The sequence below is a fragment of the Culex pipiens genome, chromosome 1 (genome assembly GCF_016801865.2).
Source record: "Culex pipiens pallens isolate TS chromosome 1, TS_CPP_V2, whole genome shotgun sequence".
In the NCBI taxonomy this organism is placed as follows: domain Eukaryota; kingdom Metazoa; phylum Arthropoda; class Insecta; order Diptera; family Culicidae; genus Culex; species Culex pipiens.
In genome coordinates, this window is record NC_068937.1 from 77,832,549 (window position 1) to 78,101,750 (window position 269,202).

Here is a 269,202-nt window from a genome sequence, read left to right on the forward strand (position 1 = left end):
CCACAATCCTTGTCCATCACGACCCAATCAAACCGTTCTCCGCTTGACGGGTTCATTCCGCTTCGAATTCCGCTTCGAAAATTGCTTCGAAATTTTCTAAACGGAATCTCCGGTTGGACTCCGTTTCGATTCCGTTTAACCATTTTTGAACAAGGGCGACACCTACTGGTGTACGGTGGAACCTCGGTGACATTTCGCCGCGATTCGCCGAAACGGCTTTGCGATGGTTGTGTGAGTGCAAAGTGTCAAAAACCACGTCACGACGGTGAAGGACGGTTAATTTTGGACTTGTCGCATCAAGTTCGTCCGTTTCTTGCGTAAAACTGGTAAGATTTGTATTTTTAATGATGACAAGAAGATTTAGTCACCGTATTGAAGGCAATGTACTTATTCGTTCACGACAATCGTTTAATTGTTCTTTTGTTTCAGGTTCCCTTTTTATGGTCCTTCACCCAAAATCCTCTTCCCAAGCCGTAGCAGATTCTTCAACGCAAGCCCTCTCCCACTGGGGGCAGCAGAAGCAGCCGGAACTTTTGCTGCTTTTTAGGAGGTAAGTAACTCGTCCGGATCTTATTGTTGGATGTTCCAAATGCCATGATCGAGCCGAAAACAAATGCTCTCTTGATGATTTAAAACCTAACCTAACCAACGACAACTTATTCTTTCAGACTTCGTTGACGAGTTGCCCCAAGTACGCCCCAGTACGACGCCAAGGCCGTCGGCAACCGGCGAAGGAACCTTCAGGAAACTACCTCTAGTTGATTTAGAATCGGCGAGTGTCCGGTTGCTGGCGGCCGCTGCCTATCAAGAAGAAGCGTTGGATCGCCAGCACCACGATAACCAGGCCGTTACTGGGGAACCTGCTGCAGAACGAAAGCGCCAGTTCACAGAAGTCTAGCAGCTGGAGGACCAAAACTTAGCGGATCCAAAGCCGGAAAAGGACCAGCTGCATGATGCAAACCGACTGGAGAAACTCCGCGAACTGACCAGATTTTGCCAGCCAAAAAGGTCAAAGGTCGTGGAGCTGCGGGATCGGTTAACTCGTGGTTGCCCCAATGAGCGAGGTCGAGTGGAGTTCGTGCAGATAACGAATATTTGAGCCGATGTGCGTGACCCGATTCTAAAAAAAGATTCCGCGTGGTGGTTCCGGAATGTTCCCGGAATGGTAGAAAAGATCTGCATTATTTTGGTCACGGTGTACTTTATTTTAAAATCTCTTTATGAAATTAAACATAATTCTAGGGGTTTATTGGGGTTGGGCTTTGTTTTTTTTTTTTGGCTTTGTAAATAAAATGTTTTAAACCTTAGAAAACACTCAGGCATTTTTTCTGGTTGAATACTAATTCAACTAAAACAAAAAAGAAAACCAGAATGAAAAAAGAAGAAGAAGAAACTGTCAAAAGCAACCCGTCCATTCCGTTTCGATTCCGTTTGAATTCCGCTTGAACCGATTTGCGGCGAAAACTCAAACGGTTGTTGCGTTTGAAACGGAATGCGGTTTACAATCTAAAACGAACACTGTTTAGAATTCGAATCGAACTTTTTTCGCTCAAGCGGAAATCTAAACGGAATTCAAACGGAACGAGCTGAGTGGGGAAACGCTTCACCGTTGTTGGATTTGCCGCTCCGATTCTCTGCAGTACCGCAGTGCTGTTGGAGACCCAGTTTCGGATGTGGAACCCGGCTCTAGAGTGAACTTCGGCTACCTCCAGCGCAATCTCTGCCGCCTCCTCTGTCTGCTGTGTCGACGCTATCCAGGTAGTCGTCGACATAATGCTTTGTCCGGATTGCATTTGCTGCCCTTGGGTAATCTACTTCCCAGTTAACTCAATCCGAATTCTGAAACGGAATCTAATTAGAATCGTATACAAATTCCGTTTCAAACGCAACAACCGGTTCCGTGTTCGAACCGGTTGTTGCGTTTGAAACGGAATTTGTATACGATTCTAATTAGATTCCGTTTCAGAATTCGGATTGATTTGACTGGGTTCGTGCTGAGTGGCATTTAGATTTTTAACGTACTGGGAATGCGCGGGTGAACAGCTGGCACCGAAAATGGCAACGTCGGTTACCATTGTTTCCAACGGCTTTTCAGGGGAATCCCGCCAATAGAACAGCTGCCACTATGGTACATTGGGCGGCCAAGTTTCAAAAATGTGACCTTCTCCAAATATTTTTTGGTATATTTTTCTCGAAAGTAAACATTCTAACTAAGAAAAATCCAAATTTTCAAAGCTCTAAGTTTGTTTATTACGGAGATACGCAAGCTGAAAGTCAAAAAATGGATTAAAAATCTAGCGTTTTTCGTAAAAAAGGCTGATTGTTTAATTTTAACATAGCTCAGCCATTTTAAATATTTTATTAGGACAATTATACATCGTTGGAAAGGTAATGAGATAAGATTTTAAACTATTAATAGATAAAATGTTGTTTCCAAACCAAAAACTGAAGTTTTCATCGAATAACTGGAGCATTTTTTTTGACAAAACTTATTGTTTTGTGTTTGTTAATCGAGTACTTTTTTTGCTAACCGATGCTAAACATGAAACTAAGATCACTTGAAAGATTGGATCATAATCTAACATTGCTGAAATTTCCAGCCTGCGATTTTTTGCGTTTTCGGAGATATGCCATTTTGAACATTTACGTTTTATCAAAAATCAATACTTGGTTTCAAGAAGTTCGAAATGACTTTATTGGAATTTTCTGTTGCCTACATTTAAAAATGAGTACCTTAGTCAAAATAAGGTATTCGTACCGAAATTTCTCAAGCGAAACTGGAGAATCTCAGTTTGATACCGAAAAAAGTATTCAGCAAAATATTGACTAAGCATGATGAATTTCTGCGATCAATACATGAAACTGATCCACATTTAAGTTCTATGTTGGTTAGTACAAAACATCATAAAAAGTACCTTTAACATATCCTGAAGCTGTCAGAAACTCTATAATCAAATGAATGTTCATGAACAAGAACATAAGGATTAGTAAGAATATGGTTTATGTTTTATCGTTTTACTTCATAATTTATATTTTGAATAAAATCAATTTTTATGTTATTTGATTTAACAATTAAAATTTTCGAAATTTATGCCCGTAAGGGTGGGGGGGGGTCTCAAGTTATAAGGCATGGACTCACGAAAAGAATCACACAGCAGTGAATAATAAATATTTGACTTAAAATGAATTTATTACGCTTAACAAAATTTTGTTGAAGGGGAGGAGGGAAGGGGGGGGGGGGGTGAAAGAAAGAGGAAGGAGGGGTTGTGTCCTTAAAGTGGGGATGTATTAGCTTATCCATAATTTAATAATATAAACTTGCAATACAATATATACGCAATTCTGTTGCACTTGTTTTTCAACACCATATGAAAAGACTATTTATTATAAACAATCAACTATTGAAAAACATGAAAACTCATAAAAATCGACGTATACATTTCAATACTATACAATTACCCAAATTTGTATGAAAAAACATTTAAAAAGCAAAAAAAGAATTTGGCCGCCTGTTTGTATGGAGATGGCCCATAGTGAGCTGGGCGCTTCGATCTGCTTCGCGTATCCGAACCTGGTGGAACATGGCCTCAATGCACAGTGGTCCGAAACCGAAATCTAGCGTGACAAAATTGATAGCGGCCACACGTTAAGATTTAGAGCTTTGGTGTCTTCGGGACAAATGATCAGGGTCAATAGGGGCATCTTTTGGTATGGTGGACATTAGGGTGGTCCAAATTTTAGGGTGGTTCAGAATTTTTATTTTGGCGGGATGACGAGATAGCGCTTTCTTTTTTAATAATAATAACGTATATTTCATCATTCATTTCGTTCCGCAATTACTTCCCTAATGAACAGAGTTGTTCCTTTAAAGGGTTGTAATCTTAGTTACTGGTAACACATTACTGGTAATTCAATGCAAAAGATAATTATTAATATTACTTCTAATGTAAGCAGTAAGCTTACTTTTGACTTCGCTTAGAGATCGTGCTTGCTTGATTTCATCTGGGAGGGAATTGTAAACGGTTGGACCTGCTACTACAAAGCGTCTTCTTCCTGTTTCCGTTCTAAAATCCGATCTTCTGAGGTGGTGTGCTTGTCGTGTATAGTGCTGATGGATTGCTGTTCTGAATTCAAAGTTGTGGTGTAAGTTTACATTGTTTAGTGTTCTGTACATAATTACTGCAATACGGTGCATAAAGATACCTCTAATTGGTAGTACAGTGTGTTGGCGCATCAGGTACAGTTCACGCGTAGGGTGCAGAAAAGGTAACTTGAAAATAGCTTTTAAACATCTATTCTGTTGGACTTGCAAGTCACTAAGGTGCGTTTTGCTGCATCCTCCCCAGACTGCTACAGCGTATTGGTATCGACTGTGTATGAAAGCTAGATACATTTTTAAGAGGACATGTTGAGGGACTGTTGTTGAGAGTTTCCTTAAAATACCACAAAGAGACGCACATTTAGACACAATTTCTCTTGTTTGGACGTCCCAACATAAACGATTGTCTATGTGGACGCCTAGGTACTTGTAACTAGTCACTTCTTCGATAGTTTGGTTCCGAACGGTTAGGGCTGGATGTGGCGGTAGGACACGTTTAGGATACCTAAAATGCATTAGCTTGGTTTTCCCTAGGTTAAGCGAGAGGAGATTGTTGTCTAGATAATTCATTACAAGTTCCATGTCTTCACGCATGAATTCAGTCACTTGGTTTGGAGACGATCCATAGTACGATATGGCGGTATCGTCGGCAAACAGACGAGGTTTCCCTTTCAGCACAAGATTTGGCAGGTCGTTTACGGAAAGGAGAAACAGAAGAGGTCCTAGGACACTTCCTTGGGGCACCCCACAACGTACAAACTTACTGTTTCCGCGTACTCCTGAGACTGTCACTTGTTGTCGCCGGTCCGATAAATAGCTACGTAGGAGAGCGTTTGGCAAGCCCTGAATGCCGTACACTTCTAACTTCCTCAATAGCATCTCATGGTTGATGGTGTCAAACGCCTTGGAGAGATCCAGGAATATTGTTCCTGCGGACATTTTCTGGTCCAGCTTCTTGGTGATTTCATCCGTCATCTCGAGTACAGCGATTTCCGTTGAAGATCCTTTCCGGAAACCAAATTGGTGGGCGTAGAACCGTTTTGTGGCAACCAGGAAGTTGCTCAGACGTGCGTAGATCAGTTTTTCAAAGACTTTGTTGATCACAGGTAACACGGAGATGGGTCGATAGTTGGTAGGGTCCCTCGGGTTTCCGTTTGTAAATTGGGTGTACTACTGCTTTTTTAAGACAGGGTGGGTATGTTCCTAGGCTAACACATTGGTTGAAACAGTTGCAAATGATGGCAGAGAGAAGATTTCGATGTTTTTTGAGCGCGGAAACCGGAAATCCATCATAACCGGAAGCTTTCTTCGGGTCGAGTTCGTGAATCAGGTTGGAGATTTCAAGTACGCTTGCGGGTCGGAGGAATATGGATATGTTCGAGCGTTTCATGGTGTTGAACCGGTTAATGTTGCCATCCGATGTTAGCTGGCTGGCAAGGTTATCTCCCACCGACACGAAGTAATCGTTGAATAAGTTGGCAACAGTAACAGGATCATGTTCGATGTTCTGGTTCACTTCAAGGGAAGGGGCAGAGTTTGTTCTCGACTTACCACCCATCAGCTCGTTGATACGTCCCCAAAGAAGCTTCGCATTCCCGTTGTTGAACAGCTTTGTGTGGTACTGTTTCTTCGCTCTTTTTTTTGCTTCAGACAGGTTGTAGTTTGCACGTGCTAGAAGTTCACTCAAGTGTTGGTCCTGCCGGTTGCGTTTCCATCTTTTCAAAATGCTGTCTCTGATGTTGCCGAGTTTCCAGATGTCAAAGTTATACCATGGGCAGCAGTCGTTTTTCACCTTAACTTCAACAGTTCTTGTTCTGGAGTTTGCTTGGATCAGCTGGGAGTAGGTACCGGTTATAGATTGTAGACACTCATCAACTGGAAGCGAGTTCTGGTTCAAATTCTCCAGAAACCGTTGAAACTCAGCATCTACCAAAGCATAGTTCACCCAGGTTTTGGTCAAGACTTTACGTTGGTGGTCAGCTTTCAACTTGAAAACAGTTAGCACGTAGCTATGATCACTGAGTTCGCATGGTATGGTGTAGTTAGAAACACGAGTTGAGTCAGCAATACTGCACACCACGTGATCAAGAAGGTTGCTACTAATCGGTCTGGTGATGATCGTGTTGGACACTGTCGCGCTGAAGGCGTTCAGCAACTGGTTGTATCTTCGTACGTTCACATTATGAGGCTGGTTTACGGGTACATTGACATCACCGACTATGAAGCATGGGGACGCAGGATCCGAATTAGCAAGAATTTCCTCTATCGCCGAAAACAATCGCGATGTGTCGTCACTAGGTGGGCGGTACAGACCATGGACGAATACCGAGGACGGGCTTTTGTCAACCTTTATGGAAATGTGGTGAAATCCACCATCAGCGACGTTAGTCCTAGCTTCAAAATTGAGATCGTTCCGTACGAAGATCGCCAAACCACCAGCTGAGGTTTTGCGGCAGGAAAAAGCGCTGTGGTAGCCGGGGATGTTGTAGTACTGCGATCTGCCTTGTTTAATCCACGTTTCTCCTATAACGATGACGTCTATGCTGGCATTCAGGTTGTGCAGGTAAACGCACAGGGAGTCGAGTTTTTCCATTCGGTTGAGTCCTCTAATGTTGATCTGGAGTATTTTGAAGACGGTAGAATCTGGGGGTAGGCGTAGAGACGAGGGGTCATCTACGTTCTCATTTCTAGCATGCTGGATTAGGTTCATTGTAGTGTTCTGGATAGATGACCGCTGACAAGCAATGCTCGCTAGTGTTTGCGACACGATAACGCCAACTTCTGGATGTCTTGGCGTGATTGGATCGGGATTGCCTTTGATCGATCAGTACGCCTCACCATTATTGCGCCATGTCGCCCAGGCCAGATGTAACGCAGCTCTAGTGAGTTTTGTAACTGCTTGAGCTCTTGGAAAATCCTCATTGAGAGTGGTGATAGGTCGTCACGAATTACTACCTTGCCTGTTGTTCCTTTTGGCCCGAGCACACCTTGGAGAGTAGCAACATCCAGTTTCCCAAAGCTTGATTTATGGTCGAGTAGACTTTCCTTGGCCCTTACATGTTTGAATGAGATCCGAATCGGCGGGCAAACCGCGTTTGAGTTTGCAACTCGACAGCATGATACAATGTTTTTTTCTCCATCCTTGTAGCCCAAAATATCGCAGATCTCGAGCACGATAGATTTGGTGTCTTCTTGTGGTGTTCGCGGTATGCCTAACACCATTGCATTGATAGAAAGCTGGGCTCTGTGGTGACTATCGATGTCCTTTTCAGCTTGCTCAACCACATTCGATATAGACTTCGCATTGTCGGCGAGTCTGCTAAGCGATAGCTTTAGAAGGCCGTTCTCTGCACGTAGGCGCTTAATTTCATCACTCAGCGAACCCATCATTTGAACCATTTTGTCAAATTGGTTTGATAGGAATTGTTGGCTAGCTACGATTTCCTTTACACTTTTTGACTCCTCCTTAACTGCTTCCAAGATTTTTGGCAACTCTGCAATCAAATTTGAATCCATGGTACTGGTGCTCGTCCACAGATGGCGCTAGTTGTCCCTGAATCGAAACGGCCGGTAGGTAGTGTGCGAATACAGTGTACACCAGGACAAAGAAGCGACACCACGGCAACACAGACCTACTTACAGCGACGATTCTGTTGATGTGTGATCACAGCGAAGATCTTGCAGACCAGTAGCAGCGGCAGACGAAGAAATTATAGCAGCGGAGGTGATGAGGCGGGTGGAGCAGGGCGGTCCGTCGTAAATAAAAACAAACAGCAAACCAGTCGTCTTTATTCTCGTTCAAAGTGGCAGTTACATCGAGATCTTTTGGTACAGAGTTTGGCGGTTTTATGAGCAAATTTAGGCGCAGGGCGATGTATGCCTTTGTACTTGTATAGTGAATAATTCTCGTGGCGGCCTGAGCGTTTTTTAGTAGCAGATGAGCTGGGAGCAAGAGGAGCGATTCGGCATCAGGAGCGACAGTACTTGGCAAGCAGGCAAGTGTTTGACAGAAGCGGATGTCAATATACACTGCAACACGGGTGGGCGGCCCGGTTTTTATGGCGACTCAAAGTTACTGTGCTCAAGTGCGGAAATTTGATTGCTCAATTCTTCTCACTCAGCATCGATCATCGCTGTTTTTCACTTTGCTTACGTTGGGCGGGGCGAGGGCAGCTAGGTGGCGAAGGTAGCAGCAGTTTCTTGGAGTTTTACAGCATTAATTCGGAAGAAGTTTCAGCGCGTCGTAATGTAAACAAGTTCACTCTCACAGCAGTGTTACCAGCTTTGGTGTCTTCAGAAAAGTTGTAGGGAACACCATTCTGAGCAACTTTGCTGAAGGGCACAAAGCTCTATCTACAAACGGGAAGTTTCTAGAGCCATTTTAGTAATTTAGGTTTGGGTGTTTATGAAAAAATGAGTTTTTTGAATTTATCAACTCAGGCTTATGTCGTAGCGAGTTGGCGTCTTCTAGACATTTGAAGAGCTTATCAAAACACACATTTATCTTCCAAGAGAGCGAAAATCGGACCTTTTAAACGAAAGTTATAGCCAAAATACGACGAAAAAGACGCCATTTTGAAATGTGAATAACTCGAAAAGGTGGTGGAGTTTGACCTCGCTCTTAGAAGCATCTGAAAGTACACATTCTAGAGTATATTTGCTGAAAATATCTGGGAGGTCTTTTTTGTTTAACTCATTTAATCTTAATTTGAAAATGAGCATTTTTAAATCGTTTTTTGCCCATAACTTTTGATAGAATTGGCCAAAATTCGTTTTTCAAGAACGAAAATGTTCATTTTAACAAGCTCTACATTTGTCTAGAAAGGTTCAAAAATGTACAAAATGATCTAGTGGTTGTAAAAGAAGAAACAAGTTTTTACTGAAATATTTCAGGAATCAACAATATAATTAAATTTATTCCTGAAATATTTCAGTAAAAACTTGTTTCTTCTTTTACAACCACTAGATCATTTTGCACATTTTTGAGCCCTTCCAGACAATTGTAGAGCTTGTCAAAATGAACATTTTCGTTCTTGAAAAACGAATTTTGGCCAATTCTATCAAAAGTTATGGGCAAAAAACGATTTAAAAATGCTCATTTTCTAATTAAGATTAAATGAGTTAAACAAAAAAGACCTCCGAGATATTTTCAGCAAATATACTCTAGAATGTGTACTTTCAGATGCTTCTAAGAGCGAGGTCAAACTCCACCACCTTTTCGAGTTATTCACATTTCAAAATGGCGTCTTTTTTGTCGTATTTTGGCTATAACTTTCGTTTAAAAGGTCAGATTTTCGCTCTCTTGGAAGATCAATGTGTGTTTTGATAAGCTTTTCAAATGTCTAGAAGACACCAACTCACTACGACATAAGCCTGAGTTGATAAATTCAAAAAACTCATTTTTTCATAAACACCCAAACCTAAATAACAAAAATGGCTCTAGAAACTTCCCGTTTGAAGATAGAGCTTTGTGCCCTTCAGCAAAGTTGCTCAGAATGGTGTTCCCTACAACTTTTCTGAAGACACCAAAGCGCTATCTCGTCATCCCGCCAAAATAAAAATTCTGAACCACCCTAAAATTTGGACCACCCTAATGTCCACCATACCAAAAGATGTCCCTATTGACCCTGATCATTTGTCCCGAAGACACCAAAGCTCTAAATCTTAACGTGTGGCCGCTATCAATTTTGTCACGCTAGATTTCGGTTTCGGACCACTGTGCAATGTCACCGCCAATCGCAACCTGCCTTTCCCGGAACTTGAAGAGCACGGACAGCAAAGGTGAAAGCAAGTCGGGTCGCTTGAGCAGCATCGAATTAAGCGAAACTCCGTCGACCTTCGCCGCCGCATCCCAAATGAGGCGAACTTTCCCGGGTTTACTCGGGTTGATCACCAGGCCAAGTGGCAGATACCAGGTTCGGCGTGGGTCAAAACGCTGCAGCTCCTCTGGTGTAGCTTTGTGAGCAAAACCCTTGTGCTGAAAATCTGCTATCTGCTTCCGAACGTTGTCGTACAGCACGGGGTCCCTCAGCAAACGTTTTTCTAGACACTTCATCCGTTTTTCAGCCATCGCTCTATTGTCAGGAAACTCGATGTAGTCGTGCCTCCAGAGAAGTCCAGTTTCAAACCGGCCGCTTGCCGTCCGCTTGGTGGTCTCTATTAGCATTTTTATTACTCGTTGCTCGTCGGGACCAACGGCACCAGGTGCAGCTATAACGCCTAGACTTTCAACAGCGAAGAAGCTTCGCACGTACTCGTGGAGTTCGTCGCCGGTCGGGCTTCCGTGGATGTGCATCTGCCGGTGTAGGAAGGGCGCCTCACGCCCCGGGAAAGCTCCGTAAACTGCCCAGCCAAGACGGGTTTTCGTGGCGATTGGTTCGCCTTCTCTGCCTTCACGTAGCTTCAAGGGGGCCATCAGGTGTAAGTTGTTCAGCCCGATTAGTACACCAGGAACCGCGGACATCAGGTTTTGTACAGGAAGACTTCGCAAGTAATCGTACTTGGCCGCCATCGCCTCGAAATTCATCGACTGGTCTGGCAATCCCAATCCTTCGACGGTGTAAACTGCTTTCGCTTTAAGTCGATTTAAGTTGTTGACCCCGGAAATTTCCAGATCTACCAGTTGTGTGTTCGAGATGTTTTTCTTGATGCCACCGGTCCAGTGGATACAGAGAGAGGAATCTTCTACTGCAATTCCCAGCTTGTTCGCAATCGATCTCTCCACAAGGGTCACCGAAGATCCGTCATCCAAGACGGCAAACGTGTCAACCTGCCCCCGCGCTCCGTACAGCGTGACTGGCAAGATTCGGAATAGGGTCGTCGGATTTGGCTGGCGGTGAATCGTGACCGTGGCGTTCGTCGGCTCGGTACGTTGAGGTTCTACCGGTGGGTGATCGTAATGCAGAGGTCGATGGTATCTTTTTTGACAACCGTTCACCCCGCAGGCTTCAGCGTTGCACGGCCAACGGGAGTGCGGAGTCAAACAACGTCGACAAAGCTTTTTCGCTTTAACCACCTTCCAGCGATCATCCAAGCTCAGATCCTTGAATTGTATACAGTCCTTCGCAGAGTGACCTTCGACGCCGCAAGCCGGACACGCCTTATGGGTTTCGATCTTGTTGACAACGTTCAACCGCTCCTTTGGCTGGTCTCTACCTTCACCGTCGCTTGTCTCTTCTTGTTCAGCGTGCGCGTTGACAACTCTCGTGATCGCTGCAGCTGCTGCAGCTCCCGGTCATACCAGTTGTCCGAGGATTCAGGTAGGCTATTGGCGTTGTTCTGCTGCTGATTTAGCATCTCGTTGAACTGGTTGATCAAGTCCTCTTGAAATTCGTCAAAGCGCTTCTGGTGGTTTTGGTTTTCGGCCAGGACACGATCCTTCTCTCTAATCAGCTCCAGACTTTCCTGCTCTGCACGTTGCAGTTGGTGTTTCAGCTTTTGTTCTCGTTCGCGTTGTACACGGAGAAAAAAGAGTTCCCAAAATCGTGAACAACCGTTCATGAAATTCAGAACCACGAACAAAGTGTTCAAATTCCATGGTACGATTTTGAAAAACGTACCATGAAATTTGAACACTTTGTTCGTGGTTCCCAATTGAACGCCCGACGGCCAGTTTCCCAAAACTGCCGCTAGGTGCGCCTTTGTTGTACGCTAAATCCCCCTGGTGTCATTTGCGTAGAACTAAATTTTATAAAATAGATGCCGCCACTATCACGTAAACACTGATCGTGCCAGGTAGTGACTTGAAACTTTAAAAAAAAAATTAAAAATATTAATTTTTCACTCTAATATTCAAACTAACGAAGGCAAAGTTAGTTATTATGTTACTAAAATCAGCTCCGTATATTTACATTACATTATATTAAAAAATATTTGATTCGGGATCAAATTTTGTTATTTTCCGTTTCGTACAGACATGCAATACAGAACGGTAGACCTTGTTTATGTTTTTGTTAACGTTTTTGCGATTCATTTTAAATTTTACTTTTTGTGGTGCAGCTGAACCTGTGTCCCCTCGAGTGCGTTGCAATAAATTCCGGGTTCGCCCTGCAACTAGTTCCGTCCGTTTATGGGCAAAAATTTTCGCGTCGGAAGCCGGAAGAATACCTGGAACTAAGAATGCCGCAAAGGCCGTGAAGTCGGCGTCGGACGGAGACGACCAGGTTCCGGGCTTTTTGGACTACCCGGCGTACATAAGTTCTGCATCGCGCTGGATGACGGAGAAGGCCCTGCCGGAGAATATCCAGCACCGGATGAATGCGTTGAAGCACTTTCAGAAGAAGCACCTCAAGGAGGGCAAGTTCTTCGAGTAGGTTTACGCGTTGGAGTGCAAAATTTAATACCATGAACTGTACCAGCCTCTGGAGGACCAGGAAGCCGGAAGCGGTCATTATCGGGAGCCGAAGTTGGTGATGGGTGAGGTCGAGTGGAAGGAAGAGTCCGAGGACAAGGTTGACGCCGAAGTGATGAAACGCTTCAAGCGGATGGCCTTCAAGTATAAGAATCAGTACTCGAAGATCATCAAGGACGACATTCCGGCGTTCTGGTTGACGGAGTTCTAGTATACTTGGACCGTGGTCGACATGTTCCAGCCGCACGACGTACCGGTTCTGGCCCACTTGACCAATGTGGACGTCATCGAGTTTCACTTTTTGCCCTACTTCCGTAACCGTCCTTACATAACAACACTTTATGCATTGCACCGTCGACCAAGATGATCCGTTCAACTTTGAGGGCCCGGAGATTTTCAAGTGCACTAGCTGCACGACCCAGTGAATCCCGTCTAAAAACGCGCTCAAATAGCGAGGGTCATCCGCACCTGACGAAGATGCTGCCGAACGCCTCGTTCTTCAACCCACTCAGGTGCAGGAGGACGAGAAGAACGTCGAAGACGAGACGCAGATGCTGATTACGTCGGACTTTGAGATTGGACACTTCCTGCGCGTCCGCATCATCCCGAAGGCCACCCTGTACTACAACGACGAGATGATAGACGAGGACGACGACGGCGAGGAGGATGAGGACGAGCGGACCGGAAATACCGCGGCGCCAAGAAAAATGACGGCCAAAATCCGGCCGAGTGCCAGCCAGACAATGAGGTGGATTGAATCGACGGAAAAAAACGCTTCGCTGCTTGTTCCTGTTCCATCGAAACCTTTTGAGATCTAGCCTCGCATTTTTTGGAAACGGCTTATGTACTCACCCACAACATTCAGTCTTCCAGAGAAGATTGCGATAAGATGAAAAAGAACGGGCCTCCGATTCCAACCTGAGTTGGCTAGAAGAAGCAAAAGGCCAAAGGACCGTACCATGTCCGGATCTCCTGGAACCGGTAACATTTTGTTCGCGTTGTTCAATCAAACGTCGGCAACGCAACGATCCAATGCATTTTCGGGAATTTAAAAATATATAGCAAATAACAACAGAATTTAAAAATATATAGCAAATCAGTGAAATAGGATACGAAAATGTCAGAAAAAGCAAAACTGCAAACCAGTAAAATAGCAAAATTACAAAAAAGTTAAATAAGGAAAAAACACAAAATAGCTATTAAATTTAAAAAATAGCAAGATAGCAAAATAGCCAAATAGCAAAATACGAAATTGAAAAAAGATCAAAATACTTACATAAAAAACAGTAAAACAGCCAAATAACATCCAGTAAAATAGCAAAATGGCAATGGCAAAAAAGAAAAAAAAAGCAAACTAGCAAAATAGCACAGTTAAAAAATAGCAGGTAACAAAATACAAAAAAATAGATAAATTTAACAAAAAAAAGGTGCAGGTGGTTATGTTCTACATGACCAATATGACAAAGAACTTTGTACAAAACTCTAAAAGTCATGCTATTTTTATTTATATTTTTTAATTCTTTGCCTATTTATTTAATCCTGAATAATTAATTCTAATTAAATTCATTCAAACAATGGCACCGGTAGAACCTTCCCTCAGGGCCATGACTACTCCGGGTGTGGCAAATCCTGTCAAAATGGCCATTTTCATCACCAGTATAAAAAACCATGAATTTTGATACCCATATTGCCCCAAGTCGAATGGTTAAATAAATGTCCCCCGGTAGAACCTTCCCTCAGGGCCATGGCCACTCCGAGTGTGGCCAATCCTGTCAAAATGGCCATTTTTATCACCAGTATCAAAAACCATGAATTTTGATACCCATATTGCCCCAAGTCGTATGGTTCGATAAATGTCCCCCCGGTAGAACCTTCCCCAAGACACTGGCCACTCCGGGTGTGGCCAATCCTGTCAAAATGGCGATTTTCATCACCAGTATCAAAAACCATGAATTTTGATACCCATATTGCCCCAAGTCGTATGGTTCGATAAATGTCCCCCCGGTAGAACCTTCCCTCAGGGCCATGGCCACTCCGGGTGTGGCCAATCCTGTCAAAATGGCCATTTTCATCACCAGTATAAAAAACCATGAATTTTGATACCCATATTGCCCAAAGTCGTATGGTTCGATAAATGTCCCCTGGTAGAACCTTCCCTCAGGGCCATGGCCACTCCGGGTGTGGCCAATCCTGTCAAAATAACCATTTTCATTACCAGTATCAAAAACCATGAATTTTGATACCCATATTGCCCCAAGTCGAATGGTTCAATAAATGTCCCCCGGTAGAACCTTCCCTCAGGGCCATGGCCACTCCGAGTGTGGCCAATCCTGTCAAAATGGCCATTTTTATCACCAGTATCAAAAACCATGAATTTTGATACCCATATTGCCCCAAGTCGTATGGTTCGATAAATGTCCCCCCGGTAGAACCTTCCCTCAGGGCCATGGCCACTCCGGGTGTGGCCAATCCTGTCAAAATGGCCATTTTCATCACCAGTATAAAAATCATGAATTTTGATACCCATATTGCCCAAAGTCGTATGGTTCGATAAATGTCCCCTGGTAGAACCTTCCCTCAGGGCCATGGCCACTCCGGGTGTGGCCAATCCTGTCAAAATAACCATTTTCATTACCAGTATCAAAAACCATGAATTTTGATACCCATATTGCCCCAAGTCGAATGGTTCAATAAATGTCCCCCGGTAGAACCTTCCCTCAGGGCCATGGCCACTCCGGGTGTGGCCAATCCTGTCAAAATGGCCATTTTTATCACCAGTATCAAAAACCATGAATTTTGATACCCATATTGCCCCAAGTCGTATGGTTCGATAAATGTCCCCCGGTAGAACCTTCCCTCAGGGCCATGGCCACTCCGGGTGTGGCCAATCCTGTCAAAATGGCCATTTTCATCACCAGTATCAAAACCATGAATTTTGATACCCATATTGCCCCAAGTCGTATGGTTCGATAAATGTATCCCCGGTAGAACCTTCCCCAAGACACTGGCCACTCCGGGTGTGGCCAATCCTGTCAAAATGGCGATTTTCATCACCAGTATCAAAAACCATGAATTTTGATACCCATATTGCCCCAAGTCGTATGGTTCGATAAATGTCCCCCGGTAGAACCTTCCCTCAGGGCCATGGCCACTCCGGGTGTGGCCAATCCTGTCAAAATGGCCATTTTTATCACCAGTATCAAAAACCATGAATTTTGATACCCATATTGCCCCAAGTCGTATGGTTCGATAAATGTATCCCCAGTAGAACCTTCCCCAAGACACTGGCCACTCCGGGTGTGGCCAATCCTGTCAAAATGGCGATTTTCATCACCAGTATCAAAAACCATGAATTTTGATACCCATATTGCCCCAAGTCGTATGATTCGATAAATGTCCCCCCGGTAGAACCTTCCCCAAGACACTGGCCACTCCGGGTGTGGCCAATCCTGTCAAAATGGCCATTTTCATCACCAGTATAAAAAACCATGAATTTTGATACCCATATTGCCCAAAGTCGTATGGTTCGATAAATGTCCCCCCGGTAGAACCTTCCCCAAGACACTGGCCACTACGAGTGTGGCCAATCCTGTCAAAATGGCCATTTTCATCACCAGTATAAAAAACCATGAATTTTGATACCCATATTGCCCAAAGTCGTATGGTTCGATAAATGTCTCCCCGGTAGAACCTTCCCCAAGACACTGGCCACTCCGGGTGTGGCCAATCCTGTCAAAATGGCCATTTTCATCACCAGTATCAAAAACCATGAATTTTGATACCCATATTGCCCCAAGTCGTATGGTTCGATAAATGTATCCCCGGTAGAACCTTCCCCAAGACACTGGCCACTCCGGGTGTGGCCAATCCTGTCAAAATGGCGATTTTCATCACCAGTATCAAAAACCATGAATTTTGATACCCATATTGCCCCAAGTCGTATGGTTCGATAAATGTATCCCCGGTAGAACCTTCCCCAAGACACTGGCCACTCCGGGTGTGGCCAATCCTGTCAAAATGGCGATTTTCATCACCAGTATAAAAAACCATGAATTTTGATACCCATATTGCCCAAAGTCGTATGGTTCGATAAATGTATCCCCGGTAGAACCTTCCCCAAGACACTGGCCACTCCGGGTGTGGCCAATCCTGTCAAAATGGCCATTTTCATCACCAGTATAAAAAACCATGAATTTTGATACCCATATTGCCCAAAGTCGTATGGTTCGATAAATGTCCCCCCGGTAGAACCTTCCCCAAGACACTGGCCACTCCGGGTGTGGCCAATCCTGTCAAAATGGCCATTTTCATCACCAGTATCAAAAACCATGAATTTTGATACCCATATTGCCCCAAGTCGTATGGTTCGATAAATGTATCCCCGGTAGAACCTTCCCCAAGACACTGGCCACTCCGGGTGTGGCCAATCCTGTCAAAATGGCCATTTTCATCACCAGTATCAAAAACCATGAATTTTGATACCCATATTGCCCCAAGTCGTATGGTTCGATAAATGTCCCCCCGGTAGAACCTTCCCCAAGACACTGGCCACTCCGGGTGTGGCCAATCCTGTCAAAATGGCCATTTTCATCACCAGTATAAAAAACCATGAATTTTGATACCCATATTGCCCAAAGTCGTATGGTTCGATAAATGTCCCCCCGGTAGAACCTTCCCCAAGACACTGGCCACTCCGGGTGTGGCCAATCCTGTCAAAATGGCCATTTTCATCACCAGTATAAAAAACCATGAATTTTGATACCCATATTGCCCAAAGTCGTATGGTTCGATAAATGTCCCCTGGTAGAACCTTCCCTCAGGGCCATGGCCACTCCGGGTGTGGCCAATCCTGTCAAAATAACCATTTTCATTACCAGTATCAAAAACCATGAATTTTGATACCCATATTGCCCCAAGTCGAATGGTTCAATAAATGTCCCCCGGTAGAACCTTCCCTCAGGGCCATGGCCACTCCGGGTGTGGCCAATCCTGTCAAAATGGCCATTTTTATCACCAGTATCAAAAACCATGAATTTTGATACCCATATTGCCCCAAGTCGTATGGTTCGATAAATGTCCCCCGGTAGAACCTTCCCTCAGGGCCATGGCCACTCCGGGTGTGGCCAATCCTGTCAAAATGGCCATTTTCATCACCAGTATCAAAAACCATGAATTTTGATACCCATATTGCCCCAAGTCGTATGGTTCGATAAATGTATCCCCGGTAGAACCTTCCCCAAGACACTGGCCACTCCGGGTGTGGCCAATCCTGTCAAAATGGCGATTTTCATCACCAGTATCAAAAACCATGAATTTTGACACCCATATTGCCCCAAGTCGTATGGTTCGATAAATGTCCCCCGGTAGAACCTTCCCTCAGGGCCATGGCCACTCCGGGTGTGGCCAATCCTGTCAAAATGGCCATTTTTATCACCAGTATCAAAAACCATGAATTTTGATACCCATATTGCCCCAAGTCGTATGGTTCGATAAATGTCCCCCCGGTAGAACCTTCCCCAAGACACTGGCCACTCCGGGTATGGCTAATCCTGTCAAAATGGCCATTTTCATTACCAGTATCAAAAACCATGAATTTTGATACCCATATTGCCCAAAGTCGTATGGTTCGATAAATGTCCCCCCGGTAGAACCTTCCCTCAGGGCCATGGCCAATCCTGTCAAAATGGCCATTTTCATCACCAGTATAAAAAACCATGAATTTTGATACCCATATTGCCCAAAGTCGTATGGTTCGATAAATGTCCCCTGGTAGAACCTTCCCTCAGGGCCATGGCCACTCCGGGTGTGGCCAATATCCTACCAGTTTGGTCCCAACCCCATTGCCTTGAATGATTCTGGTTTCCGAGTGACCGTTCTATTCCTCCCAAGTTGGTGCACAACCTGTGTCTTTCAATGTGTGTATGTGTGTGTGAGCAATAAAATTACCACCGTCGATCCGTCTCTGACGGATTTTCGGTCAAAACTAACTGTTCAGAGGCTATCTGTTAGCTTATATAGTCCGCATGAAATGTGGCAACATGGTGCAAATTTTGCCTCGTCTCCTGCTTTCTTGGAACTGTCACGCGAGAATGTTGCACCATTGTTGCCACATTTCATGCGGACTATATAAGCTATTTTTATGGAAATTACATTGTCTATGAAAAAATACAACAACCTTTCCAGAGTGACCACATATAAAAGGAAATACTTAACTTTAAATACGAACAATTATTTAAAATTTTCACTTACATTATTTTTGGGAAAAACATGTATTTATTCATAATTTTAAAAAGTGTATCATAATTTTAAGCATGAACAATGTTTTACTGCGGGCGTCAATAATTAGAGTTCACGTGCGGTGATACGACCGCAAGATAATGGTCGCATGACAGCCGCAAGACAACCGCAGAACAAATTTTTGGCTGTTGTCAAAGGTTGCCTGGAGTTTTGAGCTGACTTTTTGGAAAATATTGAAAACAAACCAAGTTGACAGCCAAATCAACCAGAATTTCAGTTCAACTTGCTGATTTTTACACTGCGGTAATAAGGCGGCAATAATCTCCTGTCACTCACAGCGAAGGAGAAACGCAATAAGCAATATTAAAATCGATCAATTTACCCTTTCAATTTACCGATTATTACCACGTTTCAATAAGATTCCGCTTAAAAATTATAAATAAATTGATTAAATACCATCAAATTCAAATTGAGATACAGTGGACTCTCTCGTTGTCGATATTGAAGGGACCGTCGAGAGCAGAAGTTATGAAATTATAGAACAAAACATCAAAGCAATCTATTTGAAAGGACTGAAAGATTTATTGACAGCTGGAGTAATATTGATATCGAGAAGATCGACAACGAGAAAGTCCACTGTATCTCTAAATCGACACCGATAGACACGGAGATATTTTCAGAAAATGTAGTTGAAAGTGTGTACTTTCATGTGCATTGTTCGGTTTTGCACTTACAATTCGTTATAACTCCTCAATAAAGGCTCACAACATTTTGCTGTCTTGGCCAAAGATGTGTAATTTTATGTCATAAACAACTCTTCAGAACATAGTAGGCCGCTAAAATGCTAACATTTTAAGTTATCACAAAAAAGTGCTTTTTTTACCATTTTTGCAAAAATGACGTAGTAGATTAAGAGCTACAAATTTGGCGCCTTTGACAAACTTTCATGAAATTTTCTCCTCTACAACTTTGCGCAATACACCAAAGCCCTACAACGTCATCCAACAGAGTTAGTTTTTGGTTGACACCCTGGAAGGTCGTCACCCTGTATGTCAATAACTTTAAAAGATAGCCCTTATCAAGTACAACAACTCTTCCGAAGACACCATTTGGCTAGGAGGTCAAATAAAGGAGTAATCAATTTATTCAAATGCCCTGAGGGAAGGTTTTACCGGGGGGATATTTATCGAACCATATAAATTGGGGCAATATGGGTATCAAAATTCATGGTTTTTGATACTGGTAATGAAAATGGACATTTTGGCAGGATTGGCCTCAACCGAAGTGGCCATGGCCCTGGGGAAGGTTCTACCGGGGACATTTATCGAACCATACGACTTGGGACGGTACCAAAAACCATGAATTTTGATACCCATATTGTCCTAGTCGTATGGTTCGATAAATGTCCCCCCGGTAGAACCTTCCCTCAGGGCCATGGCCACTCCGGGTGTGGCCAATCCTGTCAAAATGGCCATTTTCATTACCAGTATCAAAAACCATGAATTTTGATACCCATATTGCCCCAAGTCGTATGGTTCGATAAATGTCCCCCCGGTAGAACCTTCCCTCAGGGCCATGGCCACTCCGGGTGTGGCCAATCCTGTCAAAATGGCCATTTTCATCACCAGTATCAAAAACCATGAATTTTGATACCCATATTGCCCCATGTCGTATGGTTCGATAAATGTCCCCCCGGTAGAACCTTCCCTCAAGGCCATGGCCACTCCGGGTGTGGCCAATCCTGTCAAAATGGCGATTTTCATCACCAGTATCAAAAACCATGAATTTTGATACCCATATTGCCCCATGTCGTATGGTTCGATAAATGTCCCCCCGGTAGAACCTTCCCTCAGGGCCATGGCCACTCCGGGTGTGGCCAATCCTATCAAAATGGCCATTTTCATCACCAGTATCAAAAACCAAGAATTTTGATACCCATTAGGGTGGCTTGAAGTTGTATGGGAAAATTTCAAAATGGACTAATTCAATCAGAACAGGCATTTTCCGGACCCATTTGGGCCCCCAAACAATCCCCCAAAATTTGGGAGCGATTGGGTTTGACCCGGCTTTCCGCAAAGCGATTCAAATTTGTATGGAAATTTGTATGGGAAAACCCTCTTTTTTACATTTTAATTTTTATCATTTTCGTTTTTCACTCAATTTAAAAACTAACACCGTAGAAGTATAGTCCTGAATGTCCTCTAAAACTTTCCCGAAGAAAGTATGGTCCTATCTTGCTTCTGGAAAAAGATACAGAGTTTTTAAATGAGGCATTTCAAAATAAGTGCTGAAAATTATATTTCTTGCCAACACTGCCAGTACTTCGGTAGATATTTCGAAATCCTAATTTTTAACGCAATAAGGAAGTAACCTAGCAAAATGGTGTCTTAGGAAAAGTTGTTGTATATGAATGTGGCTTTTATTAGAAATTATTGACATGCAGGGTGACACACCTACAGGGTGTCAACCAAGCCCTAACTTCTACTGGTGACCTTTTAAAGCGTGGTGTCTTAGGAAAAGTTGTTAAGCTACTTATTCCAAGAAATTTTAACATGGTTGGAAGATAGGGTGGCACATCTACAGGGTGTCAACCCATTTCTCGTTTCTATTTAAGACCTTTTTGATCACTGTAAAGTGGTTGCCTTGTGCCTTGTAAGTTAGAAAGTCGTATGGTTCGATAAATGTTCCCCCGGTAGAACCTTCCCCAAGACACTGGCCACTCCGGGTGTGGCCAATCCTGTCAAAATGGCCATTTTCATCACCAGTATAAAAAACCATGAATTTTGACACCCATATTGCCCCAAGTCGTATGGTTCGATAAATGTCCCCCCGGTAGAACCTTCCCTCAGGGCCATGGCCACTCCGGGTGTGGCCAATATCCTACCAGTTTGGTCCCAACCCCATTGCCTTGAATCATTCTGGTTTCCGAGTGACCGTTCTATTCCTCCCAAGTTGGTGCACAACCTGTGTCTTTCAATGTGTGTATGTGTGTGTGAGCAATAAAATTACCACCGTCGATCCGTCTCTGACGGATTTTCGGTCAAAACTAACTGTTCAGAGGCTATCTGTTAGCTTATATAGTCCGCATGAAATGTGGCAACATGGTGCAAATTTTGCCTCGTCTTCTGCTTTCTTGGAACTGTCACGCGAGAATGTTGCACCATTGTTCCCACACTTCATTCGTTGCTGACCCCTTCCGCAGTCAAGGTTACTGTAAGAAAGGTTGGGCTGAAAACGTGTTGGTTTAGTGTTAGTAAGCAAAAAAGTGTCAACATTTGCGATGCTTCAAGTGATGACGTCACAACGTTCTCGTTTCTTATGGATGGTATACGGAATTGAATGAAAATTTGAATAACTTTAAATTAAACGGTGATTTTTGCGATACACTGGGTTAAAAAAATAAAAAGCAGGTACATACAGCTGGTGAAAACATTAAATGAGGATTTTTAATATTACAAAACTGTATATCAATTAATTTTAATTTTGACTGCACTGAGAGTACAACTTCTGTCGCAGAGATTTGGAATACTTATTAGTTTAATTATTTTTACCAAATTTAGAAGACATACGACAGTCCAACATAGTAAACAAAACTTGTTTGAATTGAGGAATAGGTCGGAAAAGCCGTCAATTGGGGCGAATCGGGACAGCACTTAATAGCTTGAAAGCAAAGCCTGGAGTCGGGATCGATCATCGAGCGAGACGGATTTGGTGTAGATGCTTTTTTTCGTTTTGGATTTAACTTCGTCCATCGGGATTCGGCTATGCGGATCAGAGTCCCAATTGCAGATGGACTTGCTCGTGATGAATGAAATCACGCCTTGGCATCCTCGATGTAACCTTTGGGCACGACCTAGATCTACAGCCTCCTCATGTTGGTGATTTTGATGGCTATTTTGTCGCTCAACTTGAGGATCTTGTCCCGTAGTTGATCTTTGAGGGTTTCCTTCTTGCCAAGAATGACGAACTGCAGAGTGGAGGCTTCTCGCACTTGATCTTTAAATCAACCAGCACTTCCTCCTTCTTGAACTTCTTGATCTTGGTGCACAGAATCGAAGGGACGTACTTGATGACTCGATCGCTCACCTCCGATTTGTACTTGGCCAAAAGGAAAACTGCAGCTTGACCTCGTCCGGAATTATGGCCGGCACGCGCACCGGTTTGGCCTTCACGGTCAGGTACTTGGTGCACTCGGTAAGGTCACCCACACAAATGTTGGCCGACTTTTGAATCTCGTACTGGCTACTGCACTTGGGGCAATGCTTCAGCGCTCCAAAGGTCAGAATATCGCAGACGCGCAACCGGCACGCCTCATGTTCCTCCGGCTTGCTCGTTGCTACACTTTCCAGTCGGTCCGGCGTCATCGGTAACAGACGCATCGACTGCAAGACTGCGACATTCGAACGTCAGGCCCATACTTTCCGGTCGGTCGCCCAGCCCAACATGCCCAGCTCGCGGGCCACCTCATCGAACGCTTCGTCCCGTTTGAGCAGAACGGGGTGGTCCGGATGGGACCGGTTCCAGATGACTCCCCGGTCGTAAATCAGTTGGGTGAGCTGCATGTGATTGTTGGCGGGAAGTGGTTCCACTTCTTTGGGGCTGATGCGGATTGGAACCGGTTGCCTGGGCTAGGCTGGTCGGGCATTTTTGATCCACATTTTCTCCAGAAGTAGGAAGAACGGGTCTTGCAGACATTGGTGGTTCGGTTTGATTTCCGCGGTTTGGAGAAGCCTCCGCCGGGCGTTGAAATTGTTTTTGAAGCACTTCCAGTGGCTGGTAGAGTTAAACGTCCGACGCTTCAGAACACCAGCGTTTCCGGTGGAACATGTCGTTCAAGCTGCACCAGTTCTGTTTCTGCGGCCAGTTGAGTCCAAGTACGATCTTCCTGGTACGACTGCCAGTGACTTTCCTGCTTTGCATTCCACCGCACCGGAATTGCTTTGGCCAGCGTAAGCGGATCCACCTCCCAGTTGACTCGGGTTCTTTTCCGTCGCGGAGCACTATCATCATCGCTTCCAACCACCTCCTCCATGCCTTCTTCAACCTCATCCTCATCATTGCTGCCAACAACCTCCTGCTTAATGGTCACCATCTCCTCCACGTCCTCCCACTCGAACCCAACCTCGGCCGGTCCTTGTTGACCCTTCACAAACACCGTCTCCGGCAAGTAACCACTTCCGCCGCAAACATCCTCCTCCTGCTGCGGTTCCAGCAACTTCCGCAGTTGGTGCACGCCGTGCTGAGTCTTGCCGCTTTACGTATTTGGTGCATTCGCGCAATTTGCACACTAAGGGCATCTCCACCGCAAGGACCTAATTGCGTTGCAAAGCTAATTTGGCACCCGCGTCAAGCCCACCGCGGTACTTGTGCGAGAGCTAATTTAGGTTCGAGTTCATCCGTGTTCATCCGAATCTAAACAAAACTCAGGTTAGCTCCGGGATCTATCGGGAGCAAATCGTCTGACGGATGGTTTTTTCAAGCAAAACAATGTAATTGGGCCAATGTGAGTTTGTAAACAAAGAGTTTATCCTGCTCACGTCAGTAAATGTTTACATTAGGAGTGATGATTGATTTTTCGGTTTCAATTCTTCGAGTTTGGAGGTATTTTCCTTCCTGTGCTGCATGTTACGCATGAAAAATTACTTTTGACAATGTGGGGTGATGCAGTTGAGTTTTTTAGGTCAGATTGGGGCTGTGTTTGATAAATTTTGGTCAACGCATTGTCGATCAACGGCCGGACATGCAAGAGACAGTCATTTGTATTGAGTAATAAGCAAAATTCAAGCAAAACATTTTAAATAAGCCAATGCGAATTTGAAAACATGCAATCCTGATCTTAAATTCTAAAATTCTTAAATTTTAAAATTCTTAAATTCCTAAATTCTTCAATAGTTAAATTCTTAAATTCCTTAATTCTGAAATTCCCAAATTTTTAAAGCCTTATTTTTTTTAATTTTCAAATTCCTGATTTGGTATTATTTTTTTAATTTTTGATAGAAATCTAATATTTAAAGATTTTCAGGTTTTTCGTAAATTTGTATTCTCGAATTTCTTAATTTCAGGGTTTTTAGCTTTTGGAATTCGATTTATAATTTCTGATTTTTTTTTAAATTGTTGAGCTCTTGAATCTATAAATACTTCAATATTAAAATTATTATTTAATTCTGCATATTTTTTATTTTGAAATTTCCAAATTGAAGATTTTTAATTATTGAGTTTTTTAGTCAGAAAATAGATATTTGTATGATAATTGTCAACTTTTTTTTCACTCTGGTTTACTTCATTTCGATCCCGTCCGTGTAGATCAATTGGACAGTGCACTGGACTCACAATCCAGAGGTTACTGGTTGGTGGCCGACAGCTATAAAGACAACTTCTTTTTTTACTCCATTTCGACCAAAAAACTATATCTGTCAAGATATCTGTCCTTTTAATTTCAAAATTCTGCATTTTGAGATTCGGTGAGGGTTTTCAATATTATTATATCGAATACAAGATTATTAAAATGTTTGTGATTTTCAGTCGCATTCAAAATGGAAAATTCCAATTCTTCGATTTTTCATCAGAACATATTGCAAACGAGCGCGAAACGCCACTTTTCGTTTTTGTTACTTTTTAAGGCTAGTATGGAGATCGGAAGAAAAGGGGTCAAGAAACAGCTTTACAAACAGCAGAACAAAAGAGAGGGAACGTTTTCTTGGGGCTTTTCTTCACCCTCTCTGGCCTGCTTTCGCTGCCGCTGCTGCCCATTTAAAAAAATTCTTGACCGATTCCTTCCGAAGTGCATACACCGCTTTAGTTGCGTACCGCTTAAGAAAAATCTTTTCGTGGCCCTTTCCCTGACCGTTTCTTGGGCGTGTTTTTATATGGAGTTTTGCGTATCAGCCTTTACGGTAAAACTATCCAAAATATGTTTTAAATGAAATAAAAAAAATAAATAATAAAAAACTCATTCGTAATTTTATCTCACTCCCTACTAACGTGAGCAAGATACACCCTTTGTTTACAAACTCAAATTGTCCCAATTACATATATATTTAAATTTTAATACAATATTTAAAAATGTTCAAATCGGTTATTTTTAAATTTTGAACTTTCATGTTCAAATTTTCTGTGACTGTTTGCTTATATTAAACATAGGTGGCTGATTATTTTTTATTTAAAAATACAAAAAATGATAAATTCCACAATTTTTCAATTAAATAAAGTCGTTTTGAACCAAATTACTCATTTCTTTAATATTCATGAAAATTTTACAATCAAAATAAATGCATCTTCAACCAAAACAAATAAAAATAATTCGACGGTAACATTTCAAAAGGCATCATGTACATTTTGACACTTTCTGGGTTATTGTATATTCTGAAAGTACTTCTAATAAGCTACCTCTCCACCAAAAATGAGCAAAAGTTACTTCAGTCCGTTTAATCATGATTTTAAATAAAGTAACATAAACAAAATCTCTGCCATCAGCTTTCCCTGTTTATATAGCCCTGTCAACCTGTCAAACAAAAGACTACATGAACCTCGTGACGAAAAAAAAGCAACATGAACAAAGCGCCATGTACATTCGGCGAAGAAAAACGAATCATAACAAAGCGCCCCCCTCAATGACAGCAGGGTGATATATTCGTTGGCGATTTCATAAGAAGTTATGTTTGTTTTTCTCAAATAAAATTACGGAAATAATGTTTTATTGAATTTGGATGATCAAGTATCAATAAAAGCAACGTTTTTTATCGTTTGTTATCATTAGATCATCTAATTTTGCTTTTATATTAAAATGGGAATTGAAAATGGATGCTCAACTTTCAAATGCGTTTTTCTCAAAACACATGGTTTGTACATGATGCTTTTTGAAATGTTGGCGTCGAATTCTAAAAATCGCTGAAAAAATTAGCCACCGGTAGCTCGGGGACTTCTCGAACACCTATCTTGGCTACTCGACGGATCCCCGATGAACTTTTTCTTCGCTGAATGAACTCGAAGGCTAATTTAGCTTTAGCATTGCTACCCGCGGTGCGAAAGTTGGGATGCAAACATGTCTGGAGCAAATCGGATGAACTCTTTTAAAAATTTGAAAATGATATTTCATTGATGTAAGCAAACAATTAGGACATATAATGCAATTGGAAGCATGTTCTATCATACTAGAACATAGTTTTATTGATTTTGATCAACAAAACGGCTAAAATTGGAAAATGAATAAATTAGATCCCCGCGGTGGGCTTGATTCAGTAGCCAAATTAGCTCCCAGCGGTGCGGAAACGTGTATTAGCTACGGAGCAAAGCTAAAACTGGGGATCCAACCGATAGGTTTGCCACGCAATTAGATCTCTGCGGTGGAGATGCCCTAAGTGGTCCCCGTTGTTTTCGCGGAATATGTCCCGTAGATTGGTTCGGGCCGAGTCGGAGACGACGGTCAGGCACAGCCGACAACGATGAGTGGGTGATGCTGGATTTGGAGGAAGGATTGAATTAAAACATGCCCTGATAAGATTATCATCTTGAAATTACCTTTAATTACGATTATTGACTATTTTAGTCAGGATGGGACAGGATATCGTAACCGATTCCTCAAAACCAACCCATTATCGCCCGTCTGCCACTGAACATTAAAGAAAAACAAACTTTGTGACGTCACTGGGTTCGTCGGCAACTGTGCACGGAGATAAAAAAAATCGAAAATTAAATTTTCATGCGAAAAGTGTCATTTAATTTTTTTTCGCCGTGTTCGCACCAATACAGCCTTGCAAACACAGCCCAACCTGTCTTAGAGTAACCTTGTTCCGCAGTACCAAGCATGCAACATTTTCGTAACGCGCGACATTTTTCGTTTTTCTGGATTGACACCTCACCAGAATAGAGCCCTTAGGACAAAGTTCTTTGTCAAAAAAACAAGAGAATAGCCAATTTGCAAACCAATAAAATAGCAAAATGGCGAAATAGAAAAATGGCAATAATAAAAGTCAAAGTAGTTATGTCACAGACATAACCGGAATGGCGTAGACTACGTAAAGTTTAGATGTGTGGGTTTGGTGAGAATCAAATCGGGTAGCAAAATGTTTAACTTTCGACACTTTCGAAAAAATGAAATTCTTAGAAATTTTCAATAGGATTAAAAAGATTAATAAATTTTTAGCATTTCTTGGCATGAATCAATACATAATTATTGATTTTGAAGGAAAACGAGAGCAAAAGATGATAAAAGCCATATTTGCCCCCCGCGGTGGGGTGGGCTTGTTTCAGTGGCAAATTTGCTACCCTAGCGGTGGCGATGACGGAGTTTATTCAAGGTGGCAAATTTGATCTCGGTATTCTTAAGCCGGATGCAAATTTTGATTTGCACTCCAGCGTTGCAGATGCCCTGATTGGATGAATTTTTGCAAGAATGCTAAGAGAAGATTGGGGGGAGGACAGAGGGGTTTGGGGCAAGAGCAGCCTCAGAATGCTGTTCATTCCGTCGCCCCCGAAGACCAAAATTTGTTCCTGAAATTTAAATTCAAATTAGCTCGCTGCCTCGTCCCGGGTGTGACGAGGGCAACTCTTTCAACACTTTAGAATTGGATGAGACGTAAATCTTTCAGAAGCGCTCGCCGCGAATGCGACGAGCTAGTTGGATGTCCTGATTGTTTCACAACCAAGGCTTGACCCACGAGAGGCTTTTCGGCGGAAGGCAGCAGGCGCGCGCCTCATCTTGTTGATGCCTCGTCCCGGGTGGGACGAGGGACGGGGAGTGAGGCACCTCCGAACCACAGCAACCACGAAAGATCCAAACGGTCCGGCCATCGAGAGGCAACTGGCTGAAGGTGACGATGAGAAGGCGATGCGCACTTCTTTTCCAGTTCTGGTCCCTCTCTCTCCTGCTGCTGCTGCTCTGGTCTCTCTCCTGCTGCTGCTGCTCTGGGCTGAGCTTTCCTGCTGCTGCTGCTGCCGGTCCGACGTTTGAGACGTGAATGTTGGAATGAAAACTGGCGCACTTTCTTATATATGATTTCGGCCCGCTACTTCCCCTCCTTTTTCGCGACCGACACTCGGTCGCGTTGCTCGGATGATTTTCCCCTCAAAATAGGTACTTGACATTCCCGTCCGTGAGTGGGAAGCGCTCATTTTGCTTGCAAAATCTCTGCATTTTGAAAACATTTTAAAACATTTAATTGTTTCAATAGTTAAACTATTTTGCCAACAATGAAAGTTTTATAGCAAATTGCTGAATAATTTTCGAATCGAATGGTACATAAATCGTGTCGATTCGATTAGAGGGAAGGAAGATATAAGCGTTTGACGGATGACGCAGTAATCCAGGGCCTTCGGCCCGGGTTTTTTGGAATGACACCCCAGTATCTTCGACAAAGACGTAAGTCTACGTCAATACACTGAAACCCCGATGGTTTGACACCAACTGTTGTCATACGAACGGGGTCACTTTTTAGTTTGACACTCTCTTTACACAGAGCTCACATTTACTACCAAACGATTTGTTTGATAGCATATGTGAGTCGTGTATAAAAAGTGACAGTTCGTCACTTTTTGTTTGACTTTGTCAAACCAGCGAGGTACAAACTGAAAAAGTGTCAAACGAAAAAGTGACCAACCACCGGGGGTTGAGTGTAATAGCAAAATGTCAAAATAGCAAAATTAAATAATAGCAAGTAGCAAAATACCAAAATGGAAAAAGGCTAAATTAAAAAAAAAGCAAAATAGCCAAATAGCAAAAAGCAAGGGAGCGTTCTTTCATTAAGTAACGCAGTGGGAGGGGGGTGCCCAGTTAAAAAGCAGCCCAGTTAATACGGAGTTCACACACACTACCAAACGTTTGTTTTGATAGTGTGCGTGAGCGCCGTGTAAAAAGTGACAGTTGACTTTGACCAACCAACGGGGTACAAACTAAAAAAGTGTCAAACGAAAAAGTTACCAACCACCGGGGGTTGAGTGTATATTCATTAACTTCTAAATTCCTAAATTCATTATTTCCATTTTTTATAAAGTCGTAAACTCCTATATTCCTTATTTGTATTACTTCCAAATTTCTCAAATTCTTAAATTATTAAATGCTTAAATCCCTGTATTCTATTATTTTGATTGAAATTATAATTTCTTTAATTTTTAATTGTGGCATCATCATTTTTGAGCTTTAGAATTTTTGAATTTTGAACTTCAGTCCAGACTCAATTTTACGAAGGCCTCGGAAAAATTTCCCTTCGGATAGTCGAATCACAAAAAAAAACATTTATGTTGTTGTTTTGTTTTTGATTGATGCTTTAACGTGAAGAGTTCCATCATTGCTTTGATATTTGTTCAAAAATAAATTTTACGTCGCTTCCAATATTTTCACAAAATTCCTTCAAAAAGTTGTTCAGACTAGTACCCAACTTGCATTGATAATTTTTGGTAACGATTATCCCATTCGTTGTAAGGTTATGAAAATCGTCATTAATCAATGATTGCCAACTAGGACGTCAATGATTGTTCCACAAAATTATATAAATTTTGAAACGCATTTGATTTAGACCATAACATCTTTCAGTGGCTTCAAGAATTCAATACCCGGCACATGCTGATTCCTTTTGGTGCAGAAATTCATTGAATTTAATTTAATACGGAATATTGTATAGTGATGATTAATTTTCTTCGAAAATGATCAACGACTTCACCTTAACACTTGTAACCCCAACGGGGTCAAAAAAGTTGGAAATGCATTTTCACTGGCTCATACAACCCTTGGAAAAAAAAGTTGGAAATGCCTTTTTTATTATAACTTAAAGTAGACGCATCTGTTTTGGATCTACCTTGTTGGAGGTGATTCTTGACATTCTTCCGGATCGAGTGCAACAAGAATAATCCAAATCGGTTGAGTTTTGGCCGAGATATGATTTAGAATTTTTAAATCCAAGATGGCGGCCAAAATGGCGGTGTTGATACTGAAAAATTTAAGGCGAACAAACTTGCACTTTTTCAGTTTGCCTAACTATTTTTTGATTTAAATTCTTGCAAAAAAAATTAAGGGAACAGCATGTAATTCCATCATGACTCTGATGTTGGCATATCAGCACTTTGAAGTTCAATTACAGCTCATAAAAAACGTTTTAACTGATTGCTCGAAAGGATATGTGTAAGCAAATTTATAACAAAAGTTAAAAAAAGAAACAAGTTGTTTAAACAGTAATAATCGGAATTTAGAACAGAATGCTTATTTTTTACCTTATTGTCTTCCTCAGCTCGACGAACGAGATACGGCCGTAAAACGGATTACTTTGAAAATTGCGTATAGGACCTATTTCAAACTAATGATTTTTTTATATAATTGGGTACTGTTCCGGAGTTCCCGAACGACCCCTAGCAGAACGACGCCGTCGCAATCGCAGTGGGTATTCCTACCTTTTCACCGCCGTGTGCAGGAGCACGCTGCCGCCATCATCATTCGAAACCGAGACGCCGCGACGAACGGACGCAGAAGAAAACGAGAAAGTACCGTTAGAATAAAGTTAGTTTGTAGAATTCGCGCGCGTGGTTTTTATTCGTTCCTCTTCCGAATCCGGAAATCTCGGTCCAAGTTCGGGAAGTTTACAGTCCGCTTTTTCACCGCAACATTTGGTCCTTCAGTGCCGAATAGTGATGGACATGCAAGCACTGAAAAGCCGTAGAAACGCCTTGATGGCGCAAGTGAGTGGGGAGCTGTCAGTCGCGGAAAGCCTCAAAACGCGGAAACCGTCCCAAAGTGAGGTTAAGGACCGCCTGACCCAGCTCAACAAGCTTGCCGAGAGTTTTCGCGAGACACAAACTGGAATCGAGGAACTGCAAGTGGACGCAGCGGCCATCGCCTCTGTGTACAGCGTCCGGGAAGAGTTCTTCCACAAGTACTACAAAGCGAAGGACGCCTACGAGGAATTCCTGGATGTGGATTCCGACGGCGATTCAACGGCCAGTCAGCGGACCGTGGCCGGAACGACCGACTGGAAGCAAGCCATGCACCTGCTCATGGAAACGCAGCGGCAGCTGCTGCTGAATCAATCGGCGCAACGAGCAGGACAGGCATCGAATTGTTCACCACACGGCGGTCAGGTGCAGAATGGGTTACCCCAACTGAACGTTCAACTACCAGCCATCAGTGTGCCCAAATTCACCGGAGATCGCAAGAAGTGGACGACGTTCAAGGACCTTTACGTGTCAACCATTAACAACCGCGATGACCTGACGGACACTCTAAAGATGCAGTATCTCTACTCGTATCTGGACGTCGAGCCCAAGCGTCAAGTCGCAAGGTTCTCTATCTCGGAGGCAAACTACAAGCTGGCGTGGGAGGCTTTGACCGATTACTACGACAAGAAACGATTCACCGTCTTCTCGCTGGTTCGTGAATTCATGGATCAACCCTCAATCGCAAGTGCCACCCCTGAAACGTTGAACAAGCTTGTGACGAGCTCGGACGAGATCGTGCAGCAGCTGGATACCCTCGGGGAGGAATTCCAGACCCGCGATCCGTGGTTGATTCACCTGGTGCTCGAGAAGCTGGACAAGGACACTCGAGCTGGCTGGTCGCAGAAGGTCATCGAAAAGGAGAACCCGAAGTTCGACGAGTTGCTGTCTTTCCTGAAGAAGCGATGTGAGGTGCTGGAAACCTGTTCAGCATTCTCGAAGAAAATGGTGCTCGACGGGAAGAAGGAAGCGACGAAACAAGTGATCAGTGACAAAAAGCTGAAAGCGTTGCACACAACTGCAACCAATCAGAAGTGCGCGAAATGTTCGAAAGAGCATAACATGTATCAGTGTGAAGAGTTCAGGAGGCTGAGCGTGCAAGAACGGCGTGAACTAGTGCAGAAGGCTCGCTTGTGCTTTAACTGTTTGCGACCTGCGCACTGCGCCAAATCGTGCACCTCGAAGTCGTCGTGTCACACCCCTGAGTGTAAACAACGACACCACACGCTGCTGTGCACAAGTGCGGCCAGTTCTGAACGAGCAAGTGAGGAAAGTGGAAGCAGTGCTTCAGTGAAAGTGGTTCCTGAGAAGAAAGAAGAAGTGATCGCTTCGCTGATGGCGGAGCTACCGGAGAAGAAGCGGCAGGTTCTACCCCTGTTGCCGACAGCAGTAGTGAAAGTGCGAAAAGTGAGTGGCGGATACGTCCTCGCTAGAGTGCTGATCGATTCTTGCAGTTGAGTCTTTTTACCGGACGGACGCGTTTTTTAATTCGCTCTACACCTTATTTTTATTTACCTTCACTGACCCAGTCCACAAACGTAAACGTAAACATATTTATTTTTTTTGTCGCGCGTCGCGTGTGCACTTATTAACAAACGTAAGCAAAATGCAGTGCTATGTGCCGACGTGCTCTTCACCCTTCGACCAACAATACCTCTGGAACTGTTCGGGCATTTGTAATCGAAAATTTCACGCAGCCTGTATCGGGGTCAAGCGTGGCTCCGAAGACGACTTGCAACTACATGTACTTCCTATATGCAGCCTTTGTCGAAATAACCTACATATGGAAATCGACATTAGAAAAATAATGCAGCATCATTTAGAAGGCAGTCATATGATCTTGACTCACATCAAGACCAATGACAAGACAAACCAAGAAGCCCTTAATGAACTGCATAATAAAATCATAGGCCTGCAGGAAGAAATTAAGAAATCTGCAGAAATCGCAAGTCGAATACTTTCGGCAGTATTAACACAGGCACCGGCAATGGACTTCCCCTTAAACGAAGTCAGAAAAGCATTTGAAGACACCACCTCGGACCAGAATCAAAAACTCGCTGAATCATTCTGCCGTATCCAGGAAATTACGTCATCCCACCGGGATGACATAATTAAAACAATTGCCTCAGCAGAAAAATGCCCCTCGGACATAATTTTAGCAGTCCACGATGAAGTGAGGGCCCTCACTTCATCCATCAATAAACTGCAAGACAATGAAATTGAAGTCCGGCAAAAATCACTGGCAGAAGAATTAAACGAACAAACCGTACTGGAAATCGAATCTGGCTGGCGACTTATCGGCAGCAAAAAAATTTGGAAGCCAGACTGGACCGACTTCGACGCCAGGCAGCGGACTCGCCGTCTTCAGGAAAAGGAAGCCGAAAAAGCACGTCGCCGCAACCGGAAACATCGTCAACAAATTCAGCACCAGCAACAACAACAATCACAACAACACCATCAGCAACGCCGGCAACAGCAACACCTGCAGCAACAACAATCACATCAACATCTTCGTCGGCAACAGCACCAGACCAACTGCAACTCTGACGCAGGCCGAAACCCAAGTACGCCACATTTTAACTTAAAGGACAATCAATTCGACCAGGACAACGCAAGTAGCAGCAACTTTTTTACTCATTCGTCAACCAAATTGTCCGACAAGGAACTTCTAGACCAGGCAAGGGTCGAATTTTCTGGCCAACCTCCAACTACATCGAATTCAAACTTCATCAACTTCCGAAAAGGGGAAACCATCAACCCCTACCGGAAGGAAAAAACGCCAATCGTCCCACCTCTAAACGCCACCACGCCGCAGCCAGCAAAAACGTCATCACAAACTCCTGAAGTAACAGACAGTATGTTCTGTCTGGACCCAATGAAGCCGCCCATAGTACGCCTAACTGAACAGTCTGCAGTCGGCGATGGCCGTTTCCTGCTGGCCAGACTCCGCGAAATTAAAGTCTATGACAATCTCAGACTATACTTGGCGTATCTGAAGGACCAAAAACCGGACGTCTGCATAGACGGACTAACACTAACCAGCATGCATGTCTTTTTTGCATCCAATGGCCTGCCTACTGAACCTGAACATCTTATGAACATCTTCATGGAATACAACTCAACAATTGGAATTTCACCTAAGCAAACCCTCACCGACCTGGAAACCTACAGGAAATATGTAACAACTAAAAGACTTCAATACCTGCAGCATTCGCGCGAAGCCGCCAACAAATTTTACCTGCCGACTACATCGTCGAATTTTTACAAGCATTGACGCCTTCTAACACGGAAGAAGAAATGACACCCTCGCAAGAGGCAGTAAGTACTATTAATAATTTAAGTATGTCTCCAAAAATTTCTTCAACGGAACAACAGAATGCGAATGAAATTCTAATTTATTGTCAGAATTTCAATCGCATGAAAAGCCCAGGCAAAATGAAGGAAATTTCTTTAAACATTCTCTCACATTCTTTCGACATTATTCTTGGAACTGAAACTAACTGGGACGAAAGCGTCCACCCTGAAGAAATTTTTGGAAACAATTATTTTGTATTCCTAGGCAATAGAAACTTAAATCTCAGTCAGAAAAAGTCAGGAGGCGGCGTCCTCTTAGCCATAAATGCCAGACTTAATCCAAAAGAAATTGTAACTGAAAAACATTTTCAATTTGAACAAGTCTGGGCCAAAGCCACTATTGCAGGCCAAGTACACATTTTTGCATCAGTATACTTTCCGCCGGACCATGCAAATAAACAGTCGTATGAACTATTCTTTAAAACAGTAGAAATCATAACATCAAAAATGGAACCGGAAGTAAAACTTCACATTTATGGCGACTTTAATCAAAGCAAAGTCGAATTTATATCTGACCAAGAAAATGAAGCAATTCTTCTCCCAGTCATTGGGGAAAATGAAACTTTGCATTTTCTCTTTGACAATATTGCAAATTATGGACTTTTCCAAATCAATCATGTAAAAAACCAAAGAAATTCATTTTTAGACCTTTTATTCACTAACTGTATTGAAGACTTTCATGTACAAGAATCTGTAACCCCCCTTTGGAAGAATGAAGTCTTCCATACAGCAATTGAATATTCTATTTATGTCCATAAAAACACTTTGCCCATTGACTGGGAATATGAAGAAGTCCTGGAATACAATAAAACAAACTTTGTAGAAGCCAAACGTAAACTACTTGCAATTGACTGGCAAAATTTATTTAATAATGAAGGAAATGTCGACGAATTAGTAGGAAAATTCTATACGGAAATTAACACTATAACATCTGAAACCGTACCTACTAGAAGAAGACGACGTAATAACACAGGCAATAAATACCCAGTGTGGTTCACTCCACAACTAAGAAATTTAAAAAATAGAAAACAAAAAGCCTACAAACTATACAGAAACAATACAAATGACACAAATCTTCTGAATTATCTGAATATTTCCGACCATTTTTTTTCGGCACTCAATTCTGCCAACGAAGAATATAATAGTAAAGTCGAATCTGAAGTCAAATCATGCCCGAAAAATTTCTTTAATTACGTAAAATCCAAATCCAAAAGTAGTAACTTCCCATCGCAAATGCAACTGGACGAAAATGTAGGCAGTAACTCAAAAGAAATTTGCAATCTTTTTTCAAAATTTTTCAAAGAAGTATACACCTCATTTTCCGAAGAAGACCGCGACCGCGACTACTTTTCATATATACCGGAATTTCCAAATGACGTCTCAGTCAATTCTTTGTCAGAAACGGAAGTACGCCAGGCATTGAAGGACTTAGACTCATCAAAAGGACCAGGACCCGACGGAATAGCACCTGCATTCCTAAAGAACCTTGCAGAAGAATTGACATATCCACTGCATCATCTTTTCAACATGTCAATAAATACTGGAAAATTCCCACAAACATGGAAAAAGTCTTTTTTGGTGCCTATTTTCAAGTCAGGCCCAAAATCAGACATACGTAATTATCGCGGAATTGCCCTTTTGTCTTGCATTCCAAAACTTTTCGAATCTATTATAAATGAAAAAATCTTTCAGCAAGTAAAAAACCGCATTACATGTAAACAGAACGGCTTTTTTAAAGGCCGCTCTACTAGCACCAACCTTTTAGAATTTGTAAATTTTACACTGAATGCAATGCATAATCGCAATTTCGTAGAAGCAATTTACACAGACTTTAGTAAGGCATTTGACAGAATCGACATACCATTATTAATCTTCAAACTGCAGAAAATTGGAATTCAACCGAATCTTTTGGAATGGCTTAAGTCATATTTGACTAAGCGCGAACAAATTGTTCGCTTCCAAAATGTACTATCGGAATCAATTCACGTCACCTCTGGGGTTCCGCAAGGATCCCATCTAGGACCTCTTCTTTTCATCTTGTATGTAAACGACATTTCCTTCATTCTTAAAAAAATTAACGTACTTGTATATGCAGACGACATGAAATTGTATATGGAAATAGGAAATGCCAATGACAGTCATGTATTCCAAAACGAAATTAATCTTTTCTACACATGGTGTAGTAAAAGCCTACTCCAATTGAATGTAAAGAAATGTAATTCCATTGCCTTCAGCAGAAAACATGAAACACCAAACATAACAGTATTATTAGGAAACCAACCAGTAGAAAAATGCAAAGTAGTACGTGATCTAGGTGTCATCCTAGACTCACAACTAACTTTTGTAGAACACTATAACACAATAATAAACAAGGCAAAAAGTACATTAGGCTTTATAAAGCGCTTTGCATTCAACTTCCAGGACCCGTATACTATTAAATTACTCTATATAACGTATGTCAGGCCACTCTTGGAATACTGTAGTATCGTCTGGAATCCATACTATGCCGTACACCAAGCACGTATTGAATCTGTCCAAAAACAATTCTTACTGTACGCACTACGTAAACTTAACTGGACTGCATTTCCTCTCCCATCGTATGAAGCACGCTGCATGCTCATAAACATACAATCATTACAAGAACGTCGTAAATTTGCCATGCTCTCTTTCATCAACGACATTATTTCTCAACGCATACAGTCAGCAGCATTATTTTCAGTAATACACAATAGTATTCATGAACCAAGCCGTACTCTTAGACATTCACAACTTTTTAGAATAACTGCATACACGACAAATTATTTAAAAAATTCGCCATTAAATCAAATGATGCGCTTTTATAATGAAAATTCACAGTACATACATTTCGACATGTCTAAACCGGAACTACGAAAAAATCTGTACAATAGAAATAATATCTAGTATGTAAGAAAATTGTAAGTAGTCTACATAAGCTTGACGAATAAACAATAAACACCTCATTCCGGATCGCAAGCATCTCTTGTGACGGAGGAGTGTGTCCGGAAGCTGGAGCTGCCGAGAAGGAACGGGAAACTGGCGGTGAGCGGCCTTGGACAGCAGGAAGTCGGAACAACCCGCGGCGTGGTCACGCTGCAAATTGCTTCCCGGTTCGACGAGGTCGTGGTTATCGCCACGGACGCCTACATTCTTGGAAAGCTGACTTCGACCATTCCGTCGCAGCGCTTCGACGTGGCCAACATGAAACTGTTGCAGAACATTTCGGAGCTGGCCGACCCGGACTACAACCGACCGGGTCCGATCGACATCATTCTTGGATCAGATGTCTTTCTTGCGCTCTTGGAGGGAGGGCAGGTCAAAGACGAAGGCGGCCAAACGGTGGCCCAACGCACGGTCCTAGGGTGGATCGTGGCGGGACGATACGACGACCAAGCCGTCGTACACAGCAACCACACCATCGTCAATCTGCACGCAGAGATGGACCTGAACCGCACCTTGCGGCAATTCTGGGAGCAGGAGGAGAACTTCAAGCCACCACCGCTTACTCCTTCTGAACAGCAGGTCACTGAACACTTCAGTTCGACCCTGCAACGCGACGGAAATGGACGCTTCATCGTCAGATTGCCTTTTGACGATTCGAAGCCAGCGCTCGGCGACTCGCTTGCCGCGGCCACAAAACGCCTGAAGTCGATGGAACGTCGATTCCAGCAACACCCGGAGTTCAAGCAGGACTACACCGCGTTCCTGCGCGAGTATTTGGAGCTCGGCCACATGGAGGAGGTACCAGCCGATCAAGTCGAGAAGGATAGCAGCAAGTGCTATTATCTACCGCACCACGCGGTGATCAAGGCGGACAGCAGCACGACCAAGTTGCGCGTTGTCTTCGACGCGTCCTGCGCCACTTCAACGGGAGTTTCGCTGAACGACCGATTGCGTGCCGGACCGAACAACAACGCGGACCTGTTCTCGGTGGCTTTGCGGTTCCGCTCACACAAGGTGGTGTTCTGTGCAGACGTTGCGAAGATGTACCGCCAGGTACTCGTGCACCCGGACGACCGAGACTACCAACGCATCGTCTTCCGGGAGGAACCAGATCAACCGATCAAGCACTACCGTCTCTGCACAGTGACGTACGGAACGAAGACCGCACCGTACCTGGCAATCGAGTCAATGCGGGCGGCGGCCAAGGCTTACGACGACGTCTACCCACAGGCGGTAGAACGAATCAAACGGGATTTCTACGTAGATGATTTCCTGTCCGGAGCCGACGACACGAACGAAGCGACGTGTCTGAAGCAGCAAGTGGTCGAGATCCTCTCGTCGGCGGGGTTTGAACTCCGCAAGTGGACCTCAAACAACCAAGAACTCCTCCAAGAGCAGCGCACCGACGAGTCCGCTCCAGTCCTGATGAAGTTCTCCGAGCAAGGAGAAGCAGTGAAGGCCCTTGGCATCCAGTGGTTCCCGACGGAGGACGTGTACGGATTCAAGGTCAACCTCCCCGACATTTCGTTCACCTTCACCAAACGCCAGATGATATCGGATTCATCTAAACTGTTCGACCCGTTCGGCTGGTTGGCACCTGTGCTGGTGAAGATCAAGATCCTGTACCAGCAACTCTGGCTGTTCGACGTCAACTGGGACGACTCACTGCCGCCGGCGGTGAAGGCGGAGTGGCAGGAAGTGCGGAGTACTCTGCACCTACTCGAGAACATGCGGATCCCACGATACCTCTCCCCCTTTCGTGGTCGAATCCAATTGCACGGATTTTCGGACGCTTCCGAGCAGGCGTACGCAGCCGTCGTCTACGCCAGGTCGGTAGACGCCAACGGCAACATATCCGTGGTTCTAATTGCAGCCAAATCTCGAGTCGCACCGATCAAGCAAGTGTCGCTGCCAAGACTGGAACTTTGCGGTGCGTGGCTGCTTGCACTGCTGATGGAGCGCATAACGGAAGCTTTGTCGCACCTCGTAATCGAGCACTGGGCCTGGACGGATTCGACCATCGTGCTCAACTGGCTCTCCACTCACCCCCGGAAGTGGAAGACCTACGTGGCGAATCGCACAGCTGCCATCCTGGATTACCTGCCACGCAGCTGCTGGAACCACGTCCTGGGCAAGGAAAACCCTGCTGATCTCGCAACGCGCGGGCTCACACCGGCCGAGCTTCTCGGCAACCCACTGTGGCTCGGATCTGCTCCGTGGATGCAGGTGGATCAAGCACTCTGGAAGCTGCGCCCTGTTCCAGTTGTTGACGACGAAGACCTGTTGGAAACCAGAGTAGTTAAATCGCTGCACCTAGTGGCGATCCCAATCCGAGAAAACTACGATGAGGAGCTGGGGCTGCTGGCGAAGCGGTCCAGTTTCACGCTGATCATCCGGACACTGGCCTGTGTCAATCGTCTCGTCCGCAACTGCCGGACTACCAAGGCCAATCGTCAGAATGGGGAGCTGGCCCCAGCCGAGCCGTTCAACACACGGCGTACGCACCCGAGTTGGAGCTGTTGCGGAAGGGTAAGTCGCTGCCAACCAAACACATCCTTTCCCCGCTCCACCCCTTCCTCGACGAACAAGGCACCATGCGCTTGGGGGGTCGACTGCAGAACTCGGACTTGCCGTACGACGTGAAGCACCCCATGATCCTGCCGCAGAACCATGTGGCAACCGAAATGCTGGTGCGTGAGTTACACCTGCGTAATCTCCACGCCGGACCGGCGCTGCTGACTGCTACCATCTATCAACAATACTGGATCGTTGGATGCCAGACGGTGGTACGCAAGGTGGTCCACGGATGCACGCGGTGCGTCCGTCTCAAGGGAAAAACTGCCAATCAGCTGTTGGGCAATCTACCGCCGGCAAGGGTGCTGGCGACACGACCATTTTCACACGTCGGCGTTGACTACGCCGGACCTGTCAAACTCAAGGCCGCCTGCGTTCGTGGAGTCAAGGTAACCAAGGGGTACATCGCGGTGTTTGTGTGCCTCTCAACCAAGGCAGTACATCTGGAGGTAGCAAGCGATTTGTCCACGAACACCTTCATCAGTGTCCTCAAGCGATTCGTATCCCGGCGCGGATACCCCGTCGAAATCTGGTCGGATAACGGTACCAATTTCGTTGGCGCTGATCGAGTCCTGCAGGAGTTCGTCGAGCAGATCCAGTCCAACGGCAAGGAAGCAGCGCGATTCTTGTCCAACCTGGGCATCAAATGGACCTTCAACCCTCCCTCGGCACCGCACATGGGCGGTATTTGGGAGGCCGCGGTTAAAAGCACCAAGAAGCACCTGGTGGCCGAACTCGGAGACGAAGCCATCACGTTCGAAGACCTGTCAACAATTCTGTGCCAAGTCGAGGCTTGCCTTAACTCGCGGCCACTCTGCGCTCTCTCCAGCAACCCGGACAGTGTTGAGGCCTTGACTCCGGGGCACTTTCTGGTTGGGCAGCCGATGAACCTGGTTCCCGAGCCCAACGTGCAACACCTGCCTGTCGGACGACTGGATCACTGGCAAGCGCTCCAGAGACGCGCTGCTAATATCTGGAACAGATGGAGAGATGAGTATTTGACGAGCCTGCAACCGCGTAACAAGTGGCGCACACCCCAACCCAACATCGAGGTGGACCAGCTGGTCCTCGTGAAGAACGACAACGCTCCGCCGACCCAGTGGGAGCTAGCAAGAGTGAAGGAGGTCCATCCGGACGCAACAGGAGCGGTACGCACGGTGACCCTTCGGCGCGGTTCAACCGTGTACCAACGCCCGATCCACAAGCTGTGCCTACTCCCGAGGAATTGAGGCAGTGGCCTCAAGGTGGGGAGGATGTTCCGGAGTTCCCGAACGACCCCTAGCAGAACGACGCCGTCGCAATCGCAGTGGGTATTCCTACCTTTTCACCGCCGTGTGCAGGAGCACGCTGCCGCCATCATCATTCGAAACCGAGACGCCGCGACGAACGGACGCAGAAGAAAACGAGAAAGTACCGTTAGAATAAAGTTAGTTTGTAGAATTCGCGCGCGTGGTTTTTATTCGTTCCTCTTCCGAATCCGGAAATCTCGGTCCAAGTTCGGGAAGTTTACAGTCCGCTTTTTCACCGCAACAGGTACTTTCCACTCTTCATTTTTTTTTTTTTTAGTTTTATTTCAAAACTCGCCAACTTACTTTTTGTTCGAGAAGATCAGTTCGAAGACCGTCCAACGCGAAGAGAGTTGCTCCAACGTGGCTACAGTTTTCGAGCAGGCCGATCGCGCACGAGCAATGAGCGGCCAAAACTGTTCCGTTCACGCCGATTATAATCCACGGTCGGAGTGGCGACTCGTTCAACGAAAACGAATGGTGAACAATTCCATGTACCACAAAAACGTCCTGCAGTTTTACACCCGTTACGCTTTTTACCCAGCCGTTTTTGAAATACAAATAGGATTCCATTCCTTTTGTAGAATTTTTTGGAAGGCCGGTAAAAGGGTCGGGGTCGTTCACCATAAATTGGAAAATTTCGGAAAAGGTGACATTCAAAGGAATCCACGTGGGCTTTGTGAGTAGAGTAGCTGGGTCAATGCCGTTGCACATTCGAATCTTTTCTTCAAAGCGAGCCTGGGACTCAGGAGCGTCCTGAAAATAGTAAATTTACCATTGGAATGCCATTAATTTCAGCTGTCTTTTAAAAAAAATTGATTAACTAAAAAAGGCCAAATCTAACCATTTTGAATAATTTGAAACGTAGTAACTGAACAAAGACTGCGGAAGAAAACAAGATGAACCAAGCAAACGGTTCGCGTAAAAAGGCAGCTGGAATGTCGAGATGAATCACAAACTTAGACGTCAACTGACACCGCAAAGAAAAAAAAGGAACATTTGCGGCGATGAGCATCGGAACATTTGTAAAGGAACAGTTCGTCGGAGAGCGGTTTGGAAATTACCAGGTTTCGAGCGCGTAACTGATTGAGATTCACACTCGTTTGGGGCGCTCACCTAAGCGACATGAATTTAATTAAAGTCACCAAGATACAAATTCCTACTCCTCCCGAATCCGCTCCGTGTTGAAATAAAAGCAAAACCGATCTGCTCAACTTTCACACGAAGGATGCAAGCAGACTTGCTGTCCATAGCAAATTTCACGTGTCCTTTTGGATTTCCGCCTGAGAACTGATCGCGCAACTTTGACGTGGACTAAACCACCAGCAGATCAACCAAACGGATTAGTTTCTGGGGGATCCTCTGGACCCACTTATGACTAACGTGACCGAGTACAATTTGCAGGTGAAATCCTAATGCTCAAGCAAGCGTCTTCCCATTTTCGACTAAGATTCGGCTACCAACTTTCACACAAAATTTTCGACAGTCGGAATCAGCGAAAGCTCCGTGGAACCGCGAACCGCTACTAGGAGGTTGTTACGGGAAAGATGGCTCGGCAATGGCCCACACCGGTCGTGTTGGAAACCACACGGCGAATTTCCGTGGCTCTGCCGCGCGGAAAAAGTACATCGAGGAGCAGGACAAGAAGAAGAAAGCGCCAGCGTCCCGCCAACCTCCGAAGACTTCGAGCTCGACCGCTGCAGCAGCTAGCGGAGGAGCGGTTCCATCGACTAACCCAGCGTTCCCTCCCGGGTGGGGGAGGTTCGTACGCTAGAGTAGCTGCTTCTGGGAGCGGTTCTCCCCCGGGACAAGATGATGTTACCGGTGATCTCTTGTCACATCTTCCGACGCACAAAGTTTTCTTGCTAAGTGTTCTGTCCAAAATCAGCACCGATCCATGTCTAATCTTTGGCCACCGAGAACTCCTTTGTCCGGCAGCTTGTCGCGGGGAGTCCACACAAGATCGTGCATTTGTTTTGGCCACCGAGAACTCATTTTCTGAAAGAGAATTCCGTCAAACCAACGATAATTCTTACCATTTTTCCGATTTGTGCGATGACGAACTGTATAAACACAATAAAAAACGTGATCCGGGTTAAAAACTGTTCGCAAAAGGAAGCTAAAAGTGGACCGCCGAATTTTTGCAGCACCAGGTTGATTTTTTTTTCATACTGACGTTTCTTTAAAACGGCTTTTTCCAACACGCACACTTTCAAAGATTACACGGTTCACACACACACATTCATAACCGCAGTACCAATACACTGGCGCGTAGATAACTCTATAGAGCTATCTAAGCCCGATCTCACGCACACTAGCTTACCATTTGTTTTTGCTGGCGGGTACAAATTTTAACCTAAAAACCCTTCGTGTACAAACACGCAATACATGCGCACGTAGATAACTCTATTGGATGCGTTTTTGGCCAGAATCCAGCCAATAGAGTTATCTACGTGCGCATGTATTGCGTGTACGTACACGAAAAAAAGTGAGGTTAAATTTTGTACCGGCCAGCAAAACAAATGGTGTGCTAGTGTGTGTGAGATCGGGCTTAGATAGCTCTCATACCCAGTTAACTCAATCCGAATTCTGAAACGGAATCTAATTAGAATCGTATACAAATTCCGTTTCAAACGCAACAACCGGTTCCGTGTTCGAACCGGTTGTTGCGTTTGAAACGGAATTTGTATACGATTCTAATTAGATTCCGTTTCAGAATTCGGGTTGATTTGACTGGGTAGTTCCGGGCTGTTTACACGGCGCGATGGTTCAAGCGTGGTCTTGTGCGAAAATGGTTGGATTCAACGCATGGCTTCACTGAAAGAAAGGCACACAGCAATATCACATGTTTTACACGTGAATCTGCCCCATACGGCTTAACATGTGAATTTCATGTGCAAAGCACTTAAATCAAATCATGGCACGAACCTGTTATTCCAAATGAAAAACAAGTTGATCTGTCGTGAAATCTCACATGAATTTCCAATGCTTGGCTTATAAATATGTGATGAGATTGTAGTGCGATTCAAATGGATTTCCATTGGAATTCATGAGTGTTAAATATTTAGTATTTTCTTTTGGATTGAAATTTAATTATTTAAAAATTGCTTGCATAAATTAATTTATTTTTCAAAATAGTAAAAACACATACAATACATAACATTTTTTCCATTGATTCTGAAGGTCAGTGTTACGCAGCGTCGGAAAGTCTGATTGCGATTCCGTTTCCGCGCTGGATCCGTAGGACTTGAGGGCACTTCCTGGCGGACGTCGGGAAGCACCGCCCGAAATAATTGGTTCTCGTAGTTCTCCATAGCCAGCCGGATGAAACTAGAGCGGATCTTCCGATTCGCCGCATCTGGTGTGGATTCCGAAGCCGAAGCTGGAACTTGATTTCCTGAAAAAAAATTGAAACTTAGTTAGTATCAAATTTTCTGCACCTTCACTTTGTATTCTTTTTTGTACTCACCGAAAACTTATTGAATGCTCAGTTTAAATTTGCAAACAAAGAAAAGAGAAAATTCGTTTACAAAATCAGCCAGAAGCAAATTTTTGACCATCATCGTCCGTGGCCATCTTACTAATGAAGATTTTTCACCATACGCAATTAAAAACCAATGCATTTGAGTCTCACGTGTTTTTCACTTCGCAATCAAAGGAAAAGTCAAATGGGGCAAATCAAAGTGAAATTCATTTCAATCTCACGTGACTTTCTCTTCAAAACCAAAGGACAAGCGGATTGGGGCAAATCTAAGTGAAATTCATTTGAATCTCACGTGAACATCATCCGAATAATGAGTGAATTCTTTTTTGTCAACGATCAGCTGGAGATGAATGATTTAAACATTAATTTGACATGTAAAGCACGTGAGATTCAAATGAAAAGCACGTGAAGTTATCGTGTTGGTTTTTGGAGTGACTCACGTGAAAAAACATTTGATCTTTCTATGTTGGATTTTTTCAGTGTTTCTGATATACAGCCTTGGATTCAACGCTTTTTGGTGTAATTCTGATCTTCAGTGTTTATTACGTACACCCAGTCAAATCAATCCGAATTCTGAAACGGAATCTAATTAGAATCGTACACAAATTCCGTTTCAAACGTAGCAACCGCCCAGTCAAATCAATCCGAATTCTGAAACGGAATCTAATTAGAATCGTATACAAATTCCGTTTCAAACGCAACAACCGGTTCGAACACGGAACCGGTTGTTGCGTTTGAAACGGAATTTGTATACGATTCTAATTAGATTCCGTTTCAGAATTCGGATTGATTTGACTGGGCGGTTTGTATACGATTCTAATTAGATTCAGTTTCAGAATTAGGATTGAGTGATCTGGATTTTGCATGTAAATTATTTGTGTGTTCAAAGCTGATTTTTCCACTATCGCTGTTTTAGCGTGCGAAACAGACAAAGTGAGATCGATAGACTAATCCGCCATTTAAGTAAAAACTCAGTAGCTGGTTGACTCGTGGATGGCTGCCTTTGCAGAAAAAAAGTGATTTTTGGTAAATTGTGAAATAGCACAGAGAAATTAACTGCTGTTATGGACTGTAAATCTAATGGGATTGCGACGCGGAAAGAAGAGGTCGTTCAAGAGAATAGACCCTTCGCATCTGGTTCGCGCCAGGCCCCTGATCCGTACGATCAGTTCCTTGAAAGAGAAGGGTACTACCGGAAGCATGTCGCCAGAGATGGGACCTGTTTGTTCCGATCATTCTCGGAACAAGTATTCGATGTTCAGCTGTACCACGGAAAAGTCCGCAAAGATTGCATTCGCTGGATGCGAATAAACTCTGACGAGTATAAAAAGGTAATAAAACTGCATCACGAAAACAAAATCATTTTGTAGTATAACTATGGATATGCTGTTTGGACGTAAAAATGAAGATGAATTCAGGAGCAACATTTGAAAGGGGCGGTACGACATTGCTCTTACGGCCTTTCATTAGAGACCCTAAATAGGGAGACTGGCCAGACTTTGCTAAATCGAGTATAAATGAGACGAAAGGCCGTAAGAGCAATGTCGTACCGCCCTTTCAAATGTTGCTCCAGCATTTAGTTGGCATTATAGAGCATGATTCCCTAGGTGTACCGAACGTGGTCCGCGAGGTCATGTTTTGTGGCCCGCGGACCTATTTTGAATGATCATGTAAATAAAATGGCCCTTTGGCGCATCTTTAAGTGATTTTATAATTCCTAGAAATTAAGGTTATGCCTATTTTGTGAAACTTTTTAGATTTTGTTGATATAAAACCAGGCCCGTGGTACTGACGTAGCTTGCTGAAGCCGCCACAAAATGTTTGATGGCGCTGTTTCGGGATTATCATTTCAGAGGGTCACAAATCAAAATATATTAAATCTTGTTTTATTTTTGAAAAAAAATCCTGTAGCTGCTCAGAATGATTCTTTTCATTAAAATTAACCAAAAATGCCGCCAACAACAATATATGTCTAGCATCAGGTCTCAGGCAAATCTTCCCAGCAGGTGTCTTATTTAAATCCTCTGAAATATCTTCCACAAATGGAGTACCCGCAGTCGAGCAGTTTTTGACAGTTCGCTCCATAAGACTGGTTGCAACGCGAAGTTTTATAATTGTTTCAAATTGCGAGCAGTTTTAAATTTTTAGAACTGGCGGAAATGAAACTAGAACACGGTGCTCGCAACGCGCTGATCTAAATGTTGTTTCAAAAAAATGCTTTTAATTGTGTGCGTATGATTATCAACACAGCATCATAGTGTGTGTGTGTAAGAATACGTAGATATCTCTATATATCTGATTTTTTTTTTAAACTGAGTTCTATTCCAGTTCCCAATCGTCTCACGTTTGAAACAAACTTGTCGAGCAGTTTTATTACGGTTTCAAAATACTGCTCGAAAAATAAAACTGCAACTCCGCGTTGCGGGTGGTCTGTTTCAGTTCTATTTGAAAAATGAAACAGCTAGAACAAAGTAGAGCCGCGTTGCAACCAGTCTAAGAAATACATTGTAGAAAAACGTAACTTAATCCACCTTTAGGTGGTTGGTGCCTTCCTCTCATTTATAGAGTGATTACAATCCCCTAAAGTGTCCACATGGTTTATAGATCTCCCCTAACGTGATCGCAGCACCTATAAGAGGTCCTAATAAAAATAAGTGACGAGTAAAAAAACAGACTTCCTACAGACTTTTTGTCAAGATTATACAGACACCGCCTTTCAAGAAAATGGCATCCCTCTACAAGGCTTTTTTCGTGGCGATCAGACGGGACCATTTGAGGTTATGTAAATTCAGACCATTTTTTAAACTGCTTGTAATTTTAGATAGGTAAGCCAGATCTTGAAAATTCTTAATCCACAAGAAAGGTCTTCTCATATGCTTTCTAAAAATATATAACATGTGAGGGTTTCATGAAAAAACCACCCTTTTTACCATAATTTTAATTTAATATGAAACAGTTTTTTTAACATAACTTTTTAAATACATGAGAAAACTGCATGAATTTAAATAGCAACTTAGGGGACGTTAAGACGGATCGATTAAAACCATTCCGGCCAAAATCGGTTGAGCCTGTGACAAGATATTCCAGTGACATTGATTTGGTACACATGTCTACATACAGCCAAACACACAGACATTTGCTCAGCTGGCGATTCTGAGTCGATATGTACAAAGGAAGGTAGGTCTAGGAGGTCTAACTAAAAAGTTCGTTTTTCGAGCGATTTTATAGCCTTTCCTCAGTAAGGTGAGGAAGGCAAAAAGCAAAAACTGCTCGAATGGAAATGCTCCATTATAATTTGGCCAATGAACTTACAGATCATCATAATTTTAATTTAAATCTACAATTTGAGGCGGTTAAACAAATATGTGAGCTCAACCATGTTGTTGAGAAACCTCAAGAGCGAGTTCACGAACAGGGCATAGCCCATTGTTAGGGACGTCGTGGAGCTCACCATATAGTTTCGAGGAAGCATGGTACATTTTACCACATTTACGTTTACAAAAATGCATGTTTTTGAGTCAAACAAACCAACTTCTATAGTCTGCGATCAGCAGAGCAGCGAGTCAGACGTGCGTCCCTCCAACATCATATAAGAGCTACAAAGTGCAAAAATGCCTCACGGCAAGAAAAAGAGGCGGTCCTCACCGGCAGGATCGGCAGATTTGAAGAAGCTAAAGAATGCCGAAGCGCTACCTGCAAAGCCAGGCAGTTTGAGCAAGGACGATCAAAATTCGTCTGGAAACCAGTTCGCTACCATAGACTAATAAAAGACTACTCAGTGGGCTCTGAACCATACTCAACCTTTTTATGACCCCTCGGCATGGCCGGTTCACTGTCAAAAATGACGGATCAAAATGTCAGGAACTGGCTCCACTGTCGATTTTCTGACGTTTCTTTTTTGTTTGTTTTTGTTTTGGTTCTTGAATCTTAACAAACACAAACATTCGCACAAGGGAAGGGCCATGAACGTTCGGTTTCACCCCAAGTCACCGATGGAACGTATGTCCATCGGTTCCGGGTTGGTCAGCAGTTGCCGCATCCGGTCATGTAACGTCGACTACCTGACGCACAAGGAATGAAGGCAGCTAGAGTAACCTTTACGTAAGGCATTCTGAACTTTCCGGAAAGCCCGCGATGGCGTTAGAGTGACAACTCCGGGACCGGATCTGGGGCTCCATGTACCGGGATGGCGCACGTGACTTTTCGGTGGAATCGAATCGAGTTTCATCGATCGGTGCCTAGGAAGTATTCAGCCGTCCCAAGAGGCAGACCCTCCTGCAAGGCGTCATCCTATAGGTGGCAAGGTGACCATTTCCTTGAACATGTCAATCATCAAGAAATGATTATTCCATCGTACAATCAGTAGCTCTACATAGTTAATTCCTCCTCCCCCTCCCAATTCTCAGTCAGAAATCGGCGCCGCTGACGTGGACACTTCATGGGAGAAGGGTTGGCAATTGTCCACCCGCCATACAAAAGTGACTCCCCTACTACCTGGAATTCGGTGCTTTTCCAATATACTCTGCGAACACATTGACCAAAAGCTTTATTTAATATATTTTCACAAAATAAGTATTCTTAACCTTTAGTAAGCTGACGACTTGGCGGCGATAGTCACTGCCTGGAAGTTCTCCTCGCGGATGCCGTCCTCCTCGGTGGCGGTGCCGTTTTTGACAAACTTGCCATCTTTGGAGTAGATTCCAGCTCCGATGCAGTAAATCTTGAAGTTTTTTTTATTTATTCTAGCCCAGATCGTTGATCCACTTCTTGGAGTTCTTGGTGAAGGTCTTCTTTTTGCTCTCGTGCCAGCATTGCCGGTAAAAAGCTCGTCTCTTTGTCCAACCAGGCGACCATGGGCAATCCGGACAGCAGCTCTGATGCGTTCAGCTTATTCCGGCACAGCTGCAACTTCCGCCAGGACATGTATTTAAGAAAGTGACCAAATTTAGTGTGCACAGCAACTTTTCAGTTCCTTTTGGGGTCCGCAACTGGCACAACTCCCGGTACCGGTACATGGAACCCCGGGGGAAGGCGGGAGTGCGGTTTAATCGAACGTAATCAAACCGACCTGTGCCGGGGTACGACTCAGCAGTCCCAAGAAGAAAACCCACCTGCAAGGCGTCGCCCGTTTCTTAGATAGGTGGTCAACTAAAGATCTTCAGGTTTGTGGTATGGACACTAAGTGAAATCTTCTTTGACTAAGGAATTTCTATCCAGGTTCACTCACAATAGCTCGAGATTCCCCCACTGGCCGGAAGTCCTCTACGAACACGACCAAAATCCATATATTTTATGTATTTTCACGTCATAAACATCACGCTTCTCCTTGGTGTGGATTCCAGTTGATTGTTGATCTTTGTACGATGGTTGTACTCCTTCTGAACTGCACGGGCCACGTTCAACGCCACACGGAACGGATGCCTGGGACCGATACAAATCGACCTTTCGCAGAACCTTGAGCGTCTTGCGGGGCAGCTTCTTGATGTGTGAACGGTTAATCATCCCCCTGAAGCTCGTTCTGTTTTAAGTACGGTATGCTGATCGGAAGGAACGCGGTCATGAAATGTTGCGTGTTCTTTTCATGACCCCCCCAAGAAAAGTTGACAGTTCGGTACACTGAGCAAAAATCCCACGGCTTATCGAAGTGTTCTACACATGATCTGACCCTGCTGTACAGAGCACTCAAATATCAATCGCAAAACACTTGAATTTTGGGCACCAAAATATACTGTCAATTCAATAGCAAAACACTTGAATTTGACGTGTTGCGTCACATGAAATACTATATGGGTCATTCCACCTGAAGCGGAACACCATTTGAAAATTACCATCTCCGATTCTGCTCAAATTTGGCAGAGCTGTTAAGACTATCAAAACATGCAAAAATCCCGAATTTCATCCAAATCGGACCACCCCCTCCATTTTTGTACCCTCCCAAAAAATCGACTTTTTGGCGATTTTTGAGCGAAACCCCTATCTTTAAACGACGATAACTCAGGAACCACAAATCTTAGAGAGTCGGTCTTAGACTCAATTTTGAAGGAAATTGGACGTAGAATCCATTTCCGCGATCAAAATTTAGATTAAAATATGGTTTCTACCTGTATTGCGCAATTGAAAACTTTAAATGGCCGTATCTCAAAACAGCCCTATTTATTTTTTAAATTTGACCTTACCATCGTATTCCCCGTCCGATTTTACATAAGAATCACTTATCGACAGAAAGGAATATGTTTCGTTCCAGAGATATCGAATTTTAAAGTTTTAAGTATTTGAAATTACCTATAATATCTACACTCGCCGCATCTGCTAGAAGCACTCAGTCGTGCTGATCAATAATAACTACCTGGTGTTCTGTAAGATGAATTTTATACGATTTTGAGATAATCAATACCTTGAACAATCTATTTTTTGTTTAAGGAATATTTATTGGGTAATTTTTAATGCATTCGACGTCGAGTCGTGCTCGTGGTTAGACGTTTTTTCTCTATTGCTCGTCGATAGCGTATTCCAAGCCTTTTATCTCAACCGGAACAATGGAATCGTCCGTTGTGTGATTGCTGCGATCTGCAGAATTCTATTGTGTGCGCGAAGTGAGGTTATACCCGGATACCACGTTTTGTGGAAAGATGGAGAAAAGAGTGCGAGTTAACACGTTGAAGGTTACCTTCAAACGTGGTTCTAAGGAACCTACGGACGCGGAAATGTTCCAGTTTTGCCGGGAACAGCATTTCAAGCCGGAAGAAATCTACTCGGTCCACAAGGACAAGGAGTTGGGAGCCATCATGATCAAGCTCAAAAATGAGAATTTGATGCGTGCGGCCATCCAGGCCCTGCAGCCAGTACTGAACTTCAGCTACTCGGACGGAACAACGACGGAGGTATCAGTTTCGGATGCGGACAACTCTTTCAAGTACGTGCGGGTCTTCAATCTTCCCCCAGAGATTGACGACAAGGAAATCCATCAGGCGTTGTCGCAATACGGCACTGTCCGGCAGCAGGTCCGGGAAAGGTACCATCAAGATACCGGGTTCCCGGTGTTTTCTACAGTTCGCGGACTGTACATGGAGATCAGCAAGGAGATACCACCACAGATCCGGATCCGACACTTCCAAGCCAGAATTTATTATGATGGTCTTGTTAACAAGTGCTTCATTTGCCGGAGCCCCGATCACGTGAAGCAGAACTGTCCCCGACGAGCAGCACCAGTTACCAAGACCCCAGCGCAAGGACGGCTGTACAGCGATGTGGCCGCGGTGAAGTCTCTGCTGCCGGGTTTTTTGAACCGGCCGTTATCGGAAACAGATTCCTGCCAGATGACGCCCCTTGGCAAGCCAGTCGGCGGGAAGCAGTCTCGCCCAGACAAGCCGGAAGTGCCAGTTGAACCAATGGAAGCAGCAATGGAGCAGAGTGAAGGTCTGACATCTCCACCGTCAGCTCTGCAAGTTCAACTCGTGGAGTCGCCCGTCTTTCGTCCTAATTTGGAACCTGTAGGGACACCAGACCAAGGCAAACAACCGGATCAAGAAGGGAAGTGGCAGCTTCAAGGTCGGAAGGGACGTTCAAAGAAGCGACCGGAGTCGTTTTCGCCTGGAGCAGATACTTCGAAGAAGTTGCTGAGGTCGCAGTCACTTCGCTCGCGGAGTAGGAGTCAGCGCCGTCATTCAAGGGAGTTCCGGAGACAAGCGAGCCGCAGGGAGCGCTTTCGACGCCCGATGGACAATCGGACGACCAGATCTTCAAAAAACCACTACCACCACCATCCCCATCCCCTGAACAACAGAAGTAAGTTTAATTTCATCCTAAAATGACCTTCTCGAAGAAAATTGCCACCATTAATCTAAATAGTATTAAGACAGAAGTCAACAAATCACTGCTTAGGGATTTCGTTCAGAACGAAGATCTTGATTTTATATTCCTTCAAGAAGTTTTATTCGAAGATTTTTCATTCCTCGGAGCTTACCGAGCTTTTGTGAACATAAGCGAACATGACAAGGGAACTGCCATTCTTGTGAGAAAGAATCAAGAATTTCGGAACATTATTTATGATCCTAGTGGACGAATTCTGTCCATTGTCTGTGACGATATCAATCTTATCAATGTTTATGCTCACTCCGGGACCAACAAAAAACGCGAACGGGACGACCTGTTCAGGGATGAGATCACGCCGCACGTGATCAAGGGGAACTGCTCACACACTGTCATTGGGGGGGACTTCAACTGTGTCCTTAACAAACGTGACAGTCGGAGCACCTCCGCGAACTTGTGCCAGGGATTGAAAGATTTGACGACCTCGATGCATCTCAAAGATGTGGCGAATGTGCGTAATGGATCGAATGTCGAATTCACGTTCCATCGCGCTGGATCGGCATCACGGCTAGATCGGTTTTACGTTTCGGCTCAGTTTCTGGACAAAGTTGTTGAAATTCGAACGGTTCCGGTTGCCTTCTCGGACCATTCAGCAGTAGTGATGAAGTTTTTGGTTGACCAGTCTGCGCTTTGTCAACGCGGGCGAGGATACTGGAAACTCAACAGCAGTCTTCTCAACAAGGACGATATCTCGTGTAGATACGTCGTCGACTTCTACCAGCTCAAGGATCGTGAGATTTACACCAGAAACAGAAGTACTTGGTGGAACACGGTAGTCAAGCCTAAGACTCAGTTTTTCTTCAAGAATGAGAGCAGGATCTTCAATTGCCGTATCAACTCTGCGAAGAGCGAACTGTATGCCAAGATGTACGACCTTGCGGCGGAAAGGCGAAATGGAGCTGACAACAGGAACCAACTTCAAGAAGTAAAATCGGAGCTGATGAGGATGGAGTTGGATCGTTTGAAGTTCTATGGGTCGAGATTTCCCCAAACTTCGATGCTAGAAGGAGAAAAAATGAGTGTCTTCCATGTTTCTAACCAGATGCACAAGGGTTGCGACGGCAGCCAGTTCCAGTTGCGAGACGGAGATAATTTGATTACGGATTCGAAACGTTTGAAGAAGAAGATCGAGGACTTCTTCACGGGAACTTTTCAGGCGGAAGATTCTGCAAGCTTAGAAAGCTCAGCGGAAGCTCTCAGGGATGTGTCCAACTCTTTGGACTTGCAGCAGCAACAAGAACTCGTAAGGCCGATAGATGAAGCGGAACTCAAGGCTGTGGTCGCTGGTGCGGCCAAAAAGAAGTCACCTGGACCGGACGGAATATCCTACGAGTTTTACTCCGTGTATTTTGAGATGTTAAAGAACGACATGTTGGAACTTTTCAACCGTTATCTGGATGGGTCATTGAAGCCGCCAAAGGAATTCACTGCTGGAATAATCACTCTCATTCCAAAAGTGAACCAAGCAGATAATCTAAACGAATTCAGACCAATATCGATGCTCAACACGGACTATAAGATCTTTACAAAGATTCTGGCGAACCGGCTCCACGCTGTGGTTGGGGATTTGCTGGGTACTGGACAGGTAGCTTGCACGGTCAACCAATCGTGCTCCACCAACTTGATTGATGTGAGAACTATCATCGCCAAGGCTGCGGAATCAAAACGTTTCAAAGGTTTTCTACTGAGTGTGGATCTGGAGAAAGCTTTCGACAAGGTGAATCATGTCTTCCTGTGGAAAGTGTTGGAGAAATTTGGTGTCCCTGAGCGGTTCATCAACTGCATCAAGAACCTGTACGCAAGTGCAACATCACGGATCATCTTTAATGGAATTCTCACATCGGACGTGAAGATCGGAAGCTCTGTACGCCAAGGATGCCCTCTGAGCATGGTGCTGTTTGTGCTGTATATTGAAGGATTGGTGCGGAAATTATCGGCGAACATCCGGGGAGTTTTACTGTCTGGAAAGTTCATCCGGGTGTTGGCGTACGCGGACGACTTGGTGATACTCATCAGGGATGACGCAGAGTTCGATTTGGTGCTCCAAATTATCAACTCCTTCGCTGAAGCATCCTGCATTAGGCTCAACCGGGCCAAATCAGCATTTATTCGAATCAACAACGCGAAAGGTGGTCCACAACAATTCAGGGAGGCAGACGAGATCAAGATCCTCGGAGTTATATTCACCGAAAGGTGGTCCGCAATCGTCAAACGGAATTTTGATAAGCTACTTGGAGACATTCAGTTCCGTTTGTCGAAACATCGGACCCGTAACCTAAATTTGATCGAGCGGACGTGGCTACTAAACGTTTTCGTGCTGTCGAAGTTGTGGTACATTTGTCAAGTGTTCCCACCAGACAATGTGCACATCGCAAAACTCCGGAAGATTGCTGGGCAGTTCATCTGGGGGCCGAGACAGATCTTCAAGACTGAGAGGAAGCAACTTTATCTGGACTACGAGCAAGGAGGGATCAAGCTGGTTGACCCCGAAGCGAAGGCGAAGGCACTTTTCATCAAGACCATTCTGTATGGGACTGGCAACAACCAGGTAGAAGACACTACTTTGCTAAATTTTTCGAAAAAACAAGCGCTGAGCCGAAACACCAGAGAGTGGCTAGAATTAGCAGTATCACTCAAACCGAATCCAATATCAACATCCGTGCAAACTCTATACAGGCACTTCATCAACGAAAATCGGACAACACCCAAGGTGGAGGAACGATTTCCAGCTTTGAATTGGAACCAGCTGTGGGAAAATCTCGGACAAAGCTTCCTGAGTAGTGAGTGCCGCTCTCAGATGTTTTTGCTGTACAACGATCTGGTGATCTCGAAGGAAAAACTGGTCAAGTACAACATAGGACGGCTGCAAGATGATCTGTGTGAGTGGTGTGGAGTCCCGGAGAGCAACGAGCATAAAATCAAGCATTGTGTAAAGACGGAAGAAATCTGGCAGTGGCTTAGAAGAACGTTGACTGATCGTTTGGGGATCTGTGGAGATCCAGAGGATGTACTGACTAGGCAAATTAACGGAAGGAATCAGAAGGAAAAAGCAGGACTGTGGTTGACAAAGTTTGTGATGTCGTACATAGTTAAAAAGTATCCCAAAACCAGTTTGTATTGCGTCCAGAAAGGAATTAGGGACAGTAGATGGAATAATCGCACGTATTTCAATCATTGTTTTGGCAGTGAGCTCAATGTTTGTTAGTCTATTAGGAGAACCCACGGGTGCACCGTGGAGACCCGGGGCCCCCCTGACCACAAGTCACTTCCGAGTGGAACAGGGACCACCCCCCGGGCTCCCATGGCGACCTGGGAAAAGCTGTGGAACAAATGTAAACGATTGTACAAATGTAGAAATAAAAACTATTTAAACCCCAAAAAAAAAAAAAAAAAAAAAAAAAAATGCACCATTTTTCCTAATCTTAGTGTCATTGAACCATATTAAGTAAAATTTGAACTTTTAATATTTATTTGCAAATGCTACAGAGTTTTTACAATACAATTTTCGAAAATTTATCATTATTCTATTATTTTCATATTTTTTCTAATTCCTCATTTCTTCCCACTTTCTCAAATTATTTCTTTTATTTCTTCTTTTATTTGAAACGAGAACAAATGTAGAGCTGGCTGTAGTAGATGAAATAATTCTCATGGGTTCTAGAGCTTTTGTCATGTGCGGTAGCGAAATAGTGCCATTCAGCAAAAACCCCAAATTCTGCCTTAGGGTTTGAAAGATTGATCATATTAAACCGATTTTTATAATGTGTTTCATCAAAAAAATTGATGATTTTTTTTTTCAATTCTGGTACATTTAATTTAAAAAGCAATACCATATACTTCTGATACATGTGGATAGCAGTTGTATCATCTTCCAAGATTTCGAAATGATTGACAAACAAAAAAAAGATTATTGTTCGGACGGTGTCGAAATGAACACAACTGAATAATAACACAACTAGATAAAACATTAGATTAATCGTTGTGATTTTCTTACCTTTTTCCAGTTTTATACTTTCCAGAAATCCTCCTCCTTAATCATGCTTCACGAGAGTTGTATTCATATTAATTCATAATGTTTAACACGATAATGTATCGTACACTTTTTCTTAAGTTACAAGATCAATTACAATTTCCTGCTAGCTCTGCGGGAATTCCATTCTGCCCTGTATTGCGTGTCGTTCTTGCTTTGTACTGTGGGCTAGCACACAAATTCACCGTATACAGCAGTTTCCTACAGTGGTGTACATTACATTTTTGCCTTATTTGCTAATGATTATTTGGGATGAAATCTTAATTCAATAAATAACCAGGTAGCAGTTATTGAACAGCGCTTCTGAGTGCTTCTAGCATATGCGGCGAATGAAGCTAATGTAGGTAATCTCAAAAACTAAAAACTTTAAAATTCGATATCTCGACAGAACGAAACATATTCCTTTCTGTCGATAAGTGATTCTTATGTAAAATCGGACGGGGAATACGATGGTAAGGTCAAATTTAAAAAATAAATAGGGCTGTTTTGAGATACGGCCATTTAAAGTTTTCAATTGCGCAATACAGGTAGAAAACATATTTTAATCTAAATTTTGATCGCGGAAATGGATTCTACGTCCAATTTCCTTCAAAATTGAGTCTAAGACCGACCCTCTAAGATTTGTGGTTCCTGAGTTATCGTCGTTTGGAGATAGGGGTTTCGCTCAAAAATCGCCAAAAAGTCGATTTTTTGGGAGGGTACTAAAATGGAGGGGGTGGTCCGATTTGGATGAAATTCGGGATTTTTGCATGTTTTGATAGTCTCAACAGCTCTGCCAAATTTGAGCAAAATCGGAGATGGTAATTTTCAAATTTGCATTTTTTCTTGCACACTTCAGGTGGAATGACCCATATTATATTTATTGGTTTTAAATAGCTTTTCTTTCTATAATCAATGCATGTTTGCATGTAAAAGAAATGGATTTCGTTTTTTTTAAATAAAGAAGATGTTGCGCAATTAAATTTTTTGGCTGCTTTTATTTTCTAACTTCAAGAACAACTTGGTGTGTAAAAATTTTGTATTTTTTTCATCCGGTTGTCCCGCCACCACCACTGCTTCCTGGGAGGTTCCTCAGCGTCGGCGAGTGAAGCACCGGTGCCGGCGGAGATGGAGGCCACTGGAGAATCTTCTTGTTGATGCGGAATTCTCTTTGGTGGAACCGCGGTGGTTCCATCGACTCAAACTGTGCCTTGACCATCCGAATGACGCATAGCTTGGCCCCTGCATCCGAATCTTGCTTCTCACTGGCACCACTTCCTGGTACAAAAATTCTCTCCCCACTAACCAAATAGTCCGGAAAGGAACTTCATCACAAAAGTTGGCTTCTATCCGGGAATCCGGGAGACCAAGCCCTTCCGCTGGCTATACGGAGCCCGAGCCCGAGGACGCAGTCTTGTGGCGATGCTCATCTTCACGGTCACAAACCGGGCAGGCAATTTACTGGACTGGAACATGACGGCAGCGAACTCACGCGGTCTGCGGAAAACGAACAAACCGGACGGCCAAAACTTTCAAATGAGGAAACAAAGCAAAGTCTCATGAAGCTGTCGCGAACCTGCATTTCAAATCAAAACAAGATCAATTTCAAGTGTTTTCCTCATCACATTGAATAGTTCAACACAGTGGGGCAAATTCATGAGCAAAACACTTGTAATTTTTGAGCCACCCGAATGAAAATAAGGTGTCAAAAAATACCAAAAAGTCAATCGCCAAAACACTTGAATTTAATAATGGATTGGATTGAAATTCAAACACATACAAATTAGATCTAAGATGCGGCTTAATTGAATCATTCAAGTGTTTGGGCACTTGGAAAAAAAGAGTGGCGTATTTTCAGTGTATGAGCGCGATTGACGGTGTGCGCGCTTGAGGTTCTTTCGAGGAAAAAATAAAAAGATTAAAAATATTCAAAACTTAAAATTAAATAGATTAAAAATGTTTATTCAAAAACTTTTAACAACAATTTTAAACAAAATTAAGAAATCAATAAATAAAAGCAAATTTAGAAATTCTTAAATTTTAAAACAAGAAAAACTAAAATTGAAAAAATATGTAATAATGAAATAAGGAAATTAAAAAATTAGGAAATTAGGAAACCAGGGAATTAGGAAATTTGGAAATTATGATATTAGCAAATTAGGAAATTATGAAATTATGAAACAAGGTAATTAAAAAATTAGGAAATTAATATGTAAAAAAATTAGGATGTTAGGAAATTAGAAAATGAGGAAATTAGGAAATTAGGAAGTTAGGAAATTTGGAAATTAGGAAACTAGGAAATAAGGAAGTTAGGAAGTTAGGAAATCAAATTAGAATATTAGGAAGTGAGGAAGATAGGAAATTGGGAAATTAGGATATCAGGAAACTAGGAAATTAGGAAGTTAAGAAGTTAGGAACTTAGGAAGCTAGGAAATTAAAAAAAATAGTAAGTTAGGAAATTAGGAAACTAGGAAATTAGGTGTTTAGGAAGTTAGGAAGTTGAGAAATTATGAAATTAATATGTTAGGAAATTATGAAATTAGGAAAAAAGGAAATTATGAAATAAGGAAAATAGGAAATACAGAAATTGTGAACTTAGGAAAATAATATGTTAGGAAATTAGGAAGTTAGGAAATTAGGAAATTAAATTAGAATATAAGGAAGTGAGGAAGAAATTGAGAAATTAGGATATCAGGAAACTAGGAAATTAGGAAGTTAAGAAGTTAGGAAATTAGGAAGTTAGAAAATTAGGAAATTAGGAATTCTTAAATTCTTAAATTCTTAATTTTTTTAATTTTCTTTATTATTAAATTTTTATTCTAGATTTTTTAATTTTGGAAGAAATAGAGTTTTTGATTATAACAATGATTTCGAGGTTTTCGTAAATTTGTGTTTACGAATTTCTATATTTCCGATTATTAAAACTTTTAGAATTTCGACTTGTACATTCTTTTTGAATTTTAACATTTTTGATCTATTGAATTTATAAAAAACTTGAATATTAAAATTATTATTCAATTCTGCATATTTTTAATTTCGATTTTCCAAATTTCAGATTTTTGTTGAAATTTTCTTTATTATTTAAAAAAAAAATGTTATTTGAAATTTCTGAAATGTTTGTTTTTTTATATTTTTGAATTTGTTGTTTGGTTGGATTTCAAAATTGCAGATTATTATTGTATTTTCAGTAAGAACATAGATATTTGTATGATTATTGTCAAGTTTAATTTCACTCTGATTTACTTCATTTTGGTCCCGCGAGTGTGGATAAATCGGACAGAGCAGGGGACTCATAATCCAGAGGAAGCTGGTTGGTACTAGCAATAAATTGTTGATGACACGATGGCCGACATCTATAAAGACAACTTCTTTTTTTACTCCATTTCGACCAAAAAACTTAATCTGTCCTTTTAGTTTCAATATTCTGCTTTTTGAGATTCGGCGGGAATTTTAAATATTATTTTATCCAATACAAAATTATTAAAACGTTTGTAATTATCAGTCGCATTCAAAAAGGAAAATTACAATTCTTTGATTTTTTCATCAAAACATATTACAAACAAGCACCGCGCGAAGAAACGTCAAACGCAATCTTTCCGTTTCTGTTACTTTTCAGCTGCGTACCGCCACGGGATTGAAACTCGTCTGAAAAACCTGTATCATTTTCTCAATCAAAACTAGAGGTGGGCAAAAAAAGAGCGAGCCGCTCAAAGAGCCGGTTCATTAAAAAGAGCGAACGAACCATGGCTCACAAAAAAAGAACCGCGGTTCTTTTTTAAACTACGGATTTCTGAAAGATGGAATGATTTTTAAATTTGTTATAAATAATTATTGAATTTCGAACAAATTGCATCATAAAATTTGTTTTTGGCATTGAAAATGCAATTCTAAATTGAAAAATAATTGCTTATAAAAATGAATCCCAAAAAAAGCATTGCTGCCAAACACCACTTAAAAGTTTAAAATTCATTTACAGTTTCCTAATTTTCTTTGAAATTCCAAAAGTAAATGATTTTCTAAACAAAATGAAAAACTTTTCTTTATATAACTGATCGTAAATTAAAATGTTATTCGAATACAAATTTGAGCATTTGAAATTGCATAGCTTGTAAAGTAATACCAATAATCTACTAAATAGCTGAGAGATTATGGAATAAAAATAATTCTCTTGCCTGATTAAACTTCAGCGTTTATAGACTTCATCGATTAAATCAAAATTTAGAAAAGAGTTCGCAAAACAGCAAAAACAAAAGCAATTGATTTATAAAAGTCCAATGTGAAATAATTTTAAACAATACTCCATCCTTAAAAATAACCATTTTATCAAAATTTTGAAAAAGAGCGAAAGAGCCGTTCAAAAGAGCGGCTCTTTTTAATGAGCGAACGGAAATGAGCGGCTCCTAAAAAAGAGCGGTTTTGCCCACCTCTAATCAAAACGGTGGCGCCGCGTGGTGGTAGCTGCCCTGTTTATTACACTGTGAAATTATCCGTGGCTAATCCCAGGAACCAAAAGGTGACAACAGAAATGTCCGCCCAAAAGGGGTGCTGCAAAAAACTTTTTATTTTTAAAAAAAAATCTTAACAAATCAGCAACGCATTACAATTTTGATAGTCGAACTACACTTAAAAGTTGGTTTTGTTATTTGTTTCTGCAAAACCGCATAGTTTTTGACAAAAGTGCCAAAAATATTCGTAACTACCTTTTGCCTCTTGGTGGCACTTTGTGTTAGTATGTGTGTGGTCGATATTTGCGGACATGCACGCAGAACACAGAACAGTGAGAACTTGCGAAAATGCCTCACTTTCTTCTGATACAAGTCGCCATATTGAAATTGCTTGAAGATTCATACCCGTGGTACCGCTTAAGAAAAAACTTTTCGTGACCCTTTCCTTGACCTTTCTTGGGCGTTTTTTTGTATGGAGTTTTGCGTTCCTTCCCATCTGCGAATCAGCCTTTAACACGAACACGCCACCGGCACGGGCTGTTCGAGGTGTTCTTTAACCCAGTTGACCTTGCCCGATTGAATCTGCTGAAAAAAGTAATTCAATTTAGATTTATTATAAGAATCAGAACCAAATCCAACTTACGACTCACTCCGCTGCTGCAACTGCGTCTCCAATCTTTCGATGCTGTCCATCTGGGGTACATCCGTTCCTTCACCTTCAGCACGAGATGCTTCGGTTTGGGTGCCTAACGATTCTTGCAGCTGTCGGCTGATGCGACGGACCTGCTCGTACTCGTCTTTGATTCCTCGATAAACGATAAATACGGTGCCGGATTGGAACATCTGTTTTCTCCTTCTCCGCCAACTTGCTCAATGCTAATCCGCCGGCTTAGTTTTTCCAGGGACACATGCGAAGGCGAAGGCGAACGACGGCTCTAGAAATAAGGGACCCAACTGAAGACTGGTTACTGCAAAATACTTACAGCAAATTAATTTAATTGAGTAAAACTTACAATTTCCAGCATTTTCTAATATTTATGACAAAATACACCGGCCAACTGAGGTGCGGAATAAAAACAAAAACAAAATTTGCGCGCGCACACAAGCACAAAGGAGAATTGAAAAAACGCAGTGCTGCCAAGCAAATCTTCTAGACGGGGGGCAAGCCGATGCGGTACATCGGGGTTCACACGGTTCACAGCTCAGAAGTCATACTTTTTTGAAAAATTTGTTCGGAGTGTTTAGTCTTTAATTAGTCTATGGTTCGACGGCGGATAACGGGGAGAAGCGTGGGAAAAGCGGAAGGTCGCGGCACGGTCGCTACCGTGGATTGGAAGTGACCACGAGGATCGTAACTTTGACGTGCTGGATGAAACGGACGAGGCGGTTGAGGCGGTTTTTGAGGAATATCCGTTCGATCTTCGGTTGGTCTTGTCGGACGGGAGTTCGCTGTGGCTGTGTTCAGTGCAAGCTGCGAGATTGTCGCGTGAAGCTGAAGATTGATGCGAAGGGAATGTTGGCCACCTTCGGGGGATCAATCGACAAGCACAACCACATGAACGAGCTGGACAAGCTGATGGAGTGTCCGGAGGGGAAAGGGGTGGTTTAGTTTGACGGTAAGAAATTGACCACGCGTTGAGGCTACTCGGCATTCGGGATGGTTCGCTGGGGCAATTCGTACGAATCAGCGGACGACGTCGCGAGTTGCGATTGAAAAGAGGGCCGATCAAGAAGGTTACGTGAGTAACGGGACTCAAACGTCCAAGTCTAAATGTTAGGACGGAGCGGAGGATGGAGTTTAAGCGAAGGTGAGGGCCAATAATGTGGATATTTACAAAATCCTCCAGCAGAAGGATCCCGCGCGCATCTTTAAGGTGCTTCGGCACATGGTCAGACAAATGACAAATTCGGCAAATAAAAACCGTATGCAACGCAACGCGTTGTCTCATAATTATTGTTTTTTTTATCATATTTAACAATACCAAAAAAATTAAGCTGAAACCACAAATAAAAAGAAAATCCAAGAAACTTCAATGTTCGTCTCTCATTGAACTCCAGGTGACCAAATTAAGCCAAACATGCATATGCAACAGCTAGATGCGTCTGCAGCGTAGATGCGTGCAGGAAGTAATCGCCGGCGACTTTTCCTTGGCTAGTGCAAACGCGTCCCGGACGAGCTTGGCACTGTATCCGATGAACATCTGCACCAGTTGCGGGCCGGCCAGGTTCAGGAAGGTCGACTTTGTTTGCGCCACACAGGTACCAGCCGAAAGCGTGCCACGTGCAGCTCTCCCTTCGGCGGATGAATTCCCAGGATCTTGGATATGTCCTTGTGCGTCATCGGCAGCACAACGGCCTCAATTAGTTTCTGGATTTGCTTGTCCAACCCGCCAAAGTCCGATTAGTGCTCGGTGGGCCGTTCGTCCACCTCCATCGCCTTGACGCGCGCGTCGTACTCGGCCGAAAGTGTTTCCAGGATGAGGTACGACGTACGAGTCCTTGTTCACTCTCATCGTCCGGCTTGAGCTTCTCCGGAACAACCAGGCAACGAGCAAAAAGTACGTCTGTCGTGTCGTCCGTCGTGTCGTAGTCTTAATCACGGGGCGCTTGCCCTTCCGTTGGTAGTCCAACACCACCACCGCACGGTCGTCTTCCGTCTCCTGCGGGTCCATGTTCAGCAGCTCGATCGGTTTCTACTGATCTTGGTATCCCGTCCCGATAACTCCTCGGGCGTGCCTTGCAATCCAAAAAATGTGGCCGGAGAACAGCAAAATCAAGGGATTTTTTTTTGTTTGTATACAATCAGCAGTGCGTGCGTTTGCGATGACAGCTGTAAAAACACTGAAATAAAATTCATAGAGGAATCGTGTATACACGTGAATATGGATGCACATACGGATCAACTTATGGAATATATGCAATATATTTGGAGTGACCACCTCGTGGTTCAGATAATAAGAGTAATTTTAATTTTAGTTTGCAAACACAGATGAAACCGGAGGTAGCAATTGAAAAGGTGCAAACCTTACGCTACCAGATTAAATAAATAAATAAATAAATAATTAAATAAATAAATAAACAAATAAATAAATAAATCAAATGGAATAAAAATTAAAAGTAAATTTTAATCCACACTTCAATCCTGGCTAAGCTGTCGATCGTTCCGGTTTATCGATTCTTCTCGGGCGGCAAAATCACACCACATAAAACGAATGTTTGTGTTTGTTAAGATTCAAGAACCAAAACAAAAACAAACAAAAAAGAAACGTCAGAAAATCGACAGTGGAGCCAGTTCCTGACATTTTGATCTGTCATTTTTGACAGTGAACCGGCCATGCCGAGGGGTCATAAAAAGGTTGAGTCATGGTTCAGAGCCAACTGAGTAGTCTTTTATTAGTCTATGATCGAACGTGCAGTGAACAAAGTTGTTTTTTTTCCGATCGATCGTGTGAGTGTACGAATAAAAACCAAAAAACAAATTTCCACCCATCTTTCGCTGAATCCACATGAGTAAATATTTAAATGCTGACCGTCGAAGTTCTGAACATTTTGTTTCTTCCATTAAGGTTTGATCATGTCTGAGCATGACAAATCTCCAGTTTGGCAGCATTTTGTTCGCGTGAAGGATGAGCAGGGAAAAACAATTGCAGGAAAATGCAACTATTGCAGCAAGTCGCAGGCGATGTCGTCAGGCACGACAGGGAATCTAAAGCACCACCTCAAGAATCAACACCCGAGCGTTCCGTTTGAGCGGGAAGTATCGTTGGCGAAGCACAAGATCGACGTGAGGAATAATGAATCCCAAAGTGAAGCTCCGTCAGTTTCTTCCCAGCTTCCTGCCGCTGCTGTTTCCCAGCGGTCATTGACACATTATTTTGTCAAGTCGTTGACTGCCCAGGGAAGTAAACCTTTAGACAACCAACTTCTACGAATGATTTGTAAGGAATACCAACCGTTTTCGCTGGTTGAGGATCCGGAATTCCAAAAATTTGTTGCGCTCTTGAACCCGTCATACAATCTCCCTAGCCGTAAAACGCTCATCAACCGCCTCCTGCCAGCTGTTTACAACGAAGTTTTGGAAACTGTAAAAGTCCAAGTCGGTCAAGCAAAATCTATCTGTCTAACGTGTGATGGCTGGACTAGCAATACGAACGTTAACGTTAGCTACTACGCGCTGACTGCGCACTTCTTCGACGAACACACTGAGCTGAAATCAGTCCTCCTCGAGTGTTCAGAGTTCCCGGAGCGTCATACAGCGGAAAACATCGCCGCGTGGATTTGGTTCCGTGTTGGCCAGCTTTTCGATCAAAGGTATAGTTGATGCAATCGTTGCGGACAACGCTCCCAACATCAAATTGGCTGCAAAACTTTTGAATATCCCATCCCTTTCGTGCTTCGCACACACGCTCAACCTTGTAGTCCAACACGCGATTGCGAAATCGATCAAAAATCTGGTTGACGCAGCCAAATGCGTAGTTCAGCTGTTCAAAAAAAGCAGCCACGCTCTGAGCAAACTGCATGAAATGCAGCGTAATTTGAATATGGAGGACGATTCGCTTTCGAAAACCGCAGTGCTGGCAAGGATCATGCTTGAAGCTGTTCACCTGCAAACCAAAACTCCGAATTTGCCAGAAAGCATCCGAAAATTGTGCGAGCAGCTGATCGGAGGATTACAAAAACGGTTTTCTACGCTGGAGACAAATGTGAAAAAATGACAAATCGATCTTTCTCGATCCTCGGTTCAAGAAAGAAGGGTTTGGTGATCAGAACAACTATGTTGCGACCTACAACGGCGTGATTGCTAAGGTAAAGTACATAGAAAAAATGTGCCTATTTAATAACTTTATTATAGCTTTCAGCATCTACCTGCCCAGATGTGACGATGCCAGGATCAACGCCCGCTGATCCACTGGAAGAACCGAGTACTTCGTTGTGGAGCGGATTTGATGCATCTATCCGGAAGCAACGGTCGCTTGATCCAGCAACGGCTTTGCTGACAAATACCTTAGTGAGCCGCATCTTGCACGAAAAGGTGACCCGGGCAAATGGTGGAACGACAGGAAACATTTCTATCCAAATTTGTACAAGCTGGCACTGAGTCGTTTGAACATCCCAGCAACATCAGTACCGTGCGAGAGAATCAAGGTATTTTTTCAAGAATGAGCGGATGAGCCGTTCAAATGAACCGCTGATTTAAATGAGCGGCTTTGCCCACCTCTATTTAAAACTAACTTATAAACTGTCTAAAGATCGGAGAAATACACTCTTGTTTGCCAAACTTGTGTCCCTAATGAAATGGAAGGCACGAAAAACTTTTCTTAACAACGAGTGTTCAACTTGTAAAATATGAACGTTTAATTAATGTGTATTGTTTTTGGAAGCAGCAAGACAGGTTTAAAAACTAGGATTCAAGTTACTATTAGACAGTTTAGTTGAGGTTGTTGATTCAAGTATGTTAGTTTTCCTGAAATGAATAATTGGACATAAATGATTAGTAAAATTGGTCAAAGTGTACTATTTAATTGGCAGACCTCCTTCTAGTTGTAATGTACGACAAGACTACTGACGGCAGCGACAGAACGGGGCCCAGAAAAAAAGGCTTCAAGATTCATGTTCCCTAAACATATGAAAGACAATAGCTTGAAGGTCCTTTAAAAAAAATGTTTTTAGCTTCTGAAAATGACCATTTTTGCGTAGACGGGTCTGACCGGTTCACCGGTCAGCTAGTTCGTGTAGGTGAAGATTTTGCCTTTGCAAACATGGCTGACGACCTGCTGCATGATCTCTCCGACGCGCAGAATCAACTCGCCGCAAATCTTTGTTTATCCTTGTAACGGACGGGAATTGGATAGGGGATTCTGGGGTACAACTTCCACTTATGCGCATGGCCGGAAGGCCGTGGAAGTGCTGGGATGCGTCTACTGATGTCCGACCCAGCCGTGAGACTTCAGGGCAGGTCATACCAAGGCGACTCATCAACGAGTCACCGTCAGACCCCAACAACAAGAATCTTCGAGCTCGACAGACTAAAACGAAACGACCACGCACTAAAACTAATCGCGTACCAAACGAAAAAGTCGCATAAAAGTGTGTAATTTGTGTGTAAAACTACATGTAAGGGCCGAGCTCCTGTGGTCTAATGGTTACAGGTTTCGCTTTATAAGTGGAAGGTCGTGGTTTCAAACCCACATGGCTTGGCTAATCCTTTCCACTGTACTCTTCACATGTAGAAGGACCAAACTGTTCTTTGTATATTTGCGTCTGCAGAGTTCCACGGCCCGATCGCAAGAATGTGCTTTGAAAGGGACGAGTTTTCAGAAACCAGAGTTTAAAGTGGGGGACTGGGTATAAGTAAAACGTAAATGTGCACTTCGGTTCTAGCGTTACATTTGGACAGTACTGAGTGGAAAAGGCCAAAGAGGAAAGAAAAAACATTCAAACCTCTTCGGCGGCAGAGTTATGGCTTTGGATCGCTCGACACACTTGCTCAACAATAGTGTATGTGCGTGTCCCATTTGCCTAATAACAGATGAAGCCTTTGTGATTCTAAAAATAGAATCGCAAGTCCGCAATAGATCTAATTACTGGTCGCAGTGGATAGTGGCATCGAACAGAAAAAAAGGGTAATTGTTTAGACCTACACGCAAAACAACCAATGAGAATTCTTTGAACATCGGTATCGAAATTTTGAGCATCGAATGGTTATAAACGATCATGCTCATTCGATGCTCAAAGCGCGTTGACCATCCGATGTTCATCTTGCTTTGAATGGAATTTGACAGTTCATTTGATAGTGTGCGTGTCGCCACGCACAGCTTTTTGCTGTTTTCTCTATTCAACACTGGCGGCGCCACCGTGCATTGCCGCTTCTGGGCAGTACCGCTTTTCGCCACTAGATGGCTCTATTCAATGTTTTTGTCGCTAGATGGCTCTGTTCGATCAGTTTTTTACATAAAAATTGTTTGAGAGAATATTAATCAAAACATACATTTGTATTGCTGAAACTTAAAAAATAAACTAAAACAAACTATTTTCATTGAAAACATTGCATTAATTTAGTTAAATTTTCATATTAAAGCAATAAAAATATCTGTTCTGATTAATATTCCCTACAAAAGGAAATAAGTATTTACACGCAAAACCACCAATGCGAATTTTCTGACCATTGGTACAAAATTCTTGAACATTGGATGGCCATAAACGATCATGCGCATTCGATGTTCAGAGCGCGTTGACCTGGGAGGGAGAAGCGAAGAGGACTTCTTATTCTTATTCATTTTCTTGTTGTTGTTTTTGTTTTTTGTGCAAGATAATTTCTCTTCCCATATAAATTCCCAGTCAGTCGTCATCTGCCTTTCTTGACAATTCAAATTTTCTTGCAGCACATTTCAAAACAGTGCTCAAGATCGTGCATGACTCATGTGATGCAACTTTCTCTGCCAATTTTTTTTTTATTCATAACATATTTTTTTAGGTCCTCTTCCGTGCTGAGACCAGGTTAGGACCGGGAATTATGAAAGTTACATAAAAAATAATGATAATATTTTTTCAAACAAATGACAGCAACATGAAACCGATCTGAGTGGGTATTGCTGAGTTTCAACTGGATGCTGAACTCGTTGAAGATCCTCCTCAGCTCAGCCGAACTGTAGAGTACCGCCTTGCCTTGTCCCTTCGTGACTCCACAGGCGTGGGGGAGGGAGTTAGTATTTTCTTTGCTGCTTCCTGCTTGTCGAGAGCGATCCTTCTGTTTTTAATCCGGAACCGCGCCCGACAGCGGAGGAACTGCCGAACTTTGTTTTCCATCTTTTCAATTCTGGTTGCAATAAAATGCAAAACCCGAGCTGTGGAAAAAGTTAAGTGAATTCGCTGTGACGTGATCATTCTTCCGAGATGCCGGTTTTGCAGAGTGATTTTTTTTTTTAAACGGTGGCTTACGAAAACGGTTCCGCTTCCTATCTATCCGTGTTAACCTCCAGCTCGCCGTTTTTCCCCTCTTTGTTCGCATTTTCGCCCAGAGAATTTGCGTCACTTCCCTCAAAGCTTTGGTTCTACTGAAGGAACGATTTATATATTTTAACACATTGACTACTACTACTACCAACTTAATAAGTCTTAGTTTAAGCACATGTATGTATGACATAACATTGTTTGATTTATGGTCATAAGGAAATATATCTTATGAAAACATATTTTAAACTGAATTTTAATAAAAATTAGCAAAAAACAAATAAACGTTTATTACATATTTTTGGCCTCTTTTGCATTTAATGAACGGTCTACGTCCAAAAATACATTTACAAATTAAAATACTTTTTTTAATTTATTTTCCTTCGAATACAATACTGCTCAAACCTCGGCTCAAACCAAATAAGAACAGTAACAAAAAATGAAGGCGGCTCTCACTGACAGTTCGCAAGTGGATGACACTGACAACTAGGTGTATTCTTCTCCGCCCGACTCGGCGTTGACCATCCGATGTTCAAAATGCTTTTTGGCAATTTGACAGCTCGTTTCAATGTATGCGTGCCATCGCACGCAAATTTTGCGATGTTTCCCCTATTCACCACTGGCGGCACCACTGTTCGTTGCAGCATACAGATTAGTTCCGCTTTCTGCCACCAGCTGGATTTATTCGATACCCCAGGACGCAAACCAAATGTCATCAGAGAATATTTATCAAAACAGACCATTTCTGTTGCCGTCAAACCAAAATTCAAACTAAATCAATCGAAATTAACATAAAATCACGATCGAATTAGTTTATTTTTTGGTTTAACAGAACAAATGGGCTGTTTCGATAAATATTTCTCCTAGGAGAGAAAATAAGTTATCGAAATAACACACAGCACCTTTTTTTTATTAGTTATAAATTAATACATCAATTTTCTTTTAATTTTATAAAAAGTTACTCCCTGGGCTTTGTCATAATGAGTGTCATAGGTTTGATGCTTGTTTGGCAAAGAGTATGATTTGATTCGATGTGGAATTAAAATCGAAGTGTTCAGTATATTGCTGAAGCTTCCATTTTTACACATGGACACCACTTCTTGCTGCGAGAACCCACTTTGGCGCAGTCTCAGGGCTTAATCGATGGCCGGTAAGCTGTCATCGAGACAAGGAGGTTCTCCGATAGTGGAAATATCACATTTGTACAATGAACCGCTACATATGTGATTTTTCCCTATCTTAATGTGGGTGTCAGGTTAGGATGCGGGATTTTAAAAAAATAGTAGTAGTGTAGAATTTAGGATTTTAACTATAAATATCAACTTTTTATACTTTGCCTTTAGTTATTTAGGGACAAAATTAGTAACAGTGAATTTAGTAATTCTATCAGAATTTGTGATTTTCATTCAAGTAGCATATAAACCATTCTGATTTGTCAAAATTTCCATAGAGTCTCGATCAATCAATAGTGAAATGATATCGGACTAAGTTCGTTGATCTGTTGAACTAACGGTTGTCGGATTATGATTGTATCGACCATTGTTGCGAATTATTAAAATGTCGGGGATTTGAGATAGAATAGGTTACTTTAAATCTTGTATTCAATTCAAGTTAGGTAGTTATCCGCAAGTGAATATTTGGACTTAAATGAATAATTGAACATGTTGGACTTATGAATAACACACAACTGTGCATTTATTCTAGAGTCAGATCCATACAGCGTCAGTGTTTATTTGGTCGAAGTGTACTAATTCATTGGCAGATCTGATTCTAGTTGTAATGTACGACAAGACTACTGACGGACGTGACAGGACGAGGGCCCAGTTTAGAGGTGTCGACATCAACGATGTGCGGCTGGATCACCCTCCCAAAAAAAAAAATATAAAAAGTTACTCACCTTTTTAAAATGTATCTCAGTTGTTTGGTCATCTTTACGACACCACGAGTCACGAGCCTGTTGACGGCAATTTCAGATCACGCAGGATCAGTTTGCGCTTAAAGTCGATCAAGTTTCCTGCGATTTTCCTTTCCTTGAGCTGGTGATTCCCTCGAGGACCCTAGCAGGAAGAGTCCGATTTTCGGGACGAACTGGGAGATGCGGATGGTTCGGGTGAGGTCGGCCGGGTGGCCAATGTAGATGACGTCCGGTTTGCGGTCGCGCCGGATTTGCATGATGGTGGTGAAGTTGTTGATCATGGGTTTGAAGCAGTGCCTCTCGGGGCAGGTTGGCTGTTGGTGGCGATAGGCGAACGAGTTTTCGATCACCTTCCGGAAGTTGAGACACATGTGCTGGGGCAGGGCGACGTCCTCCGCGTTTATGTTTTCCATGTACTCGTAGCAGTTGGAGGCTTTGATTTCCGCGTTGCAGCACTCGATGAGGCCGTCGATTTCGTGGGAGATTGGGACTGATTCGTCGTTGAGATGTACGAAATCTGGGGAGATGCAGTGCGAGGGTTGGGAGTGGAGCGATTCGAGCAGGCAGTACCAGGAGCCCTCGTTCCGGATGTCGCAGCTGTTGATCGAAGTGATGTCCTTGTTCGAGGCCTCGAGTTCCGAGGAGGGGTGATCCGTCTTTGATGCCGGTGACCATGATGGCGTCGTTGACACGGTAAACTGCTGATAGCATGGCTGGTGTGGCCATGAAGAGTAGATATGCACACGCCGCTAGCCGCTAGTCATTAATGTTTAATCGGGGAAAAAACGTTTAATCTTACCAAGAATATGCCCCGAGGATGCAGCTCGTGATTGTGAACACATCAAGATTGTATTTAGTTTTTGCACAGCACGCAGTGGTATAGCTCGGCACGCCTCAATCTGGTGCATTCAACTCGATGGTAATCTGCAACTCGGTTTAATTTCGTTCTCCAAAATCCGATGGAAGGAATCCGGCCGGGCCCGTTTGCCATCGGCTGTTGAAGTTACGTCGTCGCGATCCGCGCTCGGGACGAGGGGTTGCGCGAGCGGTGATCCCGACAGCTGAGCGGATCAAAAAGACTTTCGCCACACGGAGGTTTGAGACTTAATGTTCATCCGGCCGTGGAGGGTCAACTGCTTGGGCAAATCAGCATTACTCGGGACTGGCAGGAGTTACCTTCGTCGCGATTTAAGGGAAAACGAAGCGCTCGTCAAAGTGCTTTTCAAACAGCACCTCTTGCAGGTTGACCATGTTGCTGTTGTAATCGCACACTTTGTGCAAGTTTGGCGACACCTGGCCGGGGCGATCCACGATCGCTTCGCACATTCGAATGCCGCTTGCGGCCTTGATGTCGTTCAACACCTCCGCACCAACTCGTAGCTCGGGTTGCCGTTCATGGCGCAACATGGCGACTGATTTTGTTATCCGTGCAGGTGGAACAGGTTCGCCGGCGCAAAATTGGCCTGTTGATAATAAAGAAGTTATTTTTCAATTTACACTCATTAAACTTGGGCACATACACTTGTTCGTCAGAGCGGTAATCTTCCGGGACGTGTTTGCATCGGTTCTGGTGCTTCCGGCCGGTAATGTGCGTCAACAACACTTCCGACAGGTTGACCATCATAACCAAGTGTACGTGAAGTGATCATCCGTGTTAGGCAACCCGCGGCTTAAAAATCCACCCCTCCGGCTGCGGAAATAGAACAAAGAAAGCAATTTTGCTTCAAAAGATTACAGTTGGGTTGAGACAACAATTTTTAATTTCACCTAAAATACCACTTGACTAGTTCGTTCTTGTACTCCAGAATAATGTGGCCAGATGACCTACCCGGAACCTGCTTGCCAGTTCCGCTCAGATTATAAATCTTCTTCACCCGTAACTATTGTTGACAGCCAGCACTTTAACTCTCGCAACTTGGCACACGGCACATCCATACACATGGAGAACAGGAACCACTTTTCGCTTAGCAAAGCGGCGATAGTTCCGGTGATCCCGCGGAACTTCGTAAATCTCGACCGACCGATGCGAGAAGGAAAAATAACAACGCGGAAAATGTGAAACGTCAAGCTGGTTCAACAAGAAGAGTAGGCTATTTTAAAAAGGGTGAAGAAGAGTTTTTTCGCTTGGCAGTGGCGGAACGCAAAAATAACGCATACTAAGACTGTCTGCAGCGCGAAGTTTTATAACTGTTTCAAATTGCGAGCAGTTTTAAATTTTTAGAACTGGCGGAAATGAAACTAGAACAAGGTGCTCGCAACGCGCTGATCTAAATGTTGTTTCAAAAAAAGTGCTTTTAATTGTGTGCGTATGATTATCAACACAGCATCATAGTGTGTGCGTAAGAATACGTGGATATCTTTATATATCTGATTTTTTTTTTTTAAACTGAGTTCTATTCCAGTTTCAAATCGTCTCACGTTTGAAACAAACTCGTCGAGCAGTTTTATTCCGGTTTCAAAATACTGCTCGAATAATAAAACTGCAACTCCGCGTTGCGGGTGGTCTGTTTCAGTTCTGTTTGAAAAATGAAACAGCTACACGGAAAGGGGATCGATCGCCAAACCAGCGACCGAATTTTGCTGGGTTGGTTTGCTGATATTTTTAGGTCGGTAACTGGTCACTCGCTGGAAAAAAAACAACATTTGTTCAAAACTGTGATTGAGCGGGATACACTGAAGGTTAATTGAAAAAAAAAAAAAAAAAAAAAAATAATAAAAAATGGAATTTCATTTCATTTTGCCACACCACAAACATTGAATTCCCACCGAATCTGCCATCACTGGTCGCCACTGTCATCTTGCTGTCATCCGTCGTCTCGCCGCTCGCGGGCCGCGTAAACGTCAAACGTCGTCGTCGTCGTCGTCGTAATTTCGTAGCATTGCTCCATCTCATCGCTAATTGTTTTTCTTTTTGGTGCGCGCACCCGCGATTCCCTGTTTGTTTTTCCGTTTTTAATCCGTGGCCACGCCACCAAAGGTGAGTTTAGCCGGGGTCCGGTGGCAGTTTCCTCGCGGGGCTATGGTTTTAATGTGGAATTTCTCTTCTAGCTGCCGTGTGGTGTTGTGGGTTGGCGTTCGAAGTGCCAAAAGGTTGTGCGTTGCGGAGGAGGACGGAGTGGCCATTTGGCGGCGGTTTGTAAACAAAGCGGTTGGGCGCAATTTGTCCGCGCTGGTTGGGATTCGGGCCCGCTGCAGTTGTCACAATGACGGATTCCTTCTTCGGGTTCGACACGCATCTTCCGGTGGAGGATGACGGAGGCGGGGGAATTGGGGGCGGTCCGGACGATTCGGAGGAGGAGTACGATGCGCTGAACGATGAGACGTTTGGGCAGGCACGGGAGGGGGACTGGGAGGAGCTGCACGAGGATATGGTCCGGTTGGATCAGCGGGAGGGTGGGGATGGCGATTCGGGGCCGGATTCGGACTTGGATATGAACTTTTCCAGCGTTCGGATTGACAACTTGGAGCTGGACGATGATAACGAGTCGGAGGCGAGGTTGCAGCTGGATCCGAGCGTGTGGACGATGCCGAGCAATCCAGAGACGCCGCGGCCGCAGTTGCCACATCCGGCGATGCAGCAGCACCATCCGCAGAGTTCGTTGATGGCGGCGATGCAGCACCAGCAGCACCATCAGAGGATAGGCGGGGGACCAGGTAAGGGTGGGGAGATTTTGTGAGAAGGGAGTTTGTTATCATTTGGCTTGTTTTAGGTGGCCCCTTTGTCGGTCTTCCGCCCAACTTCCCGCTGCCGAATCCGGCTCAGATGCGCATCTGTTCGGTGGAGGAGATCGAGCAGAACATGATCAAGCAGCAGGCGCAGCACTCGATGCCGCCGGAGGTTCCCCAGCAGCTGCCGCCGTTTCATCTTCCGGGCATGGGACTGCCTCGTCCGCCGCCCGGATTTCCCGGCATGATGAATCACCAGCCGCCGTTGTCGATTCCGGTGAACTTTCCGCCGCCGTTGAACATGGTTCCCCCGTTGCCACCGTTGCACCTGCTCCAGACGAACGTTCCGCCGCCGTTTCCGATGAATGTGCCGCCGTCGAATTTCCGAATTTCAACCAACGGCTGGTTCAGGAGATTCAGCAAAACCATCCGATGCTGAACCAGCACCGTCAACACCAGCAACAGGGTCAGAATCGCTACCAGCAGCAGCACAATAATCGGCAGAATTACCGCCAGAACCAGCAGCAGATGCAGCATCACCGTGGCAAGCTGAACCGGTCGGGCGAGTACGACGAGTACGCGAACCTGATGAGCGAACGGGACAAGCAGTGGCTGCTGGCCTTTGTACTTAACGCCCAATACCCACCTGATGCCAAACCCATGTGGACGTTCATCCATAAGCATGCGTATGGCCTGGTTTTTGACAACGATACAAAATACGCCTGCGTTATTTTATTTATTTTTATTTATATTTATCTAAACCTCCCGCTAAGTAATTTCTATCGTATTGTATTTATTGTGAAGATTGTGAATTATTTATTTATTTTTAATGTGTAAATTTATGCTTTGACTGAATATATTGTCCTATAATTTGATCTATTGATTGAGTTTTTATTTAATAAGTAAAGAAAGTTAAGCAATAACTTTACTTAAAGTTCTCAAGGTTCAATATATGTAATAAGATTTTTTTGTAGTTTAAATCATTTTTTAAACGTAGACGGAATAAATGCTCCTAATGAGTTCAATTTCTTTGATTTATTTAAATCACCATTGAATGATTGATCAAATTCTCCGCCTGGTTCTGCCAGAATCCTGTTAGAAGGGTAGAACATTTCTTCTAGAATGCTGTTAGAATATACAGCTCTGTAAAAATTCTGCAAGAATCCTACAAGAACTTCGTTACTGGGTAACTGCACACCAAATATTTGCACATTGAAAATGATACCTTCTATCCCCCGCTCGCCAAACCGGTTTGTGTCTCGACTGAGTGCTTTCGACCACTTTAGAACAGTTTCAAACTACCCGCTGAGAAAATCTGTGCACTTTGTTTGATAAATTTTTACAACTTTCACAATTGTTGCAAAATCTATGCAAAAATATTTTAACACCATTAGAGAAGCGTTGTTTTTTTAAGTAACGCAAAAAAAATGGAAAAATTGTAAAAAATGTTGAATGAAGCGTGCGACCCCCCTCCCGTTACGTAATAAAATAACGCTCCATAGGCGTGTTGAAGTTTCTGCTCGATTCAAAAATCAACTCAATTTTGAGTGGGCATCATTCGAGCAGTTGATCTCTCTGTAATGGTACCCAATTTTGATTAGAAGCTGCGTGTTGTCGATCTGTCACAGAAAGCGTTTTCACAATTGTCAATTAAGCTAGGAAATTCTAATCGAACTATAATTTTTTGCTAATTTTTTTCTCAAACAAAATCCGATATTATGTGCCAATGTGTCGGAAGGAAACCCAACACGCAAGGTAAAAGATTTAACATCGTTTCTATAGAATATACAAATGCAACGATTTTTTTACAGCCCAAGCGCAGGTCGAGCTGGAGGTTCAACGAGATCATCGACAAAGGCTTCTAGATAAAATTCCAGCGCAGACACTGCCCACAACCAAAGTGATTCACGGGGGTCAATCATTCAGTGTGACCGTCGCGGGATTAGCAGGCCATGCTGCCATGAATCAACGTTAGTCAAAACCCCGCCATTCATTGCAGCAGAAAGTGGTAAAGTTTTAATCTACTAGGAAAATTTAATTAACACCTAAACTACCATGCAAGCGAAAAAAGGCGAAGTCCAACTTCAATCAGCTGTATCTCGGCTCCCTGTGGACGGATGTTCAAAATTCAAGAAGCAAAAGATGCGGACAGATCTCTAGATTATTTTGCTTTTTGGAAAGTCAAAAACAGAGGCACTTACCCTAAGTTATTCCCAAAACCAACCAGGCAACTTTTTTTCAGCCCTCTATTTTCTAGTTGGTTTGCATGTTGGATCGAATGTTGAATGACAATCTGTTTAAAAATTTTATCATAATGCAAGATACAGTACAATTATAATATCCAATACCATATTGGACCGATCTGGCCACATTGGGACCGGTTCCAGGTTCTCCGGTGGAACCCGGAATATCCCCAATTCTAGAGTATTTTCAGAAATTTATTAGAGTGGCAAAATGGGTATCAAATTTCAGCATTTTCAAAATCAGGCTCATTGATGACGCTGAAAACCATTTTGGACATATCTGGCCACTTTCGGACCGGTTCCAGGTTCTCCGGTGGAACCCGGAATATCCAAACTACGGAGTATTTTCAAGAAATTTATTAGAGTGGCAAAATGGGTATCAAATTTCAGCATTTTCAAAATCAGGCTCATTGAAGACACTAAAAACCATTTTGGACATATCTGGTCACTTTGGGACCGGTTCCAGATTCTCCGGTGGAACCCGGAATATCCCAACTACGGAGTATTTTCAAGAAATTTATTAGAGTGGCAATATGGGTACCAAATTTCAGCATTTTCAAAATCAAGCTCATTGATGACTTTGAAAACATTTTTGGACATATCTGGTCCCTTTGGGACCGGTTCCAGGTTCTCCGGTGGAACCCGGAATATCCCAACTACGGAGTATTTTCAAGAAATTTATTAGAGTGGCAATATGGGTATCAAAATTCAGCATTTTCAATATAAAACTCATTGATAACGCTAAAAACCATTTTTGGGTACATCTGGCCATTTTGGAACCGGTTCCAGGTTCTCCGGTAAACCCGGAATATCCCAACTACGGAGTATTTTCAAGAAATTTATTAGAGTGACAATATGGGTATCAAAATTCAGCATTTTCATAATCAAGCTAATTGATGACGCTAAAATTCATTTTGGACATATCTGGCCACTTTGGGACCGGTTCCAGATTCTCCGGTGGAACCCGGAACATCCCCAATTCTAGAGTATTTTCAAGAATTTTATTGGATTGGCAATATGGGTATCAAAATTCAGCATATTCATAATCAAGCTCATTGATGACGCTAAAAACCATTTTGGACATATCTGGCCACTTTGGGACCGGTTCCAGATTCTCCGGTGGAACCCGGAATATCCCCAATTCAGGAGTATTTTCAAGAATTTTATTGGATTGGCAATATGGGTATCAAAATTCAGCATATTCATAATCAAGCTCATTGATGTCGCTAAAAACCATTTTGGACATATCTGGCCACTTTGGGACCGGTTCCAGATTCTCCGGTGGAACCCGGAATATCCAAACTACGGAGTATTTTCAAGAAATTTATTAGAGTGGCAACATGGGTACCAAATTTCAGCATTTTCAAAATCAAGCTCATTGATGACTTTGAAAACATTTTTGGACATATCTGGTCCCTTTGGGACCGGTTCCAGGTTCTCCGGTGGAACCCGGAATATCCCCAATTCAGGAGTATTTTCAAGAATTTTATTGGATTGGCAATATGGGTATCAAAATTCAGCATATTCATAATCAAGCTCATTGATGACGCTAAAAACCATTTTGGACATATCTGGCCACTTTGGGACCGGTTCCAGATTCTCCGGTGGAACCCGGAATATCCCAACTACGGAGTATTTTCAAGAAATTTATTAGAGTGGCAATATGGGTACCAAATTTCAGCATTTTCAAAATCAAGCTCATTGATGACTTTGAAAACATTTTTGGACATATCTGGTCCCTTTGGGACCGGTTCCAGGTTCTCCGGTGGAACCCGGAATATCCCCAATTCAGGAGTATTTTCAAGAATTTTATTGGATTGGAAATATGGGTATCAAAATTCAGCATATTCATAATCAAGCTCATTGATGACGCTAAAAACCATTTTGGACATATCTGGCCACTTTGGGACCGGTTCCAGGTTCTCCGGTGGAACCCGGAATATCCCAACTACGGAGTATTTTCAAAAAATTATTAGAGTGGCAAAATGGGTACCAAATTTCAGTATTTTCAAAATCAAGCTCATTGATGACGCTAAAAACCATTTTGGACATATCTGGCCACTTTGGGACCGGTTCCAGGTTCTCCGGTGGAACCAGGAATATCCCAACTACGGAGTATTTTCAAGAAATTTATTAGAGTGGCAATATGGGTATCAAAATTCAGCATTTTCAATATAAAACTCATTGATAACGCTAAAAACCATTTTTGGGTACATCTGGCCATTTTGGAACCGGTTCCAGGTTCTCCGGTAAACCCGGAATATCTCAACTACGGTGTATTTTCAAGAAATTTATTAGAGTGACAATATGGGTATCAAAATTCAGCATTTTCATAATCAAGCTAATTGATGACGCTAAAATTCATTTTGGACATATCTGGCCACTTTGGGACCGGTTCCAGATTCTCCGGTGGAACCCGGAATATCCCCAATTCTAGAGTATTTTCAGAAATTTATTAGAGTGGCAATATGGGTATCAAATTTCAGCATTTTCAAAATCAAGCTCATTGATGACGCTAAAAACCATTTTGGACATATCTGGCCACTTTGGGACCGGTTCCAGGTTCTCCGGTGGAACCCGGAATATCCCAACTACGGAGTATTTTCAAGAAATTTATTAGAGTGGCAATATGGGTATCAAATTTCAGCATTTTCAAAATCAGGCTCATCGATGACGCTGAAAATCATTTTGGACATATCTGGCCACTTCGGGACCGGTTCCAGGTTCTCCGGTGGAACCCGGAATATCCCAACTACGGAGTATTTTCAAGAAATTTATTAGAGTGGCAATATGGGTATCAAAATTCAGCATTTTCAAAATCAAGCTCATTGATGACGCTAAAAACCATTTTGGACATATCTGGCCACCTTGGGACCGGTTCTTGGTTCTCCGGTGGAACCAGGAATATCCCAATTACGGAGTATTTTCAAGAAATTTATTTGAGTGGCAATATGGGTATCTAATTTCAGCATTTTCAAAATCAAGCTCATTGATGACGCAAAAAACCATTTTTGGGTACATCTGGCCATTTTGGAACCGGTTCCAGGTTCTCCGGTAAACCCGGAATATCCCAACTACGGAGTATTTTCAAGAAATTTATTAGAGTGGCAAAATGGGTATCAAATTTCAGCATTTTCAAAATCAGGCTCATTGATGACGCTTGTACAGTTCTTACCGCGGACCAGCTGGGGAGGACGCAAGCGGACGACGTCGTTCGGATCGGCGGAGACGTTCGTTTTCCGGCACACGCACGTGCTCACGGTGAAGACGGTCTTCGGGGGGTTTTCAACCCCAGTTTCACCCTTTTCGGGCCAAAAAAAATCCAACACACGCGGCGTTTACGATAAACTACACTTTATTGCGCAAAACACGTTTTATTGGGGCAAACCACTAATTATATTTGGTGTCGAACGACACTGATCGAGGATCGCGTAGATGTTCTTGCGCGCGTGGTCGGTACACTTCTAAAGCTGCTCTGATATTCTCGCGCTATCACGGGTCAAGCTAAAGGTAGTGTGCGTGGCAACTGACCGATCGCTATCGATCGTGCCTTTTATCAGTGGGGGTTGAATACAATACAAGTGATCGCGATAGAAAGAGGAACGTGATCCACAGATCAGGGGTTCTAAACCTAACTAATACCTTAAGCCTAAACATGCCGGCCGCCTTGAAAGGCCATGCTTTTCAAACCTAAACCTATACACAAATTTCATACGGCACTGTTATCATTTTGTTTTGGTTTCTAGTATCTAAGTGTGAGTGTTTTATAAAAAGATTTGTTTGTTATCACTGTGCGAGCTCTACACAATGCCTAAGGCTTTTCTTCTTTTGTTCTTTTGCACCGATCTTGAGGCAAGGCCTGCTGCGATGCAACCCACCAAGGTTGTTACGAGTGCTGCGACTGCTACAGTACTGCGACGGTACTTCTACGGTTGATTTTGCTTGCTGAACTGGTTCTAGGTGTTGTTGGTGTCTTCTACGATGCTCTGCTACGCTCGAGTGCACTGGCCGATGCACTGGAGTTCTACGACGATGCACACGCCAGCAGCGCTGGGTGCCAGATGGTGTCGATGGTGACGATTGCTGCGGATGAGAAAACCCGCTTTTTATCACGAAATTAACAAAATGGAAACAACTTGCCTGGAGCGGAGGCCGTGGAGGCCTCCGCAGCCGCCTCCAGCACCGTTGACGACGACTGGTACGCCGCTGATGTGCTGTCCAAAGGTTCTACTGCGCTGATGCTGCGATGACCGTGGACGTTCGGGTGATCAATCCTTCCGTTTGTCGGTCGAGTACAGAATCAGCTGGCCAAGCAACGCGTCCGCTGCCGGGCTGAGTGTTCTGGGTTGTCTTGCTGCTTGATTTTGAGGCGATTTAGGGCTTATCATTTGCGTTTGTTACCATGCACCGAAACCAGAGATAAAACATGCTTGACGATACGAGACTAGGGCAACCATAACCAATTCGATTGATGTGGAAAGCTTGGACTTGGGGTTGAGCGAGTTTATTCAAAATTGGTTATCCGTATCATGGGCGTGATCGGGTTGGACATCAAAAAGGTTGCAAATTGTGTGGGTGAACCCTACATAGGGTGACCGATAAGGTAGCGCCGGCTGTCATGACTTGCGCTCCGCACAGCCACAACTAGTGGGAATTACCACTCCGACACGCTTGTACCCAACGAAACGTGGCCGATAAGGTAGCGCCGACCGTCATGACTTGCGCGCCGCACAGTCACGTTCGTGGGATTTACCACTTCTAGTTCTCGTCAGCTGCTTCGTCGATGTTGTCCTGAATCGGGAGGACACAAATCTTGGAGATGCTTCTGTCGAATTTGCCATCCTGGGTGCGGACGGTTACTACTCGAATGTTGTCGTCCGAGCCCTTGTAGACTGCTACTACGCGTGCTAACTTCCACTTGAGCGGGGGCAGATTGTCCTCCTTGAGTAGGACCATGGTTCCGATCTTGATGTTGTCTCGCTGTTTCGTCCATCTGGTTCTGTTCTGCAGGTTCGACAGGTACTCAGTCTTCCACTTTCTCCAAATCTGCTGTACGAACGCTTGAGTTCTCTGCCACAGCGCTAGACGATTCTCTGGGATCTCTTGAAGATCGGGCTCTGGAACAGCAGCGAGCGGCCGTCCAGTCAAAAAGTGTCCGGGCGTTAAAGCGTCGAAATCGTCCGGATCGTTACTCAGCGGAGTTAACGGACGCGAGTTGAGAATTGCTGCTATTTGCTGGACTACAGTGTGCAACTCGTCGTACGTCAACGTTCTGCTGCCTATCGTCTTGCGGAAATGTACCTTGAATGATTTTACTGCCGCCTCCCACAACCCACCAAAGTTGGGGGAGCGGGGCGGTATGAACTTGAATTCTATACCATCTTCCTCTGCGGTGCGTACTATCGTGTGCTGTGCAAGCTGATCGAGCAACTGTTGAAGTAGCTTCTGCAGTTCTCGATTTGCTCCTACGAAGTTGGTAGCGTTGTCACACATGACAAGCTGCGGTTTTCCTCGGATGGCCACGAAACGCTTGAACGCGGCCAGGAACGCCTGGGTTGATAAATCTGCTACTACTTCCATGTGAACCGCCTTCGTGACCAAACAGACAAAAATTGCCACAAAGCACTTGACCGGTACACTGCGCCGAATTGGGTATCGGATGTAGAACGGTCCGCAAAAGTCTACTCCGACCTTCTGAAAAGCTGCTGCAGGACAGACGCGTACCGACGGCAAGTCAGCCATGAGCTGCTCGTGCACACGTGGCTTGGTCTTGAAGCAGTCTACGCACCGATGGATCGTCTGGCGGGCCAGACTTCGAACGTTTGTTGGCCAATACTTCCCTCGGACTGCGGCGATCAGCAGCTGCTGACCGGCGTGATACAGCATCCAATGGTAGTACGACATCACGATCTTGGTGAATGGGTGCTGATGATGCAGGATGATCGGGTGCTTGCGACTCTCAGGAACTGGTGCATTCGTCAGCCGGCCGCCGACGCGCATTACTCCGTCTATCAGCCGAGGGTTGAGCGCAAGCAGCTTCGACGAGGGTTGAATCGGCTTCTGCTTGGTCAAATCCGCTACTTCTTCGGGAAAACTTTCTGTTTGGGCCACCCGAATCAAAAACGTCAATGCTTCTCGTAGCTCCACGTGCGACAATTCTCCAGTTCTCCGGCAATTTCGATTTGTACGTCTGGCGTTATGCGCAAAGCGACGAACCCACGCGACTAGACGGATGAGCTCGTGGTAGTTGGAACGCAGAGAAAAGAGTTCGTTCGGTGGACGAGCTCGAGCGGGCAACGAAACTGTAGATCTCTCCTCCTTCAAAGCGAGCTCTGACTCTGGTGCGCGGTTGCCGAGCTTTGGCCACTGTTCTTGTTCCAAAAGTAAATATTGCAGACGACCGTACCATTCTGGCTTGTACAGCAACTCGGCCGGGGTACAACCACGTGAAATAATATCAGCGGGATTGTCTACTCCGGCGATGTGAGACCACACGCCGTCTACGGTGACGTGTTGGATCTCCGAGACTCTGTTAGCGACAAACGGTTTCCAGCGGGATGGAAGTGAAGCTAACCAACAGAGCACTATCATCGAATCCGTCCAGAAAAATGCTTGAATCTCCTGCTGAATGCTACGACGGACCAGGTCATAGAGATGACAGAGCAGTAGTGCTGCTGATAGTTCGAGTAGAGTGATGTCACGCTTCTTCTTCTTTCGAGCTAGGTCTTCAAGAGGCACAACTCTGGACTTCGACGTGATCAAGTGCAGCGTGATCAGTCCGTCGACCTGAACTGCTCGCAGGTACAGACAAGCTCCGTAAGCTTGTTGTGAAGCATCACAGAAACCGTGAAACTGTACGCTTGCCAAGCATCCACTAAAACCAATCCAACGGGGAATACGGAGTGTATCCAGCGCCATCAGATTCCGACGATATTCCAACCAGTAGTTTCGATGGTCCTCTGCCAGGGTTTGATCCCAACCGTACTTCTCCTGCCAAAGCTTCTGGATGAATATTTTAGCCTGCACGACAACAGGTCCGATGAGTCCAACTGGATCAAAAATGCTCGCGGTGTCCGAGAGAACCACCTTCTTGGTGATTGGCGATTCCAATTTCCACTTCGGTGCCTTGAATCGGAAGCTGTCCGTGCCGGGCTCCCAAATCAATCCTAGAGTTTTGACGAACGACGAAGATGAATCCAACTCCAAGATGTTCCGTTCATCCCTAAGCTCTGGCGGAATGGTTTCCAAAATCTCTGAACTGTTCGAAGTCCACTTTCGTAGGGTAAAACCCACCGTGTCCAGAAGATCCACAAGTTCCTCGACGAGTGCTATTCCGTTGTCGATGGTTGCTGCTCCCGACAGAAGATCATCAACATAAAAATCTCTCCCAACGACTTTCGCCGCCAAGGGATGGCTTTCTTGTCCGATTACGGATAGCTGCTGGAGACATTTGGTGGCTAAGTAAGGCGCCGACGCAGTGCCATAGGTTACTGTGGTCAACTGGTAGGCCTTGGCTGGATCGCTAGGGTTGTCACGCCACCAAATCCGTTGAAGAGGTTGATCTGCTTCGTCCATCCGCACCATACGATACATTTTTGCTACATCCGCAACCAGCGCGTACTTCCAGCAACGGAACCGTAGAATGATCGGCAACAGATCGTCCTGGACGACTGGTCCAACCATCAGTCCGTCGTTCAGAGAAACACCCGTAGTTGTGCGACAAGAGGCGTCAAAGACGACTCTGAGTTTTGTTGTTGTGCTCTCCGGTCTTAATACGGCGTGGTGAGGTAAAAAGTACGTGCGCTGAGCAGTATCATCCTCTGGAACTTCCACCATGTGTCCCATGGCTAGATATTCCTGAATGAACTCGGTGTACAGTGTTTTCAGCGTGCTGTTCACTGCGAACCGACGTTCCATGCCTTCCAACCGTTTCAGGGCGATGTCCTTGGAGTCTCCTAATCGTTCCATCACGTAATCCTTCTTCGGCAGCTGAACTACAAATCTGCCTTCTGCATCTCGAACTGTTGTTTTCGCAAAAATCTCCTCGCACATCGACTCCTCTACGGAGTGTGCGCTCCGGGTGTTGCAAGACTCCAAATCCCAAAATCTGCTGACTAGCTCTCGTAGGTCGACGTTGTGACAGGAATACGCAAGAGTTTTCGGAATGTTGCTGTAGCTGCTGGGAATCCTGCCGGAAACTACCCAACCTAGCACGGTATGCTGAAGTGTGGGTCCTTCGTCTGAGAGCTTCAATCTTCCATCTGCCAGTAGATCGTAGTAGAACTCTGCGCCTAAGATGATGTCAATCGGACCAGGCTTGTAAAACTCGGGGTCCGCGAGCATGACATCATCAGGAATGTTCAGCTGTTGCACGTTAATCTTCTCAGTTGGAAGTCTAGACGTGAGCTTCGGCAACACGTGCAGCTGAATGTTCTCCGAGTACGGCGAGATACGCAGAGATCGCGGAAATACTGTTGCTTCTACCACCTTCGTTGACTGCACCACCGAACCTCCGATGCCTGCGACAGACAGGCAGCTGGCAGCTTCGACCAGCTTCAACTTTTGGGCAAGGTTCGTCGTGATGAAACAGTATTCCGAGCAAGAGTCCAGCAGGGCTCTCGCGTACTGAGTGTTTCCGTAGCGATCAGTAAGACGCACTACGGCCGTTGAGAGCAGAACTTGGCGGTATGGTTCTTCGGTTGTAGTCGATAATGCAATTGCGTTCGAGGGGGAGGGGCGACCTGTGGTGTTAGGTGGTTGTGTTTGCGAATTTGTGCTTGACATGGAAAGTGATTGTGATGGTCGGTTGTTCTGAGTGGGTTGGTTGTGTTGGGTTTGGCCAGTTGGCTGTGTCTGTGTGTTGTTCTGTGTTCGATTCTGTGAGGGTGGGACGGAGGAACCGTTATGCTGCACCGCTGATGCTGCTCCACCATTCGTTGATCCGATGTGCAGCATAGTATGATGCTTCTGCCTACAATGCCTGCAGCTCCCACTTGTACAGTTCCGAATCAGATGCAACGGCGACAAACAGTTTAAGCACAGCCCGTTTCGCTTGACTGCTTCGTAACGTTCTTGAACAGTCATTTGCTGAAACTTCTGGCACCTAAACGCTGAATGTGGATACTCCTTACAGAACGGACACCTACGCTGTTGTTGTTGATGTTGTTGCTTCGACTGCACAAACGCGTGACCTGTTGTAAACTTCTGCTTCTTCACCTCAGGATTGTTGGATTTGACCGCCTGGAGAATCGAGCACTGGCATCTTAAGAACTCGACCAAATCCGTGTACTTGGGCACCTCTTTGGACTTGTGATGGTTTTCCCAGTGACGGATAGTGGCAGGATCTAATCTGGAACACATCATGTGCACCAGAACGGTACTCCACTGTGCAGTGTTCTCCCCGATTTTGTCCAGCATTTGAAGGTTTCGGTCAAACTCGCTGATGAGGTGATTCAACGCATTGTAACTCTCCTTTTTCATCGGTTCTAGCGCAACCAACGCGTCAAGATGAGCCTTCACGATGAGCTTTTTGTGCTCGTATTTTTTCTGCAGCAAATCCCACGCAATAGAGTAGTTTTCGGAGGACATCTTGACCGTCTCAATCTCCAGCAATGCCTTGTCGAACAGCGAAGAACGAAGATAGCTAAATTTGTCCATTTCTGTGAGCTGATCGTTGTTGTGAATCAAACTCAGGAACATATCTCGAAACGTGACCCATTCGCAAAGTTCACCTCCGAAGCTGGGCAGCTTAATTTCCGGTAGCTTCACGTGAGACAGTGCGTTGGTGTGCTGCTGTACGGGGACGTTCTGCTGAGTTTCGGCCACTTTTGACTCCACTGGCTTCGGCAGCAGAGCTTTTAGGGAAGACTTCAAGTTACAGTACATGTCTTCAACCTCCTTGGATATGTGCGCATTCTCAGCATTACGTTCGTCAGTGCGTACAGACAGGCGAGCCTTCTTTTCCTCCGGAGTCTCCTTCACAGCCACCACTTCCTCTTCATCAGTCTCCTCAAGAATCAGCTCAATTTTCCTTCGCACAACGTAAAATTTCTTCATCGCTGCATCCAACATCTCGATCCTAGTCACAAGTTCACCAGCATGCACTTCCGGTTTGTAGTTCGTCTTGAACTGGCTTACGGACTCGAGAGTGTTCCGCAGCTGCTGTTCTTGCTTCCTCAAATCTCTAAGCTCACTCATTTTGCACACTTTTCGTCTGGTACATAAAATAACAAATTGTGTTCTGACTAGACACTGAACATTTAGCACAAAGCCAAAGAAAACTTCACTGTAGTCTACGAAATAACAAGTTGTGTTTTTATTGGCACTTTAAGCACTGATTGATTGATTTTTAAGTCCACTTTTCTGCTACACTTTCTACCGCAAATCTCCGACTGGAACGCTCCGACCGGAAACAGCACGACCGGAACACGACCACGATTCTACTCAACGTCCCACGATTGACAGAGTGACAGAACAACAGATAATCAGACTGTAGCGAAGGGGAACCGACCCAGCGAACATCAAGCCAAAAATTGCCAGCAGAACCCAAGACCATCAATTTGGAGAACCCAACTCAAGGACTAGTAGCTTTCCAAGAAATGTGCAAGCAAACGGAGTTTCAATTGAAGTTGTCGTTTATTATTCGCAAAATTGTACACGATCCACTTTTTAAACCATCAAATTCTCCAACGTACGTCTCATGCTCGACGTGCCACAGGTCGCATGCAAAACCTCCCTACACCAAAACCAACCAAAGTTCATGCTCTTAATCTAGTCCTGTTTCTGCCAAACTGCTACTCCCACGCTGATCTCGTTTCTCCTCCACACCAGCTTCGAGCCGGCGTCAGCGACGCGGCGATCGACGCGGCGATCGATGATTTCCACTGGAACGCGTGGCCGCCAACAGCAATGGCGGTTTCCTCGCGGCGCGGCCTTGCCGCCGCGTATTCTTCTTCAGCACACTTTTTTCGCGCACCCTATTGTTAACACTCGCACTTTTGTCCCGTTCGCGGGTCACTTTTGTCCGATGCGAGCCTATTGTTCGCGACGCGCTTCTCCCGCGGCGTCACTCCTGTCCAGCGGTCTTTGGTCCCCGGATGCCCTTCGACATCCGGTTCGAAGGACCAGAAAATGTACAGTTCTTACCGCGGACCAGCTGGGGAGGACGCAAGCGGACGACGTCGTTCGGATCGGCGGAGACGTTCGTTTTCCGGCACACGCACGTGCTCACGGTGAAGACGGTCTTCGGGGGGTTTTCAACCCCAGTTTCACCCTTTTCGGGCCAAAAAAATCCAACACACGCGGCGTTTACGATAAACTACACTTTATTGCGCAAAACACGTTTTATTGGGGCAAACCACTAATTATATTTGGTGTCGAACGACACTGATCGAGGATCGCGTAGATGTTCTTGCGCGCGTGGTCGGTACACTTCTAAAGCTGCTCTGATATTCTCGCGCTATCACGGGTCAAGCTAAAGGTAGTGTGCGTGGCAACTGACCGATCGCTATCGATCGTGCCTTTTATCAGTGGGGGTTGAATACAATACAAGTGATCGCGATAGAAAGAGGAACGTGATCCACAGATCAGGGGTTCTAAACCTAACTAATACCTTAAGCCTAAACAACGCTAGAAACCATTTTGGACATATCTGGCCACTTTGGGACCGGTTCCAGGTTCTCCGGTAAACCCAGAATATCCCCAATTCCAGAGTATATTCAAGAATTTTATTGGATTGGCAATATGGGTATCAAAATTCAGCATTTTCAAAATCAAGCTCATTGATGACGCTAAAAACCATTTTGGACATATCTGGCCACTTTGGGACCGGTTCCAGGTTCTCCGGTGGAACCCGGAATATCCCAACTACGGAGTATTTTCAAAAAATTATTAGAGTGGCAAAATGGGTACCAAATTTCAGTATTTTCAAAATCAAGCTCATTGATGACGCTAAAAACCATTTTGGACATATCTGGCCACTTTGGGACCGGTTCCAGGTTCTCCGGTGGAACCCGGAATATCCCCAATTCCAGAGTATTTTCAAGAATTTTATTGGATTGGCAATATGGGTATCAAAATTCAGCATTTTCAAAATCAAGCTCATTGATGACTATGAAAACATTTTTGGACATATCTGGTCCCTTTGGGACCGGTTCCAGGTTCTCCGGTGGAACCCGGAGTATCCCAACTACGGAGTATTTTCAAGAAATTTATTAGAGTGGCAATATGGGTATCAAAATTCAGCATTTTCAAAATCATGCTTATTGATGACGCTAAAACCCATTTTGGACATATTCGGCCACTTTGGGACCGGTTCCAGGTTCTCCGGTGGAACCCGGAATATCCCCAATTCAGGAGTATTTTCAAGAATTTTATTGGATTGGCAATATGGGTATCAAAATTCAGCATATTCATAATCAAGCTCATTGATGACGCTAAAACCAATTTTGGACATATCTGGCCATTTTCGGACCGGTACCAGGTTCTCCGCTGGAACCCGGAATATCCTCAATTACAGTGCATTTTCAAGATGCATTGGATTGGCAATATGGGTATCAAAATTCAGCATTTTCAAAATCAAGCTCATTGATGACTTTGAAAACATTTATGGACATATCTGGTCCCTTTGAGACCGGTTCCAGGTTCTCCGGTGGAACCCGGAGTATCCCAACTACGGAGTATTTTCAAGAAATTTATTAGAGTGGCAATATGGGTATCAAAATTCAGCATTTTCAAAATCAAGCTCATTGATGACGCTAAAACCAATTTTGGACATATCTGGCCACTTTGGGAGGATTCCAATTCAGGAGTATTTTCAAGAATTTTATTAGAGTTGCAATATGGGTATCAAAATTCAGCATTTTCAAAATCAAGCTCATTGATGACTTTGAAAACATTTTTGGACATATCTGGTCCCTTTGGGACCGGTTCCAGTTTCTCCGGTGGAACCCGGAGTATCCCAACTACGGAGTATTTTCAAGAAATTATTAGAGTGGCAATATGGGTATCAAAATTCAGCATTTTCAAAATCAAGCTTATTGATGACGCTAAAACCCATTTTGGACATATTCGGCCACTTTGGGACCGGTTCCAGGTTCTCCGGTGGAACCCGGAATATCCCCAATTCAGGAGTATTTTCAAGAATTTTATTGGATTGGCAATATGGGTATCAAAATTCAGCATATTCATAATCAAGCTCATTGATGACGCTAAAACCAATTTTGGACATATCTGGCCATTTTGGGACCGGTTCCAGGTTCTCCGCTGGAACCCGGAATATCCCCAAATACAGTGCATTTTCAAGAATTTTATTGGATTGGCAATATGGGTATCAAAATTCAGCATTTTCAAAATCAAGCTCATTGATGACTTTGAAAACATTTATGGACATATCTGGTCCCTTTGGAACCGGTTCCAGGTTCTCCGGTGGAACCCGGGGTATCCCAACTACGGAGTATTTTCAAGAAATTTATTAGAGTGGCAATATGGGTATCAAAATTCAGCATTTTCAAAATCAAGCTCATTGATGACGCTAAAACCAATTTTGGACATATCTGGCCACTTTGGGACCGGTTCCAGGTTCTCCGGTGGAACCCGGAATATCCTCAATTCAGGAGTATTTTCAAGAATTTTATTAGAGTGGCAATATGGGTATCAAAATTCAGCATTTTCAAAATCAAGCTAATTGATGACTTTGAAAACATTTTTGGACATATCTGGTCCCTTTGGGACCGGTTCCAGGTTCTCCGGTGGAACCCGGAGTATCCCAACTACGGAGTATTTTCAAGAAATTTATTAGAGTGGCAATATGGGTATCAAAATTCAGCATTTTCAAAATCAAGCTCATTGATGACTTTGAAAACATTTTTGGACATATCTGGTCCCTTTGGGACCGGTTCCAGGTTCTCCGGTGGAACCCGGAATATCCCCAATTCAGAAGTATTTTCAAGAATTTTATTGGATTGGCAATATGGGTATCAAAATTCAGCATATTCATAATCAAGCTCATTGATGACGCTAAAACCAATTTTGGACATATCTGGCCACTTTGGGACCGGTTCCAGGTTCTCCGGTGGAACCCGGAATATCCCCAATTCCAGAGTATTTTCAAGAATTTTATTGGATTGGCAATATGGGTATCAAAATTCAGCATTTTCAAAATCAAGCTCATTGATGACGCTAAAAACCATTTTGGACATATCTGGCCACTTTGTGACCGGTTCCAGGTTCTCCGGTAAACCCAGAATATCCCCAATTCCAGAGTATATTCAAGAATTTTATGGGATTGGCAATATGGGTATCAAAATTCAGCATTTTCAAAATCAAGCTCATTGATGACGCTAAAAACCATTTTGGACATATCCAGTGGCGTACTAAGGGGGGGGGCGGTGGGGGCGGCCCGCCCCGGGTGTCACCCATCTTGGGGTGACACCCGAGCTGATGGGGACGAAGAAAAAAATATAATTTACCTAAAATTATGTTCATAAAAAAATCATGAAGTATGTAACTAATATATATCATCTTTCTTAAACAAAACATAAAAGTTAAATTTTCTGAAACATTGAATTTAAATGGGGGTGTTTACATAGTAATAATGAAGTTAAGTATTCACCGTTAGTAAAAGTGCTTGTTTATATTACACATATCCTGAAGACTTCAAAAATTTAATATTCAGGGGTGACACCCGATCATCAAATAAAGGAATTTTTATAAAGATACTAATATATAAGGGGTGTCACCCCTATATTATTAATGTACAACCTTATAAAAAGAGTTAAATGGAAAATGTTTTCTTGTAAAAATGTTCTTGTAACAAACCACTCTTGAGTTTGAATTTTTTTATATTTTCTCGGAATGTATGTTTATTTTCGTTTTCTTCGGCAAAGTTCCAATTAAAAAAAATTAAAAAAAAACACTTCAAATTGAAAAAATTAAAAAAAACAACTGTTTGCTATCAAAACTGGATGTTCATAAAAGGGTGCAGAAAACGGCAGATTATTTTAATGACAATCAACGTATTTCTTTTAGGATGGTCAAAGTATAACCTGCCAGTAGATACAGTTTTAACCGCAGATCCTTTTGAAAATGTGTTTATCATTTCGAACAATATTTGATTATATTTATTGTTCTTAAGCTTTTTTCTAGAAATTGGTTGTGCTGTTTTAAGATTTGGAATTGATTTTCAGAATTTAAATTATCAAAATAATTGATAACCTGAAATGAACTTTCAGATACTGATGATTTATTTGGGCAAAAATAGTTTGATGTTATTCTCAATTATTTTTAAACAATTATTTGCTGATGTATTTTAATATATATTTTTTTCAATGGTTATCATAGACACTGTAAAAATTTCATGATTCTCGATAACAGTTGAAACAATATTTTTTCGAAATATCTAAGTTTCCTTTGAAAAAGTTCTAAATCAGTGGTTCTAAGCTAGCTGAACCTCGCGGATCATTTTGGAAATTTACCGTAGTATCGCGGGCTACATGTGAAACTCAAATAAAAATTACTAAAACTTTACATTTTGCACAACCTTTGATATGATTTTTAAATGTACCGTCATCAGGGGTGACATTGGGTCTGGGGGGTGAGATTGGGTCATACAAAAATGCAGAAATTTGTATGACCCAATCTCACCCCCCAGACCCAATGTCACCCCTGATGACGGTAATTGTTTTTTTTACATTTTAATATTGAACAAGATTTGCCTTTTCATAACTTTCCTTCTAAAAATGTCCTGTGTAAAAAATAATTGTTGTTCAATTCGATACTTTAATTCTATTAAGTTTTACCAAATTTAAGATTTTTGGAATGTAATCTATTTTTCAGTTTTACAAATATGTTTGTACATAAATCTTTTTTGTAATGAAACATTTTATTTACTACTCTTTTCAAATATTTAAAAAAAATTTAAATGAATATAGAAACATACATTTTTATAACAAAATCTATAAAAACAAATTTAATCAAAAATAACATCAGAGAAACTTATTTATTACCACAATGCAAATTATGATGTTTTTCGAAATTCAGTGTTTAATTGTATAAAAAGATCCAAATATTTTTTTTTTATTTTTACGATCTGACTTGAAGAAAACAAACGCTTTTTCAATAAATAAATATACCAGCTTAATCTTTACTAGGCAATAATGAGAGATACAAAACGATCTTAACATTACCATTGTTTTCTTTTTCATTAAATTGACAGAGAATGTTGTTTTATGTTGAAAAATCTTAAAAAATGTATTTGATTTGATTCTTTACTTTTTTGTACAAAATTTTATCATTTCATAATTATTAATAAAAGATAAAAAAGATAAGGAACAAACATATGAATCATACGAAATATAATTGTATCATAATTTTTTTGTTATTTTTTTTTTATTATTATTCGGGTAGTAGAACTTAACTTAAAAATGAATTGGTTCAAAATTCATATTTCATTCTTTCTAAACCCGATATTTCTATGCAATGTTAGGTCAAACAAATATTAAAAAAATGCATCAATTGAGGTCGATTTTTTTGGACCACTTGGCATCATCTGCAAAATTCCAGAACCATGCCTGACTCAGTTTATTATCAACTCCATCTTAAAATTTTATGTTATTTTAGAATACATTTTATTGATATAATATTTTTAACTGACTGTAAATGGATACCGATTTTTTGCTATTAATTTTGTTCTAAATTTTAATTAAGACAATTTGCATTTAAAAACAATTTTCACAAGTTAGTACCACTCTAAGTGTCAATAATTATTTTGATGAGCAATTTTACGAAAATTTCAAACAGGTACGAAAAATCCGAATACGTTTCCTAAACAACATTTATTAGGATTATGACTTTTTATGTTAATAATGATTCAAATGTGTATGTCTTACTTGTTAGATAGTATTGATTCCAGATAGATACAAATGATTCGAGATATTATTTGCAAAATATAGATTAAAAAAATATCGCCATTTGTCAGGTAATTTTAAATTTGTTTATTGTTTTATTATTTTTGTTTCAATGAAATTGTTTATCAAACTTTCCCTCGACCGAGCCATGTTTTAAATTGCCACGTTTATTTTTTTTTTAAATTGTCAGGCAGATCCGAAGGGGTTTACAGAATTATGATTCTAAAATAAATAAAATTTACTTTTTGAATAAAGTAAGAAACTATGTTTCAACCAAGGAAATTTAAGTTTGGCATTATTTTCCATTCACTTATATTTTTTAATTATTAACGTTTAATAAATCTTTTTGGAAAATGTTATAGTGCTTTTTTAATACTTTCCGAATCCTCATAAAATATTTCAGGTATTAAAATGTAATTGTAGTTTCTCATGTTTTCATTAGATTTACTATTTTTTTTTTACTATTTTTGTTTATAAAAGCAAACTTATTCATCATTTTCCTAAAAAACTTCATGAGAAGAATTCTAAATGGGCCGAATTCCGCAACAATCTTAAGACCAGCCCGATATTTGTTGGTTCGCCTTTGCAATTCTCTATATAATTTTAGCAACTGACCATACAAAAATGGTAAGTAGAGTAAAACTCGGCAAGAGTGCACATCAACCTTTTCAAACCCTATTATAATTCAAATAAACAATAAAAAGCATCCATGCCAAAAACGTTGGATATTTGAATAAATATCTTAAATTATGATCAATTAAAAAATATGAATTAACGAATCATTAAACAACTTGTCACAAAAACCATTTTGACATTTTTTAGGGTCATATGCAATTTAGTTGAAAAACAGCATCGTAAATCAAAAAAGGTTAAGAAATCGACAACTACATTAAAATACAGATTGCGCAATCTTGACTCACATTGTTGCCTTGCTTCTAGAATATATGAAAATCCCTGTGTTGGGATTCGTTTTTTTTTGTTTTAGATTATAGTTAATTTTAGATAATCAAAAACACAACTTTCGATTTTATAAAAGATATAGTCAAAAAATGTCATGGCAGTATGATACAAAATGTGATTTTATAAAAATATTAGGATGTTCTTATAACAATTCCAAAAGCGTTTTTTTTTGTTTTTATTTTCAAAATAATTATACGTACTTACAAGTAAACTTAACTATTGTAATTTTTTTAGAAATGAACTAAAAGACATTATTTTAAAGAAAGGGCCAATGGATTTTTTTGAAAATAGTCCCAATATGTACATTTTTGTTGATTTGAAAAGATATGAAATTCTGTCATTTAAGATGTTGGAAATTTTAAAATTCAAAATAACGGAGGTAGGGCATTGGGTATCAAAATTAATCAACGTTTTTTCATATTTTTTCAAATTCCTCTAATTTTTCAATAGACGTTTTTTGTCAATGTTTTTTGTTAGCAATGTCTCAGCTATTATTAAATAAATAAAATCAATTAAGTTGTTTGACATGCGTTGAGTATTCCAGTGTTAAAATAAAGCTTTAAATTGTAAAATTTGTTTAACAAGTTAAAAAGTTTAATTATATTCTATTAAGCTTGTAAAAAACACAAATTAGTTAAATTTTTCAATTATCATTGAATATTATTTTTATTTCTACCAATTATTTTGAGTAAAATATTTTATTGGCTTTAAATATGAAAATATTTATTTGTTCATTTGAAAATCAGTCTTTTATAATGATAAAGTTACAAATACAAAGATGCGTGAAAATCCATTCAATACCTGAGGAGAGCAATAAAAAAAAATTGACTCCATTCTTCTCCAGTGTTTTTATGTCAAGGCAATATTGATATATTGACAAATATTGAAAGGTAGATTCTTCAGTCTTAAGACAAAATAAAAAATGTTTTCTGTAAGATATTTATTGAAAAATCAGTGATATTCTTTCAACATTCTGTTCTTGAATTTAAATTCAAAATAATAGTTTCTTAAAAAAAAAAACAGTTTGATAAAAAACTTAAAGTGAATTATTTTTTTTTCAATGCATCTTCAAAAGTTTTTTTCAATTATTTCATAAAATAAAAAAAGTATTCCAAAAAGATTCAAAACTCGGAAATGTCTTTAAATGTTAATCGAGATGTTTGTTTTGTTTTAAATTGTGAAAATATTTTTGATGTATGATTTCCCATCAATCAATCAAAAAATCAGAATACAAAAAAAGTGCAGTTAACACTGAAACAAAATTTTCCTCGAATATTCCTTAAACATCAATAATGTAATTCATTCATATTTTTAATTTTGAAAAATATGCTTTTTAAAAAGCGAAACTATTTTTCTAAACTTTCCTCACTAATACTTATATTTTTTCTGGCTCTCGGAAAGATTATAAAATCAACACTTTTCAAAGAAAATTCGAGGAAAAATGTCTCAAGTATTTGGATTCAGTGTTTTTTTATTTTGATTTTTTGATTGATGGGAAACCATGCATCAACAATATTGGCACAATAAAAAAAACACATTTTGATTAACATTTAAAGACATTACCGAGTTCTGAATCTTTCTGGAATCAATTTTAATTTATAAAATAATCAAAAACAAACTTTTGAATATGTATTTAAAAAAAATAAAGCCATTTCAAGATTTTTTGAACAAACTTTTAATAAAAAAATTAAATAATCAAATATGTTTAATACAAAAAAAAAGAAAATTGTTGAAATACAGATAAAATTCATAGATAATTAAAAAATTAATCCTTTTTGTGTTTTTTCCGGTTTTATTTTTTGAAAGCTTAATAGTTAATTATAGAGAATTTTTATTTGATTAACAAATTTTACAATTTAAAGTTTCTTTTTTTCTTTTTTGATTTGTAAGAATGTCTAAATGATCCTAGAAATTTGCAATACTCGATTCAATTTTCGCAATTTGAGCGTTTAAAAAAATCGCCCAAACTTCCACGGGACCAACATTTCAATTGAAAAAACCCTAAGTCAAAAAATGTCTCTTTTGATCTGCAGTTCTTAGATTCCTTTAAAGTGTCTTATCGTAAAAAAGTAACGGAAAATTTAAGTTTCAAAATATACTAACCTAAACCAGTTAAAATATTTTGCTTAGCTATAATTTATTCTAATTCTTTTTTAGCTTGAACTGACGATTGTTTTAGCTTCAAAATATTTTGGAAAATATGGAACAGAAGGTTTTTAAAATACGGCTATACATTATGTTTATTAAATCAAATCAGTTTGCCTAATTAAATTTGTTGCCTTTGGAAAAAAGGTTATAAAGCTTGAACAAATGTCATGTCTTAAAATTATTTGTTTTTATTTCGTTGTTTATCAAATGTTTAAAAAATATGTATTTTACGATTATCAGTTTAATCTTATCATAATTTCTAGGGAATACTTATACCGCGCAATTTTGTTTTCCTTATAAATGTTTGAATTTAAATCAGCATTCAACATTTACGAGTTCTTCAATCTCGTATCGAACAATTTTCTGAAAATAAATTCACCATTGAAAAAGCATAACGATTAACTTAAAATTTTATGCGATTCAAATATTTTATTGAGCGTATACAAATTTTCAATCTTTCAAAATTTTAAGGAAAGTGATTTTGATTTTAATGAAAAGAATGTTCTGTGCAAACACTATCAAAACGATAAAAATAATGTATTGTGTATTTGATGACACAACATATTTTTTTTAATATTTTTCATTTAAAAAAATCTGTCATTTATAAGGAAAATCGCCGAGCTGTATGATATCTTTTTTATTTAACTAGTTCACTGATATAATTATTTCGATAATTATATTGCGTGTATTTGCATATGAGAAAAAAATCAAATTGTTAACATTTTTTGAATAAGTCGTTGCTTTAATATAAGAAGTATAATTTTCATTAATTAAACATTTGTTCTTTTTTTATATTGCAAGATTTTTGCTCATTGCAGAGTATTATTTCTTTTCTATAGAATTCCAGTTTGTAAGAAGAATTTCATGTGACATAAGTTTGGTGGGATTAAACCTAGAAAGGGTGGTGTGAGAAGGGGGGGGGGGGGGGTGAGGGGTGACACCGGGCAGCCCGCCCCGGGTGACACCCGGCCTTAGTACGCCTCTGGACATATCTGGCCACTTTGTGACCGGTTCCAGGTTCTCCGGTAAACCCAGAATATCCCCAATTCCAGAGTATATTCAAGAATTTTATGGGATTGGCAATATGGGTATCAAAATTCAGCATTTTCAAAATCAAGCTCATTGATGACGCTAAAAACCATTTTGGACGTATCTGGCCACTTTGGGACCGGTTCCAGGTTCTCCGGTGGAACCCGGAATATCCCCAATTCCAGAGTATTTTCAAGAATTTTATTGGATAGGCAATATGGGTATCAAAATTCAGCATTTTCAAAATCAAGCTCATTGATGACTTTGAAAACATTTTTGGACATATCTTGTCCCTTTGGGACCGGTTCCAGGTTCTCCGGTGGAACCCGGAGTATCCCAACTACGGAGTATTTTCAAGAAATTTATTAGAGTGGCAATATGGGTATCAAAATTCAGCATTTTCAAAATCAAGCTTATTGATGACGCTTAAACCCATTTTGGACATATTCGGCCACTTTGGGACCGGTTCCAGGTTCTCCGGTGGAACCCGGAATATCCCCAATTCAGGAGTATTTTCAAGAATTTTATTGGATTGGCAATATGGGTATCAAAATTCAGCATATTCATAATCAAGCTCATTGATGACGCTAAAACCAATTTTGGACATATCTGGCCATTTTGGGACCGGTTCCAGGTTCTCCGCTGGAACCCGGAATATCCCCAATTACAGTGCATTTTCAAGAATTTTATTGGATTGGCAATATGGGTATCAAAATTCAGCATTTTCAAAATCAAGCTCATTGATGACTTTGAAAACATTTATGGACATATCTGGTCCCTTTGGGACCGGTTCCAGGTTCTCCGGTGGAACCCGGAGTATCCCAACTACGGAGTATTTTCAAGAAATTTATTAGAGTGGCAATATGGGTATCAAAATTCAGCATTTTCAAAATCAAGCTCATTGATGACGCTAAAACCAATTTTTCGATTCGAGCTGTCACCGTCGACGTGTAAACATCGTCGTCAAATCCTAGCTCTCGCGAAAAGTTAATTTATTGGTGCTCCCGGTGTGTTAACCAGCACCCTGGGGAAACGAAAGCAGCCCAAGCCGCCGCCGCTGCCTGGCGAAGGCGATTCCGGCCGGGACAGTGCATCGCAGATCCTGCAGCGGGTGGACTACAAGAAGGCCCGCAAACAGCAGAAGGAAAAAGTGATGACGCCGCCATCTTCGAGACGCCACCGAAGAAATTCGACCGGCGGTATCTCATCGATTTCGGACCAGCTGAACGAACATCGGCCACTGACCCAACCCGGGGGGTCCTCCGGGGGATTCCCGACGGCGAATCAGTTCGAGATGCTGGACTTCGACATCTCCGGCGACGAGCAGGAGGATGTCAACAATGGCGGCGGTGGTGATATTTTGCCCGCTGGTGATGGTGCTGCTAGTGGTAATGCCACCGGTAAAGTTTTGAAAAATGTGCCTCCCGCGCCCGCCAAGGTGAGATGTCCGCCAATCTTCGTCCACGGTTCCAGTGTCCCAGCGCTTAACCGACTGATGTCAACAACCCAGCTGGGCGCCGACGATTACCACCTGCGGGTAAACAAAGGGTACATCCAGATCAGGGTGTCGACTAAATCCCACTTTACTTCTGTGGTGAGTATTTTGAAGCAGGCAAATGTCCAGTTCTACACCCACGGGACCAGTGACGAAACCCCGGTGAAAATCGTCCTTTCCGGATTACCAGTGTTTCCGGTAGAAGACGTCAGGCGGGAACTCGAAGATGTGTTTCTTCGTCCCACAAGTGTACGCCAGTTGGGGAAATCGAAGCACGGCGATTACGCGCTGTACCTGCTGCAGTTTGAGAAGGGAACCGTGAAACTTCAGGAGCTGCAACAAATCAAGGCGCTGTTCAACGTGATCGTCCATTGGAGGCACTACTCCAAGAAGAAGTCGGACGTCGTCCAGTGTTTCCGGTGCCAGCAATACGGCCACGGGATGAGAAACTGCCATCTGGAGGCCAAGTGCGTGAAGTGTGGTGAGCGCCACCAGACGACCGCATGCGCACTCCCCGCGCGTGCCGACGTTGTGGTCAACGACGACCGTTCGCAAATCCGTTGTGCTAACTGCAACCAAAACCACACAGCGAACTACAAGGGTTGCCCCACCCGCCTCAAGTACCTGCAGGACTTGAAGGCCAAGAAGAAGACGAGTCCCGCCGGCAGAAGCAACCTTCCGAAGGTGTCTGCAGTTCCTGCGCCTGTTCCCAGGCCACCGGGTGGTGACTTGAGCCAGCTGCTCGGCAGCATCGCGAATCCTGGGCTCTCGTATTCGCAAGCCGTGCAGGGCCAGCCCGAGTCGTCAACCTTGTTCACCGTCGAGGAGTTCATGTGCCTAGCCAGTGAACTCTTCACTAGGCTTTCGAAGTGCCAATCGAAGGCCATGCAATTCCTCGCCCTCAGCGAACTCATCATCAAATTTGTTTATAATGGCCAACCTTAGCTCGCTGAAGGTGATGAATTGGAACTGCCGTTCCATCCGCAACAAGGTTGTGGAATTTTTCCACTTCCTCGAAGCTCACGAAATCGACATCGCTGCAATCACGGAGACCTGGCTGCAGCTCAACAACTCGGTGTACCACGAAAACTACACCATTGTTCGCGCGGACCATAACTCGCCGGATGCTGCTCGAGGGGGAGGAGTGGCACTTCTGGTGCGAAACGGCATCAACTTCTCCAAGCTGGAAACCTCGACCCGTGCAATCGAGTCTGTTGGGATCACAGTCAAGACGGACCCGGCACCAGTTAACATCTTTGCCGTCTACTACCCCGGTTCTCCTCGCAGGGCAACGCTCAGCCAGCTCCGACGCGATATCCGCCAGCTCAGCAGTATCGATGGGCCATTCTTCCTGGTGGGTGACCTGAACGCGCGACATAGGATGTGGAACTGTGCCAGGGCCAAAAAAGCAGGGCAAATCCTGCACCAAGAGTACGAGTCCAAGGACATCTACATCCACGCTCCGGATACTCCCACCCGCTGCCCCGCTGGACGAGGGAGGCCTTCCACGTTGGACCTGGTCATCTCAAACAACCAGGTGCCGATGTCGAAGCCGATAACGCACGTTGAACTGTCGTCGGACCATCTGCCGGTCACCTTTACGATCGACGTTGATGTTCCAGTCGCCCCGGCTGGAAGACTCGTCCGATGCTTCGACAGAGCGAACTGGAGCACTTTTGCTCGCTCGATCGAGCGGGAGGTCGACCTCAACGCTAGCTGGATCAACACTCTAGATCGCTCGGAGAAAATCGACGACGCCATCGACAAGTTCACAGCCATCATCAAAGCAGCTGAGGAAGCCGCTATCCCTTCGCGTAGGATCCTACCTCAGAAGAAGGACATCCCCGACGAGCTGAAGCTGCTAATCCGACTGAGGAACGTGCGGCGTAGACAGTTCATCCGAAGACGGGACCCGCTCATCGGAGCGGTGGTGACCCACTTGAACAACGTCATCAGCACCAAAAGCGCCGAGCACCGCTACAAAAATTTCGGCTCCTTGTTAAGGACGCTGGACAACGGCAGCAACAAGTTCTGGAAGCTTACCCGCAACCTCCGGAACACGGTCAAGTACAGCCCCCCGCTGAACGTCAACGGAGACCTCATAGCGAGCCCTTCAGCAAAAGCCGAAGCGCTCGCAAGTGCGTTCGCCGCTGCCCACAACAATGAGCGACCAGGTGATCCCGAAACATCGGCCGCTGTGGAGAACGCGCTTGGCCACATCCGAGCGACAACTCCTCCCGTGCCTCCAGCCGCCCTTGTCAAGCCGAAAGAGGTCAAGGCGATCATCCGCACGCTCAAAAACCGGAAGTCTCCAGGGCAAGACGGAATCCGGAATACGTGCCTCAAGCAGCTGCCAAGAAAAGGGTTGGTCGTCCTGATCAAAATCTTCAACGCTTGCCTGGCCTTGGGCTACTTTCCGGCTCGTTGGAAGCACGCAAACGTGATCGCCATCCCAAAGGCGAACAAGGACATAACCAATTCAGGTAACTACCGCCCGATCAGCCTTTTGAGCAGCCTGAGCAAACTCCTGGAACGGGTGATCCTCGCCCGGATAAACCGTCACCTGGAGACGGAGCAACTCATCCCACACGAGCAGTTCGGCTTCAAGACGGGGCATTCAACGGTGCACCAACTCGCCCGTATCTCGGAGATGGTGAAGCGCGGCTTCCTGGCGGGGAAATCGACCGGCATGATCCTTCTCGACGTCGAAAAGGCCTACGACTCCGTGTGGCAGGACGCCGTGGTCTACAAGCTCTTCCGCTCGAACCTCCAGCCGTTCCTGGTCAAGATCGTCGAGTCGTTCCTGACGAATCGGTCGTTTACAGTGACGGTGAATGGCGAGCGTTCCTCCGTCCACAACATCCCCTTCGGCGTGCCCCAAGGATCAGTGCTGAGCCCGACTCTCTACAACATCCTCACCTCCGACGTGCCGATGATCGATGGAGTGTCGTACGCATTCTTTGCGGATGACACTGCATACTTGGCATCGGATAAGGACCCGAAGATCGTCGTCACCCACCTACAAGCGGCACAGAACAACCTCGAGTAGTTTCAGCGGAAGTGGCGCATCAAGCTGAACGCTGGGAAAACCCAGTCCATCTTCTTCACCAGGAGGCGTGCTGCTCGGCACCTTCCCCGCAGATCGATCAGCGTCAATGGCCAGCCTGCGACGTGGGACGACGAGGTCAGGTACCTGGGTGTGGTGCACGACAAGAAGCTGAAGTACGACAAGCACGTGAACAACATCATCGAGAAGGTGGATCGTTCCACCAAGGCGCTCTACTCCCTGCTGAATCGGCGGTCGAAGCTGAGCATCAAGAACAAGTCGCTCGTGGTCAAGTGCATCATCCGTCCAATGCTGACCTACGCTGCTGCGGTCTGGGGCAACTGCGCCAAATCGCACCGTAAGCGACTCCAGGTGAAGCAGAACAAGCTGCTCAAGATGGTGCACAACTTGGACCCGTGGTACCCGACCGACGATCTACACGAGCTGGCCGGCGTCGACACCATCGACGCAAGCATCGAAAAAGCAACGAGAACCTTCAGGACTTCCTGTGGGATGTCAACGAATCCGCTCATCGAAGCACTCCTCCGTCAAAAACTGTGATATTAGTCTTAAGCCAAACATAGATCTAGGGTTTTTTTTCTCAAAATTTATTTTCCCTAAAAGAGCATGCAGCTAGCAACATCTAAACTTAGAAACATGTACCCTCCCTGTAAAGGCTAATGAATTGATCTCAGTTGAAAGGTTCTCCAAATCTCTGAATTGCAAATGTAACATCCTGGAGCAGAACTGTTAAATTCTAATAAACACCTATTGAATTGAATAAAACCAATTTTGGACATATCTGGCCACTTTGAGACCGGTTCCAGGTTCTCCGGTGGAACCCGGAATATCCCCAATTCAGGAGTATTTTCAAGAATTTTATTAGAGTGGCAATATGGGTATCAAAATTCAGCATTTTCAAAATCAAGCTCATTGATGACTTAGAAAACATTTTTGGACATATCTGGTCCCTTTGGGACCGGTTCCAGGTTCTCCGGTGGGACCCGGAGTATCCCAACTACGGAGTATTTTCAAGAAATATATTAGAGTGGCAATATGGGTATCAAAATTCAGCATTTTCATAATCAAGCTCATTGATGACGCTAAAACCAATTTTGGCCATATCTGGCCACTTTGGGACCGGTTCCAGGTTCTCCGGTGGAACCCGGAATATCCCCAATTCAGGAGTATTTTCAAGAATTTTATTGGATTGGCAATATGGGTATCAAAATTCAGCATATTCATAATCAAGCTTATTGATGACGCTAAAACCAATTTTGGACATATCTGGCCATTTTGGGACCGGTTCCAGGTTCTCCGGTGGAACCCGGAATATCCCCAATTACAGTTCATTTTCAAGAATTTTATAGGAGTGGAAATACGGGTAACAAAATTTAGCATTTTCAAATAATTCCAAAAAATTATTCGAGTGTCAACAAAAAACTTTATTTTGAAAATGCAGAATTTTGAAACCCATATTGCCATTCAATAAAAATCTAGGAAAAGCTCCGTAATTGGGGTTGTTCCGGGTTCCCCGGAGAACCTGGAACCGGTCCCAAAATGGCCAGATATGTCCAAAATAGTTTTTAGCGTTATCAATGACCTTGATTTTAATCAATGAGCTTGATTTAAAATTGATTTTAATCAATGAGCTTGATTTAAAATTGCTGAATTTTGATACCCATATTGCCAATCCAATAAAATTCTTGAAAATACTCTGGAGTTGGGGATATTCCGGGTTTCACCGGAGAACCTGGAACCGGTCCTGAAGTTGCCAGATATGTCCAAAATGATTTTCAGCGTCATCAAAGCTTCAAAGCTCAAAGCTTGATTTTGAAAATGCTGAATTTTGTTACCCATATTGCCACTCTAATAAATTTCTTGAAAATACTCCGTAGTTGGGATATTCCGGGTTCCACCGGAGAACCTGGAACCGGTCCCAAAGTGGCCAGATATGTCCAAAATGGTTTTTAGCGTCATCAGTGAGCCTGATTTTGAAAATGCTGAATTTTGATACCCATATTGCCAATCCAATAAAATTCATGAAAATACTCTGTAGTTGGGATATTCCGGGTTCCAGCGGAGAACCTGGAACCGGTCCCAAAATGGCCAGATATGTCCAAAATGGTTTTTATCGTCATCAATGAGCTTGATTTTGAAAATGCTGAATTTTGATACCCATATTGCCAATCCAATAAAATTCATGAAAATACTCTAGAATTGGGGATATTCCGGGTTCCACCGGAGAACCTGGAACCGGTCCCAAAATGGCCAGATATGTCCAAAATGGGTTTTATCGTCATCAATGAGCTTGATTTGAAAATGCTGAAATTTGGTACCCATATTGCCACTCAAATAAATTTCTTGAAAATACTCCGTAGTTGGGATATTCCGGGTTCCACCGAAGAACCTGGAACCGGTCCCAAAATGGCCAGATATGTCCAAAATGGTTTTTAGCGTCATCAATAAGATTGATTTTGAAAATGCTGAATTTTGATACCCATATTGCCACTCCAATAAAATTCATGAAAATACTTTAGAATTGGGGATATTCCGGGTTCCACCGGAGAACCTGGAACCGGTCCCAAAGTGGCCAGATATGTCCAAAATGGTTTCTAGCGTCATCAATGAGCTTGATTTTGAAAATGCTGAAATTTGATACCCATTTTGCCACTCTAATAAATTTCTTGAAAATACTCCGTAGTTGGGATATTCCGGGTTAACCGGAGAACCTGGAACCGGTTCCAAAATGGCCAGATGTACCCAAAAATGGTTTTTAGCGTCATCAATGAGCTTGATTTTGAAAATGCTGAAATTTGATACCCATATTGCCACTCAAATAAATTTCTTGAAAATACTCCGTAGTTGGGATATTCCTGGTTCCACCGGAGAACCTGGAACCGGTCCCAAAGTGGCCAGATATGTCCAAAATGGTTTTTAGCGTCATCAATGAGCTTGATTTTGAAAATGCTGAATTTTGATACCCATATTGCCACTCTAATAAATTTCTTGAAAATACTCCGTAGTTGGGATATTCCGGGTTCCACCGGAGAACCTGGACCGGTCCCAAAGTGGCCAGATATGTCCAAAATTGTTTTCAGCGTCATCAATGAGCCTGATTTTGAAAATGCTGAAATTTGATACCCATTTTGCCACTCTAATAAATTTCTTGAAAATACTCCGTAGTTGGGATATTCCGGGTTTACCGGAGAACCTGGAACCGGTTCCAAAATGGCCAGATGTACCCAAAAATGGTTTTTAGCGTCATCAATGAGCTTGATTTTGAAAATGCTGAAATTTGATACCCATATTGCCACTCAAATAAATTTCTTGAAAATACTCCGTAGTTGGGATATTCCTGGTTCCACCGGAGAACCTGGAACCGGTCCCAAAGTGGCCAGATATGTCCAAAATGGTTTTTAGCGTCATCAATGAGCTTGATTTTGAAAATGCTGAATTTTGATACCCATATTGCCACTCTAATAAATTTCTTGAAAATACTCCGTAGTTGGGATATTCCGGGTTCCACCGGAGAACCTGGAACCGGTCCCAAAGTGGCCAGATATGTCCAAAATGGTTTTCAGCGTCATCAATGAGCCTGATTTTGAAAATGCTGAAATTTGATACCCATTTTGCCACTCTAATAAATTTCTTGAAAATACTCCGTAGTTGGGATATTCCGGGTTCCACCGGAGAACCTGGAACCGGTCCCAAAGTGGCCAGATATGTCCAAAATTGGTTTTAGCGTCATCAATGAGCTTGATTTTGAAAATGCTGAAATTTGATACCCATATTGCCACTCTAATAAAGTCAATAGAATATATACTCAATATAAGTCAATAGAATATTAGGATGGTCAATTATAACAAAGTTATAAAAGCCTGGAATCTATTCAAACATTCAAAAAATTTGCTGGACTACCAAAAGACGTACCAAGAATAGCGGAAAAGCATGCTACACCAGCAAAAAATCTTGATGAAAAAAACCAGCTTTGCAGGCAGCAACGGTTTTTTAAAATAGTTTTCAAATTACTAGTTAAAACGAAAAATTAGCTGGATGTACCGAGAAACGTGGCAAGATCAAAAAAGAAACGAGCTAAATCAGCCAAAGTTGCAGTTGCAGTAGTTGCAGTTGAGTCTTTTTACCGGACGGACGCGTTTTTTAATTCGCTCTACACCTTATTTTTATTTACCTTCACTGACCCAGTCCACAAACGTAAACGTAAACATATTTATTTTTTTTTTTGTCGCGCGTCGCGTGTGCACTTATTAACAAACGTAAGCAAAATGCAGTGCTATGTGCCGACGTGCTCTTCACCCTTCGACCAACAATACCTCTGGAACTGTTCGGGCATTTGTAATCGACAATTTCACGCAGCCTGTATTGGGGTCAAGCTTGGCTCCGAAGACGACTTGCAAGTTGCAACTACATGTACTTCCTATATGCAGCCTTTGTCGAAATAACCTACATATGGAAATCGACATTAGAAAAATAATGCAGCATCATTTAGAAGGCAGACTCACATCAAGACCAATGACAAGACAAACCAAGAAGCCCTTAATGAACTGCATAATAAAATCATAGGCCTGCAGGAAGAAATTAAAAAATCTGCAGAAATCGCAAGTCGAATACCTTCGGCAGTATTAACACAGGCACCGGCAATGGACTTCCCCTTAAACGAAGTCAGAAAAGCATTTGAAGACACCACCTCGGACCAGAATCAAAAACTCGCTGAATCATTCTGCCGTATCCAGGAAATTACGTCATCCCACCGGGATGACATAATTAAAACAATTGCCTCAGCAGAAAAATGCCCCTCGGACATAATTTTAGCAGTCCACGAGTGAGGGCTCTCACTTCATCCATCAATAAACTGCAAGACAATGAAATTGAAGTCCGGCAAAAATCACTGGCAGAAGAATTAAACGAACAAACCGTACTGGAAATCGAATCTGGCTGGCGACTTATCGGCAGCAAAAAAATTTGGAAGCCAGACTGGACCGACTTCGACGCCAGGCAGCGGACTCGCCGTCTTCAGGAAAAGGAAGCCGAAAAAGCACGTCGCCGCAACCGAAAACATCGTCAACAAATTCAGCACCAGCAACAACAACAATCACAACAACATCATCAGCAACGCCGGCAACAGCAACACCTGCAGCAACAACAATCACATCAACATCTTCGTCGGCAACAGCACCAGACCAACTGCAACTCTGACGCAGGCCGAAACCCAAGTACGCCACATTTTAACTTAAAGGACAATCAATTCGACCAGGACAACGCAAGTAGCAGCAACTTTTTCACTCATTCGTCAACCAAATTGTCCGACAAGGAACTTCTAGACCAGGCAAGGGTCGAATTTTCTGGCCAACCTCCAACTACATCGAATTCAAACTTCATCAACTTTCGAAAAGGGGAAACCATCAACCCCTACCGGAAGGAAAAAACGCCAATCGTCCCACCTCTAAACGCCACCACGCCGCAGCCAGCAAAAACGTCATCACAAACTCCTGAAGTAACAGACAGTATGTTCTGTCTGGACCCAATGAAGCCGCCCATAGTACGCCTAACTGAACAGTCTGCAGTCGGCGATGGCCGTTTCCTGCTGGCCAGACTCCGCGAAATTAAAGTCTATGACAATCTCAGACTATACTTGGCGTATCTGAAGGACCAAAAACCGGACGTCTGCATAGACGGACTAACACTAACCAGCATGCATGTCTTTTTTGCATCCAATGGCCTGCCTACTGAACCTGAACATCTTATGAACATCTTCATGGAATACAACTCAACAATTGGAATTTCACCTAAGCAAACCCTCACCGACCTGGAAACCTACAGGAAATATGTAACAACTAGAAGACTTCAATACCTGCAGCATTCGCGCGAAGCCGCCAACAAATTTTACCTGCCGACTACATCGTCGAATTTTTACAAGCACTGACGCCTTCTAACACGGAAGAAGAAATGACACCCTCGCAAGAGGCAGTAAGTACTATTAATAATTTAAGTATGTCTCCAAAAATTTCTTCAACGGAACAACAGAATGCGAATGAAATTCTAATTTATTGTCAGAATTTCAATCGCATGAAAAGCCCAGGCAAAATGAAGGAAATTTCTTTAAACATTCTCTCACATTCTTTCGACATTATTCTTGGAACTGAAACTAACTGGGACGAAAGCGTCCACCCTGAAGAAATTTTTGGAAACAATTATTTTGTATTCCTAGGCAATAGAAATTTAAATCTCAGTCAGAAAAAGTCAGGAGGCGGCGTCCTCTTAGCCATAAATGCCAGACTTAATCCAAAAGAAATTGTAACTGAAAAACATTTTCAATTTGAACAAGTCTGGGCCAAAGCCACTATTGCAGGCCAAGTACACATTTTTGCATCAGTATACTTTCCGCCGGACCATGCAAATAAACAGTCGTATGAACTATTCTTTAAAACAGTAGAAATCATAACATCAAAAATGGAACCGGAAGTAAAACTTCACATTTATGGCGACTTTAATCAAAGCAAAGTCGAATTTATATCTGACCAAGAAAATGAAGCAATTCTTCTCCCAGTCATTGGGGAAAATGAAACTTTGCATTTTCTCTTTGACAATATTGCAAATTATGGACTTTTCCAAATCAATCATGTAAAAAACCAAAGAAATTCATTTTTAGACCTTTTATTCACTAACTGTATTGAAGACTTTCATGTACAAGAATCTGTAACCCCCCTTTGGAAGAATGAAGTCTTCCATACAGCAATTGAATATTCTATTTATGTCCATAAAAACACTTTGCCCATTGACTGGGAATATGAAGAAGTCCTGGAATACAATAAAACAAACTTTGTAGAAGCCAAACGTAAACTACTTGCAATTGACTGGCAAAATTTATTTAATAATGAAGGAAATGTCGACGAATTAGTAGGAAAATTCTATACGGAAATTAACACTATAACATCTGAAACCGTACCTACTAGAAGAAGACGACGTAATAACACAGGCAATAAATACCCAGTGTGGTTCACTCCACAACTAAGAAATTTAAAAAATAGAAAACAAAAAGCCTACAAACTATACAGAAACAATACAAATGACACAAATCTTCTGAATTATCTGAATATTTCCGACCATTTTTTTTCGGCACTCAATTCTGCCAACGAAGAATATAATAGTAAAGTCGAATCTGAAGTCAAATCATGCCCGAAAAATTTCTTTAATTACGTAAAATCCAAATCCAAAAGTAGTAACTTCCCATCGCAAATGCAACTGGACGAAAATGTAGGCAGTAACTCAAAAGAAATTTGCAATCTTTTTTCAAAAATTTTCAAAGAAGTATACACCTCATTTTCCGAAGAAGACCGCGACCGCGACTACTTTTCATATATACCGGAATTTCCAAATGACGTCTCAGTCAATTCTTTGTCAGAAACGGAAGTACGCCAGGCATTGAAGGACTTAGACTCATCAAAAGGACCAGGACCCGACGGAATAGCACCTGCATTCCTAAAGAACCTTGCAGAAGAATTGACATATCCACTGCATCATCTTTTCAACATGTCAATAAATACTGGAAAATTCCCACAAACATGGAAAAAGTCTTTTTTGGTGCCTATTTTCAAGTCAGGCCCAAAATCAGACATACGTAATTATCGCGGTATTGCCCTTTTGTCTTGCATTCCAAAACTTTTCGAATCTATTATAAATGAAAAAATCTTTCAGCAAGTAAAAAACCGCATCACATGTAAACAGAACGGCTTTTTTAAAGGCCGCTCTACTAGCACCAACCTTTTAGAATTTGTAAATTTTACACTGAATGCAATACATAATCGCAATTTCGTAGAAGCAATTTACACAGACTTTAGTAAGGCATTTGACAGAATCGACATACCATTATTAATCTTCAAACTGCAGAAAATTGGAATTCAACCGAATCTTTTGGAATGGCTTAAGTCATATTTGACTAAGCGCGAACAAATTGTTCGCTTCCAAAATGTACTATCGGAATCAATTCACGTCACCTCTGGGGTTCCGCAAGGATCCCATCTAGGACCTCTTCTTTTTATCTTGTATGTAAACGACATTTCCTTCATTCTTAAAAAAATTAACGTACTTGTATATGCAGACGACATGAAATTGTATATGGAAATAGGAAATGTCAATGACAGTCATGTATTCCAAAACGAAATTAATCTTTTCTACACATGGTGTAGTAAAAGCCTACTCCAATTGAATGTAAAGAAATGTAATTCCATTGCCTTCAGCAAAAAACATTAAACACCAAACATAACAGTATTATTAGGAAACCAACCAGTAGAAAAATGCAAAGTAGTACGTGATCTAGGTGTCATCCTAGACTCACAACTAACTTTTGTAGAACACTATAACACAATAATAAACAAGGCAAAAAGTACATTAGGCTTTATAAAGCGCTTTGCATTCAACTTCCAGGACCCGTATACTATTAAATTACTCTATATAACGTATGTCAGGCCACTCTTGGAATACTGTAGTATCGTCTGGAATCCATACTATGCCGTACACCAAGCACGTATTGAATCTGTCCAAAAACAATTCTTACTGTACGCACTACGTAAACTTAACTGGACTGCATTTCCTCTCCCATCGTATGAAGCACGCTGCATGCTCATAAACATACAATCATTACAAGAACGTCGTAAATTTGCCATGCTCTCTTTCATCAACGACATTATTTCTCAACGCATACAGTCAGCAGCATTATTTTCAGTAATACGCAATAGTATTCATGAACCAAGCCGTACTCTTAGACATTCACAACTTTTTAGAATAACTGCATACACGACAAATTATTTAAAAAATTCGCCATTAAATCAAATGATGCGCTTTTATAATGAAAATTCACAGTACATACATTTCGACATGTCTAAACCGGAACTACGAAAAAATCTGTACAATAGAAATAATATCTAGTATGTAAGAAAATTGTAAGTAGTCTACATAAGCTTGACGAATAAACAATAAAAAAAAAAAAAAATCAAAACAAAAGGCTGGGTGAATAATGCGAACTTTACAGGCAGCAACGGAAGCTTTTGAAAATAAAACTTGTAGAAATAGCAGAAAAAGTAGCTATTCTAACCAAAACACCCACCAAGAATAGTGGCAAAGTTAGCTAAACTAGCTAAAAAGATTTGTTAAAATATCTGGATTCGCAGCCATCAATGAAAAAATTTGAAAATTATTCCTAAAAAACCAGTTGAAATAGCCTAAAACTCGCTGGGCTAACCATAAAGCTTACTAGAATACCTTAAAATCCTGCTAAAATAGCTAACAGACTTTCTGAAAACATACAGCTTTTGAGACTGACAGCATTTTACCAGCTTGCAAATTAGTACAATTTGTTAATATTTTAGCTAGATTTACTATTTTTTGGAGCTGTCAGATCCAGGAATTTTTTTTAGGATTTCTAACTAAAAAAATGGTGGTTGAAAAAACAACCAATTTTTTAGGATTTTTAACCAAATTTTAGTATGATTCACGATAAACCTTCTTTCCGTGTAGGACATATTAAAAAAAAAACTCTAGAATTTTTCAGCAAAAAAAACCTAAAAATATGGCATCTTCGGGAAAGTTGTTCTACATTTAATGAAGGTCCTAGATCTGAGAACTGAAACAGGTAAAATACTGAAACAGTTGCTTTTCTCCATACATTTTGATGATTTTTCCCATATAAACTTCAAGCGATTAGAGAGAGGAGTTCCCGTGGTCAGATTGAGCTCTACACAGCTAAAAAGGTAGTAATCCAGCTGCGTGTAAAAGGCCTGGGTGTAAAATAAATATTGCATTATTTTATGCAAATTTATGTGATTTTACACTCTGAAATATGTAGCCCATCAGTATGAGAAACCTACTTGACCGAAATGTCAAGCTCATATATGCGTTTATCCTTTCAGATTTTCATCGGTCTGATGGCCGAGTGGGCTAAGGCGCCAGTCCTTACTGTTGGTGCTGGGTTTAAATCCCGTCGGTTGCAACTTTTTTTTGTGTGTTGCAAAAATTGTACATGCAGTGTGTAATATTAAGTGTTTATTTTGACGAAGGTGATGTGCATGCTTTTGCATGCGATTTTACCATCGGATTTTTTGCTGTGTAATTTGAAATTTAGCCTAGTGATGGGTCAATCTTTGATTTCAGGGGTAGCCCGGATTTGGACCACCCTAATGCACATACTCTTTATTTTCTCTTTTTGCAGAGAATGACTGGAGACTTCGATGACTACTTGACTGAGATGAGCAAGTCACGTACCTACGGATCCTTTGTTGAGCTCCATGCACTTGCGCATGCTTATCGGTAAGATTTACTTTTACTAGATAGTTTAGTCGTTAGAAAGAGTTAGCATTTCTTTGTGACAATATGTCTATATTGTCTATTCCTGTACTCGTAGAATTCAGCAAATCTGCACGAAATCAGCAGCAGAGTGTTCCCGTACTTTTCTGCAACAAAAGTTACATACCTCTCAAGCAGAACTATTGCAGCTTTGTTAATGCTTTATAATGCTAATAGAGCAATTCCAGCTCAAATCAGGATTTTTTCTGGTACTTTTGTACCCGACCCTCTCCGATTTCAATGAAACTTTTTAGACATGTTATCCTAGGTCTATGTAAGCCATTTTTGTGTATATGGAGCCAGTTGCACTCGGAAACGACATTTGAGAAGGGCGTAAAGGGTTTTAAATATTTTTGTATTTTGTAAATTAAATTTTGTTGTATCTCTAAGCCGTTACATCGTATCAAAAAGTGGTCAAAGACAAACTTGTAGGAAATCAGACGGGCTTTTTGAAAAAAATACACTGAAAGAAAAATTCTATAATATTTCTCAATTTTTATGTTTAAAATTTAAATTTTAAGGTGATGTCACGATTTTTTTCGTTCAAAATTTTTGTGATAATTGCCTAAAATGTGACAAATAGACTCACAAAAAATGCAGGATGGTATGTCTTCCCTGAAAAAAATACAAAAATCATTTACTAAAACTGTTTTTCAAGTGGTCTTCTGCCGTTCCACGCATAATTGCCCCATGTCAGTTTTGGACGATTTTGACTTTATGACATTTTAAAGTTTAGTCTGATGTGTACTTTAAGATAAACACATAAAATCTGGTACTTTGTTCGGAAACTCATTAAAAACAACACCAAGTCTGTTTGTCCCATCGTTGAACTTCTACGCAAAATTGTACCACCAAGTATTTTCTTACTTGGAATCATTAGTTTTACTTAGCATTATGTCTTGTTTACCTGTTGTATAGTAAGAGAATCACAAATAAGGATGATAAACTGCCAACTGGGGCGATTAGGGACACATACACACAAAAAATATTTCCGAATGTTACATCATTTATGGTGTAACACTTTTGCACGTCATTAATCATTTAAATTTAAATGGAATTTGATGTAAATTTGCAACAAATTATACGTAAAAACATGATTTTACGTGTGATTAAATCGTTTACGTCGAATCTCAAGCTAAAATGAACTGAGTTTACATGTAATTCATTTTTTACGTGTCGAGTAAATTCACATATTTTATTGTTTTATATGAGGGAAAAGCCCGTTTGAGTGGAACGCCTACCGATGGGTCCTTCTCAAATAGGCACAAAACCTCTTACTTTTTTATTATCAACAGATTTTACAATCCAAATGACATAGAGGATATATACAATCAAACTTAAGCTAACAAACTAAACTAGCACAATGTAAAAAATAAATCAATAAATAAATAAAACTAACTAAAAATAAACCGGTCTAAACCTTTGTCAAAACACATATGCTTCCCTGAGAAAATTAAAAATATCGTGCTTCAGACGGGGACGAAACAAATGGAAATCGAAAAAGGGGTAACAACGTTCAAAAACCCTGCACATACTAGAGAAACAGGTTCATTGAAGGCATAATTTGTAACTCCAGGTATAACGAGAAAAGAGTGTGAGCGAAGCACCCGGCGTCTAATGTTGACGTTCAGTTCACTCGTAAGAAAAGGGCAGTTGATGTTTGATCGAAAAAGGTCAGCAACAAAAAAGGCTTTAACAGCTTCTCTACGAACACTCAAAGGATCAAGGTGGAGCATAGAGCAACGAGTTTCGTAATTTGGACACTCACCAAGATATCTTAAAGCAGGCCTGCCCAACGTCCGGCCTGCGGGCCGGATCCGGCCCCTGAAGCCATTTCATCCGGCCCGCGACTGCTTTTCTAAATAATTCTATGACCGGCCCTTAGGGCTGTTCATGAAGTATTAAATAAATAAAATTATTGTCTGAATGAAAAAAAATAAGCTTTAGATCAAATTTTAACATATTATAAGAACATTCTACATGTTTGAATTAAATTCTTATATTTTTATATTGATTTTTTTTAACTGAAAAAATGAGCAGGAAAACAAAATTATCAATTTTGTAAAATTGTGAAATTTATGAAAAAACTTGGATTGTTGTCTTAAAATTTACAAAAAGAGACTAAATGTTATTTCTTTCAGTTTTAACTGTGTTTACTTCAAATTGAAGTTTTTTATTCTATTTTCTTTTTTTAAATAAATAAGTATTTTTCCTGAACAACTTTTTATTAATAAGGTTTTTTTTTTAAAAAAAAGCTTAAAAAATCAAATTATTCATACTGGAAAAATAGATCGCTGCAAATATTTTTAAAATGTATTAAAAACTTCAAAAAATTGTCATTGGATGTTTTTTTTTAATAAAAAAAATATATCTTGGTATTTAATTGCAATCGTCAAAAACAATATCTATACAATTTTAAACAAACAAAAATTAAAATAAGTCAAATAAAAACATTGTTTAATGTTATCTTTGTTTTTCATTCTTAAATTCAAGATATATGAATCATATTTTGAACACTAGTTCTTTTATTTATTTACTTTAGAAGAACCCAAATCAAATCAAACCATCCACATTAACGACCCCCGGGTCTTTTGTGGTCTCTATTGCAAGTTTCTGCTAGAACCTAGGAGTCCGAAGGCTTGAATGGGGAGAGCACCCAAACCTCTTTCTACTCCAAGGAACCTTCCACCCCAGTGTTTGAACTGACGACCTTTGGATTGCGAGTCCAACCGCCGCCAGCGATTCCACCGGAGTAGGCTTGGTTTGGTGTGTTGTTTGTACTTATGGCATGGAGACGACTCCTACACCTGGAATGACTTAACGGCCTAACAACCAAGGCCGGGACCGACATTTTACTTCCTCATCCGATGGAAGGTTGGAGCAGATGGGAATCGAACCCAGAATCATCCGCTTACAAAGCGGACAGCGTAACCATTCGGCCACGCACTGCTCAACACCCAATCATAAGAAAATTGAAAAAAATACTTACTTTCAACATTTATCAAATATTAGTTCCGGCCTGCCACTGCCTCAGAAAAATCAGATCTGGCCCGCAGGGCCAAAAGGTTGGGCACCCCTGTCTTAAAGCAAATCTTGTAAATTTACGTTGAATCGCTTCGATTCGTCCAATGTCATTATGATAATATGGAGCCCACACAACTGAACCGTACACTAGGGTGGAGCGAACTAAGGCAAGATAGAGAATTTTTAGGCAATTGACGTCGCGAAAATATTTGGTCATTCTAAAAATCATTCCTAGCTAGCCTTCTAGCACAAATAGGAAATGTGATTTTTAAAAGAAAGCTTCGAATCCAACAACACGCCTAAATCCTTTACAAAAGAGTCACGAGTAAGTGGGTTACCAAGAATTTTGTAACTGAAAAACGTTGGGCAGCGTTTACGGGTGAATGTAATTGTCGAACATTTAGAAGGATTGAGAACCATCTGATTCAAGCGGCACCAGTCAGCAAATAAATCAACCTGAGCTTGCAAATTTTCCATATCAGTAGGCCTCTTAATTATAGCGACGAAAACGAAGTTGACTTTATAGCTGTCGGCCACCATTGCTAGTACCAACCACTAGTGTCTTCCTTTTATCTACAAGGACTTCGCCGCCCTGGGCTCCTAAGTGTATGAAAGTATGGCACGGAGCGACGGCGCCGAATACCCATATTTACACAAAGAATTTTTAGAGCGCCCGCCGCGGGATTCGAACCGGCGACCTCTGGATTGTGAGTCCAGTGCGCGGTCCGATTGATCCACACGGGCGGGACACAATTTCTTAATTATAGCATACAATTTAAAATCGTCAGCGTAGCATAGTTTAGAACAGCGAAGCAGGAAATTGACATCATTGATATACAACAGGAAAAGAAACGGCCCTAAATGGCTTCCCTGTGGAACACCCGAGGTAACAGAAAATGGTGAAGACAAGTTATCGGAGATTTTAACCAACATAGTTCTTCCGGTCAGGTAGGAGTTAACCCACGTAAGCAAAGAACCGTGTAGGCCAACACGCCGAAGTTTCGCAATTGCTATACGGTGGTTAATTTTGTCAAATGCCGCAGAGAGGTCAGTATAGATGGCGTCGACTTGATAGCCATCGCTAATCGCACGTTGGATCTTGGAAATGTAAGTGACAAGATTCGTATTGGTGGCACGTTTAGGGAAAAACCCGTGTTGGTCATCGGAGACGACGTGCGATAAGTTGTGGCGAAGAAACTCCAAAACAATTACTTAAAACAACTTGGAGACTGCACAGAGGGCGGCAATACCGCGATAGTTTTTAACGTCTTGCTTGCAACCCTTTTTAAACACTGGGAACACATATGACTCCTTCCAGTTATTGGGGAAAACTCCAAGAGAAAGTGATAAATTAAAGATTCGAAGGAGTGGCTCCGAGAGGCTATTTGCACACTTTTTGATAACGATTGCGGGAACTCCGTCAGGTCCGGGGGACGTGGAATTTTTCAATTTCGAACACGCTGCATTAAAGTCCTCCCGAGAGACTTGAAGGTCGGAGCAGACAAGACCGGAATCAGGAACCGAGTCAGCTGCCGCAGCAACATCAGGGTCGATTAGGTTGTTGTCAGCAAAAGCGCTCGAAAATTGAACACGGAAGGCATCACAAATCTCATATGAGGTTGAGACTTCCACCCCGTCACGGATCATAGTTGACGGAAGACCAGACTCCTTTCGTTGCTCATTTACGAACTTCCAGAAGCCTTTAGGATTTTGTTAGAGGCGGTTCTGAACACGAGATTGGTGAGCGAGGAACAGTGACTTATTCAACCGCCTGTAGTCGTTGCTGATCTGATTCAAATTTAAGCGATTGACACTAATAGGGCACTTGGAAAACTTTTTCAAGGCAGCTCTCTTGGAGGATTTCAGCTTTTTGAGGGCTGGGGTAGACCATTCGGGAGTGGCAGGGGGAATGTGGGTCTTTTTAGGAACAAATTGGTCGACTGCGTACAGAACCACATGGGATAGCTTCAACGCTGCAGAGTGCACATCGCTGCTGGAGATGGTAGCGTCCCAGTTAATGGTGTTGAAAAAGATGTTCATGCGTTGGAAATCAGCATTCTTGTAGTCGTAGTAGGTTTTTGCATTGACATCGGAAAATTCAAGCGGCTGACAATCATCGATGCACAGGTGTAATGGGGGATGATATCTGACTTCCTTGACGAGAGGTTCTGGGGCTCTGCAGATTTTGGACCTTCCCACCATATCGCTGCTGATGAGACATAGGTCGAGGATCGAGTTGTTCTCGTTTGTAACACCGTTAATTTGAAGAAGGTCTGCCATGTGTTGTTCATCCAATAACCGAGCTGCTAGGGGGGCTACGGTGGAGTTGTTGCTATCAACGAAAAAATGTCCACTTAAGGCAGGAGACCATCGGAGCTGACTCTGGTTAAAGTCACCCAAGCTTGTCGTCGCGTTCACTGGAACGGGTTGAAAACCACTGAGAGGCGGGGCAGTACCGGGTGCTTCGGCCGGACATATACCGGTAGTCAAATTACCTGGCCGGATGAATTGTGGTGCCAGGGAAGTCACGTTCTGCAAGACAGAGTAGTATCGTCCGGCGACTGGTGGATTTTGTCCATGGCGGTTGAAGCTGGTCGTCGTGTTTACTGGAACGGGTTGAGAACCACTGAGAGGCGGGGCAGTGCTGGGTGCTCCGGCCGGACATATACCGGTTGTCAAATTACCTGGCTGGATGAAATGCGGTGCCGGGGAAGTCACGTTCTGCAAGGCTGAGTGGTATCGTCCGGCGACTGGTGGATTTTGTCCAAGGTGGTAGTAGCTGGTTGTCGAGTTAACTGGCTGGATGAATTGCGATACTGGGAAATTCGCGTTCTGCACAGCAGGTCCTATGGAACTGGTGGTCATAGCAACACGGTTTGCTCTGGCGTGGCGTGGCGTGGCGACAGACCTAAACACGCCGGGTTGGTCTGAGATGTTTGCTGTAACAGTTTGGATTTCTGATGAGGGGGCGGCAGTAACTGAGGCTTCGGCCGGACATACACCCGAAATAGTGTTACCTGACCGAAAAACAAAAAATGCACGAGGCTCGGCACGGCTCTGTTTGGCGTGGACTGTCCCACGGAGGTGGAAACCGTTGCGGTGTTGGATGAGCAGCAGGGTCCGAAAACATCAGGATGGCTCGAGAAGTTAACTGGAACTTGTTGGAAATCTATTGGTGGGGCAGCAGTACCTGCGGCTTCGGCCGGACATATACCCGAATAAGCATTACCTGAGTGAAATTCAGCTCGGCTGTGCGTGTGCTGTCCCACGGGGATGGCACAGGTTGCGGAGACGGATGAAACGCGGGGTTGGACAATATTGTGTTGGCTCGGAGGGTTGGCAATGAGGAGTTGTTCAGTCACGTTGGGCTGAGCCGGTTGGCCAAGACCAGGAAGATCAACGGCAGGCTGCTGGTCATTCGGAAGGCCTGTTGAAGTATCCATGGCAGTCTCGTAGTCAGCTGTTGGCTCGATGGAAGGTTCAGCAACGTCGACAGAAAGCGCAGGTTGTACAATGAAGGGTGGTGTCACAGGAGTTCGCTGGATTATGTTGCCGTCGTCGTCGAACAGGACATAGTACTGGCTGGATTGAAAATCACTTGATGGTGGTGCAGTATCGCGTCCTGCCTCGGCCGGACATATGTAATGTAGTTACCTGAGGAAACTGTAGATGGTGCAACCACAGGTTCGATGGCTTGAGCAGGAAGATTCGGCTGCTCGGGAGGCTCAACGTGCGGTGTTGTGGCGCTTGCAGGAACGGCCACATAAGCCAAAGTTGGAGTAGGAAGATCGGCCAGGTCGTCAGCGGCAGGAGAAGGGCTTTGTTGAAGGTTCCTGACACGTTTCGATGGGCCTTCGGGAACAGCGGCATCGACGTCGGCGTCGTCATCAACGCTGTCCTCGCTGAGTTTACGTTTCCCGTTCGCATCAGCAGCAGAATCGGTGGCCATGTCAGCATTCGAACGAAGGGAGAGATCCAAAGCGGTTGTGTCACGATGATCACCATAGCAAGCTCTGAGAGTTGCGTTCGATAAGGAGTTCACCTTGGCGAGGCTTCGAATCATGTTGAAGCAGGTTTCAATTTTTGACTCGAGGTTGGTTTCCACCCTTCTCAGGAGAATCCGAGACGCCTCAACTGATTCGTTGATGTAGCCAACCTTGCGATGCAGTCGAAACAGCGAATTGTTTTTACAGTTCTCGCAGAACCAAAACATTCCTGGGTTGTGCAGATGAACCGCCGGCAGTCATCCCGATGCACTTCCAGTGAAAACTCTTATCGCAGCCGCCGTAGCACTGAATGAGTTTGTTGTTGTGTCTGACGCCAGGGTTGCTACAGACATCGGCAGCACAGAGCTGTGGACGCGTCATGGTTTGTCTGTAATGCCAAGCCTGAGGCTGGCAGCCAAACGTTAGACGTGGTAAGCGAGAGGCGACGATGCACGAGCGAGTCAGGAGATGAAAATTGCAGGAAAATTAACTTAATCTTATTTAACTATAGAGTCACTAACTAGTGTAAACTTCACTTCGCCGAAATGGACGATGACGCGAATAGTACGATCGATCACGTCGCGTGTAGTAAATCACGGCGAAAAACTTGGTAATTATCATCAAAGTGGGAGCAAAACTGACACGATGTAAACAACAGTTATTTTTTTCTGTGTAGGGCTAATACGAACCCACGCACAGTGTGACAAAAATCAAAAAATGAAAGTTAAATTTCAGTAGTGTTAGTATTTTTCTATTTTTTCTCATACCTTCAAAAACACTTTCACAAATTTTGAGCAAGATTGGATGGAATTTGAATTTTTGGCGGCTTTGAGAGTGCAGACATTTTTGTTATTTCTAGTAGCTGGAACTTCAAAACTCGCAAAAAATATTTTTTCTTAAAACTTGCATAACTCAGCCAATTTTAAACCATTTGATTCTTTTGGCTGCATTCGAAAGGTATTTAAAAGTCGTTAATTCTACTGTTCTTGGAATTTTAATTGACCCCTCCCTCCTTTTAAGCTATTCAAACGAAAGAAAGCATTAACTATTTTCAAGATTTTTTCGAATTTCAACTCTTCAGGAACAATTTTGAACGGGTGTGACCAAAGTCTCGTATGCAGTTTCTGTCGTGAAATTTAATGTACTTTCAGACAGTGTATAGCAAATTTTGCTCATACTTGCTGGAAAGATCAAAATTTGCATGTTTCTAAAAAAAGTCAAAGTGGATCTACTCTACTCTATTCACGAATCGGATCAAAAAGTCAGATATGGCAATCGCCTTATGATCTTTCTTCATATTCAAGAATTCAACAAATGTACTAAAATAATACTGGATTTTAGATTTATTACCAAGAACCCCCCCCCCTCCTCCCCCCCTCTCCATCGTCTTTTTTATGACTTGGTTAAATATTCCTCTTGTAATGACTGAAAACTTCAACATGTGCTTGTGTGCTATCTTGTGACCCGTCTGCTGAAAAAGATGGGAGGTGTCACAAGATAGCACACAAGCTACGATGTGTATCTGCGTGGAGAATTATTGGAACAAAGTGATGCGGGCAGTGATAAACATAGTTAATGAGCAATTGCAAACATTTCAATGAATACCGTCATCAGGGTGACATTGGGTCTGGTGGGTGAGATACAGTCATACAAAATTGCTAAAATTTGTATGACCCAATCTCACCCCCTAGACCTAATGTCACACCTGATGACGGTTCATACTTTTTTTTGGTACGATAGCTTTTCTTGTGGGAAACCTAACCATGCAAGATTTTTTTTTCAACTGTTCCAAAAAGTCTTCCTAAGAGCAGTTTTACCTTACCTATTTTTATGTGTAGCTTAGTACATAAAAAGCAGAGCAGACGTTGGCTCTAGTCTATAAATTAGGATGTATCATAAATAACTTTAATTAATAACTCTACTGCAAAAAAGTTAATGATTTATTAATGTTGTAGGCACAAAAATGGCTTACATAGACCTAGGATAACATGTCTAGAAAGTTTCATTGAAATCGGAGAGGGTCGGGTACAAAAGTACCAGAAAAAATCCTGATTTGAGCTGGAATTGCTCAATAATAATAATGTTAATGCTTGGTATTTTCTATTGGCAGCCGAAACGTTCTTCTTTTTGAGCCATACAATCTTGGCTCGTGGTTTGTGAACGAGGAGGCTTATCAGGAGACTGTGATGGTCTTTTTCTCACCGGACAAGCATTTCGACTCAATTTTTCCAACCTCATTCATCCAACAGGCAGCGTATTGTCAAGGTAAGCACAAAACTGAAGAAGTTTTACTCCCAGCTATTGCGCTGGTTCAAGACACAACGCTTAAAACGTTAGTCTGCATCTAGTTTTAATACATGTTTTTGAAATGGGACTATATTACTATATAACAGCATTAGTAAGTTGTCTACCGTTTTTTACGTTGTGCGGACTCGTCACGCTAGTCGTCAACCCGGAACGTGTTAGTGAGTCGGTTCATGTGCCCTGGTTCCTGTTTGATACTATTACATTTTGCTCCATCGTGTGCTTCCCGCATCAAAACATCACTATCGGCAGTGTCTAGTTACACAAATGTTATTGTTGCACTTTTTGCTATGGCTTCTACTTGCGACTACTGCGCCAAGCAGGTGAAGGATAATGAACCGTTCATCAAGTGTGTGGGCTTTTGAGAAAAAAATCACCTCTTCTTATCCCGTAGCTTGTGATACTTTTCATTTCTAATTAATTTACAATTTTGTTTAAGCTCTGGTGTACGAGATCCTGTACGTGGAAGTCTTCAAACTACCAGATGTGATGTACTCTGTTGAGCGAATGTTGCATGACCCGGATGGACAGGCGCTAAGCGCTGGTAAAGCATGGGATAAAACGGATCATACACTTGTGGATCGTGTTGTTTCGCCGGAGGGACGACAGTTTGTGTTCGATATTGCAGGTAGTGTTTCCCGAGCCTTTTCTTTTAAGTACACGGTGTATTTTTTAGAACAAACTAATGATAAAAAATTGTTATGTCTGATATTTGGCACCGTGATAGAAGGACTCTTTCCCGACATTTTACGGGGTATACCGAAATATTTCGTCGGGGGTCTAAACCAACTTTTTTTTAAGGTTATTTTTCGATTATATTGTGACGACTGGAATTGCGAATGTTCCCACTGTACATTCGGCGCTGGACTCGAACTCGACCCGAGTGCCGAGCCTCGACTGTCGTTGACAGCGCGTCATTGTTTACTGTGTGTTGTCATGTGGTTGAAATAAATGTTATTAACTTGATTGATAGAAGACTAACCACACGCGTTTTATTATACTGACGAAGTTTACCTGTAACATAGAATAGGTATAGGTAGAATTACCACTCGTTGCTTGCCCTATATAATCGCTTGGCGACACTGCCGACAGCGCCATCATCAGGCCAAACGGGGAACTAAAAAGTCTGCAAACTAAATGAGGTGCGCATTTTTTGGCACGCTGTCATTTGCAGTGACAGATAGCGGGCGCGTTTTGATTTGACATTTCTCGGGTTATTTTTCAAAAGGTCCTTAGCGCCAGTTGTTAACAAAGCGGTTTTTTTTATCGGTTCTCAATCAATTTACGAATAATCAAAATCAAAAATGCTTTGAATTATTCATCTGCACGTCCTTTAAATGCTGTTTACTGAAAAAATAAATAAAAGTTCATTTGTTTTAATTGCGGAAGCTGAGTGCTTCGGAGATTCAGAGCCGGAAGAGCTTATCGGGAGTTCGGAAGGAAAGGGGTCAAGAAACAGCATTACGAACAGCAGAACAAAGGAGAGCGAGCGATTTCTTGGAGCATTTCTTCCCCCTTCTGGCTTGCTCTCGCCGCCGCTGCTGCCCATTTGATTTTTTTCTTGACCGGTTCCTTCCGAAGTGCATATACAGCTAAAAGCTTTTCAATTTTTTGTTTTCGTTGGGGAAAACCTCCGCTCGGTGGCTATCCCTAAACACGTGGCATTTCCCCTTTTTGTCATCGGTTCTTTTCGGTCGTTCCCCAGAAACGCACCACAGCTAATAATTTGACAGTTGGAGAACATAAAAGCTTTCCTGTTGCCAAATGTGTGTGCCGGCGAAAAAATCGTTCCTGTAGCTGAATTTGTGTGCTGGCGAAAGACCGATCCAAAGAACTTCGTAAGTTCTTGCAAACAGAAAAAAAGCTCTTGCAATTTTGAACCACCGGAACTTACGAAACGCTAAAGTTTGCATTTGCAAACATTTGCAAGAAATTTGAAAAATAATATTCAATGCCCACCTAACTACGATCATCTTGTATCTTGAATGCGCAGGGTAGGTTAGTTCCCCGTTTCGCCACCATCTCAATTAGGCAGCACTGTTTTGTCTCCCGGTTAGATGAATGAGTGGCAATTCTACCTATACCTATTCTATGCCTGTAATCAGTGTTAATTAGTGTGATAATCATTACACCCCACGACCGAGTTTCGGCTAACCTCAGGTGGTCTGTGGGGTCGTAAAAGTGGCGACGAGACGGTGACTTTTGGCAAAGTTGATTTTTTTGCCAATTTCGTCGTTCTCCGGGTTTTGCGCGTGGCGCGGCGAAAAACACGGATTTTATTTTCAAAAAATCATATCTCGGAATCCTGTTAATGAACTCCTCTCATTTTTTAGTATGTTATGTAAAAATGTCCGGGGAATGCGATAAAAATATTTCCAGACATAGGCTCTTTGGTCCAGACACCGCCAAAACGGCATTTTAAAGTTTCATACGCCCTTTTCATATGTTAGGCTAGATTTTTTAAACTTCTTACTATTTTTCTTTGAAAGGCCAACTTATCACCTTTCATTTGCGTATAAGACAATTGAAATCGGTTAAAATGGCGTATATATATATATATATATATATATATATATATATATATATATATATATATATATATATATATATATATATATATACAGCAATTCCATTTGAAAAGAGCCTAAACCGAAAAAAAAGTTCTCCGATCGGGCTCAAAATTTTTCTGGGGGTTCCTTGGCCAAAATAATTAGACCCGTATTTTTTTTTTTGGCCATTAGGGTGACCTACATCGTGCTAGGGTGGTTCAAAAAATGGCAATTTTCGTCATTTTTCGCAAAAACCACTTTTTTCGAAAAATCATATCTCCGCGCAATTTCATCCGATTTTAGCTGTCCTAGACGCAAAAGAAAGGTGATGAGTTTGGCTATTTGGGAAAAATAGTAAGAAGTTCCAAAAATCTAGCTTAACTATTGAAAAAGTCGTATGAAAACTTAAAATGGCGTTTTGCCCGTGTCTGGACCAAAGAGCCTATGTCTGAAAATATTTTTATCGGATTCCTCGAAAAATTTCACATAAAATATCAAAAAATTGGCGATGTCGAACCGTACGTTTCAGAGATATGATTTTTTGAAAATAAAAACTGAGTTTTTCGACGCGCCACGCGCAAAAACAGGAAAATGACGAAATCGGCAAAAAATCAACTTTTTTTACTAAAACTGCGATAACTTTAAAATTTCAGCGATGACCTATAGATGTTATGGTACCAAAAGTTGCGTCTTTCAATTACAAAAATTTTGATACCCAAACATCTATAGGTCGCAACAGGCTTTGACAGGTTGCGATCGTATTTTGATTTTTGTCTGCCTTCACACTAGATTTTAGAATGTGTGTCATAATTTCATGCATAAACAATGTATTTTTAATAAAAAATTCATCAATTTACCCTTCAATTTACCGATTATTTATAAATTGATTAAAAACCGTCAAATTTAAGTTTAGATATCTGAATATCTGTCGGGACCGTGGTGTAGGGGTAAGCGTGGTTGCCTCTCACCCAATCGGCTTGGGTTCGATCCCAGACGGTCCCGGTGGCATTTTTCGAGACGAGATTTGTCTGATCACGCCTTCCGTCGGACGGGAAGTATATGTTGGCCCCGGACTAACCTAAAAATGGTTAGGTCGTTAGCTCAGTCCAGGTGTAGGAGTCGTCTCCCTGGGTCCTGTCTCGGTGGAGTCGCTGGTAGGCAGTTGGACTAACAATCCAAAGGTCGTCAGTTCGAATCCCGGGGTGGATGGAAGCTACGGTGTAAAAAGAGGTTTGCAATTGCCTCAACAATCAAGCCTTCGAACACCTAGTTTCGAGTAGGAATCTCGCAATCGAGAATGCCAAGGCAATGCTGTAGAGCGAATAATTTGATTTGATTTTGATATCTGAAAATAGACACAGATAGACGCGGAGATTTTTTTAGGAAATGTAGTTGAAAGTGAGTACTTTCAGGTACATTGTTCGGTTTTGCGCAAAAATGGGCCATTTTGAAAACATAGAAACTCAAAATCACATATCACTTAAAAACGGTTATAACTCCTCAATAAAGGCTCAAAACATTTTGCTGTCTCCGGCAAAGATGTGTAATTTTATGTCATAAACAACTCTTCAGAACATAGTAGGCCGCTAAAATGCTAGCATTATGAGTTATCACCAAAAAACCATTTTTGCAAAAAATGCGTATATCTCGAGTAGATTAAGGGGTTACATACACGTAGAAAATCAAAAATTTCATTTTTCAGAAAATTTAATGAATCCACTTAAAAGATGATTTTCAATCACTCCTGAATGTTTCATGAAGATATTTCATGATTAAACTGAGTAAGAGACGATTTACGTTCAAAATTTTGCCATGCGCAAAGCGAACTGTCGAACTTTGTGAGCGTTTTTCTCTGAACACCGAGTTGATTTACGGGTGCCACGATATCTCGAGATGGGATGGACCAAATTGGCTGAAATTTGGGGTGAAGACTCCCAAGACATATTCCGTGTGCATGACGAAGCCCGATTTTGAAATTTTGATTTTAAAAAAAATACAAAAATCTAAAACTGGCGATTTTTTCATGAAATTTTTTTTTTCAAACAAACTTTTTGAAAATCGGGCTGCGTCATGCACACAGGACCGGTTTAACGAGGCCTCACCAAAATTTTGAGCCGATTGGGTCAAAGCAGTGTGGAGATATGGCACTCGTTTTTTGAAACTGCTAACTTAGAATGACTATGTCTCGGATATGATACAACCAAATATCTTCAAATTTATTTTGATAATAGTTGAAAATATGTATTTTAATGCCCTTAAACATACTTAAAAAAAACTTCAAGTGTGTGCCCAAACCATCCTCTTACATTTTTGTCGATTTACATGTTTGTAACCCCTTAAGAGCTATGAATTTGACGCCTTCGAAAAACTTTCATGAAATTTTCTCCTCTACAACTTTGGGAAAACACCAAAGCCCTACAACGTCATCCAACAATGTTAGTTCTTGGTTGACACCCTAGAAGGTTACCTGGAAGGACCCTGTATGTCAATAACTTCAAAAGATAGCCCTTATCAAGTATAACAACTCTTCCTAAGACACCAATTAGTTAGGACGTTAAATAAAGGAGTTATCAATTTATTCCACTTAATTTTGCCATTTCGAACACTGTGGACTGAGCTAACGAACTAACCTTTTTAGATTTACATTTACTTCCCGTCCGACGGAAGGCGTGATCAGGCAAATCTCGTCTCGAAAAATGGGACCGTCTGGGATCGAACCCAGGCCGACTGTGTGAGAGGCAATCACGCTTACCCCTACACCACGGTTCCTGGCAAAGTCCATAATGTGAAAGGAAATTAAATTAAGAAATTTTGGAGAAAGGCACTATTCATTTCAGGAAATTGGGCATATCTCTGCTTATATTGAACCAAAACTGAGAATTTTTTATGGGACTTTGTTCAGAAAACTGTTTTTTACAATGTGATTGATTCTAAAATGTTTTAAAATGTAAGGGTGTTATTTGGCAGAGAATTGAAAAAATATTTTTCGGAGCCGATTGGGATATATACAGCTTATTGAATAAATAATCTATGTTTTGCATTGTTTAATGCTCAAATTTGTATCCGGGCAATGTGTTGATGTAATTTCATGACAAATTGTTCAATGAAAAGATTTACTTTCGGTCGTATCGGGGTTCCAAGCTTGTATTTGTCAAATATAGTTGGTTCGAGTCCCCAAGGCATATTCTTAAGAAATTTGAGTGATATGAACATGAATGCACCAATTTTCTATGATTTTTTTTTTTGAACAAGTATCCCATAAAATCTATAAATAATTTTCAAAAAAAAAGTTGCTCTGGACTCCCCAACGAAATATTTCGGTATACCCCGCAAAATGTCGGGGAAGAGCACTTCTTTCACGGTGCCAAAGATCAGACATACCGAATTTTATATCTTTCAGGTTTCGAAAAAATACACCGTGAAGTATCGACGAAGATGTTTTTTTTTAATTACAGACAATACCGAGTGTGTCCTGGACAACTACCTTTTGTGTCATTTCCACAACAAGGATAATTTTGACACCATCGTTGACACGTACCGCAATAAGAGAAGTGAAAATGATTTGAAAGAAACACACAACGTTAAAACTAACGGCACTAAGGGATCTTTGACACGAGACTTGATCAACCCAATGCTTTGCGACAAGAAAATATCATGCGTTCGCCAGTTACTCAAGGAGGGCATCACTCCCTTTCCCTACAAAGTCGCAAAAGCTCTTGATCCTAACATTTACCGGAACATCGAGTTTGATTCATGGAGTGATGTGCGACGTGAACTAAAATACCGGAATTGGTATTTTGATCAAAACTGCCTGCAGGTATGTCGTTTTGAATCAATGATAAAGCTACCGTCATCAGGGATGATATTGGGTCTGGGGGTGAGATGCTAAAATTTGTATGACCCAATTTAACCCCCCAGACTCAATAACACCCCTGATGACGGTACATAATCGTTTATTGAACAGGTTGGTGCCAAATGCTTGGTACGATTGACTGATTCGGATGAATGTATACGATACGGATACATTCAAGAAATGCGTCCCGACAGAGGACCGTGTACTGTGTATGTTGAAGATTTCGCCGAGTGTCGAACAGTACCCTATGACAGACTTCAGCCGCTGCCGCTCGATCAAACGCGTTCTTTTGCTATTCCGTACAAATTTCGAAGATCTACCGCCGTTCAGCACCTTAAGATAACGTGTCACAACCGTAAGTAAAACAAAAACAGTATACAGTCTAGACTAGATTGTCCGCAGCCTCGATTACCCTGATTTTTTTTTATATTTATTCTCACTTTCAACATTCAATTCGAGATCAGATTTGGGTCTTTGCATTCCTCACCTCACTGAAGAAAGGCTATACAACAGGGGTGACCAAAGTATGGCCCGTGGATCTAATTTGAATGATCATGTCAAATGGACCTTTGACCAGTGTGTAGTGATTTTATACTTTTTCAAAATGAAGGTTTATTTTAAATATGTTAATGCCAATATTGTTTTCTCTTAACATAAAACTAATGATTTTTCCATTTTTTGACCCTCATTTTACGATAGCATTTTATTATTTTTGCAAAAATCTTTCGAATTAAAATAATTTTACACTTTTCAATGTAAGCGAAACTCGGTGAAACTAGTAAATACCTTCAAAATTTTCATGAAGCAATTTTGTAAAAATGTTAGTATTTAATATTTATTTAAAAATAATGCTGAACCTCTTTATAAATTGAGCGAGCTTCTAACTTACTTTACACTAAAAACCTGCGCCCTCGTTATTCAAACTCATGACAGTTGGTCCGGATGGAATTCGACCGTCACTTGTCAAATCCTGTGCTAGTTTGCTCGCCATTCCAGTAAAGAGGATCTTCAACGAGTCGCTCCGGCAGGGCGTTTTCCCTGCGATGTGGAAGGTTGCGTCGATCACTCTGATTCACTATGGGCAGGAAGCACAAAGAAAGTCGAGAACTATCGCCCGATATCGATTCTTAACTGCCTATAGCCAAAGTGCTGGAGAAGGTAGTGTACGAAAGGCATACAGATGCAGTAGTAAGTCCGATCATTTCGGTTGACCAGCATGGACTCATGCGAAAATGATCGACAACAACCAACCTCCTTGCTTTTGTACACCCAAGCCCTCGAGGCCGGCGAACAGGAAGACGCTACTACATCGACTTAGAGAAGGCGTTCGATAAGGTACCTCATGCACTTTCCGTTCGGAAGCTTCGCAAGCTTGTTCTCCACGACTGGATTACTGAATGGCTTCGTTCGTAACTGACGAATCGGAAGGCCTTTGTCAACCTTCGAGTCGCTCATTCCAGCGGTCATGGAAAAAATTGAGAAGTGCACCTCCCCCTCCGAGTGTTGCAAATCAACTTCGTACGCAGTAGCTTCCGGACAAAGTGAGGTTTCCGAGCGTGAGAAGGACAGCGTCGTCGTGCAGAAGCCTCGTGTCAAACGGCATACGATCTCCGGAACCGGGGAAGTGAACCTTCAGGACCTCTCAGTAACCAGCATAACGTTAGAACCAAGGCCCCAACCACGGGATTGAAACTCGTCTGAAAAACCTGTATCATTTTCTCAATCAAAACGGTGGCGCCGCGTGGTGGTAGCTGCCCTGTTTATTACACTGTGAAATTATCGGTGGCTAATCCAAGGAACCAAAAGGTGACAACAGAAATGTCCGCCCAAAAGGGGTGCTGCAAAAAACTTTTTATTTAAAAAAAAAATCTTAACAAATCAGCAACGCATTACAATTTTGATAGTCGAACTACACTTAAAAGTTGGTTTTGTTATTTGTTTCTGCAAAACCGCATAGTTTTTGACAAAAGTGCCAAAAATATTCGTAACTACCTTTTGCCTCTTGGTGGCACTTTGTGTTAGTATGTGTGTGGTCGATATTTGCGGACATGCACGCAGAACACAGAACAGTGAGAACTTGCGAAAATGCCTCACTTTCTTCTGATACAAGTCGCCATATTGAAATTGCTTGAAGATTCATACCCGTGCCCCAACGGTTCTGGTTGTACCTTACCGGACTGAATCCAAAAATCAACACCAACGACGTCAAGTTGATCGTGGAACGTTGCCTTGGAACAAGCATGGATCTTGATCCTAAGCTCCTGGTCCCGAAGGATACCGACTGCTCGCGTTACAAATTCGTTTCGTATCGAATCGGCTTGGATCCCAAACTCCGAGATAAGGCCCTTGATGGAAACAATTGGGCAAGAAACCTCGTTGTCAGAGAGTTCGAGTTTTTTTTGACACGGATTCAAAAAAACGATCAACGCCACGTGTCTCTCCAGCAGAATAGTGGTGGATCGAGACCTCGGCTACGCATCACCTCTACAAAGTTCACGCTACATATTCCAGTCGACCATGGGGCGCATAAGCATTTTGGGAACCCCCAATCCTACCGACCTTAGCCCAACCGCTGTTGAAGTAGATCCTCGTCGCCCGGGCTCACAGGTCCGTAGTGAGCCTGCTACCACAGGCAAGTACTCGCTTCTTCGAACTCTCCCATCGCTTCAAAGATCTCCAATTTTCAGTCTCGACAACACTCGCGATACTTCCTCGAAAATCCCGCTTACCAGCGCAGGCGCTGCTGTGCCTGTACCCAGTTTGTCGCCGGTTCAGTCAACTCGTCTGCCGTGTGAGAGCACATCACCAGGACGCGCCATAGAAAGCCCTATTGGAGCCTCTTGCCCGCCCGACACTGCAACCTCTTCGCCAATCTACCACTTTGGAACATTTTCTGCTCGCTGCTGCCATCAGAGTCGTCCTGGTGCAGGTGTCGGCGCCGAGGCAGATGTCTCCCAAATGGCACACCTTGGTACGTACATGTCTTGCTCTGAACATCTGCCCTCGCCAAACAATCATCCGCATTCCAGCGCTGGCTTCGTTTCACCTGAACGAGCACATCAACATCTCGCAATGGAGTTTCAAGCGGCAGCTGCTCATCTTGCAGTTTCAACCACACCGGGGCGCGTGTACCTAAGCACTATGGGAGATCCTGGACCTCCTGCCACAGTCGAGCCACCGTGTCATCGTCGTCTCTTCAGCCGCCCTGGTTCTGTTTGCAGTGAAGGAAATGGGGTCTCCCAGACCGCCAGCTCAGGCAAGTACACGTCTAACGAAAGCGCAGTGTTATCGGGCTCAGATCTCTCCTTGGATTACAGCAACTTTCCTGATGCTGCTGCTGTAGTTCGAACCGAACCGGCGGAGCGCCGCTTCCTGACAGTATACTACCAGAACGTGAGAGGTCTCAGAACAAAAACCAACGAAACATTTCTGGCGCTCTGTCGCTGCGACTACGACGTTATCGTTTTCACCGAAACATGGCTCACGGAGGCGATCAAAGATGCCGAGTTAACAAAAAACTACAAACTGTTTCGATGTGACCGCAACCCAGAAAGCAGTTCTCTACTTCGAGGAGGAGGGGTCATTATCGCAGCTAAAGCTAAGCTCGGGTGTAAAGCTGTCGAGCTACTTAACTGCGAAAGCTTGGAACAGACCGTAATTCGCCTGATCCTGCCACTGCAAACGTTGTTCATCAGACCCGTTAGCGATCCCGCCACCTACGCCACCCACGCCGTCGCCGTGCAGCAAGTCATCGACCTTTCCAAGGAATCGGACTCTGTCTTAGTTGTTGGCGATTACAACCTCCCGAATCTAATCTGGTACCATGATGACGATAAGGACAGCCTCTTTCCTGCACAGCTAAAAAAGTAGTAATCCAGCTGCGTGTAAGAGGCCTTTGTGTAAAATAAACTTTGCATTATTAAATGAAATTCTGTGTAAACCCTGAAATATGTAGCCCATCAGTATGGGAAACCTACTTAAAAGAAATGTCAAGCTCATATATGCGTTTATCCTTACAGCTTTTCATCGGTCTGATGGCCGAGTGGGCTAAGGCGCCAGTCCTTACTGTTGGTGCTGGGTTTGAATCCCGTCGGTTGCAACTTTTTTTTGTGTTTGCAAAAATTGTACATGCAGTGTGTAATATTAAGTGTTTATTTTGATGAAGATGATGTGCATGCTTTTGCATGCGATTTTACCATCGGATTTTTTGCTGTGTGTAAACGCTTCCTCAGAGCAGGAAGTCACGCTAGTTAAGTCGATGTTGCCGCTGGGTTTAACACAGGTAAACGACTTGCCCAACGCGTTTGGTAAGCTGCTGGATCTGGTATTTGTCAGTGACAACGTATCGGTCGAGTTGTTCGAGCCTCCATGCCCTCTCTTGAAAGTTGATCAGCACCACAACCCGCTTGTTATGCAGCTGGAGTACAGAACTGCGTTGAACGACAACATTGTTGAACCCGATGCTGTCTTTGACTTCAAAAGGTGTGATTACACGACTTTGAACGAGAGAATCCTTGCTGTCGATTGGCTGACCTTTCTGGATGCTCCCTGTGTCAATTCTGTGTTTCTATCAACTAAAACAGCGTGGGACAAAGTCGTCGCGCGTAACATCGAAGAAGAGTACCTGAATCTTTAACAGGAGAGCTTCCAGAAATACATCAATGATCTGCAAAGTACCGTGAAGAGCAACCCGTCAAAATGTTGGACCTATGTGAACACAAAAAAGCAGACTGAACAAACTCCACTGGACGTGTCCTACCGTGATGTCAACAGTTCGTCGCCTGAAGAGTCAGCCAGTTTTTTTGCTGATTTCTTCAAATCTGTATATAACACAAACTCTACGGTGTACCCGGACTGCCACCTGGAGGGGGCTCCTTCCTTTAACATCTCAATCCCTCGCCCAACCCTTGCAGATGATGACATCCTCAAAGTTTTTTCGAGCGTCAATCCTAGCAAAGGTCCTGGTCCCGATGGTCTCCCACCGGTTTTCGTGAAAAGCTGTGCAAACTCGCTTGTTGTGCCGGTCTCGGTGATCTTCAAAAAATCGCTGGAACATGCAATCTTCCCCGACATCTGGAAACTTGCGTCGATTAGTCCAATCCATAAATCCGGTAACTTAAGCAAGGTCAAAAACTACCGGCATATTTATATCCTAAGTTGTTTAGCAAAAGTGCTAGAAAAGGTCGTTTACGACAGGCTGTTCCCAGCAGTGCGACGGATTATCTCGGCAAACCAACACGGGTTCATGCGGAACCGGTCAACTACCACGAACCTTCTTTCCTTCGTCTCACCTACCATCAACGTGTTGGAGAGTGGAGGCCAGGTGGATGCAGTGTATATCGACTTCGAGAAGGCGTTCGACAAGGTTCCGCTGACCATCAAGAAGCTGGAAAAACTGGGCCTCCCGGACTGGATCGTCGCTTGGCTTCACTCCTATTTAACGAGCAAGAAGACTTTCGTTAATCTCCGGGTAACTCGTTCCGATATATTCGATATTCCTTCTGGCGTCCCGCAAGGCAGCCACCTGAGGCCGCTCATTTTCATACTGTTTGTGAATGAGCTCAACACTTTGACGGGTTCAAGTACGCTTATGTACGCCGACGATCTTAAACTCTACCGAACTGTCAAATCTGACGTCGACTGCCTCGCTCTACAAGCAGATGTGGACACCTTGCTGCACTGGTGCGACCGGAACGGGATGACTGCGCACGCAAAGAATTGTAAGGTTTTGTCATTCAGCCGTTCGAGTGTGTTTTTTTCTTTTTTTTTTTTTTTACAAGGTCGGAATCTGCTACCAGACACCTGAGAATTAATTTCTCAGGTAGTGTGGGGTTGAGAAAAACGAATTTCCCGACCCACTAAACCAGTCCTTGAACGCCATGCCCTTTTCCCCCCGGGACCACCTTTCGGTATAACTTCGGGGGGAGGCGTTGCATTTTCTGCACTAGTCTACTTACAGGATCCATGCCGGGTACTAGAACCATTTCCTGTTCCACATACATATGAGTCCATGCGAGGGTTTAACCGCGCCCAAGAATCGCGTTGCTTTTGATCGGCTAGTCATATGCCCTCTCCTTGGACCATCGAGACGTGTACCGATTTGGTAGAGCCAACCGTCATAACGTGCTCTCCTTCACAGCCACACTCGTGGGTTCTCGACTCCTGTGACCATCGAGACGTGTACCGATTTGGTAGAGCCGACCATCATAACGTGCTCTCCTTCACAGCCACACTCGTGGGTTTGCGACTAGGCTCCTAGTCGTTCCTCCTCTGATCGTCTCTCCATTTCCGCTGGAGAGCCGAAGTGATCTGCGTCACTGCTCCGACGACCGCATTCCACTTGGCAATGTCGCTGCACATTCTTTGCACCACATTTTCCGGGCTGGTGTCTGCTCCGATAATTGCCAGCATTTCGCTTCGCGCTGTCTCGAAGCGAGGGCAGGCGAACACCACGTGCTCCGGTGTTTCCTCGCACTCGTCGCAATCCGGACAGAGAGGAGACTCTGAATGTCCGAACCTGTGCAGGTACTTCCTGAAGCAGCCATGGCCCGACAGGAACTGTGTGAGGTGGAAGGTGACCTCTCCGTGCCTTCTGTTCACCCACGTGGATACGGACGGGATAAGCCGATGCGTCCATCTGCCTTTCTCCGTGGTGTCCCACTCACGTTGCCATCTTGCCAGCGATTCGGCTCTCGCAGCTTCCCGGATACCTCTCGTGCCTCTTCGGGTGTAGCGCACGGTGTCCTCCTCCAGTGTGATGCCGATGGGGATCATTCCGGCTATGACGCCAACTGCTTCCGACGAGATGGTCCTGTATGCGCTTGCAACCCGCATGGCCATCAGTCTCTGCGTTCTGTCGAGCAGCGCTCGATTTCGCTTCGTCCCCAGCGCCGTCCACCATACCGAGGTCCGCCGTACCTAAGTATGGACGTCGCGACACTTGCCAAGAGACGGCGCCTACTGCTCCTGGGTCCAGCGTTGTTCGGCATCATCCTTGACAGTGCCATGATCGCCTTAGCCGCCTTCTCGCAGGCGTAATCGACGTGACTGTTGAAGTTCAGCCGGTCATCCACCATCACCCCGAGGTACTTGAGCGCTCTCTTCGAGTGCACTACGTGTTCCCCAACTTGTATCTGGGCCTGCTGCACCTTCTTGTGGTTACTAACCAGAACCATCTCCGTCTTGTGGTGAGCGATCCGCAGCTTCACCTCGAGCATCCAGTTCTCGATCATTGCAATGGCCTCCGTAGCCAGAATTTCGACCTCCTCGACATTTTCGCCGGTTACCGTCAGCACTATGTCGTCTGCAAAGCCAACGATCTCCACGCCGTTGGGTAGCCCCAGTGTCAACACTCCGTCATACATTCCGTTCCACAGTGCTGAACCCAGAATAGAACCCTGTGGAACTCCCGCGGTAACAACAACGGTTTTTTGTCCATCGGCAGTGACCAGCACGCGGTTCTCGAAGTAGCTCTTCAAGATCATGCACAAATAGTCAGGCACCTTCATTTTGTGCAGCGCTGCTGCTATGGCCGCCCAGCTCGCACTGTTGAACGCGTTCTTGACGTCAATCGTGACTATTGCGCAGCAGCGGTTCCCCCTGCGTTTTTTCCTCCGCGCTTCGTCGGCTTTCTCGACCACTTTCCGGATGGCGTCCACCGTGGATCTCCCTTTACGGAAGCCGAACTGCCTCGCTGCTAAGCCATGCTCGCTCTCCGTGTACTTGGTCAGCCGGTTAAGGATGATCCGTTCCAGAAGCTTTCCAAGGGTGTCCAGCAAACATATAGGCCTATACGATGATGGGTCCCACGGTGGTTTGCCTGGCTTCGGCAGCAACATGAGTTTTTGAACCTTCCACGGATCGGGGAAGTGTCCTTCGTCCAGGCATTTCTGCAGGACTGTTCGAAACCTGTCCGGGAATGCTTGAACCGCCGATTTCAGGGCGAAATTCGGGATTCCATCCGGGCCGGGTGCTATCTTCACCTTCAATCTTTTCGCTACTGCCACAAGTTCTTCGTTGGTGATCAGATGACCTTCGGCGTTACTACCCCCTTCCTCGTTGTACGGTGTAGGAGGCCAGGTCGTTGGATCATGTCTTGGGAAGAGCCCTTCCACAATGACCTTCAGCTTGTCGGGACACGTTTCAGCCACCATCGATGGGCCTCTGATCTTCGCCATCGCGACACGATATGCGCTCCCCCAAGGGTTCGCATCAGCGTCTTGGCATAACTCCTTGAAGCAGTTTGTCTTGCTGCATTTGATCGCTTTCTTGAGCGCGGCCTTTGCAGACCGATACTCCTCTCTGCACTCCTCTCTAGTCGCGGGCTACAGAACGTAACGTCGATAATGGACTCACGACCGTCTTTGCGGAAGGTACTGCTGGTTCCGCGATTCGCCAGCCTAACGTCTAGCTTTGCCAGAGCTTCCATTAGGCTATGCCCCCTAGCATTGGTGCATCTGCTACCCCACTCGACCGCCCACGCGTTGAAGTCACCTCCGATAACGATCGGGCTTCGTCCGATCAGTTCGTCGGTCAGACAATCCAGCATCTGCTGAAACTGCTCCAAGGTCCATCTTGGGGGAGCATAGCAGCTACAGAAGAAGGTTCCGTTCACTTTGGCGATCACGAACCCTTCAAACGCCCTCGAGACCACTTCCTGTATGGGGTACCGCCCCATTACGTATATCGCCGCCATTCTACCTGTATCCGCGGCCCAGTTTCCGTTGTCGTGTGGAACTCGGTACGGTTCTGCAATAATTGCCACGTCACACCCCGTCTCCGCGGTCGACTGCCACAGCAGTTGCTGTGCAGTGTCGCAGTGATTGAGGTTCACCTGGGACACCTCCATTACTTTTTGCTCGAGGCCAGCTTCTTGTAGACCGGGCAATTAAAGCCACCCGTCGCATGGCTATTGCCATCGCCTTCTTTACAGAGCACGCACTTCGGCTTATTTTTGCAGTCTCTTGCCATGTGGCCTTCTCTACCACATCTTCTGCAACTGTTGGTTCGATCGGGACCATCGCAATTTCTCGCCTGGTGGCCGAAACCCATACAGCGGAAACACCTCGTCATCTGCTGGGTCACTCGAGGAACAGGCTTCAGTGAGCACACTGACCATCCTACTTTGACCCTGCCTACTTCCAAGAGCTTGGACGCCGCAGGCGTCGATAGCCGAATCGACGCAATCTGCGAGCCACCGTAGGCTTTCCTCAACCGGATTGCCATCGGTGTCGTACGGTCTTCCAGAAGAACAATCAGCGCATCCTCTAGCTCTTCCTCCGTCGTGATCTCGTCCAGGTTTCTGCACTCGAGCGTTGTCTCCGGCGATAGCGCCCTTACCTTCGATTCATAGCCTACGGCCTTCTCGACAAGGGACTTGAAAGCTGAGCTCTTGACCGCGGGGTCTTTCTTCAGCTCAAAAAGCATCGCTCCGGTTTGAGTGCGTCTGGTCTTAACCACGCTCTCGCCTAGCTCCTTGAGTTCCGGATCGGTTCGTACTTTCCGGAGGAGGTCTGCGTACGACGTACCTTCCTTCACTTCGACTACCAATGCCTCGCCTTTGTTGCGCTCCCTGCGTAGCCTGGGTTTTTTCTTCCGCTTCTTCTCCTTGACCTTTTCCCATCCCTTCTCCTTCCCTGGGTCTGGTTCTGGCTTTTTCGCTGGGTCCGGACTGTCTCCATTCTCCTGCTTCTGCTTCTTTGCATCCTCCTCCTCTCCAGGCGTTTCCCTGTCCCTTTTAGAGCCTGGGCCGGGCGGCGATTTCGGTTCTTTCTCCCGTAGCGCTTCCTCCTCCAGTTTTGCGTTCAGCGTTTCTTCGGCTCTTTCAGCTCTGAGCTTCAGTGAATTTCGCGTCACCACCAGCGAGCTGTTTTCGCGCTCTGCGGCATTCATGGCTGCCTTGACTCCATTCACCATCTGCTTGATTCTGGTGTGGACGTTGTTTTTGTCCTTGATGAAATCAAAGAGTTCGTTGACCCTCCTCCTGACCTCCTGCAACGCGGTCCTTCCGAGCAGGACTCCATCCTGAGGGGTACTGCCGGCGAAGTTCAGTACGGATGACTTGGGAGTCTCCTCTCCAATTACTCCTATCTGCTGACTCGAAGCAGCCGCCTGGTTCAACACTGGGGATCTCAACACCTTCCCGCTTCCACGGAACGCGCTCGCCACTCCGCTTGCTGTGTCGCCGCCGTTTGACTCGCCTCCTACCATTTCGACGTTTGCGTCCTCTTCTACCTCCGTGTTTTCCGATGCTTGGGGCGCATCGGGGCCCTTTTGTTGGTTTGTTTCACTTGTCTTCATTTTGAATCCCACGAGTCGCTAGGGAAATACGGTCCGCTGCGCCAGTGCCCTGCCGTGACGCAGTAAGGGCAAATTACGTGTGGGGTGCGCCCCTGTGCCCCACAGGCTCCGTTATCGACTGGGAATTTGTTGAACCCCCCCCAGCCGTGCATCCCTCGACACGGGTCGTGTCACATCTTGGATTCGGGGTTTGGTGAGGTTTTGGGCTAAAACACTTATAGCGGCGTTCGATCGCTTGACAGAGGTGTTTACGGACCCATGTGGTTTTTTTTTTTTCGAAGAAATTAAACAGAGCCCTTGTTCAATTCCGCCACGTCCTAGACATCTTCCCGCTGCTGGTCCGGGGGCGATGCAATGAATGTATGCAATCGCCGACAGCTATCCGCCTACTGCAACCCGCCCGGTAGCTGGCAGCTAAGCTCCGCAGGGACCCTCACCAGTCCCCACGGTTCACGGGTTCGAGTGTGTGTTTGTGTGTGTTTTTTTTTTTTTTTTTTTTTTTTACAAGTGCAGCGACCTCAAATTTAAATCATTAAATTTGTCCATTTTTCGATCCTCACCACAGTTCTGACCATGCGCGCTTACGCAAGCATAAATAATTTTACCCGTCGACTCGCGTTGCGCGACAAATAATTAAGCTTATGTACAGGTGTGGATCATGAGTCACCCTCACCTGAAAAGCCCTTTATTAAATTTCGCCAATTGTTAGGCAATCAAAAAAATGGTTAAGCTTTCAATTATGAATGTGCGATGTTATTACACAGGGGAAATTGAGGGTGTGGCTTAACCAAATTCATTGGCATGTTTGTTCAATGAAGAATTCGACCTTCTCATTATTGACTTACATTTTGAGAATGTTTGAGGAACATAATTTTGATATTCCAATAACATAATTTAAAGTTTCACGACAACGGTTCGAACCCATGACTTCCGGTTTTGAGGTGTACTCACTACACCATACGGAAAGTCATGAAGAATTGCAGAGGTCTGCATAATTTAATTCATGAGGTTCATCGATGCTTCTCATCGAAACGGACCACTTTTAGTAGAACAAAATTTAGTAGAGTTTTCGGGGACTGACTATAAAAACCCCAAAATTCTTGAGAAGGGCAGTTAGTTCCAGTTAGTTCCAGTTAGTTCCAGTTAGTTCCAGTTAGTTCCAGTTAGTTCCAGTCAGTTCCAGCCAGTTCAAGCCCAGTCCAGTTCCAGTTCCAGAAGACGCCCCAGACCAGCCAGACCCGCCAGCAGCCACCAGTAGCAGAGGCCCCAGTCCAGCCGGACTTAGCGGTGGAGGCCGCAGTCCGCCGGGACTTAGCCGCCGTGAAGAGTCCGTCGGGACTTAGCCGCCGTGAAGAGTCCGCCGGGACTTAGCCGCCGTGAAGAGTCCGTCGGGACTTAGCCGCCGTGAAGAGTCCACCCGGGACTTAGCCGCAGTGAAGAGTCCACCCGGGACTTAGCCGCAGTGAAGAGTCCACCCGGGACTTAGCCGCAGTGAAGAGTCCACCCGGGACTTAGGAGTTCGGGGTCTGGCATGGCTCGGCGAAGAGGTCTGGAGGACAAGTCTGGCTTCAACGTAGAGAATTGGCTCGACGAAGGTTTTAATGAAATTAGCGACGAAAAGTTGAGTGATGTGATCGTGCGCGTAAAAGTTGAGAGTGTTACCGCAAAAAAATGTAATCTTCAAAAAGTGTAATATACAAATAAGTGAAGTTTACTGATCTGTTTTGACTCTACAAGAAAATATCACAAAAATCCTGAAAGCCTAAACCGCTCGGGCCGTTCACAAGGTCGGAATCTGCTATCAGACACCTGAGAATTCATTTCTCAGGTAGTGTGGGGTTGGGAAAACAAAAAGAGTTTTCCCGACCCACTAAACCAGTCCTTGAACGCCGTGCCCTTTCCCCCCCGGGACCACCTTTCGATAACTTCGGGGGGAGGCGTTGCATTTTCTGCACTAGTCTACTTACAGGATCCATGCCGGGTACTAGAACCATTTCCTGTTCTACATGCATATGAGTCCAGGCGAGGGTTTAACCGCGCCCAAGAATCGCGTTGCTTTTGATCGGCTAGTCATATGCAGCCCTCTCCTTGGACCATCGAGACGTGTACCGATTTGGTAGAGCCAACCGTCATAACGTGCTCTCCTTCACAGCCACACTCGTGGGTTCTCGACTCCTGTCACCATCGAGACGTGTACCGATTTGGTAGAGCCGACCATCATAACGTGCTCTCCTTCACAGCCACACTCGTGGGTTTTCGACTAGGCTTCTAGTCGTTCCTCCTCTGGTCGTCTCTCCATCTCCGCTGGAGAGCCGAAGTGATCTGCGTCACCGCTCCGACGACCGCATTCCACTTGGCGATGTCGCTGCACATTCTTCGCACCACATTATCCGGGTTGGTGTCTGCTCCGATAATGGCCAGCATTTCGCTTCGCGCTGCCTCGAAGCGAGGGCAGCTGAACACCACGTGCTCCGGTGTTTCCTCGCAATCGACGCAGTCCGGACAGAGAGGAGACTCTGCATGTCCGAACCTGTGCAGGTACTTCCTGAAGCAGCCATGGCCCGACAGGAACTGTGTGAGGTGGAAGGTGACCTCTCCATGCCTTCTGCTCACCCACTTGGATACGGACGGGATAAGCCGATGCGTCCATCTGCCTTTCTCCGTGGTGTCCCACTCACGTTGCCATCTTACCAGCGATTCGGCTTTCGCAGCTTCCCGGATACCTCTCGTGCCTCTCCGGGTGTAGCGCACGGTGTCCTCCTCCAGTGTGATGCCGATGGGGATCATTCCGGCTATGACGCCAACTGCTTCCGGCGAAATGGTCCTGTACGCGCTTGCAACCCGCATGGCCATCAGTCTCTGCGTTCTGTCGAGCAGCGCTCGATTTCGCTTCGTCCCCAGCGCCGTCCACCATACCGGTCCGCCGTACCTAAGTATGGACGTCGCGACACTTGCCAAGAGGCGGCGCCTACTGCTCCTGGGTCCAGCGTTGTTCGGCATCATCCTCGACAGTGCCATGATCGCCTTAGCCGCCTTCTCGCAGGCGTAATCGACGTGGCTGTTGAAGTTCAGCCGGTCATCCACCATCAACCCTAGGTACTTGAGCGCTCTCTTCGAGTGCACGACGTGTTCTCCAACGTGTATCTGGGCCTGCTGCACCTTCTTGTGGTTACTAACCAGTATCATCTCCGTCTTGTGGTGAGCGATCCGCAGCTTCACCTCGAGCATCCAGTTCTCGATCATTGCGATTGCCTCCATAGCCAGCACTTCGACCTCCTCGACATTTTCGCCGGTTACCGTCAGCACTATGTCGTCTGCAAAGCCAACGATCTCCACGCCGTTGGGTAGCCCCAGTGACAACACTCCGTCATACATTCCGTTCCACAGTGCTGAACCCAGAATAGAACCCTGTGGAACTCCCGCGGTAACAACAACTGTTTTTTGTCCATCGGCAGTGTCGTAGACCAGCACGCGGTTCTCGAAGTAGCTCTTCAAGATCATGCACAAATAGTCAGGCACCTTCATTTTGTGTAGCGCTGCTGCTATGGCCGCCCAGCTCGCACTGTTGAACGCGTTCTTGACGTCAATCGTGACTATTGCGCAGCAACGGTTCCCCCTGCGTTTTTTCCTCCGCGCTTCGTCGGCTTTCTCGACCACTTTCCGGATGGCGTCCACCATGGATCTCCCTTTACGGAAGCCGAACTGCCTCGCTGCTAAGCCATGCTCGCTCTCCGTGTACTTGGTCAGCCGGCTAAGGATGATCCCTTCCAGAAGCTTTCCGAGAGTGTCCAGCAAACATATAGGCCTATACGATGATGGGTCCCCCGGTGGTTTGCCTGGCTTTGGCAGCAACACGAGCTTTTGAACCTTTCACGGGTCGGGGAAGTGTCCTTCGTCCAGGCATTTCTACAGGACTGTTCGAAACCTGTCCGGGAATGCTTGAACCGCCGATTTCAGGGCGAAATTCGGGATTCCATCCGGGCCGGGTGCTATCTTCACCTTCAATCTCTTCGCTACTGCCACAAGTTCTTCGTTGGTGATCAGATGTCCTTCGGCGTTACTACCCCCTTCGTCGTTGTACGGTGTACACAGAAAAAAATATGTGAATTTACTCGACACGGAAAAAATGAATCACATGTAAACTCAGTTGATGTAAACTTGAGATTCGACGTAAACGGTTGAATCACACGTAAAATCATGTTTTTACGTATAATTTGTTGCAAATTTACATCAAATTGCATTTAAATTTAAATGTTTAATGACGTGCAAAAGTGTTACATCATAAATGATGTAACATTCGGAAATATATTTTTGTGTGTAGGAGGCCATGTCGTTGGGTCATGTCTTGGGAAGAGCCCTTCCACAATGACCTTCAGCTTGTCGGGACACGTTTCAGCCACCATCGATGGGCCTCTGATCTTCGCCATCGCGACACGATATGCGCTCCCCCAAGGGTTTGCATCAGCGTCTTGGCATAACTCCTTGAAGCAGTTTGTCTTGCTGCATTTGATCGCTTTCTTGAGCGCGGCCTTTGCAGACCGGTACTCCTCTCTGCACTCCTCTCTAGTTGCTTCGGATCTTGCTCTCTGGACTCGTCTTCTGGCGCTGAGGCAACTTGCCCGAAGGGTACCGAGTTCTTCATTCCACCGGTAGGCTGGACGACGACAGTTCCTTGGCTCCAGTCTCCGCGGCATGGTTGTGTCGCATGCTGTCGCCAGTTGTGCTGTTAGCACGTCGGCACTCAAGTCTTGGGGACCATCACACCAATGGAGCGCTTCCACGAAGAGACCCTCGTCGAAGTACTGCAGCTTCCATTTCCTTCCGTAGGACCGGCTGCTCCTATCTGGTACAGGGGCTCGTCTCCCGATGCTGTACCGGATCGCTTGGTGATCGCTATGGGTATAGTCCTCACTCACCCTCCAGTTCATGTCGGCCGCCAGTCGCGGGCTACAGAACGTAACGTCGATAATGGACTCACGACCGTCTTTGCGGAAGGTACTGCTGGTTCCGCGATTCGCCAGCCTAACGTCTAGCTTTGCCAGAGCTTCCATTAGGCATTGGTGCATCTGCTACCCCACTCGACCGCTCACGCGTTGAAGTCACCTCCGATAACGATCGGGCTTCGTCCGATCAGTTCATCGGTCAGACTATCCAGCATTTTCGCATTCGCATTCGCATTCGCATTGAGATGGTGATCTTAGCGGGTTGCAGACTGGATTTCGTCATGTATATGTGATGATTGTCCAGCCCAGGTTGCTTAGATATTGATTAAAGGGAATTAAAACCAATTCTACCAGAACAGGACAGGCAGCACCATGAAAGCCATCCATTGCCGGCCGCTCCCATGTCCACCATTCACCGGGAAGGAAAAAGGATGCGGAGCACGGGAAATGTTGATGCTTGACTTACTTAGAAAAAGGTAGCGAAACCGCAGGCTCTTTTTCCCAGCCCTATTGTGGAACTCGACCAAATTGACCGTTTGACCAAATTTGATCGAATTTAAACAACAAGGTTGCGTAAGTGTCGCGGGGAGTTGGTAATTGTGATGGGTAAAGGTCTGGGATTCGCCCTAAGCAAGCGATACGACCATTGGCATAAGTGAGATTAATGGATAAACTTTTATTCTCAAGGCAAGCAATCGGTTGCTGCTGTTGAGACATTTCCCGTTTAGTGAATGTGCGGAATTAATATTTTAACGATTGAAGGTTTATTCTAAAGCAACTAAATGCTGCTGTCGAATTAGTTTTTATTTAGTTTGTAAGTATTTTTGAATGTTTAATCCCGACGCGAATAATTTTTTATGATCCAATATTAGACAGCCGGCTGTGGAAATAAAGGATCTTATGAATAAATTAATTCTGTTGACAAAGTCATAACGACAATTACAATTCCCGTTCAAGATGACTAAAAAAGGAAATAGAAAAATCTCAATTGCGAAACCTACAGAATCTGATCTTTACACAATTCTTGAATAGAACATGAACGTTTTAAAGAAAAGTTAAGCTAATAATCCAACAGGAGATATTCCTGCAAACGTGCGTTTCATGTGTATCCTGATTCATATTGAAGAATTTTGCCGGTGCTAGAAAACAGCATATTTTGTAATTGTATCACGCAAGCAATCACACACACACACACACACACACACACACACACACACACACACACACACACACACACACACACACACACACACACACACACACACACACACACACACACACACACACACACACACACACACACACACACGGGAGGATGTCTAGGACGTGGCGGAATTGAACAAGGGCTCTGTTTAATTTCTTCGAAAAAAACCACATGGGTCCGTAAACACCTCTGTCAAGCGATCGAACGCCGCTATAAGTGTTTTAGCCCAAAACCTCACCAAACCCCGAATCCAAGATGTGACGCGACCCGTGTCGAGGGATGCATGGCTGGGGGGGTTCAACAAATTCCCAGTCGATAACGGAGCCTGTGGGGCACAGGGGCGAACCCCACACGTAATTTGCCCTTACTGCGTCACGGCAGGGCACTGGCGCAGCGGACCGTATTTCCCTAGCGACTCGTGGGATTCAAAATGAAGACAAGTGAAACAAACCAACAAAAGGGTCCCGATGCGCCCCAAGCATCGGAAAACACGGAGGTAGAAGAGGACGCAAACGTCGAAATGGCAGGAGGCGAGTCAAACGGCGGCGACACAGCAGGCGGGGTGGCGAGCGCGTTCCGTGGAAGCGGGAAGGTGTTGAGATCCCCAGTGTTGAACCAGGCGGCTGCTTCGAGTCAGCAGATAGGAGTAATTGGAGAGGAGACTCCCAAGTCATCCTTGTTGAACTTCGCCGGCAGTACCCCTCAGGACGGAGTCCTGCTCGGAAGGACCGCGTTGCAGGAGGTCAGAAGGAGGGTTAACGAACTCTTTGATTTCATCAAGGACAAAAACAACGTCCACACCAGAATCAAGCAGATGGTGAATGGAGTCAAGGCAGCCATGAATGCCGCAGAGCGCGAAAACAGCTCGCTGGTGGTGACGCGGAATTCACTGAAGCTCAGAGCTGAAAGAGCCGAAGAAACGCTGAACGCAAAACTGGAGGAGGAAGCGCTACGGGAGAAAGAACCGAAAACGCCGCCCGGCCCAGGCTCTAAAAGGGACAGGGAAACGCCTGGAGAGGAGGAGGACGCAAAGAAGCAGAAGCAGGGGAATGGAGACAGTCCGGACCCAGCGAAGGAGCCAGAACCAGACCCAGGGAAGGAGAAATGGGAGAAGGTCAAGAAAAAGAAGCGGAAGAAAAAAGGGAAGCAGAACGAGGACACCCAAAACCCCAAGTTTCGCAGGGAGCGTAACAAAGGCGAGGCTTTGGTGGTCGAGGTGAAGGAAGGTGTTTCGTACGCAGACCTCCTCCGGAAAGTACGAACCGATCCGGAACTCAAGGAGCTTGGCGAGAACGTGGTTAAAACCAGGCGCACACAGACCGGAGCGATGCTTTTTGAGCTGAAGAATGACCCCGCGGTCAAGAGCTCAGCTTTTAAGTCCCTCGTCGAGAAAGCCGTAGGCTACGAGTCGAAGGTAAGGGCGCTATCGCCGGAGACAACGATTGAGTGCAGGAACCTGGACGAGATCACGACGGAGGAAGAGCTAGAAGATGCGCTGATCGTTCTTCTGGATGACCGCACGACACCGATGGCAATCCGGTTGAGGAAAGCCTACGGCGGCACGCAAATTGCGTCGGTCCGACTATCGACGCCTTCGGCGTCTAAGCTGCTGGAAGCCGGCAAGGTCAAAGTAGGGTGGTCGGTGTGCCCACTGAGGCCTGTTCCTCGAGTGACCCAGCAGATGACGAGGTGTTTCCGCTGTATGGGTTTCGGCCACCAGGCGAGAAATTGCGACGGTCCCGATCGAACCAACAGTTGCAGAAGATGTGGTAGAGAAGGCCACATGGCAAGAGACTGCAAAAATAAGCCGAAGTGCGTGCTCTGTAAAGAAGGCGATGGCAATAGCCATGCGACGGGTGGCTTTAATTGCCCGGTGTACAAGAAGCTGGCCTCGGGCAAAAAGTAGTGGAGGTGTCCCAGGTGAACCTCAATCACTGCGACACTGCACAGCAACTGCTGTGGCAGTCGACCGCGGAGACGGGGTGTGACGTGGCAATTATTGCAGAACCGTACCGAGTTCCTCACGACAACGGAAACTGGGCCGCGGATACAGCAAGAATGGCGGCGATACACGTGATGGGGCGGTACCCCATACAGGAAGTGGTCTCGAGGGCGTTTGAAGGATTCGTGATCGCCAAAGTAAACGGAACCTTCTTCTGTAGCTGCTATGCTCCCCCAAGATGGACCTTGGAGCAGTTTCAGCAGATGCTGGATAGTCTGACCGATGAACTGATCGGACGAAGCCCGATCGTTATCGGAGGTGACTTCAACGCGTGGTCGGTCGAGTGGGGTAGCAGATGCACCAATGCTAGGGGGTATAGCCTAATGGAAGCTCTGGCAAAGCTAGACGTTAGGCTGGCGAATCGCGGAACCAGCAGTACCTTCCGCAAAGACGGTCGTGAGTCCATTATCGACGTTACGTTCTGTAGCCCGCGACTGGCGGCCGACATGAACTGGAGGGTGAGTGAGGACTATACCCATAGCGATCACCAAGCGATCCGGTACAGCATCGGGAGACGAGCCCCTGTACCAGATAGGAGCAGCCGGTCCTACGGAAGGAAATGGAAGCTGCAGTACTTCGACGAGGGTCTCTTCGTGGAAGCGCTCCATTGGTGTGATGGTCCCCAAGACTTGAGTGCCGACGTGCTAACAGCACAACTGGTGACAGCATGCGACACAACCATGCCGCGGAGACTGGAGCCAAGGAACTGTCGTCGTCCAGCTTACTGGTGGAATGAAGAACTCGGTACCCTTCGGGCAAGTTGCCTCAGCGCCAGAAGACGAGTCCAGAGAGCAAGATCCGAAGCAACTAGAGAGGAGTGCAGAGAGGAGTACCGGTCTGCAAAGGCCGCGCTCAAGAAAGCGATCAAATGCAGCAAGACAAACTGCTTCAAGGAGTTATGCCAAGACGCTGATGCGAACCCTTGGGGGAGCGCATATCGTGTCGCGATGGCGAAGATCAGAGGCCCATCGATGGTGGCTGAAACGTGTCCCGACAAGCTGAAGGTCATTGTGGAAGGGCTCTTCCCAAGACATGACCCAACGACATGGCCTCCTACACCGTACAACGACGAAGGGGGTAGTAACGCCGAAGGTCATCTGATCACCAACGAAGAACTTGTGGCAGTAGCGAAGAGATTGAAGGTGAAGAAAGCTCCCGGCCCGGATGGAATCCCGAATTTCGCCCTGAAATCGGCGGTTCAAGCATTCCCGGATAGGTTTCGAACAGTCCTGCAGAAATGCCTGGACGAAGGACACTTCCCCGACCCGTGGAAGGTTCAAAAGCTCGTGTTGCTGCCGAAGCCAGGCAAACCACCGGGGGACCCATCATCGTATAGGCCTATATGTTTGCTGGACACCCTCGGAAAGCTTCTGGAACGGATCATCCTTAACCGGCTGACCAAGTACACGGAGAGCGAGCATGGCTTAGCAGCGAGGCAGTTCGGCTTCCGTAAAGGGAGATCCACGGTGGACGCCATCCGGAAAGTGGTCGAGAAAGCCGACGAAGCGCGGAGGAAAAAACGCAGGGGGAACCGTTGCTGCGCAATAGTCACGATTGACGTCAAGAACGCGTTCAACAGTGCGAGCTGGGCGGCCATAGCAGCAGCGCTGCACAAAATGAAGGTGCCTGACTATTTGTGCAGGATCTTAAAGAGCTACTTCGAGAACCGCGTGCTGGTCTACGACACTGCCGATGGACAAAAAACCGTTGTTGTTACCGCGGGAGTTCCGCAGGGATCCATTCTGGGTTCAGCACTGTGGAACGGAATGTATGACGGAGTGTTGACACTGGGGCTACCCAACGGCGTAGAGATTGTTGGCTTTGCAGACGACATAGTGCTGACGGTAACCGGCGAAAATGTCGAGGAGGTCGAAGTGCTGGCTATGGAGGCAATCGCAATGATCGAGAACTGGATGCTCGAGGTGAAGCTGCGGATCGCTCACCAAAAGACGGAGATGGTTCTGGTTAGTAACCACAAGAAGGTGCAGCAGGCCCAGATACAAGTTGGGGAACACGTAGTGCACTCGAAGAGAGCGCTCAAGTACCTCGGGGTGATGGTGGATGACCGGCTGAACTTCAACAGCCACGTCGATTACGCCTGCGAGAGGGCGGCTAAGGCGATCATGGCACTGTCGAGGATTATGCCGAACAACGCTGGACCCAGGAGCAGTAGGCGCCGCCTCTTGGCAAGTGTCGCGACGTCCATACTTAGGTACGGCGGACCGGTATGGTGGACGGCGCTGGGGACGAAGCGAAATCGAGCGCTGCTCGACAGAACGCAGAGACTGATGGCCATGCGGGTTGCAAGCGCGTACAGGACCATTTCGTCGGAAGCGGTTGGCGTTATAGCCGGAATGATCCCCATCGGCATCACACTGGAGGAGGACACCGTGCGCTACACCCGGAGAGGCACGAGAGGTATCCGGGAAGCTGCGAAAGCCGAATCGCTGGCAAGGTGGCAACGTGAGTGGGACACCACGGAGAAAGGCAGATGGACGCATCGGCTTATCCCGTCCGTATCCACGTGGGTGAGCAGAAGGCATGGAGAGGTCACCTTCCACCTCACACAGTTCCTGTCGGGCCATGGCTGCTTCAGGAAGTACCTGCACAGGTTCGGACATGCAGAGTCTCCGCTCTGTCCGGACTGCGTCGATTGCGAGGAAACACCGGAGCACGTGGTGTTCAGCTGCCCTCGCTTCGAGGCAGCGCGAAGCGAAATGCTGGCCATTATCGGAGCAGACACCAGCCCGGATAATGTGGTGCGAAGAATGTGCAGCGACATCGCCAAGTGGAATGCGGTCGTCGGAGCGGTGACGCAGATCACTTCGGCTCTCCAGCGGAAATGGAGAGACGACCAGAGGAGGAACGACTAGAAGCCTAGTCGAAAACCCACGAGTGTGGCTGTGAAGGAGAGCACGTTATGATGGTCGGCTCTACCAAATCGGTACACGTCTCGATGGTCACAGGAGTTGAGAACCCACGAGTGTGGCTGTGAAGGAGAGCACGTTATGACGGTTGGCTCTACCAAATCGGTACACGTCTCGATGGTCCAAGGAGAGGGCTGCATATGACTAACCGATCAAAAGCAACGCGATTCTTGGGCGCGGTTAAACCCTCGCATGGACTCATATGTATGTAGAACAGGAAATGGTTCTAGCACCCGGCATGGATCCTGTAAGTAGACTAGTGCAGAAAATGCAACGCCTCCCCCCGAAGTTATACCGAAAGGTGGTCCCGGGGGGAAAAGGGCACGGCGTTCAAGGACTGGTTTAGTGGGTCGGGAAAACTCTTTTGGTTTTCCCAACCCCACACTACCTGAGAAATGAATTCTCAGGTGTCTGATAGCAGATTCCGACCTTGTAAAAAAAAAAAAAAAAAAAAAAAAAAAACACACACACACACACACACACACACACACACACACACACACACACACACACACACACACACACACACACACACACACACACCCACACACACACACACACACACACACACACACACACACACACACACACACACACACACACACACACACACACACACACACACACACACACACACACACACACACACACACACACACACACACACACACACACACACACACACACCACACACACACACACACACACACACACACACACACACACACACACACACACACACACACACACACACACACACACACACACACACACACACACACACACACACACACACACACACACACACACACATACACACATACACACATACACACATACACACATACACACATACACACATACACACATACACACATACACACATACACACATACACACATACACACATACACACATACACACATACACACATACACACATACACACATACACACATACACACATACACACATACACACATACACACATACACACATACACACATACACACACACACACACACACACACACACACACACACACCAGACATTAACACGGAACAAACTTACCGGAGTCATCCTTCATTGACTGATTTATCAAATCCACAAGAGCAGCTGCATTTTTTTTCCTTTGCACAGATGTCCAAACAAGTGATTTGGCGCCACCGGTATCGTTCTCGAAAAATGCGCGCGAAAAGTTTCTTTTGCATTAAATTTCTTTTTTTGTTTACTTTTTCTCATTGCAACCTTGTACAAACATAACAGTTCGAATGTACAGATATTCAAAAACACTAGCTGGCATCCCTGACCTAAAAGCTCTCCCGTTACGCACGACGACCCTTTTGACGTTTCTCGTCGAGGAACAGCAGAAAACGAAATCGCACAAAAGCTCCCCGGTACCTCCCGAATGAAAACAAAAACAAATTAAACCGCGTTGGACTGTTCACGCAAAATTCGATTTTTTTTTCCTTCATTAAACCACGATATTTGTTGAAAAATCACTCTATTCCACTACTATACGTAGTTATACAGGTTTTAGAACACAATTTAACTAAAATAAGGCACAATTAACAAGTCAAAAAACATAAAACAACGGAGCGCGAGCAAAAGTGAACTTCCACACCTGACAGTTGGTTGCCAATCCTCCATCGGTCAGACTATCCAGCATCTGCTGAAACTGCTCCAAGGTCCATCTTGGGGGAGCATAGCAGCTACAGAAGAAGGTTCCGTTTACTTTGGCGATCACGAATCCTTCAAACGCCCTCGAGACCACTTCCTGTATGGGGTACCGCCCCATCACGTGTATCGCCGCCATTCTTGCTGTATCCGCGGCCCAGTTTCCGTTGTCGTGTGGAACTCGGTACGGTTCTGCAATAATTGCCACGTCACACCCCGTCTCCGCGGTCGACTGCCACAGCAGTTGCTGTGCAGTGTCGCAGTGATTGAGGTTCACCTGGGACACCTCCATTACTTTTTGCCCGAGGCCAGCTTCTTGTACACCGGGCAATTAAAGCCACCCGTCGCATGGCTATTGCCATCGCCTTCTTTACAGAGCACGCACTTCGGCTTATTTTTGCAGTCTCTTGCCATGTGGCCTTCTCTACCACATCTTCTGCAACTGTTGGTTCGATCGGGACCATCGCAATTTCTCGCCTGGTGGCCGAAACCCATACAGCGGAAACACCTCGTCATCTGCTGGGTCACTCGAGGAACAGGCCTCAGTGGGCACACCGACCACCCTACTTTGACCTTGCCGGCTTCCAGCAGCTTAGACGCCGAAGGCGTCGATAGTCGGATCGACGCAATTTGCGTGCCGCCGTAGGCTTTCCTCAACCGGATTGCCATCGGTGTCGTGCGGTCATCCAGAAGAACGATCAGCGCATCTTCTAGCTCTTCCTCCGTCGTGATCTCGTCCAGGTTCCTGCACTCAATCGTTGTCTCCGGCGATAGCGCCCTTACCTTCGACTCGTAGCCTACGGCTTTCTCGACGAGGGACTTAAAAGCTGAGCTCTTGACCGCGGGGTCATTCTTCAGCTCAAAAAGCATCGCTCCGGTCTGTGTGCGCCTGGTTTTAACCACGTTCTCGCCAAGCTCCTTGAGTTCCGGATCGGTTCGTACTTTCCGGAGGAGGTCTGCGTACGAAACACCTTCCTTCACCTCGACCACCAAAGCCTCGCCTTTGTTACGCTCCCTGCGAAACTTGGGTTTTTGGGTGTCCTCGTTCTGCTTCCCTTTTTTCTTCCGCTTCTTTTTCTTGACCTTCTCCCATTCCTCCTTCCCTGGGTCTGGTTCTGGCTCCTTCGCTGGGTCCGGACTGTCTCCATTCCCCTGCTTCTGCTTCTTTGCGTCCTCCTCCTCTCCAGGCGTTTCCCTGTCCCTTTTAGAGCCTGGGCCGGGCGGCGTTTTCGGTTCTTTCTCCCGTAGCGCTTCCTCCTCCAGTTTTGCGTTCAGCGTTTCTTCGGCTCTTTCAGCTCTGAGCTTCAGTGAATTCCGCGTCACCACCAGCGAGCTGTTTTCGCGCTCTGCGGCATTCATGGCTGCCTTGACTCCATTCACCATCTGCTTGATTCTGGTGTGGACGTTGTTTTTGTCCTTGATGAAATCAAAGAGTTCGTTAACCCTCCTTCTGACCTCCTGCAACGCGGTCCTTCCGAGCAGGACTCCGTCCTGAGGGGTACTGCCGGCGAAGTTCAACAAGGATGACTTGGGTGTCTCCTCTCCAATTACTCCTATCTGCTGACTCGAAGCAGCCGCCTGGTTCAACACTGGGGATCTCAACACCTTCCCGCTTCCACGGAACGCGCTCGCCACTCCGCCTGCTGTGTCGCCGCCGTTTGACTCGCCTCCTGCCATTTCGACGTTTGCGTCCTCTTCTACCTCCGTGTTTTCCGATGCTTGGGGCGCATCGGGACCCTTTTGTTGGTTTGTTTCACTTGTCTTCATTTTGAATCCCACGAGTCGCTAGGGAAATACGGTCCGCTGCGCCAGTGCCCTGCCGTGACGCAGTAAGGGCAAATTACGTGTGGGGTGCGCCCCTGTGCCCCACAGGCTCCGTTATCGACTGGGAATTTGTTGAACCCCCCAGCCATGCATCCCTCGACACGGGTCGCGTCACATCTTGGATTCGGGGTTTGGTGAGGTTTTGGGCTAAAACACTTATAGCGGCGTTCGATCGCTTGACAGAGGTGTTTACGGACCCATGTGGTTTTTTTTCGAAGAAATTAAACAGAGCCCTTGTTCAATTCCGCCACGTCCTAGACATCCTCCCGCTGCTGGTCCGGGGGCGATGCAATGAATGTATGCAATCGCCGACAGCTATCCGCCTACTGCAACCCGCCCGGTAGCTGGCAGCTAAGCTCCGCAGGGACCCTCGCCTGTCCCCACGGTTCACGGGTGTGTGTGCGTGTTTTTTTTTTTTTTTTACAAGGTCGGAATCTGCTACCAGACACCTGAGAATTAATTTCTCAGGTAGTGTGGGGTTGGGAAACAATGAATCTCCCGACCCACTAAACCAGTCCTTGAACGCCGTGCCCTTTTCCTCCCGGGACCACCTTTCGGTATAACTTCGGGGGGGAGGCGTTGCATTTTCTGCACTAGTCTACTTACAGGATCCATGCCGGGTACTAGAACCATTTCCTGTTCTACATACATATGAGTCCATGCGAGGGTTTAACCGCGCCCAAGAATCGCGTTGCTTTTGATCGGCTAGTCATATGCAGCCCTCTCCTTGGACCAGTGTACAGATTTGGTAGAGCCAACCGTCATAACGTGCTCTCCTTCACAGCCACACTCGTGGGTTCTCGACTCCTGTGACCATCGAGACGTGTACCGATTTGGTAGAGCCGACCATCATAACGTGCTCTCCTTCACAGCCACACTCGTGGGTTTTCGACTAGGCTCCTAGTCGTTCCTCCTCTGATCGTCTCTCCATTTCCGCTGGAGAGCCGAAGTGATCTGCGTCACCGCTCCGACGACCGCAGTCCACTTGGCGATGTCGCTGCACATTCTTCGCACCACATTATCCGGGCTGGTGTCTGCTCCGATAATGGCCAGCATTTCGCTTCGCGCTGCCTCGCCGCCTTCTCGCAGACGTAATCGACGTGACTTTTGAATTTCAGCCGGTCATCCACCATCACCCCGAGGTACTTGAGCGCTCTCTTCGAGTGCACTACGTGTTCCCCAACGTGTATCTGGGCCTGCTGCACCTTTTTGTGGTTACTAACCAGAACCATCTCGGTCTTGTGGTGAGCGATCCGCAGCTTCACCTCGAGCATCCAGTTCTCGATCATTGCGATTGCCTCCATAGCACTTCGACCTCCTCGACATTTTCGCCGGTTACCGTCAGCACTATGTCGTCTGCAAAGCCAACAATCTCTACGCCGTTGGGTAGCCCCAGTGTCAACACTCCGTCATACATTCCGTTCCACAGTGCTGAACCCAGAATGGATCCCTGCGGAACTCCCGCGGTAACAACAACGGTTTTTTGTCCATCGAGAAAGCCGTAGGCTACGAGTCGAAGGTGAGGGCGCTATCGCCGGAGACAACGATCGAGTGCAGGAACCTGGACGAGATCACGACCGAGGAAGAGCTAGAAGATGCGCTGATCGTTCTTCTGGATGACCGTACGACACCGATGGCAATCCGGTTGAGGAAAGCCTACAGCGGCACGCAAATTGCGTCGATCCGACTATCGACGCCTTCGGCGTCTAAGCTGCTGGAAGCCGGCAAGGTCAAAGTAGGGTGGTGTGCCCACTGAGGCCTGTTCCTCGAGTGACCCAGCAGATGACGAGGTGTTTCCGCTGTATGGGTTTCGGCCACCAGGCGAGAAATTGCGACGGTCCCGATCGAACCAACAGTTGCAGAAGGTGTGGTAGAGAGAAGGCCACATGGCAAGAGACTGCAAAAATAAGCCGAAGTGCATGCTCTGTAAAGAAGGAGATGGCAATAGTCACACGACGGGTGGCTTTAATTGCCCGGTCTATCAGAAGCTGGCCTCGGGCAAAAAGTAATGGAGGTGTCCCAGGTGAACCTCAATCACTGCGACACTGCACAGCAACTGCTGTGGCAGTCGACCGCGGAGACGGGGTGTGACGTAGCAATTATTGCAGAACCGTACCGAGTTCCCCACGACAATGGAAACTGGATCGCGGATACAGCAAGAATGGCGGCGATACACGTGATGGGGCGGTACCCCATACAGGAAGTGGTCTCGTGAGCATTTGAAGGATTCGTGATCGCCAAAGTAAACGGAACCTTCTTCTGTAGCTGCTATGCTCCCCCAAGATGGACCTTGGAGCAGTTTTAGCAGATGCTGGATAGTCTGACCGACGAACTGATCGGACGAAGCCCTGGCAAAGCTGGACGTTAGGCTGGCGAATCGCGGAACCAGCAGTACCTTCCGCAAAGACGGTCGTGAGTCCATTATCGACGTTACGTTCTGTAGTGAAGACTATACCCATAGTGATCACCAAGCGGTACAGCATCGGGAGACGAGCCCCTGTACCAGATAGGAGCAGCCAGTCCTACGGAAGGAAATGGAAGCTGCAATACTTCGACGAGGGTCTCTTCGTGGAAGCGCTCCATTGGTATGATGGTCCCCAAGACTTGAGTGCCGACGTGCTAACAGCACAACTAGTGACAGCATGCGACACAACCATGCCGCGGAGACTGGAGCCAAGGAACTGTCGTCGTCCAGCCTACTGGTGGAATGAAGAACTCGGTACCCTTCGGGCAAGTTGCCTCAGCGCCAGAAGACGAGTCCAGAGAGCAAGATCCGAAGCAACTAGAGAGGAGTGCAGAGAGGAGTACCGGTCTGCAAAGGCCGCGCTCAAGAAAGCGATCAAATGCAGCAAGACAAACTGCTTCAAGGAGTTATGCCAAGACGCTGATGCAAACCCTTGGGGGAGCGCATATCGTGTCGCGATGGCGAAGATCAGAGGCCCATCGATGGTGGCTGAAACGTGTCCCGACAAGCTGAAGGTCATTGTGGAAGGGCTCTTCCCAAGACATGATCCAACGACCTGGCCTCCTACACCGTACAACGACGAAGGGGGTAGCAACGCCGAAGGTCATCTGATCACCAACGAAGAACTTGTGGCAGTAGCGAAGAGATTGAAGGTGAAGAAAGCTCCCGGCCCGGATGGAATCCCGAATTTCGCCCTGAAATCGGCGGTTCAAGCATTCCCGGACAGGTTTCGAACAGTCCTGCAGAAATGCCTGGACGAAGGACACTTCCCCGACCCGTGGAAGGTTCAAAAGCTCGTGTTGCTGCCGAAGCCAGGCAAACCACCGGGGGACCCATCATCGTATAGGCCTATATGTTTGCTGGACACCCTCGGAAAGCTTCTGGAACGGATCATCCTTAACCGGCTGACCAAGTACACGGAGAGCGAGCATGGCTTAGCAGCGAGGCAGTTCGGCTTCCGTAAAGGGAGATCCACGGTGGACGCCATCCGGAAAGTGGTCGAGAAAGCCGACGAAGCGCGGAGGAAAAAACGCAGAGGGAACCGTTGCTGCGCAATAGTCACGATTGACGTCAAGAACGCGTTCAACAGTGCGAGCTGGGCGGCCATAGCAGCAGCGCTGCACAAAATGAAGGTGCCTGACTATTTGTGCATGATCTTGAAGAGCTACTTCGAGAACCGCGTGCTGGTCTACGACACTGCCGATGGACAAAAAACCGTTGTTGTTACCGCGGGAGTTCCGCAGGGATCCATTCTGGGTTCAGCACTGTGGAACGGAATGTATGACGGAGTGTTGACACTGGGGCTACCCAACGGCGTAGAGATTGTTGGCTTTGCAGACGACATAGTGCTGACGGTAACCGGCGAAAACGTCGCGGAGGTCGAAGTGCTGGCTATGGAGGCAATCGCCATGATCGAGAACTGGATGCTCGAGGTGAAGCTGCGGATCGCTCACCACAAGACGGAGATGATACTGGTTAGTAACCACAAAAAGGTGCAGCAGGCCCAGATACACGTTGGGGAACACGTAGTGCACTCGAAGAGAGCGCTCAAGTACCTCGGGGTGATGGTGGATGACCGGCTGAACTTCAACAGCCACGTCGATTACGCCTGCGAGAAGGCGGCGAAGGCGATCATGGCACTGTCGAGGATGATGCCGAACAACGCTGGACCCAGAAGCAGTAGGCGCCGTCTCTTGGCAAGTGTCGCGACGTCCATACTTAGGTACGGCGGACCGGTATGGTGGACGGCGCTGGGGACGAAGCGAAATCGAGCGCTGCTCGACAGAACGCAGAGACTGATGGCCATGCGGGTTGCAAGCGCGTACAGGACCATCTCGTCGGAAGCGGTTGGCGTTATAGCCGGAATGATCCCCATCGGCATCACACTGGAGGAGGACACCGTGCGATACACCCGAAGAGGCACGAGAGGTATCCGGGAAGCTGCGAAAGCCGAATCGCTGGCAAGGTGGCAACGTGAGTGGGACACTACGGAGAAAGGCAGATGGACGCATCGGCTTATCCCGTCCGTATCCGCGTGGGTGAACAGAAGGCACGGAGAGGTCACCTTCCACCTCACACAGTTCCTGTCGGGCCATGGCTGCTTCAGGAAGTACCTGCACAGGTTCGGACATGCAGAGTCTCCTCTCTGTCCGGACTGCGTCGATTGCGAGGAAACACCGGAGCACGTGGTGTTCGGCTGCCCTCGCTTCGAGGCAGCGCGAAGCGAAATGCTGGCCATTATCGGAGCAGACACCAGCCCGGATAATGTGGTGCGAAGAATGTGCAGCGACATCGCCAAGTGGACTGCGGTCGTCGGAGCGGTGACGCAGATCACTTCGGCTCTCCAGCGGAAATGGAGAGACGATCAGAGGAGGAACGACTAGGAGCCTAGTCGAAAACCCACGAGTGTGGCTGTGAAGGAGAGCACGTTATGATGGTCGGCTCTACCAAATCGGTACACGTCTCGATGGTCACAGGAGTCGAGAACCCACGAGTGTGGCTGTGAAGGAGAGCACGTTATGACGGTTGGCTCTACCAAATCGGTACACGTCTCGATGGTCCAAGGAGAGGGCTGCATATGACTAGCCGATCAAAAGCAACGCGATTCTTGGGCGCGGTTAAACCCTCGTATGGACTCATATGTATGTTGAACAGAAAATGGTTCTAGTACCCGCCATGGATCCTGTAAGTTGATAGTAATTAACTATTCTGGGGTTAAATATAAGTGACGAGCACATGAGCACGAGCCTTAGGGGGATTGCTCCATAGGGCGGCACACGTATCTACCCGGAGATTTCTCATACAAAGACAAACATTTCATACTCACGTGAACCACACTAATTTTCAACCAAAGACTAATATTTAGGATTTTAAATAAATAGGACAAACACAGCTTGATTGAGACCACATTTTAACTTTTTATTTAGATTTTAAGACTTTCAATAATTTTAAGAATTTTTAGGGGTAATAAATTAAGGGAAAGACGGGGGGATTTGTTTTAATGTGTATTTGTGTACGTTACTTGCATGCATGCGTTTTATCGTTGGGATCCTGATGCTCTGTGGCCGGCTTGTTGCGTCGCTGACTTGGCTGCTGCTGCTGGTCGGGTTCCGGAACAGGAGGGAACGAACGGCGGGTCTTGTTGGACCGCCGAGAGGGCGTCTTCTTCTTGGCTTCGCCCCAGAGGGCCACGTGGTTGTGTCGGCGCGGCCTCAGAAGGAGACCGCCAAAGAACGTGATCGCGGACCCTATTTGTAGCGGAGGGTCGAGTTCGCGGGTCCGGAGGGTGGTGCACGCGCGAAAGGGAGGAAGTGGTCAATCCGAGCGAGGTACCACGAGGGAGTCTTTGACTCGGGGACTGGCCAACAGATTTTTCGTCGTACCACTCGGCACTCCACACCGCGGTGTTTCGTGCGACCAGTCCCGACCATTTCATTTCACTGCAGTTTAGTTCTTGCACCACGCTCGCTCGGATTTGTACGAAAGCGACCGGAGGGACCTAACTCGGTTAGGAATTTTTAACGTGTTGTGGTGTCCTTCTAACCGTCCGTGGTGCCGTCACTCTCCGATCCGTACTACTTTAGGCTTATTGGTTTTAATTTGTTTGTGGCACTTCACTGTTTCGTAACCAATTTTTAACGTGTAATTTTAATTAGGATTTTTCAATTACACTCGCGAATTTTCTTCCCGTGTCGTGTGGTGACGGACGATCAAGCGGGGCGATCAGTGGTCTTCACCACTCTGGACCGAAAAAGCAAAAGAGGCCGACACCATCGTCTGCGCCCGTATTTATGCGCCGCCTAGCTGTTCCCTCCAGAACTGTTTCCTGTTTTGCCACAGGGATCGGTGACAGCTCGATGACACTGACGTACGGGGTGATGATGGTGTTCGCAGGGGTGGGCACCTCAGTCTGCTCCACTCGGAAGGAAGTCCAAGGCCGGAACGGAAGGTAATTTTTCAAGTGCCCCCGGAACAAGCTCCGGAGGTCCAACCTGAAGAAGCAGCTCAACTGACAACCGCCAGTTGCCACAACGTGACGCCAACCCAACAAGTGCTGCTTCTCACGGCTGTGGTGGACATAATGGACAGAAACAACAAGGCCCACCCCTGCAGAGTTTTATTGGACAGTGCGTCACAAGCCAACCTGATCTCGAAGTCCATGGTGGAGTCGCTGGGCTTGAAGCAGTTTCCGTCCAACGTCACCGTGGCAGGCATCGACAACCTCGAAAACCCACGCTTCAACTGGCAGCGTGGTCCAACTACGTTCGAGGTACTCCAGCTTCAGCGCCAACGTCAAGTGCTTGGTTTTTTTTTGTTTTGGGATAGGACGAAAAATCTGCAAACAGACGCCCGGGTAAGTACCCGGGTATGTGAGGTTGGGTAAAAATTAACCCGACTCACTAAAAAACGCCCTATATCACGGTAAGCCTTTATACCTCCCCGGAACCGTCTTTCGACATTACTTCAGGGAGGGGCAGCGCCCAATGGCGCACTCGTGATCAGAGTATCAGGAAGCCACCGCGGCCCCTTAGCTCTGTCCTTGCGCACGCTGCTCCGTACGCCACTTTTGCTGCAGTTTGAGCATAATCTGTGTTATGGCTCTGGATGCAGCGCTCCATGCGTCTTTGCTAAGACACATTCGATCCACCAAGTTGTCTGGCGATGTGTCAGACCCACACGCTAGCAACAAGGTGTTCCTACTATCCTGGAACCGTGGGCAGACAAATACCACGTGTTCCACCGTCTCAACCGTGTCCGTACAGCTCGGGCAATTGGGTGAGGTTGCGTGCCCGAATCTGTGTAGATACTGTCTGAAGCACCCGTGTCCAGATAAGACTTGGGTTAGGTAGAAGTTAATTTCTCCGTGCTTCCTGAGTACCCACCTCTCGAGGTTGGGTATCATGCGATGTGTCCATCGCCCCTTGGCCGAGTCATCCCAGCTTCTTTGCCATTGAGCCATGGTGACAACCCTGGCTGTAGCGCGGGCTCCTCCGACCCCTCTTTGCTCGTAAAAGCGCGTGTCCTCTTAGACCAGTAGTCCAATTGGGATCATGTTCCCTAAGACGCAGGCCTCATCTGCTGATGTGGTGCGGTACGCACTGCATACCCTAAGGCATATCAGCCTGTAAACGCTCGTAACCTTCTGAAGGTTATGCTTGGCGTTTAGGGCGTCGCCCCATGCTGGTGCACCATATCGAAGTATGGCAGTGACCACGCTCGCTAACAAGCGCCTCTTGCTACTTTTGACCGCCGAGCTGTTCCCCATCATGCGAGACAGGGATGCTACCGCTGTCACAGCTTTCTCGCAGACAAATTTAACGTGGTTATTGTAGCTCAACTTGTCGTCCACCTGAATACCCAGGTAACGGAGTGACCTTTTGGAGTCAATGGTGCAGTTGCCTGCCCTGACATGGATGCACCTTACGGACTTGAAGTTGTTCACGGCTACAACTTCAGTCTTTTGATGCGCTAGCTCCAGATGGAGCAAGCCCATCCAGTCTTCGATTCTCCTTATTGCTTCGGCTGCCTGTACTTCGACGTGGAGCTGGGTCTCGCCAAGAACCATCAGGACGATGTCGTCGGCAAAACCAACTATACTAACGCCTGTCGGTAGCTCAAGAGTCAGCACGCCGTCGTACATACCATTCCACAGTCCGGACCGATCAAGGAGCCACGGCGGGGGGCCGTGATGATCAGTTCGCACGGACCCTCGTCCGTCTCGTAGAGAAGGACTCGGTTTTCGAAGTAGCTTTTAAGCAGCTTGCACAGGTAGTCTGGGACACGAAATCTGTGGAGGGATCTCGCGATGGCGTCCCAACTAGCACTGTTGAAAGCGTTCTTGACATCTAGAGTGATGATGGCACAATAGCGCATCCCTCGACGCTTCGGTTCGATGGCTATCTTGGCTGTTTCTAGGACTGCTTTGATAGCATCGACCGTGGACCGCCCTTGTCTGAAGCCGTATTGACTATCAGACAAACCTCGCTCAAGGTAGATCGTTAATCTGTTAAGAATAACTTTCTCGAGCAGTTTGCCAGCGGTGTCTATGAGACAGATGGGTCTATAGCGGATGGGTCGCCGGGAGGCTTCCCTGGTTTGGGCAACAGGACGAGCCTTTGTCGCTTCCACCTGTCCGGAAAGATTCCAGTGTCCATGCATCTTTGCAGAGCCGACCTGAACATGTCTGGGTTTTCCTCTATCGCCAGTTTAAGGACCTGGTTGGGTATCCCGTCGGGGCCCGGTGCCTTGTTCGCTTTGAGGGCTGCTGTGGCTTTGATCAATTCCTCGTTCGTGATCCTGGATTTGTCCGCCGTCAGCCCCATATCGCGATAGGGGGTCGTTGGCCAGGGCGTAACCTCGTGTTGAGGAAACAGACCCCGGATGATCCGAGACATCATTTCTGGGGAACGATCAATGGCAGCCGCGCCACTCTTTAGCTTAGCCATTACAATCCTATAGGCATTACCCCAAGGTGCATTGTTGGCTTCCTGGCAGAGGTTGTCGAAACAGTCCCTCTTGCTCTGCTTGATTGCCTTGCCTAGGTTGGCTTTGGCGATCTTGTAGATCACGGGCATGGCTTCTTTCTGCTCGGCTCGAGCTCGTTGGAACTTCCGTCTGGCCCTCAGACAAGCTGAGCGGATGTTCGCAATGTCGACGCTCCACCAGTATACTGGGGTGCGCGCGTTTCTTGGTTTGACTTGCCTCGGCATTGCTGCGTCACAGGCACGTACAAGTACAGCCATTAGCCCGTCGCAGTCGAGGTCTAGAGTGTCGCTTTCTCTTCTTAGCGCTTCGACAAAGACCTCCTTGCAGAGGGTCGAAGTCTTCCATCGGCGCTCTTGGCGAGTTGCCGTCCGTGCAAGTCCGCGGACCACGCAGCTGATCCGATATGTAATCGCTTGGTGCACGCCATGGCGGAAGGCAATTATTATTGAAATTGAATGTACCTAAAATGTTTTCTCGTGGAAAGGTAGCTAAGGGGGTCCCTTTTCGATATCTGTGACCTAGAAAATATTTCACCTACACTCAAAATCAGAAGTACCCTTCAAAAAGGGTTTTATCTACCCTTTATCTGTCATCCCAAAGAAAAAACCCTTTTTGAGGGTTACTTCCACCCTTTTTTTCAAGTTCACCCGTCGTCACCCTTTTGCAAAGGGTTACTACCGGTAAACTTGAAAAAAGGATGGAAGTAACCCTCAAAAAGGGTTTTTTTTCTTTGGGATGACAGATAAAGGGTAGATAAAATCCTTTTTGAAGGGTACTTTTGATTTTGAGTGTAGGGATTTTCGATTTTTTGTCATTTTCAGTTTTTTAACTGTATAAATGGAGGCGCACGGTACTTTTGGTTACTTTGCGGTTGCACAGCACCCTCCTAATCCTTTTAATTGCAATGGATACTGATCAAAGGGGTCGTCCATGAAATATTTCACAATATTTAAGGCCCCACCCACCCTTACAACCCCCTCCCCCCCCGTCATCCCCCTTATTTATTTAACAAAGACAATAACATTATTTTTAGTATGAGGCGTCATCCATCAAGTATGTACCCTAATCTTGTTTTTTTTGTACATTTTTATATATTTTATAATTCTGAGATCAATTTAACAGCTTATCATTTTTATAGGATATGTTTTTAATTTTTGTTATTGTTGAAATCACGATTGATGATTCAAGTAAGTAAGTAATGATTTAAGTTTATAATATCTATCATTAACAACTCTGTTTCTTAATGCCTTGTATCATGTTTGATTTATGAGTTACGTTTATTAAACATCGAATTACTTTATGTAAATATTTTACAACCGTGGTGTAGGGCTAAGCGTGGTTGCCTCTCACCCAGTCGGCCTGGGTTCGATCCCAGATGGTCCCGGTGGCATATTTCGAGACGAGATTTGTCTGATCACGCCTTCCGTCGGACGGGGAAGTAAATGTTGGTCCCGGTATAACCTAAAGGTTATGTCGTTAGCTCAGTCCAGGTGTAGAAGTCGTCTCCCTGGGTCCTGTCTCGGTGGAATCGCTTGTAGGCAGTTGGACTCACAATCTAAAGGTCGTCAGTTCGAATCCCGGAGTGGATGGAAGCTAAGGTGTAAAAAGAGGTTTGCAATTGCCTTAACAATTAAGCCTTCGGGCACCTAGTTTTGAGTAGGAATCTCGCAATCGACAACGTCAAGGCAATGCTGTAGAGCGAACAATTTTATTTATTTAGGCCTGATTTTTCAAATGTTTTATATAAATAATGCACTTGTTGTACCTTATCCAGTAAAAACACAATGAACTTATTTTGCAGTATGCCGAGAATCGCACTACCTAACACTCGTCAGCCAAATCAACCGTAAATTTTGTTTCTTTTTCTGCTAATCGGTTGTGCTGAATTTAGTCGAGCTAGGTATGTGCAACTAACTGTGTAAGGATACCAAGGGTACTGGAAATAGAAAAAAAAATGAAAATTCAGGCTTAAAATATCTACAAAAAAGTTGCCCGTGGGAGTCGCTCAACCTGCATTCCTGTCACACATGAGGTCTGCACAGCTGATTCCACGTAGATTTTTCCCGCCAGTAATGACATGAAACGCTGACAAACGGAATATGTGCCAAAATCATAAGTGGGTTTTAACATATGAAGGGTAATCATCGTGAACTGGAACTGCCGGTCGTTAGCCCGGGTAAAGTGGAAACGTTGAGATGATTGTTGTCCTCTGCTCTCATCTCGCAAAAAACCATACAGAGAACCACGTCCCATTCAACCGGCTCCGTGGCTTAATGGTTACGGTTTCTGTCTCCCAAGCAGAAGGTAAAGGGATAAAATCCCGGTCGGTACCTTTGAAATTTGGAATCAGGAATTTGAATATGAATAAAAACTAAAATGAATCAGGTGGGATTCGAACTCACACCTTTGGATTGGTGGTGGTCTGGGACGCTAAGCAGTCAGCCATCAGAAGGTTTACACTCTAGCAGTGAATTGATCCGTAGTGTTGAAACATGTTATCTCTTCTTCTCATATTATTAAATACGCGCTGATCCCTGATTTGCCTGAGAATGGAAGTCTAAATATAGATCGAGTTTCCTTCAGATGCTTGCTTCTATGTTTAGGCGGGGCCAAACAATGCCCAGCGACCTCGGAATTGGACCGCAAGGAGCTCTGTCATTCTGAAACGGGTCGTTGGAAGCAGCGCGAGGGCTATCACCACCTAATACCCGGGACTGAGATAAGCTGTATCAGCATTCGGCATGTACACAGACTGATACAAATTATACTTTCCCATAATTTCGCTACCGGTTAGCGGGTATTGGATTGGACCACACACACACACACAGACACACACACAAAATATCTACAAAAAAGTTATTTGTTGTTTGATAAGCTTAACTCATAAATCAAACATGATACAAGGCATTGATTGAACTCAGAACTAAAAAAAGTAAAAATGTAAAAAAAAACAAATTACATAACGTGCCGGACTTTTCAAGGGGGGGGGGGGTGACAATGTGTGGCATAGGGGGGAGGGGGTTATTTTTTGCTGATTTTAGTGTGCTATACTTTATGGACGCCTCATACTAAAAATAATGTTATTATCTTTGTTAAATAAATAAGGGGGATGACGGGGGGGGGGGGGGGGGGTTTAAGGGTGGGTGGGGCCTTAAATATTGTCAAATATTTCATGGACGACCTCTTTGATCAGGCAAATTAAAAGCATTTGGGAGGTGCTGTGCAACCGCAAATTAACCAAAAGTATCGTGCGCCTCCATTTATACAGTTAAAAAACTGAAAATGACAAAAAATCGAAAGGTCATCGAAATAGGTCACAGATATAATTGCCTTCCGCCATGGCGTGGGTGGTCACTGTTGGTGAAGCCCTCGTCCACCGTCCAGTCCATGCCTGCTATTAGGCTAGGGCTACAGAAGGTGACGTCGATGATCGACGAGACTCCATTCCTGCGAAACGTGGTCGTGGTCCCCACGTTGGCTAAGTCCACATTAAGTCTTGCGAAAGCTTCGAGTAGGTCCTGACCTCTGCGGGTAGTCTCACGACTCCCCCACTGTGTGGACCACGCATTGAAGTCTCCAGCTACCACTACAGGGTTTCTGCCTGTGAGTGCGTCTGTGAGCCTATCCAGCATTCTATCGAATCTGTCTATAGGCCACCTTGGTGGGGCATAGCAGCTGCAGTAATAGACCCCGTTGACCTTAGCGATCACGAAGCCCTCCTCTGCGGCTACTAGCTCCTGGATTGGGAACTGTCCCGATACCCATATTGCCGCAGCTTTGGCTGAGTCACTCAGCCAACTCCTATTCTCCACTGGAACCCGGTAGGGTTCTGACAGAAGTGCTATGTCACACTTCTTCTCTACCACGGTCTGAAAGAGCAGTTGCTGTGCCGTTTCGCAGTGATTTAGATTTATCTGTATCACTTGCACGGTCGCAGCTTTTCCATCGCACTCCTGAAGCTAGGACAGTTATAGCTTCCGGTAGCATGGCTACTCCCGTCCCCTAAGCAAATTAGACACTTGGCTTTGTCCCTAAAGTCTTTCGACTGATGGCCTTCGGCTCCACAGCGTCTGCACAGTTTGCTGCGGTCGGGACCCTTGCATGCCCACGACTTATGGCCGTATTCAAGGCATCTGAAGCAGACGGTTGGACGTTCGACCACTGACACTGGGCATATTGACCAGTTAACCTTGATCTTGCCTACCTTGAGCACCATGGCTGCGATCTGCGCTGGTAGCTTAAGGGTTGCCGTTTGCGTGCCTTGACTGTACTTCCTTAGTTGGACGGGGGCAAGTTGGAGGTGGTCGTGTACATGCGGCAACCGCCTGGGTACGTGCAAGCCGGATCCGAGAAGAAGGCTGAAACGCAGCATCTACTGCTTGAAGCAGGCGGCTAGAGTCTGGAACAAAACGCTGACGGGGATGCTGAACCAGATCGGACTCAAGCAGTGCAAATCCGATACGTACCTGTACCGAAAATCGTGCGGTGGGTGGCGGGTGGCTATTCCTGCTAATTTACGTGGATGACCTGTTTCTGGTTGCCACGCAAGCGAAGGAGAACGACCAGATTGAAAGTGCTCTCGAGAAGCGGTTCAAAATCACGAGGCTAGGTGACATCAGACGCTTCCTGGAAATTCGTGTGCGCCGAAACAGCGATGGCTTCTTGGTGATATCCCAGCATGCCTTCGTCGAAAGACTGAAACCACATTTCGGACTGGAGCACGCGAAAGGATCGAGGTACCAAATGGACCCGGGTACTTCAAGGTCACCACGGACAACCCAAAGATGGAGAGCAACGGGGACTACCACAAACTGATCGGATGCTTGCTCTATCTTGCCCCGACATTGCAGCGACCGTTGGGATCCTGAGCCGGAAAGTCAGCAGCCCGATATAAACCGATTGGGCAGAAGCCAAACGCATCGTAAGTGGATTAGTGCTGGGAAGCAGCAGCAAGGAGTTTCAGCTGACAGTCTACTGCGACACGGACTGGGTGGGAGACAGCAGCGACCGGAAATCCTGCAGCGGTTTCCTGTTTCGTCTAGGAGGAGCGACGGTAGCATGGGTGAGCCGCAAGCAAACCTGTGGCGCCATGTCTACCATGGAGGCCGAATACGTTGCGCTCTCCGAGGCTGTCCGAGAAGCGGTTTGGATGCGGCGTTTGCTGACCGAGCTCAACGAGACGCCTAAGCTGCCAGCCATCATCTACGAAGACAACAGGAGTTGTCTGGACTTCGCCGTAATGGACCAGCAGAAGAAACGGTCAAAACACATTGACACTCGATACCATTACACCAAGCACTACTGTTCATCGGGCGAGATCGAGCTGCAGATCTGTCCGTCGGAGTCCATGGATGCGGATATCTTGACCAAACCCCTTGGGTCCAACAGGAGGAGTGTTGACCTTTTCGAGATGTTACGTCCGTAACGTCGTTCGCGAATGCATCCTTGCAACAGTGACAGTAGTCACTTCCAACTTTCATTCGTGCGAGAGACACACAAGAATAAAACACGTTTAACAAGTAGCTCGCGTTCTTTTACTTTGTCCGGATATTCTGTTCGCCGGGTAGTTTGGTCCACTGAAGAAACGACCGAGAAGGAGATAGGAGGAGACGAGTAGCGGCGAGACAAGGTCTAATTCGCGAGGAGGAGTGTTGACCTTTTCGAGATGTTACGCCCGTAACGTCGTTCGCGAATGCATCCTTGCAGCAGTGACAGTAGTCACTTCCGACTTTCATTCGTGCGAGCGACACACAAGAATTAAACACGTTTAACAAGTAGGTCGCTTTCTTTTATTTTGTCCGGATATTCCGTTGTCCGCCGGGTAGTTTGGTCCTGGTTTGGTCTACTGCGCTGTAACCTGCCCATAGATGCTAGGCGTCAATCAACCTAAGGCATACTCCAGGATGCCCTCGACAGACTGGCTGCGCTAGGGTTAGATTAGATTAGCACGTGTTTCTTTGTTTTGACGTTTTCCCAAACGTTTCTCTCCAACTCTCTGGCATTACTGTAAATGACTAGAACGTTTGAAAGTCACCAAAACGTTGAAGAGCCCACGTAGTAGTATTAGTGAAGAGCCCACGATAAACAAAGTTGGGAGTATAATAATATTGGTGTTGGCTATTTGTTTACACCAAATCATCAAGAAACATCACTTTTTGTGTGTGCAAATCTGTTACGGAAAAAAGGGAGAACTGTTGCTTCCGATTGACCGGAAAGAGTTGCCGGGTAATACTGGACCGGGGACTGGCCCACTCCCGTTGTTGATCATCCCGAACGACCCAGTGACGAAACATCCAGTGATCATGGAGGAGCTGGTATTTCCGAGTATCCTTCAATAGCCTTCTCCGCGGACTGGCCCACTCCCGCTATCGACTCGCCCAGGGAATTTAGGGAATCGCGTGCTTTGTAGAATCCGACCTTTTTGACCCATCGCGAAGTGGTTCGAACAAAATTTGTTTAATCTAAACTTTGTCAAAACCTGTATTAACAAAACTGTCTTCATCGCCACTGCGCGAGGCATTTGTCCATAGTCGCCGGCGGACAGGGTCCTTCGGGAACTTGTTTTTGGAAATCCGTACTATGTCGTTATTTTTTCATGGAAATCGTTTCAACAATATGAAGTAATGCATTTTTTACCACGCTATTTGTTTATTTTCAAATTTTGACAGCAAATGCGTTCGTTATCTTCTTTGTTGTCTTAATGCTGGCGTCGAACATTTAGGTTTCATAAACATGGCCGTCTTGACAGAGGCCTGTTTCTCTTCTATTTTCTACCGTTTCCTTCTTAAAACGCATGCGAGCAAAATGGTGATCTGCCCGTTATTTAGGTTTGAGTCATAGCTAAGTCATAACGCCATCCAAGAGCATCGTAAAAATGTCGATGCTCGTGCTTACGTTGTCGTTGCATGATCCATGAAAATTCAGCCTAATGCGCAAACAAACTGTATTTTTGTTTGCGAAGCGTTTTTGGTTTGTGTCTTGTCTAGTTTGTTTGTTTGTGATAATGTAATGGCAGCTTTAGATCTCCAATGTGTTTGGCTCATGACTGATTTTCCCTATCCAGTATAAGCGGTGTATGCACATCGAAAGGAACCGACCAAGAAAAATTTCAAATGGGCAGCAGCGGCAGCGAAAGCAAGCCAGAGAGGGTGAAGAAAAGCCCCAGAAAACGCTTCCTCTTCTTTGTTCTGCTGTTCATAAAGCTGTTTCTTGACCCCTTTCCTTCCGATCTCCATACTAGCCTATAAACGCAAATTGGGTACTAAAGCCCTGGGAGGGAGAAGCGAAGAGGACTTCTTATTCTTATTCATTTTCTTGTTGTTGTTTTTGTTTTTTGTGCAAGATAATTTCTCTTCCCATATAAATTCCCAGTCAGTCGTCATCTGCCTTTCTTGACAATTCAAATTTTCTTGCAGCACATTTCAAAACAGTGCTCAAGATCGTGCATGACTCATGTGATGCAACTTTCTCTGGCAATTTTTTTTTTATTCATAACATATTTTTTTAGGTCCTCTTCCGTGCTGAGACCAGGTTAGGACCGGGAATCATGAAAGTTACATAAAAAATAATGATAATATTTTTTCAAACAAATGACAGCAACATGAAACCGATCTGAGTGGGTCTTGCTGAGTTTCAACTGGATGCTGAACTCGTTGAAGATCCTCCTCAGCTCAGCCGAACTGTAGAGTACCGCCTTGCCTTGTCCCTTCGTGACACCACAGGCGTGGGGGAGGGAGTTAGTATTTTCTTTGCTGCTTCCTGCTTGTCGAGAGCGATCCTTCTGTTTTTAATCCGGAACCGCGCCCGACAGCGGAGGAACTGCCGAACTTTGTTTTCCATCTTTTCAATTCTGGTTGCAATAAAATGCAAAACCCGAGCTGTGGAGGAAGTTAAGTGAATTCGCTGTGACGTGATCATTCTTCCGAGATGCCGGTTTTGAAGAGTGATTTTTTTTGAAAAACGGTGGCTTACGAAAACGGTTCCGCTTCCTATCTATCCGTGTTAACCTCCAGCTCGCCGTTTTTCCCCTCTTTGTTCGCATTTTCGCCCAGAGAATTTGCGTCACTTCCCTCAAAGCTTTGGTTCTACTGAAGGAACGATTTATATATTTTAACACATTGACTACTACTACTACCAACTTAATAAGTCTTAGTTTAAGCACATGTATGTATGACATAACATTGTTTGATTTATGGTCATAAGGAAATATATCTCATGTAAACATATTTTAAACTGAATTTTAATTAAAATTAGCAAAAAACAAATAAACGTTTATTACATATTTTTGGCCTCTTTTGCATTTAATGAACGGTCTACGTCCAAAAATACATTTACAAATTAAAATACTTTTTTTAATTTATTCTCCTTCAAATACAATACTGCTCAAACCAAATAAGAACAGTAACAAAAAATGAAGGCTCACTCACTGACAGTTCGCAAGTGGATGACACTGACAACTAGGTGTATTTATCTCCGCCCGACTCAGCTAAAGCCCTATGTCATTTTTTATGTGCAACGGTAAAAAAACACCGGGAACCGTGGTGTAGGGGTAAGATCGGTTGCCTCTCACCCAGTCGGCCTGGGTTCGATCCCAGAAGGTCCCGGTGGCATTTTTCGAGACGAGATTTGTCTGATCACGCCTTCCGTCGGACGGGAAGTGAATGTTGGCCCCGGACTAACCTAATGGTTAGGTCGTTAGTTCAATCCAGGTGTAGGAGTCGTCTCCCTGGGTCCTGTCTCGGTGGAGTCGCTGGTAGGCAGTTGGACTAACAATCCGTCGTCAGTTCGTCAGTTCGAATCCCGGGGTGGATGGAAGCTAAAGTGTAAAAAGAGATTTGCAATTGCCTGAACAATCAAGCCTTCGAACACCTAGTTTCGAGTAGGAATCTCACAATCGAGAACGCCAAGGCAAAGCTGTAGAGCGAATAATTAGATTTTTTTTTGGTAAAAAACACGATTAACCCACCGGAGGTCGCGTACGTGTACTTTGTACACAGTTTGTAAGGGCACTTGTAAGAAAAGCGAAAACACGCGACTTCCCGAAGGTTAAACTTTCGGAAGTCGCGTCAAAAAAAAAATACTCAAGCAGTCGCGTCGTGTACTTCGTACACATTTCAGAAATTTCAAAGTAATTCGAAAACTACTGTCCTTAGAACCAAACAATGTTCTACAAAGTTGTGGGTAGGTCTTATAGAATGTGACCAGACCAACTTCCAGATTGTCCCAGTGACCCCGGATATGTTCCGGAGGAGGGACAATTCCGGAATTGTGGTCCTCCGGGTATGATGGGTTTTTAACTTTAAGATTTTCAAAGATAAACAAGAATATTGAAATTTTGAGGTCCACGAGTGATCTGATCACCCTCCAGATTGTGCCGATGGCCCCCAGGGATGTTCCGGAGGAGAGACAATTCCGGAATTGTGGTCCACCGGACATGATGGGTATCAAACTTCAAGATTTTCAAAGATAAAGAAGACTATTGACATTTTTTTTTGTTTTATTATAGAGACTTTACACCATTGTGCATTCATCTCTTCAAGGTGAAAGAGGAAAGATTACAGAGTTTAAAAACACTTGTCTGGCTATATATCAATAATTACTACCATGCCTTTTTTCTAACGATTTCTGTCTATGTTTCAAATATTTAGCGGAATATTTAGAGAGTAAATTATCAAGTTATCTCTCTTCGTTTTGTTGTTAATTCGTCATCCGTGTCCAAATATGCCTGTAAGCGCTTCCGGGTTTTGCGAATGTGCTTAGAAAGCACGGTCTCGAATCCATCATTGTCGTCTTCGTCAATTTCACTTGTTTCCATTGCATTTTGTTCTGGTTTACTGTTGTTGCTTTTACTGCTGCTTGGCTCAGGTTCAATCGGTTGTGTACTGCTTTTTTGGTTCACCTTTTTACTCGAATCCGCACATTTTTTGTTCTTTGCTTTGAGTTTGCAAAGCGATTTTTTGCCTATAATCGTCACTGCTGCAGCAGAGAAATTCTCTACGAAATCGGTCTTTTTTCTTCAATTTTAATATTTGTATTTTTTAATCCGACTGAAACTTTTTTGGTGCCTTCGGTATGCCCAAAGAAGCCATTTTGCATCATTAGTTTGTCCATATAATTTTCCATACAAATTTGGCAGCTGTCCATACAAAAATGATGTATGAAAATTCAAAAATCTGTATCTTTTGAAGGAATTTTTTGATCGATTTGGTGTCTTCGGCAAAGTTGTAGGTATGGATACGGACTACACTGGAAAAAAATAATACACGGTAAAAAAAATTTGGTGATTTTTTTATTCAACTTTTTAACACTAAAACTTGATTTGCAAAAAAACACTATTTTTAATTTTTTTTATTTTTTGATATGTTTTAGAGGACATAAAATGCCAACTTTTCAGAAATTTCCAGGTTGTGCAGAAAATCATTGACCGAGTTATGAATTTTTTAATAAATACTGATTTTTTCAAAAAATCGAAATTTTGGTCGCAAAAATTTTTCAACTCCATTTTTCGATGTAAAATTGAATTTGCAATCAAAAAGTACTTTAGTGAAATTTTGATAAAGTGCACCGTTTTCAAGTTATAGCCATTTTTATGTAACTTTTTTCAAAAAAGTCGCAGTTTTTCATTTTTTTAAATTAGTGCCCATGTTTGCCCACCTTTGAAAAAAATATTTTTGAAAAGCTGAGAAAATTCTCTATATTTTGCTTCATCGGACTTTGTTGATACGACCTTTAGTTGCTGAGTTATTGCAATGCAAAAGTTTAAAAACAGGAAAATTGATGTTTTCTAAGTCTCACCCAAACAGCCCACCATTTTTCAATGTCGATATCTCAGCAACTAATGGTCCGATTTTCAATGTTAAAATATGAAACATTTGTGAAATTTTCCGATCTTTTCGAAAACAATATTTTCAAAATTTTCAAATCAAGACTAACATTTTAAAAAGGCCAAACATTGAATATTACGCCCTTTTAAAATGTTAGTCTTGATTTCAAAATTTTGAAAATATTGTTTTCGAAAAGATCGGAAAATTTCACAAATGTTTCATATTTTAACATTGAAAATCGGACCATTAGTTGCTGAGATATCGACATTGAAAAATGGTGGGCTGTTTGGGTGAGACTTAGAAAACATCAATTTTCCTGTTTTTAAACTTTTGCATTGCAATATCTCAGCAACTAAAGGTCGTATCAACAAAGTCCGATGAAGCAAAATATAGAGAATTTTCTCAGCTTTTCAAAAATATTTTTTTCAAAAGTGGACAAGCATGTGCATTAATTTAAAAAAATGAAAAACTGCGACTTTTTTGAAAAAAGTTACATAAAAATGGCTATAACTTGAAAACGGTGCACTTTATCAAAATTTCACTAAAGTACTTTTTGATTGCAAATTCAATTTTACATCGAAAAATGAAGTTGAAAATTTTTTGCGACCAAAATTTCGATTTTTTGAAAAAATCAGTATTGATTAAAAAATTCATAACTCGGTCAATGATTTTTTGCACAACCTGGAAATTTCTGAAAAGTTGGCATTTAATGTCCTCTAAAACATATCAAAAAATGAAAAAAATTAAAAATAGTGTTTTTTTGCAAATCAAGTTTTAGTGTTAAAAAGTTAAATAAAAAAATCACCAAATTTTTTTTACCGTGTATTATTTTTTTCCAGTGTAGTCCGTATACATACCTACAACTTTGCCGAAGACACCAAATCGATCAAAAAATTCCTTCAAAAGATACAGATTTTTGAATTTTCATACATCATTTTTGTATGGACAGCTGCCAAATTTGTATGGAAAATTATATGGACAAACTAATGATGCAAAATGGCTTCTTTGGGCATACCGAAGGCACCAAAAAAGTTTCAGTCGGATTAAAAAATACAAAAAAAATCGAATGACCGAAATCCTAGAGAACTGCTCAGCAGCATTGTTTATAGTGATTGATTTCGGCGTTGGCTGTTTCAGCAACATCCGCAGGGTCCGAACTCCATTTGGGATCCCTGGGAAGAAGTTAATCCAGCGGTCGTTGGTGATGGTCAAAATTTCGCCGTATTTACTCATCACTTTGACTACGTCATCATTGTTTATGCCTAGAGGTAGGTCAAGCACACGAACTGCCGTAGCGTTGTTGTCCAGGTAAATCGGGATTTTGCAACCCTGATATACCAGAGGTTTGTCGATGATGGACGAGGCCATTGCTGAGTCGGCGAACTGCAACACGGCTATTCTTCTTCTATTGCATAATTGCAATGCTCGCAAGTTTTTTTGAAGGTCTGCAAGAAATTTTTTTACAAGCTTTGGGCTTGGTTGGTTTTGGAGTTGACAAAAATCCAGAACCACACTGTTTTTGTCTACGGTGCACATTTTAAAAAAGCGGCGACGCGCACACAAACTGCGGACTGGCGTTGAGAATGCGACTTGTTGTGTCGGCTGTTACTTTGCAACTGATTGACATTTTGAGGACCATGAGTGACCTGACCACCCTCCCGATTGTTCCGGTGACCCCCGGGGATGTTCCGGAGGAGGGACAATTCCGGAATTGTGGTCCTCTGGGCATGATGGGTTTTAAACTTTAAGATTTTCAAAGATAAACAAGAATATTTACATTTTGCGGTCCATGAGCGACCTGACCACCCTCCAGATTGTCCCGGGGATGTTCCGGAGGAGGGAAAATTCCGGAATCGCAGAGATGACTCGTAATTGGATTGAGTTTGAGCACTGAGTGTTCGAACAACAACACAATTCTAAATCGACAGGGGAGGAAGAAGCGTGGGGACACACCACCATACGCTCCGAGATTTGGTTGTATTCGTTGGGAGCACCATGCTAAGAAGGTTTGATACTCCTGGACCCTCTGGGATGGGACATTGTATTTCCACGAATGTCCTGGACACTATTTACCGTGGTTATAGTGCCACAACTCGCTCTCTGTAACAGTATTTCTAATTCCAGTTCATGCTCACCAAGTCGTCATGGCCTAGTGGTTAGCATTTTTGCTTACCAATCCAAAGGACGGAGGATCGAACCCCGCCTCGAGCGCCTTTGATTTTTCGTTCATATTCATCATTTCTAATTCAAGTGTTCTTAACTTTCTCGTTGGGAGCAGATGGGAATCGAACCCAGAACCATTCTAATCTAATCTAATCTAATCTAATCAGACCCTAGCGCAGCCAATCTTTCGAAGGGATCCTGGAGAGTGCCTTAGGTAAGATGACGCCTAGCACTCTTCTTGTCATTTATTAACATTTGTAGTGCGCCATTGCATCGAAATGCATTGAAACATCACAAGCGTTAAAGCGGCCAGGCCTACTGCGTAAAGCCGTATCGCAGAGATGACTCGTAATTGGGTTGAGTTTGAACACTGAGTGTTCGAACAACAACACAATTCTGAATCGACAGGGGAGGAAGAAGCGTGGGGACACACCACCATACGCTCCGAGATTTTGGTTGTATTCGTTGGGAGCACCATGCTAAGAAGGTTTGGTACTCCGGGACCCTCTGGGATAAAGTAAGTAAATCTTTCCCAGTTCCTGAGGGGAACACCCTTGAAGAGTATCGGGGCCGGCATTTACAAAGCGGATTCAGTGGCAGTTTCATTCTCAACTTAATGTTAACATGTTAAGGTTAATGTTAACATTCCATAGGTCGCCTCCCTAAGGTGTCGTGATAAGGTCCAGTTTGTGACGATACACTACCTTCCCTTTACTAAGCAATCGATTCCAATAGGGAAAAGATCACCAGTTGTGTTGGTCCGAGCCGGGATTTGAACCCCGATCTACCGCTTACGAGGCGGAAGCGTTACCACTGGGCTACGTGGCTCGGTCACCCTCTGGGATGGGACATTGTATTTCCACGAATGCCCTGGACACTATTTGCCGTGGTTATAGCGCCACAACTCGCTCTCTGTAACAGTATTCCTAATTCCAGTCCACGCTCACCAAGTCGTCATGGCCTAGTGGTTAGCATTTTTGCTTACCAATCCAAAGGACGGGGGATCGAACCCCGCCTCGAGCGACTTTGATTTTTCGTTCATATTCATCATTTCAAATTTATGTGTTCTTAACTTTCTCGTTGGGAGCAGATGGGAATCGAATCCAGAACCATTCGCTTACAAAGCGAACACCGTAACCAGTCAGCCACGGCCGCTCCTAAAAAATCTTAACAGAACGAGGATTGAACCATCAACTTCTGGGTTGCTGATCCGACACGCTACCACCGCGCCATGAACGCTTGATATCAAGTGTTCTTAACTTTCTCGTTGGGAGCAGATGGGAATCGAACCCAGAACCATTCGCTTACAAAGCGAACACCGTAACCAGTCAGCCACGGCCACTCCTCTGTATCAAACTTCGAGATTTTCAAAGATAAACAAAAACATTAACATTTAGAATCCGTTGGTGAATTGACCAACCACCGGATAGTTCCGGAAACACTCCCCCCCCCTTCCTTCCTTCCTCCCTCCCTCCCTCCCTCCCTCCCTCTCTCCCTCCCACCTTCCCTTTTGAACAATTTTCCATATAGAAATAATCTGCGTGCAATCGCCATCCATTGTTTAAAAAATCTTCAATGAAATAGAAGTGCCTCCAACTAAAAGCAATTCAATGTCCAATTTTTCCGGGTTTTGAATTTTCCGGGAAACGGGAAAAATATTTTTGAAATCCCGGGAATTCCCGGGATCCTAGGAAATTTTTAAAACAGTAATTGAATCTATATTTTCAAATATTTTCATGTTTTTCAAGCTTAAAAGCATAGAATTAGCACAATACTATTCATTGGTGATAATCTACACTTCAATCTAAACACGAATAGCAGTTTTTAAATAGCTTGAAAGATTATTTTTTTGTTCTTTGTTGTGCTTTGGTTTCTAATCTAATGTGATTTAAATTAAATAAGTCTCTTATAAATACATTTTTGGTAATACCGTGGCAATACTCGGAACATGGCCAATCGAAAGAACCCGGACGATCCACAAAAGTTAGAAAAAACGCGAAAAATTAAACAAAAAACACGGACGCCAAGCAGAACGATCTGTTCCCGATGCCGGCCACGAACGAACTCCATTTCATAATTTTATAATTGCATAATTTCATAATTGCATAATTTCATAATTTCATAATTTCATAATTTCATAATTTCATAATTTCATAATTTCATAATTTCATAATTTCATAATTTCATAATTTCATAATTTCATAATTTCATAATTTCATAATTTCATAATTTCATAATTTCATAATTTCATAATTTCATAATTTCATAATTTCATAATTTCATAATTTCATAATTTCATAATTTCATAATTTCATAATTTCATAATTTCATAATTTCATAATTTCATAATTTCATAATTTCATAATTTCATAATTTCATAATTTCATAATTTCATAATTTCATAATTTCATAATTTCATAATTTCATAATTTCATAATTTCATAATTTCATAATTTCATAATTTCATAATTTCATAATTTCATTTTCATAGTTTCATAGTTTCATAGTTTCATAGTTTCATAGTTTCATAGTTTCATAGTTTCATAGTTTCATAGTTTCATAGTTTCATAGTTTCATAGTTTCATAGTTTCATAGTTTCATAGTTTCATAGTTTCATAGTTTCATAGTTTCATAGTTTCATAGTTTCATAGTTTCATAGTTTCATAGTTTCATAGTTTCATAGTTTCATAGTTTCATAGTTTCATAGTTTCATAGTTTCATAGTTTCATAGTTTCATAGTTTCATAGTTTCATAGTTTCATAGTTTCATAGTTTTCATAGTTTCATAGTTTCATAGTTTCATAGTTTCATAGTTTCATAGTTTCATAGTTTCATAGTTTCATAGTTTCATAGTTTCATAGTTTCATAGTTTCATAGTTTCATAGTTTCATAGTTTCATAGTTTCATAGTTTCATAGTTTCATAGTTTCATAGTTTCATAGTTTCATAGTTTCATAGTTTCATAGTTTCATAGTTTCATAGTTTCATAGTTTCATAGTTTCATAGTTTCATAGTTTCATAGTTTCATAGTTTCATAGTTTCATAGTTTCATAGTTTCATAGTTTCATAGTTTCATAGTTTCATAGTTTCATAGTTTCATAGTTTCATAGTTTCATAGTTTCATAGTTTCATAGTTTCATAGTTTCATAGTTTCATAGTTTCATAGTTTCATAGTTTCATAGTTCAGTTTCATAGTTTCATAGTTTCATAGTTTCATAGTTTCATAGTTTCATAGTTTCATAGTTTCATAGTTTCATAGTTTCATAGTTTCATAGTTTCATAGTTTCATAGTTTCATAGTTTCATAGTTTCATAGTTTCATAGTTTCATAGTTTCATAGTTTCATAGTTTCATAGTTTCATAGTTTCATAGTTTCATAGTTTCATAGTTTCATAGTTTCATAGTTTCATAGTTTCATAGTTTCATAGTTTCATAGTTTCATAGTTTCATAGTTTCATAGTTTCATAGTTTCATAGTTTCATAGTTTCATAGTTTCATAGTTTCATAGTTTCATAGTTTCATAGTTTCATAGTTTCATAGTTTCATAGTTTCATAGTTTCATAGTTTCATAGTTTCATAGTTTCATAGTTTCATAGTTTCATAGTTTCATAGTTTCATAGTTTCATAGTTTCATAGTTTCATAGTTTCATAGTTTCATAGTTTCATAGTTTCATAGTTTCATAGTTTCATAGTTTCATAGTTTCATAGTTTCATAGTTTCATAGTTTCATAGTTTCATAGTTTCATAGTTTCATAGTTTCATAGTTTCATAGTTTCATAGTTTCATAGTTTCATAGTTTCATAGTTTCATAGTTTCATAGTTTCATAGTTTCATAGTTTCATAGTTTCATAGTTTCATAGTTTCATAGTTTCATAGTTTCATAGTTTCATAGTTTCATAGTTTCATAGTTTCATAGTTTCATAGTTTCATAGTTTCATAGTTTCATAGTTTCATAGTTTCATAGTTTCATAGTTTCATAGTTTCATAGTTTCATAGTTTCATAGTTTCATAGTTTCATAGTTTCATAGTTTCATAGTTTCATAGTTTCATAGTTTCATAGTTTCATAGTTTCATAGTTTCATAGTTTCATAGTTTCATAGTTTCATAGTTTCATAGTTTCATAGTTTCATAGTTTCATAGTTTCATAGTTTCATAGTTTCATAGTTTCATAGTTTCATAGTTTCATAGTTTCATAGTTTCATAGTTTCATAGTTTCATAGTTTCATAGTTTCATAGTTTCATAGTTTCATAGTTTCATAGTTTCATAGTTTCATAGTTTCATAGTTTCATAGTTTCATAGTTTCATAGTTTCATAGTTTCATAGTTTCATAGTTTCATAGTTTCATAGTTTCATAGTTTCATAGTTTCATAGTTTCATAGTTTCATAGTTTCATAGTTTCATAGTTTCATAGTTTCATAGTTTCATAGTTTCATAGTTTCATAGTTTTATAGTTTTATAGTTTTATAGTTTCATAGTTTCATCATTTCATCATTTCTTAAAAAAATGCGAACATTTCTTGACCGCTTTCCTACCGATCTGCATAATTAGCTTTACACTGAAAATTGCGAATTGCGAATTTACAACATTTATTCAACAGCATACCCGGAAAAGCTGTTCGGTAAAATTGAGAAACAAAATAATATTTAGGGCAAGTGAAAGTCATGAGAAATGAATTCAGCGGAAATAATTTGGGGATATGAAAATTCGGGAAATTATAATTCAAATAAACGTCAATTATCGGCATGTGTCAATTCGGGGAAATGGCATTCAGGGAAGTGGCCGATTAGGGGAAGAGGCATTCGGGGATGTGAGCTACACAGTAAAAAAAATCATGGTAAAATTTCATCTAAAACGGAGTACATCTTTTATGTCAGAAAAAAGCTTAAATTTTACCTCTAATAATGTGTAAATTTACATCTGGCAGACGCTAGGAAAAAATATCTGTAATCCTAAAAAAATATCAAACCGGCGATAGTTATATCTAGCTTACTAAGTCCGCGCCCCAACCCGCACGGCCAACTCGACGCTGTGAAAACTGGACGATCAAAGCCAATGTACCTCTATGTATCGTATATGCAGTAAATACAGTATACAATGTACGGAGCACATAGAGCTACATTGGCTTTGATCGTCCAGTTTTCACAGCGGCGAGTTGGCCGTGCGGGTTGGGGCGCGGACTTAGTAAGCTAGATATAACTATCGCCGGTTTGATATTTTTTTAGGATTACAGATGGGTCATTCCATCTCAACTGTGCACGAAAAAGAGCAAATTTGAAAATTATCCTCTCCGATCCTGCTCAAATTTGGCAGGGCTGTTGATACTATCGAAACATGCAAGAATCCCGAATTTCATCCAAATCGGACCACCCCCTCTATTTTTGTACCTCCCCAAAAAATCGACTTTTTGGCGATTTTTGTGTGAAACCCCTATTTTCAAACGGCGATAGCTCAGGAACCACAAATCTTAGAAGGTCAGTCTTAGACTCAATTTTGAAGGAAATTAGACGTAGAATCCATTTCTGAGATCAAAATTTTGATTAATTTATTTTTTCTACCTGTATTGCGCAATTGAAAACTTTCTCAAAACACCCCATCTTATTTTTTTTATTTGACCTCACCATCGTGTTCCCCGGCCAATTTTACATAAGAATCACTTATCGACAGAAAGGAATATGTTTCGTTCCAGATATATCGAATTTTAAAGTTTTTAGTATTTGAGATTACCTACATTAGCTTCATTCGCCGCATCTGCTAGAAGCACTCAGAAGCGCTATTCAATAATTACTACCTGATGTTGTGGAAAATGATTAATTATTTTTTTATTTTTATAAGGCTGGTACAAATATTTTTAAAAGTTTTTGTCACCCCCCCCTTCAAAATTGGCCCGAAAAATCAGGGGGCAAAAAAAATATTTTTACAATAAACTTCAAAATTTCAATGAAAATTTAAGTGCAACCAGCTGAAATCAAATTAAAATACATTCTCCTGCGTTTAAAATCATTTTTAGCATATTTGGGATTATTAAAAAATCTTAACATTTTTTGAAAATTTTCGATGCAAAATCTTTTTTTTCGATACAATTTTTGTTTTTGTCAGATCTTAGATTTTTTGAAAACTAATGATTGCAAAACAACTGAACTAGTGTAAAATGCATTTTAAAACGCTTTTTTCATTTAAATGTGAAGACTATGGCTTGTTATTTAAATTTTTATATTTTTTTATTTTTTTGCCCCCCCCCCCTTGACCTCGGCCAGGGCCGAGGGACAAAAACTTTTTTAAATATTTGCATCGGCCTAATTTCACGCAATTTTCAAATAGCTAATACAGTGGACTCTCTGGCTGTCGATCTTCTCGATATCAATATTGCTCCAGCTGTCAATAAATTTTTCAGTCCCTTCAAATAGATTGCTTTGATTTTTCGTTCTATAATTTGATAACTCCCGCTCTCGACGGTCCCTTCAATATCGATAACGAGAGAGTCCACTGTACCTTAATCATTTTTTTGTTCAAGGAATATTTATTGGGTTATTTTGAATGTACCGTTTTTTACGAGTTGCTAACCGTTTTAGAGTATCCCGAGGCCATGACTAGGGCCTTTGTCATGAGCGGTAGCAAATAGTGCCATTCAGCAAAAACCCCAAAATCTGCTTGATGGTTCAAAAGATGGATCATATTAAATCGATTTTTATATTGTGAGCCAGCTCCATTTACTCAATGGATGATTTTGGTCAAGGTACATTTAGTAGCCGTATTGTGTTCCAAGAATCCGAAATGATAGAAGAAAAAAAATACATTATTGTTCGGACGGTGTCTAAATCGTCGCTACTAAATTTTGGGAACTAGCTGAACTTTGTGATTTTCTTATATTTTTCAGTTTTATACCTTCCAGAAATCCTTTTCCTACTCCTTGTGATCGTTCTTCATGAGAATACAACGTATCAACAAATTTTATTCATTTTAATTCATATTTTTTACTCAATAATGTATCGTGCACTTATTGTTCAGAGTTACTTACAAGATCAATAGCATTTTTCTGCTCGCTGCATCCGAATCCAATTCTGCCCTGTACTGTGTGTCGTTATTGCTCTATCCTGTGGGTTAGCATAGAAATTCATCTCATTTTGTTTAAGCGGATAAACATTTGCGATTTAAGGTGAAGCCTTTGATCATTTTCGAAGAAAATTGATCATCACTCTAAAATGTTCTGTACTAAATCCAATTTAACGAATTTCTGCACCAAATGTAATCAGCATGTGCCGGTTGTTGCCTTCTCAAAGCCACTGAAAGAATTGTTGGTCTAAATCAAACGTGTTTCAAAATTTTTATAATTTTGTGGTACAATCATTGACATCCTAGTTGGCAATCATTGATCAATGACGATTTCCATAACTTTGCAATTATTGGGATAATCGTTACCAAAAGGAATCAGCTTGTGTAGGGCACTATTCTAAACAACTTGTAAAAAGAATGTTGTCAAAATATTATTAGCGACGCAATATATCCAGAACGAAAAATCATGGCAATGATGGAAGTCTTCACGTTAACGCCTACAGTGTTATACAGTTTATTTTGCCCAATTTGCTAAAGATTATTTAATATGATATCTTATTCCAATAAATGACCAGGTAGCAGTTATTGAACAGCGCTCATGAGTGCTTCTAGCAGATGCGGCGAATGAAGCTAATGTAGGTAATCTCAAATACTAAAAACTTCAAAATTCGATATCTCTGGAACGAAACATATTCCTTTCTGTCGATAAGTGATTCTTATGTAAAATTGGCCGAGGAACACGATGGTGAGGTCAAATAAAAAAAATAAGATGGGGTGTTTTGAGATACGGCCGTTCAAAGTTTTCAATTGAGCAATACAGGTAGAAAAAATAAATTAATCAAAATTTTGATCTCAGAAATGGATTCTACGTCCAATTTCCTTCAAAATTGAGCCTAAGACCGACCTCTAAGATTTGTGGTTCCTGAGCTATCGCCGTTTGAAAATATTGGTTTCACACAAAAATCGCCAAAAAGTCGATTTTTTGGGGAGGTACAAAAATGGAGGGGGTGGTCCGATTTGGATGAAATTCGGGATTCTTGCATGTTTCGATAGTATCAACAGCCCTGCCAAATTTGAGCAGGATCGGAGAGGGTAATTTTCAAATGCTGTTCCGCTTCAGCTGGAATGACCCAGATGTTTTTTCCTAGCGTCTGCCAGATGTAGATTTACACATTATTAGAGGTAAAATTAAAGCTTTTTTCTGACATAAAAGATGTACTCCGTTTTAGATGAAATTTTACCATGATTTTTTTTACTGTGTACTAGGGGAAATGATATTCGAGGAAATGGCATTCGGGGATGTGGCTGATTAGGGCAAGTGGTATTCGGGGATGTAGCCAATTAGGGGAAATGATTTTCGAGGAAATAGAATTCGGGGAGCTAGACCACCTTTCCTTAGTTAGGTAAGGAAGGCAATACATTGTTCGGATTTATCATGCGGCACATAGGTAATAGGTAAAAAATAAGACATTTCACGCTGCCCAAAATTTCTTCTTGATTCGATTTTCGTGATTCGATTTTTCTAGATAAAAGCTCTCCGAGGGCTTGGGATAATCCAGTCAGGACTGGACTCTACAATAAACCCCTCGTTTTGCACTTCTAATTTTGTGCCAAACTCACCGGAACAACTTTTTGTTTGTACGCTCACTCCTTGCCACTTATCTATTTATAATTAAATCCAGATTCAAGGAAGAAAATGCTGAAAGCGATGGACGCCGGAGCCTGCAACGTGAAGTCACCCGACAACGAAATGTACCAGTTCTACACACCGTATTACGATTCATTCAAACCATATTGTTACACGTTCAAAAACTTCACCAGCATGAATCACTTTCAACCAGGAAACATGGAGATGATGGTGATGCCGTTCACCACTGGTGGGTTAGGAGGAAAGTCAAAGTTAAATCAGGGCAAAGGTGAGCCTGGTGATGGAAATGACAGGTCCGCAGGCAACAACGATCACCAAACGGATGTGGAAACTACTTATTCATCGTCAGGCGTTTACGACATGTCTGCATCTTCAAGCATGTCGTACAATCAACCATACTGTTACACGTATGCAGAGCCGGTATGAACGTAGATTCTTTTTTCTATCTCATTCTTACGTATTTGTTTTGTTTTCAGTTTCCGTACGATCCAACTGCTCCATCAGCTTATTGTGCTCTTCCCTACTCTGCACAGCAGTTCGCATTTGCTCCACACGGAACGTTCCCAGGATCGTTTTATGGAGCACCTTACCCCATGACAACACCAATCGGCGGTAAATATGAGACCTTCCATTAATATGTACCAACAATGCTGTGCAGCATAAACAAAAACTACAAACACGCTCATTTTCTTCATTTTAGATATCGGGAATCGAACAGGTGGTGATGAAATTCCCAATTTCCAAGCCGTCGCTAGCGCCGCTCCTAACGGAAGTGATTTGCCCCGTATGTTGTTGAAGCACTTATTTGCACATATCTGCAAAAACACTAACTTTCGATTTTGCGATTTTTCCCCAGTTCACGACCTCGTTACCTTGCGTTACTTCTACAATCTGGGCGTTGAGTATTTTCGGAACAATCAGTTCCGCCTGGAGCCTCCAGCCGTTGTACCGCCAACTCGTAATACCGCTGACGTCAGTAGCGCCATGGACGATGGGAACGAAATCAGGGACCTTGCCAATGAGTTTAAACATGGCATGAACTTCTCTGCGCCAAATGCAAGTGATGCTCAAAACAAGCAGAGAGGTTCTTACAAGACTGACATCCATCAGAGCACTAAGCGCAAATACGGAACGAAAACCCCGAAGAAACTAACGCCTAACCGAAACAGGGTTGCCACTCCAGATGCGAGTGGCCCTGCGGTTGCTTCAGTTCCTTGCCTAGATGTTGGACAATCGGCTCCTGCTGATCATCTTGCCACTGATGTTTCGCAAGCCACCTACAATAATAATCCGGTAAATTCTAAAATTAGTTGTTTGCTTTTTATGCACCAGAACTTTATAAGCGAAGGCAAAATACCATACATAAATTTTGACAATTTTGGCTTTCAATTACAGCTTTTAGGGCATCTCCACCGAAGGGACCTAATTGCGTTGCAAAGCTTATTTGGCACCCGCGTCAAGCCCACCGCGGTACTTGTGCGAGAACTAATTTAGCTTCGAGTTCATCCGTGTTCATCCGAATCTGAACAAAACTCAGGTTTGCCCCGGGATCTAACGGGAGCAAATCATCTGACGGATGGTTTTTTTCAAGCAAAACAATGTAATTGGGTCAATGTGAGTTTGTAATTGTCAGTAAATGTTTACATTAGGAAAGATGCTTGATTTTTCGATTTCAATTCTTCGAGTTTGGAGATATTTTCCCTCCTGTGCTGCAAGTTTACGCATGAAAAATGACTTTCGGCAATCTGGGGTGTTAGTTTGTTTATGTCGCGTTGGGGCAGTGTTTGATTAATTCTAGATAACTTTTTCAAAACAACCAATGTCCCATGGGTTTCCTATGTACATAGGACCTTTTGAAAAAGTAAGCGAGAATTTGTCGCATTGTCGATCTTCTGCCGGACATTTGAAAAGGTCTTTTGTATTGCGTAAAAAGCAAAATTCAAGCAAAACATTTTGAATGAACCAATGTGGATTTGAAAACAAGCAAGCTATCCTACACATTCTAAATGTAAACCTTCGCTAACGTGAGCAGGATCGACTGTGTGTTTGCAAATCCAAATTTACCCAATGACATTGTTTTGCTTAAATTATAATTAAAGATGGGATTCAATACAGCACACAGAATTAAAAACGTTGCACAGAATTTTGATAAACAATCGCAAAAAAACAAAACCAAACCACATTCTTCAGTTAAATGCGTTAGTGTCAACTAAACAAACAACAATGTTTATCTCCCTTTACGGCCAGCTATTGCGTTATCGTTTGAGTTTTATTAGAAGGTTACCTGTTGTCTCTGAATTTGCAAAACAGTTCCAACTGTCAAAGTCAAAGTGAAATAAATAGCATTTTCCCGAGATTAAAAATGTGCCATGAGAATATTGGTCGGCTTCAAATAAAAAATTATCCAAACGCTATTTATGAAATGTTGATTTTTTACATTCAAGTCAAACAGTCACTCAAATTTCATATCAAGATATTGAATAGTAAATCAGAAAGGACTTAAAATGATAATGATAATGTTTGATGCAAGGTCTTCCGTAGGTCTACACCCGAATATGCGACGTGGACCTGCATGAATCTTCAGCTGCTGCCGGAAGGGTGTATTCTGAAATTACCGAATTACCGATAATGTTTGATTTTTTTTAATGAATTATTAAAAATATTTTTTGCATATAACTTTTTTTTTTACACAAGGCCGTTGCCAATACTTTTCAAAGTTTATGTGGCGTCGCGGTGTTCATCAAGCATTCATAGCATGCTAAGGAAAATGTGATGCTTTTCTGGGGAAAACGGTTGGTTCCGAAAACCCCGGATGTATTGCCGTTGAGCTCGATGGGGGTTGAACGAATCGACCTGGTCTCTTAGGGAAAGCTGTTCTCCAGACAATTCCGCTCATTTCTGGCCATCCTAGAAGTTTCTACATGTTTTCCCCAGGCCTGTAGGAGCGAATGAACGAAAATTCAAAATTTCCCATAGCAAATCCCATGTAAAGTTGAACACGCTTGAGACAAGCCAGTTTTCAACCAAATGAGCTGAAATTTGGCGTGAGAGTCTCTGTGGGTATGCCCTAAAAGAGGAACCACATCAGAACTTGATCTGAGAACTTTTCAAAATCCGTACCCACCCTAATGTCCATGAACATTTTCACAAAAAAAGTATTTCATAAAGCGATTTGATTAATTGTTATTTTAAAAACCGGAGTGATTTTGATAGTGATTACGTCAAATTCACTTTTGGTACGGTTACTTCGAATGTCTAATTTGAAAAATTCTTAATATAGAGAAGAATAAATAAAAATACAAATTTACTATAAAACTTGTGGTACTGTAAACCGGGGTGACTTTGATAGGATTTCAATTTGTTTTTGGAATATTTTCCAACAGGAAAGGTTTTTCTCAAGATTATTATTTCTAAAACATGTACTGGGGTACGCCACACCAAGTCCATGCACTATTTTGGAAAAAAGTTTTTTCAATTGTGTTTAGAAAAATAGTTACGTTAAAAATTCTTAATTCATATTTAAGATGTTCAAACTTTATTTGTACACCCAATTGAGAGTCGAGAGAATCGTTCTCTCAAAATTTATTGAGGGCTCAGCGCCAAAATCGAGAGAATAATGCCATCAACTCACACCACCATAACATTCATTAATTGAAACAAAAATCTCCAACAAGTGTCATACATCGACATCTGACCACTCTTTTCACTAAGTTGTGGTGGCCGAGGCAGTTAAGTCATTTCAAAGGTCTCTGGTTCGATTCCCGTAGTCGACACTTTTGGTTTTTTGTTTTGATGGATGAACTTTTTTTTTGCAAATGAACCTCGATAGAATTATTCTTTCGCCAATCTCGAGCTGTGTTCTCTGTGTCCGTGAATGGTGCCACTATTCTCTAAACTCGAGGCCATTATTCTCTCGGACAAGCACTGCCCAGTATAACGTTTAGTCTGTTAGATAAGGAAAAGTTGTACCGCCCTAGTGCAAACAGAACAAAAATTGTTAGAAATCTCAATCAGAAGCAACACACCCCCCGTTCGCAAGCAGATGCCTCTAACGCTCGCTTGCAATTTCTTGCCATCGCGCACCAACACAAACGTGCGCTACCACTTCCGCTCGGACACACAAAAGTCAGTCCGCGACAGCTCTCGTCGGGTTCGGTCGTGCACGTCTACGACCTGCGCGTTTGCGACGTTCGACAACGCGTGTGCGGGCAAGTTTGGTGCGGTGAACGATTCGCTCGTGCTGGCCGTCGTCTTGGCCGAGAAGGCCGTCCGGAGAACAGCGCCATCGAAAAAGGAAAGAGACGTGTCGGCACGATTCCTTGGCCACCCCCCAGCGAACAAATCGAGCGCAGGAACGCCACACCTTGGCCTGGACAAACGCGTCGGTGTTAAGGATCGGATTGTCGCACGCAGAAGACCGACAGCAACAAACGAAAGGTAATGTGGGACCAAGCTTTACCGAGTCGATCTCAAACGCCAATCTCCCCTAGATCACCACTCGCCAACTGCCACACGGAGGCAACGAACGGAGGGACGAATTCCACCGAACAGCACCAAAGCGCACTTCAAGGTAATTGCGCGAAAGGTAGTCCAAAAAGAATTTTCTTGACTCTTTTGTTCCCTGCTGCAGAATCCACCTCCCCGACAGCGGCTGTCGTAGGAAGAAGAACACGACGCAAGAGGAAGTCCCCACAGTAGCACGTCGGCAAGACAAAGGCCCCAAATAGGGTGAGTTAGGGTGTCAAGGTGCCTTTTTGGATGGGCGAATAACATTGTGCTTCATTCAGGGTTTTTGTCTGGGGCGAATTCGCTTCTGCGGATGATCGCCGGAATCGGCGCCTGAGCAGATCTCTGTCGACGCGACGGATTGCTGCCGGAAGGAGTTGGAGGTGACGGTGCCCAGCAGGGCTTCAACTGGCGGGCGCACGAAGGAGCGCGGAATTCGGTACTGCCCAGCAGGGCTTCAACTGGCGGGCGCACGAAGGAGCTCGGAATCCGGTACTGCCCAGCAGGGCTTCAACTGGTTGGCGCACGAAGGACATCGGAGTCCGGCACTCGTCGAGCGGTGTGTTGAGCGAGCTGCATTTGAAGAACCGCGCACGCGCGGCAGTGGCAGGGTTGGCATGCGAGGGGCGGTAAGAAGAACAAGCGGCGCCGCTAAGAAGAAAACGCGCAGGTATCGTGCACCTAGTTTTTAAGAAGAGAAAACCACGACAGTTCAGAGTTAAGGCGAATTTGTAGGGGACCACGAAGGTCGGTGTCGTTATGTAGTATTAATACAAATATGAAGAGCAAAATCTTTGTTTTTGTTGGGCTTTTTGAGCTTGCCGGAAGAAAAATTGTTACAAATGGCGCCCAACTAAATTCGAACCAAAATTATGCTGTAGTTTTGAGGTTTTGAGATTTTTGTAAGCCCGTCGTGGTGAGTTTTTTTCTGATACCGTACCGATTCATGTTGTAGATATTTGTAAACCATTTGTGGCAAAAAATTAAGTTTGTTTTGAAAGTTCTTGTTGTTTGGGATATTTTTGCTTTTGAAGACCTTTTGAGAGTTCAGCGAAGATGATGGAGGTTAATCCCATTGATCTGAGCAATGAAGAACTCAACTTTGAGTTAGAGCTTCGTGGTGTAGCAGGCCTTGGGCCGATGACGCACAGAATTAAGTGTACGACACTAGAGAAAGTTATGCAAGATGATTTGAAGTCGGGGAGAATTTACGCATCCTCGTCTCACGTGGTGGATGGTTCGTCGGAGATCAAAATCTGTCAATCGCGGATCAATCGGTTGTTGCCCCAAATTATCACCGGAATAGAACGGAACAATATCGCTTTCCTCGAGCCAATCGTGTCGCGCTTGAACCATTACTACAATCGGCTCACCCTGGTTTCGCCGCCGTCCGCGGACATGCGAGAAGAGTGGACAGGAGTGCGAGACACGATAACGCGTACGAAACGGCAAGTCTTCCGAATTCTTTACCCAGCCAACCAGTCAACAAATCAGTACAGTGTCAGTTCGGTTTCAAACTCCACAGCGCCGGCGCACAACAGCACAGCTGTCAGCAGCGGTAGCGCTCAGCAAAACAATCAGCTATCGCTAGCAGGTGCAGTTGGGGGAGATTCGTCGGGTATGGAGAGAGGAAGTTCTGCAAGCGCGCGAGGAGCATCAACCGGAGCCATCCCGAAAAGGACATCGAACCAAAGCGTAAATGATCTACTACTCCTGTCGGGTCAAGCTTCGGCGCAAGCCAGCAACGCAGCAGCACAAGCACATGGAGGACAAGGCTTACCGGTCGATCCAAGACCGCATTCGCTAGGTCGAGGACGAGGACAGCCAATTTTCAACCCGAATCATCCTCAGCGCAACCCTCAACCACGACCACCGAACCTAGGACGAGACATCACTCCACCGCCACGGCCGGGAAACGACGACGCAGAATACAACGAACTGAGGGATCGGGTACTGTGTGACCTGCTTCGCCGCGAACGTCAACCAGCCGAAGGTGCGCGAGTTCCGAAGGCAATCCACAACTGGCCATTCAAGTTCCGTGGCACGAAAGATTCGACCAACCTGAACACGTTCCTGGATCGAGTTGAATCATTCGCTTTTTCGGAAGGAGTCAATAACGCGATGCTGCTGCGGGCGATCAAACATCTGCTGCAGGACGATGCTCTGGATTGGTACAGTCGTGCGCTCAACGAAGGAGAATTGGACACCTGGGAGAACTTCAAGCTGATGATCCGCCAAGAGTATCTGTCGAGCCACTACGGCCAGCTGTTGCGTGAAGAAGCGTCGTCGAGATACCAAGGAGCAAACGAAAAGTTCCAAAAGTACTACCGGGACATCTCTGCGCTTTTTCGCTTCGTGCAACCGCCGATGTCGCAGGAGGACAAGTTTTTCATACTGAAAAAGAACATGAATCCAGAGTACGCAACCATCCTAGCGTCGGCAAGGCCGCAGACAATCCAAGACATGGTCGAAGTTTGTAACGCCTACGACGACACGCGCACGCTTCTCACGCACCAGCGTCGAACGCCAATCCCGCACAGCTCGCTTCTCGAGCCGAATCTGGCCACACCCAGCGGTTCGCAGCGCTCACAAGCAAACAACGCAGGATGGCAGAGGTTTGGCGGCAGGGTCAACGCAATCGACAGTCGGGAAGAGAACCAGGACAGGCGAGGGAGATACGACGCAACAAGCGCGGACCAGCGGGACAACCTGGACGAGGACGATTGGACGGAACAGATAGAACAACTGACGCAGCAGATTTGCGCGATCCGTACACAGTTTCAGAAACGCAGCAACGAACAGTACAGAAGAGGAGGAAACTATGCGGGACAGCGTTGGCAATCCCATCAACAACAACCGGTAGCAGAAGAACAGCAGCCAATGGGGGCAAGAAACAACCATCAGCAAAGCGAGTCCGCGCAACCGCGAGTCAACCAGCGTAGTCCAGAACAAGTAGCGACAAGACCAAGTGCGGAACAAAGACAAGGCACGTTGTTGTGTTGGAATTGCGACGAAGAGGGACACCGTTTCACCGATTGTGACAAGGCACAAGCCGTTTTCTTCTGTTACAGATGTGGCCGCAAAGGATACACGCTCAGAAACTGTCCGGAGTGCTACGCCGAGCAGGGAAACGGTCAAGCGGGGAGCCAGTAGCAGAGGGTTCAACCTCCTCGCGCCAATTCTACAATCCCTCGAATTATCCCGAACTCCAACACATCAACTCGATCATCATCAACACCGGAAGCGACAACCGTCCCCACGCGACGATCAACATATTGGGCAAAGAGATCACCGGTCTGCTGGACAGCGGAGCGAACTGTTCGCTTCTCGGAGGAGCTTGGGTGGACATCGTAGACGAACTGCAGCTGAAGAGAGGAACACTCAAGGGCGGCATCCAAACAGCGGACGGAACGAACCACGAGATCGAGGAGTTTGCGAACCTACCAATAGCGTACAACGGAAGACACGAAACGATTCCAGTTCTGCTGATCCCTTCGCTACCAAACTCGTTGATTCTCGGCATGAACTTTTGGGAAGCCTTCGGAGTCAAAGCAATCTGCTGTTCGATCACGACAAAACCGATCGAAACCGAACCGGATCCGGAACCCATGCGAGAACTCAACAAGCAGGAACAGTGGCAGCTGGACAAGGCGATCGCGAAGTTTCCGTGTAGCCGGGAAGGCATGATCGGACGCACTACAAAGTACGTGCACCGGATTGACATTGGAGAGGCGAAACCGAAGAAGCAGAGGGTCTACGTTATGTCGAAGTACGTGCTGGATGAGGTCAACAAGGAGGTCGACCGGATGCTCGCGCTGGACGTGATCGAAGAAGCAATGTTCAGTCCCTGGAACAACCCGCTGGTGGCGGTGAAGAAGAAAACGGGCCAGTATAGAGTGTGTCTGGACGCGCGCTACCTGAACTCGATCATGCAGAACGAAGGGCACCCGATTCCGCAGATCGCCAACATCATCAACAACCTGGGCGGCTGCAGGTACATCTCGTCGATCGACTTGAAGGACGCATTCTGGCAGTTGCCGCTGGAAAAGGAGTCAAGACCAATGACAGCGTTCACTGTACCGGGACGTGGCCACTTTCAGTTCAAGGTTGTACCGTTTGGGTTGTGCACAGCGAGCCAAGCCTTGGCGCGCTTGATGACGCATCTGTTCGCCGATCTCGAGCCGCACGTCTTCCACTACCTAGACGACGTGATCATCTGTTCCAGGAACTTTGACAAACACCTTAGGCTGCTGAACATCGTTGCCGAACGACTGAGGGACGCAAACCTTACGATATCTCCGGACAAGTCGAAATTCTGCCGCAGCGAGATGAAGTACTTGGGGTACGTCCTGAACGAAAACGGTTGGAAGGTCGACGAAGGCAAAGTAGCGTGCATTGTGAAGTTTCCGAGACCGGAGAACAGAAAGGACGTCCAACGTTTCTTAGGTCTTTGCGGTTGGTATCGTCGTTTTATCGCCAACTTCTCGCGCATCGCAGTGCCGCTCACCGAGCTGACGAAAGCGAAAGTTAAGTTCAAGTGGACTCCGGCCGCCGAGGACGCGTTCGTGAAGCTGAAGTCGTTGCTAGTGTCTGCGCCCGTTCTGGCCATGCCGGACTACTCGAAGCCGTTCAACATAGCGTGTGACGCAAGCGACACGGCCATTGGTGCTGTACTCGCGCAAGAGATCGACGGAGAGGAACACCCGATTGCGTACTTCTCGCAGAAGCTGTCCACTTCGGAGCGCAACTACTCGGTGACAGAAAGGGAATGCTTAGCGGTCATCAGGGCGATAGAACACTTTCGTGGCTACGTAGAAGGAGTGAGATTCACAGTGTACTGCGACCACTCGGCTCTGACGTACTTGCGATCGATCAAGAACCCCACCGCGCTGATGTGCAGATGGATTTTGCGGCTAAACGCGTTTGACTTCAAGATCGAGTACCGAAAAGGATCGTGCAACGTCGTCCCCGACGCGCTCTCAAGGATTGTTGCGTCGCTGGTGTTTGCGGTGAAGGCGATGGACGATAGCTGGTACAAGCGAATGAGGCAGAGCGTGGAAAAACAGCCGGACAAGTTTCCGGACTTCAAAGTTGCGAACGGCGAGCTGTACAAGAACTGTCGCTGCAAGGATGAATTGGGAAATACGGTGCACAAATGGAAGAAAGCGGTTCCGTTGGGCGAAAGAGCAGACGTGATCAGCAAGTTCCACGATTCGGTGACCGGTGCGCACTTGGGATTCCAGAAAACGTGGCAAAAGCTGCAGAACTTCTACTACTGGCCAAAGATGCAGCAAGACGTTGGTCGTTACGTTCGCTCCTGTGCGGTCTGTAAGGCCAGCAAAGCGCCAAACACCAAGATAATGCCGACGATGGGAAAGCTCAAGCCAGCGCGCGTGCCCTGGGAACTCATCTCGATCGATTTTGTGGGTCCACTGCCGAGGTCGAAAGACGGGAACACGGTTCTGCTCGTGATTGTAGACTGGGTAACGAAGTACGTGATCGCGCACCCCATGCGAAGCGCTGACACGTGCAAGATGGTGGCGTTTTTGGAGAAAGAAGTCTTTTTGCGTTATTCCAGGCCAAGGATCGTGCTCAGCGACAACGGAAAGCAGTTTGTGTCAGCAGCGTTCAAATCGCTTCTCGCACGGCACAAGATCGAGCACATGACCACCGCATTCTACTGCCCGATGGTCAACAACGCCGAGCGCGTCAACAGAGTGCTGGTCACCTGCATCCGAGCACTGCTCGACGAGGATCACCGTTCCTGGGACGAGAACTTGCCGTCGATTGTTGCGGCGATCAACAGCGCGAAGCACGAAGCCACCGGGGTAAGCCCGCACTTTGCGAATTTCGGAAGGGACCTGATTCTGCATACCGATCTGTACAAACAGCAAGATCTGAACGCGCCGGACGATCCAAAGCTCGCACAGGACTTGCGACTGTCGAAGCTCAAGCGAATCCACGAGTTCGTCATCCAGAAGATCAAGAACAACCACGAGAAGTCCAAGCAGCGATACAACCTGCGCACTCGAGCCGTGTCGTTCAAAGTGGGAGAACTTGTTTGGCGGAAGCTGTTCTCGTTGTCGTCTAAAGCAGATCACGTCAACCAGAAGCTCAACCCGAAGTACGTTCCGGCGATCGTGAAGGTGGTACTCGGCCACAACCTGTACGAGCTGGAGGACATCTCGAGTGGCAAACGAGGGCGCTACCACGCCAAGGACCTGAAGTCCGACTGATTCTAGATCCCAAAGCTATGTCTGCAACCAAAAGGTTGCTAACCAGATCGACAAGAACAACAAACACGCAAAGCGGTAAACATGTCATCTGAGGGACAAGGAGGAGAAAGGTCATCAAGCTGTTTTGCAGCGGTATGACCCAGCCAGCTATGTAGCCTTCATACCACGCGAGGAGGACCAGACCAAACAACACACGGTGCGAAGCACAGCGCAAGCAACCGGGATGGCGAGGAAACAGTAGGAGAGTCCGGAACGTTGAAGCGCGCCGAGGACAACAGTAGCAGTACTGGCTTACCGTGTAGTGCAGTGCCGACGAAGACAAGCCTCGTGCAGAGGTTCTGGACGCAGCACGCACTGACCGCAGGAGGGCAGCAACTGGAGCAGTTTCGACGCAGGACAGCCGCTGGAGAACTGACAACCCGGGAACGCTGACGCTGGAGGAAACCGGACAAGAAACCACAACAACCACCGAGCACAAGCGCTTCTTGGGCCCTGAGCGCAAGCGTCGGCGAGAAAACCCCGATTCAGATCAGAAATCTTGCTATGAGCGTGCCAGCTCCAAACTTCTCAAAACACCTTCGGGTAAAACACTTTCTCTTGCCTGGACCGGCACAATCGTCCAGTGTTGTCACGATTCAGCTCACTCTCAGGTCTTCGGTCGTTGAGGCATCACCATGACACTACCATCAAAAGCAACGCGAATCTAGGGCGCGGACGTCCAGTCGGGAAACCGCTGGATTTAACCCTTAGCCGGACTCATGGTGATAGGAGACGGGGAAATCCTCTCAAACCTCCGGGAATCGACCACTCTCTCACGACTATGTCGACTTTGTCGTTTGAGAGCTTCTAGAGTGCTAATCGTTCTCTCCACCGATTTTGACACCTAGATACTAAGCAATTTATCCCTAATCCTTTCGTTAGTTATTATTCAATGTTAGATGTAGAGCTTGCAGTTAATTTTCAGATTATTAGCTGTAAAGATCATTGAATGTTGCCATTTGGGGGCACGCCAGAAGGATGCAACAAGAACTGCGCTGGAGGCGCTCTGGGCCAGGTCAACGTTGGCCAGCTGATCGTTTTCTGTGTGGCCGTGCAGCCACAGCTTCGAGTTTGTTTATGTTCAGATTTGATTGATCATGATTTGGAGAGCAAGGCGGGCTCTCGCACTGAAGTTTTTGTTAGTTTGTTTGTGATGTAACTCACACCGATCAGAATTGGCCTCCAGCACGCTTCGAAGGAAGTGAAGTTTGAAAATTTTCCGTGTGGCACTTCCATACCACACGGAAAATTTTTGCCCAAATGGTAGGACTGTATAACGTTTAGTCTGTTAGATAAGGAAAAGTTGTACCGCCCTAGTGCAAACAGAACAAAAATTGTTAGAAATCTCAATCAGAAGCAACACACCCCCCGTTCGCAAGCAGATGCCTCTAACGCTCGCTTGCAATTTCTTGCCATCGCGCACCAACACAAACGTGCGCTACCACTTCCGCTCGGACACACAAAAGTCAGTCCGCGACAGCTCTCGTCGGGTTCGGTCGTGCACGTCTACGACCTGCGCGTTTGCGACGTTCGACAACGCGTGTGCGGGCAAGTTTGGTGCGGTGAACGATTCGCTCGTGCTGGCCGTCGTCTTGGCCGAGAAGGCCGTCCGGAGAACAGCGCCATCGAAAAAGGAAAGAGACGTGTCGGCACGATTCCTTGGCCACCCCCCAGCGAACAAATCGAGCGCAGGAACGCCACACCTTGGCCTGGACAAACGCGTCGGTGTTAAGGATCGGATTGTCGCACGCAGAAGACCGACAGCAACAAACGAAAGGTAATGTGGGACCAAGCTTTACCGAGTCGATCTCAAACGCCAATCTCCCCTAGATCACCACTCGCCAACTGCCACACGGAGGCAACGAACGGAGGGACGAATTCCACCGAACAGCACCAAAGCGCACTTCAAGGTAATTGCGCGAAAGGTAGTCCAAAAAGAATTTTCTTGACTCTTTTGTTCCCTGCTGCAGAATCCACCTCCCCGACAGCGGCTGTCGTAGGAAGAAGAACACGACGCAAGAGGAAGTCCCCACAGTAGCACGTCGGCAAGACAAAGGCCCCAAATAGGGTGAGTTAGGGTGTCAAGGTGCCTTTTTGGATGGGCGAATAACATTGTGCTTCATTCAGGGTTTTTGTCTGGGGCGAATTCGCTTCTGCGGATGATCGCCGGAATCGGCGCCTGAGCAGATCTCTGTCGACGCGACGGATTGCTGCCGGAAGGAGTTGGAGGTGACGGTGCCCAGCAGGGCTTCAACTGGCGGGCGCACGAAGGAGCGCGGAATTCGGTACTGCCCAGCAGGGCTTCAACTGGCGGGCGCACGAAGGAGCTCGGAATCCGGTACTGCCCAGCAGGGCTTCAACTGGTTGGCGCACGAAGGACATCGGAGTCCGGCACTCGTCGAGCGGTGTGTTGAGCGAGCTGCATTTGAAGAACCGCGCACGCGCGGCAGTGGCAGGGTTGGCATGCGAGGGGCGGTAAGAAGAACAAGCGGCGCCGCTAAGAAGAAAACGCGCAGGTATCGTGCACCTAGTTTTTAAGAAGAGAAAACCACGACAGTTCAGAGTTAAGGCGAATTTGTAGGGGACCACGAAGGTCGGTGTCGTTATGTAGTATTAATACAAATATGAAGAGCAAAATCTTTGTTTTTGTTGGGCTTTTTGAGCTTGCCGGAAGAAAAATTGTTACACCAGTTATGGTGTACGTTAAATGTACCATCACTAAAGTAGCTGATAAAGTTTTAAGAAAAAAAAAATCCATGTTTATATTTAGTTAACTAAGTTTATAAGCTTTTTAACGAAATACATATAAATTTTAGGTAAAATTTAGGTAAAAAGTCGGAATTTTGCCAGAAATTTGTTAAAACTAGTTTTGGGGAGTTGGCAGCCCTGCAATCGTGAGCAGAGGCTGGCGGTGTGCGGTCCGCGGAATTTGAATTGTTTAGTCGGTAGTTTTTATAGTAAATCGAGTGAAAAGTAGTAAAAAGATTAAACAATGTGTAGATTTCATGTGCAAAGTGAAGATTTCCTGCAATTTTGGGAATTTGGACAGTTTTTTCGATTTTGTTTTCTACGCCGCTTGGTCAAGGGTTTGACAGTTCATCGCGGCGGCTTCGCTCTTGCAGTAGTATTAGTGTGATGTGGGCTACAGATTGTCAAGTCACTTGACTTGACAATCTGTAATGTGGGCTAGCTCGTTCTAAGGGTGGTATTCAACTAGTTAAAAAATCAAATAGTGCGAAAGAAATAAAAGCAGTTTGCCAAGGAATATTTTCGGAAGTGTCATCAAGCAGCGCTCAAGCGGCCTAAATAAAGGACAACTCCCGGGTGCTTAGGACTACCAAAATTCAGAAACTTGGTGAGATCTATCCAAACTGAAATTTTCACATTTTGCCTACTTTTAAACCAGGGTTGCGAATGAGCGAGCGAGCAAAAATCCGTGCTCGCTCATTCATGAGCATGAGGACTTGTCAGGTAGCTCGTGCTCGCTCATGCTCATCGCATGCGCTCGCGCTCAATGAGCGCTCATCACCAAAGTAGGTAGATTTTTAGTATTGTTGATGAATCACGCATAGGCCAATTGGATTGCCAATTTTGAAGCTCATTTCAATTTCCTGAGATAATTTCATGACGAAAAAGAGGCATGTACTCATCTAATATTGTCAGCCTAGTATTTTTTTCAGAGTTTTATAATTAAAAATACTAGTTTTTATTAAATACCCGATCAATGAAAAATTGCTGATTTGCATTCAAGACACAATAACTTAGAATTCCAGACACACTTTTGAGCTTATCATTTTAACTTTCATAAATAGACTAAACTTTCAAGGAACTGCATTTTTAGGTCTTAAATAAGCTGTTAACAGAAGACAATTATTTTTTTGTATTAAAACATAATTTTACTTGTGGCCAGACTCATTTCTCATTTATTTATTTATTTGAAATAGACTCCTTTAAATAATATAGTTTATTGAAATTCATCTAAGACACAGAATTGACATTTATTATGCTAAATTATTTACAAATAATTGATTAAACAAGATGAGTTGCCCAGACTTCAAAACATTCACGATTAAAAAATTACGTAATTTATTACCAAGAAAACATATTTGTGTTCCTTAAAAGATACTTTTCAGCTTTATTAAACAGTTCACTTTCACGTGTCACTCTATTATCAACTTTTTTTTATTAATCGAATTATTTCTACACAGTAAAAAAAGTGTACATTTGGATGGTGAAATTTTGTAAGGTTGAATATTACCTCTGAATGTTACAATTAAACCTCGATTTAGACTGAAAAAGTTGCATTACACCAGAAAAGTTGTAAAATTACACATTTTCAGAAGTAAAATTACGCATTTTTCTAACATAAAAGACGTACTTCCCAGTTGTAATATTTCTATGGTTTTTTACTGTGTACAGATCTTAATGTAACACCTTAACCCCTTAATTCTGACTCCAAAATAAGTTTCAAAACAAAAAATATGACAAATAACTTCATCCAATATTATTAAGATTATCCTATTCAAGCCTCCATTTAAAAAAAAAACAACCTCGAAGCTCTGCTGAAAAAAAAGTTATTGTCGTTTACCCGTTACAGGTAAAAAAATGTCGCTCATTTTGCTCAATGAGCAAAAATGAGCGCGAGCGCGAGCAATGAGCATTTTCGCTCATAAAATAAATGAGCAAACACGAGCACGAGCAAACGTGAGCTAGCTCGCGTCGCGCTCCTCCTCACGAATGAGCGAAAAATGCTCGCTCATGAGCGGATGAGCGCTCAAAATCGCAACACTGTTTTAAACAATCATTAAATACTCGCTGATCCCTGTTTTGCCTGATGGGATTGGAAGTTTAAAGATAGGTCGAGGACCCGTCTGGTTCTTGTACTATGTTTAGGCGGGGCCAGACAATGCCCAATGACCTCGGAATTGGGCCGCTAGGATCACTACCATTCTGAAATGGGTCATTGGAAGCAGCGCGAGGGCTGTCACCACCTAATACCCGGGAGCCCGGGACTGAGATAAGCTGTATCAGCTCAACCCAAGTCTGATACAAACTATACTTTCCCATAATTTCGCTGCCGGCCAGCGGGTATTGGATTGGACCACACTCACACACACACTCACACAAACACACTCACACACACACACACACACACAGACACACACACACACACACACACACACACACACACACACACACACACACACACACACACACACACACACACACACACACACACACACACACACACACACACACACACACACACACACACACACACACACACACACACACACACACACACACACACACACACACACACACCCACACACACACACACACACACACACACACACACACACACACACACACACACACACACACACACACACACACACACACACACACACACACACACACACACAAACCCCGAATCCAAGATGTGACGCGACCCGTGTCGAGGGATGCATGGCTGGGGGGGTTCAACAAATTCCCAGTCGATAACGGAGCCTGTGGGGCACAGGAGCGCACCCCACACGTAATTTGCCCTTACTGCGTCACGGCAGGGCACTGGCGCAGCGGACCGTATTTCCCTAGCGACTCGTGGGATTCAAAATGAAGACAAGTGAAACAAACCAACAAAAGGGTCCCGATGCGCCCCAAGCATCGGAAAACACGGAGGTAGAAGAGGACGCAAACGTCGAAATGGCAGGAGGCGAGTCAAACGGCGGCGACACAGCAGGCGAGCGTGGCGAGAGTGGCGAGCGCGTTCCGTGGAAGCGAGAAGGTGTTGAGATCCCCAGTGTTGAACCAGGCGGCTGCTTCGAGTCAGCAGATAGGAGTAATTTGAGAGGAGACTTCCAAGTCATCCTTGTTGAACTTCGCCGGCAGTACCCCTCAGGACGGATTCCTGCTCGGAAGGACCGCGTTGCAGGAGGTCAGAAGGAGGGTCAACGAACTCTTTGATTTCATCAAGGACAAAAACAACGTCCACACCAGAATCAAGCAGATGGTGAATGGAGTCAAGGCAGCCATGAATGCCGCAGAGCGCGAAAACAGCTCGCTGGTGGTGACGCGGAATTCACTGAAGCTCAGAGCTGAAAGAGCCGAAGAAACGCTGAATGCAAAACTGGAGGAGGAAGCGCTACGGGAGAAAGAACCGAAAACGCCGCCCGGCCCAAGCACAAAAAGGGACAGGGAAACGCCTGGAGAGGAGGAGGACGCAAAGAAGCAGAAGCAGGGGAATGGAGACAGTCCGGACCCAGCGAAGGAGCCAGAACCAGACCCAGGGAAGGAGGAGGAATGGGAGAAGGTCAAGAAAAAGAGGCGGAAGAAAAAAGGGAAGCAGAACGAGGACACCCAAAAACCCAAGTTTCGCAGGGAGCGTAACAAAGGCGAGGCTTTGGTGGTCGAGGTGAAGGAAGGTGTTTCGTACGCAGACCTCCTCCGGAAAGTACGAACCGATCCGGAACTCAAGGAGCTTGGCGAGAATGTGGTTAAAACCAGGCGCACACAGACCGGAGCGATGCTTTTTGAGCTGAAGAATGATCCCGCGGTCAAGAGCTCAGCTTTTAAGTCCCTCGTCGAGAAAGCCGTAGGCTACGAGTCGAAGGTAAGGGCGCTTTCGCCGGAGACAACGATTGAGTGCAAGAACCTGGACGAGATCACGACAGAGGAAGAGCTGGAAGATGCGCTGATCGTTCTTCTGGATGACCGTACGACACCGATGGCAATCCGGTTGAGGAAAGCCTACGGCGGCACGCAAATTGCGTCGATCCGACTATCGACGCCTTCGGCGTCTAAGCTGCTGGAAGTCGGCAAGGTCAAAGTAGGGTGGTCGGTGTGCCCACTGAGGCCTGTTCTTCGAGTGACCCAGCAGATGACGAGGTGTTTCCGCTGTATGGGTTTCGGCCACCAGGCGAGAAATTGCGACGGTCCCGATCGAACCAACAGTTGCAGAAGATGTAGTAGAGAAGGCCACATGGCAAGAGACTGCAAAAATAAGCCGAAGTGCGTGCTCTGTAAAGAAGGCGATGGCAATAGCCATGCGACGGGTGGCTTTAATTGCCCGGTGTACAAGAAGCTGGCCTCGGGCAAAAAGTAATGGAGGTGTCCCAGGTGAACCTCAATCACTGCGACACTGCACAGCAACTGCTGTGGCAGTCGACCGCGGAGACGGGGTGTGACGTAGCAATTATTGCAGAACCGTACCGAGTTCCACACGACAACGGAAACTGGGCCGCGGATACAGCAAGAATGGCGGCGATACACGTGATGCGACGGTACCCCATACAGGAAGTGGTCTCGAGGGCGTTTGAAGGATTCGTGATCGCCAAAGTAAACGGAACCTTCTTCTGTAGCTGCTATGCTCCCCCAAGATCGACCTTGGAGCAGTTTCAGCAGATGCTGGATAGTCTGACCGATGAACTGATCGGACGAAGCCCGATCGTTATCGGAGGTGACTTCAACGCGTGGGCGGTCGAGTGGGGTAGCAGATGCACCAATGCTAGGGGGCATAGCCTAATGGAAGCTCTGGCAAAGCTAGACGTTAGGCTGGCGAATCGCGGAACCAGCAGTACCTTCCGCAAAGACGGTCGTGAGTCCATTATTGACGTTACGTTCTGTAGCCCGCGACTGGCGGCCGACATGAACTGGAAGGTGAGTGAGGACTATACCCATAGCGATCACCAAGCGATCCGGTACAGCATCGGGAGACGAGCCCCTGTACCAGATAGGAGCAGCCGGTCCTACGGAAGGAAATGGAAGCTGCAGTACTTCGACGAGGGTCTCTTCGTGGAAGCGCTCCATTGGTGTGATGGTCCCCAAGACTTGAGTGCCGACGTGCTAACAGCACAACTGGTGACAGCATGCGACACAACCATGCCGCGGAGACTGGAGCCAAGGAACTGTCGTCGTCCAGCTTACTGGTGGAATGAAGAACTCGGTACCCTTCGGGCAAGTTGCCTCAGCGCCAGAAGACGAGTCCAGAAGCAAGATCCGAAGCAACTAGAGAGGAGCGCAGAGAGGAGTACCGGTCTGCAAAGGCCGCGCTCAAGAAAGCGATCAAATGCAGCAAGACAAACTGCTTCAAGGAGTTATGCCAAGACGCTGATGCAAACCCTTGGGGGAGCGCATATCGTGTCGCGATGGCGAAGATCAGATGCCCATCGATGGTGGCTGAAACGTGTCCCGACAAGCTGAAGGTCATTGTGGAAGGGCTCTTCCCAAGACATGACCCAACGACATGGCCTCCCACACCGTACAACGACGAAGGGGGTAGCAACGCCGAAGGTCATCTGATCACCAACGAAGAACTTGTGGCAGTAGCGAAGAGATTGAAGGTGAAGAAAGCTCCCGGCCCGGATGGAATCCCGAATTTCGCCCTGAAATCGGCGGTTCAAGCATTCCCGGACAGGTTTCGAACAGTCCTGCAGAAATGCCTGGACGAAGGACACTTCCCCGACCCGTGGAAGGTTCAAAAGCTCATGTTGCTGCCAAAGCCAGGCAAACCACCGGGGGACCCATCATCGTATAGGCCTATATGTTTGCTGGACACCCTCGGAAAGCTTCTGGAACGGATCATCCTTAGCCGGCTGACCAAGTACACGGAGAGCGAGCATGCACAGAAAAAAATATGTAAATTTACACAGCACGTAATTACTGTTTCTTATGTAAACTCACTCAATGTAATGTTGAAATATGATGTAAAGAGTAAAAAGTCATGGAAATTACTCCAATGTAAATCTAAATCTAATGTAAATCATGAATCTAATGGAAACGCTGAGCATGGAAACTCAAATCTGATGGATTTCTACCCGTGTTCGGCTTCCTGTAAATTCCTATTCAATGTAAATCATATATCCGATGTATTTCTGCCAAACGTTGACTTCAAAACTACCCGAACTAAAAATAGTTATATTTGGTTCTCTTTCTATCGCTCTCATACTTCGCTGGCCCACTGCCTGAGCCTCGACCTGAACAAGTTGATGCTTTTGCCGCTCGTTTATAAAATGCGAAGATGGCTCAGTCGGCAGCGGGTAGCAGCAGTAACACCGAACATCCTACCCGTCGTCCGTTCGATTCCAGTCTAGCGTTATTCCACTTGGCCGTCGACGAGAAAGCGTCCCCTACCTGTGAAACAACTTTTTAAAATCGGAATTTCCTTTTGCTGCCCGCTTCAATAATTTTAAAATAGAACATAGGCCACACCCTTTTCCTACTGCAATCCAAGTCGAGCTTCTCATTCCCATTGACTAATTAGATTTAGTTGATTTGAACTAATGTAAATTCCAAAAGTAATGTAAATGCCAAAACTAATGTAAATTTTCAAAACTAATGTAAATTTCCAATGAATCTAATATAAATTTCCGATGAACCTAATGTAAATATACATCATTTATCATGATACCTTTTGGTACATGATAAATAATGTAAATTCACAGGAATATTTTTTTCTGTGTGGCTTAGCAGCGAGGCAGTTCGGCTTCCGTAAAGGGAGATCCACGGTGGACGCCATCCGGAAAGTGGTCGAGAAAGCCGACGAAGCGCGGAGGAAAAAACGCAGGGGGAACCGCTGCTGCGCAATAGTCACGATTGACGTCAAGAACGCGTTCAACAGTGCGAGCTGGGCGGCCATAGCAGCAGCGCTGCACAAAATGAAGGTGCCTGACTATTTGTGCATGATCTTGAAGAGCTACTTCGAGAACCGCGTGCTGGTCTACGACACTGCCGATGGACAAAAAACCGTTGTTGTTACCGCGGGAGTTCCGCAGGGATCCATTCTGGATTCTGGGCACTGTGGAACGGAATGTATGACGGAGTGTTGACACTGGGGCTACCCAACGGCGTAGAGATTGTTGGCTTTGCAGACGACATAGTGCTGACGGTAACCGGCGAAAATGTCGAGGAGGTCGAAGTGCTGGCTATGGAGGCAATCGCAATGATCGAGAACTGGATGCTCGAGGTGAAGCTGCGGATCGCTCACCACAAGACGGAGATGATACTGGTTAGTAACCACAAAAAGGTGCAGCAGGCCCAGATACACGTTGGAGAACACGTCGTGCACTCGAAGAGAGCGCTCAAGTACCTCGGGGTGATGGTGGATGACCGGCTGAACTTCAACAGCCACGTCGATTACGCCTGCGAGAAGGCGGCTAAGGCGATCATGACACTGTCGAGGATTATGCCAAACAACGCTGGACCCAGGAGCAGTAGGCGCCGTCTCTTGGCAAGTGTCGCGACGTCCATACTTAGGTACGGCGGACCGGTATGGTAGACGGCGCTGGGGACGAAGCGAAATCGAGCGCTGCTCGACAGAACGCAGAGACTCATGGCCATGCGGGTTGCAAGCGCGTACAGGACCATTTCGTCGGAAGCAGTTGGCGTCATAGCCGGAATGATCCCCATCGGCATCACACTGGAGGAGGACACCGTGCGCTACACCCGGAGAGGCACGAGAGGTATCCGGGAAGCTGCGAAAGCCGAATCGCTGGTAAGGTGGCAACGTGAGTGGGACACCACGGAGAAAGGCAGATGGACGCATCGGCTTATTCCGTCCGTATTCATGTGGGTGGATGAACGTCGCTGAATGAACTCGAATGCTAATTTAGCTTTAGCTTTGCTACCCGTGGTGCGAAATTTGGGGTGCAAACATGTCGGAAGCAAATTGGATGAACTCTTTTAAAATTTTGAAAATGATATTTTATTGATATACGCGATCAATTTGGACATATAATGCAATTAGAAGCATGTTCTATCATGCTAGAATATAGTTTCATTGAATTTGATCAACAAAACGGCTAGAATATGAAAATGAATAAATTAGATCCCCGCGGTGGGCTTGATTCAGTAGCCAAATTAGCTCCCAGCGGTGCGGAAACGTGCATTAGGTACGGAGCAAAGCTAAAACTGAGGGTCCAACCGATAGGTTTGCCACGCAATTAGATCTCTGCGGTGGAGATGCCCTTAATACCCGTTTTCAACTACAATCCAGACTCGATTATCCGAAGGCCTCGGGAATTTTTTACTTCGGATAATCGCATCACGATTTTTTTTGTCTAATTTTTGATTGTCGAGCTTAAGTATGACCCCTATACTACGCAAAAGTGATGAAATATTTAAAAAATGGTTTTTTAATTTAAATTGCAATTAACTATTCAAATTAGAGTAAAATGGGGTTGCAGAACTCGGATTTGATGTTAAAAACAAGAAAAAGAAAAAAAAACGAAAAGATTTTTTTCGTGATTCTATCATCCGAACTCCGAAACTTCCGATAATCGAGGCTTCGAATAATCGAGTCTGGACTGTATAATTATGTAGCGAGTTTTTTTTACCGTTTTACAGGTCGTATCGAGGTGCTCCGATTTGTATAAAACTTTCAGCGTTTGTTTGTCTATACATGAGATGAACTCATGCCAAATTTAATTTTTGCGTCTGTTGATGTATCGAATGTTAATGAAAATATCAACAACACAGCTAAAAAAGTAGTAATCTAGCTGCGTGTAAAATAAATATTGCATTATTTTATGCAATTTTATGTAATTTTACACCCTAAAATATGTAGCCCATCAGTATGGGAAACCTACTTGACCGAAATGTCAAGCCCATATTTGCGTTTATCCTTACAGCTTTTCATCGATCTGATGGCCGAGTGGGCTAAAGCGCCAGTCCTTACTGTTGGTGCTGGATTTGAATCCCGTCGGTTGCAACTTTTTTTGGTGTATGCAAAAATTGTACATGCAGTGTGAGCGGCCGTGGCTGACTGGTTACGGTGTTCGCTTTGTAAGCGAATGGTCCTGGGTTCGATTCCCATCTGCTCCCAACGAGAAAGTATAGGAAATATTAATCTTTAAACTCTGAACATGAACGAAAAATCAAAGTCGCTCGATTCGGGGTTCGATCCCCCGTCCTTTGGATTGGTAAACAAAAATGCTAACCACTAGGCCATCACGGCTTGGTGAGCTATGACTGGAATTAGGAATACTGTTACTATCAACTATATACGCGCTGGATTCTGTCCATTTGACAAGGGTTCGGAAGTTCAAAATAACGTTTGAATCCGATTGGCCCAAACGTTCTTCAGGGCGGGGCTTGTCGACAAAGCTGAAGTACCTCGCGCTCGGCTAGCCAGCGTACAAATGGGTCACCGAAGCTCGGCAGAGCTAACACCTTCCAAATGCCTATGCGAGTTATTTGCATGTATAGATTGTAGATCTAAAAATAAATGGAAACAACTCAATTTGTAAGAAGTGGCCGCGTGGTCCCGTTTGGTTGGTTGCACACACACACACATGCAAAAATTGTACATGCAGTGTGTAATATTAAGTGTTTATTTTGACGAAAGTGATGTGCATGTGCAGCCGGGACCGTGGTGTAGGGGTAAGCGTGATTGCCTCTCACTCAGTCGGCCTGGGTTCGATCCCAGACGGTCCCGATGGCATTTTTAGAGACGAGATTTGTCTGATCACGCCTTCCGTCGGACGGGAAGTAAATGTTGGCCCCGGAATAACCTAAAAAGGTTAGGTCGTTAGCTCAGTCCAGGTGTAGGAGTCGTCTCCCTGGGTCCTGCATCGGTGGAGTCGCTGGTAGGCAGTTGGACTAACAATCCAAAGGTCGTCAGTTCGAATCCCGGGATGGATCGAAGCTTAGGTGTAAAAAGAGGTTTGCAATTGCCTCAACAATCAAGCCTTCGGACACCTAGTTTCGAGTAGGAATCTCACAATCGAGAACTCCAAGGCAATGCTGTAGAGCGAATAATTTGATTTTTTTTTTATGTGCATGCCTTTGAATGCGATTTTACCATCGGATGTTTTGCTGTGAATCTTTGATCAGATCGACTGGAATTATTTTTTCAGGATTGACAATTCAGATATCTTAGTAGATTTTTAATCAAGATCGAAGTAATCAATGCAATCGGTGATCGTTAACTTTAAATTTTCCGTTCAACAAAACTTCATTCCACATTTAACTTTTCCCACAACCAGTCGTGTTTTTTCTCGTTCTCTCTAGAAGTTATGGGCACAGGTGTGGATGGAAAGTGTCTAAGCTTCTAGAAGATTAAAAATTTTCGCAAGAAGTTTCCTCAAAAATTTTGAACAAGAAATTCACGCAAGCAGTTTCCCTCAAGAACCGTTTTTCAAGAATGGCGCATGCTACGGGACCATCTCTGGTCGTCGAACGATTGCTCGGCAGGGAGAATTGGTGCACGTGGATATTTGGTATGCAGACCTACTTGGAAACGGAGGAGCTATGGGAAGCTGTGGAACCGAACCTGAAGGATGACGGTACGCCTGAAGCAATTCCGAAGGCGATGGACCGTAAAGCTCGAGGAGATCATTCTTGGCTTCGATCCTTCGTTGTACGTCCATGTCCAGGGGACAACAACGGCCAAAGACGCTTGGGACAAGCAGGAGCAGACCTACGAAGAAAACGGATTGACGCGTCGCTGTGGTCTCCTGCACAAGCTGATGACAACGAACTTGGCCAACTCCGTACCCATGGAGGCGTACTGTTAAATCTGGTAGAGCATCACCGGCTGCTCTTGAGGAAAGGAAAGCCCAGAGATCATGTTTTGTGTTTGTTTCCCTTTTATTTTCCTCTTTCCTGCTATATCTTAGCCCTATTCATCTCCTACTCTTCTTTTCCTTTGAGTCACTCTACTCACTGTTCTTCTTCGTTTTCTTCGGGCCCATGATCCTCTGCTCCAATCGTTCCAAGCTACACCGCACCGACGAATCTCGCCACGGCCCGACACGTCGGGTTCGAGTCAGCCACCACCTTCGCACTGGGTTTGTCAGCACTGGGCCAGATCTCGCATACACCTTCCTGACGATCCGCTCGACGTGTCCGGTTGCGTACGCCCGATGTCGGGCTTGACGTCGGTCGCGTTCTCTGCCGGGTCGAGCTCCTCGGGTGTCGTTCCACCAAGATACGCTCCTTGTCGACCTCCCCGACGCGCGTGGAGCCGAATGTCGAGCTTCTGTCGACCGGGTGGCTCTTACGGGGCAGTTCGCAGCATTCCAGCAATCCAAAACAACGCCCCCGTAGGAATCGGCAATGATTACCGTAGCAGGGGGGGGGGGGATAAATGAAGATTGGCCGGTTTCTTACCCCAGTGGTGATCCGGGGGCGTTTTCTTAAACTTGTTGGCCGCTTGCGTCCGTCGCAAGTCCCGTCCGGCGTGTAGAAGCTCTCCCTTCTGTGGTGCCGTTCCGGCACTCCAATCAACCGAGAAGATCGGCTGGCGAGGGTTTCGACGGTGGCCGCTCCAACGGCCAAGGAACCGTTCCGGCCCGTGGTGCAGACGAGCACCAGCCGCGGCACGACGCGCACTTTCCTCTTCTTGGCGGCCAACTGGCCGAGCCCGTGACGACGCAACTTCACGTGGAACGATTTTGACGTTTCTTCCTTCTCTCTTCGCGTGACACTTCTACCGAGTCGTCGTTGACAGGCGTGCGAGTAGTCGAGTGAGGGGTGTTTTCCAGCAGTTTTGTTTTGTTTCGCACAGTGGGATTGATGATAATCTTAATTTACTAAAATCTTTCACAAAATTTATCCAAAAAGCATACAAAATAACTACTAACGTTACACATTCCCGCAACAAAATCAGAGCTTTTTGTGAGCTTCACAGAAACTCACAAAAAGCTCTCAGCCTTCTCTTCCTCTCGCGCCTCGTGCAAAAAGAAACAAATCAGAGGTGCTAGCAAACCTCAAACTTAAAACCAAACTGATAACCGTGAGCCTTTTTGCTCACCAGATCAAAATTTCCAACCTTACCCTAACTAAACATAACTAAACGACAGCGTTCCTGTCAGAAAACGATTTGAACGCCAACTTATTGGCAAAATATTTTGCACGAGCCGAATCCTACCCAAACTGATCGATTTTGCGCTTGACATACAGTAAGATTCACCTTAGTTTAAATCCAAAACTAATCGATCTAACACTTAACATCTACAATATTTACAAAAAATTACTGGTTACTTTTACGTTGGGCGCCAATGTTGAATCAGGTAGAGCTTCACCGGCTGCTCTTGAGGAAAGGAAAGCCCAGAGATCATGTTTTGTGTTTGTTTCCCTTTTATTTTCCTCTTTCCTGCTATATCTTAGCCCTATTCATCTCCTACTCTTCTTTTCCTTTGAGTCACTCTACTCACTGTTCTTCTTCGTTTTCTTCGGGCCCATGATCCTCTGCTCCAGTCGTTCCAAACTACACCGCACCTTGTCCGACGAATCTCGCCACGGCCCGACACGTCGGGTTCGAGTCAGCCACCACCTTCGCACTGGGTTTGTCAGCACTGGGCCAGATCTCGCATACACCTTCCTGACGATCCGCTCGACGTGTCCGGTTGCGTACGCCCGATGTCGGGCTTGACGTCGGTCGCGTTCTCTGCCGGGTCGAGCTCCTCGGGTGTCGTTCCACCAAGATACGCTCCTCGTCGACCTCCCCGACGCGCGTGGAGCCGAATGTCGAGCTTCTGTCGACCGGGTGGCTCTTACGGGGCAGTTCGCAGCATTCCAGCAATCCAAAACAACGCCCTGTAGGAATCGGCAATGATTACCGTAGAGGGGGGGGATAAATGAAGATTGGCCGGTTTCTTACCCCAGTGGTGATCCGGGGGCGTTTTCTTAAACTTGTTGGCCGCTTGCGTCCGTCGCAAGTCCCGTCCGGCGTGTAGAAGCTCTCCCTTCTGTGGTGCCGTTCCGGCACTCCAATCAACCGAGAAGATCGGCTGGCGACGGATTCGACGGTGGCCGCTCCAACGGCCAAGGAACCGTTCCGGCCCGTGGTGCAGACGAGCACCAGCCGCGGCACGACGCGCACTTTCCTCTTCTTGGCGGCCAACTGGCCGAGCCCGTGACGACGCAACTTCACGTGGAACGATTTTGACGTTTCTTCCTTCTCTCTTTGCGTGACACTTCTACCGAGTCGTCGTTGACAGGCGTGCGAGTAGTCGAGTGAGGGGTGTTTTCCAGCAGTTTTGTTTTGTTTCGCACAGTGGGATTGATGATAATCTTAATTTACTAAAATCTTTCACAAAATTTATCCAAAAAACATACAAATTAACTACTAACGTTACAGTACGTGACGAGAATGGTTGCTACCGCAAACCAACTCGGTATAGTGTCGGATTCCCGATTTCGGAAGAATGGGTTGGAATGCTACTGCTTGCTGGCCTGCCTCAAAGCTACGAGCCGATGGTGATGGCGCTACAATACTCTGGATCGAAGATTACGGGCGACCTGATCAAGACCAAGTTGCTGCAGGAAGATCACGAGCCGACCAGCGTTTGCGGTGAAGGGCAAGTCGAGTTACAAGCAGGAGAACATTGGTTAGCCACAGTCCAAGGGTCCAAAGTGCCATTCCTGTCACAAGTTTGGACACATCGCGCGGGATTGTCCCGCCAAGTCGTCGTCGAAACCGCCGGAGAGAAAAAATGGTAGCAAGCCAGGTCGTGCCTTTGGTGCTGTGCTGACGATGATGGACGAGATGAAGAGTGAGGATTGGTTCTTCGATTCCGGAGCTACTTGCCATCTCACCCGGACGAAGTCGTTGCTGCGTGACGCTCATCAAGCAGATGGGAAGATGTTCGCCGCAAACAAAGGCGAAATGCAAGTCGTCGCGGAGGGCACTGCCGTGCTACATCCGACCTGTGGAGAAGAGATTGACGTCAATGGAGTGCAGCTGATTCCAGAACTGGTAGTCAATGTACTGTCGGTTGGTAAAATCGTCGATAGAGGCCACATCGTTGTTTTCGGCCAGAATGGCTGTGAAGTGCTCGACCTCGAGGGCACGTGCATCGCGACTGGAAGTCGCTCGAACGATCTATTCAAGCTGGAAAAGGACGTACCCAAGGTCCTGGTGCGTCAGCCGACAACCGTTGAGCTGTGGCACAAGCGTACCGGTCATTTGTCAATCAAGAACTTGACCAGATTGCGCAACGGCATGGTGACTGGAGTCCAATTCGTGGAGGCTGATAGTGCTGCTGCATCGGTGGAGTCGATACATAACTTTCATTGACGATCGGACGAGGAAGATGTTTATCTACTTCCTGCGTCACAAATCCGAAGAAGAGGTGACTCGCTGCTTCAAGGACTTTCATGGCAAAGAGGCAGACAGGACACCAGCTGAAGGTTTTGCGTACGGACAATGGGACGGAGTACAAAAACAAGGGATTCGAGAATCTCCTGAGTCAGCTGGGGATTCGCCACCAGACCACCGTCGGCCCCTGGAAAGATGTCATACGATTACCCAGTAGAAACAGATCACGTTCTAAGAGGTCACCTCTCACCACGGTGGTTTGGTTCCGTTGGCAGATCGGTGATGCGTTCTCACGGTATGAGATAGATCGGGGTTCAATTCCCCGGCGGAATACAGTGCACATTTTTTTTGCTAATTATCTTCTTTATTCAATGTTTATCACTTTCCAATGTTTCTCACCTTGAGACATGTGTTGCTCTAATCTAAAATAATATAAAGCATTAATTTCACCGCACTTTATAACCTGTGACTTTGTGTTGATACAATCGTCCACTTTTGCTTATAATAAATTAAAAGTTGTTTTAAAGTGTTGTGTACGTTTTGTGTTTGGTTTAAATCGTTTTGCAAGCGTGACTCACAGACAGAATATCCTGAGGTAGCGTTCTTATATTGCGTAACGCAAACATTGTGATATTTGACCCCCCTTTCGTTACAAATCTTAACAGATAAGCGATACCTCCTAGTCCTACCCCCCCTGTAACGCGTAACACAAGGTCTTTTTGCAAATTTTTATGGGTGCACATATGAAAATTTTGCGTTACTTAACATAATTTTTCATCATACCCCCCCTCCCCAAATTTTCGTAACATTTCGTAACAGACGCTGACACCCCTCCGCCCCTAACTGCGTCACGTAATAAAAGAACGCTCCCTAATTAGTTGTCCGTTTTCTCGTTTTGGTGTGCTTAGATCAGTTCTATTCTTTTTGTTAGAGGTATTGCAGAATGGAATCAACTGCCGCCTAATCTAGTTCTTTCTTTTCGTCGATTACCAATTGTTTCTAATCACATTTCATTCTACGTCACGGCGTGAACAGATAAGATGTATGTCTTAAGTTCGGAATAAATATAAACAAACAAACAAATATGAGCTCGCTCTTTATATAGTTTATAAGTTAGTTTTACGGCAGTGCGTGGCCGAATGGTTACGCTGTCCGCTTTGTAAGCGGATGATTCTGGGTTCGATTCCCATCTGCTGCAACCTTCCATCGGATGAGGAAGTAAAATGTCGGTCCCGGCCTTGGTTATTAGGCCGCTAAGTCATTCCAGGTGTAGGAGTCGTCTCCATGCCATAAGTACAAACAACACACCAAACCAAGCCTACTCCGGTGGAATCGCTGGCGGCGGTTGGACTCGCAATCCAAAGGTCGTCAGTTCAAACACTGGGGTGGAAGGTTCCTTGGAGTAGAAAGAGGTTTGGGTGCTCTCCCCATTCAAGCCTTCGGCCTCCTAGGTTCGAGCAGAAACTTGCAATAGAGACCACAAAAGACCCGGGGGTCGTTAATGTGGATGGTTTGATTTTTTTTTTTTTGATTGAAGTTAGTTTTAAGGTATCCCTTTTCCCTGTTTTAAATGTAGGACCTCCTACATTTGAAATCACTGAATAGCGAAAGCTACAATATTTCATGAATAAATGAAAGTTGCTAGTATTTAAAATTGAGGTGAAAAGTCATCGATTGTGATTGGACACTCAATAATATATTTTAACTGAATGAATGTACATGGAAAAGAAAATGTGTATAAATACAAATTAAAAAAAAAAAAACAAATGTGAGCCCTCTACATGTGGTAAAACGGACATTGAATTTTGAGGTCCAAAAAACATTTTTTTTATTGCTCACATTTTTGTAATACTTCATCAATTTCAACTCTTCTAGTTGCACAGGACCCGTGTTGTGGGGGTAAGCGTGGTTGCCTCTCACCCAGTCGGCCTGGGTTTGATCCCAAAAGGTCCCGGTAGCATTTTTAGAGACAAGATTTGTTTGATCATGCCTTCCGTCGGACAGGGAAGGAAATGTTGGCCCCGGTCTAACCTAGAGGTTAGGTCGTTGCCTCAATTCAGGTGTAGGAGTCGTCTCCCTAGGTCCTGTCTCGGTGGAGTCGCTGGTAGGCAGTTGGATTCACAATCCAAAGGTCGTCAGTTCGAATCCCGGGGTGGATGAAAGTTTAGGTGTAAAAATAGGTTTGCAATTGCCTCATCAATCAAGCCTTCGGACACCAAGTTTTGAGTAGGAATCTCGCAAACGAGAACGCTAAGGCAATGCTGTAGAGCGAATAATTTGATTTTTTAGTTGCATTCGAAAGGTCTTTTGAAGCAGGCCAAGGATTGATACCTAAGAGCATGCAATGGCACTGACCTTGTTGCGTGCTGTTCGGTTGACATCCAAGTAAGGAACATCTTGGAAGGAGCGCAACTAACTACATCCGTAGTTCTGTTAGACCATTCGAATTATCTTGATCAGAACTGTACAGCTCTGGTTCCTTGAAAGTGTCCTATTTTTTTTTAATTAAATATACTTTATTGAATTTTTCTTATAATAATTAGATTTGATTTACATAATAAGTGGTCAGCTGTGGCTCTTCAGCTTTAGTTTGCATTTCGTGATTTAAACACGGTTCATTTTCATAACTTTAAAAGCATATGATTTATCATTTTTGTAACACTAGGTACAATGAGGAAAAAAAATGTTAAGAAAACAAAACCTAACCTAAAACTAACTTAAACTTACAATACACTAAACCAATCCTTGAATCAAGGGGTATTCAGAAATAGCACATTTTTCCCTGAATTTCAAACATTTCTCTTGAATATTCTGATCCAACATTTTTACTTCTGCTAATTCATGAACCTCACTTGATCTTGTCAAGCCAACATTCGTGGGTTTTATAGAAAACCTAGATGTCTGGGTATAAAAAGATTGGAAATTTTATGCCCTTTCCGATGCCACATAGGTTGACTTGTGAATCATGGACCGGTTCGGATGCCGGCGGATTTTCCGACGACGTAATTCCGGGTTGGTACGAAATTCGAAAGAAAATCTATTCTATCGTTACAAAGACCCCCAAAGCGGTGTTATACCCACTCCAAAATGTTTATTTAGCAATTCTATGGTAATATATTGATATTTAGTTAAATTAAAAGTTTGCAAAGTTAAGTTTAGATAAGTTTTATATAGAATTTCCAGAAAAACTTTTATATAAACTTTTATACTAAGTAGTTAGTAAACTTTATATTCAATCTAAATTATTTTTTTAATCAGTCAAGGATGCCAATTTGGAGTTGGGAGACTGGATTTATGATGATTTGTCAACAACTAACTTTATTTATGTAAATTTTTCGAAAGGTGTACACATTTTTTTTGCACCTTTTTTGTTTTTTTTTTTTTTGTAATAGTATTTGTTATATAACTTTTCATATGAATTATCTTTTCATGAGCTTTTTTGTAACAGAATGTGTGGCATGAGTTTCTGAACAAAACGTAGTACTAGGTTTCTGTAAAATTTTAAATTGTTTAGATGTTTCATCACAAAATGTGCATAGTGCCCAAGGGGTGTAGGGTAGACAATGAGACACGGGGAACAATGATAAAATGGCTCTCACAAGCAGGGTAGGCAATGGGCAAAAAACCATCGCGAAGCCCTCATTTGATTTATTACCTTCCAGTAACAGAATTCACTATAATGATGTATGAAGCAATTGTAGATTTTGTACAAACGAACAATTTTGTATAACATTGTTTTGTTCTAAAGTGAATGCTGTTGACACTAGAGCGTAAACAATGTCTAAAAATGCCACCATCGGCGTCCCTCACTCGCGATGGTGAGGGGATTTTTGTTTACGCTCTAATGTCAACAGCATTCAGTTTAGAACAAAACAATGTTCTACAAAGTTGTTCATTAGTAATATATCTACGAGTGCTCCATACATGATTTTAGTAAATTCTTTAACTGGAAGGAAATAAATTAAAAAAGCTTTTTGGAGGCCCATCGGCAAATACCTTCCCTGCTCACAAGACGTAGTTTCAACCAATCAGGCTCATATTTGGGGGAAAGGTGTGTCTACTAGATACACGTCTGCCATAATAGTGGCTTTGGTTATGGACGCTCCCTTGTAAAGTTATTCATACATGTTTGATTCTGGGGTGTAAAAGTAAATTATGACTACAAATTACATTTTCACTCATAGACTGCCATTAACACAAAAACTAATATTTCTCCGAATTTCTTTCGTCATTTCACAGGGCATTAGTTGGGCTACAATGTCCTTTCATTAGGTTTGGCCAAAATTTAAAATATACCCAGAATCCAGGGCTGTCTCATTGTTCCCCACTCCTTTCAGCCCATGGGTAACAATGAGACACTTTGATTTTCCTTCATTAAGCTTTTCAAAATCTATGGAAATCTTTCAAAACATGAATTGGAAGTGAATTTTGGCATATTTAGTGAGTTTGAACTTCATTTAACCAAAAATATAAAGTTATTTGGTAAAATATATGGATTTTACAAAATTTAAATACTTTTTAGTATAACTGTTGTTATTTGAAGTTTCATGTTGACAAAATTGCTTGAAAATGTTCAAAGCAAGTCATCTGCAATGGAACAATACAAAACATGATATTTTACTAGAAAACTATTGATTTTCATAGAGTGTCTCATTGTTCCCCAGCTGTCTCATTGTTCCTGCCAAGTGCGTCTACAATGAGACAGTTGAATAACTCTGGCTGTAGAGGTAGGATCGATCTCATATTTTGGTCAGTGTTAGAACACATTAAAAGAAAGAAAATGCAACAAAAAGCTCTTTAAAACATGCTAATGGTAAAAATACAAAAATCGTTGAAGTGTAAAAACCAAAAGTGTCTCATTGATGACTACCCTACCCTAAATACTTTTTTCACATACTGTAAATATCTGGTTATTTTACCTTTGGGTCATTCCATCTGAAGCGGAACAGCATTTGAAAATTACCCTCTCCGATCCTGCTCAGATTTAGCAGGGCTGTTGATACTATCAAAACATGCAAGAATCCCGAATTTCATCCAAATCGGACCACCCCCTCCATTTTTGTACCTCCCCAAAAAATCGACTTTTTGGCGATTTTTGAGTGAAACCCCTGTTTTCAAACGGCGATAGCTCAGAAACCACAAAACTTAGAAGGTCGGTCTTAGACTCAATTTTGAAGGAAATTGGACGTAGAATCCATTTCCGTGATCAAAATCTGGATTAAAATAATTTTTCTATCTGTATTGCGCAAATGAAAGCTTAAAATTGCCATATCTCAAAACAGCCTTATTTATTTTTTAGATTTGACCTCACCATCGTATTCCCCGTCCAATTTTACATAAGAATCACTTATCGACAGAAAGGAATATGTTTCGTTCCAGAGATATCGAATTTTAAAGTTTTAAGTATTTGAGATTACCTAAATGACCGATTCTTATTTTCAATTTGATTTTTAATATGAAAAAAATCATTTTTATTATGATACAATAATTGCAATGTGCTTTAAATGCGTTTTCTTACCTTAAAAGCCAAGAATATTGACTAAATGTGGTCTGCAAGCCATTGAACGGGAGAGGAGTTTTTTCATAAATCTGCTCCTTTCGTTGTCCCGTCACGAAAAGAAATGGCTGCAAAAACTCAAATTTCAACCAATTCGCTCAGTTCAAGGAGCAAAAGATTCGTTTTTTAATTTGTGATAATGTGAAGAAGAGCAAAAGTTTTTAAACATCAAACTGGCAAAACTGTAGTGATTTTTGTAGTGTGCCTTTTAAAAGTCCAGTTTTACGATGTTGTCCCGTCACGCTTCATTTTTATTTCAGGGGAAGCACAGGTACTATATAGTTCATTCTGCATGATATTTCTTTGTAAGAAAATCAATTATCTTTCCAAATATGTAATTACATTGGGGGGTTTCTTCTTTTATTTTGCCACTACAGCCAAAACGCTGAAAAAACATGATTTTTTTTTGAAAAGGAGCCGAAAAATCGGTCAAATTAGCTACACTCGCCGCATATGCTAGAAGCACTCAGTCGTGCTGATCAATAATTACTACCTGGTGTTCTGTAAGATGAATTATTTTTATAATTTTATACGATTTTGAGATAATCAATACTTGAACAATTTATTTTTTGTTTAAGGAATATTTATTAGGTAATGCATTCAATGCACTGTTTTTCCTGATCTCAGTGTCATTGAAGAATATTAGATAAAATTGGAACTTTTAATATTTATTTGCAAATGCTACAACGTTTTTACAACACAATTAAAAAAAAATACATTATCTATTGTTTTCATATTTTCCCAATTCCTCATTTCTTCCCACTTTATCAAATTATTTCTTTTATTTGAAGCAAGAACAAATGTAGAGCTGGATGTAGTACATGAAATAATTGTAACTCATGGGTTCTAGAGCTTTTGCCATGTGCGGTAGCAAATTAGTGCCATTCAGCAATAAACCTCAAAATCTGCCTTACGGTTTGAAAAATTGAGCATGATCATATTGAACCGATTTTTATATTGTGAGCCAGTTTCATCTGAATAATTGATGATTTTTTTCAATTCTGGTACATTTATTTTCAAAAAACAAAACCATATACTTCTGATACATGAGGACAGAAGCTGACGATACAGCTTTCCAAGATTTCGAAATGATTGACAAACAAAATAAAGATTATTGTTCGGACGGTGTCGAAATCAACACAACTGAGTAATAACACAACTAGATAATAAATCAGATTAATCTTTGTGATTTTCTTACATTTTTCAGTTATATACTTTCCAGAAATCCTCTTGCATAATCATGCCTCACGAGAGTTTTATTCATGTTAATTAATAATTTTTAACACGATAATGTATCGTACACTTTTACTTAAGTGTTACTTGCAAGATCAATGTGAATTTCCTGCTAGCTCAGCGGGAATTCCATTCTGCCCTGTATTGCGTGTCGTTCTTGCTCTGTCTCTGTCCTGAGGGCTAATTTGCTAATGATTATTTGGGATGAAATCTTATTTCAATAAATAGCCAGGTAGCAGTTATTGATCAGCGCGCCCGAGTGCTTCTAGCATATGCGGCGAGTGTAGCTAATTTAGGTAATCTCAAATACTTAAAACTTCAAAATTCGATATCTCTGGAACGAAACATATTCCTTTCTGTCGATAAGTGATTCTTATGTAAAATTGGACAGGGAATACGATGGTGAGGTCAAATTTAAAAAATAAATAGGGCTGTTTTGAGATTCGGCCATTTAAAGTTTTCAATTGCACAATACAGGTAGAAAAAATATTTTAATCCAGATTTTGATCACGTAAATGGATTCTACGTCCAATTTCCTTTAAAATTGAGTCTAAGACCCACTCTCTAAGTGTTGTATTTCGTGAGAGATTGATTTTATTGCTTCTTGTTTGTTCGAGTGTCAGATGTAGAATGTTGTATGAATGCTTGAATGATTGATGGTTGCTTCGATTGCTTGAATGGGTTGCTTCGTTAGTCCAGGGTGTGCAACACTAAGATTTGTGGTTCCTGAGTTATCGTCGTTTGAAGATAGGGGTTTCGCTCAAAAATTGCCAAAAAGTCGATTTTGTGGGAGGGTACAAAAATGGAGGGGGTGGTCCGATTTAGATGAAATTCGGGATTTTTGCATGTTTTGATAGTCTCAACAGCTCTGCCAAATTTGAGCAGAATCGGAGATGGTAATTTTCAAATTTGCTTTTCTTCTTGCACACTTCAGGTGGAATGACCCCTTTATAAATAACGGCAGTGTCATCACCCATAAGTGACAACACACCATTACCAGGAAGAGTAGGCAAATCAGATGTAAAAATATGGTATAGAAGTGGGCCAAGAATACTTCCTTGGGGAACCCCAGCATCAATGTTGAATAAGCCAGAAGCCATCCCATTCAGAAAAACCCTGAACGATCTCTCCGATAGATAGTGCTGGATAATTTTGATAAGATACATTGGAAAACCATACAAATACAGTTTATGTATCAAACCATCATGCCAAACATTGTCAAAAGCCTTCTCAACATCCAACAAAGCCATAGCAGTTGATTTAGACTCAAGCTTGTTCTGCTTTATGATTTTGGTTACTCTTGTAAGCTGATGAGCAGTATTATGTCCCTTACGGAAGCCAAACTGCTTGTTCAAAATTATGTTGTTAGCATTGGTAAACCCCAAAAGCCTCGAATAGATGACCTTCTCAAAGAGTTTGGACGGACTACTCTAAATACTAATGGGACGATGACTTGTTGGCGATGTTGGATCTTTTTGAGGCTTCAAATTGGTATGACTATGCCCAGCTTCCAATTGGTTGGGAAGTAACCAAGTTGCAAACATTTATTGAAAATATTGGCTAGATGTTGAAAGAACTGATCACTCTGTTTTTTCAACACTATGTTTCTTTACGACTGGTCATGGAAGTGCCAAGATTATGAGAACTAACAAAATGAAGCCCAAGTGCATTTGCCTTTTCCTCGGATGTAATCAAAGGAGAATCCTCAACAATAAGAGGAGGAATAGGCTTTGGTTTGTTTTTAAGAAATTTTGAAAGTTTCCAAAATGCCCTGGGCCTTGTAAAGTCAAGGGGCATGATTTGATCCTAGTGCATTAGTTAAAATTTGGGTATACATTCTTTTTTATAAGCACTATGGACACCACTTCATGCTACGAGAACTCGCTTTGTCGCAGCCCCAGGGCTTAAGCGTTGACCGATAAGCTGTCTTCGTGAACTAGGTAGTTCTCCGATAGTGAAAATATCACAATTGCACAAGACACCGCTGCTTCTGTGACTTTTTCACTATCACAATGTGGGATTTAGGTGGGACTTTAGGATAGTACAATTGATTTGTTGTTTAGCATTAGCATTTAAAATAAATCTGTATGCTTTCCAAATCTATTTGATAAATTTAGTTGCAATTGTTAAGTTAGAGTACCCGAGCATGGGTAAATAACAAGGGAAATGCGTAATAATACCTTTCTCTGGTATCAATACCAAATTTTGGTATTCCTGGACCCTTAAAAATTTGTCTTAAGGATTATGCAAGAGCAAAATGTGGTATCATACCAATTTAAGGTATTGTTTTGATATTGCAAAATTGCCGAATTTGTCAATGGTCGAACACCACATTTTGGTATTATTTTGGTATTACAGTATTTTATCAAATTCCTCTGAAACTATGGTAAAATTTTGACCAATTTTGACAAAATAATTAATTTTGCGCTAAAATGATGTCTCAAAGCGAATGCTTTCATTGAAAACCGTAAATTTCAAACTTGATTTTAAACATTTTTGATATACCTCCTACAGAAATGACTTAAAATTGTGGAAAATTTTCTAAGTCAGGATGGCACATTTTGGTATTATTTTGGTACCGTCATCAGGGGTGACATTGGGTCTGGGGGGTGAGATTGGGTCATACAAATTTAAGCATTTTTGTATGACCCAATTTCACCCCCCAGACCCAATGTCACCCCTGATGACGGTATTAAAGTGTTTTATCAAATTCCTCTGAAACTATGGGAAAATTTTGACCAATTTTGACAAAATAATTAATTTTGCGCTAAAACGAGGTCTCAAAGCGAATGCTTTCATTGAAAACCGGAAATTTCAAACTTGATTTTAAACATTTTTGATATACCCCCTACAGAAATGACTTGAAATTGTGGAAAATGTTCTAAGTCAGGATGGCACATTTTGGTATTATTTTGGTATTAAGGTGTTATATCAATTTCCTCTGAAACTATGGGAAAATTTTGACCAATTTTGACAAAATAATTAATTTTGCTCTAAAATGATGTCTCAAAGCGAATGCTTTCATTGAAAACCGGAAATTTCAAACTTGATTTTAAACATTTTTGATATACCCCCTACAGAAATGACTTGAAATTGTGGAAAATTTTCTAAGTCAGGATGCCACATTTTGGTATTATTTTGGTATTGAAAGGTTCCATCAATTTTCTCTGAAACTATGGATTTTTTTTTTAAATTTTTGGCGAGATAATTAATTTTGCGCTAAAATGACTTGAAACCCAAAAATGTTATAGCTGATTTAAATTTTTTTTTGTGATATACCCACTAATATTGTTTTCAAAAACGTTGAAATTTCTCTAAGTTGGGATAACCAAATACTTTGAAAAACGAGTCAATCAACAGATTATTGAATTTTGGTGAATTTCAATCCAGTTTCATTTTAATAATACTTATTTTTCAATCTTGTTATTTTTCAGAAGCTTCAAGAACTTCAAGTACAGCCGTTCATCAATGACAAATGCATTCGGTGTGGTGAAGAATATCACTAAAAACAACATGGAATCATCAGGTGAGTAGATTTGGGTGTTGCATAAGGATCATTTACGTTTTTTTCACTAACTGCAACTGCTGCACTAAAAATGGTATGAAAATAGCAAATTTTGGTATTACTTGTGCAAATACCAGCGACCAAAATGTGATCTTGGTTGCCCAGTAATAGATGGTAAAATACCATGAAATCATACCAAAATCATGTTTGTGGAAGACCACAGGAATACCAAAATATGATTTTCCAAGGGCGCGGGAATACCTAAAATTAAAACCATGACAATACCAAGTTTTGGTATTCAAGCAATGTTCAAAAATCCAGAAGACCTCAACTTGGTATTGAAATGATTTTATTTTGTGGTATTATTTTACCTTTGGAATAACATGGTTTGGTATTGTTGTGCCCTTCCACATACAAGCTTTTGGTATGATTTCATGGTATTTTACCATCTATTACTGGGCAACCAAGGGCACATTTTGGTCGCTGTTATTTGCCCAAGTAATACCAAAATTTGGTATTCCCGTGTTATTTACCCCTGCTCGGGTAATGCTGTCATTAAACTTTGATTGATGTAGAATACTAGGCATTCTTTTATGTCAAATTGTCCATAGAGTCTCGATCAATCAATATGTAATGATATCGGACAAAATTCGTTGATCTGTTGAACTAACGGTTTTCGGATTGGTTGTATCGACCATTGTTGCGAATCGAGGAACTACGGATCTTTTGACGTAAATAGTCATTTCTTTTTTAAATCGCGATTTCTATCCTATTTGTATATCAATTCACAATTTCTATTGTTTTTTGATAGAAGTAGTTTTACATCAGTTAAAGGAACGTTTAGTTTTGAACATTAAGTTTAGAGGATTTTAGATTAAAATTTAGATTTTCAATCCAAAGTAGTTAGCAAATGAATATTTGGACTTAAATGAATAATTGAATAAGTTGGACTTATGAATAACACACAACTGTGCACTTATTCTAGAGTCAGATCCATACAGCGTCAGTGTTTATTTGGTCGAAGTGTACTAATTCATTGGCAGATCTGATTCTAGTTGTAATGTACGACAAGACTACTGACGGACGTGACAGGACGAGGGCCCAGTTTAGAGGTTTCAACATCAACGATGTGCGGCTAGACCACCCTCCCAAAAAAAAAAAAGAAATTTTGAAAGTTTCCAAAATGGTTTTGAATAATTCCCAAGCTGGCTTACATGTTTTGAAAATTCTTGATTTCTGATATTGTCAAGTCGGTCTTGTATGATTTTGTTCAAATTGTTTACTGAAATCTTTTTGTCATAGTCCCCAGTCCGTTGATATTGTCTCCTATAAACATTCCTATGTCTAATCAAGTGTTTAGTATCTACGTCGATATCAGTTACCTTAAAATTAACAGGAACCTCCCGAACGTTGGCAGCCTCTGCTTGGTTGATAACCTGCTGGATCACCTCCAGCGAACGATCAATATCAGCAGAAGTTTCAGGGAGTTGATCATAGTCGATGTTGCTGTCGACCACTTGCTGAAACTGCTGCCAGTCAACGTTGTGGTAATCTTTCCGGGTTGGTTGCCGCTGCGGAGTAACGGAAGCTCTAACCTCCACAACCACCGGATAGTGATCAGAATTCAACTCTTCAAACACCTCAGGATGAGCCACGTTCTCAGCAATATTGGTGATGAAGAAGTCGATGATTGAGTGATTCCCAGACCGGGCCACCTTCGTTGGTCGATCTAGACTCACAACGTTTTAGTATCCGTTTTGCAGATCGTTGTGCAGAATCACTCCGTTCCGATTTCTCCTGCTGTTGCCCCAAACTTCATGCTTCGCGTTGAGGCCACCAGCGATGATGTACTTTGCGCTCCGCCTGGTCAGCTTCTGGACATCGCTCTTCAGTTTTGCTGCTGAACCATCTCTGGCATTCACCTGACGTGGGCAGTATGCAGCAATGAAGAGTACCAACGGCCTCGATAATGTCCAGCTTGGAGTGTGGCAGCCGGCGTGGCTTGAGATCACGATGAACAGCGACAAGCACACCTCCTCCTCCAGAGGTGGTCCTATCGAGCTGCGTCGCGATCTTGTAGTTTTGGAGATAAACTTTTTCACCGGGCTTCAGATGAGTCTCCGTGATAGCAGCAACGTCAATCTCCTTCTCGCGAAGAAAATCCACCAGCTCTAAATTCTTCCTCCTAATGGAGCAAGCGTTTCAATTCAGCAGCTTGAGGAACCTACGATGATGAACGAGGTCAGCACTTCAATCTGCTGGGTCTTGGTTTTGCATCCACGCAGTGCAGCGGACATCTGTTTGGAAATATTGAGGAGTTCGGTTGAGGTGTAAAGATCATTACCATTTTCCTCAACTGTTGGTTCTTGGGTTTGTCTTGGCTTCTGGCTGAAGCCCGGCGGCGTTTGATTCATCTCTGCTCTCTTCCTGGGATCCAACGGCAACGGTGCCAAGTTCGGGACCTGACGTCGCGGTTGAAGAGGTGGAAAATTTTGCTCCACCAGGGCTGGAGGAGTTCCACGACGCTGAGGCTGATTCTTCGTCGATGCTTGCTGCCGAATTTCAACGAACTCAGCTCTCTTGGGGCATTTTCGATCGGTTGACGAATGATCACCGTTGCAGTTGAGGCACTTTACCAGCGAATCTTGGATGCACTGGGATGTGATGTGAGCATCGGTACCACATTTAGCGCATCGACGCTTTAGGTGACAGTTCTACCTCCGTGCCCGAAGCCCAGGCAGTTGAAGCATTGTGTGACGTCACGATGCACTGGTCGGTATCGCTCCCACGACACGATAATGTTGAATACCGCTCGGATTGCCTTCAGCTCAGGAAGCGTCGTCGATCCCTTAGCCAAATGCAGCAGGTAGAGATGATCTGGCATGTCTTACAGACCTCTGACGACGATTTTTTTTTTAATTTATATTTATTTAGTTTTTCTTTTCCATGTACATTCATTCAGTTAAAATATTATTGAGTGTCCAATCACAATTGATGACTTTTCACCTCAATTTTAAATACTAGCAACTTTCATTTATTCATGAAATATTGTAGCTTTCGCTATTCAGTGATTTCAAATGTAGGAGGTCCTACATGTACAAAAGGGAAAAGGGATATCTTAAAACTAACTTATAAACTATATAAAGAGCGGATCAATGCAGCTGAAGACTGCAATGATTTTTGTCGAAATGCATCAATTATCTTATTGGACATAACATCCAAAGTGTCAACTTCGGCTAATTGATGAAGTTCACTGGTGCTGAACCAGGGAGGAAGTTTCAGAATCATTTTCAGAATTTTGTTCTGAATCCTCTGAAGTTTTTTCTTCCTGGTTAAGCAACAGCTTGTCCAGATCGGCACAGCATAAAGCATGGCAGGTCTGAAAATTTGTTTATAAATTAACAGTTTATTCTTGAGACAAAGTCTAGAATTCCTGTTTATAAGTGGATACAAACATTTAATATATTTGTTACACTTAACTTGGATACTTTCAATGTGATCCTTGTAAGTAAGGTTTTTGTCAAAAGCAAGTCCAAGATATTTCACTTGATCCTCCCACTTTAAATTTACCTCATTCATCTTTATAATGTGATGACTTTTTGGTTTAAGAAAATCAGCCCTTGGTTTGTGAGGGAAAATAATAAGTTGAGTTTTTGCAGCATTTGGAGTAATTTTCCATTCTTTCAAATAAGAATTGAAAATATCCAAGCTTTTTTGTAATCTTCTTGTGATGACACGAAGGCTTCTACCTTTGGCGGAGATGCTTGTATCATCAGCAAAAAGTGATTTCTGACATCCTGGTGGCAAATCAGGCAAGTCAGAAGTAAAAATATTGTATAAAATTGCTTTCTTGAGGGACGCCAGCACGTACAGGTAGTTGATCAGATTTGCTGTTCTGATAACATACCTGCAGAGTACGATCCGTCAAATAATTTTGAATAATTTTCACGATATAAATCGGAAAATTAAACCTTTTTAATTTCGCAATCAAACCTTTATGCCAAAAACTGTCAAATGCTTTTTCTATGTCTAGAAGAGCAGCGCCAGTAGAATAGCCCTCAGATTTGTTGCTTCGAATCAAATTTGAAACTCTCAACAACTGATGAGTAGTTGAATGCCCAAGGCGAAATCCAAACTGCTCATCAGCGAAAATTGAATTTTCATTAATGTGCGTCATCATTCTATTAAGAATTATTCTTTCGAATAATTTACTAATAGATGAAAGCAAACTAATGGGCCGATAGCTTGAGGCTTCAGCAGGATTTTTATCCGGTTTCAAAATCGGAATTACTTTGGCATTTTTCCAACTACTGGGAAAATATGCCAAATCAAAACATTTGTTGCAAATTTTGACCAATCTACTTAAAGTTGCTTCAGGTAATTTTTTAATTAAAATGTAAAAAATGCCATCCTCACCAGGGGCTTTCATATTTTTAATTTTTTTGATAATAGATTTTATTTCATTCAGATCCGTATTAAAAACTTCATCTGATGAAAATTCTTGTTCAACAATATTCTGAAATTCTATTGAAATTTGATCTTCAATAGGACTCAAAACATTTAAGTTGAAATTATGAGCACTCTCAAACTGCTGAGCAAGTTTTTGAGCTTTTTCTCCATTAGTTAATAGAATATTATCACCATCTTTTAAAGAAGGGATTGGTTTTTGAGGTTTTGAGGAATAAGGTTTAATTTGTTCGACATCTCTTGCGAACTTTTCATTTGGTCAATAACCTTTGGTCAATAACCTTTTGCAAATCTTTTTGAATTCGCTTCAGTGCAGGATCACGAGAACGTTGATACTGTCTTCGGCGAACATTTTTCAGACGAATCAGAAGCTGAAGATCGTCATCAATAATGGGAGAATCAAATTAAATAAAGACCAGAAGTGCAATCTCTGAATAGAATTTTACCATTGGAATTTACTTTTGAATTATTCCAAGATTGATGTTTGGCATTAAAATCACCGATGATCAAAAATCGAGATCTATGCCGAGTAAGTTTATTCAAATCCCCTTTGAAATAATTTTTATTTTCCCCAGTGCATTGGAATGGTAAATATGCAGCTGCAATCATAATTTTCCCAAAAGAAGTTTCAAGTTCAATGCCCAAACTTTCAATAACTTTTAATTTAAAGTCACGTAAAGTGCTATAAGTCATACTACGGTGGATAACTATTGCAACTCCACCGCCATTTCGATTCATTCTGTTATTGGTTATAACTTTATAATCTGGATCACTTTTCAAATAAGTGCCAGTTTTTAAAAATGTTTCGGTTATAACAGCAACATGCACGTTATGAACTCGTAAAAAGTTGAAAAATTCATTTTCTTTCGCTTTTAAAGAGCGAGCATTAAAATTCATAATATTGATGGAATTACTTAGATCCATGATTAAACTTCAGGGTAAGAACAACATCATTCGCAAATTTTAATCCAATCTGGATAGCTTCCATCATGGATGTAGCATTACTCATTGTTTGAATCAAACCAAACAGTGAGTTTTGCAAAAAAGTCATTTTTTCAAACGTAACATCGCCGAGATCAGAAGATCCCAAAGCGTTGCCAGCAGAAAAATTTTCAAATGAAATTTGAGGTACCTGCCCAATTTGAAGATTGGTAGAGGATTTAAAATTCGTGGATGAACCCGAACCCGAAACGACGTTGGCATAAGAAATGCCATTGCTGTTACCTAACTTTTCCACGGTAGGGGTATTTCTAGCATTGTTCGAGTGAGACAGCACGAACGTTTGATTTAAAGATGCAGGTACAACCTGACTTTGAGAAAATTTCGGTTTGGATTTCGGCTGATGCTTAGCACGAGAATCCAAAACCTTTTTTCTGATGGGGCAATCCCAGAAATTTGATTTGTGATTTCCATCACAATTTGCACATTTAAATTGGGTGACTTCTTTCACGGGACAATTGTCCTTGTCGTGAGAAGAATCCCCGCAAACCATGCATTTTGGAACCATGGCGCAATGATCAGTACCGTGACCGAATGCCTGGCAACGCCGACACTGGGTCAGATTCTGGCCATTACCGCCATGTTTCTTAAAATGCTCCCACTTTACCCGTACATGGAACAAAAACTGTACTTTGTCCAAAAGTTTCAAATTGTTGATTTCATTTCTGTTGAAATGAATCAGATAAAATTGTGAAGTCAAACCAAAGCGAGAAATATTCCCGTTTGATTTTTTCTGCATTGGTATTACTTGGGATGGGGCAAAGCCAAGCAACACCTTAAGTTCGTTTTTGATCTCATCCACCGACAAGTCGTTGGAGAGACCTTTCAGGACCGCCTTGAATGGACGAGCATTCTTGGTCTCATATGTGTAGAAATTGTGTTTGTGGTTTTTCAAATAACCAACAAAAGTTTGGTGATCTTGTAAAGATTCCGTCAACAAGCGACATTCTCCTCTTCGACCAAGCTGGAACGAAACCTTCAAATTGCAAGTTTCCTTGCAATTCTTCAGTTGCGTTCGAAAGCTGGCCAAATCGGAGACGGAAGTCACTACATTTGGCGGAGCCTTTACTCGTTTCTCGACGGCAGAAGGCTCAGTACGAGGAGAAGGATCCTTGTCAACAGTTTCGGATAAAACACCGAAACTGTTTGCCAATGGAATTGGAGGATTGACCTCACTTTCAGAATCAGAATCAGACCTCGGATGAGGCTGTTTTCTTTTTCTGTTTCCGTTAGCCGGCTTAGCGTTCAAACGCTTCACCGACGTAACGACCAAATCTTCAGAAGATTTGCGTTTACCTTTGTTTTGACGCATTTTGCAAGCAAAGTTCTCTTAAAAAGATGGCTTCGTTTGTAAAATACAACAAAATTTCAGGTGGGGTTAGTCTTGAAAAGACTGTTTAGAATTTGGGAAAATAACTCAGGTAGTCTTTTAAAAGACTGTGAATTTTTTTGAAATAACTCTGAGCTTAGGTAGTAAAAAATACCGCAGCTCTAGTGTCCGTTCACCACGAAGGTTCGCAAGACACTGTTCTGACGACGATTTTGTACGGCTTATCCATGACGACATCATGGGTAAAGTACTCCGCCTCGTTTTCGGTCAAGTAATCCTTGACCAGTTGATAGTGCTGCCTGGATTGCACCAGCACCTTAAATCCATCCTGACACAGACGAATGTTGCCTTGGACTTTCCCAGACTTGATAAGTTCAACCATCAACCGAAAGTCGATCGTTGCTGCTGATTGCCGCACATAAAAAGGAGGCAGTTTCTCCTTTCGCTGTTTCACTTCATTCTCCTTTGCTTCCGCTACCTGGCCCTCGTCAGACAGTCTAGCGAACTTTTTGTTCTTCAAAAGCTTCCATCGGTACAGTACCGTCGCTCTTTTTCGTCTTTTTGCTGTTCGATGTCACTTCCAAAAGTACCTTTCTTTTGGAAATCCCCGGTTTTTGACCATCAGTTGCATTCAGAATTCACACATTTTTTTGACTGACGAGCAAGATGTTACGAGTAGCGCGGAGTAAACAAACTTCAATAGTGATGTAACTCAAACTTACCGTTCCCGAAATCCCACCCGCGAAAACCGAAGTACCCGTACGCAACCCGTGTGTGTTATCCGTGATATTCGTCGTCATCTGGACCAATTAAAACAAATAGAAATTTGCCCCGCTGAGCTGGATCCACCACCGCCATCGCAAACAAGCCGTCACGCACACTTTTGCTGTTTTCGTAGTGCATACTGCTGCACGATGGCCACGAACACAACTACTGTCGACGACAAAAACAACAACAAGCAATTCCTGCAGTCGTCGTATGTCCAGGGCTGTCAATCGTCAATCGATGGAATAATTTGGGAAAATTCGATGACGTTGGATATTGCTGTGAGGATGCTGATGATGCAGTTCACCGAGATGAAGTTGATGCTTGAGACTTTTCGCAACGACTTCAACCGTAAAATCGACACAATCAAATCGGAGCTTCAAGGCAAGGTGAGCGTTCTTCAAAGCGACATCACGACACTGGAAACAGAATACGAAGGCAAGTTTGTCAACCAGGATGCTACGTTGGGCCAAATAAACCATCGTGTTAATCACCTCTACCTGAACATGGGTGCATTGGAGAATCAGAAGGAGTTGATCATCTCAGGCGTGCCATTCGTGAGTGACGAAGACCCGGACGCACTTTTTGTGATGATCTGTCGCCAGCTGGAATGCAGCGAAGGTGAAGAACTGCTGTCGAGTACCAGACGAATTTACGTGAACGGATTGAAGAACGGGGACATTAGCCTTCTACTCATGGAATTCGCTCTAAAAACTACACGCGACCGGTTCTACAGTACATACCTGCGTAGGCGGGACCTTAAGCTGCGACATCTCGGCATGCCGTCGGATCGACGTGTGTTTATCAACGAGAACCTGAACGCTGGCGCTCGTGAGGTGAAAAAGGCGGCCCTCCTGCTGAAAAAAGTGGATAAGCTGACATCCGTTTTCACCAAAGGAGGAATAGTCTACGTAAAGCGCAGGGTTGGTTACCTACCGATCGCTGTTCAGTCTGTGAAAGATCTGGATGACGTGTAACCGTAGTCAAAGCGTCACTTTTGAAGTTATGTTTATGTTTTATTGTGAAACTTGTAAAATTGTCTTTTTGAAATTAGCCCTTTGAAGCTGCTTCTCTAAAACACCCCCCCCAACCCCTTCACACACACACACACACACACACACACACACACACACACACACACACACACACACACACACACACACACACACACACACACACACACACACACACACACACACACACACACACACCCACACACACACACACACACACACACACACACACACACACACACACACACACACACACACACACACACACACACACACACACACACCCACACACACACACACACACACACACACACACACACACACACACACACACACACACACACACACACACACACACACACACACACACACACACACACACACACACACACACACACACACACACACACACACACACACACACACACACACACACACACACACACACACACACACACACACACACACACACACACACACACACACTCACACACACACACACACACACACACACACACACACACACACACACACACACACACACACACCCACACACACACACACACACACACACACACACACACACACACACACACACACACACACACACACACACACACACACACACACACACACACACACACACACACACACACACACACACACACACACACAATGCCTGTCCCGCACAACACTAACATGACTGCCTCAAGGAATAACCGCAGCATCGGCGTCCAAGGATACTCCGTCGTGCGTAACGATAGGGGTTACAAGCGAGGCGCTGGTTTCGCCGTTTACTACAGGGATATTATGTCGTGCACCAAGATCTTCAACACCGAACTAACCCCCGAGTCCGCCGATAAAATCTAGTGTCTAGCCTTAGAATTTCGTCTGAACGGATTCAAAGTTCTGCTGGTAGTCGTCTACAACCCTCCTGACAATAACTGTGCATCTTTTCTCGAGGAAAAGCTGACTAGTCTCACTTTGCGCTACGAGTCCGTCTTTCTGGTTGGCGATTTTAACACGGACTTGCTTCAAGCGAGCAATAAGCGTACGCAGCTCCTCTCAGCATTCGAAAGTTTTTCACTCGTTCCTTACGGCTGCGAACCGACGTATTACCACGATACCGGATGCTCCCAACTGGATCTGTTAGTGACCAACGACAGTGACAAAATCCTACGTTTCGATCAAGTCGACTTTCCGGGATTGTCGCAGCATGACCTGATCTACGTATCTCTGGACATAGACGCTATGCAACCTGTCACGGTGAACACCTATCGTGACTACGTGCATTTTGATGCTGATGCCCTGAAGTTCGCAACGGTCAGTATTCCATGGAGAAACTTCTACGCAATCTTGGACCCAAACCACTCTTTGGAGTTCTTCACGGAGCAACTCAAAATAGTGCACGACACCTGTTTTCCGCTTCAGACGAGCTCTCGGCGCAATGCACCGAATAGATGGTTTACAGCTGATGTTCAACGAGCAATTCTAGAACGAGACCTGGCGTACAAGGATTGGCGAACTGCTGCGTCAGACGTAAAGCACCTGAAGCGACGTACGTACAAAACGCTGCGAAATCGTGCGAACTCAGTCAATGAACGGGCGAAAAAGACGTTTCTCGGTGGTTACCTGGACGCAAATATCCCATCAAATCTGCTCTGGACTCGCGTGAAGAATCTTGGAGTTGGAAAAGACAAATCATCTCAACCTTGTGACCACGATCCGGATGAAGTCAATCGTATGTTTCTTTCGAGCTTCACACCAGCTGAAACTAGAAACGATCAACACGGAAGAATTCTTCCATCTCAATACAATTTCTCGTTCCGCAACGTTCACTACTGGGAGGTCGTTTACGCCATCTGTGAAGTGAAGTCGAACGCCGTAGGGATCGACCGGTTGCCAATCAGGTTTCTGAAAATCGTGCTGCCACTAGTAATCCAACAAATAACCCACATGTTTAACCTGTTCATCAATACCTTTCCTAACCTTTGGAAGCATGCTAAGGTTCTGCCCCTAAAGAAGAAATCGAACTCGAACGACGTGACGAACTTGCGGCCGATCAGCAACCTTTACTCGTTGTCCAAAGCATTTGAGAAGCTTCTCGATCAGCAAATGGCGAACTACATCGACAACAACCATCTTCTTACAGAAAATCAAGCAGGTTTCCGGAAGGGCCAAAGCGTCAAAACTGCAGCGCTCCGCGTCCATGACGATTTGGCGTCCACAATCGACAAGCGTGGTGTTGGCGTACTGGTCCTGTTGGATTTCTCAAAAGCTTTCGATACCATCCCCCACAACAAACTACTGGACAAGCTGGAAACCGAATTCAACTTCTCTTCGACTGCCTTGAACCTAATGAACTCCTACCTTCGAAGACGGAAGCAGACAGTGTTCTGTGAAAATCGCTGCTCAGATTGTGCTGAGCCAACATCGGGCGTTCCACAAGGATCAATAATCGGTCCTCGATTGTTCTGTTGTCACATCAACGATCTACCGAACGTCCTCAAACACTGTTTTCAATCCAATTGTACGCAGATGATGTCCAGCTCTACACAGAAAAAAAAATCATGGTAATATTACATCTGGGAAGGGGTACATCTTTTATGTCAGAAAAAATGTGTAATTTTACCTCTGAAAATGTGTATTTTTACCACTTTTCTGGTGTAATGTCACTTTTTCAGTCTTAATTGAGGTAAAATTACATCATAAAAGAGGTAATATTCAACCTTCCAAAATTAAAGCTTCCAAATTTACACAATTTTTTTCTGTGTACATCCGTGATGTTGCTCCATGCGCGCTTAATTTGATCAGAATGGTAAATCAGAACCTCTAGAATGTTGCCGATTGGTCGAACCGAAATCGTTTGCTCGTAAATCCCGCTAAAAGCAAGGCCCTTTTCATTCAAACCTTAGAGCTGCCCCGGTTCCTGATTTGCGCATCGAAATGAACGGTGAGCAAATTCAATGGACGGAGCGTGCAAGCAATCTAGGATTCATCTTTCAAAGCGACCTGCAGTGGGACGGTCTTGTGTCACAGCAGTGAGGCAAAATCTATGCTGGCCTTCGCACACTCTACAGCTGCACACCGACTGCACCCTTGGCGACAAAACTGAAGCTGTTCAAAGCCCTTGTCCTGCCTCACTTTCTGTTCGCCGACGTTTTCTTTGTCCGTCTTTCGTCGAGCCTGTTCAACCGACTACGCGTGGCCCTGAACTGCTGCGTACGCTACGTTTACGAATTACGGAGGCGTGACCACGTGAGCCACCTTCAAAAGAACCTCGTTGGATGTCCGATGCTAAACCTATTCGCTTACCGATCCTGTCTGTTTTTGAGAAATCTTTTGTCGTCCCAAACACCACCAGCACTCTACCAGAAACTCATCCTTTCACGAAGCCAACGTCTACGGAACCTGGTCGTACCAGCGAATCGGACAGCAGGATACGCATGCACTATGTTCGTCAGAGGAGTAGTGCATTGGAACGCACTCCCTCCCGCAGTCAAAAACAGTTTATCCGATGCAACTTTCAAGAGAGGCTGCAAAGAGCATTGGAACGAAGTGTAACCACTGTCGCGCCCGGAGGTCCCGGGGCCCCCCTAACCACAAGTCAAAGGAAGAGTGGAATAGGGACAACCCTCCGGCTCCTCCGGGGTGCCTGGTCAACACGACACGCTAACCGACGATACGCCAACCGACGAAACACCAACAGGAGAATCCACTGAGGTTCAGGAGACCCGGGGCCCCCCTAACCACAAGTCAAAGGAAGAGTGGAATAGGGACAACCCCCCGGGCTCCTGATGCCCCCTGGAAGAGGTCGCACAAGGGGCAAACCCCCATCCCCTCGGATAAAGCCTGGACTTAACCGCACGACAATGCTACACCACCAGCAACAAACGACCAACAAACGACGACTACCGGAAGGACGATTTAAACCTGCGAAAATTTATTAAAAGTGACTCTAGTTTTTTTTTAAATTTTAGTGCTTCAAATTATTAATATTAAATTTAGGTTATCAAATTATTGTATGCACGTCGATCTACACCGGAAGTAGCAATTTTAAAAGGAGCAATCCTTACGAAAAATCAAATCAAATTATTCGCTCTACAGCATTACCTTGGCGTTCTCGATTGCGAGATTCCTACTCGAAACTAGGTGTTCGAAGGCTTGATTGTTGAGGCAATTGCAAACCTCTTTTTACACCTTAGCTTCCATCCACCCCGGGATTCGAACTGACGACCTTTGGATTGTGAGTCCAACTGCCTACCAGCGACTCCACCGAGACAGGACCCAGGGAGACGACTCCAACACCTGGACTGAGCTAACGACCTAACCATTTTGGTTAGTCCGGGGCCAACATTTACTTCCCGTCCGACGGAAGGCGTGATCAGACAAATCTCGTCTCGAAAAATGCTAATCCTTACGCTACCAGATAAAATAAACAAACAAACAGTTGAGGCCTCAACCTTCCTTTTGGAAATCCCCACTTTTTTGCCTGCTTGAGCCGTAGGTAGGGCGATATTGCCGGCGTTTTGCGCCGAGACGCGACGCTTCATGTTGAATAAGACAACCTTCTCCAACGAATGCTCGATAAACAATGCAAGTGTTCTATTTTCTTACCTCCACGTTGGCTTGGTTTTCATGATGACCTAGCTGGTGACCCGTGGAAACGGCTCGTAAACCTTTGACCACCGCGGGTCAGAATCGAGACGGCTGAAAGAAAGGGGCGCAACAATGTTGGAACGGAAGTAATTTGTGATTGTAGACGGTATTGTTTTGATTCGCAGTATGTTGAGTCAACTGCTGTGGATGTACCTGAACATCGCAGAACGGGGGTTCTCTTCTTTTCATTTTAGCTACCACCTATCTGCTGTTTATTTTGTTTCATTGATTTTCTAACACGGCTTCTGTTTATTATCCCTCATTTAATTCAAATTTTAATTATTTGATTTATCTCTCAACGCTTTTCCACTCTATTTTACCAATTAATGCTGCTGTAACTAACTGTCTGCTTTCCCTTAATTTGGCAGCGGTGTCAATTTTGTTCATGATGTGCCTTTTCTTTATTTATCTATTTGAATAATTTTCATCTGTACTATATACAGTCATCCCACATATTCGAAACACCCACAAATTCGGAACACTTTTATGGTAATTTGTCAACAGGATGCAAAATGCAACTTTTCTGTCGACCCTGCTATTTTTAGGAACTTTATTTGGACTTTCTCTTGCTATTTCACTAGTAAAAGTAGAGCAATTCTCTACCAAAACCGGAAATGGATTTTATTTGTATTTTTTGATTTGGCTCAAACTTTGTGGGGGCCTTCCCTATGACCAAATATGCTATTTTGTGTCATTGGTTCACCCATACAAGTCTCCATACAATTTTGGGGCAGAAGTCCATACAAAAATGGTATGTAAATATTCAAACAGCTATAACTTTTGAGTAAATTTTCTGATAAATTTGGTGTCTTCAGCAAAATTGTAGGTATTGTTGAGGACTTTTGAGAAAAAAATAGGTACACGGAAAAAAAATTTGCAGATTTTTTTATCAACTTTTTTTCACTTCAGTGAATTTCCCCCTCAATTTCCCAAAATACGTATTTTTTGATTTTCGAGATTTTTTTATATGTTTTAGGGGACAAAAATCCGCAACTTTTGAGCCATATAGAAACATGGTCAAAAAATCTGCCGCCAAGTTATGAATTTTTGAAAAAAATAGTGATTTTTGGAAAAAATCGAAGTTTCATGCAAAAACAAGTTTGACATTATTTTTCAACGCAAATTTGAATTTGCAATCGAAAAGTACTTTACAGATTTTTTGATAAAGGGCTCCGATTTCAAGATATAGCCACCGACAATTTGATTTTAGCGAAATATTTGCAGTTTTTCAATTTTAAAAAATAGTGAAAATTTGCTATAAAATTGTCTAAGAGACATTGAAGATTGGACCTCTGGTTGCTGAGATACAGCGGCTTAAAGAAAAAGAAACACGAAAATTGAAGTTTTCTAAGTCTCACCCAAACAGCCCACCATTTTCTAATGACGATATCTCAGCAACTAATGGTCCGATTTTCAATGTTAATACATGAAACATTCGCGAAATTTTCCGATCTTTTCGAAAAAAATATTTTCAAAATTTTTAAATCAAGACTAACATTTTTAAAGGGCCAAACATTGAATATTACGCCCATTTAAAATGCTAGTCTTAATTCTTAAAATCGAAAGGGTCGGAAAATTTCACGAATGTTTCATGTATTAACATTGAAAATCGGACCATTAGTTGCTGAGATATCGTCGTTAGAAAATTGTGTGTTTTTTTTCTTAAAGTGGCTCTATCTCAGCAACCCGAGGTCCAATCTTCAATGTCTTTTAGACAATTTTATAGCAAATTTTCTGAACTTTTCAAAAAAAATTTTTTTAGAAATGGTCACTCATGGTCACTATTTTAAAAAATTGAAAAACTGCGAATATTTCGCTAAAATCAAACTTTCGGTGGCTATATCTTGAAAACGGAGCCCTTTATCAGAAAATCTGTAAAGTACTTTTCGATTGCAAATTCAATTTTGCATTAAAAAATAATGTCAAACTTGTTTTTGCATGAAACTTCGATTTTTTCCAAAAATCACTATTTTTTCAAAAAATCATAACTCGGCGGCAGATTTTTTGACCATGTTTCTCTATGGCTCAAAAGTTGCGGATTTTTGTCCCCTAAAACATATAAAAAATCTCGAAAATCAAAAAAATACGTATTTTGGGAAATTGAGTTTTAGTGAAAAAAAAGTTGATAAAAAAATCTGCAAATTTTTTTTCCGTGTACCTATTTTTTTCTCAAAAGTCCTCAACAATACCTACAATTTTGCTGAAGACACCAAATTGATCAGAAAATTTACTCAAAAGTTATAGCTGTTTGAATATTTACATACCATTTTTGTATGGACAGCTGCCAAAATTGTATGGAGACTTGCATGGGTGAACCAATGACACAAAACAGCTTATTTGGTCATAGGGAAGGCCCCCACAAAGTTTGAGCCAAATCAAAAAATACAAAAAATAAAAATGGTCGTAAATACGTAAATATAAATACGAGTCAAATCAAAAAGCTGTCAAAGAAAAACTTATGGGAAATTGGACGAGCTTTCCGGTAAAAATATTTACGAGACTGAAAAATCAAGTCTGTCATATAGAAATTGTCAAAAACCATAAAAAACCCGTTTTTTCAACATTTTTATTTTTAAAACCGCTGTATCTTCCCAAGGATTGGACATAGGACAATGGTCAATATGGAGACTTTTATGTAAAATTGTCTGGGGAATCGAATGCCACTACTGGTTTTTAAAAATTTTGACGTTTAGACCACTTTTCAAAAAAACTGTTTTAGTAAATGATTTTTGTATTTTTTTTAGGAGAGACATACCATCCTGCATTTTTCGTCAGTCTTTTGGTAACATTTTTGGCTATTCCCTCAAAAATTTTGAACGAAAAAAAATCGTGACATCACCTTTAAATTCAAGTTTTAGACTTAAAAATCAAAAAATCTCATAGATGTGGCGTGTATTTTTGTTTCAGTGTATTTTTTTCAGAAAGCCCGTCCAATTTCCTACAACTTTGTCTTTGACCACCTTTTGATACGACGCAACGGTTTCGAGATACAGTAATTTTTAAATTACAAAATACAAAAATATTTAAATACCTTACGCTCTTCTCAAATGTTGTTTTCGAGTACTATTGGTTCCATATACACAAAAATGGCTTATATAGGCCTAGGATAACATGTCTACAAAGTTTCATTGAAATCGGAGAGGGTCGGGTACAAAAGTACCAGAAAAATTTCTGATTTCTAGATTAAATTTTCAAAACAACCTATCCCTCATGGGTTTCCTATGCAGATAGGACCTTTTGAAAATTTAATCGAGATTTGAGCTGGAATTGCTCTAAGAATGAATAAAAATATGTTTAAACAATTTTTCGAATCAGAAGTGAAACGGATATTCGCCTACTTGATACAGCATTTGTCGTATTTATCACAGGGTAAACAAACGCTGAAAGTTTCACTCAAATCGGAGTACCGATATGAACTCTAGAACAAGCCGAGCAAAATCTACAAAAACTGCCTCTTAATAGGAAATTAGCAAGCAGGTTACTTTAGAATGTTTTGCAAAACAAGTTTCAAGAAAGCTTAACATTCGAGAATTGTTCCTTCTGAATAGGCTAGCAGGTAATTTTTTTTTTCTATTGTGCAATTTTAGACATACCCTTACGCCCACGTACCGGTGATGCCACCGGTTCGAGTACCGTATTACGCTGTCGATTCCTCTCATTATATGATTCCACCCTACGGACACAGCTTCATGGCGCCGTCCGATGTCATGCTTATCCATGAAAATGCACAACCTCCTGCATTGAACCCTCTGGAAGCGCAATACCCACCGATGGTATTTGCATCGCCGCCTGTGGGAACGGTAATTGTCCTAAACTCATATTGTCGACGTATAAAATAATTTGCATTGCTTTCGTTTTATAGGGTTTTGCGATTATGGGATATCCTCAACCACCGACACACTTGAGCCTATTCGCCAACGGGAACAACCATGCTGATAATGACTGCAGCGATGCCGCACAATGATGCTAATCAGCGATCAATAAAAACCCACGTTGTTTGAAACATTTGCAGAATATTGCAAATATTTTATCGATTCTTTATCTCTTTTATATGAAAATCAGTGCCGGAAACTGTTTTGTAGTACTTACTTACTTACTTAAGACTCACTAACTCATTAAAATGAAATATGTTTTACATAAAAAAAAAACCTCAAATGCATTTATTTTCAATATTCGTAGAGAAATCACGCGCTCTTTCTTCCCCAGCTTTCGGTAGCGCTCGCGTCGTGGAACTTGAGGCGGTCGTGGGTCAGATTTCTCTCGCGAACGAGAAGAACAGCATGAATTTGGTTCCAATGACTTTAGAAGATCCATGACCAGTATTGAAACTACCAGCTACACAGAAAAAAATGTAATTTTACCCGACACTGAAATCATGTTTTGTACGTAAACATGCTCAACTTCCATTTGAAATGAAATGTAAAACGTTGTATCGCATTTAAAGTACCTTCATGTATAATGAGATTCAACGTAATGCATAAATCTTATTTAAACAAAAAAATAGTTCCATCAAATCGTAAATTTGAAAAGTTGAAAGGCATGTAATTGTATTTGTAATGTAAAATTTACTAAATGTAAAGTTAAAAAGCATTTATATTTAAATAAAAAGTTTGGTTTACGAAATGACAGCTCAAGCAGAAGACAAAAGCAAATCAGATCAATGTTGTGATGTTTGGTGCGCATTGTAGTGGGAGTGTTTTCCAATCAAGATTTCGATTTGGCTACAATATTACCGTTGATATCTGCATTAAATTCCCGGATTCAAATTGATATTGACAGTGAGGCAAAGGAATAAGTTAGTTTCGGCAAATGTTCAGAAAACCGTAAACGGTAAGTCCTAAAAAAAGAGTGAACCTAACAAAACAATGGAAAGGGCCGTTGTTGGTTTGTAAACAAAGAGTGTATCCTTTTCACGCTAGAGGAAGTTTACATCTGGCAGGAAAGGGATACATTATTTGTTTACCAACTCAAAACGGCCATTTGGAACATTAACTAAACATCAACTTGCAGTGTCCCGCCGGTGGCGCTCAACGCCACCAAGATTTGCTGGTCCAGGCAAGTTCCACGTCAACGGCCGCGTCGAATTCTAAACTCTTATTGGATCGAACTCTTCCACTCCCACAGCACAGATTGAAAAGTGTGGCTCTCGAAGTTTTCCGGCAGTACAGAAACCAGCTGGAAAGATTCCTGCACGCTGGAACTGGTTTTACAAGCAAACCGGGACTTACACTTACAGAAGTACCGATGCGGACACGCTTGCTTCTGGCGCGGCAAGATTCGGTACGACTAAGGGCATCTCCACCGCAGGGACCTAATTGCGTTGCAAAGCTAATTTGGCACCCGCGTCAAGCCCACCGCGGTACTTGTGCGAGAGCTAATTTAGGTTCGAGTTCATCCGTGTTGATCCGAATCTAAACAAAACTCAGGTTAGCTCCGGGATCTACCGGGAGCAAATCGTCTGACGGATGGTTTTTTCAAGCAAAACAATGTAATTAGGCCAATGTGAGTTTGTAGACAAAGAGTTTATCCTGCTCACGTCAGTAAATGTTTACATTAGGAGTGATGATTGATTTTTCTATTTCAATTCTTCGAGTTTGGAGATATTTTCCCTCCTGTGCTGCAAGTTTACGCATGAAAAATGACTTTTGGCCACCTTTTGGCAATCTGGGGTGATGCAGTTTAGTTTTCGAGGTCAGATTGGGGCTGTGTTTGATTAATTTTGGTCAACGCATTGTCGATCAACTGCTGGACATGCAAGAGTCATTTGTATTGAATAAAACACAAAATTCAAGCAAAACATTTTAAATAAGCCAATACGGATTCGAAAACATGCAATCCTGATCTTAAATTGTTAAATTGTTAAATTGTTAAATTGTTAAATTGTTAAATTGTTAAATTGTTAAATTGTTAAATTGTTAAATTGTTAAATTGTTAAATTGTTAAATTGTTAAATTGTTAAATTGTTAAATTGTTAAATTGTTAAATTGTTAAATTGTTAAATTGTTAAATTGTTAAATTGTTAAATTGTTAAATTGTTAAATTGTTAAATTGTTAAATTGTTAAATTGTTAAATTGTTAAATTGTTAAATTGTTAAATTGTTAAATTGTTAAATTGTTAAATTGTTAAATTGTTAAATTGTTAAATTGTTAAATTGTTAAATTGTTAAATTGTTAAATTGTTAAATTGTTAAATTGTTAAATTGTTAAATTGTTAAATTGTTGAATTGTGAAATTGTTAAATTGTTAAATTGTTAAATTGTTAAATTGTTAAATTGTTAAATTGTTAAATTGTTAAATTGTTAAATTGTTAAATTGTTAAATTGTTAAATTGTTAAATTGTTAAATTGCTAAATTGTTAAATTGTTAAATTGTTAAATTGTTAAATTGTTAAATTGTTAAATTGTTAGATTGTTAAATTTTTAAATTGTTAAATTGTTAAATTGATAAATTGTTAAATTGTTAAATTGTTAAATTGTTAAATTGTTAAATTGTTAAATTGTTAAATTGTTAAATTGTTAAATTGTTAAATTGTTAAATTGTTAAATTGTTAAATTGTTAAATTGTTAAATTGTTAAATTGTTAAATTGTTAAATTGGTCGATTTGATCGAGTTCCACAATAAGGTTGGGAAAAAGAGCCTGCGGTTTCGCTACCTTTTTCTAAGTAAATTCAACATCAACACTTCCCGTGCTCCTAATCCTTATTCCTCTCCCGGTGAATGGTGGAGATGGGAGCGGCCGGCAATGGATGGCTCTCATGGTGCTACCTGTCTTGTTCTGGTAGAATTGGTTTTAATTCCCTCTAATCAATTTCTAAGCAACCTGGGCTGGACAATTATCACACATACATGACGAAATCCAGTCTGCAACCCGCTAAGATCACCATCTCCATGCGCCCAGTCACGACGTTCTAGCAGGATTCTAGCAGAGTTCTTACAGAGCTGGATATTCTTATAGAATTCTAGCAGAAATGTTCTACCGTTCTAGCAGGATTCTGACAGAACCAGCTCTGCTAGAATATTTCGTGACTGGGCGAATGCGAATGCGAATTGTTAAATTGTTAAATTGTTAAATTGTTAAATTCTTAAATTCTTAAATTCTTAAATTCTTAAATTCTTAAATTCTTAAATTCTTAAATTCTTAAATTCTTAAATTCTTAAATTCTTAAATTCTTAAATTCTTAAATTCTTAAATTCTTAAATTCTTAAATTCTTAAATTCTTAAATTCTTAAATTCTTAAATTCTTAAATTCTTAAATTCTTAAATTCTTAAATTCTTAAATTCTTAAATTCTTAAATTCTTAAATTCTTAAATTCTTAAATTCTTAAATTCTTAAATTCTTAAATTCTTAAATTCTTAAATTCTTAAATTCTTAAATTCTTAAATTCTTAAATTCTTAAATTCTTAAATTCTTAAATTCTTAAATTCTTAAATTCTTAAATTCTTAAATTCTTAAATTCTTAAATTCTTAAATTCTTAAATTCTTAAATTCTTAAATTCTTAAATTCTTAAATTCTTAAATTCTTAAATTCTTAAATTCTTAAATTCTTAAATTCTTAAATTCTTAAATTCTTAAATTCTTAAATTCTTAAATTCTTAAATTCTTAAATTCTTAAATTCTTAAATTCTTAAATTCTTAAATTCTTAAATTCTTAAATTCTTAAATTCTTAAATTCTTAAATTCTTAAATTCTTAAATTCTTAAATTCTTAAATTCTTAAATTCTTAAATTCTTAAATTCTTAAATTCTTAAATTCTTAAATTCTTAAATTCTTAAATTCTTAAATTCTTAAATTCTTAAATTCTTAAATTCTTAAATTCTTAAATTCTTAAATTCTTAAATTCTTAAATTCTTAAATTCTTAAATTCTTAAATTCTTAAATTCTTAAATTCTTAATTCTTAAATTCTTAAATTCTTAAATTCTTAAATTCTTAAATTCTTAAATTCTTAAATTCTTAAATTCTTAAATTCTTAAATTCTTAAATTCTTAAATTCTTAAATTCTTAAATTCTTAAATTCTTAAATTCTTAAATTCTTAAATTCTTAAATTCTTAAATTCTTAAATTCTTAAATTCTTAAATTCTTAAATTCTTAAATTCTTAAATTCTTAAATTCTTAAATTCTTAAATTCTTAAATTCTTAAATTCTTAAATTCTTAAATTCTTAAATTCTTAAATTCTTAAATTCTTAAATTCTTAAATTCTTAAATTCTTAAATTCTTAAATTCTTAAATTCTTAAATTCTTAAATTCTTAAATTCTTAAATTCTTAAATTCTTAAATTCTTAAATTCTTAAATTCTTAAATTCTTAAATTCTTAAATTCTTAAATTCTTAAATTCTTAAATTCTTAAATTCTTAAATTCTTAAATTCTTAAATTCTTAAATTCTTAAATTCTTAAATTCTTAAATTCTTAAATTCTTAAATTCTTAAATTCTTAAATTCTTAAATTCTTAAATTCTTAAATTCTTAAATTCTTAAATTCTTAAATTCTTAAATTCTTAAATTCTTAAATTCTTAAATTCTTAAATTCTTAAATTCTTAAATTCTTAAATTCTTAAATTCTTAAATTCTTAAATTCTTAAATTCTTAAATTCTTAAATTCTTAAATTCTTAAATTCTTAAATTCTTAAATTCTTAAATTCTTAAATTCTTAAATTCTTAAATTCTTAAATTCTTAAATTCTTAAATTCTTAAATTCTTAAATTCTTAAATTCTTAAATTCTTAAATTCTTAAATTCTTAAATTCTTAAATTCTTAAATTCTTAAATTCTTAAATTCTTAAATTCTTAAATTCTTAAATTCTTAAATTCTTAAATTCTTAAATTCTTAAATTCTTAAATTCTTAAATTCTTAAATTCTTAAATTCTTAAATTCTTAAATTCTTAAATTCTTAAATTCTTAAATTCTTAAATTCTTAAATTCTTAAATTCTTAAATTCTTAAATTCTTAAATTCTTAAATTCTTAAATTCTTAAATTCTTAAATTCTTAAATTCTTAAATTCTTAAATTCTTAAATTCTTAAATTCTTAAATTCTTAAATTCTTAAATTCTTAAATTCTTAAATTCTTAAATTCTTAAATTCTTAAATTCTTAAATTCTTAAATTCTTAAATTCTTAAATTCTTAAATTCTTAAATTCTTAAATTCTTAAATTCTTAAATTCTTAAATTCTTAAATTCTTAAATTCTTAAATTCTTAAATTCTTAAATTCTTAAATTCTTAAATTCTTAAATTCTTAAATTCTTAAATTCTTAAATTCTTAAATTCTTAAATTCTTAAATTCTTAAATTCTTAAATTCTTAAATTCTTAAATTCTTAAATTCTTAAATTCTTAAATTCTTAAATTCTTAAATTCTTAAATTCTTAAATTCTTAAATTCTTAAATTCTTAAATTCTTAAATTCTTAAATTCTTAAATTCTTAAATTCTTAAATTCTTAAATTCTTAAATTCTTAAATTCTTAAATTCTTAAATTCTTAAATTCTTAAATTCTTAAATTCTTAAATTCTTAAATTCTTAAATTCTTAAATTCTTAAATTCTTAAATTCTTAAATTCTTAAATTCTTAAATTCTTAAATTCTTAAATTCTTAAATTCTTAAATTCTTAAATTCTTAAATTCTTAAATTCTTAAATTCTTAAATTCTTAAATTCTTAAATTCTTAAATTCTTAAATTCTTAAATTCTTAAATTCTTAAATTCTTAAATTCTTAAATTCTTAAATTCTTAAATTCTTAAATTCTTAAATTCTTAAATTCTTAAATTCTTAAATTCTTAAATTCTTAAATTCTTAAATTCTTAAATTCTTAAATTCTTAAATTCTTAAATTCTTAAATTCTTAAATTCTTAAATTCTTAAATTCTTAAATTCTTAAATTCTTAAATTCTTAAATTCTTAAATTCTTAAATTCTTAAATTCTTAAATTCTTAAATTCTTAAATTCTTAAATTCTTAAATTCTTAAATTCTTAAATTCTTAAATTCTTAAATTCTTAAATTCTTAAATTCTTAAATTCTTAAATTCTTAAATTCTTAAATTCTTAAATTCTTAAATTCTTAAATTCTTAAATTCTTAAATTCTTAAATTCTTAAATTCTTAAATTCTTAAATTCTTAAATTCTTAAATTCTTAAATTCTTAAATTCTTAAATTCTTAAATTCTTAAATTCTTAAATTCTTAAATTCTTAAATTCTTAAATTCTTAAATTCTTAAATTCTTAAATTCTTAAATTCTTAAATTCTTAAATTCTTAAATTCTTAAATTCTTAAATTCTTAAATTCTTAAATTCTTAAATTCTTAAATTCTTAAATTCTTAAATTCTTAAATTCTTAAATTCTTAAATTCTTAAATTCTTAAATTCTTAAATTCTTAAATTCTTAAATTCTTAAATTCTTAAATTCTTAAATTCTTAAATTCTTAAATTCTTAAATTCTTAAATTCTTAAATTCTTAAATTCTTAAATTCTTAAATTCTTAAATTCTTAAATTCTTAAATTCTTAAATTCTTAAATTCTTAAATTCTTAAATTCTTAAATTCTTAAATTCTTAAATTCTTAAATTCTTAAATTCTTAAATTCTTAAATTCTTAAATTCTTAAATTCTTAAATTCTTAAATTCTTAAATTCTTAAATTCTTAAATTCTTAAATTCTTAAATTCTTAAATTCTTAAATTCTTAAATTCTTAAATTCTTAAATTCTTAAATTCTTAAATTCTTAAATTCTTAAATTCTTAAATTCTTAAATTCTTAAATTCTTAAATTCTTAAATTCTTAAATTCTTAAATTCTTAAATTCTTAAATTCTTAAATTCTTAAATTCTTAAATTCTTAAATTCTTAAATTCTTAAATTCTTAAATTCTTAAATTCTTAAATTCTTAAATTCTTAAATTCTTAAATTCTTAAATTCTTAAATTCTTAAATTCTTAAATTCTTAAATTCTTAAATTCTTAAATTCTTAAATTCTTAAATTCTTAAATTCTTAAATTCTTAAATTCTTAAATTCTTAAATTCTTAAATTCTTAAATTCTTAAATTCTTAAATTCTTAAATTCTTAAATTCTTAAATTCTTAAATTCTTAAATTCTTAAATTCTTAAATTCTTAAATTCTTAAATTCTTAAATTCTTAAATTCTTAAATTCTTAAATTCTTAAATTCTTAAATTCTTAAATTCTTAAATTCTTAAATTCTTAAATTCTTAAATTCTTAAATTCTTAAATTCTTAAATTCTTAAATTCTTAAATTCTTAAATTCTTAAATTCTTAAATTCTTAAATTCTTAAATTCTTAAATTCTTAAATTCTTAAATTCTTAAATTCTTAAATTCTTAAATTCTTAAATTCTTAAATTCTTAAATTCTTAAATTCTTAAATTCTTAAATTCTTAAATTCTTAAATTCTTAAATTCTTAAATTCTTAAATTCTTAAATTCTTAAATTCTTAAATTCTTAAATTCTTAAATTCTTAAATTCTTAAATTCTTAAATTCTTAAATTCTTAAATTCTTAAATTCTTAAATTCTTAAATTCTTAAATTCTTAAATTCTTAAATTCTTAAATTCTTAAATTCTTAAATTCTTAAATTCTTAAATTCTTAAATTCTTAAATTCTTAAATTCTTAAATTCTTAAATTCTTAAATTCTTAAATTCTTAAATTCTTAAATCCTTTAATTCTTAAATTCTTAAATTCTTAAATTCTTAAATTCTTAAATTCTTAAATTCTTAAATTCTTAAATTCTTAAATTCTTAAATTCTTAAATTCTTAAATTCTTAAAATTCTTAAATTCTTAAATTCTTAAATTCTTAAATTCTTAAATTCTTAAATTCTTAAATTCTTAAATTCTTAAATTCTTAAATTCTTAAATTCTTAATTCTTAAATTCTTAAATTCTTAAATTCTTAAATTCTTAAATTCTTAAATTCTTAAATTCTTAAATTCTTAAATTCTTAAATGCCTTAAATTCTTAAATTCTTAAATTCTTAAAATTCTTAAATTCTTAAATTCTTAAATTCTTAAATTCTTAAATTCTTAAATTCTTAAATTCTTAAATTCTTTAAATTCTTAAATTCTTAAATTCTTAAATTCTTAAATTCTTAAATTCGTAAATTCTTAAATTCTGTAAATTCTTAAATTCTTTAATAATTCTTTAATTCTTAAATTCTTAAATTCTTAAATTCTTAAATTCTTAAATTCTTAAATTCTTAAATTCTTAAATTCTTAAATTCTTAAATTCTTAAATTCTTAAATTCTTAAATTCTTAAATTCTTAAATTCTTAAATTCTTAAATTCTTAAATTCTTAAATTCTTAAATTCTTAAATTCTTAAATTCTTAAATTCTTAAATTCTTAAATTCTTAAATTCTTAAATTCTTAAATTCTTAAATTCTTAAATTCTTAAATTCTTAAATTCTTAAATTCTTAAATTCTTAAATTCTTAAATTCTTAAATTCTTAAATTCTTAAATTCTTAAATTCTTAAATTCTTAAATTCTTAAATTCTTAAATTCTTAAATTCTTAAATTCTTAAATTCTTAAATTCTTAAATTCTTAAATTCTTAAATTCTTAAATTCTTAAATTCTTAAATTCTTAAATTCTTAAATTCTTAAATTCTTAAATTCTTAAATTCTTAAATTCTTAAATTCTTAAATTCTTAAATTCTTAAATTCTTAAATTCTTAAATTCTTAAATTCTTAAATTCTTAAATTCTTAAATTCTTAAATTCTTAAATTCTTAAATTCTTAAATTCTTAAATTCTTAAATTCTTAAATTCTTAAATTCTTAAATTCTTAAATTCTTAAATTCTTAAATTCTTAAATTCTTAAATTCTTAAATTCTTAAATTCTTAAATTCTTAAATTCTTAAATTCTTAAATTCTTAAATTCTTAAATTCTTAAATTCTTAAATTCTTAAATTCTTAAATTCTTAAATTCTTAAATTCTTAAATTCTTAAATTCTTAAATTCTTAAATTCTTAAATTCTTAAATTCTTAAATTCTTAAATTCTTAAATTCTTAAATTCTTAAATTCTTAAATTCTTAAATTCTTAAATTCTTAAATTCTTAAATTCTTAAATTCTTAAATTCTTAAATTCTTAAATTCTTAAATTCTTAAATTCTTAAATTCTTAAATTCTTAAATTCTTAAATTCTTAAATTCTTAAATTCTTAAATTCTTAAATTCTTAAATTCTTAAATTCTTAAATTCTTAAATTCTTAAATTCTTAAATTCTTAAATTCTTAAATTCTTAAATTCTTAAATTCTTAAATTCTTAAATTCTTAAATTCTTAAATTCTTAAATTCTTAAATTCTTAAATTCTTAAATTCTTAAATTCTTAAATTCTTAAATTCTTAAATTCTTAAATTCTTAAATTCTTAAATTCTTAAATTCTTAAATTCTTAAATTCTTAAATTCTTAAATTCTTAAATTCTTAAATTCTTAAATTCTTAAATTCTTAAATTCTTAAATTCTTAAATTCTTAAATTCTTAAATTCTTAAATTCTTAAATTCTTAAATTCTTAAATTCTTAAATTCTTAAATTCTTAAATTCTTAAATTCTTAAATTCTTAAATTCTTAAATTCTTAAATTCTTAAATTCTTAAATTCTTAAATTCTTAAATTCTTAAATTCTTAAATTCTTAAATTCTTAAATTCTTAAATTCTTAAATTCTTAAATTCTTAAATTCTTAAATTCTTAAATTCTTAAATTCTTAAATTCTTAAATTCTTAAATTCTTAAATTCTTAAATTCTTAAATTCTTAAATTCTTAAATTCTTAAATTCTTAAATTCTTAAATTCTTAAATTCTTAAATTCTTAAATTCTTAAATTCTTAAATTCTTAAATTCTTAAATTCTTAAATTCTTAAATTCTTAAATTCTTAAATTCTTAAATTCTTAAATTCTTAAATTCTTAAATTCTTAAATTCTTAAATTCTTAAATTCTTAAATTCTTAAATTCTTAAATTCTTAAATTCTTAAATTCTTAAATTCTTAAATTCTTAAATTCTTAAATTCTTAAATTCTTAAATTCTTAAATTCTTAAATTCTTAAATTCTTAAATTCTTAAATTCTTAAATTCTTAAATTCTTAAATTCTTAAATTCTTAAATTCTTAAATTCTTAAATTCTTAAATTCTTAAATTCTTAAATTCTTAAATTCTTAAATTCTTAAATTCTTAAATTCTTAAATTCTTAAATTCTTAAATTCTTAAATTCTTAAATTCTTAAATTCTTAAATTCTTAAATTCTTAAATTCTTAAATTCTTAAATTCTTAAATTCTTAAATTCTTAAATTCTTAAATTCTTAAATTCTTAAATTCTTAAATTCTTAAATTCTTAAATTCTTAAATTCTTAAATTCTTAAATTCTTAAATTCTTAAATTCTTAAATTCTTAAATTCTTAAATTCTTAAATTCTTAAATTCTTAAATTCTTAAATTCTTAAATTCTTAAATTCTTAAATTCTTAAATTCTTAAATTCTTAAATTCTTAAATTCTTAAATTCTTAAATTCTTAAATTCTTAAATTCTTAAATTCTTAAATTCTTAAATTCTTAAATTCTTAAATTCTTAAATTCTTAAATTCTTAAATTCTTAAATTCTTAAATTCTTAAATTCTTAAATTCTTAAATTCTTAAATTCTTAAATTCTTAAATTCTTAAATTCTTAAATTCTTAAATTCTTAAATTCTTAAATTCTTAAATTCTTAAATTCTTAAATTCTTAAATTCTTAAATTCTTAAATTCTTAAATTCTTAAATTCTTAAATTCTTAAATTCTTAAATTCTTAAATTCTTAAATTCTTAAATTCTTAAATTCTTAAATTCTTAAATTCTTAAATTCTTAAATTCTTAAATTCTTAAATTCTTAAATTCTTAAATTCTTAAATTCTTAAATTCTTAAATTCTTAAATTCTTAAATTCTTAAATTCTTAAATTCTTAAATTCTTAAATTCTTAAATTCTTAAATTCTTAAATTCTTAAATTCTTAAATTCTTAAATTCTTAAATTCTTAAATTCTTAAATTCTTAAATTCTTAAATTCTTAAATTCTTAAATTCTTAAATTCTTAAATTCTTAAATTCTTAAATTCTTAAATTCTTAAATTCTTAAATTCTTAAATTCTTAAATTCTTAAATTCTTAAATTCTTAAATTCTTAAATTCTTAAATTCTTAAATTCTTAAATTCTTAAATTCTTAAATTCTTAAATTCTTAAATTCTTAAATTCTTAAATTCTTAAATTCTTAAATTCTTAAATTCTTAAATTCTTAAATTCTTAAATTCTTAAATTCTTAAATTCTTAAATTCTTAAATTCTTAAATTCTTAAATTCTTAAATTCTTAAATTCTTAAATTCTTAAATTCTTAAATTCTTAAATTCTTAAATTCTTAAATTCTTAAATTCTTAAATTCTTAAATTCTTAAATTCTTAAATTCTTAAATTCTTAAATTCTTAAATTCTTAAATTCTTAAATTCTTAAATTCTTAAATTCTTAAATTCTTAAATTCTTAAATTCTTAAATTCTTAAATTCTTAAATTCTTAAATTCTTAAATTCTTAAATTCTTAAATTCTTAAATTCTTAAATTCTTAAATTCTTAAATTCTTAAATTCTTAAATTCTTAAATTCTTAAATTCTTAAATTCTTAAATTCTTAAATTCTTAAATTCTTAAATTCTTAAATTCTTAAATTCTTAAATTCTTAAATTCTTAAATTCTTAAATTCTTAAATTCTTAAATTCTTAAATTCTTAAATTCTTAAATTCTTAAATTCTTAAATTCTTAAATTCTTAAATTCTTAAATTCTTAAATTCTTAAATTCTTAAATTCTTAAATTCTTAAATTCTTAAATTCTTAAATTCTTAAATTCTTAAATTCTTAAATTCTTAAATTCTTAAATTCTTAAATTCTTAAATTCTTAAATTCTTAAATTCTTAAATTCTTAAATTCTTAAATTCTTAAATTCTTAAATTCTTAAATTCTTAAATTCTTAAATTCTTAATTCTTAAATTCTTAAATTCTTAAATTCTTAAATTCTTAAATTCTTAAATTCTTAAATTCTTAAATTCTTAAATTCTTAAATTCTTAAATTCTTAAATTCTTAAATTCTTAAATTCTTAAATTCTTAAATTCTTAAATTCTTAAATTCTTAAATTCTTAAATTCTTAAATTCTTAAATTCTTAAATTCTTAAATTCTTAAATTCTTAAATTCTTAAATTCTTAAATTCTTAAATTCTTAAATTCTTAAATTCTTAAATTCTTAAATTCTTAAATTCTTAAATTCTTAAATTCTTAAATTCTTAAATTCTTAAATTCTTAAATTCTTAAATTCTTAAATTCTTAAATTCTTAAATTCTTAAATTCTTAAATTCTTAAATTCTTAAATTCTTAAATTCTTAAATTCTTAAATTCTTAAATTCTTAAATTCTTAAATTCTTAAATTCTTAAATTCTTAAATTCTTAAATTCTTAAATTCTTAAATTCTTAAATTCTTAAATTCTTAAATTCTTAAATTCTTAAATTCTTAAATTCTTAAATTCTTAAATTCTTAAATTCTTAAATTCTTAAATTCTTAAATTCTTAAATTCTTAAATTCTTAAATTCTTAAATTCTTAAATTCTTAAATTCTTAAATTCTTAAATTCTTAAATTCTTAAATTCTTAAATTCTTAAATTCTTAAATTCTTAAATTCTTAAATTCTTAAATTCTTAAATTCTTAAATTCTTAAATTCTTAAATTCTTAAATTCTTAAATTCTTAAATTCTTAAATTCTTAAATTCTTAAATTCTTAAAAAAAAATCCCTAAAAAAAGGTAAAAGCCCACCTGGTGACCTTCGCCAACACTTTTCATTTCCGATTTTATCCGAAATTTCTTTCTACATTCATAGTACAGACCATTAGTGAGCATCTGAAACAAACTTGACATCTATCGGCAATCCGGATCAATTTTTAGAGCGATTTACTTTTTGCCTTTTGCCTTTCTTACTAAAGAAAGGTATTGGTTTTACACGGTGTCCAAAATACCGTTATTATAAAATAAAAACACCCCTCCGAGATAAATACACCAGTCGATTGGTATGACCCCAGAGCACCTCTGGGTTAAATATGAAAATCTTTGTCGGGCCAGTATTCGAGTTACGCCCTTTTAAAGATGTTAGTACCGATTTTTCATGATTTCCTCATAAATGCAACCTTAAAATCTACGGCAAAGTCAACCAAATTCCACTTTTTGTATGTTATACAAGTGGACACTATTGTCCCAAGTCATCATTATTATTTAACAATGTGACGTAAGCGCCCCATGTCTGAATTAATTGATTGATTGTTTTTATTTGACAGAAAAAGCCAGCAAAGTGCTGACTGAAAAAACCACGGGGTTGGGCACATGCTTCATCCGTAGCGCATTTGGAGCAACTCCGGTCAAAGTAAGCGGGACGGCGGGTATCAAATTCCGCGACAGACGCGTGTTTTTTTTTGCAAGGCCCGAAGCAAGCCGTTGTTTATGACCAAGAAGCAACGGAGAGCAGAAGCGCTAAAGAAAGGGCAGGAGGATGTGGCCGCCGCAAGCCCTGCTACGTGACAATCATCCTTCGTTTTGCTCCGACGATCGCCGTGACCAAAAAACCTAGCCCAAAAGGTACCAAGAAGATGCGGAAGCTTCCCCACCAGATCGTAACGACGGAAGAACTGGAGCAGACGCCGCTGCTGCTACCGACGCCGACATAATTTCTTGGCAGGTGATGGCAACGAAACACACGATAGTGAACAGCGAAACGCCCCTGCTGGATGAGATAGGGACCATTTCAAGAGAAACCAGCACGGACAATGGTGAAGGGCAGGGAGTTTGCGTCACTCTGGGAGATGGGATGGTCAAAATCTGCATCAGGCACACGTTCCAACCACCAACGGTGACCAACCTGGGCATCAACTCGTCAACCCCAGGCAGCCCGATCCCTGTGCAAACGGACGATTTTAACCAACAGTCCCCGGACGAACCAGCAGCTGCATCGTTTCAAAAGTTAATAGTAATAGTAGTAATAGTTTTTTTTTATTTGGCAACGATATCCTGTTAGTCAGACTTTTATCGGGGTAAGGATGGAAGTTTGAAAACTTTGATAGGGTGTTTGGGACCAACGCCAGTTGCTCCAGCTCCTTCGACGGATTAAGTCCGGCACAGATGTCACAGAACTCAACACTGCGGCCTAACTCAGGGAGTTCATCCTGACAGCGAAGCGAGCGAGATCCGGCCAACGAAAGAGGAAAAAATGTGAGGCGATTCTGGAGGAAACATATAAATTATTTAGAAGTGAAAAAAATAAATGTGATTTTTAATTTGTCAATATTCACTACTTGTTTGCTTTTGCTCCTGGCCAATCTGACTCGTGTACGATTCGAAAGCATTCTTAGGGAGGAGCATGCGGTGTCAACGGCAATATTCACGAGCTTGGAACCGTCTACGGTGGACATCTGCACCAGCTGTGGCCCGGCCAGCTTTAGGAAGGTCGATTTTGTTTGCGCCACACAGGTACGAGTCAACAGCGTGCAGCACTCCCACCACCCCGTCGTCCTCCGTCTCCTGCGGGTCCACGTACAGCAGCTTGATCGACTTGTCCTCCAGGGTTACCGCCATCTCGCTTGCTGGTGCCTTACTGAGTTCGGAACACGCACTAAATTCAACACAAAACAATGGAAAACCCCGGATTTACTACGACGATGCTGCTGCCCCTGGAAATTACCGGATGATAACAGAACGCCAGCGAATCTCCCGGCCGGGAAATGTAATAGAGATAGAGACAGATTGATTTGTTTGTTTGTAAACAATCAGCAGTGCGCGCGCTTATCTGTCATGTGAAAAACACTGAGATAAAATTCATAGAAGACAAACCTGGATGCTGTGGAGGTGCATGCCATCAAGAGAAAAGGAGAGTTCGCCTCATCGACGGAAACCCCATACATTGTTACGTTCCCCAAGGGGTACACCAACCTCAAGAAGCTAAGTGAAATCAAGCTCTTGCAAGCATTTCGCATCCGGTGGGAGGCCTACCGGAACAAGCGGCCGAACGTGACTCAGTGCAGGAACTGCTTGCAGCTGGGTCATGGAACCAGGAACTGCCACCTCAAGGGGAGGTGCAACAACTGTGGGGATCCCCACAAAACGGACGAGTGCAAAGTCCAAGAAGCAGAGCCGAAGCGGTTCAGTGTCTTGCGAACCTTCGAGGTGAACGGACACTAGAGCTGCGGTATTTTTTACTACCTAAGCTCAGAGTTATTTCAAAAAAAATTCTCAGTCTTTTTAAAGACTACCTGAGTTATTTACCCAAATTCTAAACAGTCTTTTCAAGACTAACCCCACCTGAAATTTTGTTGTATTTTACAAACGAAGCCATCTTTTTAAGAGAACTTTGCTTGCAAAATGCGTCAAAACAAAGGTAAACGCAAATCTTCTGAAGATTTGGTCGTTACGTCGGTGAAGCGTTTGAACGCTAAATCGGCTAACGGAAACAGAAAAAGAAAACAGCCTCATCCGAGGTCTGATTCTGATTCTGAAAGTGAGGTCAATTCTCCAATTCCATTGGCAAACGGTTTCGGTGTTTTATCCGAAACTGTGGACAAGGATCCTTCTCCTCGTACTGAGCCTTCTGCCGTCGAGAAACGAGTAAAGGCTCCACCAATTGTAGTGACTTCCGTCTCCGATTTGGCCAGCTTTCGAACGCAACTGAAGAATTGCAAGGAAACTTGCAATTTGAAGGTTTCGTTCCAGCTTGGTCGAAGAGGAGAATGTCGCTTGTTGACGGAATCTTTACAAGATCACCAAACTTTTGTTGGTTATTTGAAAAACCACAAACACAATTTCTACACGTATGAGACCAAGAATGCTCGTCCATTCAAGGCGGTCCTGAAAGGTCTCTCCAACGATTTGTCGGTGGATGAGATCAAAAACGAACTTAAGGTGTTGCTTGGCTTTGCCCCATCCCAAGTAATACCAATGAAGAAAAAATCAAACGGGAATATTTCTCGCTTTGGTTTGACTTCACAATTTTATCTGATTCATTTTAACAGAAATGAAATCAACAATTTGAAACTTTTGGACAAAGTTCAGTTTTTGTTCCATGTACGGGTAAAGTGGGAGCATTTTAAGAAACATGGCGGTAATGGCCAGAATCTGACCCAGTGCCGGCGTTGCCAGGCATTCGGTCACGGTACTGATCATTGCGCCATGGTTCCAAAATGTATGGTTTGCGGGGATTCTTCTCACGACAAGGACAATTGTCCCGTGAAAGAAGTCACCCAATTTAAATGTGCAAATTGTGGTGGAAATCACAAATCAAATTTCTGGGATTGCCCCATCAGAAAAAAGGTTTTGGATTCTCGTGCTAAGCATCAGCCGAAATCCAAACCGAAATTTTCTCAAAGTCAGGTTGTACCTGCATCTTTAAATCAAACGTTCGTGCTGTCTCACTCGAACAATGCTAGAAATACCCCTACCGTAGAAAAGTTAGGTAACACTAATGGTATTTCTTATGCCAACGTCGTTTCGGGTTCGGGTTCATCCACGAATTTTAAATCCTCTACCAATTTTCAAATTGGGCAGGTACCTCAAATTTCAATTGAAAATTTTTCTGCTGGCAACGCTTTGGGATCTTCTGATCTCGGCGATGTTACGTTTGAAAAAATGACTTTTTTGCAAAACTCACTGTTTGGTTTGATTCAAACAATGAGTAATGCTACATCCATGATGGAAGCTATCCAGATTGGATTAAAATTTGCGAATGATGTTGTTCTTACCCTGAAGTTTAATCATGGATCTAAGTAATTCCATCAATATTATGAATTTTAATGCTCGCTCTTTAAAAGCGAAAGAAAATGAATTTTTCAACTTTTTACGAGTTCATAACGTGCATGTTGCTGTTATAACCGAAACATTTTTAAAAACTGGCACTTATTTGAAAAGTGATCCAGATTATAAAGTTATAACCAATAACAGAATAAATCGAAATGGCGGTGGAGTTGCAATAGTTATCCACCGTAGTATGACTTATAGCACGTTACGTGACTTTAAGTTGAAAGTTATTGAAAGTTTGGGCATTGAACTTGAAACTTTTTTTGGGAAAATTATGATTGCAGCTGCATATTTGCCTTTCCAATGCACTGGGGAAAATAAAAACTATTTCAAAGGGGATTTGAATAAACTTACTCGGCATAGATCTCGATTTTTGATCATCGGTGATTTTAATGCCAAACACCAATCTTGGAATAATTCAAAAGTAAATTCCAATGGTAAAATTCTATTCTGCACTTCTGGTCTTTATTCGGTTTTATACCCGAATGGGCCAACTTGCTTTTCTTCTGTTAGAAATCCATCAACAATTGATTTGGTTTTGACAAATCAAAGTCAGTATTGTGGTCCTTTAGTGACTCATGCTGATTTTGATTCTGATCATCTTCCAGTAACTTTTTCACTTTCTCATGAAGCAGTTACCAGACCCAATAGTTCTGTGTTTAATTACCACAAAGCTAATTGGGACAGGTATCAGCATCATATTGAGAACAATTTAAATCATGATTTTGTTTTAGAAACCAAAGCTGATATTGATTCAGCCTTGGAATCTTTAACTAATGCAATTTTGGATGCTAGGAATATTGCTATTCCTAAAGTCCAAGTCAAATTTGATTCTCCCATTATTGATGACGATCTTCAGCTTCTGATTCGTCTGAAAAATGTTCGCCGAAGACAGTATCAACGTTCTCGTGATCCTGCACTGAAGCGAATTCAAAAAGATTTGCAAAAGGTTATTGACCACAGGTTCACTCTCCTGCGAAATGAAAAGTTCGCAAGAGATGTCGAACAAATTAAACCTTATTCCAAACCTTTTTGGAAACTTTCAAAGGTTCTTAAGAAACCTCAAAAACCAATCCCTTCTTTAAAAGATGGTGATAATATTCTATTAACTAATGGGGAGAAAGCTCAAAAACTTGCTCAGCAGTTTGAGAGTGCTCATAATTTCAACTTGAATGTTTTGAGTCCTATTGAAGATCAAATTTCAATAGAATTTCAGAATATTGTTGAACAAGAATTTTCATCAGATGAAGTTTTTAATACGGACCTGAATGAAATAAAATCTATTATCAAAAAATTTAAAAATATGAAAGCCCCTGGTGAGGATGGCATTTTTTACATTTTAATTAAAAAATTACCTGAAGCAACTTTAAGTAGCTTGGTCAAAATTTGCAACAAATGTTTTGATTTGGCATATTTTCCCAGTAGTTGGAAAAATGCCAAAGTAGTTCCGATTTTGAAACCGGATAAAAATCCTGCTGAAGCCTCAAGCTATCGGCCCATTAGTTTGCTTTCATCTATTAGTAAATTATTCGAAAGAATAATTCTTAATAGAATGATGACGCACATTAATGAAAATTCAATTTTCGCTGATGAGCAGTTTGGATTTCGCCTTGGGCATTCAACTACTCATCAGTTGTTGAGAGTTTCAAATTTAATTCGAAGCAACAAATCTGAGGGCTATTCTACTGGCGCTGCTCTTCTAGACATAGAAAAAGCATTTGACAGTGTTTGGCATAAAGGTTTGATTGCGAAATTAAAAAGGTTTAATTTTCCGATTTATATCGTGAAAATTATCCAAAATTATTTGACGGATCGTACTCTGCAGGTATGTTATCAGAACAGCAAATCTGATCAACTACCTGTACGTGCCGGCGTCCCTCAAGGAAGCATTTTGGGTCCAATTTTATACAATATTTTTACTTCTGACTTGCCTGATTTGCCCCCAGGATGTCAGAAATCACTTTTTGCTGATGATACAAGCATCTCCGCCAAAGGTAGAAGCCTTCGTGTCATCACAAGAAGATTACAAAAAAGCTTGGATATTTTCAATTCTTATTTGAAAGAATGGAAAATTACTCCAAATGCTGCAAAAACTCAACTTATTATTTTCCCTCACAAACCAAGGGCTGATTTTCTGAAACCAAAAAGTCATCACATTATAAAGATGAATGAGGTAAATTTAAAGTGGGAGGATCAAGTGAAATATCTTGGACTTGCTTTTGACAAAAACCTTACTTACAAGGATCACATTGAAAGTATCCAGGTTAAATGTAACAAATATATTAAATGTTTGTATCCACTTATAAACAGGAATTCTAGACTTTGTCTCAAGAATAAACTGTTAATTTATAAACAAATTTTCAGACCTGCCATGCTTTATGCTGTGCCGATCTGGACAAGCTGTTGCTTAACCAGGAAGAAAAAACTTCAGAGGATTCAGAACAAAATTCTGAAAATGATTCTGAAACTTCCTCCCTGGTTCAGCACCAGTGAACTTCATCAATTAGCCGAAGTTGACACTTTGGATGTTATGTCCAATAAGATAATTGATGCATTTCGACAAAAATCATTGCAGTCTTCAGCTGCATTGATCCGCTCTTTATATAGTTTATAAGTTAGTTTTAAGGTATCCCTTTTCCCATTTGTACATGTAGGATCTCCTACATTTGAAATCACTGAATAGCGAAAGCTAAAATATTTCATGAATAAATGAAAGTTGCTAGTATTAAAAATTGAGGTGAAAAGTCATCAATTGTGATTGGACACTCAATAATATTTTAACTGAATGAATGTACATGGAAGAAAAATATCTGAATAAATATAAATTAAAAAAAAAAAAAAAAAAAAAAAAAGCCGAAGCGGTGTGCCAACTTCTCTGGAGCCCACACGGAAAAAAGTGTTCCGGAAATCATGCAAATCGTACCATGAAATCGTGAATATCGCGATTTTTGCTTTACGAATTTTTGAACTATGCATAATGGGCACGAATTATCCAGGAATCGTCAATAAATATGCATGACTTTCCATGACCGATTTCACTCCTAAACGTGAATAATGTTCATGATTTCATGAAATAGATGCATGCAGTCGTGAAAAATATTCACGATTTCATGATTAAAAATTCATGATTACGGTCAAAAAAATATACCTCGTGAATAAAAAATCATGATTTCATGCATAAAATTCATGAAATCATGAATTTTTATGCATGATCACCTCCGTGTACGCACGAGAGCAAGCAGCAGTCAAGTGCTCAGTGCTCTATCGTTTTTTCGAAATTTTCCGCCGTAATCTACCGTGATAACCCGCGAGTTTGCTCCTGCAGCATGCCAAAGGCCGGCCGTGGCCGTGGCAGTTCGAGTGCGGCCTCGAAAAACCCGCGAAGTTCCTCTACCGGCCGTGTGCAAAAAGGTAAACAAACACGCCCGTGTCACCGCCAGCCGCAGACGGAGCCAGACCATCGACAAAAAATTTACTACTCCATATGTCCAATCACCAGTGGCGAACCTCGTCCGGACTTCCGGTGCCACAACCAGTGGCACATCAACATCCCGCCACATCCCCATCAGAACGAGTTTCCAGATCTGAGCGATGACGAAGAAACAACAACAACAACACCGACGTACAAGCTCTACCGAAACGACGAATACGATGGACTGCACGGTAGAAAGTGTCGACAGCTTAACGCAAAATCCTCCAAAGGAACGTAGACCACCTCCTATTTTTGTTGGACACGTGTGACGATATTGACGAGTGCTGAAGCCTCGAGTATTCTTAAAATCGTAAGTCGCATGCAAGTCTACACTGTTGACGAAAAACTTCGACCTGTTCTGGAGAATGAAGAGTAAAAACTTCATGTTCTACACAGTCGACCCCGTGCAGGAAGACACCGATTATGGTCGTCATGGCAGGGGACCAAGACCGCCCATCTCCGACCTCAAGAAGGACCTCTCGGTCTGGCATAACACCGCGTGACATAAAAGTCCTCTCGCGGAAGACCAAAGTCAACAGTACACACACACTGTACCTGTTGTACTTCGTACCGCGCACCCGTCAAGATTCAAGACCTGCGCGAACTAAGGCTTGGACGGTTTTGGGGTATTCTGCGTTTCTACTCAAAGAATCTCGTCGGACGCAGCACTATGCCACCGTTGCCAGAAATTCGGCCTCGCTCGCGAACGCATCCTCCCCCCCCGGTGTGAAGTGCGGTGAAACGCCCTCTCTAGCGTGTGCCTGCCGCAAGCGAACCTTGGGGACAAGGCGAGCAAACCAAGCCGCTTCATTGCCCACTGGTGAGTAACCATACAGCTACTACCGGGGAAGCGCCTCGAAAAACTACCTCGAGAGCAGGAATAAGAAGAAAAAGCTGCAGCGTCCCACCCTCCTCACGAAGTACAGCCTTAAACCGTGCTCGCTGCTGGACATCTACGGTACACAGCAGACAACTCAGCGTTCTCTCCTGTTGGGGCGTTCATTCGCCAGCGTGGTCGCTCCGGTAGCGCAATACGGCCCAGCTAAAGTCCACCGGAAGATCTTCACCCTGCCGGAGGCTGTGCTCGCGCGGGAATGAGACGCGGTTCGAGCTGCCCAGAACATGGCGAGCACTCCTGGGCCTTGGGGAGCTGATGATCAAGCACTCGAGGAAAGGATAAAAAACCTTGTCTAGGGTTAAGCGTTCTCTATTTCTATCCCTCGCTCTTCCCGTGCAAGTTTAGTATATGGGTGCGGATTGTGTTTCTTCTCTGGTACGCCTTTAATTTACAATAAAATTGTTCCAATAATGATTTGTGTAACACACAGCTGAAAGGAACTCCAAAACTCTGTTATGCACCTCAAAAGAACTTATTGTATCCTGATTATTCACTAATAAAACCGAATTGAAAATTGAAAATTATGCATGAATTCGTGCACAAAATTCATGAGTTCTGGAATATTTTTTATGATTATTTTTTGCAGGCGTAAATAAAATTCGTGATATCATGTATAAACTTCATGAAATCATGCATAAATTTCATGAACTCGTGATTTTTTTTTTATGAAATCATGAATTTAATTCACGTTTACGAGTGCATTCGGGCATGTCTAATCATGCATATTTATTCACGGCTCCTGGTTTATTCGTGCCCAATATGCATAGTTCAAAAAATCGTAAAGTAAAACTCGTAATATTCACGATTTCATGGTACGATTTTCACAATTTCCGGATTACTTTTTCTGTACATTTACCATATCGTGCCACTGGGGGCACATATCGGAATTGACAAGGGAGCCTGTTTTGTTAAAAAACGGAGGACTTTTTATGTGATGCCAAAGACTCTGGCCCCACCTGGCCACTATGAACCGGTCACCGGTTACCGGTGGTCACTGGGGACATTTTGGAATGTGCAAGGAAACCAGTCATGTGACATATCAAAATTCATGAAATTCAAATCTTTGGCCATTTTATGTGATGCCAATGTAATCTGGCCCCACCTGGCCACTTTGGAACCGGTCACCGGTTACCGATGGTCACTGGGGACATTTTGGAATGTGCAAGGAACCCTGTCTTGTGACATATCAAAATTCATGAAATTTAAAACTGTGGCCATTTTATGTGATGCCAATGCACTCTGGCCCCACTTGGCCACTTTGGAACCGGTCACCGGTTACCGGTGGTCACTGGGGACATTTCGGAATGTGCAAGGAACCCTGTCATGTGACATATCAAACTTCATGAAATTCAAATCTTTGGCCATTTTATGTGATGCCAATGAAATCTGGCCCCACCTGGCCACTTTGGAACCGGTCACCGGTTACCGGTGGTCACTGGGGACATTTTGGAATGTGCAAGGAACCCTGTCTTGTGACATATCAAAATTCATTAAATTTAAAACTGTGGCCATTGTATGTGATGCCAATGTAATCTGGCCCCACCTGGCCACTTTGGAACCGGTCACTGGTTACCGGTGGTCACTGGGGACATTTCGGAATGTGCAAGGAACCCTGTCATGTGACATATCAAAATTCATGAAATTCAAATCTTTGGCTATTTTATGTGATGCCAATGTAATCTGGCCCCACCTGGCCACTTTGGAACCGGTCACCGGTTACCGGTGGTCACTGGGGACATTTCGGAATGTGCAAGGAACCCTGTCATGTGACATATCAAAATTCATGGAATTCAAATCTTTGGCCATTTTATGTGATGCCAATGAAATCTGGCCCCACCTGGCCACTTTGGAACCGGTCACCGGTTACCGGTGGTCACTGGGGACATTTCGGAATGTGCAAGGAACCCTGTCTTGTGACATATCAAAATTCATGAAATTTAAAACTGTGGCCATTTTATGTGATGCCAATGTAATCTGGCCCCACCTGGCCACTTTGGAACCGGTACCGGTTACCGGTGGTCACTGGGGACATTTTGGAATGTGCAAGGAACCCTGTCATGTGACATATCAAAATTCATGAAATTCAAATCTTTGGCCATTTTATGTGATGCCAATGTAATCTGGCCCCACCTGGCCACTTTGGAACCGTTCACCGGTTACCGGTGGTCACTAAGGACATTTCGGAATGTGCAAGGAACCCTGTTATGTGACATATCAAAATTCATGAAATTTAAAACTGTAGCCAATGTATGTGATGCCAATGTAATCTGGCTCCATCTGGCCACCTTGGAACCGATTACCGGTCACTGCGGAAGAATTCTGAATTTACAAAGGTCTCAGTTATGTGATGTTCAAAAATGCTTTAAATAAATGAAAAATACAATCATAAATTTAGTAAAACCTACATTCAAAAACTTGACATGAGCATTTCGGAAACGTTAATTGGGTACCGATCGTTAATATACAAAAATACAACGAAAACTTAAATAAAATACAAAAAGACCTAAGGGATTTCTTGTACAGTCCAGACTCGATTGTCTGATGTACTAATAATAGAATAATCGATAATTCGTATAATAAAGCCATAAATTTTTTGTCTCATTAATAACTCCAATTACAATAAAGTGATTAATTACAATAAAGGGATTTATTTTTGTTAATGCAGATGATCAAACACTTTAATTTGACGCAAATAGAGTCATAGAGAGTTGAATTGCAGTCCGTTTTGCGATGCCTGTCCGTCGGGTCGCATGTTTTTTCGCGTCGTTCGTCGTCGGTGAGTTTGTCGGGTGAGTGCGCGCGTGTGTGTGTGAAGGTGCGGCTGGCTCTGGTTGAAAAAATGACAGTTGAGCCAGTCCGTTTTGCGATGCCTGTCCGTCGGGTCGCATGTTTTTTCGCGTCGTTCGTCGTCGGTGAGTTTGTCGGGTGAGTGCGCGCGTGTGTGTGTGAAGGTGCGGCTGGCTCTGGTTCAAAAAATGACAGTTGAGCCAGTCCGTTTTGCGATGCCTGTCCGTCGGGTCGCATGTTTTTTCGCGTCGTTCGTCGTCGGTGAGTTTGTCGGGTGAGTGCGCGCGTGTGTGTGTGAAGGTGCGGCTGGCTCTGGTTGAAAAAATGACAGTTGAGCCAGTCCGTTTTGCGATGCCTGTCCGTCGGGTCGCATGTTTTTTCGCGTCCTTCGTCGTCGGTGAGTTTGTCGGGTGAGTGCGCGCGTGTGTGTGTGAAGGTGCGACTGGCTCTGGTTCAAAAAATGACAGTTGAGCCAGTCCGTTTTGCGATGCCTGTCCGTCGGGTCGCATTTGTTTTTCGCGTCGTTCGTCGTCGGTGATTTTGTCGGGTGAGTGCGTGCGTGTGTGTGTGTGAATGTGCGGCTTGCTCTGGTTGTCACGATGACAGTTGAGGCAGTCCGTTTTGTGGTTACCTGTATGTTTGTCTATTCCTTTCTATTGACGTGGCTTTTTTTTCTTCTTAGTTAGATTGTAAAGTTCAAATATCGCGATCGTCTTTTTCGTTAGTCAGTCGGGTTTCTTTGTTCTATGATTCGCGATTGTTTCATGGGAAGATTCGTTCTTAATTGCGTTAGCATAATATAAATTATATTTGACCTTTCGTTTCCCGCGAAATCACCTTTTAGCATTATAGCTCATAAAGCACGGTGACAAATATTGTTTCAACGCGATTGTTCAAGTCCTTCAGATAACTCATAACTCATCAGTAATTAATTGGTCGCTCATCTTATAAAAACTTAAAAGTATAAATAGTCTCAGGTCAACTCTACGTAAATGTGTTACGCTGAGTATAATATTTCACCTTTTAATTACACACAATTATGATTCTATCTTTCCACAGCCGGCTGTCTAAGATTAAATCATTTGTGCTAAACTCAACACCAAATAACCGGGAATGGTCTCATCCGCATCATCCGATTGTTTGCCTTGAGAATACATAATACATCACCCTATCACTCAACGAAATTCATTGATTATTGGGCCACATCATCATCCTCTATGATGAATCCTGGCCATTACCCTTTCCCACTAACAAAATCCCAAGTAGAAGTAGTTTTCCGGCACACGCGGGGGTGTGGATATCGTATAGAACCCACCCTTGGTAGCAGCCTGTGCTAACTAACATTCCCGTCCCGTTCCCTCGAGATCTACAAACTGACATGGCGGGCGCCGTTGGTGGCCAATGACTGTTTCCTATTAGCAACGGCTCTAGTTTTGATGATCGTGATGTTTTATCTTTTCAGCGCATTCATGCATGCTGTTGATAAGGGAAACATTATTTGATCGTTGAAGCGTATGACCGGTTGTGTTGATAGGATATAACGGTCCTGTTCAGCAACGGAGAAGGACAACCATGGGTGGTCTCTCATGCTCATGCTCATGCTCAATAGAGTCATAGAGAGTTGAATTGAAAATAAAAAAAAACACCGAAATTCTTAAAATACGCAACAAATTAAAAATCTTAAAATGTGTGTGTGTGTGTGTGCAACCAACCAAACGGGACCACGCGGTCGCTTCTTACAAATTGAGTTGTTTCCATATATTTTCGATTTCCATGCTATACATGCAAATAACTCGCATAGGCATTTGGTGGGTGTTAGCTCTGCCGAGCTTCGGTGACCCATTTCTACGTAGGCTAGCCGTACGCGAGGTACCTCAGCTTGAACCGACAAGCCCCGCTCTAAAGAACGTTTGCATCAATCGGATACAAACGTTATTCAGAACTTCCGATTTCTTATCTGTGGACAAGAAATCAGCGCGTATTTAGTAAGCAGATGTTTTATATATAAGTTTGTTTTGAATGGATGTCTTAATTGGTGTGAGCGAATGTTAGAATATTAGTGAGAGGGTTTTTTTTTTGTTTTATAAAAGGAACGTGCTCACCGAATAATGATATCTTCAAGACCAGCTTCATTTGAATTTCTGGAGTTGCCCGTTTTGTTGTTAAACTTGCGAACCGCTGAACCTCCATCGATAAACTTGAAAATGCCAACCGTATCACGATTTGTAGCTGTGATTGATGACGTTGCCAATTGGTCTTCCCTTTGTCCGGAAGTGTAGTGTACCGGATGAAGATCGCCATCTGCTGATAAGTTGCTGCTGCTGGAAAATCCTGACCGTGAAGATTTTTCCCGTTGGAATCCGGGAATCAGCTTTGATTTCTGCAACTGGCTCGAGCTGACACCATACTCTTTTTTGGAAAATCCAGAATGTTGTGCTTCTAATTTTTCGCTGGAAATCACTTCCCCCTGACCGCTTTTCCTTGACCACCAACTTTTCCACCGGATATCACCATAATGTAAATTTCACCGATTTTTTTAAATACGAGAAAAAAAAACGTGGAGTGAAATTTACAAACGTCAACACGCGCGCACGGCTTGCTTCGATCTCCCACAAATTAAAAATCTTAAAATACTTCAAAAACTCAAACTATTTGAATTACGCAAAATAAATTAAATACTTCACAAACTCAAAATATTTGAAATACGCAAAATACATAAAATAAATAAAATGCTCATAAAACTTAAAATACTTGAAATACTTAAAATACTTCTTTGTATACTTTATTATAGAGTTTTAAACTCTTTACTTAAAGTAATTAAAATACTTAGAATACTTCAAATACTTAAAATAATTAAAATACCTAAAATACTTCAAATACTTAAAATACTTAAAATATTTAAAATACTTAAAATACTTAAAATACTTGAAATACTTAAAATACTTAAAATACTTAAAATACTTAAAATACTTAAAATACTTAAAATACTTAAAATACTTAAAATACTTAAAATACTTAAAATACTTAAAATACTTACAATACTTAAAATACTTAAAATACTTAAAATACTTAAAATACTTAAAATACTTAAAATACTTAAAATACTTAAAATACTTAAAATACTTAAAATACTTAAAATACTTAAAATACTTAAAATACTTAAAATACTTAAAATACTTAAAATACTTTAAATACTTTAAATACTTTAAATACTTAAAATACTTAAAATACTTAAAATACTTAAAATACTTAAAATACTTAAAATACTTAAAATACTTAAAATACTTAAAATACTTAAAATACTTAAAATACTTAAAATACTTAAAATACTTAAAATACTTAAAATACTTAAAATACTTAAAATACTGAAAATACTGAAAATACTGAAAATACTGAAAATACTGAAAATACTTAAAATACTTAAAATACTTAAAATACTTAAAATACTTAAAATACTTAAAATACTTAAAATACTTAAAATACTTAAAATACTTAAAATACTTAAAATACTTAAAATACTTAAAATACTTAAATTACTTAAAATACTTAAAATACTTAAAATACTTAAAATACTTAAAATACTTAAAATACTTAAAATACTTAAAATACTTAAAATACTTAAAATACTAAAAAAAAACTTAAAATACTTAAAATATTTAAAATACTAAAAATACTTAAAATACGTAAAATACTTAAAATACTTAAAATACTTAAAATACTTAAAATACTTAAAATACTTAAAATACTTAAAATACTTAAAATACTTAAAATACTTAAAATACTTAAAATACTTAAAATACTTAAAATACTTAAAATACTTAAATTACTTAAAATACTTAAAATATTTAAAATACTTAGAATACTTATAGTACTTAAAATACATAAAATACTTTAAATACTTTGAATACTTTAAATACTTTGAATACTTTAAATACTTTCAATACTTTAAATACTTTAAATACTTTAAATACTTTAAATACTTTAAATACTTTAAATACTTTAAATACTTTAAATACTTTAAATACTTTAAATACTTTAAATACTTTAAATACTTTAAATACTTTAAATACTTTAAATACTTTAAATACTTTAAATACTTTAAATACTTTAAATACTTTAAATACTTTAAATACTTTAAATACTTTAAATACTTTAAATACTTTGAATACTTTAAATACTTTAAATACTTTGAATACTTTAAATACATTAAATACTTTAAATACTTTGAATACTTTGAATACTTTAAATACTTTAAATACTTTAAATACTTTGAATACTTTAAATACTTTAGATACTTTAAATACTTTAAATACCTTAAATACTTTTAATACTTAAAATACTTTAAATACTTTAAATACTTTAAATACTTGAAATACTTTAAATACTTTAAATACTTTAAATTCTTTAAATACTTTAAATACTTTAAATACTTTAAATACTTTAAATACTTTAAATACTTTAAATACTTTAAATACTTTAAATACTTTAAATACTTTAAATACTTTAAATACTTTAAATACTTTAAATACTTTAAATACTTTAAATACTTTAAATACTTTAAATACTTTAAATACTTTAAATACTTTAAATACTTTAAATACTTTAAATACTTTAAATACTTTAAATACTTTAAATACTTTAAATACTTTAAATACTTTAAATACTTTAAATACTTTAAATACTTTAAATACTTTAAATACATTAAATACTTTAAATACTTTAAATAGAGTTGCTTTGGAGGATTTGAACAGTGCGCGTCGCGGTTATCACGCAGGATTTTCGTTGCCGTTTCCGTCTTTGTTTTCCCCCCGATTGTGTGTGTATTTCGACCCGGGTGATTTCGCGATTGTTTGACAGTTGCTTTGGAGGATTTAAACGGTGCGCGTCGCGGTTATCACGCAGGATTTTCGTTGCCGTTTCCGTCTTTGTTTTCCCCCCGATTGTGTGTGTATTTCGACCCGGGTGATTTCGCGATTGTTTGACAGTTGCTTTGGAGGATTTGAACAGTGCGCGTCGCGGTTATCACGCAGGATTTTCGTTGCCGTTTCCGTCTTTGTTTTCCCCCCGATTGTGTGTGTATTTCGACCGGGTGATTTCGCGATTGTTTGACAGTTGCTTTGGAGGATTTGAACGGTGCGCGTCGCGGTCATCACGCAGGATTTTCGCTGCCGTTTCCGTCTTTGTTTTCCCCCCGATTGTGTGTGTATTTCGACCCGGGTGATTTCGCGATTGTTTGACAGTTGCTTTGGAGGATTTGAACAGTGCGCGTCGGGTTATCACGCAGGATTTTTGCTGCCGTTTCCGTCTTTGTTTTCCCCCCGATTGTGTGTGTATTTCGACCCGGGTGATTTCGCGATTGTTTGACAGTTGCTTTGGAGGATTTGAACAGTGCGCGTCGCGGTCATCACGCAGGATTTTCGCTGCCGTTTCCGTCTTTGTTTTCCCCCCGATTGTGTGTGTATTTCGACCCGGGTGATTTCGCGATTGTTTGACAGTTGCTTTGGAGGATTTGAACAGTGCGCGTCGCGGTTATCACGCAGGATTTTCGTTGCCGTTGTGATAGGTTACCACCCCTGCACGG

General features: G+C 42.3%; 4 protein-coding genes and 3 pseudogenes across 5 annotated transcripts; 5 read left to right on the top strand and 2 right to left on the bottom strand.

The window, feature by feature from the left end:
• Positions 1–11,943: 11,943 nt before the first annotated feature.
• LOC120427209 (nucleosome assembly protein 1-like 1) lies at positions 11,944–13,707 on the top strand (annotated as a pseudogene).
• A 24,248-nt stretch (positions 13,708–37,955) lies between these two features.
• Positions 37,956–41,500, top strand: LOC128092334 (uncharacterized). The gene is made up of 2 exons (XM_052705975.1): positions 37,956–40,226; positions 40,316–41,500. The coding sequence occupies exons 1-2, from the start codon at positions 37,956–37,958 to the stop codon at positions 41,498–41,500; spliced, it is 3,456 nt and encodes a 1,151-aa protein (XP_052561935.1).
• A 4,446-nt stretch (positions 41,501–45,946) lies between these two features.
• On the top strand, positions 45,947–239,957 carry LOC120427201 (protein ovarian tumor locus-like). Its single transcript, XM_039592061.2, has 12 exons — positions 45,947–46,372; positions 112,946–113,043; positions 122,200–122,354; positions 122,833–123,021; positions 128,398–128,759; positions 128,907–129,150; positions 184,337–184,722; positions 184,779–184,914; positions 185,003–185,086; positions 185,159–185,595; positions 239,240–239,452; positions 239,515–239,957. Exons 1-12 carry the CDS (start codon positions 46,106–46,108, stop codon positions 239,614–239,616), a joined length of 2,673 nt encoding a protein of 890 aa, XP_039447995.1. The 5' UTR covers positions 45,947–46,105; the 3' UTR covers positions 239,617–239,957.
• LOC128092404 (26S proteasome regulatory subunit 6A-A-like) lies at positions 60,036–65,197 on the bottom strand (annotated as a pseudogene).
• On the top strand, positions 74,065–75,747 carry LOC120427203 (protein PAT1 homolog 1-like; annotated as a pseudogene).
• Positions 115,525–122,184, bottom strand: LOC120427204 (uncharacterized). Its single transcript, XM_039592063.2, has 2 exons — positions 119,333–122,184; positions 115,525–119,272 (listed from the first exon to the last, which is right to left on the bottom strand). Exon 2 carries the CDS (start codon positions 118,966–118,968, stop codon positions 117,817–117,819), a length of 1,152 nt encoding a protein of 383 aa, XP_039447997.1. The 5' UTR covers positions 118,969–119,272; positions 119,333–122,184; the 3' UTR covers positions 115,525–117,816.
• Positions 185,602–189,854, top strand: LOC120427205 (uncharacterized). Of its 2 annotated transcripts, XM_039592067.2 has the most exons (4): positions 185,602–188,739; positions 188,793–188,872; positions 188,933–189,030; positions 189,090–189,854. In XM_039592067.2, exons 1-3 carry the CDS (start codon positions 188,345–188,347, stop codon positions 188,998–189,000), a joined length of 543 nt encoding a protein of 180 aa, XP_039448001.1. In that variant the 5' UTR covers positions 185,602–188,344; the 3' UTR covers positions 189,001–189,030; positions 189,090–189,854. The 2 variants fall into 2 exon arrangements, with proteins under 2 accessions (XP_039448001.1, XP_039447999.1); XM_039592065.2 differs by having other exon boundaries at positions 188,793–189,854.
• Positions 239,958–269,202: the final 29,245 nt, after the last annotated feature.

Bases quoted from the DNA above. Each gene is read 5' to 3' on its own strand.
- LOC128092334 (XM_052705975.1), top strand. From the start codon at position 37,956: ATGAAACTGTTGCAGAACATTTCGGAGCTGGCCGACCCGGACTACAAC. The intron at 40,227-40,315 runs GTAAGTCGCTGC...GGTCGACTGCAG, and splicing joins GTTGGAGCTGTTGCGGAAGG to AACTCGGACTTGCCGTACGA.
- LOC120427201 (XM_039592061.2), top strand. From the start codon at position 46,106: ATGGACTGTAAATCTAATGGGATTGCGACGCGGAAAGAAGAGGTCGTT. The intron at 123,022-128,397 runs GTAGTGTTTCCC...TTTTAATTACAG, and splicing joins GTTTGTGTTCGATATTGCAG to ACAATACCGAGTGTGTCCTG. The intron at 185,087-185,158 runs GTATGTTGTTGA...ATTTTTCCCCAG, and splicing joins TAACGGAAGTGATTTGCCCC to TTCACGACCTCGTTACCTTG.
- LOC120427204 (XM_039592063.2), bottom strand. From the start codon at position 118,968: ATGACCACCAGTTCCATAGGACCTGCTGTGCAGAACGCGAATTTCCCA.
- LOC120427205 (XM_039592065.2), top strand. From the start codon at position 188,345: ATGCCTCTAACGCTCGCTTGCAATTTCTTGCCATCGCGCACCAACACA. The intron at 188,740-188,792 runs GTAATGTGGGAC...AATCTCCCCTAG, and splicing joins CCGACAGCAACAAACGAAAG to ATCACCACTCGCCAACTGCC.